This window comes from Pseudorasbora parva, chromosome 2 (genome assembly GCF_024679245.1).
Source record: "Pseudorasbora parva isolate DD20220531a chromosome 2, ASM2467924v1, whole genome shotgun sequence".
Lineage (NCBI taxonomy): Eukaryota > Metazoa > Chordata > Actinopteri > Cypriniformes > Gobionidae > Pseudorasbora > Pseudorasbora parva.
Genome location: NC_090173.1, coordinates 18,942,424 through 19,176,687, shown reverse-complemented (window position 1 = coordinate 19,176,687; position 234,264 = coordinate 18,942,424). Strand labels below are relative to the sequence as shown.

General features: G+C 38.2%; 12 protein-coding genes and 2 long non-coding RNA genes across 23 annotated transcripts; 6 read left to right on the top strand and 8 right to left on the bottom strand.

Annotated features, from left to right (window-relative positions):
• Window positions 1-865: 865 nt before the first annotated feature.
• On the bottom strand, window positions 866-37,589 carry grid2ipa (glutamate receptor, ionotropic, delta 2 (Grid2) interacting protein, a). 2 transcript variants are annotated; one of them, XM_067458331.1, is made up of 24 exons: window positions 36,929-37,589; window positions 36,512-36,553; window positions 35,064-35,317; window positions 32,108-32,440; window positions 31,845-31,999; window positions 23,227-23,502; window positions 17,802-17,887; window positions 16,946-17,015; window positions 15,785-16,072; window positions 15,504-15,655; window positions 15,295-15,423; window positions 14,192-14,298; window positions 13,415-13,589; window positions 12,908-13,263; window positions 10,904-12,766; window positions 10,189-10,276; window positions 7,093-7,182; window positions 5,483-5,679; window positions 4,321-4,476; window positions 4,008-4,094; window positions 3,749-3,878; window positions 3,412-3,530; window positions 2,658-2,822; window positions 866-1,767 (listed from the first exon to the last, which is right to left on the bottom strand). In XM_067458331.1, exons 1-24 carry the CDS (start codon window positions 37,014-37,016, stop codon window positions 1,684-1,686), a joined length of 5,490 nt encoding a protein of 1,829 aa, XP_067314432.1. In that variant the 5' UTR covers window positions 37,017-37,589; the 3' UTR covers window positions 866-1,683. The 2 variants fall into 2 exon arrangements, with proteins under 2 accessions (XP_067314432.1, XP_067314438.1); XM_067458337.1 differs by lacking the exons at window positions 31,845-31,999; window positions 32,108-32,440; window positions 35,064-35,317; window positions 36,512-36,553; window positions 36,929-37,589 and adding an exon at window positions 27,139-27,828.
• Window positions 37,590-39,653: 2,064 nt separating this feature from the next.
• Window positions 39,654-58,365, bottom strand: e4f1 (E4F transcription factor 1). 2 transcript variants are annotated; one of them, XM_067458355.1, is made up of 14 exons: window positions 58,191-58,365; window positions 57,398-57,507; window positions 56,625-56,715; window positions 56,199-56,347; window positions 53,456-53,576; window positions 50,582-50,734; window positions 50,256-50,344; window positions 47,982-48,206; window positions 47,787-47,901; window positions 46,596-46,813; window positions 44,139-44,337; window positions 42,880-43,040; window positions 41,323-41,385; window positions 39,654-41,208 (listed from the first exon to the last, which is right to left on the bottom strand). In XM_067458355.1, exons 1-14 carry the CDS (start codon window positions 58,282-58,284, stop codon window positions 40,858-40,860), a joined length of 2,139 nt encoding a protein of 712 aa, XP_067314456.1. In that variant the 5' UTR covers window positions 58,285-58,365; the 3' UTR covers window positions 39,654-40,857. The 2 variants fall into 2 exon arrangements, with proteins under 2 accessions (XP_067314456.1, XP_067314449.1); XM_067458348.1 differs by having other exon boundaries at window positions 39,655-41,208; window positions 50,235-50,344; window positions 58,191-58,364.
• Window positions 58,366-59,252: 887 nt separating this feature from the next.
• zgc:113333 (beta-N-acetylhexosaminidase) lies at window positions 59,253-70,646 on the bottom strand. Its single transcript, XM_067428819.1, has 14 exons — window positions 70,375-70,646; window positions 69,864-69,953; window positions 69,488-69,770; window positions 69,298-69,407; window positions 67,489-67,576; window positions 67,112-67,276; window positions 66,089-66,272; window positions 65,346-65,417; window positions 64,860-65,064; window positions 62,263-62,345; window positions 62,079-62,154; window positions 61,164-61,259; window positions 60,961-61,050; window positions 59,253-60,038 (listed from the first exon to the last, which is right to left on the bottom strand). The coding sequence occupies exons 2-14, from the start codon at window positions 69,941-69,943 to the stop codon at window positions 59,840-59,842; spliced, it is 1,731 nt and encodes a 576-aa protein (XP_067284920.1). The 5' UTR covers window positions 69,944-69,953; window positions 70,375-70,646; the 3' UTR covers window positions 59,253-59,839.
• A 466-nt stretch (window positions 70,647-71,112) lies between these two features.
• Window positions 71,113-78,356, top strand: narfl (nuclear prelamin A recognition factor-like). The gene is made up of 11 exons (XM_067458307.1): window positions 71,113-71,233; window positions 72,134-72,229; window positions 72,367-72,510; window positions 72,596-72,728; window positions 73,979-74,113; window positions 74,217-74,335; window positions 75,574-75,703; window positions 75,783-75,855; window positions 75,932-76,069; window positions 77,059-77,216; window positions 77,354-78,356. The coding sequence occupies exons 1-11, from the start codon at window positions 71,168-71,170 to the stop codon at window positions 77,593-77,595; spliced, it is 1,434 nt and encodes a 477-aa protein (XP_067314408.1). The 5' UTR covers window positions 71,113-71,167; the 3' UTR covers window positions 77,596-78,356.
• A 408-nt stretch (window positions 78,357-78,764) lies between these two features.
• Window positions 78,765-89,184, bottom strand: hagh (hydroxyacylglutathione hydrolase). The gene is made up of 9 exons (XM_067458319.1): window positions 89,024-89,184; window positions 86,799-86,962; window positions 86,664-86,728; window positions 86,438-86,555; window positions 85,766-85,874; window positions 83,047-83,150; window positions 82,846-82,947; window positions 82,676-82,755; window positions 78,765-79,568 (listed from the first exon to the last, which is right to left on the bottom strand). The coding sequence occupies exons 1-9, from the start codon at window positions 89,094-89,096 to the stop codon at window positions 79,469-79,471; spliced, it is 915 nt and encodes a 304-aa protein (XP_067314420.1). The 5' UTR covers window positions 89,097-89,184; the 3' UTR covers window positions 78,765-79,468.
• A 1,250-nt stretch (window positions 89,185-90,434) lies between these two features.
• On the top strand, window positions 90,435-91,528 carry fahd1 (fumarylacetoacetate hydrolase domain containing 1). The gene has a single exon (XM_067428818.1). It carries the CDS (start codon window positions 90,726-90,728, stop codon window positions 91,383-91,385), a length of 660 nt encoding a protein of 219 aa, XP_067284919.1. The 5' UTR covers window positions 90,435-90,725; the 3' UTR covers window positions 91,386-91,528.
• A 1,446-nt stretch (window positions 91,529-92,974) lies between these two features.
• On the bottom strand, window positions 92,975-98,429 carry msrb1a (methionine sulfoxide reductase B1a). The gene is made up of 4 exons (XM_067428817.1): window positions 98,250-98,429; window positions 96,599-96,741; window positions 93,835-93,949; window positions 92,975-93,546 (listed from the first exon to the last, which is right to left on the bottom strand). The coding sequence occupies exons 1-4, from the start codon at window positions 98,302-98,304 to the stop codon at window positions 93,527-93,529; spliced, it is 333 nt and encodes a 110-aa protein (XP_067284918.1). The 5' UTR covers window positions 98,305-98,429; the 3' UTR covers window positions 92,975-93,526.
• A 697-nt stretch (window positions 98,430-99,126) lies between these two features.
• Window positions 99,127-102,071, top strand: ndufb10 (NADH:ubiquinone oxidoreductase subunit B10). The gene is made up of 4 exons (XM_067428816.1): window positions 99,127-99,380; window positions 100,115-100,253; window positions 100,336-100,475; window positions 101,905-102,071. Exons 1-4 carry the CDS (start codon window positions 99,233-99,235, stop codon window positions 101,988-101,990), a joined length of 513 nt encoding a protein of 170 aa, XP_067284917.1. The 5' UTR covers window positions 99,127-99,232; the 3' UTR covers window positions 101,991-102,071.
• Window positions 102,072-104,257: 2,186 nt separating this feature from the next.
• On the bottom strand, window positions 104,258-106,656 carry rps2 (ribosomal protein S2). Its single transcript, XM_067428814.1, has 8 exons — window positions 106,564-106,656; window positions 105,980-106,117; window positions 105,680-105,769; window positions 105,145-105,252; window positions 104,883-105,056; window positions 104,649-104,808; window positions 104,468-104,559; window positions 104,258-104,378 (listed from the first exon to the last, which is right to left on the bottom strand). The coding sequence occupies exons 2-8, from the start codon at window positions 106,112-106,114 to the stop codon at window positions 104,298-104,300; spliced, it is 840 nt and encodes a 279-aa protein (XP_067284915.1). The 5' UTR covers window positions 106,115-106,117; window positions 106,564-106,656; the 3' UTR covers window positions 104,258-104,297.
• A 733-nt stretch (window positions 106,657-107,389) lies between these two features.
• On the bottom strand, window positions 107,390-112,527 carry si:ch211-139g16.8 (immunoglobulin superfamily member 6). 2 transcript variants are annotated; one of them, XM_067428813.1, is made up of 6 exons: window positions 112,388-112,527; window positions 111,366-111,689; window positions 111,177-111,274; window positions 110,382-110,432; window positions 108,221-108,298; window positions 107,390-108,027 (listed from the first exon to the last, which is right to left on the bottom strand). In XM_067428813.1, the coding sequence occupies exons 1-6, from the start codon at window positions 112,434-112,436 to the stop codon at window positions 107,968-107,970; spliced, it is 660 nt and encodes a 219-aa protein (XP_067284914.1). In that variant the 5' UTR covers window positions 112,437-112,527; the 3' UTR covers window positions 107,390-107,967. The 2 variants fall into 2 exon arrangements, with proteins under 2 accessions (XP_067284914.1, XP_067284913.1); XM_067428812.1 differs by having other exon boundaries at window positions 107,393-108,027; window positions 108,194-108,298.
• A 2,332-nt stretch (window positions 112,528-114,859) lies between these two features.
• Window positions 114,860-120,019, top strand: kdelr2a (KDEL endoplasmic reticulum protein retention receptor 2a). The gene is made up of 5 exons (XM_067458296.1): window positions 114,860-115,088; window positions 115,771-115,871; window positions 116,036-116,194; window positions 117,127-117,379; window positions 119,048-120,019. The coding sequence occupies exons 1-5, from the start codon at window positions 114,998-115,000 to the stop codon at window positions 119,080-119,082; spliced, it is 639 nt and encodes a 212-aa protein (XP_067314397.1). The 5' UTR covers window positions 114,860-114,997; the 3' UTR covers window positions 119,083-120,019.
• A 1,917-nt stretch (window positions 120,020-121,936) lies between these two features.
• Window positions 121,937-172,781, top strand: spag9a (sperm associated antigen 9a). Of its 5 annotated transcripts, XM_067458281.1 has the most exons (33): window positions 121,937-122,522; window positions 127,644-127,764; window positions 128,782-128,852; window positions 130,981-131,072; window positions 132,038-132,188; window positions 134,683-134,763; window positions 138,072-138,231; window positions 139,691-139,781; window positions 140,614-140,735; window positions 141,772-141,783; window positions 151,782-151,811; window positions 151,972-152,029; window positions 152,115-152,267; window positions 152,499-152,553; window positions 153,213-153,343; window positions 153,954-154,010; window positions 154,109-154,273; window positions 154,415-154,544; window positions 155,075-155,164; window positions 155,430-155,582; window positions 157,047-157,218; window positions 157,779-158,000; window positions 160,758-160,941; window positions 161,024-161,146; window positions 162,286-162,366; window positions 162,574-162,641; window positions 162,729-162,877; window positions 164,011-164,182; window positions 164,897-165,010; window positions 165,151-165,183; window positions 165,534-165,710; window positions 168,240-168,350; window positions 169,457-172,781. In XM_067458281.1, the coding sequence occupies exons 1-33, from the start codon at window positions 122,223-122,225 to the stop codon at window positions 169,579-169,581; spliced, it is 3,954 nt and encodes a 1,317-aa protein (XP_067314382.1). In that variant the 5' UTR covers window positions 121,937-122,222; the 3' UTR covers window positions 169,582-172,781. The 5 variants fall into 5 exon arrangements, with proteins under 5 accessions (XP_067314382.1, XP_067314361.1, XP_067314358.1 ...); XM_067458260.1 differs by lacking the exon at window positions 151,782-151,811 and having other exon boundaries at window positions 121,938-122,522; XM_067458257.1 differs by lacking the exon at window positions 151,782-151,811 and having other exon boundaries at window positions 121,938-122,522; window positions 134,680-134,763.
• Window positions 146,643-148,640, bottom strand: LOC137093477 (uncharacterized). Its single transcript, XR_010908470.1, has 3 exons — window positions 148,541-148,640; window positions 147,528-147,579; window positions 146,643-147,080 (listed from the first exon to the last, which is right to left on the bottom strand). It is a non-coding gene; the product is annotated as an uncharacterized lncRNA (long non-coding RNA).
• A 3,271-nt stretch (window positions 172,782-176,052) lies between the features above and the next one.
• Window positions 176,053-211,194, top strand: LOC137093427 (uncharacterized). Of its 3 annotated transcripts, XR_010908453.1 has the most exons (6): window positions 176,053-176,114; window positions 185,997-186,217; window positions 194,803-194,918; window positions 203,774-203,810; window positions 204,192-204,281; window positions 211,009-211,194. It is a non-coding gene; the product is annotated as an uncharacterized lncRNA (long non-coding RNA). The 3 variants fall into 3 exon arrangements; XR_010908450.1 differs by lacking the exon at window positions 211,009-211,194 and having other exon boundaries at window positions 204,192-205,304; XR_010908454.1 differs by lacking the exons at window positions 203,774-203,810; window positions 204,192-204,281; window positions 211,009-211,194 and adding an exon at window positions 195,137-195,925.
• Window positions 211,195-234,264: the final 23,070 nt, after the last annotated feature.

Here is a 234,264-nt window from a genome sequence, read left to right as displayed (position 1 = left end):
ATATTTCGAGAAAAAAAGTCAAAATAAAATCTTGAGAATAAACTCATTAAATATCGAGAATAAAGTCGTTATATTTAGAGAAAAAAAGTCAAAATAAAATCTTGAGAATAACGCATTCGATCAGTGTTCATTGCATATCATACTGATAGAGGACATTAATATAATTTTGTCATAATTAGCTAAAGTTGATAGTATTTCTTTGTTACTGAAAGAAAGTCTGAAATATAGCTTGACTAAGTGATCCAACTCTGCCATGTCCTCTATCAGTATGCTGCAATGAACACTGATCGAATGTGTTATTCTCAAGATTTTATTTCTACTTTTTTTTTCTCGAAACACAACGATTTTATTCTCAATATTTAATGAGTTTATTCTCAAGATTTTATTTCGACTTTTTTTCTCGAAATTTAACGAGTTTAATCTCGCATTATAATGACTTTAATCTCGAGATGCTTTTTTTTTTTTTTTGCTTGGCCCTAATCCTCTTCCGTAGTACGGAGATATTTTAGGGGTGCCAATAATTGTGGCCAACGTGTTTGAGAAGTGCATTTAAATAAATAATGTGATTTACCCCTTTTACTTCAATGAAAGGTTAGATTTTTGTGCATTTTTAAATAAAAGATCAACATTGCAGATTTTATTTTTGTAGCCATCTTTGATCATATTTACCAGGGGTGCCAATAATTATAACCTCAACTGTATAGATAAAGGCTCAACCATATGTGATAGTCACAATTTTTACAATCGGATAGTTTAATACAAATCATACAGAAAGTTTATCAATGACAATAACGATGAACAGAATGATACAAGAATAATATGATTTACTATGGTAATAAGGTTTTAAAGCAGACATAACGCATCACAAAGGTTAATTTTTAATACTTTAAAAATAGCAAATGCATATAGTGAAATTATAATCTAGCTCATCACTGTTTCTGTAACTAGTAAAGCAATATACCAACTACAGTAATGGCCTCTTTAGTACAATAATATATCTCTATATATGTAGTTTTTGCTTTAAATAAATCATCATCAGTAATTCATAATATATTGCACTTAAATATCCTGCATATCAGGAATGACTTTATCAGTTAAGACATTAGTTTAACAAAATACCTGTTTTACAGTACAATGACCAACCAACAACTCCAACCCAAGTTGATTAAATACATATAAGCAGAATTAAGACACATTGTTAAAGCACTTTTCTCCTAAATAACACTTTTATTAATATATAAAGTCAGTCAAATCTGACCCTCACAGTCCTAATAACACTTTACATTAAATATATCTTATCTAACTGCACTTATTATGTTTACAATTCCACTGCAAAAAGTTTGGCGGCAATTCTTGTCCATTTACAAGAGGCAAAAATATCCTGGTTTTTGAGCGCCAAGAAAAATCAAACAGTCCATCCTGTAAATAATGTCCTAGACCAAATGATTTAAAGCCATTTATGATCTTTCTCTGCACCATTTGCTCTATAACCGAAGTTTTCCTGTCCGATATGTGCCAGAGAGGTCACTTGTACAACTCTTGTGCACTATATTATTACTGTACATGTGGTCCTTGAATGACTGTAAATAATCACTAAATAATTCAGGACAGATATAGAAGTATGTATGTATGTAAGTGCACATTTATGTACTGTAAGGGTTTGCCTCATGTTGGGTGGGTTGGTCACCAGGCCACAGGAGAAGCTGTGCGAGGGCTCCTGGGGCTGCGTGGAGGGTTTTCTGTGGTCTGGATGTCACTCAAAGCCCTCTACACAACAACAACAACATATTGAAATAAACATTTGATACCTATAAAATGCATACTCCTCATCCAGACTGGTGATACTCAAGAAATATTGTAAAATCAAATGAAAATGAGGCCCTAAAATTATACTTTTTTCTTCTTCAGAAAGCTCATTACATTTAGATTTTTTTCTATTTAATGCATTTTTTTTAAAGATTATTTACCTTTAAATTACTATATTAATCAATAAGTGATAAATAAATAATCCTGTAAGCAATTTCTTCATATTTATAATTTCAAAATAACTCACAATTGTACGCAAATTCAGCTCAAAATATCTTTTTGTTATCTCTGCTGACCTTGTGTGGAATTTATTTTTTTTTAATAAAAAATAATATAAAATATTATAGCATTGAAAATGCAAATTTTAATTAAGAATAATAAAAGAGAGAAGGACGATCATCCCAATATACTCCCGGGTTTCTACTGATACAAAGCCATATGCTAAATCACTGAAGTAACCCTTTAAGTTACATTTTACCCCATTCATCTTGGGTATCTTTAATAAATATCAGCTGTTTATGTATTTGACAATCAAATTCATGCCTTTCTGCATTACTTATTTTGCACAATTTGATTTCATTACACATGTCATTTATTTTGACAGTGCATCAATGATGTTCTTTGTGTGTGTTGTTCGTCTTGTAACGGACATTGTTAATGTTTGGTAAATAGTTGTGTTGTAAGCGAGTAGAGCATGTCTAAAAACAGCTCTCAGATAAGTGACCTATTTTTTCCCACCTTTCTGTGCTAAAAACCTCAATACATTTGCTTTACTAGCTTTACCTCATTTGCTAGACTGACACTCAAATTGAAAATGAAACATCCATCAGGTAGTCTAATACAAAGCTCACCTCAAATTTGGCAATGAACTCGGCGAAGATACCGAAGAAACTCTCAGTGGCGGTGGTCTTTCCATCCTCACCGAAGAACGAGGCGACTTTGCAGAACTCTTCCATCGCCAGCTGTTGCAGAGACTCCAGAGACTGCACTGCGGGGTGACTGTTTTCCAGAAATCCCTACATGCAAGTAGTTAAGGTGGTTTGTGATGAATTTGGCAAATATCAAGCATATTCAGTGGTCGAAATATGGTATCTGACCTGGATCTGCTTGGAAAAGTTGCCATATTTGCAACTATAAGACATGATAAAAGTGCATTTAATTCATGTTGGAAAGTTTGTATTTATGAGTTGAACGCACGCGGAAGACATAATTATTAAAAGTCAGAAAGAAAACGTCAGAACCAATGGATGCATTATGTATATTAATTGTACATTTGTTAAAATGATTTCCCCCATTTACATCCCATTGTATTGTACAATTTACATTAAAATATATTAAAAATTCATCATACATCACCTTCATAAATTGAATGAAAACACCCTCAATGCGAATTATCATTGTTTTGTAGATCAAGTCTTTAAAAATCTTGCTGAATTCTGGTTGTAAACGGTGCATTGCCATCTTGCTCTGACCAAAAGTTTTATTAGAACGCACCTGATGCCATAATTACGACTTCCCAACTGGTAAATAGCAACTTCTCATGTCAGGACTTGAATGCACCAGAAGATAAAATCTATCCATTTTAGATATTTTGATGGAGGATACGCTCATAACAATAGCAAATCGATCATCAGTGGTGGCTGGCATCTTCTGGCAGGCTAACCGAATGTCCTGGATTGTGGCATGTAGGTCATTAAAGTCAGAGGTGATGTTTCTCTGATTCACTGTGGAGAACAAAGCAATGACTCATATTAAAGAGATCTGCAGCACCCTCTATGGAAGCAAGAAACCAACTTTAAAAGGGAATGATGATCCATGTCTAGGACAAAACTTGACGAGGAGCACCATTGTGTAATCAGTGTCTTAAGCCTTCATCCATGAGACATCACTAAATGTATTCGGACTGCAAAAGAGAAGGAACTGGACTCAAGTAGCTGTTCACCTTTGGCTGCTTGTGGCACAGTCACAAGCTCCTTCCTAAAATCCAGAACCTCAGGAAAGTGCTGGCACAATGATTTCACCAGGATATGAAGAAATGTTGACTTTCCATCCACTGTTTTGGTGGTACTGAGCTTCAAGCAGAAAAATGGAGAACTGTAGTTATATCATGATAGAAAATGATTCTTTAAATAAACCTTTTCAGTACCTAACAATAAACCTTAATGAACTCATCATGATGCATACACAGCGACAAGGCTTACTTCAGTGAGAAAATTGATCTTAAATCCAGTCGTTTTATTGGTCTTGGGTTGGCCGTTATTCAGATAATTCCCCATAGCCAGCACAAACTGAAAACCAAATGAAAAAAGTTAATCTACATGCCATGATAAAAAAGGTCGTTTTTGATCCAGCATGTACATTGCCGTGTGTATTATGAACAGCCTGCCTTAAGAATATGTCAACAGTCTTTTATCCGGACTGTGAATGGCTCTCTTTGTGTTTGATTTCGTGACTGTGTGATCATGCGCATCTGGGGAGAAACTGAATGACTCGGTGGAAATGAAGGAATTATACCTCCAGAATCTTGGCCAGTTTTTTGCTGTTCTTGAGCTCCATTGAAGCTTTGAAAATGCAGTCGTAGGCCCCTCTCATCTCCTCTGTTTTCTCTTGCAAGGTAGTCTTAAAATGCAGGCTTTTCAAGCGGGTCTTATACTCTGGCACTGAAAGCATCTGAATATACACAAAAGCACAAGTATTGGTAAAATTATACAAAAAAATTTAATTAAATAAAACGTATACTTTACATACACTGAACAGGCATACATTAATATCCTAATATTGTGTTGGTCTCCCTTTTGCTGCCAAAACAGCCCTGACCCGTCGAGGCATGGACTCCACTAAACCCCCGAAGGTGTGATTTGTTATCTGGCACCAACGTGTTAGCAGCAGATCCTTTAAGTCCTGTAAGTTGCGATGTGGAGCTTCCATGGATCGTATTTGTTTGTTCAGCATATCCGACAGATGCTCAGTTGGATTGAGATCTGGGGAATTTGGAGGCCAAGTCAACAACTAAAATTCGTTGTTGTGCTCCTCAAATCATTCCTGAACCACCTTTGCTTTGTGGCAGGGCGCATTATCCATGAAAGAGTTTACATGGTCTGCAACAATGCTTAGGTAGGTGGAACGTGTCAAAGTAACATCCACATGTATGGCAGGACCCAAGGTTTCCCAGCAGAACATTGCCCAAAGCATCACACTGCCTCCGCCAGCTTGCCATTATCCCATAGTGCATCCTGATGCCATGTGTTCCCCAGGTAAGCGACGCACAAGCACCCAGCACCCAGCTGTCCATGAGATGTAAACGAAATCGTGACTCATGAGCCTAGACCACCTTCCTCTATTGCTTCGTGGTCCAGTTCTGTTCGTGCATCAATGAGCCATGGCCGCCCATGACCCTGTGGCCCTTGTCAAACTCTCTCAAAGCCTTACGTTTGCCCATTATTCCTGCTTCTAACACATCAACTTTGAGGATTTTTTTTCACTTGCTGCCTAATATATCCAACCCACTAACATGTGATGAAAAGATAATCAGTTATTCACCTGTCAATGTTATGACTGATCGATGTATAATCATAATAGGCTATCTTGTGCAACAAAAAAACAATAATACACATCCTGCTAAAACAAAATAATAATTTATTCATCAATCTCATTACACATCTTATTAATCATGTACCTGTAGGACAAACTGATCAGGCTCGCTGAGTTTGCTTGGGTCATCTCTGAACTGCTCGTACTGTCTGACCTCATCATCGTCTGGTGCATACAGGAGCAGTTGTTTAATATGCGGAGACTCCAAACGTTCGCTCGACATCGTCATAAGCACCTGGCGTAGCTCGCCTGGCGACAGCTTCAAATGGGCAATCAAGATTGCTATAAAAATTAAAGAAGAGACAATAAAGTGCTTGGGCTCATTGACTAACAGTTGGCGAAGATAGCATAATATTGTCAAGCTTAAAGGGGGGGTGAAACACTCAGTTTCAGTCAATCTCATGTCAATCTTGAGTACCTATAGAGTAGTATTGCATCCTTCATATCTCCGAAAAGTCTTTCGTTTTATTATATTTGTAAAACAAAATTTGGGCTGTACCGAGTCTTTCCAGAAAAAAACGAGCGCCTGGAGGCGTATCGTGTGGGCGGAGCTAAAGAATGACATATGCGCAAAGCGGTGACGTCCTCAAGCGTGGAGAAACCCATCGCTATCTCAGCTAATAGATATGATCCAGAATCTAATTCGGAGGCTGAAATAGAAACAGCAACAGCAGGACGTCCATCTCTGTGGTATGTACTGTATTTAGAGGCCTGTCAACATGACATGATTCGGTTTATGGACTATTGTATGCGACCAAACCTTAGTAGCAAGCAACACGGTTTTGCACGTCAGAGTAGTGTAACGTTATAAGTTACATAGAACAGCAATGAAGTCCGTTAGTGCATTTGAATGACGAAGCACGCGATCGTGTCGTTTACTGATGTTTACATACACGACGATAAGCACAGCACAGACATTTGAAGCAGTTTTACTTACCGGCTGCTTCCAAAGCAGGACCGAACCTTTATCGCTGGGACGGCTCCGTCAAAAACACACTTCTTGGAGTGTGGAGATCCACTCTGCGATGCGACTGAAGCATTTCTGCGTTCAAATGGGTTCAAATGCAGCGCTGCCTTCCCGGAATGCTGTGCTGAAGCATTGAAGTCGCTTAATGTCAATGTGGAGGAATGAAGTGGAGCGCGGCGCGGACTATAACCGACATTAGTGTTCACGGACGACTGGATCTGCAGCTGAGAGCAGTTTACTGTTTACAGCGTGCATTTCCTCTCTCGCGCTAGTGACGCGCGCGCGCACCCTACCGGGAGAAGAGCCCGTACGGCCCATACAAGGACCTTCCGATCTATTAACGTCAAGTAGACCCATACTCGAAAAAAACTCTCCGAAACTTGTGAGAAACCGGAAGGAGTATTTTTGACACAGAAATACTCCATCAAACGTCCAACATTAGTTTTTGAAACTTTGACTATGTTTAGGATGGGAATCCAAGTCTTTAACAGTGTAAAAAGCTCAGTATGCATGAAACAGCATTTCACCCCCCCCCCCCCCCTTTAATTTAAAAACAATAATACACTGTGACAAAGTAAGACCAAAGAGGAAAATATCTAAGTAAATACTTGACTTGAAAGCACTCTAAACATTTACAAGTAAACGCCACTGAACTCTTCAGTCCATCACAGCTCGAAAAAGGACAAGAAGACAAAATACCCTGACTTGAATCATTGTTTGCTACTCACAAGCATTGTAGGCTTTCTTATGGGAGAGAATCTCCACCACATCTTTCTTCTTGAAAGTCTCCACCTGAGGTGAGGGCTCTGGAAGAGAAACTGAGACAGGAATCGTACCGTGAGTAAAAATAACTTATGAGGATAAACACAATTGATGAAAGAATAGTCAGGTATTAGACATTCAAGTCCTCTCGGGAAGTTTCTACATATAAGCTTGTTAGTAATTTTGGTTGGAAATGATCATTGTCACACAAGCCTGCCTACCCTCCTCATAGCCTGGAGAAATGCATTCTGGCAAGCTTTACACCCATTCTTCATCCACAGTAAACAAAAAATTATTTGTAATTAATTATGACCAATACCATTTCATGCTGGAAGGCGGAAAGTCTGGGCGTAAAGCCATTTACCACTGGCAATTACAACATTGCGGTGGTGTTCATCTTTCGGACATAAATTGAGATCAACACCAGTGCTTAAAGGGGTATGAATCTGTATTTAAACTGGGTCATTAATGTAGTAGAAATGTGAAATTATTTTTTAATTTGGTGCTTTCTAGACTGAGAAAAGACAGAAAATGTATTTTTGTCTCATGGGGATGAAAGACTACAATTCCCAGAATGCTTCGCTGCCCTGTGAGGCCATTCCCAAAGCCAGCTACTGGATTACAGAGACTGAGTTCCTACAATTAAATACTGAACGTGTCTGTTCAATATAACGATCGAGTTGCCGCGTGAGTTTCACAGCAGACTCAGATTAGGAGTCAGATCACATTTATAGTCATAAATGAGTTGATGAACTCTCGTGATGAGAGCTGAGGTAATCGCGACCACATTCGCGGCATACATTCACAAAGCGTTTTCAGTTCATGCCTTTGGAAGCTTAACTCTCATAGAAAGTAATTTGAGAAGTTAAAACACTTACTTTGCCTAGCATCCGTTTAAATTAAAGGGTTACTTCAGCGATTAGCATATGGCTTTGTATCAGTAGAAACCCTGGAGTATATTCAAATTATTGTGCTTTCCCCCCTCATATCCCCCTGAGACAAGAGATTTATGCATTTTATTTCTGGAAAAATTCCTCCTATGATGCAAATTGACGATTTTTGCATCATAGGAGGAATGTTTGCCCAAAGGCTAAAGACTACAGCCAGCAGAGGGAGCCATTTCCGCATGTTTTGAATCCGCGTATGGGGGATGGAGATCACACTCAGAGCTCAGCTCAGCTACAGGCACTCATTTAAACGGAGCTATGGTGTGCAATGTAAGTCTTCTAACTTCTCAAATTAATTTCTATGAAAGTTAAGCTTGTAAAGGCATGAACTGAAACGCGCCAGACTGAACTCGCGTTGTGAATGTATGCCGCGAGTGTAGTCAATTACCTCAGCTCTCATCACTCCTGCAGTTAGTGCTCAGTGCTGTGATACTCGCGCGGCGACTCACTCATTATATTGAACACACACGTTCAGTTTTTAATTGTAGTGTCTTCTCTAACTCAGTCACTGTAATCAAGTTGGTGGCGTTGGGAATGGCACAGGGCAGCGAAGCATTCTGGGAATTGTAGTCTTTCATCCCCATGGGACAAAAATACATTTTCTGTCTTTTCTCAGTCTAGAAGACACCAAATTCAAAAATAATTTCACATTTCTACTACATTGATGACCCAGTTTAAATACAGATTCATCTTCCCAGCGCTGAAGTACCCCTTTAATGCCTGTAGCTGAGCTGTGCTGTAAGTGTGATCTCCATTCCCCATGCACGAGTTGAAAACATGCGGTAATGGCTCCCTCTGCTGGCTGTAGTCTTTAGCCTCTGGGCAATCATTCCTCTCGTGACGCAAATATCGTCAATTTGCGTCACGAGAGGAATTTTTCCAGAAATAAAATGCATAAATCTCTCGTCTCAGGGGGATATAAGAGGGGGGAGCACGATCATTTGAATATTCTCCAGGGTTTCTACTGATACAAAGCCATATGTTAATCGCTGAAGTAACCCTTTAAAAGATTAAAAGCATGACTTGTAAGACAATCATTTTCCCTGGATATTTCTTTAAGGGGTTTAGATTAACAAAATAAATAAATATTTCCATTCTGTGCCGTTCTGGCCCAGCTGGTAATTATTTCCTTACGTTAACTGAGAATTCTGGGCTGAGAACAGTCTGTAGCCGTGCTGTGCCGAACCAAGCTTAAGTTTAAATATGACTGGAACCGTTTGGCTCGGCGGTGGAAAAGTGGCTAAATGTTTTATGGATTTATATTTCTGGGTCAATGAGCTGTTTGTCATTGACCTATACTTCCATGTCCATCAGGTCCATCTGAATCATCTTCTTTATCTTTTTGTCTTCCACAAGATGTGCTATAAAGAGTTTTTCTCAAGGTCTCTCAGGCTGAGAGGTCCTCCCCATTTTCTTCATGCAACCCTTCAGTTTGAGCTAGATTTATGAAATGTGCAGGCTATTGTTGTCTCAGTCAAGGAGGACTGTAATGCTCTTAGAGCTGCCGTAGGCATCTTTGTGTCCTCTTTTACTATGGCTCTTGTTGCCTGAACACTCGGTTTTCAAGGACAGACAGTTCTGGGCAGATTCACTGGTGATCCTCTTTTTTTGACATTAAATTATGGATATTACTGTGCTTTTAAGTATTATATGACACAGAAATATTTCATTATACTTGTGTAACCACTTAAGTCGTAAGGGCCCAGCTCTGTGCGGGCCTCAAACCCGGGCTGCCGGCATGGGAGGCAGGTATGCTAATAAGGACACTAAAGACCGCAGTCTCAGGTGTCAGTCCCTAGTGTGTCTCTTAAGATCAGGGGAGTGAGGTTTATACACACAGCTCTAACTAGCGGGCGCTTGTTACACTTGTTAATTTAAAATGGAGTTCAGTACACGCCACACATAACAAATGTTGTCTACAACCTATGGACCACACTGTATATTTCTCTTTTAAAGATATAGAGAGCAATTGGCTGTTTGCTGGTGTTATCTGGCCTCCAGCTGATTAGGCTGGTCTGGTTCGATGGTTTAAGTGTTTCCCCCTTGTCAGCTGGTCATCAGCATGTTTGCATCAGCCAGTAAATTAATACATATAACCTCTCACACTTTACTCACCAGGGTTCTTTTGCGTTCCAAAATGAAGCTCCAAGTCTAGGTATTTCACCATGTCACTCAGCTTGTCATAATCAGAGTCTTCTTCCAACTGCAGTGAGAAAACACATCTGTCCTTACACACTTCATTCTTATGGAATGAGGCCAACACATGACGATGGACCTCATGCAATGTTTCCCATTACTAAAGACTGCAGTGTATGTTTCAAATGGCATACTACTTACTTTCAAGGTCTCCTCCAACTATTAGAGGATTGTCAATTGTGAGTGAGCTTATGCACTTTTACCAGTTTGAAAGAGCAAATATAATAAACCACCACTAGAATCAGACATCCTTTAGATAAAACTTACCAGAGAAGTGATGCAGAACATGTCAAAATTTATTGAGTCAAGAGCAAATGCTATACATCTCTTATAATAGTTATTTGCATTTATGCTACTCTGAGTAATATGCTACTCTGTATTTATGGTACTCTGCATAAATGCAGAGCATCTATGCGCTACTCTTTTGCAAATATGCTACTCTGAGTTATATACAAATCTTTGTATTTAGGGCATCTTCATGACAGATTGCTTCCTCTACTCCTCAGTTTTAAGTCGCTTCGGATAAAAGCGTCTGCTAAATGCATAAATGTAAATGTAAAATTTGAGACATAAACAATTCTTAACCACACAAACACTGAGCTTTTCAGACTGGTTTCATGTCAAACTACTTTACCTGTCCCCAAATGGTTCCCTCAGAATTTTCCACCTGTTCCCAGCGTAGCCTCTTTACACTCATATGACTGGAATCTGATTTTTGTGGTGAGGCCTTTGGTAGAGGAGGAGGCATGCAAGGAGGGGGTAAAGGTGGTGGAGGAGGTGGCTCCACAGTGGACCCTTCAGTGGGGTGGTGAGTTTGAGATTGGTGTGTACTTGGTGGTTGGGACTGGGCTTCATTGTGGCTATGATGGTGATGTGGATGACGATATTCATGGTACATGGGTTGAGGGCTCTGCCTGGCCTGTGCAATGGGGGGGATCTGAGGGGTCGAGCGATGCTGTTGCTGCTGAACTTGCTGCTGTTGAATTTGCTGTTGCTGAAGCTGTTGTTGCTGCTGAAGCTGTTGTTGCTGCTGAAGCTGTTGATGTTGTTGAATCTGTTGCTGTTGCTGAAGCTGTTGATGCTGTTGAATCTGCTGCTGCTGTTGAATTTGCTGCTGCTGAAGTTGGTGTTGCTGTTGAATCTGCTGCTGCTGCTGAAGTTGTTGTTGCTGTTGAATCTGCTGCTGCTGTTGAATCTGCTGCTGACGTTGTTGCTGCTGCTGCTGTATCTGTTGCTGCTGAAGCTGCTGCTGTGAAGGATGAGGTTGGAAGGTCGACAGAATCTGTTGGGTCTGGTTAGGTTGGTGGGGCTGGTGGATCTGGTGATACTGAGGAGCCGACTGGATGGGCTGAACCTGGTGTATGTGTTCAATCTGGTGAATGTGACGAGTTGGCTGAGGAGGCTGGGTGGATGGATAGTCTTGATGAGCTTGATGCATTTGGTGGTGGTACTGCTGCGGAGTTTGCAGAGACGGTTGAATAGCTTGAGAAACAGCTTGAGCCATGTGTGCTCTGTGCATTTGCCTATCAGCCCTTTCCAGTCTCTCAATTTGCTCCAAATGCTCCAAGCGTTCCAAGCGCTGGATGTGCTCCAGTTGGTCAAGTCTATCCATCGAGCTTGAGAGGTGAGCCTGATGACTCTGGTGCATCTGATAAGCATGGTGTATTTGTTGATCTGAATGCAAGGGTTGGGACTGCATCTCATAAATATGTCTATCCAAGCGTTCTTTTCTTTCAATCCTATCAAGCCTATCCATAGAACTAGAGAGTTGAGTCTGAATAGTCTGGTGTGAGTGATGGTTTTGACGCACTTTGATCGACTGAGATTTGTGACTTGGTTTATTTTGATACATTGGATGCATCTGGTGATCCTGTTGCATCTGGTGATGTTGATGAACCTGGTGAGCTGGATTAACCTGATGTTGCATCTCGTAGATTGCATGACTGGGGATGGATGACTGGTTTATTTCTGGAGAGGGCATAGGGGGCAGAGATTGGTGCATCTGCTGTTGAGGTTGCTGAGGGTGGCTGGCTGTTGGTTGAACCGGAAGTGAATGGTGCTCTTGAAGGACTTGGTGCGGAGTCATCAGCTCATCACGTGTGGGCAACACCTTGTGAATGGACTGCCGCTTTGGAGGCGGGTTAGCCCTTGGCGGTGGCGGAGGAGGAGGTCCAGGATGGCGACGGATGGTCAACTGTCGAGGTGTGTGTTCAGGGGTGAATCCAGCATGACCCCCCTGGTCATTGAATTGGACAGGGGGAGGGGGAGGAGGAGTTAGAGGGGGTGGAGGAATGTGCTCAGAGCTGGAGGAATAGGTGAGAGAACTGGCATCCTCACTGCTACTATGCACTTCGCTTGGACTGCTTAGCTCAGGAGGCATGTACGGACCCTCTTCTTCTTCCTCCTCCTCCTCCTCCTCTTCCACCTCCTCTTCCTCATCTTCCTCTTCCTCCTCTACCTCCTCTTCCTCATTCTGGAAAGTCATCTGGACAACATCCTGGTATTATTTTGAAGTAAAAAATACAAAATGGCATTAAGTTTTTCAATTATAAGCCCATTTAAGATTAGCCACTGAACTTATCAAGCGAATGAAGTATTGTCACAACAATAAAAGCAAATATCAAACCATATATAATACCTCTTCATAGTCATTCTCTGGTGACAGGAAGTCATCCACAGATAACTGCTGTCCTAGATGCTCACTCAGAGCCTCCATGAACAGATCTGTGTCTGGGGTACGGGGTGGACGCGAGAAGGTATAGCGCTTCTTTCGAATGGGTGGACTAGGAGGGTAGTCAGGAGGAGAGGGTGGAGAGAGAGGTGGGCTGTCTAAACTGATGTAGGGGTTGGACTCAGCACTTGTTTGAGACGGAAGACCTGGAGGGTAACAGGGGCACTGAGGACTGAGGGGAGGCTCCTGCATCCATGAGTCAGGCTGTGGAGGAGGAGGTGGTGGAGGAGGCACAGGCTGCGATGATGCAGATTTGCGGCTACCTGAGAGATAAAGATGAAAAACCAATGGTTAATAAGATAAAATGTCTCTTATATTAGTCTTAGATGTAATTGTCACCTACTATAAAGAGAAATGACAAGGAGATTCTAGATAATCACAATCTACAATGGCAATCAAAAACCTGTCATGTACCTGAAGTGGCCCGAACAGATGGAGAGGAAGAGTGTGTCCTGACAGACTGAGAGGAAGCATGCGGGAAGACATCCACGCTAACCATAGTGTCAGGAGCAGGAGGAGGTCGACTCTTCAGGGATTTGGATCTCTTCCCGGCATAGACATTCTCCAGCTCGGCATACACAGCTGAGAGCTAAACAGAACACAGAGAATGGGTTGTTAATATAAATAAAGAATAATTATTTGTTACAAATATATAGCGCTTTACTCTGTTGCATCTCAACCACTAACAATTTGCTGCATCCACCTGGATAAAGTGATGGCAGCCATATTGCGCAGGAAAGCCCACCACACTGCTAACTTATTGGTGGAGCAGAGACAGAGTGGTGAAGCCAATCAGGATATGGATTAGGAGGCTATGATGGACAGAGACCAATGGGCAAATTTGGCTAGGACACTAGGGTTAAAACCCTACTCTTTTTAGATTTTTAACGTCCACAGAGAGTCAGGACCTCGGTTTAACGTCTTGTCCAAAGGATGGTGCTTTTTGACAGTATAGTGTCCCCGTCACTATACTGCAGTGATAAGACCCACACAGACTACAGGGTGAGCTTGCCTGACTACCACCCCTTCCAGCAACTACCTAGTCTTTCCAGAAGGTCTCCTGTCCAGGTAATTATCAGGCTCAACCCTGCTTAGATTCAGTGGGCAACCAGTCTTGGGATACAGGATGATAAGTACATTTTTGTCACTTCAGTGTTTGTAAAACTGTACAAATTAAAGAAGAGCGCTCACATTAGTCAGATTGTTGGGTGTCTCTGGTAAGGACGTTCCATCCCCTGATTGTCTCTCTCCAGGAGTCAGTCTCATAGGCGCCACCTCCATTTGCTCAGTGCTAATTCCTTATGAAAAAAAGAAAATAGCCCAAAAACTTTTGCTAAGAAAGCTGATGGGACATGAGCTCCCAGTTTCTAAAATAATGTCTGCAATGCTGTTTTCGCGATCAACATATATACACAATATTGCCAAAAGTTGTGGGACATCTGCCTTTACATGCACACAAACTTTAATGACATCCCACTCCTAATCTGTAGGGTTTAATATGAAGTTGGCCCACCCTTTGCAGCTATAACAGCTTCAACTCTTCTGGGAAGGCTTTCCACAAGGGTTAGGAGTGTGTTTATGGGAATTTTGACCATTCTTCTAGAAGCGCATTTGTGAGGTCCCCCAAACTTGTCCATCACAGAGACAGAGAAGCGTGATTGGTCACTCCAGAGAACACATCTCCTCTGCGTTAGAGTCCAGAGGTGTGCTTTACAGCACTGGATCCGACACTTTGCATTGCACTTGGTGATGCAAGACTTGGATTAGCTGCTCGGCCACGGAAACCCATTCCATGAAGCTCTCTACACACTGATCTTGAGCTAATCTGAAGACCACACAAAGTTTGAAGGTCTGTAGCTATTGACTCTGCAGAAAGTTGGTGACTTTGCACCTCAGCATGTGCTGACCCCGCTCTGTGATTTTACGTGGCCTAACACTTCATGGCCGAGTTGCTGTTGCTGCCAATTGCTTCCACCTTGTTATAATACCACTAACAGTTGACCGTGGAATATTTAGTAGTGAGGAAATTTCACTTATTGCACGGGTGGCAACCTATCACGGTTCCATGCTTCAATTTATTGAGCTCCTGAGAGTGGCCTATTCTTTCACAAAAGTTTATAGAAGTGTCTACATGCCTAAGTGCTTGATTTTTATACACCTGTGGCCATGGAAGTGATTCAATGATTTGGAGGGGTGTCCCAATACTTTTGGCAATATAGCGTAGGTTACATTTCATATATAAACATTTAATTTGAACTCAGTGTAATACAACATAGTGTTTGAAGACAGCCTACCCATGCCCAGATGAGTGCCGATAACCAGATCATCTGAGCTGCGTCCCCTCACACTACTCCTGTAGGTGGTTCCTGTCACCTTCATGGAGCTGCTGCGACGGTGAGGCTCATGGGCAGGAGGTTCAGGATCTGTTGTTGGCACTATCGATTATAAGTACATACAGACATACATGCATACTAAAGAGTAATGACTAGAAAGTAGGGCTCACGTGTGACTTTATAGCCAAGGAAGCGGGAGATCTTGTTCTGGCAGTGTTCCTGCTCCTCATAGGTCAGCAACTGGTAAACAAACTGCCAGATCACCTGTTTTGCTGGGGTGTCCAACACAGGGAAGACGTCCACAATCAAAGTGTCTACATTTCTAACAGCCCAGGAAAAAAAATGTATCAACTCAAGTTTCAAACAATGTTCAGAAATGTAAGCAACGCAACATTTCCATCTGAGAATACACTTTCTTTCTTTTTCTAAACGCTATGATCATGTCCTTCACCTGTGCTGGAAAAAGGCCTCCAGGGCCTTGCAAATAGTGTATCTCTCCTGAAGCGTGAGAAGGTGCTCGAGCTGCTGGCTGAAGGTGCGGCCCTGTACACGGATACTGGGAGGCAGGATCTCAGCGACCCACTGCAGGGAGCTGAGCACCGGAGCACGGGAGCGGGGAGAAACCTCCACCTGCTCTGGTTCAGTCATGGGGAAGGCTGGCGGGCCATCTTCAACCACCAGGCTTGGCATTGCCCCACTCCCCTGCAGCATAGACACCACCTTCTCATGTGAACAGCTCCTGAGAAGATGCACAACAACAAGACACATTTACTTACTGCATTATTAACATGCAGAGATTCAATTTTATCACAAAGGGTCTACTTGACCAGTTCTATCCTGCTGTAACCAATCTAACAAAGAGAAATGAATCTTTAACTGCTGCGATAATACAATGTTGTGCATTGTTGCCCTGACATTGCTACATGACTGCTGAGGAGTTGTGATTGTTAGTTATTGTGCTCCTTTGAGGTTGTTAGGGTGTTCTGGGTGTTGTTAGGGGGTTGTAGATGGCTACTAACTGGTCTAAAGCTCCAACCCACCCCATATTCTGATCTCTATGGGACTATTTTAGTTTTATCATCCACCATGTGAAAATCACAAGTATGATGATTTATTTTCAAAGCATTGTGGAAAGAGTTTAATACTTATGTTTAGGGGTTTGGGTTTATTTCGATAGTCCACTTTAGACATTCTACTAACTATAAGTAACTTTGCAACTACATGTCAGCTTACTCTCATTAGAGTATTAGTAGACTGTCAGTAGACTGGTAAGGTTATGTTAGGTGTTAGGGTTCGGGTTAGTAGAATAAGTTGAATTGTAGTTGCCAAGTTACTTATAGTCAGTAGAATGTCTGTTGGGGGACTGACAAAAAGTTTTAGTAAATATTAATCAGACAGTCAAATAATACTCTAATGACAGTTAGTTGATATGTAGTTGCAAAGTTACTTAGAGTTAGTAGAATGTCTAAAGTGGACTATCAAAATAAAGTGTTACCAGGGTGAAGTGTTCAAATCCCTAACCCACCCTATGCATAAAAATAACAGTGATGGTTGCTGTAAACTCTATTGCAGATCCACATTAGGATAAAAGCAATGTACTCCAATGCCTCACCTCATGTCCAACCCATTGAGAAACAGGATGCGATCTCCAGGTTTGAGACCCGCCTTCTCCGCAGGGCTGCCTGGTGGGGGAATGACAATAGACCAAGCAGAAAGTAACTACTAACAGCAGATCGTATGGGCTCCAACTGAAATTAAGCTGTGCTCATGAGATTGCCTTTGAAATAACGTGAGATCTATAAGTCAAGGCGCTGCAGCTTGGGTGTTTGTCACATCCTGCCCAAGAATGGATCACTTTTTGGCCTTTTGAGTGCTTCTTGTGGGAAAAGTGTGACTCCATAAGGATTTGTGCTAGATAAAAACAACTCTACCACCTGTGCCCCTCTGACTCAGCCTATGGAGGAGAATCTTCTGTTGTGTCTTCTTGTTTCTTTCTCTCTCGTCTCCTGCTGTTCTTGCACACTGCCAGTTTTTGCCGATATGAGTCAGAAATGACAGAACTTTAATGATTTCAGCATTCACGTCATCAGCTTCAGTAATATGCCTGTTAATTCACTCCCCTTCACTCGATTCATGTCCAAAATAAACGTTTTTCATCTTTCTAAAGTACCCTTGTTTTGTTGTAGGATGTCAACTAGACACAAGCCCTTCCCCTGTGAAGACGGAAGTTTGAGAACATTTGATAATACTACTCTGAGGAAAATATTGAACAACAATACTGTAATATTGCTGTCATACAACAAATGTGAAAAGAAAGCTTATTCATTTATAAGAGTTTAGAGGGGAAAAAAACAGTCATATATTTATATACAACAGTAAAACCTTTGACTATTTAGGTTTAATCAAATGTTTTGACACTGAAGACACTTCACTAATAACCCATATTTTTTGTTTTGTTAATTTCATACCTGGGATTACAGAGTCGATCCAGACTGGAGCATGGCCACGCAGAGTAAACCCGAAACTCTGGTTCCCTTTGTACACGCGTACTGTCCTAATGAAACATAACACACAAGTTTGAAACACTACTTAAAGCTGCACTATGTAATTTTTGCGTCGGCTAGACTAGAGGGTGCCTATGCAAAACAAAGGTGTAGTTTGATGATCCCAAGTTTGAGCTCCGTATCTTGGGATGTGGTCTTCACCTCACAGCGGGTGGGAAAGAATCGGGATAGGACTCTGGCAGAAATCATGATGATGGATGTGATTATTAACGTTACTGTAGTGTGAAGCAGAGCAGGACTGAGTGTTGAGGAGCTGAGCACGGCCGCTGGAGCGATTGATACATAAACACACGGCTCCCGAGCAGCGGACCTTTATTATGACGGGACACAGTCGCCGGCACCATTTCTGCTTTTCTGGTCATGAGTGTGAGGTAACGCAGCTCTGTTTATCATATCAGACACATTTAAGTGTGTTTAAAATAATGTTATGCCATTACTCTGTGCGTTTGCTCAGCGGCTGCTGTGACTCTTGTTCACACTGCTAAGAGTAAAGCGCTTCTGCAGAATAAAACCGGAAACCGAGAGTAACACAGATATGACGCTACTGACAGAAGACTCCCTCAGATGTCTCGGCTCTTTGGTTAAAATAGCAATTTTCTCACAATTAACAAATAGTTGGAAACATTTGGGATATTGTAAGAACTCAAATGAACAAAATATATAACACTGGCCTGGTGGTTTTTGGATATTTTACTGCAGGAATACTACATAGTGCACCTTTAAACAGAAAAAAGTATAAGTAGAATATCTTGATCATTTATATAATGCAAGCTGACTGGTTTATTAAAATAATGTGAATTTAATATTGCTTGAAAATAGTTATTATACAGCTATTATACATACATACATGCGTGCAGAAAAATATTAATTTTATACACACACACACACACACACACACACACACACACACACACACACACACACACACACACACACACACACACACACACAAACCTAAGGGATTATTAGGAACACCATACTAATACTGTGTTTGACCCCTTTCGCCTTCAGAACTGCCTTAATTCTGTGTGGCATTGATTCAACAAGGTGCTGAAAGCATTCTTTAGAAATGTTGGCCCATATTGATAGGATAGCATCTTTCAGTCGATGGAGATTTGTGGGATGCACATCCAGGGCACGAAGCTCCCGCTCCACCACATCCCATATAGCCCTTTTCCACCAAGGCAGTGCTGGTGCTAGTTCGGAGCCAGAGCCTAGTTTCAAATCGATTTTTTGTCTTTCCACAACCAAAGCACCAGCTCCGAAGTACAAAAAGTGTTTCTTAAGTAGCAATAAAACATAGCTGGGCTAGAAGTAAGAACCGCTTGCGTCAGCGGCTGGAGGCGGAGTTACCGTGACCAACAAGATGAACACAAACTTGTAACCATCATATTTTAAATAGCAGCTAATCAAGCTAACAGTTGCTCGGTTGTAATCGCCATCTATACAAATCATGGAGAGCTACACGAATGCGTTGGAATCGCGGCATTTTGAGGCCGATGTAGGATCATAAAGCCATGAGCCATTGTTGATGAAAGGTTTTTTCGAGGTGCATCGGCGCGCGTTGTGCAGCCCAATCGCCGTATGACATCAAAGTACAGCGAGAGCTAACAACTCCTTATGCTTTTGAATCAATCACATTGTATTTTGATATCATATGCATATCAGTCCACCCAGCACCGATGCATCTCGAACATGCCTGATGTGTTTGTATTTCCCGCTGCCTCGCTAGCATTGCTAAAATGCTAGCGAAAAAAGAAAAGACGTATACAGTGACATAAGACCTAGCTCTGTTTGGATGCTCTATTTGGTTGAGATCTGGTGACTGTGCGGGCCATTTTAGTAAAGTGAACTCATTGTCATGTTCAAGAAACCAATTTGAAATGATTCAAGCTTTGTGACATGGTGCATTATCCTGCTGGATGTAGCAATCAGAGCATGGGTACACGGTGGTCATAAAGGGATGGACATGGTCAGAAACAATGCTCAGGTAGGCCGTGGTATGTAAACGATGCCCAATTGGTACTAAGGTGTGCCAAGAAAACATCCCCCACACCATTACACCACCACCAGCCTGATCAAGGCATGATGGATCCATGTTCTCATTCTGTTTACGCCAAATTCTGACTCTGACCATCTGAATGTCTCAACAGAAATCAAGACTCATCAGACCAGGCAACATTTTTCCAGTCGTCAACTGTCCAATTTCGGTGAGCTTGTGTAAATTGTAGCCTCTTTTTCCTATTTGTAGTGGAGATGAGTGGTACCCGGTGGGGTCTTCTGCTGTTGTAGCCCATCCGCCTCAAGCTTGTGCGTGTTGTGGCTTCACAAATGCTTTGCTGCATACCTCGGTTGTAACGAGTGGTTATTACAGTCAAAGTTGCTCTTCTATCAGCTTGAATCAGTCGGCCCATTCTCCTCTGACCTCTAGCATCAACAAGGCATTTTCGCCCACTGCCGCATACTGGATGTTTTTCCCTTTTCACACCATTCTCTGTAAACCCTAGAAATGATTGTGCGTGAAAATCCCAGTAACTGAGCAGATTGTAAAATTCTCAGACCGGCCCGTCTGACGCCAACAACCATGCCATGCTCAAAATTTCTTAAATCACCTTTCTTTCCCATTCTGACATTCAGTTTGGAGTACAGGAGATTGTCTTAACCAGGACCACAATGGTCGATTAGATAATTGCATTAATGAGAAATTGAACAAGTGTTCCTAATAATCCTTTAGGTGAGTGTATATAGAATAAATTCAATATAGTCAAATAGACTCTTTCTAAGAGGAAGAAGTTAGCTAGGAAGAAGTGGGACAGTGAGAGGATGGAGGAAAGTAGACAGGAATATAGGGTGATGCAGCGTGAGGTTAAGATAGAGGTGGCAAAGTCCAAACAGAAAGCGTATGAGGACAAGATGCAAGGTTAGATAGTAAGGAAGGTGAGAGGGATGTGTATCGGTTGGCGAGGCAGAGGGATAGAGATGGAAAGGATGTGCAGCAGGTTAGAGTGATTAAAGATAGAGATGGAAATGTTTTGACAGGTGACAGGAGGGTGAGGGAAAGATGGAAGGAGTACTTTGAAGAACTGATGAATGAGAAAAATGACAGGGAGAGAAGAGTTGTAGATGCAAATATTGTTGACCAGGAAGTATTAGCAAGGGTGAAGTTAGGAGAGCTTTGAAGAGGATGAAGAGAGGAAAAGCAGTTGGCCCTGATGACATACCAGTGGAGGTATGGAAGTGTCTAGGAGAAATGGCAGTAGAGTTTTTAACTAGGTTGTTCAACAAGGTCTTAGAGAGTGAGAGGATGCCTGAAGAATGGAGGAGAAGTGTTTTGGTGCCGATTTTTAAGAACAAGGGAGATGTGCAGAGTTATAGAAACTATAGAGGTATAGTGGCTGATGAGCCATACAATGAAGTTGTGGGAAAGAGTAGTGGAAGCAAGGCTAAGGGAAGAAGTGGACATTTGTGAGCAGCAGTATTGTTTCATGCCAAGAAGGAGCACTACAGATGCATTATTTGCTTTGAGAATGTTGATGGAGAAGTACAGAAAAGGTCAGAAAGAGCTGCATTGTGTCTTTGTAGATTTAGAGAAAGCATATGACAGAGTGCCAAGAGAGGAGCTGTGGTATTGTATGAGGAGGTCTGGAGTGGCAGAGAAGTATGTTAGAGTGGTGCAGGATATGTATGAGAGCAGTAGGACAGTGGTAAGGTGTGCCGTAGGTGAGACAGAGGACTTCATGGTGAAGGGGGGACTGCATCAAGGATCGGCTCTGAGCCCCTTCATTTTTGCGGTGGTGATGGACAGGCTGACAGATGAGGTCAGACAGGAATCTCCATGGACTATGATGTTTGCAGATGATATTGTGATCTGTAGTGAGAGCAGGGAGCAGGTGGAGGAAAGTCTAGAGAGGTGGAGGTTTGCTCTGGAGAGAAGAGGAATGAAGGTTAGTCGCAGCAGGACAGAATGCATGTGTGTGAATGAGAGGGAACCAAGTGGAACAGTGAGGTTACAGGGAGAAGAGGTAAAGAAGGTGCAGGATTTTAAGTACTTAGGTCCAGAGCAATGGGGAGTGTGGAAAAGAGGTGAAGAAGCGTGTGCAGGCAGGTTGGAATGGGTGGAGAAAAGTGTCAGGTCTGTTGTGTGATAAAAGTGTACCAGCAAGAATGAAAGGAAAGGTACTGTACAGGACAGTAGTGAGACCAGCGATGTTGTATGGTTTGGAGACAGTTGCACTGAGGAAAAGACAGGAGGAAGAGCTAGAGGTAGCAGCGCTGAAGATGTTGAGGTTCTCTTTGGGAGTGACGAGGATGGATAGGATCAGGAATGAGTACAACAGAGGGACAGCACGTGTGAGATGTTTAGGAGACAAAGTTAGAGATGCTAGATTGAGATGGTTTGGACATGTTCAGAGGAGGGAGAGTGAATACATTGGTAAAAGGATGCTGAGGTTAGAGCTGCCAGACATGAGGTCAAGAGGAAGACCAAAGAGGAGGTTTATGGATGTAGTGAAGGAGGACATGAAGGTAGTCGGTCTGAGAGAAGAGGATACAGAGGACAGAAATAGATGGAGGCAGATGATTCGCTGTGGCGACCCCTGAAGGGAACAGCCAAAAGAAGAAGAAGAAGAAGAAGAAGAAGTCAAATAGACTCTTTCTTCCAACACAGCTGTTACATAAAGAGCTCTTCTTCTACAGAATAAAGAAAGAATTAATTCATACTTTCAGAATACACTCATGTAGTAACATTGAAAGCATAATTTAGGCTATATTAAAGAGGACAAATCTCAATGATGTGTCATATTTACTCTCTTACACATACTCAGGTGTCAAATTATATGACTAAAATAATAACATGAATTATAGAGTGAAATATTGCACTGACATAAAATCTCCAGCATTTACAGGCATAGATTGATGGCATTTACAGAGGTAGATTGTCCATACGTACGTCTGTCCATCCATCAGTATTTTTAATGTTTTTGTGTATGTGATGATAAGGGATGTTTTTAAGTGCCATCCATCCATCCATCCATCCATCCATCCATCCATCCATCCATCCATCCATCCATCCATCCATCCATCCATCCATCCATCCATCCATCATTATATTTATATGAACCTAATATTGTAACATAACTTTTTCTGAAAAAAACAAACAAAAAAACAATATAACAAAATTAAATGAAAGCATAAATAAATAAATAAATAAATAAATAAATAGATTAATTTGAATATGAAATATTACAAAATATAAAAGCAAAGGGCGATTCAAATTTCTACCACGACTGAAAAAGAAAAAGTAGTTCTTCTGAGTGCTGATTTGACTGACCTGCGTGTAGAGAAGGCGTTGGAATGGCCTGCGATGAGAGAGGTGGTCTTGCGGAGGCCACGGGCAGGAGGCATGACCACATCCTCATTGGCAGTCCGGGGCACAGAACTGGCTCTAGTGGACACGGACAGCAGCCGGTCGGGGTGGTCTTCACTCCGGCTGCGCCGCAGGCGATTATTCCTGTGCTCGCTGAAGCTTCGGCCCCTCAACCGGCTGATCAAACTCTGAGAGACCATCTCATCAAAGCGCTGCCTGTGCTTCTTAGGGATGAAGATCCTGACAAACATGGCACACACACAGCAGACGGAGTCACAGAGGAGAAACTGTTCAGGCGTGTGAACACTTCCATGCCTACTGAGACAGACACTGGATAGAGACACACAGGCAAAGGAGGAGGAGGAGGAGGGACAGCTATGAGAAGGTCTGCTATAATTACACCGGATTACGGAGATGTTTGCCACCTGCTATGAAAGGAAGAAGGGCTCATGTGATGCGATGAAGCATTTTTTGTTTTTTGTTTTTTTGCCCTGTGAAGAGGGGCAGGTATAAATATCCTGTTTGATCAACTTCAAAAGCTAAGCAGGTAAGCAGGTGACTTCTGAAAGATGCCTGATGGGTATTTTGAAGTTCTGGGAGGATGAATGATTAAAGTGGAAAAGAAAAGGCCTTTTACTCCTCTGAGGTACAACCCATCTCTGAATTTTTAATTCTCACCATCCCTTAAAACCATAAACCAAAGTTATAAACATACTAATTAGCTTCTATTAGATAAATGCTGGCTTGATGAGCATTAAAGACTTCTTTCAAAAACATTAAAAAATAGTAATGTTTCAAATAGTAATGCTTTGGTCATATTTCTCACCCCAAAATGAACAACACAAATGATTTAGCCTATAGATTTTTTATATATAAAGTTCAGATAAAAACGTATATGCTTAGAATAGCTTTTAATGACATAATGATTGATGTGTAAGTTCATGTTTTGTATGCATTATATTTTGCATGCCTTGTTGTATTTTATATGCCTTGCTTTGTGCCCTTGAGTGTTTTGAAAGGTGCCTTTAAATGAAAGGTATTATTATTATTATTATAAAAAAAGAATATTGAGAGTTTGATATAATTCAACTGCAAATAATGCATATTTTGAATGCTGTTTGTCAACATGTCATCATAGCACACCAAATGTATATTACCCACTTGCCTATTTTGACTCATCAGAAAGCCGAAGATATCTTATAAATCTGAACGATCCCATGTGCCATCAAGGACACGATCACAGCACACAGCATCAGGAGGAGACTCGCAGCCCAGACCCCGCTCAAGAGCTTCAGTTAATCCTCCAGCTGCACTCGTCTCACACACAGCTTCAAAAATTACTACTTTGGGCAACAAGTGGTGAAACAACACAGCACCAAAATTGTGTACTGTGAAAAATTAAAAATAAAGTTCTTAAAGGGACATAAACCCTAAAACACATTGCTTGAGATGTTAGATATGTACAAGTTGCACATCCATGAAAACAACAATAATGCTCATGTTTATTATTAAGAAAAAAGTGGTTATTTTTTAATAATATTTATAAAATATAATAATTTAATTATATTTTTTCTGAGCCATTCCATTCTTCTTGCAAAGCTGAACCAACATCTTTGAAAAGTGAGGTATATGCGTTAAATCAGAGTGCCCGGCTGCAGGTGACGTTTCTACATCATCAGTTTCTCCATATTATTCATGCGAATAAACTCATTTCACCAGATCACTTCGCCGTATTATGCACGAGATTGCATTATACGTGGAGCATGCAAGAATACTTTATTAAAGCGTATTTGATGCGTTCATGGCAGGGGTTTCATTAGTAGTCTCTAAAGATTTTTTTTTAGTTTGTTCTAACAGCAAGCATTATGTTTTTCAAATACAGTGTCCCCAACTTGGTCATATTTTAATATTCAAGTCTGTTGAAGGTTTTTTTGTTGACTGTTTTATTGGTTGTTCCCTCCCCTCTTCCCATGCAGTACATCTCCCACTTTTCCATGCCAATATTTTTTGTATTTTTTAAATCTGAGGTGTGAATGACCAATGATATAACAGTGTTTTCATGACACTTTAAATAAAACAATGCAATTGATTAATGTTATCATTTTATCCTCTGGAAAAAAAATGGCGTTTGGGGGGTAAAATGTGTTATTTTGGCAAGGTTGCCAGCTAAAATTCGCATTCCCGGGTCTATTAGCATTATTGCGCATTATTGCGGTCGCTTCAACCCGCGGACATGGAAAACAAGGCACGGCAAAAACCTCAGACTTAACAACACAGTGCAGTTCTGTTGACATTTGACAACTAACGTTATGCGTCGCTTCGTTGCTCTGATTGGTTGTAGCTTTATCCAATCGATGTCTTTCCTGGTTCGGTTTAAACACAGCCCAATGGAGCAGTTTCAGACGGAATGGGTTTCCATGGCCGAGCAGCTCATCCAAGCCTTACGCCACCAAGTGCAATGCAAAGCGTTATGGTGTGGGGGTTGTTTTCAGGGGTTGGGCTTGGCCCCTTAGTTCCAGTGAAAGGAACTCTTAATGCGTCAGCATACCAAGACATTTTGGACAATTTCATGCTCCCAACTTTGTGGGAACCATTTGGGGATGGCCCCTTCCTGTCCCAACATGACTGCGCTCCAGTGCACAAAGCATCGGTCCATAAAGACATGGATGAGTGAGTTTGGTGTATAGGAACTTGCACAGAGTCCTGACCTAAACCCGATAGATCAACTTTGGGATGAATTAGAGCAGAGACTGAGAGCCAGGCCTTCTCCTCCAACATCAGTGCCTGACATCACAAATGCACTTCTAGAAGAATGGTCAAAAATTCCCATAAACACAATCCTAAACCTTGTGGAAAGCCAGAAGAGTTGAAGGGTGGGACAACTCCATATTAAACCCTACAGATTAAGAATGGGAGGTCATTAAAGTTCATGAGCATGTACAGGCAGGCGTCCCAAATCTTTTACCATATGTTTGTATGTAACAAGGACACTGTAAAATAAAGTGTTACGGATTAATTTTTTTATTAACTTTTTTTAGCATCATCTGATCAGAACAGATGCAACCTGTATTGGTAAACACTGAATTATCCCTTGTAATGTATCACAATACTACTAAAGTGAAGATTAGATTACTGCCATTGTACATATAAATAATAGCCTCATATACATGCAAACTTTCACACTACATTACAACATATGAAGATCTCATTTGTACCCAAGTACAAACTTGCCACAGAATTTAAGTTTTAAAAGTGCATACCTTCTCATCAATTCATTAAGTCTTGAAAGTTTCCCCGAAAACTCCTAATGCATCTTAAATCCACATTTCTCTTAAAGTTTTATTTAGTTCAAGATGCCCTCAATTAGAAGGAGGTCAAAGGAAATCTAAAATTAACCCAGAGTCAGAGAGGGGAGGGAACACAGATCAAGGACACACTTTTTAAAATGAATGAAGGTGGGAATGAAGAAGAGTCAATTACAAAAGACATCTATTAACACAAGCAAGTAAACTCTACACCTGTTTCTAATTGTTTTGTTTCTTCTTTGTATAGCTATACAAATCGCATAAAAGCATGCCATGACAAACTGATAAACATCCCCTAACAAGTTCTCAGTGCCATAAAATAATGGGAAATTCATTATTAAAGAAAGCAAGCTCAACAAAAAGGCCAAATGAGGAGGATGATTTTGAAGTAAAAAGCAAAAAGAAACTCAAAGCTTGAATATTTTTTTTCTACTTGCTGTACAGATCTAGAAGTCCATTAATGTTCGAAACTGCATAATTAATTAAAGAGTTAACATTTCCCCAGAAAATGAATCAAACCCCCAACTTCTAAAATTAGCTTCTCTGCCTGATCTTAGAAGGCTAACCTTACCGAAAACGCCTGAGCCCCATCTCTCCTTTAAATTACGTCTCAAAGAAGCCATGAGATGTTCTTGATCTGAGTGCAGGAGTCTTCATAAAGCGGATATAATCGTTCACTGACATACAATAAAACAGGATAGTTGGAAAAGCCATGGTCTCCAGAAGCCAGATGAGGAGATTAGCACCAACTTGAGGAGCGATGACGTTGCATGTATGAAGAAGGAAACTTCAGGTCACGTCATCATCGGGTAAGCTTTGGCAGGGTCGCCTACGTCGCCATGCTGTGTTGCCTTGGGGAGTTTAACGTTAGAAAGGACTTTACATCCAGAACGGTAGACCAGATGCCTTCAACTGCAGACGAGAGGCAAAGTTGCAGCTGCTTCAAAGGTGAAGAGAGAGAATTGAATGAAAGAGTGCAGCAAGAACGGAGAGAGTGAGAGTGAGAGAGAGAAAATAGACACTGTCCCACTGGATATCTAAGGCAGGTCATCATGTGGGAGACTCAGGGAAAAAAAACGAGTTATTCAATCTGATCCACATAATTGTGCACCAGTTAGAAGATCCTTGAAGTATCCAGATTCACAAGGACAAAAGCAGAAAACACTTGAGGATGCACAACCGACTCCAACCAGATAGTTGAGGTCAAAACATGAAGCCACAGAAGAACTGATTCCTTTCGAGTTTAAGGTCCCAAAATCTAGTTAGCCGGTTCTTTGTACCTCCGCTGTAGTTTGAATCAAGAAAGTTGTTATGTGGATTTTGTTCAAACTTCTGGTGCGTCACAGACCTAAGAGAGATTTATTACAAGAAGTAGGCTGCTTAAAAATAGGGAGGTTCCATGGGGAGAACAAATTTTTGCAGGGACAGAGCGCAGCACAGAAGCTGGTCAGCGCGAGAGTGGACTGAAGGACGGTGGACATGCAGTGATGCATGCCAAATACAAGTGATAGCTACAAAGGTTAATATGCATTCAAACCTACTATCTTTTCATTCATTTCAAAGTCAAATGTGAATAATATTCAAAACTAACACCGTCAACAACAGTCTTCTGATAGTAAAGACAAAAGAGTGACTTGCCTAAGAGCAATGGAAAATGACAGCAAATCAAACCAAATACAAAAAACATTTCTTACTTGCTAAAGAAGGCGTTCATGGTTCCTGATAATACAAGGACATGGGCTATCAAGGGTTTAATCAGAACAAACTGATGAAAAGTGGGAATCTAGGTATCTGGAGCATGCTGTTCTTCTTCATAATTCACTCTTCATGAAGGTAAGAGAGGTCCAAAAGAGTCCCCATTTCTGAGAGTTTAACTTTAAGTCATAGCATCTGAAAAATACTCGATGAAACCGTATTTTATCCGGTAAACCTCACGGGCATAATTCCTCATTGGCAGCCAGAGGCGGTTGCTGTGAAAACTGCTCCGTTAGTGAAACTGAAAACCTTCGAGCTTTGAGATGAGTCAAATTCTCCTGACAAAAACCCTCATCAGCGAGTTATTACTGCGGGAGGCAGAGCTGACACCCACAAACATAAGAGAAAGAGCTTCTAGAGTAAGATTTTTTTTAACAAATATAAATATATATACATACACACACATATGTATCTATGATACATTAAATACATTTTTTTAAATAATTAATAATAGATGGCAGATAAAAGCACTTCATTTTTTTAAAACAGCCAATGATAAGGGCCAATTATATGCTGTCAATCAAAAGGGGAAGGAAAAACATGTCAGATTGCAAAATGTTTCTTGTGCTGAATTTGGGCTTTCAAAGTTAACGTGACAATGGCCCTGTCCCAAAATGGCACACTTGGTCTTGTGGACTTACAGTGGCTGCCATGTACACGTGTATGCTAAGTCCGTGAGAAACAGTGTGCCATTTGTCATTTTAGAATTCAAAAGTGTGCTGGCGAGTCCCCCTTTGAGGTTGATATGCTCTTGACACACACTTTTGCTGAGACCGCACTGGTGAAAAGCACAATATAAAAACACTGAAGAAAAGCTAATTGTCTGTTAATTATATTTGTATGATTGAATAAATTGGTCATGAAGACAAACTGAGCTGACATTTTAGTTTTTTATTTGAGAAATTTCACCTGAAAATAAAAAGCAGTTGGACTATTTTACCCTGTAATATTACAGTAGCCTAATGTACCAAATGAGAGGTTGTCTATATAGATTACAGCATTAGTTGGGAGAGATTTTTTTCCTTAAGAACAACAAAGTATCAATATTGGCAGATATCATTCTGAATAATAAGCTATTGGTATCAAGTATCGTCCGTCTAATTAAAAAAAATGTATTAAATCTGTGATCTAATTGTTTATGACCATTACAGTTTTTTAAAAATAATTGATGAAATACATAATTTAGGATAATAGTTTTTATTAAATCCATTGTTCAAAAATATATTCAATAAGCATGTTGAAACAAACTAAAGAGTGAGATAAAGCTGGACTTAGATAGCTGCACCACAAAGGCGACAATAACATGAGAGAGATCATCCAGCTCATTGGATTTAATTTGGCGGTCTATAATGACATGGCACATTTTACAGGAATGTTACATAAAGCTGCTCTCTTACTATAATGTAATAATCTCTTATGACTCATATTGTTAGATAGGAAAAGACATTATACAGAACTTTAAAAAATCAGAGAGGAAGAAGAAGAGGAAGTCCACCCACACTCTGAAAAAAATAAAGGTTCTTAAATGGCTCTTTGGGAGGGTGTATGTTTCCATGAACCTTTAAAGGTCCCGTTCTTCACTATTCCATCTTTCAAACTTTAGTTAGTGTGAAATGTTGCTGTTAGAGCATAAATAATACCTGTAAAATTATAAAGCTCAAAGTTCAATGCCAAGTGAGTTATTTTATTTAACAGAAGTTCCCTTTCAAAGCCTACAGCGAACGGCCGGTTTGGACAACACCCCTGCACTTCCTGCTTTAATGACGCAACTAAAACCGTTTGTTGACGAACCCTCCTCCCACAAGAACACGCAAAATAGGGGGCGTGGTCTTGTTGCTCTCTCACGTGGAGAAGAGTGCGCATTCAGCGCTTGCATCTCCCCGTTATGGTAAGAGGCGGGACCTTTCCGGGCAAAGTGCGCTAAGCTGCTGTCCAATCACAACACGGGAAGCGCTGGCCCAATCAGAACTCGTTACGTGTTTCTGAAGGAGGGACTTCATAGAACAAGGAAATCATCAGGCCGTTTTTAGGAGAGAGGAAACAGCGCTGTACAGATAAGTAAATTGTGTGAAAAATACTGTTTTTTTACACGTGAAACATGAAGTCATGTTATATTGCACACTGTAAACATAATCAAAGCTTCTAAAACACGCGAAGAACGGGACCTTTAATATCCAAAGAACCTTTCCATTGCACAAAAGGTTATTTGTAGTGCAAAAAGGTTCTTTAGACTATAAAATCTTTAGAAAAAAATGGTTCTTTAAAGAACCTTTCCCAAAACAGTTATTTGGGGAACCAAAAAGGGTTCTTCTATGGTATCACACCCATTTTTGGTTCTTCCTGCACCTTTATTTTTAAGGGTGACACTTTCTTAGCATCATCATGTCCACTACAGGTGGTACAACGTTAGCTATGACACCACAATTTAGTCAATTCACAATAGAACATATTATATATACATCAAGTTATATAACACCAAGTTATATAACATCCAGTTGATGGCTGTCCTGATAGTCTTAAAGGGATAGTGAGAGTTCGAAATTCTGAAGAAAATCCTGTCATCATTTGGCTCTGACAATCTTTAAAATACCTTCTTTTGTGTTCAGCAGAAGAAAAAAGAAAAAAATTCACCGGTTTGGGACCAACTTGACGGTGAGTAAATGATGACAGAATTGTCATTTTGGGGTGAACCATCCCTTTAAGGCAAGCTCACACTACATGACTTTTGGCTGGATTTTGCTGTCGCAGACAGATTTCCAAGGTCTGCAACAAAACCTCCGGATCGCAGCCAAATAGCGGCTCTTTGGAGTTACCAACGCACGTTAAATATGAGCAGGTCAGAGACGTGGTCTGAGCCCATCCATCCATCCATCCTCTCTGTCTGTCCATCTGTCATCCATCCATAGCAATATTTTCAAACCTGTTTTATGGTAGTATCGCCATCTTGTAGTGTGTGCAATGTGATGCAACGACAAGGTGGAACTGATCCAGCCAATAAAACGGGTAACAACCCCGCTATCACTTGCTATCACATTTCTCATGTGAATTTATGTGAGAAAACGTTGGCCGGGACTGCCATTTTGACCAAATGTCTTGTTGTTTGTGCACCTCGTCAGCGTTGCGTTGTGTAGTATGTGCGCTGCTATGACAAGACACCTTGTGTAGTGTGAGCACCACAACCATTCAGATAGTCTTACAGTCCTGTTGTGTGAGCTTGCCCTTACTTGATAGTTGAACGGTTTTTTTTTCTGGATAAATAAATAAATTAACTAAAAATATACATATTTTAAATGTATTACTAAATTAAGGTAAATAGATGCTGTAGAAGTATTTTTTATTGTTAGTTCATGTTAACTAATTAAACCTTATTGTAAAGAGTTTAAAAAAAAAGTATTATTAAATAAAATAAAATAATTAAATTAAATTCAGCATCACCACCAATCCAAACACAAAGAGGAAACTTAAAATGTAATGAGTTGGCATTGGTTAGAAAAAAAGAAAGAAGAAAAAGTTCATTGGTACCTGATGCTGTCAATCAGTTGCTGATGCTCCTCGGTGAGCAGTATTTCTGGAAGTGTGGATGCCAGCCCTTCAACATCCCTCTCATTTGCATACTGCTTCAGCAAATCAAACAGTCTCTCTTTCACCTCAGGCTCCTCCCCTAAAATCTCTTCAACCTATTAAAAATTTTAAACAGACGATTATACACTTGCACTCTTTATTATGGGCTTTGAAACACTTTGAGTTCCAGTTGAGCCATATTTCTACATGCCTTTATGACCCACCTTCTTGTTGAACTCCAGGGCTTTGTGCTTGCGGTCCTGCCTCACGATGTCTCCGCTCTGGTAGGTCTCCTTCATGCTGCTGCTGGTGCGTTTCTGCCAGCGATTCAGACGGAGCACGCCCAGCCGCAGCGTCCGTCCCTGAGAGGCCTTGATCATGGCCGCCGCTGTCTCGTGCTGTTTCACTGGAATCCCATTGACCTCCATCACATAGTCTCCTGCTCGCAGCCCACTCCGGCCGGCTGGAGAGTTGGGCATGCAGTCCTCCACCAGCAGGGGACTGTCCCCCACTATGGTGAAGCCAAAACGACCATCAGGCCCAGGGGCAATGTCCAGCTGTGGTGGCAAGGATGTGCACAGCCAAAAGAAAAGAAAAGTGAAGAGATCTGAATTCTCTTTTAAACAACAAGCGTATCTATATCTATAAGCATATCCATCCATCCATATCTATATCTATCATCCATTTATATCTATATTTATCATCCATCTATATCTATAATCCATCCATCTCTATATCCATATTCCATATATATTATCTATCCATTCATATCTATCATCAATACATTCATATCTATCATCAGTCCTTCCATCCATCCATTTCTACAAACCATATTCCAAAAAAGTTGGGACACAAATTGGGAATAAAAAAAAGAATGCAATAGTTTACAAATCTCATAAACTTATATTTTATTCACAACAGAATATACACTCTTAGAAGAAAAGGTTCTATGTATTTGGAACCCTTAAAAGGTTATATATACAAGTATAGTTGAGTATACCAAAGACCCTTTTCTGCTAAAATCTATAATGACAAAAAGAACCCTTTTGGCACTTAAAAAGGGTTCTATATATAACACTGCAAAAAAATGCATTTCTTATCAAAGAAAAAAATGCATTTCTTATCTTAGTAAAATCTCTCCTAATTTTGAGTTATTTTCCCCAAAATAAGACAATTACTTTTGCTTGTCTAGTAAATACTTCATTTTAAGAATGTTAAGATGCTTGGGCTAGAAATGAGACAAAAATACTAAGTAAGAAAAGCCTTTATTCCAGTGAACCTTTTAGAGGTTCCAACTACGTAGCGCCAATAGAACCTTTTCTTCTAAGAAAGTGAGACATTTTGAAATGTCATGCCAAATATTGGCTCATTTTGGATTTTGTGAGAGCTACACATTCCAAAAATGTTAGGACAGGTAGCAATAAGAGGCTGGAAAAGATACATGTACATATAAGGAACAGCTGGAGGACCAATTTGCAACTTATTAGGTCAATTGGCAACATGATCGGGTATAAAAAGAGCCTCTCAGAGCGGCAGTGTCTCTTAGAAGTCAAGATGGGCAGAGGATCACCAATTCCCCCAATGCTGCGGCGAAAAATAGTGGTGCAATATCAGAAAGGAGTTTCTCAGAGAAAAATTGCAAAGAGTTTGTTATCATCATCTACAGTGCATAATATCATCCAAAGATATTAGATGGAACAATATCTGTGTGTAAGGGTCAAGGCCGGAAAACCATACTGGATGCTCGTGATTTTCAGGCCCTTAGACGGCACTGCATCACATACAGGAATGATACTCTAATGGAAATCACAACATGGGCTCAGGAATACTTCCAGAAAACAATCCAGGTGCAATTCGCCATTGCCGGCTAAAACTCTATAGTTCAAAAAAGAAGCCATATCTAAACATAATCCAGAAGCGCAGGCGTTTCCTCTGGGCCAAGGCTCATTTAAAATGGACTGTGGCAAAGTGGAAAAATTATCTGCGGTCAGACGAATCAAAATGTGAAGGAAGTTCTTTGTGGAAAACTGGGACGTCATGTCATCCGGACTAAAGAGGACATGGACAACCCAAGTTGTTATCAGTGCTCAGTTCAGAAGCAGCATCTCTGATGGTATGGGAATGCATGAGTGTGTGTGGCATGGGCAGCTTACACATCTGGAAAGGCACCATCAATGCTGAAAGGTATATCCAAGTTCTAGAACAACATATGCTCCATCCAGACGTCGTCTCTTTCAGGGAACACCTTGCATTTTCCAACATGACAATGCCAGACCACATACTCCATCAATTACAACATCATGGCTGCGTAGAAGGAGGATCCGGGTACTGAAATGGCCAGCCTACAGTCCAGATCTTTCACTCATAGAAAACATTTAGCGCATCATAAAGAGGAAGATGCGACAAAGAAGACCTAAGACAGTTGAGCAAATAGAAGCCTGTATTAGACAAGAATGGGACAACATCCCCATTCCTAAACTTGATCAACTTCTCCTCAGTCTCCAGACGTTTGCAGACTGTTATAAATAATATATGACATGACAAAATAAAAGGGGATGCCACACAGTGTTGATGCCATGAAATTTAAAATTAAATTATACATTTTCTCAGGTTAAACATTTGATATGTCATCTATGTTGTATTCTTAGTGTCCCAACTTTTTTTGAATCGGGTTTGTATATCTATGTATCATCCATCCATCTATCATCCACCTATCCATCCATATCTATATCTATCATCCATCCATCGATCTCTATATCTATCATCCACCTATTTATATCATTCATCCATCCATATCTATCATCCATCTATATCTATCTATCTATCTATCTATCTATCTATCTATCTATCTATCTATCTATCTATCTATCTATCTATCTATCTATCTATCTATCTATCTATCTATCTATCTATCTATCTATCCATATATATATTTATTACCTATCTACCCATACCATCCACATCTATACCTATCAATCATATATCCCTCCATCCCTCCATCCATCCACCCCTCTATCTCCATATCCATCTATATCAATCATCCATCCATCCATCCATCTCTTTAGCCATCCATCCATCCATCCACCCCTCCATCTCCATATCCATCTATATCAATCATACATCCATCCATCCGTTTTATTATTAACAGTAAAATATTACCTCAATAAAAAACTAACTAACCTGTTCAATTCTAGACACGACTCCGATGCTGGGCGGCACAGTCTTGAGGGTCTGAGCGAGAGCGACAAGAGCTTTGGTGCTGAGGGAGGAGACGTTCTGCCCATCAATCTCCAGGACCTGGTCACCAGGCTGCAGCCCGGCCATGTAAGCGCTGCTGCCTTCCACCACAGAGAGGATGTAACTGGGTCCATCTCCACCCAGCTTAAAGCCAAATTCCTCTGGCCAACCCTGGTTATTTGCTGGAAGACCCAGCTCTAGAAAAAGTTGATATTACCATAGTCTGTAATACTCATTTCTGATTGGCTGGATGGTGTGCAAAAAAAACCCTGTTTAATGCACAGGTAGTTACAGTCAGTTTAATCACCTTTCTATATTAATGCGTTGTTTTCATTTAAGAGCGCACGCACAACCATCACTCGCACAAAAACCGGAAACCGTCTTGCGCACATAGAAATATACAGGAGACACTTGTTATCAACGCTGCCCTGCAACATTATACATTATATTTCTCTAAAACGAGGTTTATATTGCTATTTTTTTAAGTAATTAAACTCACACTTCACACATGCATCACACATGCAAAGAAAGAATGAATTTAGATAAATGCTATAGTTCATTCATTCAAATAAATGCAATCTTGCACTACTTTATCTCTGTCTGACTCAAAGCGAGCAGAATGCTAGATCTAACAAGCCATAACTGATGAAAATAACCACAAGTTTTACCCGTTTCGGTAAATTTTTGCGCTGCAAACCTCAATAAAAGCTTTAAGTTATCAGTATTAGCAAATGATCATGGAATAATCCACAGCTAGCTGTGCATTCAATGATTTTAATGCACTTCGCAGAGGGCGCTTCTTTGCCTCCATGTTGTGCATTAAAAATGATTAATGCACAGCTAGCCATGTATTAACCCTTACTTTTATACCCCACTCTTCACCAAGACACTAGTTCTCAAACAGATTGCAGGGGACATATAGGCACATGTTTGGCACTTAAAGGACAATCTGTCTCCCTTAGCACCATCTCAGGTCTTATATTATGGACATTGCAGTTTATTGCTCTGTTCACATCTGCAGTCCTCAAGCCTCCTGCAGCAGGTCTGTGGCAGGTTCATGCAGGTGATCAGAGACTCTGGGCATCTTTTGCTTTGTGTTTTTCAGAGTCGGTACAAAGGTCACTTTAGTGCCCTGTTATTGTAACTTTGAGCTTAACTGTCTTCCGCCTCAGTGACTGTTCCACTGGTGCTTCAAAAATATATACAAAATCTACCCAAAACCAATTCATCCATTCAAATTTATATAAATACATAAACTAAAATGTTGGAAGACTGTCAAAATCCCCACATCTATTCAAACCAAATCTACAGCCTTCTAGGTGTATCTAAAATAGATTGTATTACCTAATAACAGATGAAATAAAAAAAGATCAAGCAATTACTTTACGCACCAATATTCAGTGGGAAATCTCTCAGCACGTTAGGGTTTGGGTCTGTGGAAGTGAAGAAACATTAATTTGTGTATGTATATGTACATTACCATATTATATAAGGTAAAATGGCATTAGAATAATCAATAAACTGGATTTTTTTTTACTAATACTTATTTACACACACACACACACACACACACACACACACACACACACACACACACACACACACACACACACACACACACACACACACACACACACACACACACACACACACACACTTTATTGTATGGTTTAGATGTTGTGTGAACTTTAATATAATATATAAAATACATGAATAGTTTTGTCAGTTAAAGACTGAAATGCATATGGCTATAGCACAGCAGACAGACAGCGCATTACAGAGCTCTGTGTTCTGCATTAGGAACTTACAGAAATCTTTGGAGGCACTGCGGGATCCTGATCGGCTTTGACGAAGAGAGAAACGGCCCTTCTGGCTCTTCAGAAATCTTCTCATCATGGTTTCTGGGTCTTCTGAATGGTATCGAAGTCAAGCTCTAAGAGGTCACATCAGGTCAGCACCCCATTGCCCTCCTCAACAAGTCACAGCTCCATTTTTACAAAAAAAAAAAAAACCTTCAGTGAAAGAGTCGATCCAGCAGGTTTAGTCTCCATCCAGGACCCTTCCATGAAGATGTCGGTCCAGTGTAGATCATGAGAGCGCTGCCAAGCTCTCTGCAGCCGTGGCTCTACATCTCCACTGAGTTGGTCCAGTCCTAACCCTCACGCAGAGCACCGAGCAGAAATCTGGGACAAGCTAGCTGGGTCTTTTAATGATTCTTTTGCAAGAAAAAGGTACAGTGAAGCCCCATTTTTCTATAAATACCTCTCTCTCTCCCGCTCCCTCTCTCTCTGTGATGCTGGTGTATTGGGCCCTCTCTCAGGGCTGAGGACTGACCCAGAAACTGCCTGTCAGAGCAGCAAAGGATGGCGCTCCGATTAGAGATCCTCAGAGATGCTGTGGTACAGTTAGATATAGTCTGGTACATTTAACTCCAATTCCCCTTCTACGAATCTGATCCATTCTTCCAACTTCTCCTTATGCAGCACAAAAACAGTCTCAGAACACTGAATGGTTAACCTCCAACACCGCAACGAGAGGTATGATTTAATGTGATATTAATAGCATTGACAGCATGACTTGAGAAAGCAATGAGGAGATGTGTGGCGCTCAGGGCTGGTAACCAGAAGGGCGCTGCTTTGACCTCTACAAAGAAACAGCAACAGCCCATCACACTTGTGCCCTTAAACTCAGGATGCAGGGAAGTAATTAAAGTACAGTGCATTACTTTCTTTACTTCCCTGTAAATAAATATACTGCATTTAACTGTTAATAAAATGGGGAATATTCCAATATGTCAACAAAACTAAAAATATTTAAAATTTAAACAAAACTAAAACTAAATAAACCATAGTCAAGTAAAATCAAAACAAAACAATTAATGCACACACACACACACACACACACACACACACACACACACACACACACACACACACACACACACACACACACACACACACACACACACACACACACACACACACACACGCACATATAAACTTACACAAAACAATATTTAAAACCAAATCAAATAAACAAATATATAACAAACAAAATTAAAATAAAATAAACAAAAAGAATGAAGTGTATAAATAATATAAAACCAATATATAAAAAAATCTCCCTTTATTTAATACAATTAATTTAAATAAAATAAAATAAATAAATATATAAATATATTTAAACAAAACAAACAATAATATAAAACTACATACTACATAAAACTACATAAATGAGATGAAAAAATGAAAAAGCAAAAATAAACAAAACAGTCAAGTAAAATAAAAAACTACATACATACTTTTTAAACAAAACAAAAATAATATATCAAACTAATTAAAACAATTAAACAAAAAATTAAACTAACATAAACAAAAGTCAAGTCAAATCAAAACAAGAACTAAATATATAAAATTAACAACAACAAAAAAACTAAAGAAAATGAACAAAAAATAAATAAATATATAAATAAAACAAAAATAAAATATAAAACTAAACTAAAACAACAAAAAAACTGTTTTATATATTCTTTTTATTTTGTCCAACCCTTATATATTTACTTTGCTTGTTTTTTTTTTTTGTTTGTTTTTTTGCAAAGTAAAAGAACAAGGAATAAAAAAAAATATTGTATGAAAATGAGAATGTACACGGTGGAGTGGAATGTAACCTGAAAATCTATACATTTTCAGTGAGATTTAACAAAATGAATACTTAAAAATGAAAAGTTAACAAAGCAACGGCATCAAACGGTGCGAGCTAAAAGATGACCCTTGATAATCCTATTTAATATCACTCTGAAACATGTCAAACCAGAGGGCTTAGCTGTTTTTCAACAGATCAGTAGCAAGTCGGGTCAGGGATGCAATTATAGCTGGAAATAAAAGACAGGTGCCATTATATATGGACATATGTGAAGGCCTGAAGGAGCAAAGCGCTCCAGCATGTGATGGGAGGGAGGACTGATAGAGTCAAGGTGACCCCAATCTGCCAGAATGAAGCGTCTACAACTGCCTCTATCTAACGCTTAACGAAAGAACAGGGTGAAAAGAAAAAAGTATTTAACATTGAAAAATGACACTTTGGCTTTAAAATAATGTTCCAGGTTCAGTATATATGGTTAGGGCTGGGACAATACACACATCTCCTGATTGGATACACTGCAAAAAAATGCTTTTCTCACTTAGTATTTTTGTCTTGTTTCTAGTCTAAATATTTAAAAAGTCTTACATTAAGAAACATTTACTAGACAATTAAAAATTATTGTCTTGTTTTGGGGAAAAAATTACTAAAAATTAAGAGTTTTTGCATAAAATAAACTAAATAATCTGCCAATGGGGTAAGTAAAATAATGTTGTTTTAAGATTATTTTGCTTACCCCACTCCCTTATTTTAAGCAAAAACTCTCTTAATTTTGAGTTATTTTTTCCCAAAACAAGACAATTACTTTTGCTTGTCTAGTAAATACTTCTTGTTTTAAGAACTTTTAGATGTTTGGTCTAGAAACAGGACAAAAAAGTGTCCTGTGTACCATCATGATACTAGGGAAAAGATACGATATGTATTGTGATGTTTAAGGATAACTATCCAACTAGTATTGTGATTCGATATTGCTCTGTATTGCGATTTCTGTTAGCTTTATTAAATGAATGCTACATGACGGTGCAGGTCGTATATCCATCTGGCATTTTTCTCTTTCTCATGTCCACTAGTCAGAGATATGACGTCATGTAACACTCACCAATACAACACATATCGCACTAATAAAAGATGTCACTTTCCTCTGCCTCGTCCATTAGCAATGACTAAAAGAAAGCAATTTAATATCAATTACGGAATAAAAAATGTTTTCACCCAATCCTAATGGACATTATGCTGCCCATAAAGTTTCCTCAGTTTGTTTAAAGCAACAACAATAACATTAAGCATACCTTCAGACACTTGTTATACAACATATTAAATAGTGAATTAAAAAAAACACTTACTAACCTTGACTGGCCAAAATCATATCCAAATTTTTCAACTCCTGTCTGGATTATGAAGTTTGAAATTTCAGAAAGGCACTGTCTCTCCAGAAAGTCAGAATGTTATAACTGAAAGTTTATTGACATTCCTATTGAAAAAGAACATATTTAGACATTTTTAGCTTTTTCTGATTTTAAACTCTCCCGAAAACCTGAATGGGGATGAAATATTATGTCAGAGATGCTGTCAATAAAGCTTAACATGCTTTTTGCGCACAGAATATTCCTTTTAGGAGATGACCGTGGAAATTGTGCAATACTAAATGTGCAGAAATGAGAACTGAAAAAATAGTGCATAAAAATATATTTTCATATTTTGTACTTTCAATCCCTGCCAGTTATGTTACATATTCATGATGAGTAGATAGTCGCGTGTGATTATATGCCATAAAGCCGGAGAGAAAGGTTGGTATGGCGGCATCACTGCCATGAAAGCTGTACATTAAATCTTGGTGTGTAATATCTGAAAATCAAATGAATAGAACAAAAACATGTTTTTACTGTCCATTGAAAACAGCATAGTAGTTCATTAGTGTAACCTGCAGCTTGAAAGTAATCTGTCTAAAACCCAAACACAAAGTTTTAAACACTGAAATGTTCCATAAGCAAAATTTAGGAATCCATCAGACCTTTCTCATGAATTGCAAAACAAAGTCTCACCGAGAAAATGCAACACGACCGCTGGGATAAGTTATTAACTTAACGAAACCTGTGACTTAAACTACTACCACAGTCTGGATTTCCATTTCGTCCGGTGAAGCAATGACGTATTGCTCCTCCTGCTCGATTGTCTCAACGCTCTCGTCCGTGACCATTGTAACCGTGGTGTGGGCCGTCTCGTCGGCACCCTCTGTTGTTGTGGTAAGGATGGTGCCGTCACTAATGGCATTTGCAAGCGTCATTGCCACCTGTTCAGTCAAACTCTCTGGTGTGGCGATAGTGATGGTGTCTCCGCAGTCCGAGATGCCGGGCGTTTCGTCGGCGGCCACGTTGCGCACGATGATCTGGTGGCCTCCGTGTGACTGGCTCACGATTTGCTGCACCACCTTCATGATGTGACTGTCCATCTGAAGTCAGAAACACATTGAGCAATGTGGTTACACCTTCATTTGGCTCACAAAGTCCTTTTGTACCTTGCTAATATTTGCTTTAAGTAGACATTGACCAAAGTGAAATATGACCTGGTGCTGATTGTCTTGAATTATTTCCACTTCCTCCCCGTGAGCTGCTTGCTCAGCTGGTGCCTGAAAAAAAAATGAGATAAACACAAAATCTGTATGGTTAGCAAAATTATAGAGACTATACTGCAACAATTAAAGGGTTATTTCACCCAAAACGGAAAATTATCAATAATTACACACCCTCATGTCGCTCAACACCCGAAAGACCTTCATCTTAGGAACAAAGATGAAGATATTTTTGTTGAAATCCGATGGCTCAGAAAGGCCTTCATTGACACCAATTTCATTTCCTCTCTCAAGACCCATAAAGGCACTAAAGACGTCGATACAAAGCCCATCTCACGACAGCGGCTCTACAATCATTTTATGAAGACACGAGAATAGTTTTTGTGCACAAAAAAATGAAATAACGACTTATATAGTGATGGGCCGATTTCAAAACAAAGGTTCGAACCGTTATGAATCAGCGAATCGATTCATGATTCGGATCGCCAAAGTCATGTGATTTCAGCAGTTTGACACACGATCCGAATCATGAATCGATTCACTGATTCATAACCGTTCAAAACTGTTTCGAAATCGGCCCGTCACTATACAAGTCGTAATTTAGTTGTTTTTTTGCGCAGAAAAACTATTCTCGTGTCTTCATAAAATGATTGTAGAGCCGCTGTAGTGAGATGGGCTTTGTATTGACGTCTTTACTGCCTTTATGGGTCTTGAGAGAGGAAATGACATTGGTGTCAATGAAGGCCTTTCTGAGCCATCGGATTTCAACAAAAATATAAATAAAATACAAAGTTTCTACACCTTGGAAGTACAACCAAAATAATATGCTTTACAGGAAAATATCATCTGAACAAGTAAGTAACGTCTGCCACTTTTGTTCTGAACGACTGAGAAAAAAAAGCATTACAATGAATCGCACTACCAGCGGTGACTGAATATAATGTTGGCTTAGCTCAAACTGTGCAAATTATTATTAGCGTTATACTTTGTTTTTAAATGGTTAATGTTAACCACCTCAGCATTGTGTGACTGTATTTAGTGTGTGTTAGCATTACCTGTAGATTTGTACAGTGTAAATTTGAATTCTGTACAGTTTCATCTATAATTTTCATACCATTTGAATTGTTTCATTTAAAGAAATTGTTCTTTAAATCTAAAAAGCAAATTAATGTTCCTTATAACTGGATCTCTTTGAAATACAAATCTTTTTTTCTGTAGCCATTGCACACAACACTAGCTGCTGTGAGTAAAGGCTATAAATGATCCGCCACCTGAAGCATCCTCATATGCGATAAAGCCTACTAGACAAACATGCTCGAATTTCCCACGAAAAGCTACCAATACTAAGGTAAAGTGCTCGTTTTGAACACAGGCTGTTTATGTACTTGCTCAAAAATTGGTTTTGGATCATTTTTAACCAAAAAAAGTTTAATAATTGATCTTTACAACGGAACTGAATCAACACTGAACTAAAGTGTAAAGCTGCTTTGAAACAATCAGTATTGTATAAAGTGTTATATATAAATAAATGTGGCTTGAGTTGACACTTACCCCTATGATGTATTCCTGAGTGTCTGCCACTACGGAGGAGAACTCCACCAGCAAAGCATTGTCTGATACGATAGTGGTGGAGACTTCCTCAGCCGTCACCTCCTGCTCCTCAGAGCTCCCTGTGTTTTCAGAGTCCTTTTGCTGTGTAGCAAAACAGCCTCCTGACCACACACACACACACATTACAAACGACAACTGTAAAGGGCCTTTCACAACACAAATTACAACATTCTGTTTATTATAAGCACACATTGCAGTTGTCATCTGTTGCTTTAAATGCTCAAGCTCTTTAAAGCAGGATGGACTTGTTTAGTCGATCCTGGTAAGAGCTCATTGTCACAGCTGTAAACAGGACGCCATTCTTCTTCCACGAGGGAAACCGTTAAATATAGCAACACAAACGTCTCTCGGACACCCTGTAGAAGTCAACCAATCAGATGACGAATTCGAAACTCTTGAAGTGTTTCCAGATTGGTGTGCCATATGCATCAGATGTTCAGCCAACATGTGGCACTCAAAACTGTCCAGTTACTAGAGCTAACATTACAACAACAGTATATTTTGGTGAAGCAAAACCAATATTACTCACGGATTGAGAAGAAACAACGTAACCTCAATGTAAGCGTCTGTTTTCAGACCTTCCCACTTTGGTCTCTCCTTCGCTAGAAAGCTTTTCTAATATTAAAGCGGTTCCTAAAGCCCTTATTTTTTAAACCTTATTTTTCTTTCAAAAGAGCTTTTCTCTTTTGTAATGACTCTCAGCCACCTCTCTTTCTACAGTCTTTCTTCAAATCTCCCTCTTGCTCACTCTTTCTCTCCGCCCCATCATGAACGGACACGCCCCCTACTGCTGATTAGTTACTAGTTTGTTGTGCTGCTCGGTATGATCCACTTTCAGAAATGGCTTACTGCACCTTTAAAAAAATACAAATATATGGCTTAAAAAAAAAAAAGTGAAAAAATTTTTTTTGTTTGTTTGTTCTGTTTTTACCATATCAGACACATCTTTTTAATACATAAATACAAATGTGTTTAATTCAATACAAAATAGCAATAAAATATCCTCTTATCATATCCATATTGAGAATCTGTCCCAAAAAAGATTTATAGATTTTGTAGCTTATATTTAGGACTTTTAATTTAATTATATTTATGCTTACCTTGTGTACTAGTTGTCTTCTAACATTCACTTCAGTATAATTTAGATTAATACCTATAATTGATTGCTCAATTAATAGCAGTTCTACATTTTCACAAACCTTTAGCTCGCAGGTGGCGGTTCAGCGTTCCATGCTCAGCAAAGCCCCGTCCACATTTTGAGCACTTGAAGGGTTTTTCTCCCGTATGATGTCGGATGTGGCGCACTAAAGCGCTTTTTTCCCGGAATCCACGGGAGCAGTGTGGACACACGTAAGGCTTTTCGTCTGCATGAGTGCGATGGTGGACCTGCAGAGCATTCTGGAACACAACGGATATAAGTTGGCATGAAACTGAAATGTTCTTCCCTACTGTGGCGTATATCAGAGTGAAACGGCTTCTCGAACAAGCAAAAATGTAGGGCAGAACTTCACTTTGTCCATCAGGAATTGACTGGATTGCTGTTTTTTTTTTTGTGCTAATGCTGTGATCTCATGTGAGTGACAGGTTGCCCCACCCTAACACCAGTAAGGTATCATTCATAATAAATACTTCAGTATTCCATAAACCAATATTCTTTACAAGTGAAACAAGATAGGCTTCTGTCCAGGCAGATGGATTTTTTATCCAATGAGAAGACGTGCGTGTTCATAAACTAAGACAGAAACACATTTACAGAATAAAACCCTCAATACACAACAAAAACAGTGGCTGTGATTGCATTCACAAACACCAGCATCCGAAACAATAAAACAAGACAGTGTTTATGTCATTTATCATCTGTGCGCTACAGTAAAAGACCCACAGCTTCTTCACCGACTACAACAACTTCCATTTTTAATAGATATTTTGGGACGATTTTCCAGGAAGTAAATATTTGGAAATATTTTGAAAACATATCTACTGTATAAACTAGTGGTCAAACGATATATAACTAATGCTGATATCTGGACTTTTTAAGATATTAGCATCGGCTAATAAATTATGACTGGCCATTGTGTTAGAAGTGGGACTTTTATTTTGACAGGTGGCACTGAAAAAACCCACGCCTGAGAACTGTCATTTACACAGCGCTTTATGAAAAAGTAGTGCTACCTTGTCTGTATTTGAAAGAATTATGATTACCAGTGTGCACAAACTTACCAGATTACTGAGTGCCCTGTGTTCACTTCCTTTTTATTCATATATTTTTAAACAATAACTTAATTTGTGCAAAATACTGTAATAGGGCTTGCGCGTCATGACGTCATTACTTGGCGTGGCGGCCATGTTGATGGCATCCTTTACTACTACTCGGACTACTGCGCACTGTTTATAGACGTACTCCCTCTCAGTCGTGTGTCTTAATTTGATTATTTTGGCGTTATTTCAACTATGGTAAACCATTGCTGCATTTTGGGGTGTAACAGCGCAACACATAATCACCATGGGAAATGTCGGAAATGGATTAACTTTCCACCGCTTTCATGCTTGGAGGCGCAACCACGGACAAGAAGTAATAACAGTACGATGTGCAAAAAGCAAGAATTGTCACACAATCAGATGTTTTTTTAGTGTTTATTTGCAAGTAGTGCAACCTGAGAACACAGAAATGTGGAATGCTTCAAGGCAAAAGGTTACAAATAAAAAATGAACGCAAGTTGTTGCACTTTATATAACGGACTGCACTTTATATAACAATAATAAATACACTTTTTTAAAAAATAAATTATTTCAGTACTATATAAGCAAATAAATAGGTATCTATAAAATAACAACAAAAGACACAGAAAATGGAGGAAGTGCAAATTATAAATATAGTAAACAATAACATTGCAATAACAAATAAAAACGGAGGCAGAGCAATTTCTTATATAATAAAAATAATAATATATACGTTTCGGTTAGACTATTTCGATAGTCCACTTTAAACATTCTACTATGTACGTTTTCAACAGCATGTCAACTAACACTAATTAGAGTATTAACTGTACTGTTAGTAGACTGGTAGGTTATGGTTATATGTGTTGGGGTTCGGGTTAGTAGAATAAGTTGAATTGTAGTTGCAAAGTTACTTATAGTCAGTAGAATGTCTGTTGGGGACCAACAAAATAAAGTTTTCGTCGTCGGTGCTCCGCTCTTTCTTTGGAAATTCATGTGGATCCAAAACTTAAATAGTTCCGATTTTGTCTCTATAGCGGTCCCTGCCTTCCCTATTTAACGTATCCCGGTAAATTCCACATCCCTTTCAGGATTTTAACATGTTTTTTCTTTCTCCCAATTCCGCTTCTCCTCATTCGACTTGCTGTATGTTTACATTCGCGAGGCCATCAACATGGCCGCGACGTCCCAGAATGCAACGCGGTGCCCAAGCCCTATATGTTTGCAGAATCAAGAAGTTGCCATCTAAAGTATACGCATGTTTATTTTAAAGGTAATTTTATTAAAAATAAATATATGTATAATATATATATATCGGCTTTATATCCACCATTGGTCACTCTGCTCTCTAAAATCAGAGATACATTTTTTTTTTTTAAACATATCGGTCGACCACTAGTATAAACCCTAGGATTGTTTTTGCATACGTGGTGTCTTACCTTGGTCTTGTAACTCTTGTCACAGTAGCTGCAATGGTACGGCCTGTCGTCCGAATGAGCTCTCATGTGTTCCCGCACGTGTCCGATGGCTTTAAACTGCTTGCCGCACTCTCCACATTTGTACCGCCGCTCGCTGACATGTGTCTCCATGTGTTTCTTCAGCACGTAGCCCGTCAGGAACTCTTTCTGACATGTTAAGCACTTAAATGGCTTATAACCTGCAGAGGGGGGAAAATATACACATTTGAATAAGTTTTCATAATTTGGTCCCACTTTATATGAAGAGTATATAACTACTATGTACTAACATTATATTAATCATTTGATACAATGCACTTATTGACACCTCAACCAACCCTTAAAGGAACACTCCACCGTTTTTAGAAATAGGGCTTATTCAACTTCCCTCCTACATTTAGATAAGTGTGCAAATGCATTTTTGTTTTAGTGGAGACATTGTTTTAGTTTGGCAGGGTCACCGCTAGCTTAGCTTAGCATAATGAATGGAATCCAATGTTGCCAGCTAGCATGTCCAGTGTAAAATTATTTAAAAAAAAAAAAACACCCAGTTACTTCTTGTGGCCTGCGTATTCACAACAAGTACAAATAGCAATGCAGATTAAGACTAGGCAATTTCCTGGGCAGATATTGACTGGGGTTATATTATGGGGAAGTACAGGCGAAGCGCTGCTACTTTGGAGCAGAGATATCACAATATCTGCTTGGAAATCGCCTAGTCTTAATCTGCATCGCTATTTGTACTCATTGTGAATACGTAGGCCACAAGAAGTAATTAAGTGGGGGGTTTTTTTGGATCATTTTACTCTGGACATGCTAGCTGCCAACATAGGACTCAATTCATTATGCTAAGCCAAGCTAGCAGCGACCCTGCCAAAATAAAACAATGCCTGCACTGAGACAAAAATGCATTTGCCTATATATTCTTAATTTTTAAACGAAGAGTTTAATAAGCCCCATTTCTAAAAACGGTGGAGTGTTCCTTTACACCTACACATACCACCAAACCTGTCCCAAACCATATCCGTAATCCCTCCTCAATGGCAAGTACATAGTATTTAAAGACACCTAATATAAAGTGTGACTCATAATTACATAAGAGACATTTAATAAGTATGCTTGTGGGAAATAATATAGATTATAAATGAATAAATTGCTTTAAATGGGGCCTACCAACATGCCCTTTGACATGGACCCTCAGGTAGGCCAATGTCTTGAACATGCGCTCACAGTGAGGACATTTGTATAATTTTGACTCAACAGATTCTTCTTCCTTCACAGATGAGTCCTGCCATGGATAAAAACAGTTTGAAGTCTCATTTGTGTATTATTGTAATAAAACGTGCCACCACGACCGTAGAAACTCACCTGCGTCTCTTCGGCCACGGTCTCCACACACTCTTCTGTCACCTGGATGTCAGTGAGTCTGGCCTCGGCCTCAGGAGCCTGCAGGATGGCTTTGGGCGATCGGGCCTCGGCCTGCTCAGCTGCCTCTGTGGCTTCAGTCTCCAGCGCGATGCCAGAGTTGATGATGGCCTGGCAGATCAGATTGTCGGCTTCAACCACAGTTGGAGTTTGAGGCTGAGACACCACCTGTTACGGACAGAAGAACCATATCATGCTACAGCAGCCGTAACAAGCAACTACTTCTGGATATAAGCTACCATTCAAAGGTTTGGGGTCAATACAAATGTTTTTGAAAGAAATAACATATGCTCACCAAGGCTGCAATTATTTGATCAATTGTGAAATATTATTACCATTTAAAATAAGTGTTTTCTATTTGAATATATTTTAAAATGTAATTTATTACTGCAATCAATGCTGAATTTTTGGCAAGTTCCTTCTTAAAAAATGATTTATTAATTTTTTCTATTATTATGTTTGTTCAAATTTAAATTATTTCACTTTATAAACAAATAATTGTAATAATGGCATTACAATAAGGTTAACTTTGTTTATATGTAGTTAATATTGTTAACATCAGTTAATGATTTAGGCATTAACAATAAAAAAAATCTCAAGATAAATGCTGATTTATAAATATACTATTGTTCTTTGATTATATAAAAATTATATAAAGCCAAAAAATTTGTTCATAACACATTCATTTGAAATGCTAAAAATGTGTATGTAGATAAAAAATGATGTAAATGTATATTTTATCGTTAGTTTGTAAAATCTATCGCATTAAGTAATGTTGTCATGTTTTATAATGTCCACTTATTATTGTACATTTTCAATAAAAAACGTAATTTTTTAAACATATATAATCGAATGTAACAACATTTTAATTATACATATTATTAAAATAAAGGGAACACTTTAGTTTAGGTAACTAGTTGCTTTTTAGCATGCATATTGCTAGGATATTGGCCGTTTATTACTACTTATAAAGCAAATATTACTGCCTTAATCTGCATGACTTTATTCTACATCTCTTAATCCTCCCAAAACCTAAACTTAACAACTAAATTACTAATTATTAATAAGCAATAAATTAGGAGTTTATTGAGGCAAATGTCATAATTAATAGTGAGAATTGGACCCTAATCTAAATGTGACCAAAATTAATATTTAATAATGAATGTAAAAAAAAGTGTATGTATATATATATATATATATATATATATATATATATATATATATATATATATATAAAATAGTAAACATTTAAATAACAAAATCTCAAAGTACATGAAACATTAAAGTTATAAAAAAAAATTACATTATTACATATAAAATCAGAAATATTTTTTTTTTGTAAAAATCCAACCAAACAGACAACCAAGATAAATCTTTCATGCTGACCGCTGTCCTATGCTTGAAAATAAAACTGTAAAATTGCAGCCACCAAATATGAAATAAATATTTTTGCTTCAATATATGTTTTTTTTTCAATTAGTGGGATTAAACACGCTGTTTCTTTTAATAATTACGGATTATTAGATACATAATATGCACACCCCTGGTCCTAGCATGTCACACTTTCTCACCAATTTCCGTGTGCATTTTGTAGCATTTTTGCTTTTTTCAACAACCATTTGCAAGGTAATTTACTTGTATTACCCCTTAGTCACCAGAAAAACTGCCACAAAGACTCCTCTGAGCTAGGTAATTACTATTTTTTTTATTGTACTATTTGTAGAATTACCATGGTTAGAATTATTATTATTTATAAACTTGTGTAAAATTCCTTGACTTAAAATGAAGAATTTGAAAATATCATACATCAATATTGAAAAATCTGTTTCAGCATAAAATACTTAGGGCCAGATTTACTAACAGCTTGTGCCAGCACTAACCCTTTTTTGTTAGTTATTTTGCAGCTGATCATATTGCATATGCATTTGTAGGAATTTCCATTTTAGATGCAGACCATTAGACCAGTTCGCACCATTATTTACCACCCAAAAAGAGCATGTCTTAAACCAGACGCTAACTGATTGATTGTGTTGGAAATGATCCGGCTGCCTCTTGTGCTTTAATTTGCATGACATCAGTACATCACGTGCAGAACTTTCCACTCCCATTGATGCTTTTTGGGAATTGTGCTCTCATGACAATTTGCCCCATTTAGTAAATCTGGCCCTTAATATACTGTTTTTTTTAGTTTCAGACCTGTTGTACTTGTCCTACCACCTCGATCTGGATGATCTCCTGGCCAGCTTCCACCACTCTCACAACAGGAATTTGCTCCTTCTCAGCTTCAGGAGATGCCAGCTGAACTTCTAGAACGATAGCCAACAGCGGCAGAATCAGAAATCATCACTTTTACAGTTTTTTTTTAACAGAAAACTAACAGTTTTCACATTAAAAACAAAGCACCATTCTGACAAACAAAGCATCTAAAAATGTTGGCCGACAACACGCACGAAAGAGTTACGCTTGTACTACCGATGTGTTCAAACGACCCTTCAAAAATTACAGAAATGGTCATTACGAAAAGCCATAGTGAGATGTGTTACCTTTCTGAACTCCATCTTTGCTGACAAGTATCTCTTTACACTGGCTGTAGCGAATCTTCTCAGTGCAAGGCGTGAGAGACTTCAGGTGTCTGGTTAGAGCTCCGGACTCTCTGAACGCCAGTCCACACTGATTGCAGCGGTACGGGCGCTCATCTGCCGAAGAAAATTACATCATGATTTGATTCCTCAAAAGACAACAACTATGAAAACTTAAATAGGACCTATTACATTTTTTTTTTTTACATTTTCAACTCTCTTTAGTGTGTAATATCATATATTGAGTAGTGTGTTGAAACCATAGACTGTAAAAACATATGGATGCCACCAACAGGATTTTTAAGTGCAGTTTTGAAGCGTAAAGAAGACGAGCTGTTGCCATTTTGGCAACGCACCATCTCGCGCCACGCCCGGATAACAGAAAACGGGAAAAGAGGCGGGACGTGGGCGGAACTGAGGTGACACGATGACTAACAGACAGCAGACAGACGGCTATCCACCTGTCACTCAAAGTGGCCACGCCCTTAATTATGCAGAACTTTAAGGCTTTATATAATCTAAAGGAATGAGTTATAAAGAAATTTCACCCCCTCACAGTTGTCATGAATGGCAAACTTAGCCATATAGACCAAAACCACAATTTGTACCAGGCTGTAAACATGTTTTTTCTTGCTGTAAAGTTGGACATTTAACATGAGGCTAAATGAGATTCTGCTCCCTTCTGGAGCCTGACCCTAGTGGCCAGTCGATGAACTGCAGTTTAAGAACTGCAGTTTAAGTCCGTATTGACTTCAACTGCAAACTGCAAATTCCTCCCCAGCTTGGTTGAAACTTGCGGTTACGATAAGGGGAGCGACATTTCCCAAACCAACTCGAAGCGACTGACCAATTACAACACACTGATCCAGCCAACCAATCATTGCACACTGTGTTTATCAGAAGGAGGGGCTTCACAGAGACAGGAACTAAACAGAGTGTTACTGACAGACTGGGAAGAAAGGTGCTGCAACAAAGTCAAATATGTGACATTTTCAAGCATGAAAACCTATTCTAGTAGACCACAACAACTAAATCTAGACTTTAAAAAAGGGCCTAACATGGCCTCTTTAACCTGATAACCGTCACGAGGACGAGGACGCACTGAAGGTCTCTTTGTTTAAATTAGCTCAAAATTACTATCAGATGTAAGTAATTACCTTGACAAACTATACATCATTAAAAAGATCTAAGACTAAAGTTTAATTTTTTTACCTCTGTTTTATTCTCAAAGTCTTATAGTGACCGTAATGTGTTAATATGTTCCATGAGTTATGAATATGATCTTGGGCGTCGCTACCTTTTGATTGTAATATGCGCGTCATTTGCTCCCATTCATAAAAAAATCCTCCTTGGTCGTCATGAAGACACTCGACAAAACAACTTCCCTCAGGGCTTTTACTTCAAAAGTGTGCAGATGTGGAGAAATATTGATAGATTCTCACACGTTTGAGTCAAATTTCTATACAGAGAAGTATTATTTATTCAATCTTTATCCAAAATCCGCGGATGAATGATTATGAGAGCAGTAGGCTGTGATATGCTGTGTTTTCAATTCATTCTGGCAGCCGGAGGGCGCTGGAAAGCTGTACTACTGAAAATTCACCCCATGGGGAACACATGAAGAACAGACACACCATGTGACATTCAGGAAGTATCTGACATATGGACATATCCACACAGCTCCCTGGGATCGTCAGATCGCTATTTTATGCAGATAAACACGTTTTAAGACAATAAACACACAATCGCGGCAATATATGGTTGGTCTGTGTTCTTTATGCCATGTTGGGTGGTTTCATAATAGATGATATTTATAATGCAATGCTATTCCACATAGCTTTTAGCATTGTATATTTTCTGTCAGATTTTTTGACCCGAAGCTATATGAGATCACATATTGTTATATAAAACACTCTACATATAAAATATAAAGTGATATGAAGCAAGTTTTGAATAAAACATGATTTTAATCGTATAAATTGTTGTTTTGCTGGTGTGCTAAGCTAACATGCTAGCTTGCCCTAGATGCACCTGCCACTGAGTAAATACTTTATTTTTATGAACATTTTCTAAATGTAAAACTACTGAAATGCTTATTTGGACGAAATGCATTCAATAGAGTCTCAGTGAGGGTAAAGTGAGAGGTTTGATTTAGAAATGAGGTTTGAATAGAACAGTTTGAATAGAGAATCGTTAGTAATTATAATGCAGACAAAAGAATAATAATTGGAGCCATAACCAGTCCGCAGAAGTGTGAATGCCGGGGAGACAAACTGAATGGGGCAGTTTGCACCTCTAAACAATAGAGGCAATACAGCGACTGAAAGCTGAGAAGATGTGGCAATAAACATCAGTTGATATTTCAGCGATATCTCAAAATAAAATCACATGAAACGATCTTGTAAAACGTTTAATAAAATGCAGAGTTTTAGACTGATCATCTTCAGATCTGAAATATAACATGGTCCGACTTGTGGCTTTAGCTGTAGTGCATTTCTAGATTTCTCCAAGGCCCACTTCAATTTTATTTTCATAAAGATATATCATACAAATAAATTTCTAATAACTTTACAAAACTTTGAAGCGTATTATAGCTTTTTTTATTATAAAAATATTATCATTTTGACTTTACAGTAAACTGCCAGGTGTCTGCTTTCAAATGAGACCATAATTATGCTTTTAGTGCAAAGGATTCACAAACTGTATTTGTTTTAGTCTGAGTATACATTTCTTAGGATTTTTTCAAAATTTAGAAATCAGCTTAACAGGTTAAACAGATGCTATATAACTTTCACCACCTAGTATATAAAGATTCCACCTGGCATAGCTGAGATTTACCTGTGTGTCGACGCTTGTGTCTGATCAACGAACCCTTGGTCCTAAACGCAGTCTCACAGATATCACACTTGAAATCCTTCTGATCGGTGTGTGTGTACATATGGGTTCTCAGAATATTTGTCTAAGGGACATAGAAATGGATCAACTCAGGTGAGTTTTGCTTGCATATTCACAAATATGACATTTGAAACTAAAAAAAATGAAACTAAAAAAAACAAATGTGTGTTTAAATTAGGGGTGTCCCCGACTAAGGATTTACACATTCAAATCAGAATTTTCGAATCTCTCTATGGCTGACCGATAGTCGAATCATCTGTGTGTGTGGTAAACCATAGACCGGAAAAAAAATAAACGCTATAAACGGAAGGGCAGGACACTAGTCAGCAGGAGGCTAAGACTATTTTTATTTTACTTTACACACGGCACACAGCCACTACTTTTAAATAAAGTGATCAAAACTAGGCTACACTACACATTCGTAAATTAACCGTTCTCTCATAACATTTAAAAGCCGCGATCGAAACAAAGAACATCACACAAATATATAAAAGAACATTTTGATAAATAAACCTAAAAAATACCTGCCTAGACAGGAAAAGAACACTTTGAGTGCGTTTATATGCACGTTCTTAAGCCGATTGTGCCTGAAGGGGGTCGCTCGCACACCGGACTGAAGCTCAGCGCCGTGTCTCAGGGATCTCACACCGGACTGAAGCTCAGTGCCGTGTCTCAGGTAACGTTATCTCACTTCAGGCAGACGTGAACATTATATATGCACAAGCTTAATTTTGAATCAACTTCTGACAGAAGAGCTGCACGATGAGTGTATCTTGTAGCACAGGGTGAAATCAATATGTACATTCACGATTTGAGGGAAATATAATCGCCGCGGAGAGGCGTCGAATGCCGCCGTCGGTGTATATGTGTTCGAATTTGTTCAGGGAGTGCAGAATTATTAGGCAAATGAGTATTTTGACCACATCATCCTCGTTATTATGCATGTTGTCTTACTCCAAGCTGTATAGGCTGGAAAGCCTACTACCAATTAAGCATATGAGGTGATGTGCATCTCTGTAATGAGAAGGGGTGTGGTCTAATGACATCAACACCCTATATCAGGTGTGCATAATTATTAGGCAACTTCCTTTCCTTTGGCAAAATGGGTCAAAAGAAGGACTTGACAGGCTCAGAAAAGTCAAAAATAGTGAGATATATTGCAGAGGGATGCAGCAGTCTTAAAATAGCCAAGCTTCTGAAGCGTGATCATCGAACAATCTAGCGTTTCATTCAAAATAGTCAACAGGGTCACAAGAAGCGTGTGGAAAAACCAAGGCGCAAAATAACTGCCCGTGAACTGTGAAAAGTCAAGCGTGCAGCTGCCAAGATGCCACTTGCCACCAGTTTGGCCATATTTCAGAGCTGCAACATCACTGGAGTGCCCAAAAGCACAAGGTGTGCAATATTCAGAGACATGGCCAAGGTAAGAAGGCAGAAAGTCGACCACCACTGAACAAGACACACAAGCTGAAACGTCAAGACTGGGCCAAGAAATATCTCAAGACTGATTTTTCTAAGGTTTTATGGACTGATGAAATGAGAGTGAGTCTTGATGGGCCAGATGGATGGGCCCGTGGCTGGATTGGTAACGGGCAGAGAGCTCCAGTCCGACTCAGACGCCAGCAAGGTGGAGGTGGAGTACTGGTTTGGGCTGGTATCATCAAAGATGAGCTTGTGGGGCCTTTTCGGGTTGAGGATGGAGTCAAGCTCAACTCCCAGTCCTACTGCCAGTTTCTGGAAGACACCTTCTTCAAGCAGTGGTACAGGAAGAAGTCTGCATCCTTCAAGAAAAACATGATTTTCATGCAGGACAATGCTCCATCACACGCGTCCAAGTACTCCACAGCGTGGCTGGCAAGAAAGGGTATAAAAGAAGAAAATCTAATGATATGGCCTCCTTGTTCACCTGATCTGAACCCCATTGAGAACCTGTGGTCCATCATCAAATGTGCGATTTACAAGGAGGGAAAACAGTACACCTCTCTGAACAGTGTCTGGGAGGCTGTGGTTGCTGCTGCACGCAATGTTGATGGTGATCAGATCAAAACACTGACAGAATCCATGGATGGCAGGCTTTTGAGTGTCCTTGCAAAGAAAGGTGGCTATATTGGTCACTGATTTGTTTTTGTTTGGTTTTTGAATGTCAGAAATGTATATTTGTGAATGTTGAGATTTTATATTGGTTTCACTGGTATAAATAAATAATTGAAATGGGTATTAATTTGTTTTTTGTTAAGTTGCCTAATAATTATGCACAGTAATAGTCACCTGCACACACAGATATCCCCCTAAAATAGCTAAAACTAAAAATCCCAAAAATATTCAGCTTTGATATTAATGAGTTTTTTGTGTTCATTGAGAACATGGTTGTTGTTCAATAATAAAATTAATCCTCAAAAATACAACTTGCCTAATAATTCTGCACTCCCTGTAAAGGCGCAGCGCGTCCGGTGCGAAGCTCAGTGCCCTTAAATGGGCGATCGCTCTGCGCCGCGAAACGTCTTTATAACACTAATATTGAGCACCCCCATATTGCCAAAATGGTATGATCCTCGTTTCATAACACCCGCGAAGATTCGACCATGAGATCAGTGATCGAATCCGGTCCTGCATATCGATGCATCGAATCTTCGACTATTAGGGGTCACCCCTAGATTAAATGCATAAAAATGATCTAATGTTGTACCGTTTTAAAGGTCTTATCACATATGTCACAGACGTATCGTCCCTCCGCGTTTAACTTCCAAACCACTTTTGCAGGATTGGGACTGTCATCCTCGCTTGCAGAGAGGCATCTCTTTTTTCCTCCGGCTGCGGCCCTGCTATCCGTCTTGTCTAAAAGAACAAAGCAACTTCATTTAGTACCCAAACAAAGACAGACAGATTGGTAAATTACGTTAAATTCAGCCCCAAATGAGCCCATTGTATTCATACTGTATATAATTATGGAGAGCAGATGTCTTGTTTGGCTTTGGATGGCCCTGTATTTAAGACAAATTCAAATAAGTTGGGACATCATAAAAAGGTCTGTCCAGTTAAATTTGGGCATCTGGCCCCAACCTAAAAAAGAGTCAATGACAGAGATATTTTTTAATAACAAAAAGCACAGTACCTCCACTGGACGTTCCCGCATCATCAGATGAACCATCATTTTCAGTTATTTTCACCTCAATGGTAGCACCTTCATTAGGGACAACATTTGTCTGAGGGAGGAGACAGACATATGAGCACTGATATATCCTACAATGACCTCAACATACATTTCTTACAGGTTCTCGAATTACTGTTCAAAGTTTAGGGTCAGTAGGATTTATAAATGTTTTAGAAAGAAGAAGTCTCATATGCTCACCAAGGCTGCATTTCTTTGACCAAAAATACAGTAAACACAGTAATATTGTGTGTAATATTATTACATTTAAAATAACTGTTTTCTATGTGAATATATTTTGAAATGTAATTTATTCCTGTGATCAAAGCTGTATTTTCAGTATCATTACTCTAGTCTTCAGGGTCATGATCCTTCAGAAATCAGTCTCATATGATGCTCAAGAAACATTTCTGATTATTAGAAAACAATTGTGCTGCTTAAAGTGCCCCTATTACATTTTTAGGGATACTATGAAGAACAGAAAGTTCAAAAGAAGAGAATTTATTTGAAATAGAAATATTTATAACATTATAAATGTCTTTACTGTCACGTTTGATGAAATGTGTCCATACTGAATAGAAAAGTAGTTGAACAAAAATAAAACGTTTGCCAGGCCGAAAATACTACTCGTTTTGCTGGTTTCTCAGGGAGATTTTTCCGGAAGACGTACAGTAAAGTCACAGTCTCTGGATAAGAAGTATCTGCTAAATGAGGAATGATAACAATACCACACAAACCTGATGGTCTTGCAGAGGACGCTTGCAGTTCCTGTTGAGTTTATGTTGGATGAAAGCATCCAGAGCAGAGAACTCCTCCAAACATCTCCCACATTTATGAATATCCTCATCTGGGAGGGAACACAAACATATGGACATAACTTTAATTTAACAGATTGTGCATGTTGTACAATTATCAGTGCAAAGTTAAAGAAAGAATGAAATAAACAAATAGTTACTGATTTGATCTAGAATAATCACATTTTCACACAGCTGTGGCATTACTTTTTTGCATCTAATCAAGTTTTTATAAGCTAAATAAATAAGATATACATTTAATAATAAATAACAAAATACCAATTATTAATCGTGCATTTAAAACATAAAAGTCTAGCAAGAAAGACTCCATGAACATTTAAAATGTAATTTTCATCACAAAATGCTATTCAACAAAATTAATAATTAAAGGTGCAACTGACTTTGTTGTGGAAATGGCTATTGTGTTTTAAGGGAGTTGATCTTTTATATGAAAAAAAATATCTAATGTACAGGATCAAAAGTGACTATAGAGTGAATAAACACTTATTAAAACTGCAGGGCAGCAGGATTTATCAAACAGTTTGTACTGATGCAGCAAGGGCATAGATGAGCTGATGCTAAGCAGCATTAGCAGCCTAACGTTAAACATGCTGGACAAAAATAACATTGCAGCTAATGGGGAGATTCTGCTAGCGTGACTGAACGACACAAAGTCAGGCCCAAACATTTAATCGCTTTTTTGCGTTTTGACTGTGTCCCGATATATTGGTTCTACCTTCGTCTCCAAGAGTGGTTTGGATGGTGATGATGTTGCTATGCTCCGTTTGGTCGGTAACTGTTGCTGCCGTATTATTATTTTCTTCAGTCATGTCGTTCCAGACCTCCGTCTCTGTCGCAACGCTTCAGCAAGGAAAACATGGCGGATTTACGACCTCGTAGTCATAACAACAAAAGGGCGGAGCGGTGAGCGAGAGCGTATTCAAAATAAAGGCGCGCTTATATTCTCCAGTCATTTCCAGCTCTTGCGAAAGATTCGTTTAAAAGAACCGATTCAGCGAAAAGCAACGTTCCAGTAAGTAAAGCACGACATAAACACATATCGCTGTTTATTACGCATATTATTTAAAATATATTGTTATATTTGATACGTATGTTTATTGTGACTTCATGTGTTAAGGCGCGATCATATTCTCAATCTCCAGTCAAATCGGTTCTTTCGAAAGATTTGTTCGAAAGAACCGATTCAGCGATAAGTGATCCAATAAAGCAAAATAGGCACAATGTTGATTTGTAGGTATTGTGTTTAAAATATATAGTTATAATTGATACGTATGTTTATTGTACAATGTTTGTCGTTGTAATTTTGATGACACAAAGTCACTTCATTACAATGTTTGGTCCAAGCCAAAAACACAATAGTAAATTTCGATATATTATCTATCATATAACAATATAATATAACGTTGCATCATATAATATTTGTATTAATCAGTAAATTGTCTTATGTTAAGACTGATAGATCTATTATCTGTAACACAGCAGGGATATTAAAACTTGGAGAACTTTGAAAAGTATTAGTTTCCTAAATACTTTAACATAATCACAAAGATAAGTAACATAATGCTACAGCATATATTCTTAAATTGAACTATCATAATACATTACACTGACTTTCATTCACCACTCTCAGACAGAAACATCTTTAATAAGGCCCTTACTTTTGATATTCACTCACTGTAGAATATGTGTCTGAATAGAAACCCTTAAATCTTAAATGCTGTTGAGATTTTGCAGTCAAAAAGAGTGAAAACAAGTACAAAATATCTTCAACCATTTTTTATTCTACAATGTAAACCCCTCAAAACCATTTCAAGCAAATAGATGCTGAGTGATAGCAATGTTATAAGGCTGTACATGTAATATCAGGTCAAAGACGAGTAGATTTTCAGTTTTAAAGCTTTTTTACACTTAGACAGAACATCTGTAGAACTATAAGAAAGCTTCTGTTATTGTGATAAAACAATAGACACCTAGTATAAGGCTCTCAACTCTAACATTTCTGAAGGATTGCACATTTAGCATTTGACCATAATTGCGCAATATTCAGGCTCCTCAAACTACACAAATGTACAAAATCTTGCAAGTGAAAAAGTTTGATTGTGGTCCTTCCCTAGACATTTATAATAAAAAACAAAATCATGAGCTTTCCCAGTTTAACTGCAAAGGGAAATCATTTACATTAATTTAAGTACATCTGAAAAATAAAATGCACAGTCCACTTTTTCCCCGATATTGTTTAGTGCAATTATCACTTCCGGCGAGGCCTTCAGGAAATAAGCAAGATCCCTGAGGTGGGAGAAGCACCTGTTACAGGTTTGAAAGTCACATTTTGGAATGTCCTTCCTGTTGGCCCAGTTGTCCGTTTCACCTAGTTTTCAAGGGATTGACCTTTGGCTGTCCATTGAGTTTAATGATTCGCTCTACGTCCAGCACCATTTCATTAAGTCTTTCTATGTGTTCACTGACGTTCTCTTCCAACCACTCCTCTAATGTGTCTGGGTAGAAGATAGCATCCATACTTCGCCGGAAAGTTAGTAAAAAGGAATCCCATTCATCCATCAATCTGATAAAGAGGAGAAACAAAAGATTCAGACTGACTTTATGAACCCCACAGAATGAACTTTTCTTAATCAACTCGTTAAACCAGATTTTCTGTTTGTTGGTTTATAATAATCTCCTACACATGGTGATGGCAAACATACACTGTAAAAATAAATCAGGTCTCCAATTGAAAATGTTCTAGTGGCTGATCACATCTAAATTTTTCCATTGTCCAAATTGAATTTCTTTGAATTGAAGAAATTAACAGAAATTCAATTTGGCAAACAGAAAAATTTAGATGTGATCAGTCACTAGAACATTTTCAAATGGAAACCTGATTTATTTTAATTTTTTTAACAGCGTACAGTGTTCCCAGACAAATACATTTTCCATGAGTTCTGCATGACCTCTCCAATCAGTCGCAATTACTAGATTTATGACTAGGATTAAGGAAGGATCAAACAAATTGATACAGTCCAATTTAAAGATGCTATCCGTAACTTTTTTGTGTTCAAGATTTACAAAAATTATATAATGAGAATGTACAACATGAATCCATTTACCAAACCGTGTTTTTGTCTTACCCTTAATAATTATGGTACACTTATAATAAGTATTTATATTGGGACTATTTCAGACCAGTCCGTTTGAAGCCGCTGCGGAGGAGCACAGTCCCTGCATGACTCGCCATAGACATAAACAGAGAGAAGTAAGTTTGGCTGCAATGTTCTTCCGCAAGACGCATTCAGTTCTGTTTATCAACCACTAGAGCGCAAAAATTTACGGACTGCAGCTTTGATTAACGTTATTTGCGAACTGTTTCTGAGAAATACAGTGAAAAGAACCGTCAAAAACAATAACTGGCTTCCTATGGGGACCCTGTATCTAAATAATAACCAAAATGTATATCAAAATATAAAAAGACAATATACTTGCAATCTTACTTTTTTAGATCATCTTTGAAAAATCCAAGATTTCGTGGGTTTGCAAAGCTGTGTTTGCGATGATAATGACTGAATGATCCCTTGACGTGGCTGCACAACACAAGACAAACAAAACAACAAAAAGTCAAAAAAAAAAAGAGAATTAATACTGGCCTATGTTCTGGGTGAATGTCATTTGAGCTCATATTCATCTGATAACTCACTAGCTTTGCATTATCTTTTTGACTGAACTCTCAAGGTTGTTGTCGATCTTCTTCACCATTTCAGAAACATCTGAGCCAGGAAAGGATGCACCCTTACTGCAGAACATTCAAGAAAGGATCAATTACAAACATTACAATCAATTTGTCTTATCTAACATTCAACATTTTGAGGTAGGTAATTTTTTTAAAAAGAAATCTATTTTTGTGCTCAACAGGGCTGCATTTATTTGATCAAAAATACAGTAAAAACAGAATATATTTTAAAGTGTGTGTGTGTGTGTGTGTGTGTGTGTGTGTGTGTGTGTGTGTGTGTGTGTGTGTGCGATTGTTTTTGTGAAATATCAGGACACAAATGTTTAAAGACATGGCATAGGTATTACAAGGAGAAGGTGAAATATGAGGACATTACCCATGTCCCAACTTTTCAAAAGCCATAGAAATCATACAGATTTTTTTTTTTTTTTGAGAAAGTAAAAATGCAGAACATTTCCTGTGATGGGATGCTTCAGGGGTAGGGGCAGTGGAGGGGAATAGAAAATACGGTTTGTACAGTATAAAAGACATTACGCCAATGGAATATCCCCACATTTTTTACAAAAACAAACGTGTGTGGCCTGGTAATCCCTACGTTATGGGGACAAAATGTCCCCACAAAGATGGCAATATCCGAAATCCTTGTCCTTGTGGGGACATTTTTAGGTCCCCATGAGGAAAACGTCTTACAAATCACACAGAAGGAGTTTTTTTGAGAAAGTAAAAATGCAGAATGTTTCCTGTGATGGGTAGGTTTAGGGGCAGGGGCAGTGTAGGGGGATAGGATGTACAGTATGAAATCCATTACGCCTATGGAAAGTCCCCATAAAACATGGAAACACGATGTGTGTGTGTGTGCATGTGTGTGGGTGTGTTTCATACCACTCATTTTCGTTCAGCTGAAGTTCACAGCCAAGGATGCGTTCTACCTCACTCTGGGCCTTGGCATCAAATGAACCTAATGCAAATAAAACACATGACAGCATGACATATGCAATGTATCACATAGGGTTTTATTCACGAAAATTGGTCAGCATATTCCATATATACATCATGCTAAACTCACCATATTTCAGTGTCTGAAGACAGACAGCCAGAGAAGGGATTGCCACTGGGAGAAGCTCGCACAGCACAGTGTGATGCTCATACCTTAAACACACATTGTTTTTCATTAACAATAATAATAGTCTACTGTTGTTGTTGATATGTAATGATTATTAATTTACTACAGTGGTTCCCAAACTAGGGTAAGTTGACCGAGGTGGTATGGTAAAGTGCTGAGTTTTGCCATTCATGTAGTTTTACACCACCTTGCATGTATTTCTAAAATGCCGTAAAAGCTCAAATACATGGGATACAAACTAATTACCTCATCTTTAAAAATCAAAATAATTGACTGCATTGACAAGTGATAGTTTGCTGCCTTAGCGAACCACGCTACATTACTGCCGTTCTCGACAATGTACCTTTGAAAAAGTTGGGTTTTTTAGTGCTTACTAGCATGAAGAACAAGTATAGACACAAACTCTTTTCAATACCAAAACACACCCTCTGTGAGTTCTTCTTGTTTGTAATGTTAAAAATATATTATACAAGCAAGAATGCAAATATTTTTCCCCAAATATCCACATGATTGCAAATGAGACATTGATTTTATACAACAGTTCAACAAACAAAAGCGTAATATTAAAGGCGCAATATGTAATTTTCACTGCCTGAGGTTACGTATTCAAAACAAATGCATATCTTGACAATGCCTTGGAATCATTGTTGTTTTATCATATCAGATACATTTGAGTGTGTTGAAAGTTATGTTATAATGCTACTCTGCGTGTTTACTCAGCGGCTACTACGAGACACTTGCTCACGCTGCAGTGAGCTAGATCAAGATTAGACATGATAAAACATGGTACTCGCGGTAAATCAAGAAAACAAGATTTAAACAATATGATTTAATGTGTTGAGCTATATAATAATAATCATTTATTATACATTTTATTTATAAAGCACTTTACATTTTAAAGAAAATCTCAAAGTGCTAACAAGGATTAGGTTTCTGTCGATAAACATCTCCAAACAGTTGCTCACCTCTTATAAACACATAATATAGTGTCTTCGGGGTTTCCACGGAAATCGACGGTAACATAGGTATTCACATAGGTTAAAATCAAGGGGGTAATCTAGCGCTCGGAAAGCGTTCCACCCAAAGGGGCGGCTATTGCTAACCAAGCCATCACCTGCTGTTAGCATCCCATTGACTCCCATTCATTTTTGAGTCACTTTGACAGTGAAAGATTTAAAAAGTTTTAACATCCGTCTGACTACTTTTTTTTGTAACCTGTAGCCTCCTCATTGTAAATAACTATTTTTTTGGTTATGAAAGTGAAGATTAATAAAAGAAATAAAGCCACAAAACATAAGACTTTTATACAGGTATGACAGGTATGGCTGTGCGGCAAACAGGGAGGCGAGGGATCATGAGAGCAGGCGGCCAGTGTTAATGAGCGGCAGCTGGAACACCTCGTCTCACGGCAGTGAAGGGAGTATAAAACGAGGAGCGAAGAAGAGAAGAGAGGCCAGGCCTGGACTTTATGTTATGGTTTTGTTTATGTTTTAGTATGTGTGTGCGGGCATTCGTCCGTGAGGGGCTGCCTGCATTACTTTTGTTTTGTTTATTGATTGAATTAAAGTTGTTGAATGTTCGTCGGTTCCCGCCTCCTTCCTTCCCATATTTATGAATTTTATTACAGGCTGCTTTTGGGAAAAACAAGAATAACCCGGTAAGCTACAATAACGCTTGCTCGTTGCTTCTTCCCCATTTGTTTACCCGTTGCTCACGTGTGAGGAAGACGATTACCACGACGATTGTGTATTTCCGGTCACAAATACGGAAGTTGTGAGAAAGGTCTATTCCTCTGGATTTTAACATTATTGGAAACATTTGGGATAAAGCAAGTACACAAGTCAATAAAATATATAACATTGTTCTAGTGTTTTTTTTGGATATTTTAAATCTAAAAATCTTACATATTGCCTTTAAGGTTTACATTTTAACCCTATTGTCATTATCATTTTCTCTATTTTGCAAAAAAAAAAAAAAAAAAAAAAAAAAATAGATCCAACGAAAGCAAAGTTTTCATGACCGAAACTGCAGGTTTAAACAAGTCAATGATTCAATAACCCATTCATAAATATAGCAACTTGCTTCATTACTGAATGAATGAATAAATGCCTCGATGACTCATGCATTAAAACAGTGACTTAGCCCCACCTACTGGCAGTTTCACCTAGTTTTTAGTACCATCATTGCATATTTCTCTATTGAACATTTTTTGTTTAAAACATTATTTTATAAAAGGTATTTATAAAGGTAAAAAATGCACTGGAAAACCAATTTAATATTTGAAGGCAAATATTGTCCCTTAAATATTGACTGCAGTGTAAGGGTAAGAAAGCAGGTTCACAGAAGGATGTTAAATGTCTAAGGAGGTACGCCATTGTAAAAAGTTTGGGAACCACTGATTCACTAGATTACAAACACAGTAATGCTTTAAGTTTGGGAGTTCCTAAAACATAAAATAACACTTTTTTAAAGTTTGCATTATTGCATGTTTGATGGCACAAAATGTTTAAAGAAACAAGTGAGTAAAACTGCAAGCTTACCTCTGCCAGCCAGTCAGAGCAATGCCTTGGAATCTCACAGACTTGTACTGCGGCATAGATGTAATGATTTTCTGCCACTGTAGGTGGTTTTTTAAATGGTGATTGATTGGAGTCAATTTCTGGTCGATTCCAGAGGCTCCTTTAAAAGCGCTAGCAAACCACACACCCTGAAATCCAGCCTCCTCATACTTAGAAATATAGTTACCTATAAACAATAAGTAAATATGAAAAAAGGAAAGGAAAAAAAAACCGTACAAACTAGTATTCAAAAGTTTGGGGTGGGTAAGATTTTTGAATGTTTTATAAAGAAGTTGAGTCGTCTCAAAGGAGAGTTTTTAATGCTTTTATAAAACACTACAAACAGAAACCTTTTTCTTCTGAATATAGATGAATCATTCACTATAAGGAAGCTGGTTTAAGCTAATAAATTGGGTCAATATTTTCATGTTGACTTTGTAATGTATAAGAAACAGAACATGGCCTCACCAATCTCCTTTACGTTCATGTTTGGGGTGTACATCCATATCATGGGTGATGCAATGTCTTGCAACCCTGATTCTAAAGATGAAAAAAACTCACGTCAGAAACAAAAACATTAGGCTTGCTTATCTGGGATATTGACATTGTATTTTTGAAGGCTTAAAGGTGCAACACACAACTTTCCACTGTAAAAGTCATTATCCCACCACTTTATCTTGATAACCACTCTTTTTTCATATTTACAGTTATAGAATTAATAATTTCAGAAAGTGCATTTGACATGTGAACACATCTACATGGCATGGGTCACCATGATGCTTCATCCACACCAATAGGTGTCACTGTTGTCACTCCACACTACAGTGTATATAGATAGATAGATAGATAGATAGATAGATAGATAGATAGATAGATAGATAGATAGATAGATAGATAGATAGATAGATAGATAGATAGATAGATAGATAGATAGATAGATAGATAGATAGATAGATAGATAGATAGATAGATAGATAGACTACAGTAAATGAACAATGAAACCAATGTCTTTTACTGTAACAGCGGTCCACAGTGTGTGCAATCTGGGTTTGTATCTTTTGGCCATTCCCATAGAGTTTGGTTTGCAATAAAACTACTGCTTTTGGAGCTGTGACTTTTGAGCTCTCAATGATAAGCTTGGATGCATTGAATTTCTCAAAATTGACACATGCAATTGTAAGACATGATGAATTTAAAGGCTTGCATTAAACCTTTGATAGAGTTGGGTCTGAGTTTCCTAAACATGTCATCCCACAAGATCAGCTTGATTCCTGGCTTCAGTTTGGTCATAAATCTCCCCACTGCGGTCACATGATTGAGGAACAGCCTTCCCATGTCTCCATTGTTGGCTTCCAACCAGCGCTTTGAATCTTCGCTGTCGCCCAGGCCACGCACCTAAATGTATGTTATCAAAAGTGGACAGCGCTGGGGTTAACGCAGTAATGACTTTTTTTTTCAAGTAACTAATAAAAGTAATGCATCACTTTTAAATTTACAAGACAATATCTGAGATGTATCATATCATTCAAATATGTTTAATTACACAATATAATTTATGCATTAATCTTAATTTATTAGCCAATGTCTTTGCTGCTGACCTTTGATGATCCAATTCAATCATACTAATAAGCAAAAAATTACATATTACAAGGGTGTTTTAAAAAACACACACAATTGGGGTCACTCTAAAACAATTTGAATTAATCCTCAGACGTCATGTTCGTAAATCAATCTCAAACTAATTGATCAAAATAAGTTATTACTCTACAACCTGTGTGACATCATTAACCAACGAGGCTGAACAAGACATTTGTGAAAATACGTTTTTTCGGGAAACAGTTGATTTCTTCAATAATGCATCGCGCTATGGTAGTTAGGCTAAGCACTGAGTGATGTTATTGCAAAGGAAACACCGCAGAATGGCTGGCAGCACAGCTGAAAGGTTTGTGTGAGCTGCACCCTTTAATTTGCAGGTGTGAATCAGCATTTTTATTCACCTTTGCTTAGTTAAGCCAGCACAGGTGAGAACAATATTGTAATGCACTACTTTTAAAAGCAACTTTCCCCAACATTGTCAGACAGCACGCCTATATATCATTTATATTTAATTCACTCAATGGTGATAAGTAATTCACTCAAAAACTAAAACAATCTCATCATGCTTTTCTGTTATTTTCTTCCTTTCATGAAACACAACCATTTTAACAGAGCAGTAAAGAATAAAGACCACCGACCTCATCACAACCAATGTGGAACCACTGCGCTTCCGGATGCTTCTTCATAACTTGCGTTAACATGTCTTTAACAAGGACCATGCTTCCTGGGGCCAGAGGGTTTAGGCTATTCGGATACGTTTCCACTTCTCTCAAACTAAAATACTTCTCGTGTTTTAAAACAAACTGAAATGTGAAAAGAAAGACAGGTTAAGTGTAAAGCAGGAGTGTTAGACATGCTAATAAGTGCATCTACAGCATTTGAATGAATTTTGCCTTCAAGCACAACCACCATAAATGGTTGACATGTACAAAAAATTAAAGTTGCCTTTAGCGCTTTAATGGCGTAAATGTAGTGAGCATGTGTGTGTGAGATATCAATAGTTTTCTGAACTTGCCTCCATGTGTCCGAACACCTGCACCAGAGGGATTAGTTCAAGCTTGTGCTGCTTGGCCAGTGACTTAATTTCTTCTATATCTTCCGGACTTTTCCGTAAACAATCAAGATAATGAAGTGAGAAATATACGATTAAGATGCAGAAATCATGAACTTATCTATTGCATACAGAACCTATTCTTCAGGATACCTACTGCAAACAGCAAAGGTTTGGAACGACATGAGAGCGAGTAAATAATGGAAGTTCACCCAATAGTTCACCCAAAATTTTTAATTCTGTTATAATTTATTCACCCTCAAGTTGTTCCAAAGATGTATATATTTGTTCTGCTGAACACAAAGGAAGATGTTTGGAAGAATGTTAATAACCAAACAGATCTCAACCCCCAATGACTAACACGGTAGGAAAGAAAATACTATGGTTGTAAATCACAGGTTAACTCACAATATGATAATATCACGATATTTTGCCCACGATAGAGATATATCACAACACCAGCGATTCTGTGACGGACGATATATTGCAAGAAAATCATCCACGATGTATCACAATATTCTGTAAATGTGTCAAAAAGTCAAAAAGCACATATACAGCTATCAAACAGCCATGAGCTTGAAAAAAATATTATTTGCTAGATAGAACAGTTTTGTGACTAAATGATTTAAAGTAAAGAAAGGTAACATCTCTAACTCATCATTCATAGCAGCAGCATCTCAAACATATACTACTAGTAGTAATTTAATACTAATTTTGGTACTATTAAACTATTAAAAAAATTTTTTATTTGCATTCAATGGCTTTATTATTTATAATGATAATCATTTTAAGTAAATAATACATAAACATTCTAAACTTTGTATGCTGTTTAAAAGTAAAGTAAAAATGCTGTTTGTTTATAAAAAAGATCAAGTGAAAGCAACCATCTAGGCATAATTATTATTAGTAGTAGAGACATTGTTATTACATAGAGACGTAGCTGAATCTACTGAACAGTAACCTAATATATTTCTTCATGTTAAACTAAACTTTTATTTTGACGGGTTGCCATGAAAACCTTTGAGTGTCTGTCATGATATGAATTTTCTCAAGTGAAACGATAAAGCCTCATGAAGTGACAGTTTATGTGTTCATCTCCTCCTATAGTGTGACATGGCAGAGGCTAAAAAAACAGTGAGCGTCACGTGTGTGTGTGTGTGTGTGTGCACCTGCACATCAGAGATGCAGAACATGCAGCAGCTGGAGTAATATTTAAATAGTATTTTGCAGTTTAATATTCACATCACATACAATAGAATATATTCGGCTACAGTCTGGAGTCCTGCATCTAGATAAACACGGAAGCAACTGAAGAACGCAGCCGTGGGAACGCCTAAGTTTAAAAAATATATCGACACTTGCTGCCAAAGTATCGATAACGTCTCACGGCCGGAAATGGCGTGATAAATCGGCATATTGATTTTTTGCCCCACCCCTAGTACTAAATGGAGAACCGTATTGCAGTTGTATTCCAAACACAAACGACTTATTAGGCGGTGCAGAGTAGATTCTTTCTTTTTTGGTAGACAATAACTTTATTTGTCACGCCCTGTACAACTATTCAAAACATTTACATTCACACACTGCATGAAAGCAGATCCTGCCACCCATTGACTACCATAGTTTGGTTACAAACATTTCAAATGATCTCCTTTGTGTTCAGCAGAACAAAGACATTTATTCAGGTTTGGAATCACTTGAGGGTGAGTAAATGATGACAGAACTTTTGGGTGAACTTAACTATCCCTTTAAATCAAGTTCAAGGTCACCCACCTGTACGCAAAGCTGGATTTGATAATTGCGAGTTCCCCCTCATAGGGAAACATATCCTCATATTCCAGCAATATCCCATTAGCACCCAGAGAGGACAGTAGAGGGAATATCTGTTAAAGAACAAGAAGGGAAACTTTAAAAAAGGACACAATGCATACACTTTTAAAACACTATTCAGTTCGCATCCCACCTCTTTGAGGTACTTGACTTTGGGTGCTGCACCTTTCAGATCTAAGTGCACAATCTTTAGTGGATCTGTCCATGTATTGTCAGGGACTTTTGGTTCCTGCTCCTCTTGATTTGATTGGATTGTGCTCTTTTCCTCTGACTGCACCTCTGGGCTGTCTGCATTTTCTTTTTTGTCAGGATCATCCTCATTTTCATCCAAATTCAACGGTGGGACAGGCTGTTTAGCCCAGAACGAACTAACTCGTATGATCTGGTGTGTCTTTCCACTTGTGCCTTGGCTTGTGCTATAAACAGAAGGGACAATGTTTGGGACAATGAAGCCAGGTTTGAAAGATGCACATGTGTATATGGAGACCTTTGAGAACTACAATCCTCACCTGGGGCTAAAGATAAATTTCACCATGACAACAATCGCCAAGCCACCGACAATTAACTTCATTAACTTTTGATTGTTCATCTTCGTGTCCCTGCAGGTAAATGAGATAAATCATAAAAAAAATAAAAAAATAAAAAATAAAGGCAAGCTTTAAACTCAGGTGACCTTTAAAATACAAAATTTGCATTAAGAATAATCACAGATAATGACAAGCTAAAAATATTGACCTGTTTATAATGACAATAGAAAAAACTGCTCTTCTAAATTATGTATTAATTTAATATGGCTATTTATGATACTAATCGCCATATAAAACGTGGAAAACACTTTACAGATGGAAATTGTATGATTCTAAAAAATTAAAATGCATCAATAATCAAAGTAGATAAAATATAGCATGCATTTCATTTATTTTCTCACAATTGAGACTTAAAGGAAAAATGATTTCTTTCTTAGCTTTATAAATGGATGCATGTTGTTATTACTCTAGAGATATCGAAACGTCTACTTACTTTTTTAAATATCATTAATCCATATAAGCAGACAAAGCTTTACTTCCGTGTAGTTTCTTGTGCAGCAAGTGCTTCAGTGCAGTTGAAACCTCGACAGGTTCAACCTGTATAACGTGGCGTACTCACAGCAGCGTATTTGCATCGATAATGTATGATGACAGATGGGTGGTTGTCAAACATCTTTATGCACTTGTCCAAAGCGAACACCTGAACGCAAACTGCGTGAGCGTGACAGTGAAAGTAAGTGCACCCATCACATCGACGCTTTACGGCTTGTGTTGTCCCATATAGACCGACCGTAACATGTCCCATATATGCGCACATAATAATCCCAGTTGATACAGTACATCATTTAATCCAGTTCACAGCGTTTTCTAAATATTATTTTCAAGACAAAAACAGCAGCATGTAAAAAAATATTTTTGGGAAGTTATATTATATATAGCAAGTCCAAATCTGAGTGTACTATTGAAAATACTTTTATTTTGCATTCTTTTTAATGTAATAGCTAATACATGGTAATAAATAATATAACGAATTAGGTGAAATGATTTCATCTCTATAGTTTTAGAAAAAAATATAAGATGTTTGCTTTACAATAAAATGTGTAAAATGCAAAAATATCGACATCGATTCATATCAACTGGTTTCTTTTATGTCCCGCCCATAGACTATTACCGTTTTGCTCTGATTGGGCAGAGCCTCATTTACGCGGTCTACGATTGGAGAGTTTGGAAGTCCTTCACTAAACCCTACCAATCACATTACAGGCATACGGGTAGCAGGTAAAACAATGGCGTCGCATTTCAGCGGTGTGCTTCAGCTCACGGATCTGGATGATTTTATCACTCCGTCTCAGGTTGAATAGTTATTTTTGTCTGTGACATTAAAACCAGCCATATTTCTGTTAATTCGACGTATTTACTTTATATCAGCTGAAAAAAAGCATCGGTCGGCTGATCAAAACATAAATGGAAGTGACATTGTTTAAATAATGATACGTTACAGTTTCTAAAAGTGACAAATGTCTCTGACAAGTCTTATTTTTGAGACCGGTAAATGCTAACTTAATTATCAGGAATATTTGCTTAGTTCAAGGTTGGGCCCACATTATTTGCCCGGTCAGATACAGAAAGTGACTGTGTAAAACCTTGTGATCTGCCAACTAACTTACTGTATATAAAAAAATAATGTACAGTGGTCTTGATAATGTTTACACTTCAGACACACTTAACTGTCACTGCAATAGATAAAATATCAAACAAAAAACAGTACAAACACAACTTTAAAGCAAAAGATATGACACAAACAGTTTGTTGGACATTATATTCTATTCCAAATGTATTTTGACACTTTGTTATGTACTAAAATGTACTGCCAAACCAGTTAGTTAAAAATTATTGCTGATTACACCTTTGAAATGTATTTAGCCTCTAAAGCGATCACAATGAGACCTTTTTGGCTAAGACCTAATAAGTGTCTGTCCAGTCTTCAGTGTCACATGATCCTTCAGAAATCATTCTTAACATAGTTATTTGATGCTTAAGAAACGTTTCTCATTATTAGCAATGTTGAAAACAGTTTCAGAAAGCTGAAAATAAAGGTATTTATTTAAAATAGAAACCTTTTGTAACATTATAGATGTCTTTACTGACACCTCAAATTGTATGCCTCCGAAACTCTTATTGACCCCAAATATTTAAACACCAATGTATACCAGAATACAATTTCACTGATGTTAATTTCCCCAATTTATTAGGAATGTGTGAAGCCTGTAAAGGTGGAAAAGAAACAGGGCAGATCTGTGGCAAAAATCCAGATAGAAGATGATGGCAGTTATTTTCAGGTCCATCAGGTGAGTACAAATTATGTGATTTTTATTTTGAGCCAGTATTGTGGAGTTGTGTTTTATTTAATTTTATAGCAAAAAGCAAAGTGTGTTTTTGATTTTTGTCACCTTTGATACATATGTTGAATATGCTTGTTTCTCAGGATGGTCAAAAGGAAAAGTTGGAGAAAGCGAAGATTACGCTGAACGACTGTCTCGCTTGCAGTGGCTGCATTACGTCTGCGGAAAGTGTCCTTATCACCCAGCAGAGTCACGAGGAACTGTACCGTGTGCTACGTCATAATAAGGTTGCATTACTTCACAATCATTCAACTGCATTTAACGTTTTGCTCCAAAAGAATGGTTCACCTAAAAACATGTGTCTCTGAGCAGCAGGTAAGCAGTAGCGAGCAGAAGGTGGTGGTGGTGTCTGTATCGCCTCAGTCAAGAGCCTCTCTGGCTGCACACTACGGTCTCAAAAGCAGCGAGGTGGCACGCAGACTCACCAGCTTCCTGAAAAATATGGGTGAGTTTGACCAATCAAAGACATCCTCCTAGGGAAGCTTAAATGTGCACTATGTAGTATTTTTGCAGTAAAATATCCAAAAACCACTAGGCCAGTGTTATATATTTTGTTCAGTTGAGTACCTACAATATCCCAGATGTTTCCAACTATTTGTAAATTGCTATTTTAACCAAGGACCGGGATATTTCAGCATAGCATCTGAGGAAGTCGCCTGTCAATTTCGTCATATCTGCGTTACCCTCGGTTTCGTGTTTTATTTGGCAGAAGCGCTTTACTCTTAGCAGTGCAAACAAGTGAACGCACAGAGTAACGTCATAACATCATTTTCAACACACTTAAATGTATCGAATATGATAAACAGAGCTGCATTACCTCATAATCATAACCAGAAGATTGGCAGGCACCCGGCAGAATGTGTCCCGTCCCGTCATAATAAAAGTCCCGGTGCTCGTGAGGCGGGTATTTGTATAACAATCGCTCCACCAGCCGTGCTCAGCTCCTCAACACTCGGTCCTGCTCTGCTTTACACTACAGTAACGTTAATAACCGCATCCATGAACATGATTTCTGCCCGAGTCCTATTTTCCACCGGCTGTGAGGTGAAGACCACATGTCCCAAGATGCTGCGCTCAAACTTTGCGTCATCAAACTACACATTTGTTTTAAATAGGCGCCCTCCAGTGGACGGAAAGTTGCATAGTGCACCTTTAAATAAAAAATAAGTTACAAAATAATAAAGGTAATAGCGACTCAAAATTCATTTTTTTATTCAGTTTTTTTGTAAGATATAATCTCAGAATGGCGAGATAAAATTAGCAAATACCTTCTTTACTTTTTATTCTGTGACAGAAAAAGTTTAGAGTCTCAGAATCACGAGATGTAAACTAAGAATTTCAAGACAAAAAGCAGAATTACAAGGAAAAAAGTCAGAATTATGAGATGTAAACTCAAAATTACAAGAAAAAAAGCAGAATTACAAGGAAAAAAGTGAATTACGAGATTTAAACTTAGAATTAGAAGGGGGGAAATCTGAATTACAACATGTAAACTCAGAATTACAAGAAACAATCTTAGAATTGTGAGATGTTAACTCAGACTTCTGATAAAAACAAGTAAAAGTTGCAAGATGGCCACTTTATAACTTACAATTGCAAGCTGTTGTGAGAAGAATAGTCCAAATTATGAAATGAGTTTCCTTATGCTCCTCTGGGTATTGAGAATGATATGGAAGTGCCATACTGATCTTTCAGGTGTCCATCATGTATTTGAGACCGGCTTCAGTCGTTCTTTCAGCCTGTTAGAGAGCCAGAGGGAGTTTCTGGAGCGATTCAGTCGTAAAGAAGTGGACAAGAAGGCCCTACCAATGCTGGCATCTGCCTGTCCAGGTAGTCTTACTCAGACTGTTTTTTTTTGTTTTGTTTTTAAATATGCATGGTAGTGTGCTTTATTATGTGTCCGACATGGCTTTATTCTCTGTTTTTTGTTCAGGTTGGATTTGCTACGCTGAGAAGACTCATGGTGAATTCATCCTCCCGTACATCAGCACAACGCGCTCGCCCCAGCAGATAATGGGTTCTCTAGTCAAGGGCTATTTTGCTTCACAGGAGGTACTTGTTCATTTGAAATGTTGAGGGTCACATTGGACATAGAAGTTATAACACCTGAAGGTGTGCTGTGGTGTTCTGATCTTGGTGTTCTGATCTGGCACCAAGATGTTAGCAGCAGATGCTTTAAGCCCTGTAAGTTGCGAGATGAGGCCTACATGGATCAGACTTGTTTGTCCAGCACATCCCACAGATCCTCGATTAGATTGAGATCTGGGGAATTTGGAGGGCAAGTCAATAACTCAAGCTTGTTATTGTGCTCCTCAAACCATTTCTTAACCATTTTTGTGGCAGGAGTATTATGCTGCTGAAAGAAGCCATGGATACCAGGGAATACCGTTTCCATGAAAGGCTGAACATGGTTTGCAGCAATGCTTAGGTTAGGGGGTGTGTGTCAAAGTAACATCCACATGGATAGCAGGACCCAAGGTTTCCCAGCAGAACATTGCCCAAAGCATCACACTGGCCCTGCCAGATTGCCTTCTTCCCATAGTGCATCCTGGGGCCATGTGTTCCCCAGGTAAGCGACGCATGCACACCCTCCCATCCATGTGATGTAAAAGAAAATGTGAATCATCAGACCAGGCCACCTTCTTCCATAGCTTCGTGGTCCAGTTCTGATGCTCATGTGCCCAATGTTGGTGCTTTCGGCAGGGTCAGAGGTCAGCATGGGCACCCTGACTGGTCTGTGGCTATGCAGCCCCATACACAACAAACTGTGATGCACTGTGTATTCTGACACCTTTCTATCAGAACCAGCATTAACTTCTTGAGCAATTTGAGCTCCAGTAATTCGTCTGTTTGACCAGACCACACAGGCCAGCCTTCGCTCCCCACGTGCATCATTGATCCTTGGCCACACATGACCCTGTGGCCGGTTCTCCACTGTTCCTTTCTTGGAGCACTTTTGATAGATACTGACCACTGCAGACCAGGAACACCCCACAAGAGCTGCAGTCGTCTAGCCATTACAATTTGGCCCTTGTCAAACTTGCTCAAATCCTTACGCTTGCCTATTTTTTCTGCTCCTACTTTGGATCAACTTTGAGGACAAAATGTTCACCCACTAACAGGTGCCGGGATGAAGAGATAATCAGTGTTGTTCATTTCACCTGTCAGTGGTCATAATGTTACTGTAAGCCTGATCTATGTACTGTATATGTATATAGTCTCACCTATTTTAATGTACATGACAAATTAAGGTCAAAATGCATTTTATTCTCCATCCATTGCTTTGACAGGGTATTTCACCACAGAAGATCTACCATGTGACTGTGATGCCCTGCTACGATAAGAAACTAGAGGCTTCCAGACCAGACTTCTACCTTAGCGAGAATGAGACCAGAGAGGTGGACTGTGTCATCACTTCAGGTGAGTGAATCGAACAACATGAACAGATAGCTACAAGAACGAGGCTCAGTCCTTCATTTGGTGTGTTTTTGTTTCACAGGAGAAGTTCTGAAGATGTTGGATGAGGAGAATGTGTCCTTGAGAGATGTGGATTTGGCCCCTTTAGACTCAATGTGAGTTTGTTGCCAGTCAAACCTATAGTATTAATACATAATAGACATTGCGTTATATTATGAATGTGTGTTTTAGGTTCAGTAATGTCTGTGGGGAGGAGCTGCTGGCTCATGCCGGAAGTGGATCTGGAGGATACCTTCATCACATCTACAAGCATGCCGCCAAACAGCTGTTTGGGGTTGAAGTGGATGAACTCACATACAAGACAATGAAGTATGTCTGAACACAGAAATACTGTTACAAACATCCCAGAACTGGGTTATTTGTACACTCTCATTTAAAAAAAAGAAACGGATATCCATACTTGCATTAATCATGAGGCATTCAATTTGATAAAAAAATGACAAAAGGTGCTACACAAGATTTCAGTTTCCTTTAAAGGATTACTTCGAGGTTTAGCAGTAAGTTTTGTATCAGTAGAAACCCGTTAGTATATTAAAATGATTGTTTCCCTCCCTCATATCCCCCTAAGACGAGAGATTTATGTATTTTATTTTTGGGGAAAAATCCTCAGATATCTATATTACCTATATTATTGGTACTATATTATTGATCAAATAAATGCAGTCTTTCAAAAACATAACATTTTTTACCAACCCCAAATTTTTAATTGTAGTGTATGCACTTTATTGATATTTAAATAAATATTACCTAAATAATGAATATTCATTTTAAGGTTTAGATAAGGTTTTAGGTTAGTTTGGAATAATAATAACAACAATCTTAGTCCATGGTAATGTATTTCTATGGCCAATATTTTTTTTCAAGTTACGCTCAGTTCTTTTAACGATTTTTTGTTTGTTTTTTTAGTCTAGAAATTTACTAGAAAATAATTTCTGCAAAATAAATTACCTAGTAATTTCCAAATTATAGCAACCATGAAATACTGTGGAATTATTTTAAGTGCACCGGAGCACAATGTAAATACCATGGGATATGAATATGATAATTCAGTTCCCTAGTATTATCAAGATACACTGATGCCTTCACCATGGTGCTACCACTGCACTGTTTTATTAAGGAATAAGACTATGCTTTTCACACTTTATTTATTTAAAAAGTGTTTGTTCCCCAATAAAACTTCTGAAAGTACGACGTTTCTACCATCGTTTATTGGTCAAATTGTGTACCATTGTAGTGTCTCAGTATTTTTTTCCTGAGGTACATTTTATTTGTCTCCCTTTTTTTGTTTGTTTATACAGAAACAAGGACTTCCAGGAAGTCACTCTAGAGAAGGATGGTCAGGTCCTGTTGCGGTTTGCTGCCGTCTACGGCTTCAGGAACATCCAGAACCTGGTGCAGAAGCTGAAACGAGGGAAGTCGCCGTACCACTTTGTAGAAGTGATGGCCTGTCCCTCAGGTAGGAAATTACATCTCTAGTCCTGTTCTCTTGAATAATACCTGCTCTATACTTACATAACCTATGAATGTTAGACTTTATTTTGATAGGGTTAAAATAAGGTCTGATTTTCCAATGCGATTACTTGAACTCTACAGGATGTCTTAACGGCGGCGGTCAGCTCAAGCCTTCAACAGGTCAATCCAACAAAGAGTTGCTGCAGCAGGTGGAGGAGTTTTACCGCGGTGAACGTACCTTGGTGCCAGAGGAGGACTCACGGGTGGCTGAACTCTATCAGGGCTGGTTGAAGAGCGTGGGAGAGGAGAAAGCCCGACAGTTACTGCACACGCAGTACCACGCCCTAGAAAAAAGTACCAGTGGCCTCAGTATAAAGTGGTGAGGAGCCGCCCAGACACTGATCAACCAACTATATTTTTAGTGTTCTGTGTGGGTTAAGTCAATATTTAACATCCGTTTTGACACTACATCAGCTAAACACACATACACATGTCATGATTTTTAAATGGACAGATGAAGTAACATTTCCTGCTAATAGACTTCTGCTGAAGAACAGAGTTTACTTTTATATCAAACCGGCCTTTACTTTATTTTTATAGCCATAAGTCTTTTTTTTTCCAGGCTTTTCCAGGCCAGTCTATTATTGGATTTCCAAGTCCATTAATGTTGCCTTTTTATAATTTCTGTCATTTATTTTTGGGTTGTTTTTTTTCGGAAAGTGCTTCTGTAAATTCGTTGTTACTATGTAGTATGTACTGGAAACTATGGAAGCATTTGTTTCCGCCACAGAATAAAACATTTTAAAAGATAATTGCAACTCTTTGTTTACATCTCGCAAATATAATAAACTCGCACTTGCGAGTTATAAAGTTAGTTTATATCACGCAATTATGACTTTATATCACGCAATTATGACTTTATAACACAGTTGAAAGGTTACAGTTATGAACAGAATTACGAGATGTAAACATGCAATTACCTTTTCCATTCAAGCTTCCAGACAAAAAAGTACTTTTTGTCTTGTTTTTGAGAATACATTTTGATTTATGATAATAAAAATATAAGATGATGCCATGTACTGTATATATTAATTTCGTGAATGTAATTATATTTATTGAGGAAATAAACAATACATATATTTTACTCAGTACATTTTTGTGTGTAATTATTTTGATTTATTAGGCATCTTGATTGAGGGAATTCTATAAATATAATTTATTATCCTAAAATATCATTATATAAAGTATATATACGCACATCATTTTATATAATAACTCTTTTTTTTAAGAAAGTAACAACAAAAACATTTGTATAAGTCCTGCACTGCATTTTTTTTTCATTTGTGTAAAAGTATTTAAAACGGTGTCATGAACCTTGAAATTTGGCATAATTTTATTTAAATCTTATACCATGATAAAGTTGAAATTAGTGGCCAAGGAGTATTAGTATTTTACAATTAGTACTTAATATTGTTTCATCCAAAGCAAGTAATAAAACAATGCATTAAGAAAATGTGTAGCTGCATTTCTAAAAAAACAAAAAACAGCTGCGTACATTTATATTAAGACTTTATTCAGTTTGAACACTATGATTACAATAAAATCTTCTCTTTGTTATTCTGATGACTAGTGCAAGATTGGCTGAAACAATAACTTGATGAGCTAAAACGAGACGACAAGCTGAAACTAGTATGCAGTGTTCAATATTTTCTACATTCATAATCATTCAGACGATTCAAATCAAATGCAATTTTCATAAGGACATTAAAACACACCAAATACAATTTTGCTGGAACACCTCGCTTTGTTAACACCTTAAAAATAATTATTTTTGATTTACAAAATAAAGCATTACACATTAAGATGAAACATACTGAAATAAAACTATAATTTAACCACACGACATTGGTTCAGACATGGCCTGGATCCTCACAAAAATAAAACTTACGCAAGCTTACGTAAATAAAATTTGGCCTACAACACAGACCTAATACATTTATATTTTCTGTAAATGCAAATCGAGGACATAAATGTAAATTATTTGACATAAATGTACATTGTTTTACAGGTTAACAATCCTGTGTATTGCTCATTGAAGACGATACGCTGCCCAAAAATAGTGCTTTTGCTATAAATGAAGCGTATGTAAAAACCAACAGAGTTTATGCATGTGCCTCCTGTCCTGCTGTTGTTAGTGAAAAAACGATGAGCAGAGATAAGCGTAGTGATGACCATCACAAAGACAAGCCCGAAAGCTCAGTTCTTCGGGACTCTGAAGCTGTCCTTCTCCTTACGGATACTTCTCATGGCTTCAATCGGGTCACTGGTCCCAGCATGCTCCTGTACGGACTTCTCTCTGAAGCGCAAACACAAAGACTCCAATAAGGTCTCATTTGTTAACATTACTTAATGCATTAACTAACAAGGAGCAATAGATTTTACAGTGTTAAGTACAGTTTGTTAAAGGGGGAACTGAGAAATTAATTTAGCTAACTCGTTGTGGAATGTGCCAATCTATGAGAGACAGGTGAAAGATCGCCTCTGCTGAAGAAGATCAACGCCTACTTCATCGTCGCAACTTTGGCCCCGTCCACTGGTGTGTTAGTGAGATGATGAGGAGATAAGCTTTCACTAGCGAGGTAATAAACAGCGAGGTTTAGAGATGCACAGAGGTAACTTAGCCTAATTCACACAAAGTTCTCTCCCTCTCTAAACTAAATAACTAAATGAATAACTGCAGACTGCAATAGATTGTTATCAGCGGCTCATGCCTCCGTTACCAGCTTTAAAATTACGTTTCGGAACTAGCAAAAAAGCCGTTGGTGAGACGTCCTACTCACTATAGCGATTTAAGTACAAAAACCAGACGAATCCCTTTAAATATATCATTGGATGGATGTCTTGAGGTGTGGTAACCGTAGTCCAAGCAGAAAAATTGACTCAGGGCCATTGAATTATTAGAAAAATAAGGCACACCCGAGGTGTGTGATTTGAAGATTCTTTATAAGTAAGGAATAATTGACGACGGATCGCTGAATTATTACTATTATTACTTGGCTTCACGTCGTGACCACATCACCACCTCGGGTGTGCATTATTTTTCTAATAATTCAACGGCCCAACGTTAATTATTCCTTATGTATTTGGTACATTTCACTGTGGATTCTGAAAATCAGTCGCAATTTCAGTGCAGGCTTTGCAAACAAGACTTTTACGATATGGACTCGACAGCAATGCCACAACATGGAGGTAAGGTAACCGTGTTAATACTAATGCCTGATCTGTGATCAGTGATTTCTGATTTGTAATGATTCATGTACAGTCAGATGTTCTTGTGTCAGTTTATCAACCTAGTGACTAAACAGTCAACTTCACATAATCTGTTATTTACGCTGTGATTAAATTATATACAGAAAGCGATATATATACAAAGAATGCTCCTTTCAATCGGCTTAGCTGTCAATCACACAGCGCGAGTTTATCATTGGCTGAGCTCTGGACTCTTGCCAAAACTCCCATCATAATCAACGAATGTCTTTACATTGTGTTTGCACTGTTAGTTATAATGCTATAATCAAAACGTTTAACAATTACTTAACCTTGATAGTTGTAATAGTAAAAATGTGCTAAAGGTTTTTAAGAGAGTTAAACATATAATACTAGCTATTTCATATGTCAGCCAATCACAGCAGTGGGCATTTGAAGTCTCACAGCAGACACGCCCTTCAGGACTAAAACCAGCATAGGAAAAATGCCTTTTATTTATAAATTATGACAATATTTGATCATACAAACAAATAATAATACTAACATTATGAGTGCACCACATATTCATTTTATTTCCCAGTGTATAAACTAATGTTAACAGACACAACTTTTAATCTTAAATGTTTTAGTAAATGTTGAGATTATCGAGACAGGAGTAGCTGCAGCTTGGAGTAATGGGAGTGGCAGGAGGTAGGGGGCGTGGTGAGAGGTTTCTCATTGGTCAAAGGAGCTTCCTCCTGGCGACTGCGTTGGCCAATCAGCAGTAACCATAGTTTTACTATAGTATGAACCAGTGGAGGAATGAGTTTGGACCGACTTAGAACACAAGCCTTTGATGACAAATTCAACTGGCGTTTTAAAAAACTTAATTGTAAAAATGACTACTGAATAAATGTTTTTGGGATAAAATGTTTGTTTTGCTTACTTGATTAATGTCACTTAAAAGTAGTTTATTAAACCGGATTTTACTTCATTTTATATTATATGGTGAGTGTTTGATCAAACACGTATATGTATGCCTTTATACAGCAAAAACATTTGCTGTATTATTATTATAAAAATAACATTACTTTTAGTTTGTATGTAGCATAATTTAAATGAAAGTACAAAATTAGTATGACTTTAATAGTGTCAGGAGACATTTTTATCTTTAAAATAATAATTTGTTTTTTAATTATTTAAGTACAGACATTTCAAGTAGCCTATAATACAATAAAAAACGTTGAATACAAAGCATTGTAAATACAGCTCAAAATGTGTAAATCAGAGAATAACAATAACAAGTATAAAATGAATACAAATAAATACACAAATATAAGTTTATGAATCAAGGTAGAAAACTTTTTGTTTTGTGATCTCATGTTTGAAAGGGTTTCAAAGTATACGGTGAGATCAGTCTTATAAAAGGTAATATAGGACGGGTTCTTTTATTTGTGTCATGCGTATAAAACTTCGGCAAAATAATTTAATTATATAATTTTGTTTTTCAGAAAAATATGGGTTTTGGAAACAAAGTAAAATGTCATGAGGTTCTAAATTCTAATGCTAGGAATTTCTATTTTAGGAATATCTATTTTAAAGTCAGTCCAAAATGAAATAGAAAAAGGGCAATACAAAAATAAATGTTTAATATATTCAAGTGATGTGTTAAAAAGTGCATTTATCACAAACAGTACGATTTTTTTTTTTTAATGATTGATCCTAAAAAAAAAGTTGCGGTGGTGATGACGTCACGTAACCCGCGCCATACAGAAGGTTTCAAAGGTAACATACTTTTGAATGTATTCTCAATATCATTATTGCTTTTTTACAGTGAAAGAAATGTATTTTGTCTTGTATAATTATTTGTGTAATTATAGAGATTCAGTTTATGGCTTCCTTTTATGCGGATCAGGAAGCTTTTCGTGTCCTGGTCATAGACTGTAAAAAGACCTCACGGCACGCCCCATTCCTTTCCGACCTCATGGCACGCCCATTGCTCCAGTCTGCAGTTACCTCTACTTTAGATTACCATTAACAAAGATTAATAAATGCTGTAGAAGTATTGTTCATTGTTAATTCATATTATGTAGTTAACTAATGAAAATTTCTAAAATTTGATCAGTAATATTCCAAGTTAACTCGCATGTCACAACAATACAAAAGGCACAAACAAGTAAAGTGCAAGCCTATAAAATTGGGAATGATTTTGCATACCTCACTCTCATGAAGGGGTTAAATGTGAACTCATCAGCCACCGTAGAAGGAATGGTTGGCTCTCCTTTATCGTACTTTTCCTAATCAATGCAAGAAAAGGTTATTCAAACACATGCACTATGATAGTATTTGCAGCTTACGTAAATGAATGTTAAAGAAGAGTTAAACACCTTAGCCCATGCCAGCTTTGTCCGGACGGTCTCGTTTTTTGGCTCAACATGCCGTGCAAATTTCAGATTATTGATAGTGTACTCGTGCCCACAGTACACACGCTGAAACCAAAGGAAAACATGTGACTTTCTATTACCTAAAAAACAGATTTTTACAGTGAGAGTTTAACAGCATCTTTAAATAGATGGGGGGATTGTTACCGTCTCTGGAGGAAGACGACCCAAAACTTCGATCAGGGCTTTGTACATTTCATCAGCAGTGCCCTCAAAAAACTTCCCACAGCCGGCCACGAACAGAGTATCGCCTATTCATACAGAGAGCATAACAAGAAGAAAAGCGCTTGGTAATACAGTTCTACAAAGTGTGCATATGTCAGCCTGTCAGGATAGTTTTCATAATCCCTGCTCAAAAAGGTGGAACTGGAAGTTTTGTTTTTTTAATTAGCAAATTAAATGAGTAAACTTGTTAAATCACAGATTTATTATTTACTTAGTGTACACTCCCATTCAAAAGTTTAGGGTCAGTACGATTTTAAACCATCATAATTACATTCATTGGATAACAGTAAAGACATTTTTTAATGCTACAAAAGTATCAATGCTGATCTTTTGAACTTTCTATTTATCAAAGAACAACATTCTTTGAACGTCACTGTTTTCAACACTGATAAGAAATCATCAAATCATGTGACACTGAAGGCTGGATTAATGATACTGAAAATTCACCTTTCTATCACAGGAATAAATGACATTTTAAAGTATATTAAAACAGAAAACAGTTATTTTAAATTGTAATATTTCACAATATTAAAGGGGGGGTGAAATGCTGTTTCATGCATACAGAGCGTTTTACACTGTTAAAGACTTGGATTCCCATCCTAAACATAGACAAAGTTTCAAAAACTAATGTTGGACGTTTGATGGAGTATTTCTGTGTTAAAAATACTCCTTCCGGTTTCTCACAAGTTTCAGAGAGTTTTTTTCGAGTATGTGTCGACTTGACGTGAACAGAGCGGAAGGTCCTTGTATGGGCCGTACGGGCTCTTCTCCCGGAAGGGTGCACGCGCGTGCGCGTGTGACTAGAGCGAGAGAGAGGAAATACACGCCCATAAACACTCTCTCAGGTGCAGATCCAGTCGTCCGTGAACACGTCTGGTATGGTTGCGCCGTGCTCCACTTTATTCCTATGGGTGATGTCGAGCGACTTCAACGCTTCAGCACAGCATTCCGGGAAGGCAGCGCTGCATTTGACCCGATTTGAACGCAGAAATGACGGGAAGCTTTACAACATGGCTTCAGTCGCATCGCAAAGTGGATCTCCACCGTTCACTGCTGTCAGGACTTCACCAAATCATACCAAAGAAGTGTGTTTTTGATGGAGCGGTCCCAGCGGTAAAGGTTCGGTCCTACTTTGGAAGCAGCCGGTGAGTAAAACTGCTTCAAATGTCTCTGATGTTGGCTACCGTCGCCTGAGTAAACATCAGAAAACGATACGATCGCGTGTTTCATCATTCAAATGCGCTAACGGTTACTCCATTGTTGTTCTCTGTATAACGTTACACGAGTCTGACGTGCAAAACCGTTTTGCTTGCTACTGCTAAGGTTTAGTCACATACAATAGTCCATAAACTGAATCATGTCCTCATAAACTGCGAGTAAAGACACACAAATGTTGACAGGCCACTAAATACAGTACATACCACAGAGACGGACATCCTGATGTTGCTGTTTCTCCTGTTCAATTTATTTCAGCCTCAGATTTGATTCTGGATCAGTATTAGCTGAGCTCGATAGCCATGGGTTCCTCCACGCTTGAGGACGTCACCGCTTTGCGCGCTCGTCATTCTTTAGCTCTGCCCACTCGATACGCCTCCAGGCGCTCGTTTCTTTCCGGAAAGACTCGGTACAGCCCATATTTCTTTTAGAAATATAATAAAACTAAAGACTTTTCGGAGATATGAAGGATGCAATACTACTCTATAGGTACTCAAGATTGACATGAGATTGACTGAAACTGAGTGTTTCACCCCCCCTTTAATGTAATTATTAAATAATTAAATAAATGCAGCATTAGTGAGCGTAAGAGACTTCTTTCAAAAGCATTACAAAAAAAGAATCCTACTGAACGCAAACCTTTGAACGGTATTGTATTGGGCTGCACGGTTAATCGAAATAACATTAAATTAATGCTCATATCATTATATTTTGGGTTAAAAAAAACAAGAGGGAAAAATAATACTTCTTTCTGAAGAAATGTATAAGATAATTCTTGAATTTTTTTCCCAATGTACAAGAGGGTTTTTTCCACAGTGGATTCATATGAGGCTCATATTTCATATTAAAGACATGGACTTCATTTTTAATTTGGCAAACCTCCTGACAAAAAATTGTCACAGATTTTTATAATAATAATGTAATATTTTATAATAAATCCGTAGACCTTTCTAATGATTTAAAATCATAGTCTGCCTGCATGTTAACAGGTAACCCTGCAGTTTTTCTATAAGCCTCTCTGTAATATGTATTATTGCTTTTTCATATTGTTATCATATTATTCTGAATGTATTTTTAATAATGAAAGTGTTATTACAATACTAATATTAATTATTTTGTTAATATTTTTATTCAGCAATAATAAAAATTATGATAATTATTATTCGTATTAATATAAAAGCACAAAATGTTGGGCCAAATTGTGCAGCCCTAGAAAGAAGCACAAAAAATCGGTTGTTATTTGGTTTAAATAATAAATATGCATGTGTGTACCTACTGTGTATAAACAAATAATATTTAAGACGGGCCGTTGAATTATTAGAAAAATAATGCACACCCGGTCAATTGTGGTCATGACGCGAAGTGGAGCACTTAAGATTTCCCCCCAAATCGTGCAGCCCTAGTAGTGTATAAAAATATGTCTTACCCGTAAACACAGCTGGTGGTTCGGTGCTGTTTTCTTTTGTTACAAAATAGCAGATGTGGCCAGTGGTGTGACACGGCGTAAACAAACACTTTACATTCAGAGAGCCCACCTGGAACGATCAAACAATCTGAAATGTGTCCAACCGTATAAAGTGGAGTGGATGGTTCTGATTGGCTAAGCTGCATTCATTGCCAATCTGAGCATGTGCGTTTATACACTACCATTGAAAGGTTTGGGGTCAATACTCAATAACACTTAATGTTTTGAAAGAACGCTCAGCAAGGCTGCATTTATCTGATCAAAATGCTGTATAAACAGTCATACTGTAAAACATTAGCATTTAAAACGACTAAATTTCTATTCTAATATATTTATTTCCTGTGATGTCAAAGCTGTATTTTCAGCATCATTCCTCCAGTCTTCAGTGTCACATGATCCTTCAGAAATCATTCTGATAGGATAATTTGATGCTCAAGAATCATTCATGATTATTATCAATGTTGAAAACGGTATTTGTGAAAACCTTGTTTTACACAATTCTTTGATGAATGAATGTTATTCTGAGAAATTGAATTTCATGTAACATTATAAGTGTCTTTAATGTCAATTTCTCTCATCCTTGCTGACCCCAAACATTTGAACAGTAGTGCATATTATATAAACCAGACTTACTTTGAAAGTGTTGTAGTGTGTGACTTTCTGAGTTAAAGCGCCCACTCGGTCGTCCCCGCCGTACACCGTCAGTCCCGGCATGAGCTTCACCAGCTTCTCGTTGCCTCCAGCGTGATCCCTGGAAGTTACGAAACATCAGCTATATAATTACGGTTTCAGATCCGATCATATTAGTGCACATATACATATAACAGAATAGTTGTATTTTATTCCAGGTCTGACTTACCAGTGATGATGAGTGGTCAGGACAGTCTTGAGCTTCACGCCATGCTTCTTGACCGCATCTACAACCTGAGACAGACGACGATTATGAATCCATGAGATCATGTAATGTTTACAATTCACAGTGAAATATTCATACTTTCTGGGGCTCTACTGGATCGACTATGGCTGCTTCCTTTGTGTCTTCGTCGATGAGGAGGTACATGTAGTTGTCGGTGAGCGCAGGAAGCAGTTCGATCTTCATATCTGACTGTTCCACCAGAGACGACTTCCTAAGAGCGGAGTGAAACCAGGCCGTAGGAACTGTAAAACAGAGATTCGGGATCAGTAAATGCTCTCGCTTGAATAACATGTTTTCATCATTTCAGAACATGATGGAAAAAAAGTGCCAATTCCGAGGCACTCCCATTCAAACTGAGTTGCCCCCAAAATACTAGTCACTACGATTTGAGTTGCTGTACAATATATTTTTACATAATTTCCAGCTGATAAATCTGGTCATTTATGCTCATAAGTTGGCTAAAGCTGGTAGTCAACCGTGTCTCATTTTTTAAAGGTGGTTAGGCTTGATATACATGTTCCAAAAGTGCTTCACCAGTTTGACTACTTTAGACTGGTATGACCTGCTTTTTCCAACGTGGCATTAATCAAAATGCAATTCGTCAAAATGGGCGGAAAGAAAAAAATCTCAGTTTGAAGGATACTCTACATACATATATGATTATTGGTGTATATGAAATTATGTGTATTCAAATGCATTTAATTTCTTCTTTTATTAGTCTTTTCATAGATTGTATTAATTATTCTTGTTGTAATGTTATTGATTTCTTTATTATTATTTTTTATATTTTGTACTACTGTATATGCTCTGATATGTTTGATTATTTCCAAATATAAGATCTATGGTGACTCTTCTGTGGGTGTATTTTCCATCAGAAATGATTATGAAATGTACCTTTTTATCAAAATATGTTTCCATCTCTGAGCACATGAATACTTTCTTAAAGGTGTCAAAACAACACATTGTACATCTATTTTTGTATCTATTGTTGATATTTGACCAGTCACTCTGACCTAGCCCTTGCACCAACTATGAATTTTTTTTTTATTAGACCAAAACATAATTTTAAGAGGATGTACGTTTGCTGCATTTATATATTTATTGATCTTATTTTGCTCTTCACTTCTGCTTCATCATTTTCTACCTGTCCTTACATTTTGCAAATTACTTCTTTTGTCATTCTTTCTCTATACTTTGATCTTCACAATCTTCATCTGTTCGATAGAAGATCCAAAATACTTAGGATGTTATTTTAAACTATTACTTACTTGATTCATTTGTTTGTCTCTATGATTTCACTAAATACATTAGTAATGCAAATTTGATCTTTGACCTAATCATTACGTGTCTGCCTGGATCTCACTGCATCAAATAAACAGTTATTATGATGATAAATACTAATTTATAGAAATTTGAATGTATATTAAAATGTAATTTATTCCTGTGATGGTAAAGTTCAAACATTTTTACGCATAATTACTCCAGTCTTCAGTGTCACATGATCCTTCAGAAATCATAACATAATGATATAATTGATGATCAAGAAACATTTCTCATTATCATCAATGTTGAAAACAGTGGTAGCTGCTTAATAATTAATGTGGAAACTGTGATATATTTTATTTCAGGATTCTTTGATGAATAGAAAGTTCAAAAGAACAGCATTTATTTGAAATCTTCTGTAACAAATGTCTCTACTGACATTTTAAATCAATTGAATGCATCCGAAACTGGAAAAAAACCTGATTAATTTGTTTTATTTTACAAATGTGTTTGAGATCTTACAATTATTAAAAGTAGGGTTAATTTTGCATATTATGCGAAAACTAAGCAGTGTTTAATGTTTTGATGCAGGTCTAGTCATTCTCTCCATAGTTCATCTAATGCAATACTGTAAGATGAAATAAAAATAATGCATGGCATATTATATGATTCCAATACAGGTCGGTTAACACCTTAGTGTTAAGTATTTGATTAAGTGGTTTTAACAACTTTCAATTGCACAACACAGAACAAGAATAAAGCATGAAGTGTTTACAAATACGTCACAAGCCTTGCATTTCGCCTCTCTGCAATCTATAGTTGCCACATGTCAGGCTATTTTTTTACGGTCTATGGTCAGGCTCGATGACATGTCAACAGCCGAGATGATGTAACTCTTTGTATAGGGAACAATTATTTTACTAGATCAAAACATTGACTGCAATTACACGCGGGTTCAGTGACAGCTCTGGCACACGGATGTTTAGCGATTAATGCGATGTTCTGATCATGCTCGCGGAAAGATCTCCGTGTAAACATACCGAGTTTATGCGAGACCGCCGCTCCGAGAACACCGAGAGTGCACGCACTCGCCGCCAGTGTCCTGAACCACATATCAGGACTTCAGCTGGCTGATATTACAGTCAGCACAGGGAGGAAGTACAAACTCTGGTTTAAAGTGCAACACGGCCCACTTTTTAACTTTGACCCCCCGTTTAACCAATCCCACACGGGGGAGTGTCACAGTGTCACGCGTGTTCAGTAATTCACGCTGTAGATACGACCTACTATAGTGAAGGCTTATATATCATGAGTTCTGAATATATATTATAATTTACATTATAATTATTTAATCAATTCACGACATTTATTAATTTATTCTATAAAAACTATTTAGTTTGAATTAATTTTTAGTACATATAAATTATACATATTATTTCTGTATATTATAATTTTAATAATAATAATAATAATAATAATAATAATAATAATAATAACAAATTTTATTTATAATGCACTTTATATTAAACAAAATCTCAAAGTGCTACAGAATTAAAAACTATAAATAAATAAAATAAAATAAGTAAATTAATAAATTAAAAGCTCTGCTAAAAAGGTGGGTTTTAAGACCACGCTTAAAAGCATCTGTAGTCTGTGGAGTCCACAGGTGGTCTAGGAGAGCATTCCACATTCCACAGACTGGGGGCTGATTTCATTTTTAGTACATATAAATTATACATATTATTTTATGTTTTGTTATCAAACCCCCAAAATGTCAGGTCAGGTGGTGTAACTGTCTGAACAACTGAACTGACACTAAGAAAACTATTTAAAATGGTGCCTAATTAAAAACGATAAAAAACTAAAAACTAAATACTATGGCGTAGTTTGTTTGAAACATTTAATATAAACAAAGTTGATAAATATATCAGTAGTTTTAAAAACGTTTGTGCTAATTGAGGGGGGGGGGGTATACAATTTGTATATAAAATACAAAGTAACTGCAGTGAACCTCTATATAAAATAAGAAGAAGAAAAAAGAAAAAAAAATAGAAATGAGAACAAAAGGCATGTTTTTTTTATAGTTTATTTACAAATATTATGAGGGAAGAAACACCAATAGCGACATTTTAATACAATTAGTTTAACATATGAATAATATCCATAAATCACACCCCGTGTTATAATTGTACAGTCTATGGTTTTATAGGCTGTAAAAAAGTTATAACGTTATCTGTTTTGCTGATCCAGTGGCGAGCAATAAAGGTAGACAATAGAAAAAATAGCACACAATAGAAAAAAAACAATAGAAACATAGCAACAACAAAAAAAGAAACCAATAGCAAATAATTAAATACTTAAAATAACTAGAGACTTTGGAATGTAAATCGAGATAAAGCCTACTGGCGTTTGCAAAACTTCATTAATATTCAATGACGCAGCTTTCGCCATTGGGCAGATTTCAAGAACGCTTGTGTGACCTAATTAATATTCATAAGCCAAGCCTTTGCCATAGTAGGATTTTTGATGTCCTTTTGGTCTTCGTGATTGTGCATTTCTTCAAGCCAAATAAATAATGTTTCCCGGCCTTAATTCCAGACAAGTGTATCTATTTCTGGTTTGTATTATTGGCACTGGATTTACCTATTTCGTACTGCTGTAGCGTCTCACCGCTCTCCAGTTATCAAGCGACCAAAGGTCATTTATTTCCGGCTACAGGACTCGCTGCGGTGGGACTACAAAATGAGCGTAAGGAATATTGCTCGCTTTTGGGAATGGGGAAGGAAAATAATATGCGTCGGGAGAAACTACGCAGATCACGCCATTGAACTAAAAAATGCAATTCCCAGCGAGCCTGTGCTCTTCCTAAAGCCCCCGTCTGCTTACATCAGGGAAGGGTCTCCTATTCTGGTCCCCTTCTACTCCAGCAATCTCCACCATGAAGTCGAGCTCGGGGTGGTCATTGGTAAAGGAGGAACTGCTATTCCTCAGGCTTCAGCCATGGACCATGTGGCTGGATATGTGCTGTGCCTGGACATGACAGCTCGGGACATTCAGGACGAATGCAAGTCCAAAGGTCTTCCATGGACCCTGGCAAAAGCTTTCAACACCTCATGCCCTATTAGTGACTTCATTCCCAAGGAGAAGATCCCAGACCCTGGAAGCATCAATTTGTGGTTGAAGGTGAACGATATCCTGAAACAGAATGGAAACACATCCCAGATGATCTTTTCCATTCCATATCTCATAAACTACATCAGTGAGATCATCTCTTTAGAAGAAGGCGATCTCATTCTCACTGGGACCCCTAAAGGAGTGTCGAGCGTCCAGGAAAATGATGAACTTCAAGCTGGGATTGATGGCATTGTGACTATGACATTTAAAGTTGATCGAAAAAGTTGATTTGAAATAGAATTAACATTCTTGAGTCTCAAAATGCTGCAAAGCACTAACATTTTGATTGTTTTAAATGCAAAAACAATATCTGACAATGGGGAAGCATTGTATGTTTTATCTTTCTAAATAAAAAAGATCACCTGACTGCATTATTTTGTGGCCATCTCATGTTATTATGATTCTGCAAAATTAACTGATTCTGATTTGTTTTCACACTTTCAAGACTCCTGGCCATGGAAGTTATAATGTGTAATATTTAACAGGACTAAACGCACTTTAATCAGCTTTGGTTTGCAAATTGACTAAATTATATGGTATATCAGTTACAGGAATAAACATGAAAAACAAAATAACAAAACAAATGTAGGAAAATATAATCTCAAATGGCTCCTTTCAGCAGCCATTTGACATTTAAATCGATGCTGACACCAGAATAATGACATGGTGCATAGCTTAAACTTGAGAAATGTCTAACATATCTATTGGATTGCACTTTATTTTACAGTACATGCACTTACAGTGCATTTACCTAATAACCAGTTATTGTAATAACTACATGTACACGGGGAATGGGGGTGGAAAATTATACACTATTATGCAATCCTTGCATAATAAGGCAGGGGCTACATAGACTGTAATGTGTCTTTGAAGGTTCAAAGTGTCATGCCCCATTTTAATTCCCACAATTTATTAACAAATCCCATTTTTAAAGGGGATTTTAAACTTTAAGCATCTTCTGGGTTTTCATCAATATATAACAGCAGGAAAATGCAGCAGTTTAACAATTAAACAAAGTTTAATGATTAAAATCTTTGTAGTGAGCACACAAACAGTGATATACAGAAAGAGCACGTTTCCAGAGATGATCTTTTGGCATCATTCCAAACATGTAAATAAATACATAAATTATTTTAAGAGGTAAAAATATGCTAAACAAGGGGTGTCCAGTCCTGCTTCTGCACGGTTTAGCAAAGTTCCGCTCCAATGCCAATTAAACACACCTGAACCTGAAGCTAATCTTGGGCTGCATCCGAAATCAAATACTTCCTTACTATAGAGTATGCACGTGACGTCACTGCCGGCCGGAGTGACAATGGTTACGTCCACTGAGTGGCAAAAAGACTAAGCGGCAGCATTGGTTTTCAGCATGAATGCGTAATTCACTTAATTTGTTTAAGTCGTGAAGTACTTATTCAAAATAAGTACCTACTTGAGTGTGATGTTGGACACAGCCAAGAACTTACTAGCATACTAGACACTTCCAGGCAGAGGTGTTGAGGCAAGTTGGAGCTAAACTCTGGAGGACAGAGCAGGTTTGGACACCCCTGTGCCAAACAATATCTAAAAGATGATCTCCACATGACCAAGTGAGGTTGCAGAAATTATTACATCAGCATTTAGGATCTTTGTTATCAAGTAACCAAGAGATTTTTGACCTATAACAAGAAGAAGATTTTTTAATATTATTTTGAAATAAAGAGATACTTTTTTTTTTTTTATAGCAACGATGCATTTAATTCCCTGTCAAATAACTGCAGTTCTTCTAAATGTTCTATCCATCAAGAATCCTGAAATACACTTTATTGCCAACAATATTGGGACGTCCCTCCAAATCATTTTAATTCCAGTGTTCCAATCACTTCCATGGCCACAGGTGTATAAAATCAAGCACTAGGCATGCAGATGCTTCTACAAACATTTGTGAAAGAATGGGTCACTCTCAGGAGCTCAGTGAACTCAAGTGCGGTACCGTGATAGGTCCATTCAGGAAATTCAATATTTAGACACATCAGTATATCCATCCTCAACAGTATGGTTTCAGACAGAACCATTCCATTCTTCATTTAAAAATAAAATAAAAAATAATTAAAAATCGTACTGACCCAAAACTTTTGAACAGTAGTTTGTATTGTGCATATTACAAAAGTCATAATCTTTCATTGTTGTGCGTATTGATTTGTAGTAGCAGTTAGGGAGAAAGCTTCTTCATGTTTCCCATGAGGTTGTTTTACACATCATCACTCTGACCGTTCCTCTTTGGGCTTTTCATCAGAGTGTTTCATCCACCATCCACACGGTAAACACATCCAAGCTTCTCCATATGCTCTTACTGACATATCCTCACAGGCTTATCCAACCATCTGGCTCTACTGCTGCTCATTCTTGACTGTGAAAGAAAAAGAGAGGGCAGTGCCGCATTTCAAATGTATTAAAATAAATACTGTACATAGATGGACGCAGTTATCAATAGCTTACTTGAAGAAATAGCATATTACTATGTGTTTGGATAATTTTAACAGCCATAGTTTACGAATACAGATTTTCAGTTTTCTATCACAGTGGTACATTACATATTTTATTTTAGAATGATTATGAGCCATTATTTAATAATAGATGTACTAATATACATCTAAATATAATAACACAGTCTATTGTTGGTTGTAAAAGTGTATACCTTTAGGAATGAACTTCAGAGAGCTGCTGAATATTCAGAAGCGTGAGAGGCCGCGCTTGGGTCCGTCATTCACAAACTCGTGGCCAAGACCATTTCCACACTTACCACATTTAACCTGGAAAAGACATCACATAATTAATTGTTCACATTCTCTGGATTTAAGATTAAAGGACTAATCACACAAGAACAATAACTATAAAGATAACTATATTAGCATTCACACTAATGCACGATATTGTTCTGTTTATTATAAATGCACGCTGTAGTTTTGTCATCTTTAAATCAGCACTAGGTAACTTTTCAACCTTCATAATATATTTTCAAGACTCTTGTGATGATAAATCGACTTACAATAGGTTGAATGACACGTCTGCCATAGCCTGATGGGGTCTGTATCGTTTTTAATCGTACTTTTAAACTTCGGGTTTCGGGTAGTAACCCGAGAACAAAAAGAACTACAAAATTCGACTGCTTTACGGCATATACGTCACTTCCACCAACACACACACTTCCTTACATTCGGACGTGCGAGCCCAACTTTGTTCGTCAGATAATATAGTCATGTCCGAAGCAGCAGAGACAAATAAGAAAGAAAAGGTTTTGTTGGAGGAAAGCAATAAGAGGAAATGAAAAAGTGATGGGATTAAAGGCAGGACGAGGATCAACATGTGACCAGCGTTTGCTCGTCGGCGTGAGCTGAAGGAGGCGTGCCCGACCGATGCTGTCATGCTTGTTCTGGTGATTACCTACCACTCAAACATTGAACTGAAGTATCATATAGATTCTGTAAAACGGTAACCAATAGACTACTATAATGACACTGGCTTGTAAACGTGAGCATCGTGATTATTTGGCGTTTGAAAAAAATAAAACCCATGAAATTATATTCATATGACATGCTGAAACATATGCCACTGACTGTAACGTTACCTGGGATGAAGACATTTCACACGCGGCGCCAGAAGAACTCTGCATGTGAACTCCTCTTGCAGTGTTCAGGGTAAGTTAACTGTTAGTGCTGCACCGACCCGCGGGACGCTTTTATGAAGTCATTTGGCCCGCCCCGCACCACTGTATATATTTTTACAGCCCGCCCCGCACCCGCGACCATTAAATAGACATACGGGGTCCGCGGGTTATGAGACGAGCCATGCATCGCTAGAGCCATCACTAGTTCAGGGCTATCAGGGTTGTCATGTCAACAAATGCACGCGCGATGACATCCCCTGTTGTAGGATGACAGAGCTTACGACAGTAAATATCTGTCATCAGTAAATCAGTAAATATATTACGACAATGATATCGTTCCAGTGTCATTTTCATTCTCCTCATTCATTTTTTAAAGCTAGGCATCAAACTTCTTTATATTCACCAATCAATTCATTATAAACAATGTGACAAGAAAAAGATGAAAGAAGTTCAATTGTAAGAAGAGAATAAAGTCAAGAAAAAGCTGTTGAGATCAAAATGTTGATTTTGAAGATGATAGTTTTGAGAATATGTTTGAGATAGTGAATATGAGGCAGATGCTGAATGTACTGGGAAATAAGATCTGATGGGGACAGTGATATGAAATAGAACTGGAATATTTCCAGATGCTTGGAAAAAAGCACTGGATAAACCCATCCTTAAGTCTGGGGATACCACAGACGTTAGTAACTATAGACCAATAAGTCTGGTTCCTGTAATGTCAAAAATAATAGACAAAATAGTTTCAGAACAGCTAACTCAATCTTTAGAAACACATCAGTATAGCTCCACCCTCAACAGTATGGTTTCAGACAGAACCATTCCACTGAATCAGCCACCTGTGCATTATTGGAAAATGTTGTGCAGCCGCTTGATCAAGGAAACATCGTGGGTGCAGTATTCCTGGACTTAAAGAGGGCATTCGACACAGTAAACCACAGCCATCTTATCTCAAGACTGTCTTCGTATAATATGTCACACCAGACATTATCATGGTTTGAGTCATATTTACAGGGTTGCGAACAATGTGTGGTGATTGATCATGTAAAATCTGCCCCATGTAAAATTAAGACCGGAATCCCTCAGGGAACCATACTGTGGCCTGTCCTCTTCAGCCTGAATGTGAACGAGCTGCCACAAGTGTGTCCTGAAGTTGGCCTTCAGATGTATGCCGACGACACAGTGGTTTATGTGTCCGGTAAAAGCCCTGTGGTTATTGGCAGTACACTGACCAAAAGTCTTGAGAAAGTATCTAATTGGCTTAACAAATCATGTTTAACACTTAATCTGAGGAAAACGAAATCTATGTGCTTTTCTATAAAAAGAACACGGATAATAAATGATCTTAACATTAAAATTAATGGTGAACTCATCGATCAGGCAGGACAAGAAAAATATATAGGACTAATTTTAGATTCTCAGTTAAATTTTAAAAGTCATATTAAAAAAATCTCAAGAAAAATGTTTCAGAATGATTAGGAGCCATTTGACATTTGAATGTGGACATGTGTTTCTGAATGCTATGATCCTGTCCCACCTGTCATACTGCACCACTGTTTGGTCTCTGACAAGCCAAACTACTCTAAAGCCTATTGAGAGGCTTTATAACTGTGCACTAACACATTTTATAAACAAGCCTATTCGATTTCACCACTGTTACATTTTAAGTAAACATAAAATCTTAAATTTTGTTAATTTTTTTAATCTTATTATTATGTTGTATATTATCGCAACAATGAAATTTTGATGTAGTGCAGGAGTTCGTCTACAGACTGGAAACCACTTTAACATTCACCTTGTAAGCTCCCCATCTCTCCTCATGTTTAGACACACTGTCTTTATGGATGGTTTCTGTGAAGGCTGGCCAGGGTGATGAATGCTCATATTTGGATCTGCTGGTGAACAGCTCATGCCCACATTCAGCACAAACATATATGCCTGCAGGAGAAGCAAACATGTTGAATAAGTCTCAGATTATCTTATTTTATACAGCTACTAACTTGACAAAAGTCACCAATTCCTATTCAGCAGCACCTATTCAAATTGTCTTGTAGTAGTAAAAAAAAGAAAAAGTGTATTATGAATATATTCCTGCAGAAATGGGCAGGAATAAAGAGCGGAGAGACTTTCACAAGGGCCAGATTATTATGGCAAGCCGACTGGGTCAGACCATCTCTGAAACGCCGAGGCTTGAGTTTCTCCAGATCAGCAGTGGTGAGAAATTACCAGCAGTGTCCGAGGAGGGACAAACCACAAACTGACAACGGGTGTTAGGCGGCCAAGGCTCATCGATGCACGAGGGCAATGAAGGATATCCGATCTGGTCAGAACCAACAAGGTCTACTGTGGCTTAGGTCATAAAATTTGAATAGTGGTTATGGGAGGAATGTATCATAAGTGTATCACAGACTCCTGGGTATGGGGCTGCATAGCCATAGACCAATCAGAGTCCTTATGATGACCCCTGCCCACTGTTGAAAGGGCCAAGGAACTGGACCTTGGAGAAGTGGAAGAAGGTCGTCTCATCCAATGAGTCCCGTTTTCTTTCACAGCACGTAAATGGCCGTGTCCGTGTGAGTTGTTTATTTGAGGAAGTGATGGCACCAGAATTGTGGGACGACAACAAGCCGGCAGAGGTAGTATGATGCTCTGGGCAATGATCTGCTGGGAAATGATCTGCCTGAGTCCGGCCATTCATGTGGACAAAAATTTGAGACGTGCACCTACCTAAACAGTGTCACGGACTAGATACACCCATACATGTTCATGAGACTGGAGTTTCCTGGTGGAAGTGACCTCTTTCCACAGGATAATACACCCTGTCACACACTGTTTAGGAATGGTTTGAGGATCATGATGAAGAGTTTAAGATGTTGCCCCATCCTCCAAATTCCTCAGATCTCAATCCAATTGAGCATCTGTTAAAGGTGATGATACACAAAGCAACTTTTTCAGATGAAAAAAGTGAAGAAATGTGTTACTCTTTCTCAGGGGGAAAGGGCCCATAGAAACATTGCATGGCAAAATTGCTTTTTAAAAAACTTTTTTTAGGTTATTGCTCACTGTTAATTCATGCATTAATTAATGTAAAATAAAATAAAAAAAAGTTTAAAAAAAGAGACATTCATGTAAAGTGTTGCCGATTAAACTGATCACTGAGACTTATGATAAAGAAAAGCAACTCACATCAACATAAATTACCCTTTAATGTTACATTTTATGGATCCTAAATATATTAAAAAGTAGGCTAACTTACTTTAATAGTCAAGACTGAAAACGAACACTTTGTCTTCTCGAAACAGAAGAAATAATAATTTAAAAACTAGACATTCCCATAGTTGTACTAATACTAATTTAATAATAACATAGTTACATACATGGTCTTACATAAGTTGCCTTGTTTACGCTGTACAGTAACGTTCGGCTATACACCGGGGTCAACTTACCAGTCTCAAAATGATCTTTATAAAACTCCCCTCCGGAGAAGGAACAGAAAGACATGACTACACGACTGTGGTGGTGAAGTTAAAACGAAGACTATAACTTTTTTGTGTCAACTGCCGTTTTGGTTCAGAGTTAACTGGAAGAAGAAAGCGTGTCTGTACCACGTGGTCACACAATCGACTGACGCGTGTGTCAAACAATCACATGGTGGCAGCAGAGATCCGCAGTATTAACTGTGAAAATGTAAATATTTATATAAATATTACAAATGAGCCCGATATTATAGCAAAATAATATTTTCTCAACCATAAGAACCGACTACACGATAGACATCAGCTTAAGTACTAACTGCTAGACCATATTTAAATAAACCACACAAATATATATTCTCTGTAACTAAAATACATAAATTACATGTTATTTAAACTTACCCAACCTTTTGATCGTTGAGATTTTGTATGAGTAAGAATGCCACGTTCAATGGGAAGCCTTAAAATGGCTTAATATTATTTTAAATTATTTTATTTATTTATTTATTTATTATTACTTTTTTATTTTCACATATTGTATTTGCCTTTGTTGTAGTTTTATAATTGAGAGCTTTATGTATATTGCAATTTTTGAAATAAATAAAAAAATTATAATCCATTGTACAGGATTGTACAGTAGCGAAACGACGACATCTATTGGTAGAAAAAACAATTACGTGAATAACCTTTCACCTTCAACCTGGCAGTTTATAAAAGAAACGAGGAGACAAAATAGGCAATTTTATACAGATTGATAACATTAGTGTAGTTTTTAGATTAAAAAAAAGTATTAAAAAATAAATACAAGAAATTTCCAGTCAGTTTATTCGATCGTAACTCGGTGACCTTTCTCGCCATGTTTTGTGAAGCGCGCATGCGCACTGTGGAGGAGAGAGACGGGAGATTGAGGTCGATTAAAGGTTTTTTGAAATTTCTCTTCAATATAATTGCCGAAAATGCCGGAGGATCACGACAAAGATGTGTATCCAGAGCCTCCCCGCCAGACTCCCGTGGTGGATAAACAAACGGTTCTGCCGAATCCAGCTTTAATACTGTCCAAGCTTTTCTATTACTCGGTGGATGTGCCAGTGACTACATTCAGAGGTGAAGTGACTTCATACTGTTTACATCTGCTTTTTCATCCAGGTTCATATAGAGTAGTCTGAAAAACAAATTATGGACATTTTGTGTATGTAGTACGATTTGTATGGTGCGGGCCCTGATCTATATCGATTACCGGTATTTATAGATCATTGAGTGCGGATGAAATTGAACGTTACCCAAATTGGATTCAATACAATTCACCTAAAATTACGCTAAAATAAAATAAAACAAAGCAAAAATATGAAATTCAAACATTAACATTAATACACATTACAATAAATAAACATAATAATATTAATTTGCATGAAGGAATGAAAATTAAATGTATTAATTTAATACAGTGTATACAAAGCATCTGCCCAATGCACAAATGTAAATACCCTCAGAGTGTAGCTGAGAAACGGACATAATAGACAGACTTCCTCTTCCTTTTCTTTTTTTCTTGAATTTGTGTTTCTCATTAAACTGATTTTCTTTCCTTTTTTCTCCATTGGTTGGTTAGTTTTTATAATTTATGGTTTAGCTTAGCTTTAGCTTAGCTCAAATACAAGTATTGAAATATTCTGCAGTGCAAATTGTATGGAGGACAAAGATTAAAATAGCTCTACTATAACAATCAAAAACAATAATATATTCAATGGCTATGCATTTTGTAACAAATGACAACGTACATCTACTTGGCTTGTAATTCTCAATCCTTATTTTATTATCCTTGGGTTTTTTTGTTCTTCCAGGAATTATCGAAGGCATCCAGGGCGATAAGAAGTCCCACTACTACCACCAGAAGTTTCGCCGTGTTCCTGAGCTGACTGAATGCCAGGAAGGAGACTATCTGTGCTATTATGAGGCTGAGATGCAGTGGAGGAGAGACTAGTATGTTCATCAAAAAAAGCATTGTTCATATATTTATATTTTTGCAGACAATCACATATTTATTTCTTAATTGTATCTGCAGTAAGGTGGATCAGGAGATTGTGAAGGTGATCCAGGAGCGTCTTCGGGCCTGCCAGCAGCGTGAGGGTCCCAGTTACAGACAGAACTGTAACAAAGAACTGAAGCAGTTTGATGAAGTGTCCAAGGGCTTTCAGTCACGCTGTTAGTATTTGTCAGGGAGCAGGGCTCCAGACTGCGACCAAATGGTCACGTTTGCGACGTGTTTTCCTGCTGGTGTGACTAAATTTTGTTAGAGGTCACACCGGTACCACCACCACATTGGCCATCTTATAAGAGCTGCCATTTCTGTTGCATATGAGAAACATCAAATGGCAAACAAAACCACAATACTCATTTGAGCTGCACTGCGCGGACCATCAGCTCAGAGTAAAAATAGTTAAAACACCATTACTACACAGCGCTGGAAGATCCAGTGAGAAAGCGCTTGAATTCAACCCTATAAGATTTTACGAATAAGATAGAACTTTGTGCAATGAATAGACAAGTTATAGAAGTCTTTTCAATCCTTAAATCACCAACATTCCCCATGGATTTAATGTAGGAACATTAACTGTAACCTATTGTGGTAGAAATAGTCGAATGGTTTTATATTATTCATCTCAGGGTTGGTACAAACTTTTGAGAGTGAAATTCAAGCACTTTTTAAGTGCTTCACACTTCTTCACTTCAAACCTCTTATTAAACCTCAATATTATTCAGTTTTTAAGTTATTTTTGATGTGATTATTTGTACAACTATCAACAGTTTCACAGACAAAGCTTAATCCTTAAAAAGTAAAATGAATGTTTGAGCTCTTTTGAACTAACGTATCTTAAAACATGTCTGTGCCATTGTTTTCTCAAGATGCAGACCAGTAATGACTTTTCAAAGGCACATTTATAAAAGCTACTTAAAGGGGTACTTCAGCGCTGGGAAGATGAATCTGTATTTAAACTGGGTCATCAGTGTTGTAGAAATGTAAAATTATTTTTGAATTTGGTGCTTTCTAGACTGAGAAAAGATAGAAAATGTATTTTTGTCTCATGGGGATGAAAGACTACAATTCCCAGAATGCTTCGCTGCCCAGCGAGTGCCTATGCAAGCTTAACTTTCATAGAAATTAATTTGAGAACTTAAAAGACTTACATTGCTCACCATAGCTCCGTTTAAATGAGTGCCTGTAGCTGAGCTGAGCTGAGCTCTGAGTGTGATCTTCATCCCCCATGCGCGGGTTCAAAACATGCGGTAATGGCTCCCTCTGCTGGCTGTAGTCTTTAGCCTTTGGCCAAACATTCCTCCTATGATGCAAATATTGTCAATTTGCATCATAGGAGGAATTTTTCCAGAAATAAAATGCATAAATCTCTTGTCTCAGGGGGATATAAGGGGGGAAAGCACAATCATTTGAATATACTCCAGGGCTTCTACTGATACATAGCCATATGCTAATCGCTGAAGTAACCCTTTAAATATCCTAATTGAATTAAGGCCTGATAAATGTTTTAGACAATGAAACCAAAATGTATCTTCATATTAATGTGCAGGAGTTAATTTCCTTTCTTTCAACTTTCTAACTCTTTATTTCTTCTAGATGGGGACCTTGGCGCATACGCCAGCTCACGAAAATGTTTGATGAAACAGAAGGAGAGGATGATGGCAGAGGCACAGAAGGCATAAACCTCCTGTTCCTTTGAATTTTCTTTGTCCGTCTCTCTCACCTGTGTATCAAAGTGTAAAATAAAGTTTATTGGAAAGTGACATCTGAGTAGCTGTTATTTAATTAAATCCCAGCAGTGCCTTATATATATATTACTTTCCCTTCAATTCAATATCATTTGTTTTGTTGTATAGACATTTCCTACATTTTAAAAATCATCAGATTAGATGTTCTGTATGTGTCGGTGCTTATATGCCATTTGCTGGATAGAGTCTGTATGAAACAGGTTGAAATAGTCAGTGTTGTGGGTAATGCATTACAAGTAATATGAGTTATGTAATCAGATTACTTTTTAAAGTAGCTAGTAAAGAATTGCATTACTTTTAAATTTACAACAAAATATCCATGGTAGTTTTTCAAAAAACAAAAGTTACTGTTTTCCCATTTATTGACTGTGCGCTCTCCTCACCCGTCCTCGTGTGCTGTGTGAACATGATGCTTATTGTAGATCTACGTTAAATGTGAGCAGGCATTTACTCATCTCACAAAAACAGATTCAGTATGAATGAAAACAAATATAAAATGCAAACTGAATTTTTTCACAAACCTGTGGTGTAATCTTGCGCTATTTACCAATGTATTTGCTGCTGGCCTTTGATGATCCAATTCAACCATACTAATAAGATAAAATGACTTTAGATAAACAAAACGGTTGTGTTTGATTTTTTTATTTATTTATTCCTGAAGTAAACTTCTGTATCATATTCTTCTGTGGTCCAAAATGGCAGCCAACTGTAAGGTTTGTTTACACTGCGCCCTCTACTGTAAAGATGTGAATTTGTATTTCCATAAACCTGAGGCTTAATAATCTCACTTTTGGTGTGAAAGGGTCTTTTACCAAAAATAACATTTTGTTATTGTTATAAACAAGCAAACCCAGCGCAGAAAAAGTAATGTAAAAGTAATGTAACTCCACAATAACAAGTAACTAATGCGTGCAAATGGTTCCTTTTTTTAGGGAGTAGTGCCATATGGTATCAAATTACTTTTAAGTTACTTTTCCCAACATTGGAAATAGTATTATTTTCCTTATTGTGATGTAACAGCTGTGGGAAAATTTTATTCAGCAGAATGCATCAAATTGAATTTTAATTTATTTTGCAAATGTATTTACTGTATTTGCAATCAAATAATTGCAGGTAAAATTAACTAAATTCATATTGCTTACCAAATCAAATAATGTAAAATCATGTAGTTTAAATTTCAACAAAGAGCATCAATTTGAATTTTGAGAAGCCCAATATCTGATAAACAGCATGACCTAGAGCAGTGGTTCTCAAACCTGTCCTGGGGCCTATTGCACAAAATTTAGTACACCCCTGCCCTGTCGTGTAAACGTACCCTAAAGGTCACTTCACACCAAGAACAATAACTGGATAAATAGAGCCAGGATTACTAAAATATCCCAGCTTAATCCCTTATGGTAAATGGACTGCATTTATATAGTGCTTTTAACAGACCCATGGCTATCCAAAGCGCTTCACATCTTGCCTAAACATTTACGCACTCATACACCAACGGCGATGTCAGCCATGTAAGGCACCATCTAGCTCATCGGGAGCAGCTGAGGTTAGGCATCTTGCTCATGGTCACTTCGGTCAGGTGGAACCAGGGATTGAACAACCAAACCGTTGGTTTGTAGAAAACCTACATGAACCACTCCCTTATACTGGTTGTGCAATAAAGGCCCCTGGTGGGACCAAAAGCCCTGCACATTTTGTATGTCTCCCTCATCTGATCTAACACACCTGATTCAACTCATCAGCAGACTGCAATACCTGAAATGGGTGTCAGATATAGAGACATACAAAATGTTCAGGGCTGGTGGTTCTCCAGGTTTGAGAACTGACCTGTGGCATAGCACTGATTTTAAACTAGGCATAAATCGATTTACATATCAAAGAGTATTTTATTCTAGGACTGCATTTAATGATTTTAGGTTCATGAAAATGTTCCCCAGTTTTTGGGAAAAAAAGAAAAGGCAAACCACAGTTGTGCTTCGTGGCATTTTTTGCACAATGTAACGAAGCCCTTCAGCCATGACCAAAATATGGCACGCATCTTACAATAATTTTAAACTACCTAAATATAATACCTGAGAATGTAACTTGTCCACTTTGTTGGGACAGTTTTTAGTGTGCAAATCAGAAACCATCCACAAACCTCTAGCAACTGTTTTACCACTTTTACACAACTTCAATGTCAAAAAGTACAGACTCAAAAGATGTTTACTTTCAGGACTTTTATTTCAATCCATTGTACAAAATTTAGGCTGGAGCCTGGAGAGCTCCCTGAGTCCTCTGAACGGAGACCCTGGTGTGAGTCTTGGCCAGATGATCAGTGAATTCCTTAAAAAAAAAAAAAAAGCAGATGCTTTAGTTTCACGAATGAAAATCCATTTGTGGAAAAAAAAAATGTCTGGAAATGCATGCATTACCTGGTAAGGTGACTTGGTAAACACGGTTTCCTTCCAGAGATCAGGGGTCAGGTAGCTGTAAGTCTTTGAGATTGCGTCAAAGGTGGCCTTGGCTGCAATGAAAACAGATGTTTTTAAACGTTGAAACACTCAAGCATGGAAAGTTGCATCCTGAAACAGTATTCAGACAAAGGCCTCTTACCAAAGTTGCCCAGAGTGGCGGTGCAGCCCCTGGCAGATGTGTAGCAGTCATCGATACCAGCCATCATCAGCAGTTTCTTGGGCACGGGAGCAGACACAATGCCGGTACCACGGGGAGCAGGAATGAGACGCACCAGGACAGAACCACAGCGACCAGTCACCTGACCAAACATACAATCAATATGAAACGTGCTCAAATTCAAAGCCAAGTGAAACAAACCCTTTGAAGACTCACCTTGCACGGCACGGTATGTGGCTTTCCGATTTTGTTACCCCAGTATCCCCTTCTGACGGGAATGATGGACAGTTTGGCCAGGATGATGGCTCCTCTGATGGCTGTGGCTACCTCTTTGGAGCACTTCACTCCCAGACCAACATGGCCATTGTAGTCACCAATAGCGACAAAGGCCTAGAAGATGGATGAGCGATTATGAGCCAGCTGTAAGAATGGATCAAGAATCAGACAAGTATTGAACACTCAGGCAGTAGACAGTCACCTTAAACCTTGTGCGCTGACCAGCCCTGGTCTGTTTCTGGACGGGCATGATCTTCAGGACTTCATCTTTCAGTGCAGAGCCCAGGAAGAAGTCAATGATCTCAGACTCCTACAGTGAAAAAAAGAAGCTTAAGTTTAACAAAAAACTATGTACCATGTAATGGAGGTTTTTATAATCTTTAAGTCATGAAACTAAAACAACCAATTTTAGCCCTTTTGATTTGGAGTGTATATTTCTCATTTAAGGTTAACCATCTAGGTGACTAAACATCTATAAGAAAATATTTTTTAAGAAATCCAACAGACTTCTGTCCCTTTGTTAAGAGTATGTTCACTCATCTTTAATTGGGTTTCAAAGATTAACAGAAGTCTTATGGATATTGAACACCAATTTTCATTTTGGGTGGACCTCAAACATGTGATTGTTTATTTTAAAAAAGAAAAGAGGAATGCATGTGCAGAAGAATTGTTCACTTCAAAACCCATACCAGGCATTTAGAAAACAGAATGGGTGAAATTCATGTCGACTTCAGTACCTTGATTGGGAGAGAATACAGATAGATTTCCTCCAGGGTCTTGATCTTCATGTCCTTCACCAGACGACCAAGTTTGGTCACAGGCACCCACTATAACAAACATTCATTTTAAGTTATTAGCATACTAGAACGGAATCTAAAGCTAACTTTACAACAGGGGCAGCTACTAGCATAATGAATGAAGACCATGTGGTACAACGGAAAAAACAAAAAGCACGTAAATAAGAATACCTTTATTTAACTGTTTAATTTTGCCTATTCTAAACTGTCAGAGAGTAGGAGTAAGGTGATGCTTTTTACCTCTTTATCCTCAGATTTGCCTCCCCGGGCACCACGGCCTCTTCCACGGCCCCTGCCGCGACCACGACCGCGACCCCGGCCGCCAGTGCCGAAACCTCCGCGAAAACCTCCTCTACCACCGGCGTCGTCCGCCATTTGCTAAAAACATTCAAAAATGTCCCTTAATTAGAATACATAACTCTTGAGTGGAGATAAAAACAAAGACACATGTATTAAAATGCCCTTGATTTTCTAAAAAAACAAAGACACGTGTATTAAAAAGCACTTGGTTTTCTAATGTATCAGTCAACATAGACATTACAGCAAAAGTACATACATTGAATTGTGCAATTAACACGAATCATATAAAATAACGTATATTAAAAATAAATTACAAGCTAAACCAGTTCGCCGCCATTTTGTGACCATCTAATATTAACTGGCCTAAAATATTATTTAAGCTACATTTATAATTAATTTGGCGGGATCATATTGTAAGCGTATCGTACACAGCTGTTTCCTATAGAAATGTAATGTTTTTATTTAGCGATTGCAGAGATAAAAGCAGATTCTGTTCAGCACGACAAGCACCCGTGTTAACTTACGTGATGTATGTTCAGGAAGAAGAAGACCGCACGAGAGTTCGAGGAGAATTTATTCAAGAGCAACCCTCGCGATATTTCAGCACAGCTGTGATAATGGTGGCCTCTAGTGGCAGTCGAGAGCTCTGTGTCGCTCTAGCTATACAAATAACATGACATAAACATTTATTAAATATTATTATGATGTAATTGATTATTCATTAAAAGAGAGAAGAGAAAGGAATATATATGCTGTGAATTGGATTGTAAATTGTTTGTAAATAAAATCCCAATTTCATTTAAATTTTTGGGAAACACAGTTGTTTTGAATACACTTTATAGAAATACACTACAGCCTACAGGTAATATTTCGTGACAAGGAAAGAAAATCTGTGTCTTTAAATTTCAGATATCTCCAGAAATCTCCACTTTGGTGACACTTAAATACATAAAACTTTCCCCTTTTATTTCTGTCTATATTCTGAAGGTTTTAGGGTTTGTTTATATATCATTTGCAAGGTTCACATATCATTTCATTCATAAAAATGTTATGAATGGATGTTGACAGTATCTTCTCATTTATTGAGTAATAAAAAGTAAGTCACAATATGTCAACAAAATAAAACGTGAATTTAGATTTCTGTCTTGGAAATAAATGCATATTTTGTGAGGTAATACCTCATTTGCAAATTTAAACAAAACATTTCAGAAAACTTAAAAGTTTGAATTGTTACCCACTTCACCTATCCTGATTCCTTTTTTTTTCTTCTTCTTTTTTTTTTTTTAGCCTGATGGTACAGGAAGTCTCCATAAAATACAGATAAAAATGACACATAAGACCATTTTATTAAAGGATTGCCAGACCCCTGGGACAACAGAAAAAAAAAAAACATAAAATACAAAATAAATATACAAATACAATTATTTAATTAGGTCTTATTTAATTCTATAAACTATAATACTGATCTGCCAACACTAATTAAAATAAGCTGATAACATCACTGTTTTCTCCAGAACGACTGTACAATACATTTTTTTTGCAATATTGTCCTGTTTAACACTATGAAGCTGCTTTGAAACAATCATCATTGTAAAAGCGCTATAGAAATAAAGTTGATTGATTGATTGATAGATAAAATAGGCCCTGAACAGCATGTCCAGTTTTCATACACAACAATGAATACATTTTCCTAACATTTAACAAATCAATATAGGTTACAATGTAACTGTCAGCGTAACTGACATAGCAAGAGATGACACTCACATGAAATGCAAAAAAACTTTGAGTAAGGTCATCAAAACACAATATGTCACAATTCTGGGTTTCCCAACAACCACTTTCCCCAAAATGGCAGCTTGCAGATTTGCAGGAAGCTTGCAGGTTTTTCGATCAGCAGGACAGGCATGGATAAGGGCATTTGTTTTCTTTTACTCATCAAGATTTTGGTAAATATCTTCACTATGGTGCATATTTTGAAGACCATTAGACTATGGAAAGATTAAAAATAAATGTTAGGTTATAACAAGAAGTTTATACGGTATGATAGCAATCTCAGTCTTAAACTCCACAAGGATTGTGTTATAGGTACAAATTAATGTGCATTTGCTAAAAAATATCCATGTGTGTTTTAAAAGAATAGTCTTAAGTGAAAACCTTGTCTTGGGAAACTCTGTAGCGTGCCTGAATTGTGTCGCTTAAGTTCCTCTTGCACAGTTCTTGCACCACTCCACTGAAAATCACTTGCCTAGCAGAGTCCTCCTGAAAACATCAACACGTTTGACAATAACATACTGCACCCTACCATTTTAAACTTCTTTTTTTTTGTGAAAGAAATTAATACATTTTTTAATCAAGGATGCATTAAATTGACCAAAAGGGACAGGACATTGTGAAAAAATTTAGTTGTTTTTTGTTGGTTTAACTTTAAAAAGTGTAGTAACCTGGTTGCCTTAACATTTTTAGTTTATTGAAATTAAATTTTTTGGAGTTGATACAATGAAGGAAATTTGTTTAATAAATAGAAACTCAAAATATTATTGTATCGGAACCAAATAAAAAATGTGATAAATCATGAAAATAGCACTATTTGGCATGTTTCACTGCGTCATCACAAATAAAACACACACAATTACCCAATATGCCTACACATTTTTTTAATAAAGGTTGTCGAATCTCAAAAAATGTTCATTGTATTAACTCAAAAATGTAATTTCAATGAACTCAAAATTTTAAGGCAACCAGGTAACTTTTTTCTAAATAATTTTTTACAGTGTAAGACTATGCACCACTTTTGGGGTCTATACCGATTTTAACAAACAATTATTGTCCTATACAGGTATTTGTCACTTGCTATATTATTGTTTTGTCTTTGAAAAAGATAGCGTTTTGATCATTTTAATTTAAAAAATGCATATATTAAAGGATTAGTTCACCCAAAAATGAAAATTATCATTTGTTCACCCTCAAGACATCTTAATATGACATTCGAAAATAAAGGAATTATCAATTATCATGAGTATTTTAAAAAAGTTTAGAGGATTTAAGTAAATCCATACACAGTATTATTATGGTAAAAAATGAATGAGCCCATTATGCAGGGTTAAATAAACATCGCAATGTCCTGAGTAAAATGAACCCAACATGTGTTCTGGCCTATATTTACCCAACCCTTGGGTTAAAATCAACCTAAATTGTGTTGTTTTTTAGAGTGTGCAAGTTTTATATATATATATATATATATATATATATATATATATATATATATATATATATATATATATATATATATATATATATATATATATTTTTTTTTTTTTTTTTTTTTTTTTTTCATCTTAAGACACATCTTCTGCAGCTACACCTGACCAATAAAGACTAGCACTTAACTATCCAAATCAATTTTCTGTTTGTTTGTTTATAAAAAAGTAATAATAATAATTTGTTTGTGTACTGTGTTTGATTAACTAAGACTTCTTACAGCACTTGCAGGCTGTTGCCCTTGTTTGCTTCTATTGCTCTCCTCTTTTGTAAGTCGCTTTGGATAAAAGCATCTGCTAAATGATTAAATGTAATTGTAAATGTTTATCTCAAAAACACCACTATGTCAAACAACCATCACTGCGCGCCATCACTTCTGCTAGATGAGGTCAAATTACATGATATGGCGTATCTCAATGGGAGACAAGCTGCGGAAGTGATGTCTCGCGTGTATCCTACACCATATTGTTTAATTTGACCTCATCCAGCGGAAGTGAGGGCGCGCAGTGATGGCGTGTTAAAAAAATTATATAAATACTTTTTAGTTTCTCGTACAAACCGATCATTTCGTGTCTTATGACAATGTGTCGTCAGGAGCTACAGGGTTTAATTTGAAGTTGTTTGTGCATGTTTTTTTTTTTTACTCTTTAAGAAAAACACCCCATTCACATGCAATATACGACTGGCAGACTGCAACGGTTGGAGTTAAAAATCTTCATTTGTGTTCTACTGAAGAAACACACACCCCTACATCTTGAATGCACTAGGGGTAAGCAGATGAACATCACATTTTCTTTTTTGGGTGAACTATCCCTTTAACACTGCTGTGAGGTGTTTCTAAAACAGCAGTTATCGGAGTGACTGTACAATTGGCATCTTTCTGACTGCCGTTCAATCTCTTTCCTTTTTTAAACTCTTTTTGAAAGCTGTGAAGTTTTTGTTGTTGTTGCTATTTGAGCAAATGGGAAAACAAAAATATATATATTTAATGTTTCTCATTCCCTGCCTAGATAAGATTACCCATCTATGACGACTTCCGCTCCTGAGAAACCCTGAAATGTGTATAAATAGGATCAAACAATACCTTTTTACTTTTGCTCCATCTTCTTATAAAGACTGATGTAAACCGTCCAGTCTATCAATAAAAAAAAAAAGTACATTTATATAAATTCCATTAAACTTTCTGAATAAGTACTTTGAGATTGCATGTAGTAACATTTTGACTCCGTTCATTGTAAGAACACAAATGAAGATAGTGTTGAAATCCGATGGTTCAGAAGACGTCGTTACAAAGCCCATCTCACTACAGTGACTCTACAATCATTTTATGAAGCCACGAGAATATTTTTTGTGTGAAAAAAACCCCCTAAATAACGACTTATATAGTGATGGCCGATTTCAAAACACAGCGCCTGAAGCATCGAACCATTATGAATCAGTGAATCGATTCATGATTTGATTCATTAAATTCACGTGCAGCAGTTTGGTGATTTGACACGCTGATTCATTAAGCTCTGAGGCTTCAGAAAGCTGTTTTTTTTTGTGTGTGTGCACAAAAACTATTCTCATGGCTTCATAAAATGCCACTGTAGTGAGATGGGCTTTGTATCGACGTCTTTAGTGCCTTTATGGGTCTTGAGAGAGAAAATGACATTGGTGTCAATGAAGGCCTTTCTGAGCCTTCGGATTTCAACACTAACGTTAATATCTTCATTTGTGTTCTGAAGATGAACGGAGGCCTAACGGGTGTCCAACGACTTGAGGATGAGGAATTAATAACAGAATTTTCTTTTTTGAGTGAACTAACCCTTTAAAATGGTTGTTACATAGCATTATAACATTGCATTGCTTTCAAAATGTACTGTAACTTTAATTGTACCTTAATGCAGATGATGATGCCCAGGACGATGAGGCTGTACACAGTCAACAGGATTAGCAATGTCAAAAGCAGTGATTGACGGGTGTTTAAGCCCATCTCTGGATACAAAACAAAAACATTCAGATAATGACATGTGTAGCATATTAGCCGAAGAGTCTGATGGGGTCGTCCTGAATCTTCTCTGCTTACCTGACACTTTCAAAGTGGTTCCCTGTCCGATCGCCTGCGCCCCGCTGTGAGTCTCATCCGGCAGAGCCGCTGCACAGTAATACACCCCACAGTCGGCTTTTGACAAAGAGCTGATTTTCAGATCATGTTGCTCCAGGTTGTACTTCTGTGGCTGGCTTGACACATCAATCTGGTAGTGAAAGTCTTTCCGAAACACAAACCAAGAGATCTGAGGTGTGTGTCCACAGCCGGATATATTGACAGAGCAGGGAAGCGAGACGGACTGTTGCTCTTTTTTTCTCATGATTTTCGTTGGCTGTTGGACGTCTACCATACATCCTCTGACTGTAGAAATTCAGAATATTATGTGTTATTACATTGAATAGCATGCACTGTAAAAAATATTTAAAAAATAAGTTACCTGGTTGCCTTAAAATTTTGACTTCATTGAAATTAAAAATTTGAGTTAATACAATGAAAATTTTTGAGAATCGACAACCTTTATTCAAATATTAAAAGATTTTGTAAGCATGTGTTTTAATTGTAATGATGCAGAGAAACAAATTGTGCTATTTTCATGATTTATCATATTTTTACGTGGGTTCAGATACAATAATATTTTGAGTTTCTATTTATTAAACCAATTGCTTTCTTTGTATCAACTCAAATTTTTAATTTTAATAAACTCAACATTTTAAGGCAACCAGGTTACTTACTTTTTAAGTTAAACCAACAAAACTTTTTTTACAGTGTACATTTAGTGGCTGATATTTCATATTATTGATATTTCACAACATTCAAGTAACTCATCACAAGATTTTTTTTTTTTACAAAAATAATGCATGGAAACTTGCATTGCACCGAAGGTTCTTTATAGTGGATAAATGTTCTTCAGACGATTAAACATTTCTTGGTTCTTTGAAAGATTCTTTGTTGAACCCAAAATGGATTCATTCTCCTAAGGCTTCAATGTGAACCCCCCCCCCCCCCCCTTTAGAAATTTTATTTTGAACAGTGTATTGGTAAATTCAATCTCTGCTCACCTAAGCTCAAAACAAGAAATGCGATGCTGACGAGGAAACCAAAGTTCATGTTGATGTCACAGATGTGGCTCCTGTATCTCTGAGATTGTTTTTCAGATTGTTAGTCATCTGAACAAAGGTCTCACGGTCTAACTGAGGAATAAAACCAGAAATGACTTGTAAAAATGAGAAGTGAAGTAGAAACCCTCCCCTGAGTTCTTCCTGCCTTGACATCTTGTCAGCCTGAGTCATCACAGCTTAGTGACGTGAATAATGTGGTAAAGCATTAAACACAGAACGTTCCTCTAACGTTAATATTTGGTTCCCGTTCCCGAATTTTTTTAGGTTTTATTTTATGCAACCATAAAATAACATTCCCAGAGTGTTGCAGGGTTATATAACCTGAAAAGAAATCTAACTAAGATAATAACTTTCCCTATAATGGTTATTTTTAGGTTATTGATTAGCAACCATAAAATAATGTCCCAGAATGTTGCAGTTTTTTCAATAACCTGAAAATAGCTATACATAACTTTCCCTAATGGCTATTTTTAGGTTATTTTTCTCTCTCTCCACACACACACACACACACACACACACACACACACACACACACACACACACACACACACACACACACACACACACACACACACACACACACACACACACACACACACACACACACACACACACACACACACACACACACACATATTGTTGGGGTTAACAGTTTATTAACAGTTTATGACCCAAGGTTTTGAAGAATGAAGACCAGAGTCAGGAGTGCAATTTTAAAGAAAAATTGACTGAAGATTAGTTTGCAGTTTCATCATCAGAAGCCAGCTTTAAGTCTCACTTCATAAGCTGCGTTCCCTCTCTCATGTCTCATTGTTCTGTACATACAATTGTCCCAATAGTTATACAGTTTTCAAGGTCTATCCACGTCACTACTTCAAAGTGGATGATTTGGATTGGATCAGAGACAATGCACAGTCATGGTAAATTTCCACACATTGTCAGTTAATCAGGTGCATGTGTCCATAGATCACTTGTTGACGCTTTCACCCCAGAATTAGGCACGTAGTGACCTTCCAGATTTGGAGCAGGAGCCAGCTTGTCCAGAACAACAAGTCCATCCATCTCTTATGCCGGTTATCCACCTCAACACTGATCTGTAACACATTGCGCACAGACACAGATACACAGTCTCTCCAAGGTTGGAGTTGATTAAGCTCTGGCCAGATTCAGACAGTTTCCCAAAACATAATGATACCACGTGCTCTCTCGTAGTGAGAGGTTCAGTACAGGCAATATTTATCTTGACTCTTTAGGGTTTCAGTAAAAGGAAATGTAAAATGAATAAAATATAATAGAACTAAAGACAAATCCATATTTCATATCTGGAAGCCACACTCTAAAAACAACCCAAGCTGGGTTAAAAATGGACAAACCCAGAAATTGGGTTGTTTGAACCCAGTGAATGGACCCATTCAAACAACCCAATTTCTGGGTTTGTCCATTTTTAACCCAATTTGGGTTGTTTTTAACCCAGCATTTTTTAGAGTGCAGGCTAAGTGAGCAAACACTGTTACTGCATGACAGGTGTCATGAGAAATCCTGTCCCCCTGTGAAATAGTGTCCGCTAAGGACCTCGGAGCGATTCTATTGGCTGAAAGAACTTTTAATGGGTAATCTGTTCAGAGCCTTATCAGATTTTTGTTGTTTAAATTGTGTTAAAATAGTCTTTAACGTCTTGCAAATCATGTATAAGTTGTGAAATCAAGCTCATTCTTAAAGTTTTTTTAGTTAGCGTACGTTCTAGCATAGCATACAGCCACCCGATTATCTTATTTATACACCACAGTTGCACTTACCATATCTTAAAAGCACTAGCCCGCTTTAATGTTTATACAATTTTAAAAAAATCATGTTTATATGTTATATAATCTAGCCTAGGCTAAATAATAATAATATATATAATATAATATAATATAATATAATATTATATTAATATATATATATATATATATATTTTTTTTTTTTTGCACCTGTTCAGTAGGCTTTTAATTTTGAAGTTAAAAGTTTGGTAAGACACTGTGAATTAAACATTTTTATAGGCTAGGCTATAGGCTAATGCCTATGAAACACTTATTTTTAGTGATTTTGTGTAATATGCCTAAATATTTTAAAATAAGTGCACTTGATGATCTGTTGTGATATAACTAATAGTTTAGAAAATGTAGCCCACCGAATGATTGTCAAAATTGCATCAAAGCAATAAATAAAAATAAAAACACGTAACAATAATATTTTTTCCTCAATCGTTACTACCAAGGTCATTTTTATAAGATTGCCTGGGGCGTGGTCAGACTCAGGCGTGGCGCTAGCGGCCGCATGAACCATAGAAATGCAGAAACATATCTATAGCTTGAACTACAATTCCCAGCATTCAATGCGGTTTCGCTGTCGGCCACGTCACGTCCACCGGCCACGTAGCCCCTCATTCGCCATATTTCGTGGAGGAATGCTCTGCAGGAGATCGGCACTCAGCCGGTTCACAGTTACTTCACTTACCCTGAGCTCTCTTTAACGCCACTAAAACCAGCCAGAGAGGTAAAAAAACCCACCATGAATATCTTTAGGCTGACTGGAGATCTGTCTCATCTAGCTGCCATCATCATCCTGCTGCTCAAGATATGGAAGACCAGGTCGTGCGCAGGTGAGCTAAACTCACACAAAATATATTCTTTTCTCATTCATTTCATACTCCATACGCGTGTTTTCAAATATGGGAAATACTTTGAACTGCGTTGATCTGTCCGGAAAAGTCTTGTTGTTTAATATTAAAGCATGAAGCAAGAAATGAAGCATAAAAGTAAGTAATTTGTGTAGCATGCAAGCTAACGTTAGTTAGTCTAGATTTTTAGTTTAATTAAAAGTGTAGTTTGGGTTTATATGAACCCGTGTATGCATGTATTTAACATGTTGTGAATATAATGTCTGCTTATAAACTATATTTAAAGGTACAGGCTACATGACAGGCTTGTTATCAGTGAAGGGACTGGATTAGCTGAAAACCTAAGGCCTAGGTATTAACTGCTGTTTAACATCAGTTTGCTTATATATGTTATTTTTGTAGTCAGGCATCTTAAACGTTCCCTCCTTTCATTTGCCATACATTCTTGAAGTGCATTACATTCCTTGCCTTGACGTGGCAGTGTATGGGCTTTGCGAGGATGGGTCACCTGTGTACATGGTCTTCAGTCTTTTGCCCTGCAGAGATGTAGAGAACCTAGATGCAACTCTTTTGACATGTTTATGAGCTCAGTATTCAGTCAAAACTGCTGTTGTGTGCTCTTGTTTTTAAGTAGTTGTCTGAGTGTAAGTGTTCTTATCCCCAGGTATCTCTGGGAAGAGCCAGATACTCTTCGCCTTGGTGTTCACCACGCGATACCTGGATCTCCTGACGTCCTTCATTTCTCTTTACAACACTTGCATGAAGGTAAATGCATAGAATTAAGTTTTACACTCGCACATCAATACATTTGACAGTCAGTGATTGAAAAATCAATGTTTTGCCACATCGGAGTAAACCGTTGATTGTATGTGTGATTATATGTGCACTGTTAATCAATTGTTTGTTTCTCTTCTTTTCTGTAAAAACAGGTCATCTATGTCGGCTGTGCCTATGCCACCGTCTACATGATCTATGCTAAGTTCAGGGCAACATATGATGGAAACCACGACACTTTCAGAGTTGAGTTTCTAGTGGTTCCCGTGGGAGGTCTTGCCTTTCTGGTCAACCATGACTTCTCTCCACTGGAGGTGATTACACACACACTCACACTCTCACACACCCACTTTCACACAAACACATCTATCCATACTTGCATAGTGTAGTACCAGTCAAAAGTTTGGAAACATTACTGTTTGTAAAGGTCTCTTGTGCTCTTCAAGGCTGCATTTATTTGATCAAACATAAAGAAAAACTGTAATATATATTATTACAATTTGAAATAATGGTTTTCTATTTTTATATAATTTAAAATATTATTTGTGTCGGGGATGCAAAGCTGAAATTAAAGCATCTTTACTTTTCATTGTCACATGATCAAAAATCATTCTCATAATGATTTGATACTCGGTTATTATCAGTGTCGGAAACTGTTTTGCTGCTATATATATTTTTTGGAGCCTGTGATACTTTTTTCAGGATTCATTAATGAATAAAAAGATAAAAATAACAACATTATCCTAAATAAATATCTTTTCTTACAGTATTTACTATTTTTTTTAATCAGTTTAACACATCCAACGATAGTGTATAGAGTTTCTAAATATTTATATTTTAAATAAATGTTTTTCTTTTTACATGTTTTATTCACCAAAGAATCCCCCAAAAAAGTTTTGCAGGTTATAAAAAATTAAGCAGCGCAACTGTTTCCAAGACTGATAATAAATCATCATATTATTATGATTTCTGAAGGGTCATGTGACACTGAAGACTGGATTAATAATGCTGAAAATACAGCTTTGATCAAAGGAATAAATTATATTTTAAAATATATCAAAATAGAAAACCATTATTTTAAATTACAATATGACTGTATATATTAAATTAAACCATAAATAATTACTTGAATTAAAATAAATATCAAAATAAAAACCTTAAGGATTGAAATAAAGTTTCTCCAAGTTTTGTGGCATTTAATAATTAAGAAATCTGTTGTAAATAAAACTCAATGTATCTTTGACAGATTCTGTGGACCTTTTCCATCTATCTTGAGTCGGTGGCCATCCTGCCTCAGCTCTTTATGATTAGCAAGACCGGCGAGGCCGAGACCATCACTACCCACTATCTGTTCTGTCTGGGGGTCTATCGCGCCCTCTACCTCTTCAACTGGATCTGGAGGTTCTACTTTGAGGGCTTCTTTGACATGATTGCCATCGTGGCTGGGGTCGTCCAGACTATTCTCTATTGTGACTTCTTCTACCTTTACGTCACAAAAGGTGAGTTTGTGTGCACTCACACCTATGTAGGTGTGAAATGACATTCAGTTGATGTGCTTTTGACGTTGAAGTCAGCATGAAATCAAAACGGATCCCATTTACTTTCTTACATGTTGCTGATGTTATTCCAAAAAAAGATTATTTTCCCACCGTTTCACTCATAAAGAGCATTATTTGTTCAAGCATTATAAGCCATGAACCAAGCCAAACCAGCTACAAAGCGCAAAGGTACAAGACTGTTCCTAATGGTTTTAGTGAGTGGAAAGAACTGCAATCCCATAAAGCATTGCAAACAGCATAATCAAATTATTAACAAGGAACAAATATTTATATACATGTATATTAGTGCTGTCAACGTTAACACGTTAATGCATGCAATAAATGTTTTCCAGTTTAACACGTTATAAATATTTCATGCAATTAACACAGCACCTGTTATGTGAATATCCAGAATATCTTGTCTATGTGACACAGAAAGACTATTGAATGTCTATCATTAATGTTTTAAAAAAACTATTTCATAGAGATCAGTAGCAGTTTAGTATCAGTGATGTTATGAGATCGACTTAATTACGTCATTCGCAGTGCATTGTGGAAGTGGGCGGAGCTAAAGAGATTGTGGCGTCTTTCTTTTTTGGACTCCCAAAAACCTCGTAGCTCATAGTGCAACTGTCTTTAAAAGATTTATAAGTTATTGTTCAAAATGGCATTCTATGAGGTTAGGTTTAGGGTTAGTTATAATTAATTATGCATTATTTATAGTTACTATAATAACTACATGTAACAAGGACAATGTGACCTTTTATATACACGGATGCATTAATTGATGCATGTATTAAATAGTTTAAAGGCATAGTTTTCCCAAAAATGAAAACTATCCTTTAATTTACTCACCCTGAAGTCATCCTAGGTGTATATGACTTTCTTCTTTCAGACGGATACCATCAGAGTTAAATCAATAAATATCCTGGCTCCTCAAATCTTTATAATGACAGTGAATGGCAGCCAAAAATTTGAAGCCCCCCAAAAAGTGCATTCATTAATAATAAACGTACTCAACATGGCTCCAGGGATTAATAAAGGCCTTTTGAAGCAAATCGATGGGTTTTGGTAAGAAAAATATCCATATTTAGCAAGTTATAAAGTAAAATATCTTGCTTCCAGAAGATCACCTTCCGTATTTAGCTTACAAAGAAAGTGCAGCGCCTCTCGCCGTTCTAAGCGCATGTGCGACATCCAATATCTTCCGTCGTGCCAGATATGCTTTTTCCGTAAGTTGAATACGGAAGGCAGTCCGCCAGAAGCTAGATATTTTTCTTCATAGCGTGTTAAATATGGATTTTTTTTTCTCTCACAAAACCCCATCCATTAGCTTCAAAAGGCCTTTATTAACCCCTGGAACCGTTTAGATTACTTTTATAATGGATGGATGCACTTTTTAAGATGCTATTCACTGCCATTATAAAGCTGGGATTTGCTTTGATATTTTGTACAATAACTAAGATTGTATTCGTATGAAAGAAGAAAGTCATGTACACCTATGATGGTGAGTAAATCATGGGATAATCTTAAGTTTTGAATGAACTATCCCTTTAAGTTTAACTTGTTTTAGGATGAAAAGTCCTTTTTTATGCTTTTATTTTCTGAAATCTTTTGTCTGGTCCACAGTGCTGAAAGGAAAGAAGCTGAGTCTACCAGCCTAAGTGCCAAAGAACAGAGAGCTGTGTCTCCGTCACACTTATAGAGGGGCACAAGCCAACGATGCCACCGCAAGATGCCCAAGACAAAGAACGCATAACGCCAGTTCAATCACTGATTTATTTCTCTCCGCCTGGACACCAACCATCCCCTTACAGAAACGAGGACGTTTTCTTCTGTCTTTAGCATCTTGCAATACTTTTTTATTGCTATCAAAAAGAAAAAGAAGAAAAAAAACTTTTCTATATGCAAGGTGTATTGAAATATTGAACAGTGCATCGTACACACTATCTCCAGTTAAATGCTTCATTTGTAAATTTGTCCACGATTGGAAATGGTTCCCAGAGTGTCGAATAAGTTCTTTCCTGATTTAAGAGGGAAAATGAAATGTGTCCAACAATTCAAAATATTATATCCCATTCTTTTTGTTTTGTTTTTCTCCCCCATATGTGGTAAAATTCCCCTTTGCTTAAATGAGAGGTTCAGCCACCAGTGAAAATTGAGTTCATCTTTTCACATAAATGCCTTATTTGTCTTTTAGTTTGTACCTTATCATTTGTGCTGATGCCACCAATAGCAACGAGTCAACTGTAAATAAGAGAATGTTTCATATTTAACTCGGCACAATTCTCCTTGTGACCCATATCATTTTTTTAGGATGTCATCATTTATCAATGATATGAGATATTAAAGCAAGGTTGTTTAAAGATTTCCTGCAGACATCGGCTTGTTGAAATGCAGTAATTTATGGTAAGACCATTACATCTAGTGGTGTGGATACTGTCAAAGCACATATTGGAGTGAATATAAGTTTTGTAGCGTAGTTTTTTTTTTTCAGTTCAATATCCCCAATGTTTTCCCTTCTTGTGTCATTCCAGTAGGGTTTACAGTTATTTTTTTCTAGTTTTTACATGTCTCCAATAAATATTTTAAGGGACACGATTCTGTTATTCCTTGGTGCTTTTTCAATTTAGTTCTCATTTCTGTTGACACTGTTTTCCAGTAATTACAGTACAAACTGAACACCTTAATTAAGATTTACTAATGAACACGAGTGATGACTAAAGAAGCAGGGAAATCATGGAAACATTTACAAAAATTAAACCCTATCAGTGGCGAATGCGATGGTTGATTTCTATTCATGATTTTGCTTTCACTAACTCGATTTAAAAGGTCCTGTGGTACCATAAAATCCATGAAATCTCAATAATCAGAGTCATAAAAATGACATGCATAGTAATTATAGTAGCATATAACATCGCATCACAGTTTGGGCATATTCCAAGTAAAAGTAATGTTTATTAATTTATTTCACATCAGTATAAACTAAACACTCTATATGGATATGTGACTACAGCAATGAAAACACGTCGTCAATTAATAATTCAGATCCAAATACAAAGCACTGGCCATTTTTTATCACTGATTCTTGAGAACTAGGACACATTTAAATTATTATTTTGAATGAATAATTCAGTATGTTTAGATGAATGTGTTTATGAACTTCTGCTTTCCCCCCTTGTCTCTCATTTATGCATCAACAGTGCTGGGTAGTAACTTATATGTAAAATGGATTAGGTAATCAGATTTAAAAAATGAAGCACTTGTAATTAGATTGCTTTGTACAGCAAATTTGTGAATGTGTGTGTGTGTGTGCGTGTGTGCGTGAGAGATGGGGGGGGGGCATATTTATAAAAGGTGGTGGGTGTTATAATGATGTTGATATGTGTGTATTTCAAACTCTGTAATAATCATTTGCACAACTAAGATTTTAGTAACTGTTCATTTATTCTATGTTTCTATTTCTACCTGCCCAGGGACTACGGGTGGAAAATAGCAATTTCAATTTGCTAAAACCGGGTGAAATGCATCTCTCCTTGCTATAAACAGGGCTAATGTTTCAGGGTTAATGTAATTGTGTACTGTCCCTGTGTCAAATAAAAGTAATACTAATACTAATTATTACATTTTAAAATACTCATAAATCAAACTAGTTTTTTTTTATTTTATTACATTTTATTCTCACAATGGCAGCCAATTATTCATAATTAATTGATTCTAGGCTACTTTGTTATATTTTAAATGTTAGTTTCTACATACTGCTATGTTCAGAAGCTCTTTCGGGTTTGTGAAATTACACATGCTGACCAACCAATAGTCACATGATGATCACTGAACACAGCATTTGAGCCTAGACTGTAAAAATCACTGGATTTACAGATTTTCTTTTCTCAACATTGCATCTAATCATCAGCTTCTGACGAAAACATTACTTATTATTTGAATTATCAGTCAGTGAGTCATTTAAAGTCTTTTGTCTTTCAAATACGTTAAAAAATGTAATGTTGGTGTTTTACCTTAATTGTTTTATTTTTTAAATAATTTATTTTTATGATTTAATAACTTTCATAAACATCACGAACCGTAAGCATCGTGTCGTTAAGAAAGATCGGAATACACTTTATTTTTTCTTAATATTTTTTTTTTTTTTTACATCAATATGGTACAATATTTTCATATTCAAATCAATGTGATAAACGAGTTAGGTCAAAAGTAATCTAAAATGTAATCAAAACATCTAACGTTACTGTTGTCATAGTTACCTCTTGGGGCACAGTTTTTACAGTTATTTATTATTATTTTAATGTATCTCTTATTTATAAAAAAATCTTTATTATTACCACCACATCGTTTTTTTCCCAAGAACACCCTTATTATCGAAATGTTTATCATCAATTATGATCAACTGATTCATTCCAAAGTGGAAATGTCGCGATTTTAAAAACTAACGGGAGGTAGTGTAACGGGACCATAGACTGTAAAATAAATAAATAAAACGGGACAAATTCCGTCCCATATCTCAAGAATCAGTTTGCGTGTTTACGGTTACGGAGCGTGACGTCACCGCGCGACTGTCTGGTCAACAACTCAGCTGTTGTCGGTCGACCGCGGGAAAATATTCCACGTAATACATCGGCCGGTTCCAGGGAGGGACTCCGGACTTACGTGGGATCCTTGTGGATGTGTGTCGGAGAATATAACGGGAATATAACCGCGTGTTTGTTCTCGAATCATAAGCCAGGGCACGTTGGGCTGGAATAGAGGAGGTTTAAATCTAGGACAGTCTCACAAGAGGAAGGAAAAAATGGAGTTGGATGACGGAGTTGTGTACCAGGACGACCCGGGGACATCGGCGATCATGTCGGAGCGGGTCTCGGGCCTGGCCAACTCCATCTACCGCGAGTTCGAGCGGCTTATTCGCAAATACGACGAGGACGTGGTGAAGGAGCTGATGCCGCTGGTCGTGGCGGTGCTGGAGAACCTCGACACGGTGTTCGCGGACAACCAGGAGCATGAAGTGGAGCTGGAGCTCCTGAAGGAGGACAACGAGCAGCTGATCACACAGTACGAGCGAGAGAAAGCGCTGAGGAAACACGCAGAGGAGGTGAGTGAACGAGAGATCATCATCACCGGGAGAAACGGGAGGCTGCTGGCATCTTTGTTTTGTTGCGGATGCACGTGCACGAATGAATGGCTTTGTCATCCCATCATGCCTTGTTGTTTAGCCAGTGCAGCCCTTTGATGATGAGTCAGTCTCGGGCCTTAAATAAATCAATAAATCAAAAGCATGTTTTTTTTAAAACGTTCATTACTGTGTCCTCTGAAGGGTGTCTGGCTCTTGCTGATGGTGAGAACTTAATGTACAAGCATAGATGGCACCACAATGCTTCTTAATAAAGGCCAGAGATGGAAAACAATGTAAAACAAACAACAGCAAACATGTTTGTTGTCTTGCCATGCAAACTACAGAGACAGATGCTTGCATCAGTGCCATATGAGAGAGACTGGGGCAAGTTGTCACAAGGGCTTGCTGTAACTACTGTGAGTTAAAAACAAAATCGCGTTATGCATTTAGCAGACCCTTTTGTGGGACTTACAAAATGAGAACAAAAGCAAATTAGCCAAAGAGCTAAGATTGTAATACACAATGGCAGGTTTATTAGGCAGATATGACAGATTAGGAGTCAAAAGTCCAGCTGTTGTCTATAGAAGTGGACTTGCGGTCTCAACATATTCAACATTTCACATCATATTCTTTTAAGTTGTCAAGTTAGGCAAGTTGTCACATTTTGTTAAGGTTACATTTAACTTTTTGGCTTCATAATTATTTTAATATTTAAGATAAATAGATTATAGGTTATTTAATTTCACCACAAAATATGGTAACACTTTAGAATAATGGTCATTACATTAGTTAACATGAACTAATAATGCACTTATAAAGCATTTATTTATCTTTGTTAATGTTAATTTCAACATTTACTAATGCATTATTAAAATCTTGTTAGCATTAGTTAGTGCAATGTGAACTAACATGAACAAACCATTAACAGCTGGATTTTTATGGACTAAAGTTAACAAAGATGAACAAATACAGTAACATGTACTGCTCATGGTTAGCTTATTAATACATTAACTAATGTTAATTAATGACCATTATTCTAAAGTGGTACCCAAAATATAATCTTAGCTACCCTGGCAATTATTAAGGATAAGGGAAACACAGAAACACACTTTTTCCCTCATTAAACCTTGCATGTGTCATTAAGTGTTCAATGATGTATGATATAAATCTTTCATAGTTGATGTACATGAGTACATGCGTGACTCTAATCTGTTTTGGAAATAAGATTACACCGCATTGTACAGTTCTCAACGTGTATAAGCCCGACTTTGGACAGATTAAGGCTGCTCAGTGGCTTTATGTGTTCCTGACGCAGTGACGGTTAACTGGGATTATGAGCGATATGCCTGGCACATTCTCCAACCAAAACACAAATGAGCTGCTGCATTAATCCCTGTGTGAACTGATATGGGATCTACGACACATCCTCTGGGTTTCACTTCCAGAAGAGGGACATAAGGGATCAATATTCAGTTATGAACATTGATCTTTTACTCACCCTTCATCTCACTAATATGTTGTTTAGGATTCAGGCCTATTGTGTTATGTTTTCATTGTTTAATTTTGAAAAATAGTAGCCACGCGTTGTGCCACTATACTGTCTTGGTATTATTTGTAGTATTGGTTATACTATTAAGCTAGCCTAGAAATCTAGACGCACCCTAGAGGCAGCAAATCTAAACTGTTTTAAGAGTGTCGTCTAGCAGCTCTCAATATCCTTCTGAGCTGTAAAAGCCAAACTCTTGCTGGGCCAATCACATCGTGTATAGAGTCGTTGGGCAGGGCTTAACATAATGACGACGGCCGAGTTGCGTTTGCGTGCTTCTAGTAAACACAGAAACTTCGAATCAGCTTTGACTGCGACTCTGGAAGACTTGGAGTTAAGCTTTTCTCTGAGAAAAGAACAAGCAACGGCACTGAAGTCTAAGTCTTAAGAAGGGAAGATGTGTTCGGAGTTTTGCCGACCAGTTGGTGGTAGCGCTATCCTATCGCTTGCAGAGGGAGTTTGAAAGACAACCGTTTATCCCGCCCCTCGGATTGAGCCCTGCCTATGGTGAGTTTCCAGACCAAACATCTTGATGTGGGTCTGGCTTGTCAGGCTAATATCAAGCCTTAGATTTATTTGAATTTAGTAATTTAAAAAAAAAATGTTTCCATTTAGCTTTAATTTATTTCTATATCAGTTTTAATTATTTTAGTTCTTCAACTTACACTTATTTCAGTTTCCAAGGCAACATTTATATATTTTATTTAGCTTTTTATCTAACATTTATATTTGACATACTTTCTGCTTTTATTTCAGTTGCTGACATTTTTTAGTTAATAATAACACCAGTGTTAAAGGGTTAGTTTACCCAAAAATGATGTTCACCTGTCATTAATCCCTCACCCTAATGTTGTTCGACACCAGCAAGATCTTTGTTAATCTTCAGAACACAGATGAAGATATTTTTGTTGAAATCCGATGGCTCAGAAAGGCCTTCATTGACACCAATGTCATTTCCTCTCTCAAGACCCATAAAGGCACTAAAGACGTCGTTACAAAGCCCATCTCACTACAGCGGCTCTACAATCATTTTATGAAGACACGAGAATAGTTTTTGTGCGCAAAAAAACTAAATAACAACTTTATATAGTGACGGCTGATTTCGAAACACTGCTTCGAAGCCTCGGAGAGTTTGAATCAGCCTATCGATTCATGATTTGGATCGCCAAAGTCACGTGATTTCAGCAGTGTGGTGATTTCACATGCGATCCAAATCATGAATCGATACGCTTCGATATGAGTATGAATATGATACCAAAGTTTAAACTATACGATACTACACTACTCCGATGAGCCAAAACTTTTTGATGACCTGCCTAATATTGTGTTGGTCCTCCGTGTGCTGCAAAAACATTGCAGCCTGTAGATCACAAGGCGGATTGAACTTGTTGGTCCAGCACATCTTACAGATGCTCAATCGGACTGAAATCTGGGGAATTTGGAGGTGGTAACTGGTCTGCAACAATGTTTAGGTAGGAAACACGTGCCAAATTTACATCCACATGAATGGCCGGACTCATTGCCCGGAGGTCATTGCCCAGAGCATCACACTGCCTCCAACGGCTTGTCGTTGTCCTACAGTGCATCCTGGTCCCATTACTTCCCCAGGTACATGCTGCACATGTACCAGACTAAACTGGATTAATTTAGGCCGTCACTGTGATGTAAAAGAAAACAGGACCCATCAGACCAGACAGCCTTCTTCCACTTCTACAAGGTTGCTACGCCCGTTGTTGTTTGCCCTTTCGACAGTGGACAGGGGTCATCATAGGGACTCTGATTGGTCTATGGCTACGCAGCCCCATACCCAGGAGTCTGTGATACACTTATGATACATTCCTCCCATAACCACCATTAAAATTGTAAATTAGGCCACAGTAGACCTTCTGTTGGTTCTGACCAGATCGGATATCCTTCATTGCCCTCGTGCATCGATGAGCCTTGGCCGCCCAACACCCGTCGTCAGTTTGTGGTTTGTCCCTCCTCGGACACTGCTGGTAATTTCTCACCACTGCTGATCTGGAGAAACTCAAGCCTCGGCGTTTCAGAGATGGTCTGACCCAGTCGGCTTGTCATAATAATCTGGCCCTTGTGAAAGTCACTCAGATCTTTATTCGGATATCCTTGCGTCCAACATGTTGACAATGAAAGCTGACTTTTTTTTTGCCATCTAATCTACCCAGACCTTAAAATGTGGCCTTGTTAGGAGATGATCAACGATATTTGCTGCACCTGTGAGATGAGGCTCATCAGTGTATAACCTCCTTTTTGTAATATTTGAGTTAATTTGGGGTTTTCCATCGCTGATGCTGATACTTTTGATCTCTAGAGAGCATAGTGTCTGATATAATGCTGATTTATAATTTGGTAACTTAAGATGACGTGTGGCCTTGTTTCACATAAATTATTTTTAGTTTGCTTTATCGGAAAATTTCTTAACTTTATGTGTTTGTGAGAGTGCTGTGTTGCTCTGAAAATGATTGGGAATTGAATGTGACTTGAACCTTATGTGTGTTGATCGCTTTGCTCGGGGGGTTGCTCAATGAGATTTGCGTGCCAGTGTGACGGGAACCTAAAGTGACACTGAAACAGCAACTCTTTATCAGATGCTCTCACTGCACCAGGCTCTCCAGGAGACCCCTGTACTCCAGACATGAAACGTGTGTTCTGTAGGAGAGAGACTCCAGTTAGGGAAAACGCGTCAAGGTATTACTTCCAGGTCAAGGGATCCTTTGCTGTGACCAGACTGAAAAACTCTTGCTGCTGAATTCAAACTGTATTTTTTTTTCTTGTGTAACAGACAATTTTGTCAATGCTTAATGCTCCCTTTGCTGTTTTCATACATTTTAAACTTTATATTCATCAAAGAATCCTGTATCACAGTAAAATATTAGTGGTGTATGTTTTCTTGAATTTGGTGAGTCATATCATGAAAAGCACATTTTTATACATTCAGTAATGTCGTTATTTGCTATCCTTATATCATATCTGTATTATATATCAAGGCCTTTGCTTTCTAGATGTCAGAATCTGCTATTGAAAAGATCATCAGTCACATCGGTCAAACATTTATCGACATTTCACATCATAGGTTACTTATGTACTTGTACAAAAAAAAAACTGGATATAGTTTAATAAAATAATCCTTTTCTAAACGTTTCTGCCTTTTTCATGCTTCAGTCTCGATAGATTTGACATTTTAATCTGTAAAAAGGCATAAGGGTTCACACTCTTGATTATATTTGTCATCTATTCTACCACTATGTAGAAGTCAAAGTGTGTATTCTGCTTGAAGTTTTGTAGCTTTTAGTGTAAGTGTACAATTAGTATGCTAGCTATCTGAAATTTATGTTAGGCGATGCATATCAAAATATATATGATTCATGAACATGTCCCCTTATTTAAATAAAAATACAGCCTAGTGTTGACTAGCAACAGCAAGCAGCAAATCATGGTCTATTCGTGATGTAATAATTAAATCCTGTATTGGCTATTATAAAAATAAATGTATTATGCAATGCTGATTTTTTTTCCTTTGTGTTTTCTGTGAGCAGAGGTTCATTGAATTTGAAGATTCCCAGGAGCAAGAGAAGAAGGACTTGCAGAACCATCTGGAAAGCCTGGGATCACATTCCCGTCAGCTGGAGCTGAAGATCAAGAATTATGCTGACCAGAGTAAGAGTCTCCTGTTTTGTCGCCTGTTCTCGTTTACAGTGTTTATGTGAAGTATTGGTTTACAGTGTTATTCACATATGGTCCATACAACAGAGTACCGTCCCATCATTCAATTTGCTCGCTCTCCTCACCCCATTAATGGATCAGTGATGATGTTGCTGATTTGCAGCGGAAAGAGTTGACATTTCCTTTGGCTTCGACGTATAGCTGTTTGCTAGAATCGGCCTGTACTCCATGAGATGGCCGTGGGTGGTAATGATATTAGTCAAGCACCAATACATGCTAATTATGGATGTATGCTCTTTTAATCTGGCACTAATGAATTAATTAATAGTGAAGTGCCAGCAAACCCTCGTCTGAGATTTGGACTGGAGATCAGTTCTACTTGAAATCACTGTGCTGTGATGAAAGTATGTAGCAGACAGTGATTTACTGTAGGCGGTCTGATGGTGGGATGGGTTGGGCAATCCTGCTGCAGGCTTAGATTTAAACCTGACAGCTAAAAGTGGATTATGTCTTTGTGTCGCCTCTTTTAAATCAAGCCTGTTTAAAATCCTCTGTGAATATCCTCTCTACAGAACGGCAAGTGTTTTTATAGACCTCACTGAAAGCATAGGCTTTGCCCACTCAGCTTAAAATCAGTTTTCAGACCAATTTAAAGTGGAAAGCTCTCTCACACGTTTTACAGTGAAACGGCCGGTCGTCTTTGTTCATTTGGGACATTCTAACCTGTGTTGTGATGATGACTGGAATAATTAGCCTCGTTTCTCTGTCCTCATTTAATTCTAGGCTCTTCTTCAGAGCTTCTGAAGTGGCATGTAATGCTGCAAACTTTGCATGTGAAGAGAAAACAAGCCTAAATATTCTCTTTCAAAGTTAAAAAAAAAAGAAAGAAAAAAGCTGTTGTTTAAAAAAAAGACAAACTTGTGAACTGAAATACAACTATCTTTGCAGAGCATTCTTGTTCTGCTGAACTAATAATGTTTAATTGAATCGTTTTTACTCTTTCTTTCTCAGTAAGTCGATTAGAGGAGCGAGAGGCTGAACTGAAGCGAGAGTATAATTCCCTTCACCTGCGGCACACGGAGGTAAGAAAGAGAGCAAATTCAACACCATGTAAACGACAGAGGTCATGTACGCAGCGCGGCTCTGAGAGTGACAACCGTATTTTAAAGTTAGCGTGAAACTAAATAGTCTTTTCTTTTCTATTGTAATTAATAGAAAATAATGAAATGCTCGGATAAATCTTTTGTAATAAATGTTTGTTTGTTTGTAAGACATTTTATTTCAAGGTGACTAATGCAATCAATTTAGTATATTATTAAATATACACCACTCAGAAATTGGGGGTTAGTAAGCTTTTTTTTTTAAGAAAAAAAAAATTATAGTCCACATACACTCTACAGCTAAATGTGGTTTTCAATTGAACTTTTAGTGGTTAATCCTGTTTGTGTAATTTACAGGAGTGATAGACAAATTAAAGGGATAATTCACCCTAAAATGAACATTCTGTCATCATTTACTAACCCTCCAGTTGTTCCAAACCTGTATGAATTTCTTTCTTCTGCTGAACACATAGGAAGATATTTGGAGGAGAGTTAGGCCCCGTCCACACGGAGACAGGTTTAGCTGTATACGTATACATTTTGTACCAGTGTTTCGTCCACACGGATCCGGCGTTTTGGAAGCATGAATCCAATATTTTTTGAAACCGGGTCCCAAAGCGAATAAAGCTTGGAACATGCCCTGCAAGAACAAAGAAATTTGTTCGTTTTCTTGAGGTGGAAAGAACAAGAACAAAGTTCGTTTTGGCCAGTACATTCATACTTCACGAGAAAAGCAGGTGCCGATCATCTGCGTTTCTCAACATGAACCACGCCCACTTTAAATCTCTGACCAATCACACAATAGTTCTCGGACACCCAAGAAAAAAGTTCTGCTCAGGCGATGTGTCGAGAACAAGCTCAGAGAACTCCCAAACTGGGGCTGCAAGAACAAAATGACGTCATTTTGTTCTTGCAGCCCTGGGAGCGAGAACTTTTTTCTCTGTTCTTGCGGAGTATGTTGCAGCCTTAAATCTGAAAACGACCATCTTCCGTTTTCGTGTGTACAGCGAATCCGTATATTTTCTGAAACGGTGATGTCATCACACTACGTCCAGCACGGTGAAAGAGTTAAGGGATACAACTACGGGCACTGGGCATGCGCACATCAATATCGCGTCATTTAATTAACGTATCGGCATACCTGTAAGGGTATGTTTTGGGTTGGAGTAGGTGTAGGCATTAATAAAACATATCTATAAAGTAGCAAATGTGTTTGTTGTTATTTTATTGTGAGATTTTGCCTCAACTCCGACCACTGCTATACCCCTTCTGGCCACAAATCTTCTTCTTCGTTTTTAGTGTATTTCTGTGGCAGAATTACAGCGCCACACACTGGCCTGGCATGCAAACTACATCGTTTCTAGTTGGTTTCGGTAACCTTGTGTGGACGCAGATATTTCTTGAAACGAGGGGAAAAAAGATAGGATTGGGAAAGCTTTGGCTTCGTGTGGACAGGGCCTTAGTATCCAAATATATCTCTGGCCCCATTGACTACCATTTTAGTGGAAAAAATACTATGGTCATTGGGCCCAAGGTCTACTTCTTTATTCCAAATATCTTCCTTTAAATACGGTTTTCACTCCTGAAACTTTACAATGTGCACACTACATGGCTTTATTTGGTAATTGATAAAAGTGACATTTATAATGTTACAAAAGATTTCCATTTTAGATGTGTGTTTTTTAAACTTTCTTTTCCATTAAAGGATCCTGAATTTTTTTTTATCATGGTTTCCACAAAAATATTAAGCAGCAAACTGTTTTCAACATTGATAATAATAAGGAATGTTTCTCAGTCATCAAATCCTCATATTATTATGATTTCTGAAGGGTCATGTGACACTGAAGACTGGAGTAATGATGCTGAACATTCATCTCACAGGAATAAATTAGATTTTAAAATATATTACAATACAAAACTGTTCTTTATTGTATTTTCTGGATCAAATAAATGCAGCCTTGTTGAGTGTGAGACTTTTGAGAAACATTATTGACCTCAAACAAAACTTGATTAATCATTTAGAAGAGAATTTACAGTCACGTTTCGCTGTAGTGTCTATCTGCAGCTCTTTATTTAATCCACCTATACTTTTTGTCCATTTGCTCTTCAGATGATCCACAACTACATGGAACATGTGGAACGGATCAGGCTGCAGCAGACGGGAGGAGAGACCTCAGACACGGGAACACTGGGCCGAGTTCGGTAAGATGGACATGATCTGTGCTAGAAGGAAATGTCATGTAGTTGAATGAGAACTGGCAAACCAATTGGGAAGCTGATTGTTTATATAGATTTAAATAAAATTGGTGAAATAAAACAATGGCAAATTGCATTCCATGTTTATCTTAAAGGTGTCATGAACTGGCTTTTTACATGTTTTTATACTGTTGTCTGAGGTCAACTAATGACGTTCGTGTGGTTTTACATCCAAAAACATCATAACTAATAAGTAATAGGCTATTTTCTACACTGGTTTTGAGGCTCTCTCCTGAACGCTGGGTTTTGGTGGGCGTGCCGCACTGGAGACTTGGAAGTAAACGCCCACGGATAGGATTGGAGAAGATTAGCATATTTAATGAGCTTCAGCTCCCCTGTCAGTTCACATGAGGGAGGGATTGTTTTGAAAGCGACACCAGAAAGATTCTCTCGATCACAGGACTCGTAACCATCTTTGTCAAACAAACACAATGATTTATTTCTCATCCACCTGCGATTGATTGGAATATTATTTCTGTATTACATGGCCCGCACGATCTGTGGATATAAGTGTGAACACACACACACACACACACACACACACAGACACACGCGTGTGTGCTGGCCTGCCGTCGGACTTACATTTTGGTAGCCTGTCTCTAAAACACACTGCCCCAGGACTACTATTAGCCTACATATAAAAAAGACATTTTACTAACATAAGCGTGTTGCACCATTCCTGTTGGATCCAATATAGGAGGCACAACATTGTGTTTTAATCTCAATATGTCTGCAAATTCAGCACTTGAGACTTGTTTACAAACGATTCTGCAGTGAAATGAAGCGAACACACAAAAGAACACTCAAAGCTCAATGGAAAGTTGATTTCTCAATTCATCACCCCTTTAATACGTGATGCAGGTTAGCTTATATCATGATTTTTATCCTCTTTCCCCCCCTTCTTTAAACAGGAAAGAACGGCCCCTGTCTCTGGGAATCTTTCCCATGTCTGGTGGGAGCTCTTCACTGACGCCTGACGTCCAGGGCAGAGCCGAGACTCCTGGGGTAGAGGGCTGGAGGTTTAACAATCTCACTCACCAGCGCTCTAACGCCAGCCTCAAGGTACAATAACAGCCAGCATCATTTTCTATCGAGACAAATGTGAGGGAATTTACACCAGGCCATGAAAAGCATTTTGAGTTTGCATAATTATCAATCACAGAAACATAGGGAGGATCATGTTTGATTTGTTTTGTGTGGATATTTCTGAAACAAGGGCTGTTTGTGTAATGATTCAAGCATCTCTTTACACTGACAGTGACCCAAAACAAATGTACTACTGGTTTAAAGGATTAGTCCACTTCAGAATTAAAAATTTCCTGATAATTTTATTCACCCCCATGTCATGTTCATGTCTTTCTTAAGTTGAAAAGAAATTAAGGTTTTTGAGGAAAACATTACTTCAATGGCGTCCAGCCATATACTGTAAAAAATTTGGACAACGTTCCTTCACTATCTTCCCTTGGAGAAAAGTGAAGCCGCCAATGCCTGAATATGGCGTTGACGTCTTGTGCTGATTTGGGACAAGACTGACTACGTCTGCGCAGTAGAGAGCAGGAAGTAGAGCCGCGGTATCAAAACACCACCCACACTCCCATAGTATCTGTTAGTGCAGTTTACTGCAGAACAACAACTCATGTCGGTGTGAAATGGAAATGTAGAAATTAAAGCTAAAGCTCCAGTCTTCTCCTGAGAATCCTGAAAAAAATTGGTTAGTGCCTCAGTGATAACTTCACTCAGAGAAGGCGTCAATCTCAGCTGTCAATCAGGACGTCACATCCCCATTTTTAGAGCATCAAATAACTAATTAAACCAAACTTATTTTAAAAAAAGAACACTTTAACTTTTACCAGCGTGATAAAAACGATCTCAAAAGACAGAAACCATGTTTGGAAAAAATGTATTTGAAGTGTAATTTGATTGTCTCATGTCCTATTAGAATACATGGTGAGCTATACTGGGACCAACCACCAGGAGGCGATCGAGATTCGTGTGGCTCGCTTGGGTCCAACGGATTGAAATTGCAGTTTCAGCGCTGCTTCAAAGGGCTCGACACGATCCCAGCCGAGGAATAAGGGTTTTGTATAGTGAAACGATTAGTCATTTTCTAAAAAATAAATAAATATTAAAATAGCGTACACAACTTCACGCATTACGAAGTCATGTTGGAAAGGTCATGCGTGACGTGACGTTCTCCTGTGTTTTCCGGTTCAAAAATGAAGGGGTAGGGTGAAAAACTCTTCTAACTTCAAAACCGTCTGAAATCATTGTTGTACCTTTTTTTGTAAAGAACGTTTGACTTATTGTTTGCACGTTCGCTGTGTAAACACTGGGGCAGTGCTTCCGTCTACATCAACCTTTCCAATGTGACTATGTAATGCTTGAAGTCTTAGACTCTAGTGCCAAGATGAACATTTGTGGTTACAAAAGTATATAAATGTAGACTGGGTAAACCCAGCCTGATCTGCCAGCGATTTAATTTTGCCCTCCAACTGTCTGGAAACCTGTACATTTATTTCTAATTTTGCAGGAACCAATCACAGACTGGCTCATCCACCTGGCGCGCTATTGGCAGGTTTAACACGATGACAGATAGGGAAGTGATGGGTCGTTGCCCGTTGATCACGCCTCTTGTGGTCTGATTGGTTGAAGGATTATCCAATTGCACACAGAGTTATTTGAATAAAGATCGTTGATCACGTCTCTTGTGCAGTAGAAAATACACAGCAGACTCCCCAGACCAATGTTCAAATCTTAAATTGAGCTTGGTCTGGTGATAGCCAGACAAATATAAATGTAGATTTTTTTATTTTTGGAAACTGGCCGATCGATTCGCTAGCTAAAATCCTTATTCCTGTATCGTGACGAGCTCTTTGAAGCTGGAATTTGGACCTTCAATCCATTGGACCCCATTGAAGTCCACTATAAAAGAAAAATCCTGGAATGTTTTCCTCAAAAAAGTCCTTACTTTTTTATCGACTGAAGAAAGAAAGACATGAACATATTAGATGACGTGGGGGTGAGTAAATTATCAGGAAATTTAAATTCTTAAGTGAACTACTCCTTTAAAATGCTTGAAATACAGTTAAACAACTACAGCGTAAAAATGCCTGTATCTACACCGTTCCTTTTATCTTTTTTTGTAGGATAGGCTGTTGTAAACATGTTTTAAGAATGTGTAAAATAACGATAATAAGTCTAATATGAAATGCTAAATTGAAACAATTCGATTTGAATGGCCGAATGCGTTCAATCATACAGAACATTCATTCCTTTAATGTTACAGCCATTTTTCTCTCCGTGAACTGATGTTTCGACATCCACGCTCACCTCCATGAAACATGGCAACATTAAGAATTCGAAGCTCTCTGGAATGGGCCGCTGCTTTAAATGTTCCCATGCGCAATAATGTTATGTGAGAGTTGTGTTTTCCCACCCACCAATGCTAGATCGCAGCACAAACACAAACACGTGTGAGCACTGTTGTGTTTTGTGTGTTGTGCCAGTGTTGCAAACAAATATAAGATGCCACGTCCCAATTTTCTTGTCCAAGCAGTTGGAGGCGGAGGACGCTCCAAAGAACAGGGAGGGTAAGGATGTTCTGGAAGCTTGGGACTCGCTGGCAAACGACTGCAAGGTAGCAAGGCTCCGTGCCGGCGGACAGTGTGTAGTGCAAATCACTGTTGTCCTCTAATAGTCAGAAAGTCTGTTCACAGAACCATGTGTGGTGTTTTAGCTGCATGCAACTACAAAGATGTAGAAAGTCCAGATTTAGAATACATGCTAAATAAAAAGAGCATGTTAAAATGATGTTTAGTTATCAATAATCTAGGATGTGGTTGCATACAGCTAACGCATGCTGTTGATTTCACGGTCACCGCATGCCATTTCAGTTTCATGCTCTTAGATCTCATTTTTCATTCACTCTTTTCTTACATTGTGTTTTTTTAATATCTCAATGGTAGCTGAAAGTGTTGCTTGTCTATAGTTTTTAACACGCATTGTAGCGTTTATGTACTTTTTTTAACCTGTGTTGGTGAATGCTACTTTTAAATTACATTGATTTCTTTACTCTTCTTGAAAATAACTCTGTTGCATTGTTTTGAAGAGTGGAAAGGGAAGTTATTATTTTGGCTAAAGTGTTTGGGTATTTACAACATAAAAACGTTCGTTGATGAAAAGGAAGGAGGCGGGAACCGGCGAATGTTCAACAAAGACTTTTACTTCAAAATAAACAAACAAAACAAAAGTAAAACGGGCAGCCCCTCACGGACGACTGCCCGCACAAACATGATACAACATAAACAAAACTCAACAAAAAAAAACAGGCCTGGTCCTCCCTCGTCTTTCGCTGCCTTCAATCCTCCTTTTATGCTCCCGTTACTCGGCCGCGAGACGAGATTTTAGTAGGTTACAATACAGTTTAAATGTAAAAAGTTATGTTTTTATTAGGGATGCAACAATATGGTTAGTTCACGGTTCAATACATACCTCGGTTTTTAGCCACGGTTTTTGGATCGGTTTGGTTTTTTGCTATTCTATTCTTAGGAGGATAATTCTACTCTTAGGTTAAGGAGAAAAAATACCATTTTTTTATTGCATACTCTTCTTTATTGCATACTCTTCTTAAGAGTATACTCTTCAATACCCTTTCTTTATTTTACTTAAACGAATTAAAAAAAAACCTTACTTAAGCTTAAAACTTTACTTAAAAAACCTTGTACACATTCCTAGAGTATTGTATAAATATGAATAAATAAATGAAAAATTAAAACACTGCATAGTCTTCAATATACATTGATTAAAATGTTTTTTTTTTTAATTCAAGAGCAGTGAGTGATTTTCTCTTTGTCTTTTGTTGTTTTATTAACATAATTTTAGAGGTGAACTGTCCCTTTAAGGACAAGTGTTCAATAGGCTTCGCTGCTGTCAATTTAAGACCTGCATGCATCTCATATACAGACACACGCGATTTTACTTTCACTTTGCATAACCGACTGTGTTTATATATTTTAACCTTGTGTGTATTTGACGGTATTAGCGCAGTAAGACTACTTAGTCCAGTAATCACGTGTGTTTGACAGGTCTTTAGTGTTAGAACCGGCAAGGCTTTAAAATGCATGCAAATAAGGAACTTTGGTGATTGTGAATTACTGAAGTGTATAGCTAGCTATATAACTATAACTATAAGTATAACTCTCTGACACCAGCATTTCAAGTGCGGCTAAACACCCCCTAACTTTAGTGCATATGATTGGATATTTGCTCATATAAGCGCATAGACTCTAAGAGAAATATAAATAATTAATTAAACTGATTTTAATTAATAAAGCAAAACTGGAAAAAAAACGCAATTCACAAGAGCGTATTGAACCATGAATGCCTTACCGAATGGTTCAATATTATATAGAGAATTGTGGCATCCCTAGTTTTTATATAATTTAGTTTCCTGTAGATTACTTTTTAAGTCACCGCGAACTGGGAGTTACTTCAATATTATGTCGTACTTTCTGAGTGAAACGGATATTGAATGAGGAGAATAGAGGGCGTGGCTTGTTTTTTCCCGCTGGGAATTGATTGGATCTAGAAAAGTATTCGGCTCGCTGTCACAGCTCGCAACAGACTGACAGTTGGAGGGGATGTTCTACCCGAGCTGTCAAACTGACGTCATCTGAGAAGGGGTAGTACTTTTTCAGATTTTGATCAAAGATTAAAACATTTTTGGTTTCACTTTATTTTGATGGTCCCTTTGACACATTCTGTTGACTATGAGTAAAATTGCACCTACATGTCAACTAACTCTCATTAGAGTGTTAGTCAAGTATTTGTAGACTAATGAGTCAGTTGACATGTTGGTGCAAAGTTACTTTTAGTTATAATCAACAAAATGTTCAAAAGGGGCCACCAAAATAAAGTGTTCTTTATTTATTTTTTATAATCAACTTGGGCAAATTGTTCACCACAAGACTAGTAATGTGCACTAGCAAAGCGTGCTGACTTTAACATGCTACCCCCAACACTTGGCTTTAATGTAGTTTTTCTTTTCTATAAATCACTGCATTTATTTCAGTTGTGTTGCATTCACAGCAATACCGAACCGAACATATTTCATCACTCATTATCAATTATTTGCGTTGTTTGAGGTGTTGTGTAAATGGTAAATGGTCTCTTGTGTGTTGTAATGTGTTTTTGTAATTGTATTTTTGTAGAGACTGGCCGATAACTGGTTTAGTTGATTTACATTTTTTGTTATGTTATACAAACAAGTTATTTATTCTTTAACATTGTTATGGTGTAAATAATAATTAAGCATCAACGTTACAGTATTTGACACTTTAACTTTAACTACAATTTTAAATGTGTATTCTAACAATTTAATCCAAGTTACAAAACAACTTTGCATGTGTAAAATGGCATAACAATCATTCTAACGATACACTTTTTTAATAATAATATTTTTTTCTGTTGTTTAAAAAGCATAAATGAAATGTTATTTGAAATCGGTTATGGATATCAGACAGTTAAAAATAATGAATAATAAATACATTTTATTAAATAATAATCTGTAACACCAGTTCTTTGTTGCATTGTAGTGTATCTTGTTGTAAGCTTTCTTACAGTAGCATCAATGAGATGTCAAGTGTTTTTCGTTTCCACACTTACACTGATTTATCTAGTTATTATTTGACACCAATTTATAATCCCCTTTTCAAATAAGTTTGATAACGTTAACAGTGCCAGCAGTTATGAATATAATGCATTATATTTTTCATTGTGTCTGTCCTGTGTGTGTTCGTTGATCTCACCTAGGGTGTTAGTTGATGTGCAGGGATAAACTGAATATCTCTACCTTTCTGTGCTTTCATGTTGTTCATGCTCTCCTCTGTCCTTGAGCTGTGACCTCTGACCTTCTCGTAATGATCATTGTGCATTGAATGATTTCAGGATGAGCTGTCTGACCTCAGCCAGGGGGGCTCAAAGTCTGTCACTCCCATGTCCACTACGGCCTCTGATCTGGCCCTGGACTCCCATCGAGAGGATGGAGACGGATTCTGGAAAAGCTCGGAGGTTCAGGCTGTTCCCGGCACCAGGAGCGTCTCTGCGGGTTAGACGCTCTTTTACTGTGGATGGAAAGCCTCAACAGAAGTATAAATAACTCTAAAATCGCTGAATGTTTTGCAAATGGTGCTTCAGTTACTGCTGTACACTACCATTCAAAAGTTTGGGGTTGGTAAAATGTTCTTTTGCTCACCAAGGCTGCATTTATTTGATCAAACATACAGTAAATCAGTAATATTTTGAGATATTATTACAATTTACAAGAACTGTTTTCTATTTTAATATATTCACATTTATTTGATCAAAAAAATATAGTAACGAACAGTTTTGTATTGTAATATATTTTAAAATGTAATTTATTCCTGTGATGGTAAAGCTGTATTTTCAGCATCATTACTCCAGTCTTCAGTGTCACATGATCTTTCAGAAATAATTCAATAACGACAATCCAACGCTCTCCATTGACTTTGTATTGCGTGAAGCGGTCGCCTTGTCGTTTTAGACTTATTACAAAAAAACAGAACAATGTCTAAAAGCTGATATGTGACAAGGTGTGCAACAAACAAGCTAAAAAACACAAAACTTAGTTATTATTTGCTGTCGACCCCAAAAAACCAAGCGTTTGAGGAGATAAAAGTGGATACAGGCAATAAGACGTGAAGCTTCAACAGGAAGAATGGGTCAATTTGGGATCCTGACACTCAGTATGTCTCAGTATGTCTACATGTGCAGTAAACATTTGATCAAATATCCAAATGTCAGTTTTATATATTATATTTCCTGTCGCTGATTACTTTCCTCTCCAGTGGGCGTAGTTCTCAGTGTAATATGTCCTGCTCTGTCTCATTCACTTTTATGTTTTTAAATGCTTGATTTTTGGGCAGCTTATAAACACTTTTTTTGGGTCTGTTTGTTAGCTTGTTTTCTGTACACCTTGTCACATATCAGCTTTTAGACATTGTAAGTTTTTTTGTTATAAGTCAGAAATAATAAAGAGGCCGCTTCCTGCAATAGAAAGTCAATGGAGACGGTTGGTTTGTTTTCCCCACCAGTGGGCGTGTCTTTCAGATTATGACGCGTGTCGCTCTGTCTCTATGCTGCGTGGAGTCAACCAATTAAAATGCTGCGAGAACTCGACCAATCAGCATGCTCAGCGCCCAAGTCCCACCCCTGAAAGTTTATGAACTTTGAAAAGTACTGCCTCGTGAGTAGGGACTTTCTGAGGGGGGACTTTGTTTACCCAGAACTTAATTTAGACCCTGGTACGTGCAGTCGAAACACACCTAATACCACCCTTAAGTCAATAGTTCATGAGGAAGGTTCCTACAGTGGAAACGCAGCTATAGTGTATCAGTGAAAAAGAAGAATTTCACTCACTCTTGAGTTTAACTTTACTATAAGTAATATGATACAAGTATACTTGTATATTGCAGATCACATGTTAAAAGTATTGAGTCCCCAGAACAAGACAGACAAATATGTAATTGTCCATTCTGATTATTCAGGTCTGGCTGATAACGAGGAGAAGTCAGATGTTCAGGCCATTATTGAGTCCACCCCAGAGCTGGACATGGACCTCGGATATAAAGGTGCAAGGTAACCAACTCTAACTAACACTGTGTCTGAAACATTTGAATGTGTCTTTGATGCCCAGAAATGCTGTTTAGGTAGGCAGTGTACTAGGTTTTGATAGACATGACCAGTGTTGGAGTAACACATTACAAGTAATCAGATTACTTTTTTGGTGTAATGAGAAAAGTAAAGCAGTACTTCATAAATGTAATATTTGAGTTTTTTAAAAAAGTAATGCACATTGCTTTCAATTTGAATGAATTTACTTAAACATTTCTTAAACTGCTAAATTAAAATGATCACTCTTCTCCATAACATAGTCATTTAGACATGCGCTCTCATGTGTGTGCACTGTGCAGGAACAGAGAAAAAGTACAAAATTAAGAAAACAAATTACTTTCAACTTTCATTTAACCTATAATATTAAGTCACCATTTTATGGCATACTTAGCTCTAGGGGTCAGGAAATATTCTAAGTGCTCAGTCTATATCATACAGATACACCTTCATTTTCTATTCTATACTATTTTGTTGAATGCATTACTGCTTTAAACACTTGCGAAAAAGCGCTTCTCAGTCAAAAATCACACCGCAAAGCCTGGAAGAGAGCGAGCCTCAGTCAGGTGAGATAAAGAAACTCAAAAGTAACATAACATTACTTTCTAATGTAATGTAATCAGTTACTTTTTAAGGGAGTAATGTAATATTGTAACGCATTACTTTTAAAAGTAACTTTTAAAGCCTCAGTTTAATAGGATTCTCTGAACTGAGTAACTGCAGTGTTACCCTCTCAGGTGAAGTCCAATGCTGGCATATATCTAAATGATGTAACATGCTTGTTGCTGATGTGTTGAAGTACCCCGACCCGAGGGATCGAGAACATGGCATTTGACCGCAACACAGACTCTCTCTTTGAAGAAGTGTCGTCAGCAGGCACAGGTTTGATTGGAGACGTGGATGAAGGAGCAGATCTGCTGGGTGCGTTTATTGCTGTTCACTTTCAGATGTTATCAAGAGAAATGCGTGTTAAAGAAACATATGACATTTTTACCTGAGCTCGAGTTTTATAAACAATAATGGGTTAGTTCACCAAAAAATGTAATTGATGTCATTAACTCCTAACTCTGATGTCGTTCCACACCCGTAAGACCTCCGTTCATCTTCAGAACACAGTTTAAGATTTTTTATATTTAGTCCGAGAGCGTATCTAAGTGTATGCACACTATACTGTCCATGTCCAGAAAGGGAATAAAAACATCATCAAAGTAGTCCATATGGGACATCAGTCAGTTCATTAGAATCTCTTGAAGCATCGAAAATACATTTTGGTCCAAAAATAACAAAAATTACGACTTTATTCAGCATTTTCTTCTCTTCCTGGTTTGTTTTCAGTCCTCAAATAAAGATTCAAACGGTTTTGAATCAGCGTATTGATTCATGATTCGGATCACCAATGTCACGTGATTTCAACAGTTTGACACACGATCCAAATCATGAATCAATACACTAATTCATAACCGTTCAAATCTTTATTTGAGGTTTGATAACAAACGTGGAAGAGAAGACAATGCTGAATAAAGTCGTAGTTTTTGTTATTTTTGGACCAAAATGTATTTTCGATGCTTCAAGAGATTCAAATGAACTAACTGATGTCTCATATGGACTACTGTGATGATGTTTTTATTCCCTTTCTGGACATGGACAGTATAGTGTGCATAGACTTAGATACGCTCTCCGACTAAATCTAAAATATCTTAAACTGTGTTCTGAAGATGAATTGTGAACGGTGGGAAGAGGTCTTACGGGTGTGGAACGACATTAGGGTGAGTCATTAATGACATCAATTTCATTTTTGGGTGAACTAACCCTTTAAATGTGTGTCGTTTTCCATCATTATGAGATGAGCTCTGTGATACAGTGTCACAGTCCCATTATGCTCTGTTCTGCATGTTAAACTGACCCAGATTTCTCTCTCCATGCCCTGTTGTCCTGTTCCTCTTCCCTCTAACCGCAGTGGAGTACTCCGGTGTGTATGACATCCTTGCTTCTTTATGTCAGTGTCCTCTGTTTCACTTAGCATCATTCTTAGCATCTTAATCTTCCATTCATATTTTTTCACACTTTCCCCTTTAACTGGATCATACAGCAAATAAATGGTGCCAGCCATATGGGTTTGGACTAAAGCAGAAACGTGCTATGAACATTTTTACCTACTGTCCTTATTTTTAACTAAATGTAGCACAGTGCTAGTGTTAGTCCTACGGCCACACAGAATCTGCCGACGGTTTCACATTTTCTTCAGCAATTATTATAGAACCATATTTACATATAATAGGGTTTGTTAAACAGGGCTATGTATATATTTACAGTATATACAATTTATAATAACTGTTTTCTATATGAATTTATGTTAAAATGTAATTCCTGTAAAACTGTATTTTCAGCATCATTACTCCAGGCTTTAGTGTCACATTACCCTTCAGAAATCATTCACATATAAGGATTTGATGATCAAGAAACATTTATTATTATTATTAGTGCTAAAAACAGTTGTGTTGTTTAATATTTTTGTGACAACAGTGGGAAATCTTTTCAGGATTCTTCGATAAGCAAAAACATTATAAAGATTTTGAACATTATAAAGGTCTTTAATGCCACTTTTGATCAATTTAATGTGTCCTTGCTGAAAGGACTAATTTCTTTAAAGAGCATATTGCAGGTTAAATTTTTTTTGAGATAAACATATAACCTTGTATGAAAATGCCATATGAAAAGGTAATGCAGGATGTAAAATGTTTTTAAAAGACATAAGAGCACAAATTTAGCAGATAAAGTGGCCGTTTCGTTCAAGTACCCCAGAGTGCAGTCTGGACGATGGGGCGGGGCGACACGTGTCGCTCCGCCCACATGCAATTTCATTGGTTTACAATACAACAAATCTTATTGGCGTAGACGCTTCAAGCCTGCGCATGCGCATTCCTTAATGTGCGATTTTATGAATGAACCACACGGAATAGATTCACATATTGTTTTAAATGAAACAAAACGCAAAAACGAGCGCTTGGTGACGGTACCTCCGGCATAATTAAGGCTAATAAAGCTGTTTAACATTTGGCTTCTTCATTAGGGTCGGTGGATCAGCACAAACCCGGATTTTACGCAAATGATAATTAATTATTAACTGTAGTAGTGTTGGGCGATATGCCTAATTTTCCAATCGTCATATCGTCAGCCTGTGAGATCGCCGATATGCGATCTTATCGCGTCGGGGCGGAGCATTCAGTGGCATAACTTTGTTTTAAAAAGTGGGTGGGACAGTCTCACGAAAATGCGTATAGTAGGCCTACGAGTGTGCAATCTCGTGGAATGTATACGTCAAAATGAGCTTTGGCTTACAAATGGTAGGCTACGCAGTTTTTTGTGTGCATATGATACACACTTTATGGCGTATTATAAGGGGATGCATCTAAACACAATATAGCGTTAGTGTCCAGATTTTTCACGTGAATAAAGGCATAGATTTGCACACTTTAAATCCTCGTATTTTTCTCATTAAAACCGAATATCATCAGTGATTGTACATGAAGAGCAGGGACAGTTTTTGTGCATTTTGTTTCGTGATTTTACCGGAACGAATACAAAAGTTAGATTAAAGTGCTCTGCACATGCACGAGCCACGAGAGAAATCTGCAGCACTGAAAACAGCGGCAACGAGCGCCGGATCGCCTCTTATTTAACAATCGAAATGATGCTCTTCTAGTTAACCAGATGTGTTGTGTTTGTATTATTTAGGTTCATCCGTGAAGCAATCCGTGTGCAACTGGTCGGCTGTTGCATACCACAAACACAGCATTTATTCATTATTTTTTATTTAAAATTCAAAAGTTTTTACTGAACATGGCTCGTCACTAGCCTACAGCATTTTATTCAATTAATTTATTCATATTTAGATTTAGCTTACACAAGTGGCAAAACATTTAAACATAGGTTATAGCCTAAATCACACACATTTTAAATTAGAAACTTACAATAGGCTATTCAAAAACAGCCGACTCTCGTCTTTTCTTTCGTTTTTAAACCTTTTAAAGGAAATCCTGCAGTCTCGTTTCCTTGCTTAACTTGAGAAAAAAAAGCCATGTGTTGACTTTGAAACAAGAGTAGGCCTATATTTTAAATTATACAATTTAAATAATAGCCTCCGTCAATAGCCTACCTGTTTATTTTAATGCGAACAATGTTCTACCACTTTAATGCAGCAACGCAGCGCAGCAAAAAATAGCCTCGGTACGAAAACGATCCGTGCACTGCTGCAGACGCACCGCTCCTGGAACGGACTGACGGACAGCATCCGCGTGCAGTATGAAAGTTGTCATCCGTTAACATGGGTAGGCTACGGAAAAAAATACGCACCGCACACGCACTGCAGACGGAGTATGTGTGAAACGGGCTCCATCGGAACGTGTGTTCAGTGCAGCGGGCAACATACTCCCCACCGCAACCTTCTCAAACCAGCTGGTTTTCTTTATACAAAAAATTTTTGGGAATAGATACCTGAATTGCATAACAATAATTGTTGTCTTAATTGTTTCTGGCCTTGTGTTTGTTTTAGCAATAAGTTCATTCGAGTAGCCTATACATTTGAGGTGATTTAATTGTTTTGCCGTTTTATTTGAGTTCTTTCATTGTGTTTTTTATTTATTAAAGCCTATTTCGTTATTTATTATTTTTAGGCTACCGTCAACCTGGTGTCACAGCCTGTCTATTTTAATAAACTATTTATTTCTGTAGCCCATACAGCGGGCAAGGGCTAAAACACATTATTAGAAAATACATTGTCTGCTGACATTTAAGTATTTCACTGCACTTTAACAAGAAATCTTAGCTTAACGGCCAGTGCAATATTTTTTGTTCATTGTTGTTCCGTCGTTAAGTCGTTTGAAATAAAGCTGCTTTTACTTTTTGACTGATTGCTCTGTTCAAATGTATAGGCTATAGCCTATAATTATAATATAGCAATTTGTTATTGTATTATTATAAGTATAAAATAAATGTACATTTATGAAAAAAAATGCTTTAGCCTGATGATGATGATGATGATGATGCCGTTTTCGCCGTGGCTTATGTGAATTTGTGAATATAGGGCTAGGTTGATCACCTTGCAATTAAATTCTGAAACTATGTGGTTTTTTCGTCTTTAAAAAAACATTTTTTTTCACTGAAGAGTAACTCATTTTTACATTTTAAAAGCGTGTGGTGTTGCACTCGCAGTATATATGCGGCACGTAGCCTGTGAGTGCAACACCACGCGCTTTGATGTTGATGTGAATAGTAAGGCTAAGCAGAATAAGTACAATTATTGTAATGATGATGATAATAATAATAATAACTATGATCATAATATTTTCATTTAATAATAATTTTTATTTATTTATTATATTCATGGGGAACGAGCCAAATATCGCCTTGAAATCGCCAACAGCTTCAGCTTTCGGCGATCTCTCTGCCTATCGTCGATACACGATACTATCGTCTATCGGCACAACCCTAAACTGTAGTATTGGACACCTCCGAACACAAACGGCTAATTTTAGTTTAAAGCATGACCAATCGTTTAAACGAGATTGTTGTCCAATTGTATAAAGTGCTAAAGCGGTATAAAGTCTTTCCCTGTTAATAAAATATGTGGGGCTATGTATCTGTCTAATTTATAGTTTTAAAGGTCCATATTTTATTGTAGGACTAAATAGCTAAGTGTCAACGGGTTAACATGTGACAAATTAGATATTAAAAATCCATTTATTTATCTTCCCTCGCATTGTGCATGCTATAATCTGTGTACAAACGGGATGAAAATAATTTTCACTCCTGTAAATCTGTGCAACACTACCCGAGGACTTGCAGTAAATACCAAGAAGAGAAGTGATAGAAACATTTATTGCAATACGCATTTGAGCACATAAATACCCACAAAGAAGTTACACCGTGTGGAATATATTAATAATAGATTTTCATATATTAAAATGACTTAAATCAAAATAGCTTGGCACCTTATTAATATTTTTATTTCCTTTATGTGTGAATAAGTTTAGCTATACATATGTTAATAGAATAATTTGCAATATATGTGCATATTTTATTTTCTAATATATGTTAATATATTAGTTTTCTATATATGTAAATCTTTTGAATTATATATTAATGCAGCAGTTTAATATATTTCACATAAGTGTGCCTCCATATATGTAAATATTTTCATTTTATAAACATCATTAAATTTGTAATGAAAAAGTCAAAATTTCATATTTTCCAGACAATGCAAAAGTGTTGACCCAATGGATAAAATCAAAATTTGTCTGCAGAGAACACACGCTAAACAACAATAGTTTGTGATTTTTATTGATGTTAACAAAAAGTAAAAGTACAGAGAGCATATATAAACTTAACTGCACAAAAAAATAAAATTTTGCAAATCCAGACACAAACAGACTTTAACTCAAAATACAAAGCTTTAATGTAAACTTGGATTTACAATAGGCCAGTCTCTTTCCTTATAATTGAGTGTGTGCGCCGATTTCACTTTCCCGTTGGGACACGACCCTTAGCTGGACTGAGTGGCAAAACATCCTGGAGCAGGGCTGACTTTAATAAGAGAAATTACAGAAATGGGAGCAAAACAAGCTTCTTTTTTTCCTGAAATTATTTAAATGTATTTGGATTCAACAGTGATTATTACAACTCGCCAAAGAACCAGTGTTTGGCCAGGAATTGGACTTTCAGACATTTATATGTACCTGATTCCAATGACGGGGAAATATATAAAGCAAAGCCGGTTAACACTTTATCTGCTAAACAAATACCGTACTATACAGTTTAGGTAGCTCTAAATCCAGATGATTATATAATCGTCATATTACGAGTTGTCAATACAGTATATGACCTAGTATATGATTTTAGCCCAAAATTTTACATATCTAACATAAAATGTTCTGATGTCTGGATTCAGGTTGTTTCTGAGAATAGCAGCAATTAATTTGTTTGTCTTTCTGTAGCTTTCGGAAGGTTGTACAAAGATTGCTCTGATTTATTGTTGAATGTGCAGTCAACTGTATCTATTTGTACCTAACCCTTTCCCAGATGTGTTTTGGGTGTTGCGCTGTTTTTGCAGCATTCACGCTGAACACCAATCCTGCCACTCAGTGTTTTTGCCACTCAGTTGGTGTAATACAGTAACATGCCGTCTACTGGGACATCATGTGTATACTCTTATATTGGAACCTCAGTTCTACCAAACTGTTGCCTTCTCATGCCGTTCTATGGCAGCATCTGAAACAAGAAAGAAGATAAAAAAATGTTGCATTAGTCAGTGGCCACTTGAGGTAGTTGTGATTAAGTTATTTGTTGCATTCTGCAAGTTTCATAGCTTAAAACATCCTCCTCATTATAAACAAAGCATTGATTTAATCCAAAAATGGATGTTGCAGGATCTGTAATTATATTAGCACGAGACTGCTTCCAGAGCAAGACATCAATAAATACTATTTTGACAAAGAGAACTGATTGTCTCCTCTCCAACAAAGCTGGGGTGTTCTGGTTCAATATGGCTGTTGTCGTGTCATCAAGGTGGATGATTAGTGGTGGAGGAGATTCCCCCCTTCCATATGTAAAGCACTTTGAGTACCCAGTAAAGCGCTATATAAATAACTATTAAAAAAAACATAACCCCAAACTTTTGAATGGTACTAGTGCATGTTTGAGATTTTACATACGTACCGGTACATAGGACCTCTGAGATTGGACCTGCAGTCCATCAGCATGGAATCATCTAGAAAAATAAAAATGAACAATTTGTCAAAGTGCCAAAAAAATATTGTTTAAAATGTCAGTTTTAAAAGAAAAAAAATGCATGTTTTTTTATATATTTTTTTTAGGTTTACTAATTTAGTATTGTTCATTCAGTGTCACTGTACATACTGTTTGACATTTGGATGTCAAAGCCGTCTTAAAATGAGTAATAAGATATATATATATATATATATATATATATATATATATATATATATATATATATATATATATATATATATATATATATATATATATATATATCATTTTCATAAGAAATTTACAGATGCAAAGTGATACAGGTAAATGTTGTGAAAAAAAAATATATTAACTTATTTAATTAGCTTTTTCAGTTCACCACCTGTATTTCTGTAAGGCTAAACCTTACAGTTTATGGATAGATGCTATATAAATGCTACATGTACAGCATTATCTACTGTGTTTGTGTACAAACTGTATTCGTAGTTTAGTGGCTTTCAATAATGCACATTCATATTATTGAATGTATTAAAGCTTTCCTTTGTTGTAGAGGTTTTTTCTGTCGCTCCTGAAATCACAGAACATTTTATCCATATTTGTTTACCATGAGAGACCAGAACAGGTTTCAACTACTTGGATTTTCGCACTCTGCGAGGTCCGTTAGGTTAAATACATGTGCTTATTGCTATCATCCATTGACAAATTTATCAGCAAAACCTTTACATAACTATCAAAACCTCTCATCTAAACATAAAATGTGATTAAACGTTCAAAAACAATAGTTAGCCTAAATTACGCCTTTTAAAAAATGTTAGTTCTGTTTTGCATATCTACTTCTTCAAAGACACTAACGTCACATTTCTATCAAGTAAATATAACATAGAATCGTTTCAATTAAAGGTAAGAAAAGTGTCAGGAACAGTAATGTGTATTACTTGTGTGATTTTATGGACTAAACTCACCTTAAAAGCGGCGAAAACAACAGCGAGAGCCGAAGTTTTACTGCATGTTTGTCGTTTCCCCACACAGATGCAGGTAGCTCGTAGGTAGATCATTTCTAAAGACGTACATAAAGGAATGCGCATGCTCAAGCGTCTACGCCAATAAGATTCGCTATTTTATAAACCAATGAAATTGGGTGTAGGCGGAGCGACACGTGTCGCCCCGCCTTAATGTGTCGCCCCGCCCCATCGTCCAGACTGCACTCTGGGGTTACTCGTTTCGTTGGCTGTTTGTAAAACCGCAGTTTTTTTCAACATCGCGTCATATTACGTCACGAGAGGGAGTCGTCTGCCAAGCTCTGCATTGGCTCAGTGCAGAATAGGTTGGTATTCTGTAGTAATCAGTGTATTTTCGGTAGTTTTTCTATTTAAATTTATTATTGTCATGGAAAATGATAGTGTCCAGCCTGTCAGGACATTGAGTCCACAGGTTTCCTAAAAAAAAAAAGTTAGAAACGCTGCATTGTGGCGTTTTGTGCAGGTGAAGAGACGGTACTTCACTTCTGCATCTGCTTTGACACGGTGGTGTGTGTGTGTGTGTTCACTTTACACCGCGGATTATCAGCGATATGATGAAGTTTAACATTGCAATACTCATGTAGTTAAAGGATAATATTAAATTATTAAATACTCACACGCAATGCTTCTTGGCTATTGTTTTTACATTAATCAATTTCAACATTGATTAATACAAAGTATGTAGGCTACATAAACACACATGCATAGTCTCACACTTTAAGAAAAAAGTCAGGAATTATGTGCTGATAATGTATATTTTATTCAAGCGTATACATCGTTCACTCAAATACATACTCAAAACGTCATACATTATCACACTATCGACGGTGAATCGGCACAAAATAAACCCATAACACAGAATGAGTGAATAAAGGATCACAATAACACGTTATACTGTCTGTGGCTCGGCCGCGGCGGAGTGTGACGGCCGGTCGCGGATCCGTCAGACGATCAGCTCGGAGAAACCGCGTGAACTGAGCACCGTAACTGAGGCGATCCGGGCGAACACACACACATACACACACACACACATACACGAGCGTTCGCGTTAAACAGAGACTGAAGACTCAAACCAGAGACTCAATGTTGCTGCTAGCTTTAGATAGAAAACATTACTTGTGTGCAAATGATTTGTTGAAAAGCATAGAACAGCAGCCTTTTCAACAGAAACAACCAGAGAGGGAGTGAGGGCGCATGTGCGTATGTATGTGTGGGTGTGTGTGTGTGTGTGTGTGTGTGTGTGTGTAAAAAGGCACTGTAATGGTTGCAGCAACTGAGCTATAGCATAATAATACTCATTATTATGAGTACGGCTTTAACATCTAATGTGGACGGCGAGTGTGACTTAAGCCAGATGGTCTGAACTTATTATTAGTTTCTGTTATTGGTATCAATACTCCTAGATGACCAATAGCAGCTTTGCGATTGCCTGATACATAATTATCTGTAAGTATTGTAATCTAAGCACAGTGTTAGCGTATAATGTTATGAGCCGACTCTCTCACCTGCTCTGTTTTCCACTGTTTCTCCTCACACAACAACTCAAATCCTCTCCTCTGATCGTTGTTCTGTCTAATCCTGGCCTGTCCCTTATTGTGTGTCATAATTGCATGGCTGTGGTCTGCCATATGAGTATTAATAAACATTTATAATTTCCTCAGCGTCCGAACTGCCATTGCGATCCATTGTTTTCCTATGGTTGAAAGTGACGGCACTCCCTCTCGTTATGTCACTTCCGGTTTGCGCATTTTTAGATGCGGAAGTAAAATTTTGTCACAAAAACGACTCAAAAAGCCTTATTAGCGTATTTACAAGTATATTTTAAAGAAATTCTAGGTCCTACATTATTTTTCTATACACTGACTCACTGGAGTCTCTAACCTGCAATATGCTCTTTAAAAGAAAATCGTACAAACCCCCGCCTTTTGAATGGTAGTGCATATATATAATTTTTTTTTAAATGGTATAAAATACATATTTTTTATCCAAAAAATATTGATCATCTGATGAGTCAACAGTTTTTAACCAGATAATTTAATGATAATGTGTATCATTACATGTTTTAAAGATTTAAAGGTGCAGTGTGCAATATTTATGAGGATCTATTGACAGAAATTAAATATACTATACATACATACATTTTATTACCTTATAAGGAGCCTTAGATCTCCATACACCACAGGTCTCCTTTCAGTGAGACAGTAAAATTAATCACTTTGCGTGACACACACTGTCTGCATCTGCAACAATAGCAAGTATGGAGGAGATTCAAGCTGTGCTGGTTTTGCTGGTTATGTATTGGTTTACTAAAGAGGTCATTAACAAAATGGTGGAAAAGAGCACTAGCGTATTCTGAAAGCTTGTAAAGCTAGATTTAAAATGACAATGTAAAAGTTATTATCAGCTATACGGACATTGGCTGTGAGATGGCTGAGACGATCGCATGCCCAAAGAACAAGACTGATACTTACTGAGCACAGAACGAACATCGCAAAAGATTTTTAAATATGCCGGTTGAAATAAAATGCTGCGTGAACTCAATCAATCAGCATGTTCAGCGCCCAAGTCCCACACTCGAAAGTTCCTGAACTTTGAAAAAGTACTACCTTGCAAGCAGGGCTGTTTGGAGGGGGAAATATTTACCCAGAACTTCATTTAGACCCCTGGTTCCTGCGTTTAAAACACACTGAGTACCCAGCCCAAAGTTCCTGTGGTGGAAATGCGGCTTAAGTGTTTCAAAAGGGAGGGGTGTGCGTTGGGCTTGTTGCAATTTGCAATCTCACCACTAAATGTCACTAAAGTTCACACACTGCACCTTTAATATTTCAATTTAGTCATAGTAGTCCCCAAAATAATTTTTTGTAGCTCAGAAATAATTGTTATACCCCCCAAATTACTTAAGTTGCCCAAGTTTTTGGCCTTTTCCCTTTTACAAACTCTTTGTTTGTAGCTGTCTTTTTGGGCAAATCATCCGTAATATTAAATAAACTGGGCATGGATTCTGTGTGGGCCTAGTCATATAGCTAATCTAAATGTGGTAGAATAGTCGTGCTGATCTGTCAGTAGACTCTCCACTCTTTCCAGCATCTCTCTTGGTTTTTCTGTGACCTGTTAACTCTCACCTCACAGCTGTCCATTCCTGTTTCACTCTCCATGTGTCTGTCTCTCTGTCGAACACATGCAGTGCATGCGCTTTCACACCCAAGTCTTTCCGGTAAGACCATTCATTTGGCCTGTCCAACCTAAAAACACAGGGCACATAAAATTCACCTCAAACATTTAGTGTTTTTGAACAGTGTTTTTATTATTGGATCATTGCAGCTGTCACCAGTTTGCCTCGGTTTTTCTGTAATCATTTGTGTTGTATTTTGCAGGCATGAGTCGTGAGGTGGAGAATCTTATTCAGGAAAATGTGCAATTGCTTGAGACGAAGTGAGTCAATTTGTTTGCTTTTTATAGTTTATTTGTCTTTCTTTCTGTGGCTTTGATGTTGACACCATATTGTTTGTGTGCACAGAAATGCGCTGAACGTGGTGAAGAATGATCTGATCGCTCGTGTGGACGAGCTGTCCTGTGAGAGAGAGGTTCTTCAAGGGGAGCTGGATGCGGTTTTGCAGGCCAAAACCAAACTAGAGGAGAAAAACAAAGAGCTGGAGGAGGAACTCAAAAAGTGAGTCATTGTTTTGTCCAAATAATAAGCCAAAGGGGTGCATTTATATGCAGTTTTCAGGGTGTCATGCAGTAGTCGAATAAATCAAACATGACATATTCAGGTTAGCAGCCACAGATTATGTTTTTTACATTAATATGTGTCTTTTTCATAACATGCTACTTGGACTATGTAATTAAATGTGTAACTACCCTGTACAATTGCACTGAAAATGAGAATATTCATACACAGAGTGAAAGCGGAGACAGAGGTGGCCAAACAGAACAATAATAAAGAAGAAGATGAGGTGAGTAGTATTATTTAAATATTATCACAACAATTATACACTACCGTTAACACGTTTGGGGTCAGAGGATGCAATAAATTGATCAAAAGGGACAGTCATTCATGATTTCATGATGTCAAATAAATCCTGTTTTTTAAACTTTCTCTTCATCAAAGAATCCTGAAAGATCAGAGTTTCCTCTAAAATATTAGCAGCACAACTGTTGTCAACATTAATAATAATCAGAAAAGTTTATTGAGCATCAAACCATCATATTATGATTTCTGAAGGTTCATGTGACACTGAAGACTGGAGTAATGATGCTGAAAATACAGCTTTACCATCATTTAATTTGGAATAATATTTCACAATACCGGTATTACTGTTTTAATCAAATAAATTCATCCTTGGTGAATTTAAGAGATTTCTTTCTTTCTTTCTAAACCATTAATAAATCTTACTGAGCTTTTGAACTATATATATATATATATATATATATGGTTTTGTGCAGAGTATAATTGTTTGTCTCAGCAATTGTTGGCCTAACTCTCCAAAGTATATTCATTTTACATTTAAGGTGACTTGTTCCACTGCTAGTTTATCATAATATATTATTATATTTAATACAAAAAATGACAGCTAATACATGTTAAAATACCTTCTTCATCGGGTTTCCACAGAGCGATGTGCCCACAGCTCAGAGGAGAAGGTTCACACGTGTGGAGATGGCTCGAGTCTTGATGGAGCGAAATCAGTACAAGGAGAGACTAATGGAGCTGCAGGAGGCCGTCAGGTGGACAGAAATGATCCGGTAAACATTCACTCAACACAGTAGTGTAAATGAAGCATCTTTTATCTTTAAAGTGACCAATCACAAATGACTGGGCAACAGATCTGACCGATCAGAGCAGAGTAGACCAATCACAACCGACGTCAGAATCCTTTATCGAATCCTTTATCGATGTTTCAGACATTGAGAGAAAAGACGTGATGCTACATTGCATATTTTGTGAAAATGTAAATGTTTTTGACCTTATTGTAGCAGATTTTCAAAACACAACTAGAAACCTTTAAAATAGCATAGTTGGGGGAACTTTAATTTGTGCTCTACAATTCAAAATGAAACACAAATGCTCTTGTTTTTTGTTGTCCTTTTTAATTTTTTAATTTTATTTTGTCCAAAATTATAACGTATTTGTTAGCACAGCCAAGCAAACCACATTTTATGATGCTACTGTTTTGTAGTCAAACTGTTTGTTTATCTCTGCTGTCTTTAGTGTCTGACCAGACCATCTTTTTCACGCTCAGCTTGAGCTCTGTTCTCATACTAATTGTCAAAAAAAGTAGGCCAGTTTTTCTGGCTCATGAGCTAAAACCCCATGCCGCCACATGGAGACACATGATGTCTTGTTTTTCCACAGAGCTTCAAGAGAAAACTCTGAAGTTGCAGAGAAGAAGAGGTCAAGCATCAGGCAATTGTAAGACTCCTTAAAGTTCGTCCTCATTCATGCTAGTCATACAGATCACAAATGTGAGCTTGGCCTGTTCACATCCATCTCTCCATGTCCTGTTCCAGCTTCAGTCGCCTGTTCAGTTCCTCCAGTTCCTCAACATCCAGCAGCACGGCCAGAGGTTTACCGTCCAACGTCAAGTACAACCCACCCAGCATCATGAAAAAGAGCAACACCTTCTCCCAGTTCCCCAGGGAAAAGTCCAAAGCATTCGACTTCCTCAAAGAAGAGTAACTCTTCTCTTTTTTACCTTGTCAAACGCATTTCAAATGTTATGCCTGTTGAGAACCATTTAGATCTGGAAACATCATCTGAAGATCTTCTTGCCTGGCATCTCACAGTACTTGTTTTTTCTCTGTTTTTATAATTAGGGTGGACTCGAGTGGTTCTCTGTCCCGACGGGAGCAGAAGCGGGCTCAGTACCAGCATGTGAAAGCCCACATGCAGAAGGAGGATGGCAGGGTGACCGCACATGGCTGGAGTCTCCCGGGCAAATGCAAGGCAAGAGTCATACGTCTTGATGTATATATATATATATATAGTCACAAACAGCTTTTTAAATAGCAATTGGGCTGGCTTTGTTACACAAACCTACCAACCCTGCCCCTCAAATCAGTGCAAATAGCCCGACTTGTTGGCAAATGCTTTTTACACTAACTCTGCTCACTGACGTCAGACAAAAGGACGGAAGACACCATAAAGTTTTAAAGGGTGAGGCATAAAATTGATGCAAATCGACCCGAGGTTCGAGTCTACCTTTTGCTGAACTTACTCTAATCCCTTTTCCCATCGCTTATCAGATCAGAAAGACATTTATTTGCAATAAAAATTAAGACAATTTTCGAAAAAGTGGAAATAAAGTGTCAAACGCATGTTTATCAGTAGGGGTAGGGAGGGCTTTACTGTCCTTTGTTTTTATCGCATTAAGTACTATTTAAAAAAAAAAAAGCACTGCAACATTTGATTTGAATTTATTTGATTCCATATTTTCTAAATGTTCCACGTTTGTGCTGTTGTCCTGTTCTGTATAGGTTGCCAATGGTGGCCATGCAGAGAACAAAATAAACCTACCTGTTCCTGTGTGTCTCAAGCCACTGGAGCAGAAAGATGCTTCTATGAAGGTGAGGACTAGAATGAAGGTCATTTAGTGAGGAAAGATGATGAATTACTTGAAACCAGACCATACCTCTTTTACAGTCTTCCTGTGCAAATTTCGCATTACATTTTGCTTCAGTAGTTTTGTCTGTTGAGAAAAGAAAAAGAAAAAAAGTGCACCTACATGTATGAAGACTTGTTCAGGTTCACAAATTTTCACCAGACCTGACTTTGCTGATAGGAACTCAGCCTCTAATAGATGTATTTAATAGATGACTTCCCCCTGTGCAGCTCCTGTGTGCAGCTGGAGTGAACCTCTCCGGTGGACGGTCATGTGACGCGGGCTCTGGCGTTTCTGGTGAGGAGTCTACGGTGGAGACTGACACCTCCAAACAGAGGAAAGGCTCTCAGAGCAGCCTAGATCAGCCGGAGCAGGAACCTAAAGTAAAATATTTTGATAAACTTTTAAAAGGGGCCTTATCATGGAAAACATGGACTTGCTTGAAGTAAAAGAGCTTGTTGTAGAAATTACACAAAGCAAAGTTCAGAAATCATTATGGCCATGGCATCATGGCGGTTTATTAGCATATCGCCGCCAACATTTACAAATTCTGTTTCGAATGTAGAATCTTGGTGAGGGTACCGTTACTTATTTGAAATGCGAAGAGGCTAGTCGATCATAATAAAGATCATTTACATATAGAAGAGCAATACACATACCGAAAGGCGGAGTGGCACAATTAAAGAGAAACAGTTGGAAAATAGGCATTGAAAACTAAATGATTACTGGTTTTGATGTTAGAAATCTTGAATGACTTTGTAAGCAGATTTTAATAAATTAAATAGCTACTAAATTGTGGAATATGGGTCCTTTAAACTAGGCATTTAGGCTTTAATTTCCATGAAAATGGATCAGACTATGTAGTTTCCACCACCTGAAAACATAGAAAAAGTCGAAATACACACATAGTACAAAGTACACTGCAAAAAATGTTTTTCTTCCTCAGTATTTTTATCTTGTTTTCCAATATATCTAAATATATTTTAAAATCAAGATACATTTAGTTGAGAGGTAATATTAAGTCTTGTTTTCAGAAAAATGTATATACAAAAAATTGTGACCATGCTTAAAACAATAAAAAAATGTTTTTGTTGTTGTTGCTTACCCCAGGGGTTTTCAAACTGGGGTCCGGGGACCCCCAGGGGTCCTCCAGAAGGTTCTAAGGGGTCCCCAGAAAATTTCAGAGAATAAAAAGACAAAGCAAAAATGGATAAAGTCTACCAAACATTCAGTTTTATTCTAAATGTTTCTCTCCTCTCTTGCCATGTACATAGGCTACTTTTCCAGAATTTTAAATGTTTGCTTTGTATCTTTCTTCGGAGTCCCCTTTATCTCACTCACTGGGCTTGTAACGCAGTACGTAAGCTGCTTGCATACATTTATTGTACAAATAATTTTTCTTTATGTTTTTACATCCAACATTAAAGTAGGCCATAGCCAATTTATTAAGTTTGGAAACCATATTTTGTATTTATAATGTCACACAACTGATGTGTTTTTGTGTTTTAATTTAACAGTTTTAAATGTTTTTTCTTATGCCTAAATAAAAATAGATGGATTTTAGGAAGGGGGTCCCACATAAAAGTTCATCATACTTGGGGGTCCTTTGCATCATAAAGTTTGAAAACACCTGGCTTACCCCATTGGCAGACATTTTTGCCAGTGTAGAGTATAACTTGTTTGTCTCTTCGCCCTTACAATGTCAAGTCATTTTGCTATTTATTTAAGGATGTTTAAATATTTGTACTGAAAAACAAGACAAAATACAGAGGAAGAAAATCTGTTTTTGCAGTATGCTATATTTCCAGTATTAGCTCTCAATGCAGTGCTATTCTGTGTGTTGAAAGGAGCAGGAGCGGGAGCAGACGGTGTGTGTGCAGATGTCCAGTCGTGTTTGGATCTGTACGAGCACACACTCCTCTACAAAGGTGATGGTCATAGATGTGACGCGGCCCGACGACCTGCTGGACAGCTTCTATGTCTGCAACTCATGTGTGCTGTGTATCGCCAGTGTACCAGGTCAGAAGTGTACACTCTTTATAACACATATATATTTTGGCATGTCATCTTTTGTACATTTTCTTTGTCATGTTTCTTTCAGTCATAGGCATAAATAGTTTATTATTATATATTGATAAACAATTACAAAGTGTAAATGGTGTCATTGTGCTAGGGCTGTGTGACCAACACATTATTGTGATTTAAAGACATCTAGGCAAAAGTAACAAAGAGAACACAACTCTGAGACCAACTCAGACCTTTTTCAGTGTTCATACCTAAAGAGAGTGCATTGACTTCAACCTTGAATTTGGTCTCAAACCTCATTTTAGTCTACACTGAAATTACACTATTTAAGATATAAATTAAATTAAAAATGAATTAAAAATTACATGCCGATTATAGGACGATACATCTGTGCATTTCTAGTTTAGTTACTTGCAGATCATTTAATTAATCTAATAATAATTGTCCGATGAAAAAGGGAGTGGGAAAATAATTCACACAATTAACTCTTAGGAAGCAATTAACAGTACCATTTAAAATATGAATAATTATGTTTATTGTAATGTGATTTTTAGGAGTCTTGGAGACGGACTATCCCGCAGGGGAGGAGATTCCTCAGGACATGGAGGCGGGACCAGACTTTTTATTGGCCAGCAGCAGCTCTCAGGGCAGTGAGGGTGTGTTGAGTGACGTGTCTGCGGTGGGCTGCAGCGTTGAAGAGTCCAGCTCAGGATCTCAGACGGGCAGCACAGGGGTCAACGAACAGTCAGCAGAGCAGAGTCCTGCCAGAGGAAGTGGTACGAACCATTTGTAGCGCAGAACAAATAGTTCAGAATCGACATTTTTGGATAGTTGAGCTTTTTAAAGATTAAAAGTAAACTCCTTGCTAAAAAGAGAACTATGGGGATTTTTTAAGTTTATACCTTCGTAAATACTGTCTATAGAAAAAAAACCTAACCAGATTGGGTGCTTGCAACACAAAGCTGTTACGGTTCATGCTCAGAGCTCTCACTCAGTTAAAATGGCAGTTATAGGGGCATATACATAAAGAGTGTCTTTGTGCCTCTTTGAAAGTGTGCCTCCCAACTGGACTATTTACCTTTTTTTCCGGCTACAACTGAGTTTCCACGGGTCTTCAGCTTGAGACTTCAGCTAGCCGTCTAAAACTATTTAGGTGAATTTAAACAATGGCTAAGTGGCTAAAAGCATCTCGTTGTCATGTAAGGGACCTGTTCATGTTGGACAGACATTTTAATTGCATTTTGTGTCTGTAAAGAAGCACAAAGACACCCTTTACATCTATGCCCCCATAACTGCCGTTTTAGCTGAGGGGGGGCTCTGGGCATTAACTGTAATAACTCCGTGTTGCAAGCACCAATCCGCTTCGGCTTTTTTTACCATAGACAGTACTCAAAAGGTATAATAATCAGGATTAACTTAAAAATTAGAGTTCTCCTTTAACTGACACTTTGAAGTAGTGATTTTTTTTTTTTTTACTACGTCACGAAGCTTCAAAACATTTATGATTTATCTTTTGTTTCGAATCAGTGTTTCGAAGCTTGTTTCACAATTGCCAAGTCACAGGATTTTAGCAAACAAGGCTTCATAACGTCATTACGTTTTGAACCTTGGTTTCGAAACATTTAAAGGGGGGGTGAAACACTCAGTCTTTCACCACTCTCACTTTCAGTCAATCTCATGTCAATCTTGAGTACCTATAGAGTAGTATTGCATCCTTCATATCTCCGAAAAGTCTTTAGTTTTATTATATTTGTAAAAGAAATATAGGCTGTACCGAGTCTTTCCGGAAAAAACTGAGTGGCTGGAGGCGTATCGTGTGGGCGGAGCTAAAGAATGACGATCGCGAACAAATCGGTGACGTCCTCAAGCGTGGAGAAACCCATGGCTATCTCAGCTAATACAGATAATGATCCAGAATCAAATCTGAGGCAGAAATAAATTGAACAGGAGCAACATCAGGACGTCCGTCTCTGTGGTATGTACTGTATTTAGTGGCCTGTCAACATTTGTGTGTCTTTTTTATGAGGACATGATTCGGTTTATGGACTATTGTATGCGACTAGACCTTAGAGGTAGCAAGCAAAACGGTTTTGCACGTCAGACTAGTGTAACGTTATACAGAGAACACCAATGGTGACAATCGTGTCGTTTACTGATGTTTACTCAGGCGACGATAGCCAACAGCACACACATTTGAAGCAGTTTTACTCACCGGCTGCTTCCAAAGCATGATTTGGTGAAGTCCTGTGACAGCAGTGGCGTGTAAATCCACTTTGAGACGCGACTGAAACGATGTTGTGAAGCTTCCCGTCATTTCTGCGTTCAAATCGGTTCAAATGCAGCGCTGCCTTCCCGGAATGCTGTGCTGAAGCGTTGAAGTCGCTCGACGTCACCCATAGGAATAAAGTGGAGCGCGGCGCAACCATACCAGACGTGTTCACGGACGACTGGATCTGCACCTGAGAGCAGTGTTTACGGCCGTGCATTTCCTTTCTCGCTCTAGTGACGCGCGCGCGCACCCTACCGGGAGAAGAGCCCGTACGGCCCATACAAGGACCTTCCGCTCTATTAACGTCAAGTAGACTCATACTCGAAAAAAACTCTCCGAAACTTGTGAGGAACTGGAAGGAGTATTTTTAACACAGAAATTCTCTATCAAACGTCCAACATTAGTTTTTGAAACTTTGTCTATGTTTAGGATGGGAATCCAAGTCTTTAACAGTGTAAAAAGCTCAGTATGCATGAAACAGGATTTCACCCCCCTTTAAGAATTCATAAGGTTTGTCCCTAGCTGCTGTAGATTTGGTGAACCCAAGTATCTAATGATTTCAGCTGATCTCGGGTCAGTTTTATAGTGTAGGTTAATTTCAATGAATTTTAATGTTTGTAATAATAATTTTAATGTGTGTATAATAAAAAAAAGATAATGAGATTTAAAGGGATAGATCACTTGAAATTCCTGTTATCATTTACTCTCTCTCAAGTTGTTCCAAACATGTATGAATTTCTTTCTTCTGCTGCTATTTGAGTCCAAGCAGATCGTGGCCCCCATTGACTACCATAGTATTTCCCCCCCTACTATGGTAGTCAATGGGGCCCAAAATCTGCTTGTATACAAACATTCTTGCAAATATCTTCCTTTGTGTTCAGCAGAAGAAAGAAATTCATACGTTTGGAACAACTTGAGAGAGAGTAAATGATAACAGGAATTTACTTTTTGGGTGAACTAACCCTTAGATTGCTCCTACATAAAACGAGCACTACACATAATATAAGAACACACATCTTACAGAAACTTCATATTTAATGGTATTTGATTTTTCGTTGATTACATTTAAAAGATTACACTTTCATAAAAAAAACAAATAAAAAAAAACATGTGCAGTTAGTTTGCAAGAGGTATTTGGACTGAATTTGATGCATTTACAACATCCGTTTCTTTGACCAGCCAGTCTGTGGGTTTCGAGCTCTTCAAAACAGTGAATCATTTTTGTTTCGAAAAGCATTTTATCTTCCATCACTCTCTGTTGTAGATCTCTCCAGAGCTCCCAGTGAGGACGGGGTGCCTGCCGCAGAGGAGGCTATGGAGGCCACTGAGGAAGACCAGGAGAGTCCAGGACAGGACACCAGTCAGCCGGGAATATACACAGAGCATGTGTTTACAGACCCATTCGGAACAGAGTCTTCTGGGGCTACAGCAGGCAACAATAACCAAAGGTGAGTCAGACCTAGTATCTTATCTTAGTTGATTTACATCCAGATTTGGATGGGAACTCATCCTTGGTTGGGTTCTTGCCAGGGAGTCGGATCAGGACAGAGATGAAATGGTGTCAGCAGGTGGCAAGGCAGATCTGGCAAAAGAAGAGACCCAGCGGATGAGCAGTGCACTGCCCACTATGTGGCTGGGGGCTCAAAACGGCTGGTGAGATGCACACAACATAAAAAATGGCATCTGGCCACAAGCACCATATACATTTACTTTGTTTTGAAACACTAAATACCAAAACTTAAACAAAAAAAAGTCAGAACTTTAAATATGTAGTAGAGGTGTCCTTGACTAAGGATTTACACATTCGAATCAGAATGGTCGAATCTTTCTATAGTCGACTGATAATCTAATCATCTATGTGTGTGTGAATGGGTTGGGAGGGTAACGACACAAGTCAGCAGGAGGGTAAAACTATTTTTATTTTCCTTTACACACTGCACACAGCAACAACTTTTAATAAAGCGACCAAAACTGCCTGCCAACTGACAGACAAACTGACAATGGCTTTCTTATTCAGGTTTAAATAAAAGGTAATGTGGTGGATAAACATTCGTAAAACGTTCTCTCATAACATTTTAAAGTCCGGATCGAAATACAGAACATCACACAAATATGTAAAAGAACATTTTGATGAATAACACTTTTGAGTGTGTTTACATGCACGTTTTTAATCCGTTTATGCCTAACACTGAACGTGCACATTATATACATTGAAAACAATGTGTTCGAGTTTTAAAAACGTGGCGCAGCGCTGAGCTTCGTGTCCAGTGTGCAACCCCCTTAAAGGGGTCGCACACCAAATGCGAAGCTAAGCGCAGCGCCACGTCTTTAAGATATTGAGCACCCCCATTTTGCCAAAATGGTATGATCCTCATTACATAACACATGTGAAGATTCGACCGTGAGATCGGTGGTCGGATCCGGCTCTGCATATCGATGCATCGAATCTTCGACTTTTGGGGTCACCCCTAATATGTAGAGCGATTGTACTTGGGCAAAATTAGTTTTATATACAAGAATGAGTTTGTATATAAGTATATTTGTCCACTCGAAATTTGTGAAAACTCATACTTTTATTTTTTTGATCAACACTAAAGTACTCAGAAACAGCCTGTCTTGTTTTTGTTCATTAAACGTTGTGTCGACTTTGAACTAAGATCTACAGTATAGCTACTGCACTGTGATGAATAACTATTTAGAGAGCTGTTTATTCTACAATCAGATCATTAACGATTTGCTATATCAAACCACTGAAGAACAATTCCTCATTTGCAAATGTCTTTTTTATGTAGTTTATACGTGCACTCATCTGTCGCTCGATGGAGGAAGTGTCTTCATGCTGTCAAGCTGAAGGATTCCATCTTGAACATTGTGTAAGTGGACATTACAAATTCAGGAAGATATTATTACTTTTGGAGTGGGAGTGCAATGTATGTAGCCAGATGATAAAGCAATTTGCTTTTTAGCTCTACTTTTATTGCATTTTTATTAACTTATTTACTTACATTTTTATTTACTTATGCACTGAAATCAATAGAAAACACAGTACTTATGAAATGTTATATTGTTTCTCTACATAGACATGTGAAAGGCCGTGTTTTGGTGGCTCTGGCTGACGGTACACTGGCCATCTTCCACAGAGGTCTTGGTAAGGAACTGTCAGTTGGACAATAATTCAGATACTTATCCCAACTTTGACATTTAGTATAAAATCCTCTTCCTCCTTCTTTTACAGACAGCCAGTGGGATTTAACCAACTACCACCTCTTGGACCTCGGCCGGCCACATCACTCAATCCGCTGCATGACCGTTGTGCATGATAAAGTGTGGTGCGGCTACAGGAACAAGATCTACGTCATTCAGCCCAAAGCAATGAAAATAGAGGTTCAGGATTATGTCTTTACTCTTTTAGCTCTTGTGTTTATGAAGAATGTTTTGCATGAAATTTTGTATTAGTATTTGTTGGGGGGCACAGTTTCAGCCAATTTCATGTCAATCTTGAGTACCTATAGAGTAGTATTGCATCCTCCATATCTCCGAAGAGTCTTTAGTTTGATCTGATTTATAAAAGACAGATACTTTTCTGTACACTATACTGATTAATTTTTTTTTTTAAATAGCCGAACCGAGGACCAAAATATCCTTAATTTTCAACCCACTTCGTTTGTATTGCTACAATGTCAGTAGTATATTTAAATGAACAATGCTTACTTTTTCTCAGTGTTACCTGGACAGAGAAATTCACTTTATTTGACAGAAAAAACGTTTATTTGTGTAAACCTTTTGACAGCTCCTGAGCTTTCGTAAAATAAAAAATAAAAGATTATTCCACGGATTGTCGGATCAGCAGAGAGTCATTAACAGAACAGTTATTGTAAGAGTAGATTTATCACTGAAAATTGTATCATACTTATACTTAAACAGCATTATGGTAAAAAATACTATGGCAGCAGCTTTCTTACATGGACATGACAGCATTTTGGCCTAAAACACTGTGTTCATGGTCATCCAGTTTGAAATGTTGACTACAACCACTGAGGTTTTTCAGATTTTCCGTCACTCTTTTCTATGATTCTTTTCAGCCTTTAGCCTACAACACTCTGGCATCATTTTTGGAAACCCAAAATAATTAACTCCTGTTAAACTTTTACTCTTTGAATTTTTGCAATTGGGAACAATACAAGTTATTACCATTGATTAAAAGTTTGCGATGAAGTATTTCCTACTAAAGCAAGGCGATATTTGACTGGATGAGCATATCCATAACAGACTGCTCGGACTGGCTTTGGGCGACAACATGCTCATGCATTATGGGTGTTGAAGTTTTCATACCTATTTGGTAAAGGAAAGACAACAGCATATTTTCTCTAGTCAGGTAGCACCGATTAATAAAATAGTTTCACCCTTCTACTCTATAGGCAGCCATGTTATATTGAAAGCCCATCGGTGCTTGAGCAGGATGTTTTTACAGTGTGTTGTGAGTGTGACGCATTTCTTATTGGGTATTTGTGAAACAGAAGTCCTTTGACGCCCACCCGCGTAAGGAGAGTCAGGTGCGTCAGCTGGCCTGGGTGGGTGATGGGATCTGGGTGTCCATCCGGCTGGACTCCACCCTCCGCCTCTTCCACGCTCACACCTTCCAGCATCTTCAGGATGTGGACATTGAGCCTTATGTCAGCAAAATGTTAGGTGAGAAAATGTGAAAAAACTGTGAAAAATGTGTTTCTACTTTTTCTTTAGGTTCATGGTCACCTTTTTATTCTTTTGATTAATAATAAACTGGTTTTGGATAAACGTTTCAATGATTATACATTATACTTTGTAGAATGACATTTAAACAGTAAATAAACAGTCTTTAATTTTCATCTTTTAAATGGTTTATTCGCACACTTTCTTTCTACCGGGAGCACAAAAAAAGATATACACACCGTTCAAACGATTTTTAAATTTTTTTTTATAAAAGAAGGCTCCATTTATTTGATAAAAAATACAATAACAACAGTAAAATTGTGAAATATAGTACAATTCACAAGTTTCTATAAATATTTATGCCTGTGATGGTAAAGCTGTATTTTCATCATCATTTCTCTTCAGTCCTCAGTGTCACATGATCCTTCAGAAATCATTCTAATGTGATGATTTGATGATCAAGAAACATTTATTATTATTATCAATGTTGAAAACAGTTGTGCTGATTAATATTTTTGTGGAAACTGCATTTCGTTTTTCATTATTCTGTCTCAAGGTGTACCTTTAAAAAAAATTAAGTCTGTCTGACCCAAAACTTTTGAACAGGAGTGTGTGTCTGCAAAACACATAAATGCACAAGAATTGAGCTCTTTTATAATATGCTTGCTTTGGAATAAATACACAAATGATTGGACTTCTAATTGTCTTTAACAGGAACAGGAAAACTGGGCTTCTCTTTTGTGAGGATCACGGCTCTAATGGTTTCCTGTAACCGGCTGTGGGTGGGAACAGGAAATGGTGTCATCATCTCCATCCCGTTATCAGACTGTAAGCCAATATCACAAACTCATAGAAATATGTTCATCTGTATTTGATGTGGAAGGCAGCTTTAGTGTCAGTCTCTTTGGCCACTTCTCTCTGTTTCTCTCCTCCTGGCTTCTTCTCTTTCTCGTCTCCTGTCTCTGTAGCTGTAGGTCAGTGTGGATATCTAGGTCAGAGGGGTGAGTGGGAAAACACACTGTTGACAGCAGGAACAAAAACAGCTGAAACAAAGCTGTCTTGCTTGGCTTGTTTGCTTTTATGCTCAGCTGTTTTCAATATTTCATATCCAAGTTCTTAGTTCCTCTCAAGATCTTCCTCTCTCTCCAACCACCTTCATCTTTCTGAGCTGATCAACAGTGAATCTGCATCTTGATTAAATTAGCTTTTAATGCTTTAAAATTAATGGCTGTATCCCAGTAATTTTGCAACAAAGCTGTGCTTTGAGTTTGACAGGCATCTGCTCTGCAAGATACTAATTGCTACCGTTAGATGCTGTAGACCCTTGTGTTTAAACATATGCCCCCTACAGCTAATAAGACGGTGGGAGCGATCGCCTGTCGTCCAGGTGGGGCGGTGCGGGTGTACGGCGATGACACCGTGGTTGGTGCCGTGACTGGCTCGTACGTACCGTACTGCTCCATGGCACATGCTCAGCTCTGCTTCCACGGCCACAGAGATGCTGTCAAATTCTTTGCTACAGTTCCAGGTATGGCATCAGAACATATCCAACTTATTTTGTAACACAGAAGCAAGCTATTTTCTGTGAACTTACGAGACTTCAAATTCATTGGCCGCTTTAGATAAATAACTAGAAGGATAACAGAGTTGTCTGGCTATCAAGCCCAATGTTTTAAGATTGAACATTGATCTAGGGAGTCTGTTATGTATTTTTTTTAAAGAGGCATGATCAACGGGCATAGGTCAAATCACTCTGTACGCAATTGGATAGTCCTTAAACCAATCAGACCAGCGATCCTGGTGAGGCCGGTTAGTAAGGCAAACACATCCTTCTTTTGTTGGAATTGATCCAGGGCAAGTTTCTGTTCCATTTTCAAAGAAAACCCGCCTTTAAAATCTTTTAAAACAGCAGTGACAGCAGCATCAACGGGTTGCTGCGCTTCGGTGGCCGCAATGTTGAATGTAAACAAAAAGCTGCTTGCCATCGCTTCTCTATTGTCATCGTGTCAAACCCGCCAATAACGCGGATAATCCAGTTTGTGTTTGGTCCCTGCAGATTTGTAACGGAAACAGGATAGAAAAATGTGCAGGTTTCCAGCCTGAGCTGCTGTGCGAAATCAAATCGCCGGCAGATCGGGCTGGGTTTACTCAGTCTAATAATGGAGTGCATTAAATGGTAAAACTATTTGCCCTACAGTGTGTAATTATTACATACATGAAAATAATATATGGTAAACACCAGGTCCCTCATTTATCAATGGTGCGTACGCACATATTTGTGCGTAATGAGTGTGTAAGAACAGTTTCGTGCAAAGTGTGGGATCTACCAACTTAGGATTTATTCGTAGAAATGTGTGTAAATATAAGCACACCTCTGAGAATGCTTACGCAGCGAATCTAGTGGGAAAACAGCGACACTACACATAAAAAGCATTTAAGAGTGTCACAGTATGCATTAAGCAAATGTTTCCTTTAATTATAAAACACTCAATTTATCATTTGTTCGTTTTAAACACAATGCGTAATTGGTGTCCAACCCTGTAAAAGACAGCTGCATTTGTTGTCAAAATGTTGGATGCAATTATTTCCTTGGCCCCAATCTATATCCAGTTCCCTTACCGAAATCCTCAACAAGCCAAAATAAAATGGGGCTTTCAAGCTTTCACAAGATTACCATACATAATTGGAGCCATAGACTGCACCCACATCGCCATATAGCACCCAACAATTTTAATGATGTAAATAGAAAAGGGTTTCAAATCATTTGTGACACACATTTGTCATTCTATGTTTGTGAAATTCCTCTTCTCTGTGTTTTTTCCCCACACTGGAATAATAGCAATCCCATGATTTTTAAAGCGATGAGTCACCATATATGGTTTATTGGAGGCGTTTTCGAATGCTAATGACCGTGAATGAGCTTGGTACTTACGCACATGGGATTTATCAACTATGATTGCTTACCCATGTGTGTAAGAACTGTTGTGCGCATGTAAAATGTAAAAAAAGCATAATTTGTCATATGTCATGACCTTTAATTTGGAGTAGAAAAGGTGCATTAGAGGTGTGTCACTTTGCTTACAGCTGATTGGTCCAGTTTTAACTATGGAGCGCAATTAACTATAGAGATGAACACTGGTTAAAGCTAAACAAGCCACTTTAATGGTACCTAAAACCCAGGATTGGCACAAACTAAGTTTAAACATATCTGGCTAGCCAGCTAAACCGGCTTCATGGTATAGGCCCCTGGTTGTCTTCCTGGTGTATTGCCTTGGAGTGATAGCTTTTCTACAGTGTAGAAACATTATAAATAAAACATGTAACGTAATGTAATACTACATTAAAATATGTTTAGGACTTAACTTAACTTGTGCCTCATGTCTCACTTTACCCCACCAACACATTATAGAAAAAATGACCTTTCTTAGCAATTTAGGCTAATCTTCATCTAGCACCACCACATGGTTTTGTATGTTGGTAGTTCATTAAAATGTATTTTTCTACCTGAATAAATTTGCTTTGGCAAAACAGTTGATTAAGTTGACAGCAAGAGAATTTACTTTTACATGCTAAAAATATTTTGGTGAAAAAAACAGGCACCATGAGGTCCTCTCCTTCATGGCCAAGGGGAAATTGGCGGGGCTTGAATGGTCATATGACCACTAATGTGTTCTGTTGCCTAGATACAGGGGGTGTTTCACATTACCCCTACTTATAATATTATCCTGATGTTATCATAAAACTTTTAATAATCAGACACTTAATTCAATTTAAATAAAGAGAATAATACTTTTTTTTACATTGCAAACATTACATTGCATTACAATGCAAAAATAGCAAATCATTTAATATTCTCTTTTAACCAAGTAAAGCTTTTTAAGAATTACGTTTGCTAGACATACTGTCACATTACATAAAATGATAGAGAAAAGGGTGAAAAATATATGCTGTGCGTGCAACAAAAGAAAAAAAAAGGATTTGCATTTTACTAGATGAAAGAATATGTGCCACGTATTGTAGGTTTTGATATAATGAATGTGTTAATGCTGTGTTTCAGGTCAGGTTATTGTGCCAGGATCTGAAAGCACGCCGGAGAACTCTTCATCCCCAGATGGCAAGAGCATGCTTATCATGAGCGGAGGAGAGGGATACATCGACTTCAGAATCGGTAAGAGCTTCAGGATCAGGGTCTCCATGAGCTGCACATGAGCAGCAGAGGCCATTTGTATACGCTTCTTCACATTGTAAACCTAGAAATGTGCAAATTCTGCTCTTCATTCATTATTCATATACACTATACCATTTAAAATATTATTTTAATACAGTTATGTTGTGAACTATTATTACAATTCAAAACAACTGTTTTCTATTTCAGTATATTCTCTTTTAAAATGTAATTTATTCCTGTGATGTCAAAGCTGAATTTATCATCATTACTCCAGTCTTCAGGGTCACATGATCCTTCAGAAATCATTCTCATATGAGGATCTGATTTCTTGTTATTATCAAATTTGAAAACAGTTATGCTGCTTCATATTTTTGTGTAAACCTTTTCTTTCAGGAACATTTGACGACTAGAAAGTTCAAGAGAAAAGCGTTTATTTAAAACAGAAATCTTTTGTAACATTATGAATGTCATTACTGTCACTTTTGAACAATTTAATGCACATTTGCTCAATAAAAGTTCATTTATTAGTAAATGAAACCTTTTGAACTGGGCTATAAGCCTGTCTGAATGCAAACGAGGCTGTTAATAAAACATCGGGAAGTTAAATTAAATTGGACTTCACTGCAAACCCACAAATTATAAACAAATGTGCAAGAACTAGAACATCTAGTTTCTCATGCAAAGTAGACCTTGGCTAAAACTGTCTAGGTGAAAATGTGTAAAAAAATGTCATAACCTATGAATTTAAGTGGACCTTAAATAAATGAAATAGTAAAAATGTATGTGACCCTTCAAAGACAAAATTACATCAAAATGAACACTTTTTTAGTACTTGTCAGTGGTCTTATATTGAACATGATTTATGCACAATATAAATCTACTTTATTTTAAAGTTTCAGCAAAGCTCTGAGAGGAGATTTCTGCTCATGTAAATCTAAATAATGTTGTATAGGTGGGGGAAAATAACAATTGCATATAATACAATTAACATATAATATATACAATGCATATAATGGCTGCATATAATGCAATTGCATATAATGGTTAACATATTATAATAATATAATTTGTTAACCATTATATAACTATCTCTCTGTTTTTTTCAGGTGATGAGGATGGTGGTATGGCACGAGATGAAGATGAAGAATCAGCCGAACCTACTTTGAAACTGCAGTCGGCTCCTGCCAAACCTGAGCGCAGTTATGTTATAGTCTGGCAGGTCGCGCAGTGAGTGACTGATAAATCACTGCTTCGGGTTAAACGGAGAACTCTAGATCAAACCCACATGGGCTTATTCGTTTTACAAAATACTTTTCTTCTTTATTAATACAGATATTATTATCATTATTATTAATATGAATAGTGTTGTTCTTAATACACACATCACAATGAGTTCTTTAATATTTTTTGCTTAGATGTTTATTTAATTTGATTGTTTTATATAAATCTGGCATTGACAGATTAGAGATTAGTGTTGAAATAAAGGGACGAAACAACGACTTTATGTCCGTCCACAACTATATCGCAACTATATGAAAATCCTGTGCTTAAATCTTAACGGTTTACAACGTATAACTTTAGGGAACTGTTTAAATGTTAGCTGCTTGAGTTGATTTTGTAGGGTTTTTTTTTATGTCCTTCACAGAATTGATCAGAGGTTTCTCTGTGCACTATGGCAGTGGTAGCATTGTGAAGTTCATGTATATAGAAACTCAGAGAGATATTTTTGCTATCTGTCTGGCGTAGATCTCGCGAGCGGTGTGTCTCTGCACCTTACAGCATGGTGTGCGTGTCTGTATGTGTGTGTTTCTCGCTTGCATGAGTCCTGTATCATTCCTATACGGAGCCCGGAGCTCTAGAAATTTGGGCTTCCCTCACGCTAGAACTTGCTGGCACTTTAAAGACAGTCCTGAACATAGGCGAACATGAAAGGACAGCATATGGTAGAGCTGCACGATTCAAATTGAAAAAGATTTCACAATTATGAACAGACAACTAAACAAAATAAGGTTCTGACAAAATGCTAATGGCTGCAGTCTGTATAAAAATGTTTAATTAATTTGAATCAATGATTCAATGACTTGCTCATAAAAAAATGATTTATTATTGGATGAATCAATTATCAAACAAATCTCTTGAATTAATGATTCAATGGCAAATACATATTTTTTTAAAGGAACAGTCACTTCACTTTTTTGGAAATAGGCTATTTTTAAGACCTAGAGTTAAGCGGTTGAGTTTTTATCGTTTTCGAATCCATTCAGCCGATCTCCGTGTCTGGCAGCAGAACTTTAGCTTACCTTAGCGTAGATCATTGAATCTGATTAGACCGTTAGCATCTCGCTCAAAAAAGTTTCCATATTTTGCCTATTTGAAACTTGACTCTTCTGTAGTTACATCGTGTACTAAGACCAACCAAAAATTAAAAGTTATGATTTTCTAGGCCGATATGGCTAGGAACATTCCTGCATAATAATCAGGGAAATTTGCTGCCATACCATGAAGTGTAGCGACACAATGATATACGTAATATCATTGCGCCTTTTCCGTAATTCATTTTCTGTCGGTCTTAGTAAGGTTCTGACAAAATGCTAATTGGTGCAGTATAAAATATAAAAATGTTTAATTCATTTGAATGAATGATTCAATGACTCTCTGTGCAAGCAGGTTGTCATGTTGGTTGTGTTGACAGAAGTTAGACTATTTTCAGGCGCTGCGTAATATCATTGCGCCTTTTTCATAATTTTTATTTTTGTTCGGTCTTAGTAGAAGATGTAACTATAGAAGTGTCACGTTTTAAATAGGAAATATACCGGAACTCTTTGGTCTTTTTTTGAGCGATATGCTAAAGGTCTAATCCGATTCAATGATGTATGCTAAGCTATGCTAAAAGTGCTAACGCCAGATCCGGAGATCGTCTGAATGGATTCAAAAACGGTAAAACGCAACTGTTTAACTCTAGGGGAGTTGGAAAATTAGCCTATTTTCACAAAAAGGTGGAGTGATCCTTTAACAGTCACTTGTCCCCACCTACTGGTGTAACAATGTAATCAGTACAGTCGACAATACTTCTGTCATAATTTGAATTATTGTAAGAAGTAACGATACTGTGATTGAAAAGACAGTAAAGCCATCTCATACATATACAATGCGTACATATACAGCGGCAGTGCCAATGCCAAAATCACACCGAAACATTCAAATCTGCAAAGGTTTAATAGACAGGTGAATCTCTTTCGTTTCATCTGGAGCTGTCAGTGTCTGGCAACACGAGCGCCAGTGACTGTTGGTGACAGAATCGAGTGGGTGTTTGACTCGAGGTTGCAGTCTTTTAACGGTTAATTGTGCAGCTCTAATACATGGTGTTGCAATTGAGATGGTCTGCCCTTTTACCAAAGGATGAAATGTAGAACAAATAATACATATTAAACAGCCTAGTTGTCAAATAATTTGCATTGCCAAGGCTTTTTGATGTTCTGTGACTCTCTTAAATTGACAAACAACGGACAAAATAATGTTAATAAAAAAATTGACAGGGATTGTAAAATAAATGATTTGTATTTCTTGGGTTGGATTTAATTTTGTTTGCTTCAGCACTAAGCATACCTGAAAATGTATGTGGGTTTTGTCTGTATTGTATGTCCCAGGCCTGGGTTTGAGTGTGTTAAGTTTTCTAATTCTGAGTTTAGCGCACCTTTTGTATCTTCTCTGTATGACACTTTTATTGTACCTTGATGTCCGTTGAAACAAATGCAACATTATATTTGACTTTTTATGTGTAAATGGGGAAATGGGTCGGTTTGGGGATTTTTGTTTCTTTTCAATTCTGACACATAAAGGGAATCTTTATATCCTTGTCGTCGCCATTCCAAGTATTTATTTTTCATAATGAACTTTGTGGTTCAGAATGTAACTTTTTACAAGGATGTTATTGTTTTGCTTTACGTCAGACTTTATGAAGTGATGTTGTCATGTTGAAGGAACTGACTAATAATGTTGACAGTATTAGACGGCTTATGACGTATAACCTCCGCGGATCGTTCGGAAATCAACAAGATAATTGTACTGAGCTATGCATGTCTTTTTCTTTCCTTTTTTTAAAAAAACGCATACTGCAGTTTGTTTATTGCCACCTTTTTTTGGTGGTTGTGTGCATATGTGTGAGTGTATGTGTCGAGATGATTGAGAAATATTACTGCATTTGTGTGTGTGTGTGTGTGTGTGTGTGTGTGTGTGTGGATGAGTGTGTGTGTGTGTGTGTGTGTGTGTGTGTGTGTGTGTGTGTGTGTAGTCGCTATATCCCTTAACTCTTACTGGACTTGCTGTCTGCCACAGCTTGTCATTACTGTGTTTTTCTTGTCAAAAGTTTGCTAAAACTGCATCATAGCCTTATTTTTAAACTCTATTAAACTAAATTTCATGGGGAATTCACTTTCTGTCTTGGTTTTATTCTCTAATGTGTTCATATGTTACACTATTTTGCTAAGTTTTGGGACGTCTTGGTACATGCACATGAATTTCAATGACATCCAATTCTTAATCTGTAGAGTTTAATATGGAGTTGGCTCACCCTTTGCAGCTATAACAGCTTCAGCTCTTCTGGGAAGGCTTTCCACAAGGTTTAGGAGTGTGTTTATGGGAATTTTTGACCATTCTTCTAGAAGCACATTTTTTAGGTCAGACACTGATGTTGGACGAGAAGGCCTGGCTCTCAGTCTCCGCTCTAGTTCATCCCAAAGGTGATCTATCGGGTTGAGCTCAGGACTCTGTGCAGGCCTATCAAGTTCCTATACACCAAACTCACTCATCCATGTCTTTATGGACCTTGCTTTGTGCACTGGAGCGCAGTCATGTTGGAACAGGAGGGGCCGTCCCCAAACTGTTCCCACAAAGTTGGGAGCTTGAAATTGTCCAAATTTCATGGTATGCTGAAGAAATTAGGAGTTCCTTTCACTGGAACTAAGGGGCCAAGCCCAACCCCAACCCCTTAAAAACCACCCACACCATAATTTATCCTCCACCAAACTTTACACTTGGCACAATGCAGTCAGGCAAGTACCGTTCTCCTGGCAACCGCCAAACACAAACTTGTCCACCGGATTGCCAGACAGAGAAGCGTGATTGGTCACTCCAGAGAACACGTCTCTACTGCTCTAGAGTCCAGTGGTGTGCTTTACAGCACTGCATCCGATGCTTTGCATTGCACTTGGTGATGTAAGGCTTGGATGAGCTGCTCGGCCATGGAAACCCATTCCATGAAGCTCTACACACTGATCTTGAGCTAATCTGAAGACCACACGAAGTTTGGAGTTCTGTAGCTATTGACTCTGCAGAAAGTTGTCGACTTCTGCACACTGTGCACCTCAGCATGAGCTGACCCCGCTCTGTGATTTTACATGGTCTACCACTTCGTGGCTGAGTTGCTGCTGTTCCCAATTGCTTTCACTTTGTTATAATACCACTAACAGTTGACCATGAAATATTTAGTAGAGTAATATCACATGGCATATGGCAATCCACTGAGCTCCTGAGAGCGACCCATTCTTTCACAAATGTTTGTAGAAGCATCTGCATGCCTGGTGCTTGATTTTATACACCTGTGGCCATGGAAGTGATTGGAAAACCTGAATTCAGTGGCAATATAGTTTATATTAGTCTGATTCACAAACTTCTCTGGTTACTCTCGTAACCTCGGTTCCCTGCGATGAGGGAATGAAACATTGCGTTTGCTAATGCTATGGGAAAATTCCCTTCTGCCAAATACTCGTGTCGTGCCCAGCTCTTCTGTCGTAACAGTTTTTTCCCTGATCACCTGTCCAATAGGAAAGCTAAACTCGCAAGATGAGTAAGATGTCTGAGTCTGTCGCTGTGCAGGGCGCTCTCTGATTGGGCTAAAACCAGCGACTCGTCTAGGTAGTTCAAAAAATGTCCATTTCGAGCAGAGAGAGACACATTATGCATTTCGCATTGAATGTATTGAACGTTTAGCATGCACTGGGACGGTTTGCAGCCGATTGTGAAGCGGCTGGGATGAGAATCAGCACCTCCAAGTCCGAGGCCATGGTTCTCAGTCGGAAAAGGATAGCATGCTCACTTCAGGTTGGTGGAGAGTTCTTGCCTCAAGTGGAGGAGTTTAAGTATCTTGGGGTCTTGTTCACGAGTGAGGGAAGGATGGAACGGGAGATTGACAGACTGATCGGTGCAGCATCTGCAGTAATGCGGGCGATGTACCGATCTGTCGTGGTGAAGAAGTCGATTTACCGGTCAATCTACGTTCCTACTCTCACCTATGGTCATGAGCTGTGGGTCTTGACCAAAAGGACAAGATCCCGGATACAGGCGGCTGAAATGAGCTTTCTCCGCAGGGTGGCTGGGCGCTCCCTTAGAGATAGGGTGAGAAGCTCGGTCACTCGGGAGGAGCTCAGAGTAGAGCCGTTGCTCCTTCACATCGAGAGGAGCCACCTGAGGTGGCTCGGGCATCTATTTCGGATGCCTCCTGGAAGCCTTCCCAGGGAGGTGTTCCGGGCACGTCCCACCGGGAGGAGGCCCGGGGGAAGAGCCAGGACACGCTGGAGGGATTATGTCTCCCGGCTGGCCTGCGTACGCCTCGGGGTTCCCCCGGAGGAGTTGGACAACGTGGCTAGGGAGAAGGAAGTCTGGGCGTCTCTGCTTAGACTTTTGCCCCCACGACCCGGCCCCGGATAAGCGGAAGATAATGTATGGATGGATGTATTGAACGTATGCGGGGCAAACAATAACCCTAAAGGCAGGATCACGAATTGTTATGCTATCCCCTCAAATGCAAATCTCAGGAAGCGGCTGTGACGAGAGGATATCTGAATGCGAAAATAAACATCCTTTAAATCCACAGAGAGAAGCCAAACTCCGGGCCTGATATGTGAGAGGATTTGCTTCAGCATAATCATTTTGAACAGGCATGCAATCCAGTGGTCTCAAATTCACGATTGGGCGTATTTTGTGCACTTGAACGCCATTGGCCAGTGCTACTGCCGTGATTCAATGAGGCTTCAGTAGTATTTGCTGGAAGGGGTTTTTCCCATTGCGTTAGCAAACACAATGTCGAGAGAACCGAAATTGAACCAGTCGAAAGGGAACCAGTTTTTCTTTTAAACCAATCTAAACAAATATTTGCAGTATATTCATTTTATATCCCCAATTATACTTCATAACATATTAGGGGAAATATATAAAAAAAAATTCTAATTAATTTATACTAACTGGGACTTAAATAAATTGTCAGTGTTCATTTTAACGGTTAAAAATATTCTGTGTTAAAAGATTTCTTCTAAATAGAATATCCAGAATTAACAATATTAATATTGTTTAAATTGATAATCATTTTATAGACTTTCCTATATTCTCAGTGTAAGCTAAGATCCATTTCATATGACAATAATAATCAAATAATTATCAGTTTATAACAATAATTAGTTACATTTATATAGCGCTTTTCTGGGTACTCAAAGCGCTTTACATATAGAAAGGTGGAATCTCCTCAACCACCAATATTTAATAATTCAAGCATAGAAATAAATGTCCTTTTCCAAAATAATAAATTGTAATTGTAAAGGATTTTTTTTAAATTGAAAAATAAATAGACATTTATAACATTTAATATTAAATTGTATTTAATTCATTTTCATCCTGTCAATATTATGTTATAGCTCTTTAACTGGCAAAAGATGACATCATCGGCCAGGAAGAGACCGTTTGGAGGGAATTCAACAGTAGCCTACAGCACCTGTAAGTTTTGGCAATATGTCTGATTTATTGTGGTAGTGGGTGGTTTGTCGCAATCTAAAACATCAGTCCATTTTGACATATTTGCAGAAATCGGTTTGATAGTATCGACGGCTGGAAGATTAAAAGACTAGAAAGATTACACTTCTGCTAACACCCTCAAATAGCCTAACGTTAAGGTCTGTCGAGGTTATGCAGCTCAAAGTAATAAACTATAGATACGTTTAGATGTTTGATTTTAATTACATTTATTTACTTTTATATCATAGTGGTACTGTGTTTATGTCGCAATTTCTGGTCCAAAGTAAAAACTTGGATCTTTAAATATTGAGAACCAGCGTTTCACCAGCAGGTGGCAGCACTGCACTGTTCCCGCAGGCCCATAGCAACACGGAGGACATTGCACATGCTGCTGAGAGAGAGAGAGAGAGAGAGAGAGAGAGAGAGAGAGAGAGAGAGAGAGAGAGCTGCAGCAGCAGCACTTACATAAGAGAGCCAGCTGCTGTGTGTGTGTGTGTGTGTGTGTGTGTGTGTGTGTGTGTGTATGTTTTCTGCTCCCATACTTTGAGGACATGGTGAAATCCCACGCCTCCATATTTTTTTCTCATTATTTTTAATTTAGCTGTGTTCATGCCGCTTGCAAAAACATACAAATACAATTCTGACCACCGTGTACCATATTAATACCATGTTTGTTTGTCTTTGTTTTTTTGCATTTGTTCTTTGAAAGACAATGGCGTAGTACATAACATACTATATGAATATGGTAATCATTCAGGCCCCTGCTTTTACCATCTGTTACCATATCTTTATACCGTGTTGGGTAACATTTACAATGTGATTAGATTTCATAATGCCTTTCAGGTCTTTCTGCAACTACACTGTTATTAAGATTAGAAGCTCAAGGTTAGACGGTACCAAGTGTTTACCTATTACAATCTTTTAATGTGATTTAGGCCGTGTTAAGATGTAAATGCGTCCTTGCGTTCACGTAGACTTCAACATATTTTTTTTTAATAGAGAACTGATTAGGGAAATAACATAGACAACTGGATGGTAATACTTTATATTAGCTAACTACATTAGTTAACATGAACTTACAGTAAACAATATTTCAAAAGCATTTATTAATCTTGACTTTTACATTTACTAATACGTTTTTAAAAGGAACATATATTTATTACCTAACATTAAGAAAGGTTACTGAATGCTCATATTATCCTCTGCAGTTAAAAAAAGATAGAGAAACATTTTTTTTTTTTTTAAAAAGAACTTATTTGAGGAATAAGATAGACTACTGGACAGTAACACTTTATTTTAGCTAGCTACATTAGTTAACACAAACTTACAGTAAACAATATTTCAACAGCATTTATTATTATTTTAAAATCATGTAACATGTTTTATATTTACTAATATGTTTTTAAAAGGTACGTTAACTCTATAACTTGGCATTTATTAATTACCTAACATTAAGAAACGTTACTGAATGCTCACATTATCATCTGCAGTTATATAAAAGTATATTTTTAAGATTTAAAGTGCACGTTGCATCTCTTTTTCACCAGGGTTAAAATGTGCTCTTACAGAGCATGCAAACAAACATTGTCAAATGAGTAGGACACGGGTCGAAGGGCAGCGGTAACATGGCCGGCGTCCAGGCAAATGTCAGGGTTTCCCTGCGGCTGAATCAGGAATTATGAATCACAGGAGCCGGGCAAGACGAGACTGTGTGAATGCGACAAACTGTTCATGTAAAGTTTAGTATCACGAGGGGTACGAGAGGGGTGACGTCCTTCTCCTGGCCGTTCCCTCTAAACATAGAAGCGCCGCGACTGACCATGTGCTTTGTGTGATGTATATTTAGGTGTGGCGTTAGTGTGTCTGCCCGGGATTGGTGAGCACATGTGTTAGGGAGAAGAGTGTGAAAGGTTTGTTCATTTCATTGGTATCTGTATATTTATACACACACATAACAGCTCAAAGTGTCTGGCAGGGCTTTGTTTATCACGATTGCACGGCTGCCCATTTGTTGCCCATTACGCTTGTTCTTACTGTAAAGCCTTATTTTTATTTTAACTTCATTTAAAGACGCCACACCACATCAAAACAACATAATTCTTAGGTTGTTTATTTAAATACAAGGGGACATTTCTTAAAGGAAAACCATTCAAATTCAGTAATTCTGTCCTAATTTGCTCACATTGCGCTCAAATGTCATTCACCCTTCTGCATATTGAAAATTGGCATGCTGTGTTTGGTTTATAGGACACGTGAGAACAGATCTGTCACTGACATCAAATCTGGTGAGCGCTAGGTTTGAATATGCATGTGTGGTAATTACATTAGAGAGCTACTGCATTAATAGAAGATAATGGCTTCATTTGGGGCCTTTTCATCACATAAAGCTATAGTATGACACTAAAAGACATAAAAGGGCTACTGCACGAGGACTATCTTTATATATATATATATATATATATATATATATATATATATATATATATATATATAACATATATTTTAGGCTCTGGTCACAAGGCACATGCTCCTTTGGTCTCTGACTAGATACATGCTCTTTTTGCATAAAACAAAAAACCAAAAATGTTTTTTTTTGGCCCATGGCATCAATTCTCAATTCATTGGTGACAGCCGGGTAACAATTGTGTTTGGCCTTCGGCACTGTTTGTAACCACTTTGAAATCAAACCATTATTATTAGGCTTAGCAACAAGCAAATTTCAAGATATGACTTGTCCCTTTGTGTTTATAACACATTATATTACTAAAAGTATTGGGGCACCCCTCAAAATCACTGAATTCAGGATTTCCAATCACTTCCATGGCCACAGGTGTATAAAATCAAGCATTAGGCATGTAGACAAATGCTTTCTACAAACATTTGTGAAAGAATGGGTGCTCTCAGGAGCTCAGTGAACTCAAGCGTGGTGCCGTGATAGGTTGCCACCTGTGCAATAATTGGATTCGTGAAATTTCCTCTACTAAATATTCCACAGTCAACTGTTAGTGGTATTATAACAAATGTGGAAGCAATTGGGAAAAAAACAGCTACTCAGCCACAAAGTGGTAGGCCATGTAAAATCACAGAGGGGTCAGCTCATGCTGAGGTGCACAGTGTGCAGAAGTCGCCAACTTTCTGCAGAATTAATAGCTACAGACCTCCAAACTTCATGAGGCCTTCAGATTAGCTCAAGATCAGTGTGTAGAGAGCTTCTTGGAATGGGTTTCCATGGCCGAGCAGATCATCCAAGCCTTACATCACCAAGTGCAATGCAAAGTGTCGGATGCAGTGCTGTAAAGCACACTGCCACTGGAATCTAGAGCAGAGGAGATGTGTTCTCAGGAGTGACGAATCATGCTTCTCTGCATGGCAATCTAATGGACGAGTCTGGGTTTGGAAGTTGACAGCAGAACGGTTCGCATTGTTCCAAGTGTAAAGTTTGGTGGAGGGGGGGTTGGGGTATGGGGTTGTTTTTCAGGGGTTGGGCATGGTCCCTAAGTTCCAGTGAAAGGAACTCCTAATGCTTCAGCAAACCATGACATACAAAGTCAACCCCAAACTTCTGAACGCTAGCATTTGCTTGCGCTGTATGAAAAAGAACAGCGTTTACATTCTTCAAAACATTTCCTTTAGTGCTCCTCAAACTCATACGGGTTCAGAAAATCATGATCTATTCCTTCATCAGGGTAGAAACCGGCTGCGGTCTCTGTTCAGTCTGTGGGCGGTTTCAGTGGGTTGTTAATGAAGTAAAAGTGAGTTTGTCGTCAGTTTGTTATGCCTCTCATTACTGCCCATCCGTTGACCTATCAGCCCTGTGATGTGTCTGTAATTTATCAAGGCCTCTGAAGGCTGTAATGATTCAGGCTTTTTAATATCCCTGCACTGCAGTCCTCCAAATTTAGAGGTAGAAAGTGTGTGTGTGTGTGTGTGTGTGTGTGTGTGTGTGTGTGTGTGTGTGTGTGTGTGTGTGTGTACTCAGCATGTTTTTTTTTCTCACTCGGCTCACAAAGTCGCCCCTAAATTTATCCTGACAGTCTCTGGGGAAATGCCTGGAGAACAGTGCTTATAACCACAAAGGGGCTTGCAGAGCACAAAACTAGAACAAGAGCAGCCGAGGCATTTCTCTAGAATAAAACCTGTCATGGGGCGCTAAAGTTTGAGCAGGTCCGCTCCATGATTCTGACAGGTCAAAAGTACAGAACAGTAGAAGTGCACTGACAACTAAGACAAAAATGTAGAAAGGTAGTTTGATGTTGCTATTGCCAAGGTTTTCTGTAGTGCATTGCTCGGTGTCTAGATAGGGCTTGTTTATGCGATTTTTGCATTCTGACCACATAGAATAGTAGTAGCACAACGTTTTTCAACAAGCTGCATGATTTGAGCTGTCATTCTTTTTGACTGGTGCAGGATGGGTTACTCAACAAAGATTAACCCCTATGGGTGTTAGTTGTTAGTATGAGCAATAGTAATAGTAACGGTTGCTTTAGAAAGTGCAACTAATGGTAGAAAATGTGCTCCTTAGAGTAAAACATGTTAAAACATGCATGAGACTCTAAAACCAGGCACATGTTTCCTAACGTCCTCAATAAACCTCTTGCATTTTACCCAGGATGAGAATACAGTTTGAGAAACAACAGTACTCGTACACTTTTGTGCATTTAACAGAGGTACCTTTTAGAAATATCTTGAGATTCTATCAGGTTAACCCTTAAAGGTGGGATAAATGCTATCTGGTAACCGTTGTTGGTATTTCAAATCACCAAAACACACACGCCCCTACCCCCAAAAGGGTCTCGCCCCTATTTTGATAGCGCCGCCCCACACATACGTAACCCAGAGGAATCAACGGCTATTGCAGAATCTCTAATCCAGGTCGAATATTCAATGAAAAAGTTATCCCTTCTATCACAAAAACACAAACCGTTCTTGTGAGCAACTCGATTGTACAGGAGCAAGACAGTCCAACTAATGAACATATTACAATTATGACAAGATTAGAGTCATAACGATCTCAAAATCACAAACTGTTCTCATGAACAACTCTATAGCACGAGCCGACAGTCCAACTAACGACATATTACAATTATGACAAGATGAACATGACACACGAGCATAGTCAAGCAGCATATATTAGGCTAGATCTCGGCTAATGTCCGTCATGTGTGACTCGTGTTTTTTATAATGACGTGCACAGAGCGAGAGCGAGCGCTCTTCTCGCCATCAATAGTAGACACGCCCCTTACCTGCTGATTGGCTACAAGTTTGTTATTCCACTCGGCCCGTGTCCTTTTTCTAAAACAGTTTTGAAATAAGACTTACCCCACCTTTAAATCATTGAATGTTTCACCATTATTACATGTACGGGTCTTTAGTGACCCAGATATATGGGTGGATCTTTACCTGTCGCAATAATACAAAAGCCTCTTGATATTATAGAGTAACAACAAAATAATTACATAATTTAGCATATTTCTTTATCTTGTCGAGCGTTTAAGGGTTCAGTTTGAGCAGATGTTTTCTACCATCATCACTGTCCTCATCAGAGCTCATTTCCCAGTACATTCAGCATCTGCCTCATCATTTTCAACATCAGTATTTTGATCTCTGACAGCTTCTTCATCAGATCCACCATCAGTGATAGTGACGGTAATATCTGATTGTGTTCAGTTCTCGCTCTGCCGTAAATCTGAGACATTTTAGCTTTTGCTGATGATTCTTCCTATTCTTTTGTTTCTTGCCTGCGGTGACTGTGAGTGAAACATCACTTCATCACTGTGTATCAGACATTATTACCTTAAGGAGTAAAGGTGAACTGTGCTTATTCAGTCATCGAAGATTAAATTATTGCTGTGCAGAAAAAAATAAACTTACACTGTTACACACCTCGGGTCATTGCGAGCGACCATATACAGTTTGTATTTTTACAAAAAAATTATATTGAAAACAGGCATTCTTTTATAATTCGTAGGAATAATAAAATGGTTGATGTCTAACTTTTAAAAATGAATGAGGAGTGGGGTAGAGAATGACGTCCTGGGTCACTAAAGACTTGAGGTATGCGTTTAAGGGTTAAGCAGTCCTTGTCCACCACAAAGGTAAAACTGTTGTTGTGTCGATTTAATCCTGATGTTAGTATAGAGCATTGTGTATAGAGCAGTCAGGGCGGTCACTGGACCGCATCGTAAAACAATATGGATGCATGTTTTTGGTAGGCAGTAAAAGGAGAGGGACAGTTTGTCTAGGGATGGAGGAACATATAAACTGTGCAGAATAACTGTGTGATGTTTGGAAGCTCTCAAGCACTCAACCCCAGTGCTTTCACAATAACCTTAAACAACTCAATATAAAGTTATTTTATATTTATAAATGTGGGAGGATTCCAAGGCTTCAATGCCAACACAACAAACATAATCAGTGTACCTAGTAGGGAGATAAACTTACTAAGTACAAAAGTACAATTAAAAAACTCCCTTACTAGCTTAAACCAGATTAAAAGGAAATGACAGAGCTCTGGGGGAAGGTGTTGCCTACATTCTCAAATGCCTCCTCTCATCTTCAAATCACATGAGATACTCTATTGGTTCATTTGAGTTTGAGTTTGGGGTCAGTGAGATTTTTTTTTATTTATTATTTTTATTTTTTAAGTCTCTTGAGCTTTTATTTGGCTCTGTTGCTTTTATTTGATCCTAAGCACAGTAAGAGCCTGAATATTGTGAAATTTTATTACAATTTAAAATAACTGTTTTTTTATTTGAATATATTTTAAAAATGTAATGTATTCCTGTGATGGTAAAGCTGTATTTTCAGCATCATTACTCCAGTCTTCAGTGTCACATGATCCTTCAGAAATCATTCTAACATGAGGATTTGATGATCAAGAAACATTTCTGGTTATCAACAATGTTGAAAACAGTTGTGCTGCTAATATTTTTTTGTGGCAACCTTTTTTTCAGGATTCTTGAATAAATAGAAAGTATTTTTTGTTGCAATTTTGTAAAAATTTTCTGTTACTTTTGATTAATTTAATATGTCCTTGCTGAATAAAAGGGTTAATTTCTTTCTTTTGTTAAAAATGTTTTTACTACTAAAACAAAATCGTTTTGGAGATTTCAGTCTTTCCTCCTTCAAGTTGAATGGAGCTGAACACCAGCTGCCCATTGTGTTGAAAAATGGCCAAATGAACCGATAAGGCATTCAGAATCCATTTTACTTTTGACGTGTATTCAAGTGAAACGGTTATTCAACGAGAACAAAATGAAAGGCAGCGCTTGATTTTACGTATTTAGAATTGATTGTATTGTAAAAAGTGGTGTATGTATGCATGCATGTTTGAAGGGCATGAATTGAAAAGAAAGAGAACTATTTAAAACTTTTATCCAGACTGCAAATGGAATATAAAGAGAAAGCGAGCAAAGAGAGCTTCCTTTATAATCACTGAAGCTGTCAAATCTACTGATCAAAAAAGCTGTCTTGTATTGCACAGTGCTGGTGGAGTTGATTGGATTCTGACTGTTTTAAACACCTCTGATTGGCCATTGCATTCACATACCCAACAGATTTGTCTGTGATTGCCTACAGTGATCAAATGGAAACCTTTGACGCTCTTCACAGAGTGCTTGCACATATACACACAGCAAGGTTTGCGTTTGAAAGCAGCCTCCTATCAGGTATAACTCATACTGAAATACTGATATTGTCATATTTTTTACATTTCAGTATGGGTAGCGGTACTTTGGATAAACCCAAATGTTTACCTTAACCTTGCTTTGGTTTTTGGGAATGAGGGACAGGTGCTTTAAGAATCGTGTTTAATTTATCACTTTGACTCAGCACCTGTGCGCTCTGTATCCTGTTTCATGGATCACTGTGTTGGCTTTCACAGCATCTCTCTCCTTCTCTTTCCTATTCCCATTTGTCTCCTCCCCCTCATTCCATCAGCACCATCCTGCTCTCTCTCTCTCGCTCTGATGTGCGTCACAGGCTGGGTAAACACGTTTGCTGTGAGGCCTGCTGCTCACCTGCTTTGAATTTTACATAGTGAGTGGGCTAGAAGCTGAGAGAGACTGTGTGTGTGTGTGTGTGTGTGTGTGTGTGTGTGTGTGTGTGTGTGTGTGTGTGTGTGTGTGTGTGTGTGTTAGATGAGCTCCTCTGATCTCAGAGGCATGAGGACACATGCTTCATTAGCCATGTGTCAGAGACAGACCTTCAGAGATCACTGACCACTGCAGATCAACACTATCAGCATCTGTTTGCACATTTCATTTTATATGGCAGATCACATGTTTATTTGGATCTCGTAAGCCTGCTGGAAACTGTAGCAGAGCCCCATTAAATGAGAAATTCAGCCGGAAAATTCAAGTCATGTCACTCCAAACCTGTATACATTTACCTGTGGAAAACAAAGAGAATTTCTGAAGAACCTTCACTTTTGAAGAGTCTTCAAAAGATGCCTGGAGAAGATTTTTTTTATAGTAAAATAATTAAATTTTGGTGTGTTGTCCACATAAAGCAATTGTATGGCTTGAGACAACTTATATAGTGCAGTTATAAGCCATACTTTTATGATGCTCTCTGATTTTTTTTTTTTTAAAGCTTGGCAGTATGAACTGCTTTTGCATGGAAAAGAGCTGTATGATTCATCATCATAATCATTAAAAAAAATTAAGAAAAAATCTAAATTGTAACTTATAGTCCATATAATTAACTTTGCAGCCATCTATATGCTATAATACATGCTATAAAATTATTTTTAAAGATATAATTTTCAATCATTTTATTCAGCAAGGATGCAATGCAACTAAAGTGACAGTAAATACATTTAGAATGTAGAAAAAATATTATTTAAATTATATGAAAAAAATATTTATATTCTCTGAACAGTGTGTGTGTGTGTGTGTGTGTGTGTGTTTGTGTGTGTGTGTGTGTTTGTGTGTGTGTTTGTTTGTTTGTGTGTGTGTGTGTGTGTGTGTGTGTGTGTGTGTGTGTGTGTGTGTGTGTGTGTGTGTGTGTATACACTCACCTGAAGGATTATTAGGAACACCATACTAATACTGTGTTTGACCTCCTTTCGCCTTCAGAACTGCCTTAATTCTGCGTGGCATTGATTCATCAAGCTGCTGAAAGCATTCTTTAGAAATGTTGGCCCATATTGATAGGATAGCATCTTGCAGTTGATGGAGATTTGTGGGATGCACATCCAGGGCACGAAGCTCCTGTTCCACCACATCCCAAAGATGCTCTATTGGGTTGAGATCTGGTGACTGTGGGGTCCATTTTAGTACAGTGAGCTCATTGTCATGTTCAAGAAACCAATTTGAAATGATTCGAGCTTTGTGACATGGTGCATTATCCTGCTGGAAGTAGCCAACACAGGATGGGTACATGATGGTCATAAAAGGATGGACATAGTCAGAAACAATGCTCAGGTAAACGATGCCCAATTGGCACTAAGGGGCCTAAAGTGTGCCAAGAAAACATCCCCCACACCATTACACCACCACCACCAGCCTGCACAGTGGTAACAAGCCATGATGGATCCATGTTCTCATTCTGTTTACGCCAAAGTCTGACTCTACCATCTGAAGGTCTCAACAGAAATCCAGACTCATCAGACCATCTCTCTCTCTCTCTCTCTCTCTCTCTCTCTCTCTCTCTCTCTCTCTCTCTCTCTCTCTCTCTCTCTCTCTCTATATATATATATATATATATATATATATATATATATATATATATATATATATATATATGCATCAGACTAAGCTATGCTGGAAATAAGTGCATATTAAGAATTAATATCATTGTGTGATGGTGAACTTTCTGTGTCTACATCAGCATTGTTCTGGCTTTCACCGCTTGTGTTTTCAGCACCTTGGACAGCGGCCAAACAGAAGCACGTCGCTGAGTGCGAGAGATCCTCCTGTCGCTGAGCTGTGATTGGTCAGATTTTAAGCTCATAATGATGCCAGACGACAGCGACTGAGTGATGAGCTCCACCATGACTGAACTGGGCCTCTCCACAGCACCTGCGTCTGTTAGTCCACACCGCCACTGTCCCAACACAGCAGTAACCTCTGGGTTCAATACAGGTTAAACAGATAGTTATAAAAAATACAATTCTGTCATCATTTATTTGCCCTCTGTTCTGTTCCAAACCCCATTTTACACGAGTCGCTTATGCTCACCAAAGCTGCTTTTATTTTTGATCAAAATGCATCAAAAGTTTCCGAAATCATTCTAATATGCTGATTTGGTGCTCACAAAATTATGTTGGAAAAAGTTGTGCTAATTAATATTTTTTTAGGGAAACCATGATGCATTTTTTTAGGGTACTTTGATAAATAGAAAGTTCAAAAGAACAGCTTGTATTAAAATTTTTTGTAACGTTATACATATATATAAGTCTACGGTCCTTTTTGCTATTTTAAATGCGTTCTTGCTGAATAAAAGTATTAATTTTCACCCAGTAATTGCTTTCAATTCTTGCATTCCTTTGCAAAGAAACCAAAAGTTTTTCTAGAAGCAGTGCAAGTTTACTGGAACAATGGAGCCGCGAACTTCACATACTTTTGAAAATCCAGTGTTTAGTCGATCCTGGTAAACGCTCATTGTCACGATTCAAAGCAGCTCTTTTCCAAACATAAAAAAAAATCATGCTAATTCTCACAATAGGACCAGGAACAGCAGGCAATAGTGTCATATTTGATGTGCATTGATCCCAGGATGGCTCTACAAAAAAAGTGGATCTGAATTGACAACATGAAAACTAGTTTGTCCTGATTTCCTTGCAACAATCCTTCCCTTGCTAATCTACACATTAAAAAATGTGCCTCCGGATGATTAATTTCCTAATTACACACAAACAATTCTTATTAAAAGTTAGTTTGTATTTTCTCTGTTCAGCAATTTGTCACAGTGACCAAAATAGAAAATGCAATTGTGCTTTTGCAGTGTTTGTGTGCTGACTCACACCGGAGCTGTACAGTGTGGGTTTGTGTTTTAGTTCTCTGTGTTTGATTTGACTGCTAAACAGATGTGTTTTTTCTGAGGTCGCAAGAGCTCAAAGGAGGTAAGAAGTGTGACAAAAATATAAAAGCAATTTTGACATCGCTTTGTGATTGCAAGACTACGATTAATCTGTCCTTTGCTTTGTCTTACCGACAGATCTGAAGTGGCCTTAAATGCTGTTTCCCCTTCCATAATCGGACAGCAAAATGAAGTCCTGCCATTTGACACGTGGAGGGGAATCAGACCCCATGGGAGGGAAGCACGCTTTGAATTGCAGCATGATTGTGAGTGTGTGCCTGTCTGTGTGGGCGTATATGACTCTGGCTCATATTTCCAGGAGCTTTAGATTTGTCAGCAGACAGGCCTGACTCTTCCTTGAGGTCGCTCTGAATTAAATATGAGGAGTCTTGTGGAAAAGTTTCTGCAGGACAAGCAATTGTCAGGCGGTGTCTCAGCTGGTAACTTTACATCACTTTAACTGTTTGACTTTAATTGATTCTGTTTGTGACAGTTGTAGAAAAGTTGAAAATGTTAGACTGAGTATAAAAGGTGGCTTGTTAAATCTAGAATATACACTCATTTTACAAATATTTGGCCATTTTCTATCCATAATCCATAATCTGGAGTACAGCAGTTTGCCAACCCTTCTTATACCTACTACTTTTTTGCATGCTGTGGAGCATTTTCAGGCACACAGGATATATTCAAAACATAATATTAGTTTACTACTTACTGTAAACTCTGCATTTAATACTATATACTACCTTTTATTTTTTAAGGCAGTGGCTATTTGGCATATAAGTGCAAAGAAATGTCTAAATCAGGGTTCCTCAAACTCGGCCCTGGAGCACCACTGTCCTGTAGAGTTTAGCTCCAACCCTGACCAAACTCACCTGTGATTTTCTAGTGACCCTGAATACCTTGATGAGCTTGTTCAGGTGTGTTTGGTCAAGGTTGGAGCTAAACTCTGCATGACAGTGGCCCTCCAGGACCAAGTTTGAGGAACCCTGCTCTAAATACTAGGCTATCTATCACTATTTGCACTAAGTGAAGGTAAAGAACCACCCGACACAAAGCCACAAAATAATTGAATACACAGCTAGCCATAGATTATTCCGCTTATACCATGGTAATTTGCCAACATTGACAACTTAAAGTTGTTATTGATGTTTGCAGCGCAATATTTGACCGAAAGGGTTAAACTGATGGTTATGGCTTGTTGGATCTAGCATTCTGCCCACTTTGAATCAGACACAGATAAAGAGATAAAGTGTTGCGTACGATGACATTTATTGAAATTAATATTTGGCATTTATTGGAATTAATGAGAGAGTGAGAGAGAGAGAGAGAGAGAGAGAGAGAGAGAGAGAGAGAGATTCGTACCTGCGTCTGTTTAGCGTCTTAACAACAAAGATGTGCGTGTGTTACTTCAAAATAGTGATGTAACCCCCTCTTTGCTGAGAAATATACTGATCAGGCATAACATTATGACCACTGAAGTTAATAACACCGATTATCTCTTCATCACGGCGCCTGTTAGTGGGTGGGAAATATTAGGCAGCAAGTTTTGTCCTCAAAGTTGATGTGTTAGCAGCAGAAAAACTAGGCAAGCGTTAGGATTTGAGTGAGTTTGACAAGGGCCAAATTGTGATGGCTAGATGACTGGGTCAGAGCATCTCCAAAACTGCAGCTCTTGTGGGGTGTTCCCGGTCTGCAGTGGTCAGTATCTATCAAAAGTGCTCCAAAGAAGGAACAGTGGACAACCGGCCACAGGGTCATGGGCGGGCGGCCAAGGCTCATTGATGCACGTATAATATATTGATCCAGTAGCGAAGCTATTTTAATACTAAAAGTCGCTGGGCAGTGTTGATAACAGGTTTCTGAGCTCTTGAATGGTTGTTTGTGTGCGTTTGTGTGTGTGCACTTTCCAGATATTTTTGATGAGAAAAGGGACCCAATTTTGTATAATTATTATTAATTTTTATAATTATTATTATTATATATATATATATATTCACTGATTCTCTAGAAGGAAAGACAATGTTTTTTTTCGGAAAGACAATTTTGCTTTCTTTAGTGTTGCCCTTTGGAAATAACAGAAGATACTTACATTTTTCCCAGGAGAAAAATGTTTTACAATTATTACCCCCGCCTCTTAATGCATCGTGTACATTTTTTCTTCTTCAAGGATGCTGATTTTTTACATTTTTTATTTAGGAGCACAACATAAAAAAAACATAAAAATAATCAGAAATGTTTCTTGAACATCAAATCCTCATGTTAGAATGATTTCTGAAGGATCATGTGACACTGAAGACTGGAGTAATGATGCTGAAAATACAGCTTTACCATCACAGAAATAAATTACATTTTAAAACATACTAGTTTTTAAATGCCTGCTTTTTAAAAAGCTTTAAAAATTTTAATGCAGCTTTGGTGAGTATAAGTGACTTCTTTCTTCAAGTTCCAGTTGGATGTGCAGTTCACAATCTTCATAATAGATGAATGCATACTGCCCAACTATATCTAACTCGGATACGGCCTGTCTCTGGATATTCAGACCTGCTGTAACAGAATATTCAAAAAAACATATGCTTAATTATGCATGCACATCAATGTATTTCAAAACGATGTATGGCAGAATTTAGTCAAAATAACCTTCTCCTTCATACATGTAAGCTTTGTAAGTGCTTTACACTTTTTTGCAAAGCTTATTTGATGGTTCCATAAAGACCCTCCAGCATTCATGGAATATTTCCATCCTGCAAAAAAAAAGAAAAAAAAAAAGTTTTTCACTTGAAGAAAAAACATTGTTTTAATTAAGAACTACACTGAAAGGTCTTTTGTGGAACCAAAAATGGTTCATGGTTCCTTTATATTTTAAAGTATATTAAAGAACGTACAACCCGAGATATGTATTGAGTGTTGCCTAAATTAGTTTTTACTGTAAACGTTAGATGTTGTGCTCTAAATTAAGTTAGTCTTTTCATTTTTTAATTAATAAAAAAATAAAAGTCAAAGTGAATGTTTCCTCTTGAAGACTAGTATAGAGCAAACTTTATTATGGCCTGTTGTGTCGAGTTAATGGACTCATTGGGGAGTTGACAGCTACTACTACTCAACTCTTGCATAATGAGCAGGCAAGACTTTCTCTTTCCTTTCCTTTCCTTTCCTTTCCTTTCCTTTCCTTTCCTTTCCTTTCCTTTCCTTTCCTTTCCTTTCCTTTCCTTTCCTTTCCTTTCCTTTCCTTTCCTTTCCTTTCCTTTCCTTTCCTTTCCTTTCCTTTCCTTTCCTTTCCTTTCCTTTCCTTTCCTGCCTTTGTCTGAGCTGAGAGCTGATAGGGAGTCTCAGGTTCCCTGTGGTGTGTGGCGCTCCTGAGGGTTCAGGCGTTCTGGATCTCCTCATGTTCTCTGGCCTGTGCTCTTGCTCTCTGCTAATGAACTCCCATGACATAGAAATATACAACAAACATACAGCTGAGGGAGGAAGAACAGTGTCTCCATTTTAACTAGAGAACTCGGAGGCTGGTTTAGCATTTGGAGCACTGCACGGTTTCTTCAGAATAATCTTTTATTGACATGCATTGTCCTCAAAAAATACTCAGATACAATTTGCAAGCCGGGTTGTAGAGGTTAGCCGGTGAACAGGATGAGCCGGCTGGATTTATGAACACAGGTAGGCGGAGCCTGAGGATTTGGACCTATATAAATAGTAGTTCTAATCAAGGGAAAGCTATAAGCACTAAGAACAAATGAATAAGAGCCACATGAAAAGGGGATTGACCATTCTGACCCACAAACATGGTATAGTAAGGGATTAGGGTCAGCTTTCCTCTACGACACAACCTAAGTATAGCAATGCGCTATACAATGCTAATGTGGTCTATGTACACTATTAGTCAATAATGAGTTTAGCTTAAGCTTCAATGTTCATTTATACTATTTTTAGGGTCCGAGAGCTTTGTCTGTTATGGGAGCGACAGGAAATATTTTAAATGTGGACTAGTGCTTAAACAGTTTCATGTATGTTGGTAAATGAAAAATAGAGAAAGTTACAAAGCAACATCGCCAACAACTGGCCTGGCACGAAATAAAGTGCTTTTAGTCATTTTTGCGGATCCGTGTGAACTGGGATTGTTTTGATAATGCTGTCGTCTGCACATTAAAAAAGAAAAAATTTCCTGTTCAAAATATACTGCCTACCCTACTAGTCAAAAGTGTGGACACAGGTTTTTATTTTGTATTATTTCTATTGATATTTTGTCTGCATTTTAGAATGATAGTTTTTATGACCTGTTCCTGTAACACTAATTGCAGTATGGGAATGATGTTGTGACCAAAATAATGTTAAAGAAATTATTTATATTTGAGCTTCTTTTTCTTTTTTCGAGATTCAAGCATTTAGTGTTTGAGAAAAACTAAATTAAGAGTTACTAACCTTTTGACATGTCGGGTATTCCTGCAGGTCAACCCGTTTAACCTTGTACTTTCACTGAGTATTTTAAACCAGTGTTTACAGTACAAATAGGGAAGTCACCAGGACAAACTCTTAATTCATCCAATTATCTAAATAAGCTGACTGAACTACACGAGCTGGTTTGAATCTAAATGGTCCCAAACTCCCAAAAGTGACATTGTTTGTTTTCTGTGCAAAAACCCCTGTGACCAACATCACCGTGTTGCATTGTGTTTTTATAATGTCCGGAGCTTGACGTTCCTTACACCGGAATTTATCAATCAAAACACTCTGTTATGAAAATATTGCACTTGTTAAATTTCTCTTTGACGCATGCACAACACAGACGTGTGTTTTCAAAACAATCACCCAAAGAATCTAATGTGTGCACTAACAACCGATTACTGGGACTGTGTACTAATCAGCTGACAGAACTTTTTAAATGCCATTACATATCAATGTTTTGTCATGATGACGAAAAACAAATAATTGCATAACGCCTCAAATGCTCACTCTTATTCCGGGGTGCGGTTCCCAAAAGCGTTGTTAGCCATGGTTGCAAGTTCCGTCGTTATCAACATAGTTCAGCATGTTGGTGTTTCCCGAAACCATCGTTCCAACGAACATTCGCAAACAGCGTCGCAAACTTATATGGTTGAAACGACAGACCTCAAGCTGTGGTTAGTTTCTTGTTTGCATGACATGTAGACATAATAAATCCTTAACTTGAGGAAAATAAGCAAGCTGACATACAGTTTAAGCTAAATTTCCAATACATACAAATATCATTTGTCTTTTAGTTTGTCAATAAATTTAAAGCACCTTTTGGAAGATGGTTGGTTTGTTGGTTCATTGGTTGGCTTGTTTGTTGGATGGTTCTTTGGTTGGTTTGTTGGAAATTTGGTTGGTTCATTATTTGGTTTATTGGTTTGTTCACTGGTTCGTTGGTTGCATTGTTGTTTGGTTGGTTGGCTGGTTCTTTGGTTGGCTTGTTGGTTAATTGGTTCGTTGGCTGGTTCATTAGTTGGTTTGTTGGTTGCTTTGTTCGTTGGTTGGCTGGTTGGTTGGTTCGTTGGTTGGTTTGCTGGTTCATTGGTTGGTGTGTTTGGTAGTTGGTTCTTTGGTTGGTTGGTTGGCTGGTTAATTGGTTGGCTGGTTCATTGGTTGGTTTGTTGGTTTGTTGGCTGGTTTGTCTGTCAGTTGGTTGGTTGGTTCATTGGTTGGTTTATTGATTGGTTTGTTGGTTGGTTGGCTGGTTTGTCGGTCGGTCGGTTGGTTGGTTGGTTCATTGGTTGGTTTGTTGATTGGTTGGTTTTTCTGGTTTGACGGTCGGTCGGTCGGTTGGTTCATTGGTTGGTTTGTTGATTGGTTGGTTTTGCTGGTTTGTCATTCGGTCGGTCGGTTGGTTCATTGGTTGATTTGTTGATTGGTTTGTTGATTGGTTTGTTGGTTGGTTGTGCTGGTTTGTCGATCGGTTGGTTGGTTGGTTGGTTGGTTCATTGGTTGGTTTGTTGATTGGTTTGTTGGTTGGTTGGCTGGTTTGTCGGTCGGTCAGTTGGTTGGTTGGTTCATTGGTTGGTTTTGCTGGTTTGTCGGTTGGTTGGTTGGTTGGTTGGTTGGTTCATTGGTTGGTTTTGCTGGTTTGTTGGTTGGTCGGTTGGTTGGTTTGTTAATTGGTTTGTAGGTTGGTTTTGCTGGTTTGTCGGTCGGTCGTTTGGTTGGTTGGTTGGTTGGCTGGTTTGTCGGTCGGTCAGTTGGTTGGTTGGTTCGTTGGTTTGTTGGTTGGTTGGCTGGTTTGTCGGTCGGTCGGTCGGTTGGTTGGTTCATTGGTTGGTTTGTTGATTGTTTGGCTGGTTTGTCGGTCGGTTGGTTGGTTGGTTCGTTGGTTGGTTTGTTGATTGGTTTGTTAGTTGGTTGCTTTGTCTTGTTTGTTGGTTGCTTTGTTCGTTGGTTGGTTGGTTAGTTGGTTGTTTTGCTTTGTTCAATGGTTGGTTGGTTAATTTGTTGGTTGGTTGCTTTGTTCACAAAATGGACTACTATAAATACAGATTGCCAACTCTGAATGCTTTGATACAAATACAGTCACTGTTTTTGTATCACTGTAACGTGTCTGCCAACAACAATAAAATAATGACCTCCTTCAAAAACACTGTTTCATCCAGTGAAAAATCATTTAAAATCTTTTTGAGGGGGCCATTGAATCATCCATTCACACAGATTACTATTTTTTATTTTATTTAAATTAATTAAATATTTTTTAAATAGACTGCAGCAATAAACATTAAATTAAAATATTAAATAATTTAAATTAGATAATTTTTTAAAAGTGTTTTATTATTATTTGGATAAATGTAAATGTTGTATGTGCATGAGCCAGGGCCTCGTTTAAATTAAACATTTACAGTTATATTACTTTTTGTGTAACAGTTCAGTAACTTCACTTCACAAAACTTGCATTTGTATACGCTTTACAGATTTTTTCAACTTTCTGATACATGTGCTAAAACTGAAGACATAATGTTTTTTTGGTTCAGGTTCTTTAGAAGCACTGCACTGCTGAAACAATTTGGAAAAGAAAAAACATGTCCTCTAAAAGTGCTGCATCATTCTTTGGAGCGCTACACACTGTCGTTTTAGTTCTCTGGTTTTGCTGGCAACTCCAGCCACTGAGCCTCTGACTGCAATATCAACACAGCTCCCGCCGGGGAGCCATCGCTGCAGTGCGTGTGTGTGATTTCATTCTCAGCAGTGTGTCAGGTCTCCTGTCTCAACTAATTCTGCTTCCCTGTGTCTCATCTGTCTGCGCTGACAGTGCTGGTTTTCATAATGCACTGGTTTACCTTTTACCTGCGTGTAAAACAACTAATCAGCTTTCTTTCACCTTCCTACATTTGGCCTGTTTCGACAACTTATATTGTAAAGTCACCATTAAATCTCTTTTCTCTGAAGATGTGGTTACTGGCGTGAGGGCGGGGCAACCTGTCACTCATATGAGATCGCCCTACATTTGATCTTGTTTCTCTCAGATATACGTCACAACAAAAGACCATTGCACCTTGTGTTTCATTCCAACAATAATTATGATTTATAATACCTGCTGTAGATAAGGACACAAGATAAGAATCTAGTTTTCACAACTGTGCTGAGAAAACCTTGACATCTGTTCAGTTTGATGTATTGAAATTCAAGTGTAATCTGTGTATCTTTACAGGATAGTTTTGGTATGCCAGCACAATCTCAAGAAGCAGCAGTAACCACATGACCAAGGTTAAAGCTACAGGCTAGTCTGCAGTTTCCATCAACATACTGCTACATTTGTTACCCCAGGTATCTTTTTTGTTTATTAATTCATTGTCATATGCACTAAGAATATACTAAGAAAAGCACTTGTCTTTATCGTAGTGTGTAATTTCGGCACCATTATCTTCACAAAATGGAATTGCAAAAATAACTTTTTCAGATGTGTTTGCTGAACAGTCTTTCATTGGTCAGACGAACAGATAATCCCGCCCCTAACTCACAATTTTTTTCGTGCCAACATTCAGGCTTATTTGGATGCTCAGAAAAAGCTTTTGCTTTGATATAATGCCACAATCTTTAATGAGAAATCAAGCTGGGATACAAGAGAAAACATTTTAACATGGAACAAATTGGACACTTCACCTTTAAACAAGGACAGGGAGACTGCTGTGCCTATTATGTGTCACTAGAGGGCTAAAAGAAGCGGTTTCTAAAGCAGTCATGCAAGGCCAAAGATAGAGCGACACTCAAAGTAATTACCTTGTTCTTTTCAGCCAATTCCACAGAGCTCTGCTATTCAATGAAAGCCCTGATACCTGCTAAAGGTTCTTTAAATGCAAGACTATTAGGGTACAAGTGAACTGAAGTGATTTGATTTCTGAAATGGAAACCAGTTCAGTGGTAAAATGAATTCTATATACTATTATTATTATTATTAATAATAATAATTAAGATGTTTGAACCTATCTGGTTATAATGGACTGTGACAAATATTACATATATTATATTACATGACAAAATGATGATAAAATGAATATATTGTATGTGCAAGTTTTCATGTTTGTGCTAGAAGGTTATGCTGGTCCGTTTTTTTTTTTTTTGCACCCTAAACTGAGCTCATTCTCAATGGATGGATTGCTTCTAATACTATATGCAGTCGTGACTGTTTAGAGAAAGTTTACTTTGGTTTCTGTTTTTAAACACCATGTACATAAAGCTCATATTTAAAGTAATGGAGTTGTTTGCTTGGTTAGTTTGCTTAATGTAATTTCTGCAAACATACTGTGTAACTATCTTGGATGAAAAATATTCAATATCAATTCATCACATGCCCTGTTAGGAAATCTTTTTTTTTTTTTTTTTTGAAACACCGATAGTACATTTATCAACAAATGCCGATATCTGATTATTCAGAATAATATCTATTGATACCAATAGGCCTATTCTGCTGTTTGGGAAAAAATACTGATAAAACGAATGCTGTAATCTATACACACAAATATTAAGAGATAACAATGTGAAAACAATGTTAAGTGGTCTCTTAATTTTTTCCAGAGCTGTATATGTAATCCATAATCCCCCTCTCTCTCATTTGGTATATTAGAGGTTAAAATTAACAACAGACCCCAAACTATCATATTCAAATGATATTTATTTTCAGATATAATAATTACACTCAAACTAAAACTGAAAAGTTTGTATACATCTAAGTTGCACATAAGGTAGTTATCATTAACACTTGTCTTCATGACAAATGTATTTAACCATATATAATTAACAGTAAAGGAGCTCCTCTCTAATGTTTTTTTTTTTTTTTTTTTTTTTTTTTTTATATATAGCTAATCAACAAATTTTGAATATTGGATAACTTTCCTGATTAAATGTAATGTTAATTGACATCACTGACGTCAGTCAAGTCACCTTCATTTATATAGCGCTTTTTACAACACAGATTGCTTCAAAGCAGCTTTACAGTGATAACAGGAAATTAGATTTGTTCCAGATTAAAGATAAAGTAAGTTATTGATTCATTTCAGTTGTAGAAACAGATTCGTTTTTTTAATTTGGCACCATGTAAACAACACCATCCTCAACTAAAACAGAAAACCCCCAATGCGTTCCGGACCCCAACTGCACCGCAACAGCACCTGGGGCTGGAGAACGAAACCATGAAATGCTTTTGAAATGCTTTTGAAATTAACATCATCGCCCCTCATGCAAACCCCAAAAAGGCGAGTCTGCAAGAATGGCGATGGCATGTATGCAAACATTACGTGTTTAGCCTATAGGCAAGCGTGTTTGAATCCGTATATGTGTGCATACTGCATATCTGTACACAGGGAAGCATTCACAGGGGAGAGTCTAGTTGACAAGGTTTTTGCCGACAATTCAGGTCTGTGTTGTTATCGTGTCTAGGCGCAGGTTCACCATATGATCCGAATCCGGCTGACTGCAGTAAACCTTGGGATAAATAGAGAGATTAACATTAGCGTAGATGCCATTCTGTACATAAGGTGTTATGGGAAGTGTCCACGGTTCTGGCTGATCTAGTTAATGCAGCCTAACAATCCTTTAACGGGTTGCCGTCACTTTGGAGTGTCTGTGTTCATGATATGACAGTTTTCTCAAATGAAACGGTAAATTCTCATGTCCTCAGTGACAGTGACACGGTAGAGTCTAAAAAGACAGCGAGCATGTGTGGCACCCCCGTCATTCACACAGAAACGCAAAACATGGAAGAGTAATATTATTTAAATAGTATATACACAGACACTGTTATATATTCGGCTACAGTCTGGAGCCCTGCGTGAAGCGACTGAAAGCAGCTGCGGGACCGAATATAGTCTACTTGTGAGTCGATGCTATACAGATACTATCTTCACATTTTTAACATTTCAGTATGTACTTGGTACCGAAGTACCGGTACTTGTGACATCCCTACATACAACCATGTTTAATTTTTGTAAGGGGATCATGGTTCTGTGTAATCACAAACTGTATTAATCTATCTTCTCACATGGCTAACTTACCTGAACTAACAAGAGTCAGTACATTGCATCGGATTCTGACAGGGCTCTCAAGTTTTGAACTGAGTTCAGAGTGAGATTTCGGCCGTGGGTTTGGCTGGGTATGGGGGTCTGATATGAAAAATGACAAATTCGTACAAATAAAATAAATATGTATTTAATTAGTGTGTTTGTGTGTGTGTGAGAGAGAGAGAGAGAGAGAGAGAGAGAGAGAGAGAGAGAGAGAGAGAGAGAGAGAGAGAGAGAGAGAGAGAGAGAGAGAGAGAGAGAGAGAGAGAGAGAGAGAGAGAGAGAATGGTTAGTGTTGTTTATTGGTGTTGGTAGCAGGTTTTTGAGGCCTTCAGCCCAGGGGTTGGTGTCACCTTAACATGAGCACGGTCGCGCTGAAGTGAGCTGTGGTTTACAACAAAGATTATTTTACTCTCAAATAATCTTAGACAAGCTGCCTATGATTATTGTTTGCTATATCAGTATGGTTGTATTTTTTCCTCTCTTTATGACAGCGGAAACAACTCCCACACCAATACCCCATCATTTTTTAGCCATACAGATAGGCTAAGTACAAGACATAATTATAAACTGTCTACTTTTATTTGTGTACACTCAAAATAACAACAAAGGCTGTGGATTCAGGTAACGGAGCACCCAACTCCAAACAGTCTTTATTTCAAATATGTATTTTGTTTATTAAAAGCAAAGTTTTTAATTTCAAAAGCATTTCTGAATTCAGTTAAAATAACAAAATGTAAAAAAAAAAAAATGTTTTGCCACCATGCAAAATTTAATTAATGCTTGAATAACACCTATGTCTCCTTTCCATTAAAAATAATGGCTAGTGCGGTGACGTGGCATAATTTTTGGAATTGCATGAACATGTTAAACACATCTAATTATTTCTGTAATACATTTTAATTATATTATTCAATTTGAATTATTATTTTGCTCCAAATGTTGCACACATGGTATGGAAAATGTAAATGTAAATTTTGAAATGCATTGCCATTTTACATATTGCATTGCAAATTTTATATCGCTACACTTCAGCTTCCATAAATAGGGGTAAGCACGAATATATTTGATCTGTAATTAATGTTCGAAAAATAAAAATAATATTGAAATTTTACTATATTGCTTCGCTTGCCTAAATGCAGTGATTCCATTATAAATCCCTCTAAATCTCGCAGTTTTAACTAAATCCACTGGGTGGTGCTGTGGAGCGTGTTAATAACTCGACTGTATTTGATCGATAATGTCGTCTGCCTCATGATGTTTGGAATTACTTAAATGAAAATGATCTTACAAAATTGAGTTACTTTTAATAAATTAATTAATGAAAGTGAGTTTAAAAAAAATCACATCCAAACACCAGTCGAATGAGGACAGCTGTCCATCACTACATTCACGAGTGCAGGTGAGCACAGATGTTCACTGAGTGAGAGCGCAATAACGTACGATAGCAAAATGCAATTCATGCAAATCATGATTGAGACGAGGCTTCCTTTAAGTTTTGTTGAGGGATTAAGAACAGAAAACAAAGTGCTGTCAGAAACTTAACTTGACACCGTTATCTTGTGTCTCTGCGCCTGTCATCGGGGCTTCTAGTTGCCAACTAACGGTACTTCAGCGAGCATTTGATTCAATGAGCGAGGCCGTGGCGTGAATCACAGAATGTGACGTTGGAATCAGAACGTAAACGTTCTTAGGTGGAGGGAATATCTATATCTTACCCAGATACAGCAAATCTATTTTATGATTGGCTGTTCGGTCTCTATTTTTATTAGATTAACTGGTGCGTGGCAGGGCCGTCAGAACTCTATGGGGGACTCGCTTGATTCCTCTAATAGCGCGCGTGTTACCCTGGCGATTTCTCTGCGTGAGAAATACAAGGTGTGGCGTGTGAGCGTGTGAACGGGTTGAAATGCGTGTGTCTCACGCCCAATGCGTGAGACTTGAGAGCCCTGTTCTGAGGTAAAACTGTTGTCGTCTTAACGTCATGTAACTTAAGCTTAAGAATTGTTGCCCGCGAAGAAGAAGAAGAAAAAAAAACTATAATTATGCTAATTAAAATGATTATTAATAAAAATATATGAACTTATCTTAAAACATCTGCAACCAGTGGCTTTGCCTTTTGCGATCTCTCTTGAAGCCAATACGGAAGTAATGTAAACTTCAATTCCTCAACTGGCCACTAGGGACAGGCTCCAGAAGGGAGCAGAATCTCATTGAGCCCCATGTTAAAATTCTCAACTTTAAAGCAGAAAAAAATATATTTACAGCCCGGAACCAATTGTGGTTTTGGCCTATAAGGCTTATTTTGATCTTCATGACAACTGTGAGGGGGGTGATTTTTTTTATAACTCATTCGTATACGTTATAGAAAGCCTTAAAGTTCTGCATAATTAAGGGCGTGGTTACAAGTGGATAGCCATTTATCTGCCGTCTGTAGTCATTGCGTCACCTCAGCTCTGTGCACATCCCGCTTTTTTGTCCATTTTCTGTTAAACGGGAGTGACACGCGATGACTCGCTCACAAGATGGCAACGCCCAGCTCGCCCCTACTTTAAGCTTCAGAACGGCTTATCGGAATCCTATGGGTGACGTCACGGACACTACCTCCATATTTTTTTACAGTCTATGGAAACAACCAAGCGCTGGGTAGAATCAACCAAGCATTGCGACCCAGCAGGTTTAACCCAACGACTGGAAATTTGAAACTATCCAATGGTGTTTAAAATGTGATCAAATAAACCAACAAAAATTACCCAACAGTCTTAACCCAGCATTTTGGGTTAAAAAATAACCCAGCATTATTTAGTGTGGTTCTAGTAAGTACTCAGGTTGTTGTGTTTTGGACCAGCTGCAGTTTATTTATTAAGCGAGCAGGGCAACCCCCCAGTAGAGCAATACAATAATCTATCCTTGAGCTCAAGAGCACATGAACTAATTTGGATTTGAAAGCATGTGCTGTAATTTAGATATATTTTTAAGATGGTAGAATGCAGTTATACAGATGCCAGAAACGGGGCTTTCAAATGAAAGATTGGTATCAAAGAGCACACCCAGGTTCCTCACTGATGACGAAGTGTTCAGACTGTATTCTAAATTACTACGTGCAGAGGTTTTTGGTCCAATTATTAAAAATTCTCTTTTTACAGAATTAAAGGTCCCGTTCTACGCGATTCCATCTTTCAAACTTTAGTTAGTGTGAAATGTTGCTGTTAGAGCATAAATAATACCTGTAAAATTATAAAGCTCAAAGTTCAATGCCAAGCAAGATATTTTATTTAACAGAAGTTCCCTTTACACCCCTGCTCTTCCTTCAGGAATGACGTCACTAGAACCGTTTGTTGACTAACCTTCCGCCCACAAGAACACGCAAAATAGGGGGCGTGGTCTTGTTGCTCTCTCACGTGGAGAAGAGTGCGCATTCAGCGCTTGCATCTCCCCGTTATGGTAAGAGGCGGGACCTTTCCTGGCAAAGTGCGCTAAGCTACTGTCCAATCACAACACGGGAAGCGCTGGCCCAATCAGAACTCGTTACGTGTTTCTGAAGGAGGGACTTCATAGAACAAGGAAATCATCAGGCCGTTTTTAGGACAGAGTAAACAGCGCTGTACAGATAAGTAAATTGTGTAAAAAATATAGTGTTTTTTTACACGCGAAACATGAACTCATGTTATATTGCACACTGTTAACACAATCAAAGCTTCGAAAACATGCGAAGAACAGGACCTTTATGTTGTAGGAAATTACTAGTCATCAATTTTGTATATTCTGTCAATCTTGTGAATTGGTAAGTTTTGTCAGGGTGCGAAGAAATATAGAGCTGAGTATTGTCAGCATAACGATGAAAACTAATGCTATGCTTCCTAATGATATCTCCCAGTGGTAGCATATACAGGGTGAAAAGCAACGGTCCTAACACCGAGCCTTGCGGCACTCCATACTGAACGTGTGATCGGTGTGACATCTCTTCATTTACTGCTACAAACTGATAACGGTAAGATAAGTACGGTTTAAACCATGCCAGTGCAGTTCCACTAATGCCAACATAATTTTCGAGTCTATTCAAAAGAATGTTGTTGTCGATAGTATCGAATGCAACGCTAAGATCGAGTAACACTAATAGACAGATACAACCACAATCAGATGATTTGAGCAAATAATTTTACTCGTGTGAGAGCAGTCTCAGTACTATGATAGTCTAAATCCTGACTGGAAATCCTCAAAGATATAATTTCTTTCTAAAATGGAGCATAACTGAGAAGACACGGCCTTTTCTAGTACTTTTGACAGAAAGAGTAGATTTGAGAAAGATCATAACTACATAACTGCTGTGCTGTTTACAAACATCAGAAGTTGAAGCTTTATTTCTTGTTAATTTAGCCACTGTATCGAATAAATACTTAGAGTTGTGTTTGCTTTTTTTCTAAAATAATAGAAAAATAAGCAAATCTAGCAGTTTTTATGGCCTTTCTGTATGCAATTATGCTCTCTTTCCACGAAATGCGAAAAAGCTCTAGTTTTGTTTTCTTCCAGCTGCGCTCCATTTTTCTGGCTGCTGTTCTCTGCTGTTTTCATCACTGATTGGGTGACTTATATGAGACATGATGCACCTCTTTAAGTTGCACTGTATCTTTCAACATAGGCTACCTTCTGATGTTCATGCATGTTTTTTGTGCTATAACGTGTATTAAAGTGAAAGAAAAGACTTGTGCTCCAATTGAACTGAGGCACTACATCAATCTGTCACGTTACATTTAAGAGTGTCAAAACAGCATTTGTTGTTTAAATTTTGTAATAAAATCGACAGAATAGGAAAGATGAGACTTTGTTTCTTATCAAAATTCCCAAATTTCTTTGCAATTATTATCATTATGGATGGGATTCGGCCAAATTACTTTTATCGGCCAATACCAATTACTTGCCATATCCAATACATCGGCACATCACAAATTTTTTTCAGGGTGAAAAGACTATTTACATTGCAACAAAATAACCAAATTCTACATAAAAGTTTACAAAATATATATTTTGGGTCAATTCCTACTCAGAAAACTCGGATGTTTTGATTTGGAAGAGATGTTTGTCATAAACAGTTGGTTAATTTAGCCTTTTCTCCTTGCAGGCTAATGCCTGTACATGCTAAAATGAGCTCACATCCTCATGTAGCCTACAGCAGTTACTCTCTGAATAGGCCTATAAACGTGTTCTGTGTGTTGATTAATGTCTGAAATCTCCATATCTAACATGACTTCTTTAATAGCAGCCATCTGGGAATGGGACATGACTCCAGTCTGCTAGCTTACATGTTTGAGAGCATGTGTGTTGATTCACCTTGAGAGGGCTTTTGGACTGTTGAGGAGGAGAGTTAAACATATGGCTTGTTAGCGCTGGTCTGTTAACGCAGTAAAGTGAGCACTAGGAAGCAGAATCCTTGATTTACCCTGATTATAACTTGTATTTATCTCTGATGCTAAATTCAGCTTTAGCTATGTTGACCTGTAGAATAGATACAACTTGCTCAAGTCCTTTTTGGCTACAGTCTAGTAAATGATTGCCAGTGACCAATCCTGAGGGGTCAGAAGCACACCATGTTTGCATTGCAAATATCTGATAGGCCTTATCCAACTCTTGTTGATTTTTCCTCCTGTACGTCTCCATAATTATCCTTGTGAGTAGCAACAGATGGATGGACTAGAGCGAAGGGGTGGGGGAAGGATTTGCTCAGAAAAATGAAGGATGCATGCACACGGTTTATACAGAGAGCACTGTGAATGACCCCCTGTTGAACAGCTTCGTGTTTTGCTGGCTGTGATAAGATAGTGGAAACCTTTTTGATTTATTCATTGCATATACTTTGACCTTTAGCTGATTAGAGAATGACTTTCACTTCCTTGTTCGCCCTTTAACAACCATTTCTCACCTTTCTGACACGAATAGTGTTAAATGAGACATTAAAGGAATAGTTCACCAAAAAAATGAATGTTTTATCATCGTTTTCTCAAACTCATGTTGTTCCAGTCCCATCTTTTTGGCACTTTTTTGTCATTTTAAAGCTTGATTAGAAATATACTTTCATTTTATAATAATATATAGATGAAAATAAAAAAAGAATCTTTTTGTGCTCCCCAGAAGACTGAATGTCAGATGGGTTCAGAACAGCACGATGGTGAGTAATAACGTGTGCTCCTCATGTCAGTTTTAATTTTCAGGCAGACGTGTGTTTATTCAGCAGTCTTTAGTTTACAGAAGTTCATGTTTGCTGTTTGTTTGTCGTGTACTGCCCTTACGAAACAAAAATATATTGCAGTATATTGGAAAATATCATGTAATACATTAGGCAATATATTCACATATATGGGGTTTAATATTTATATTCTCCAATATATTGCAATATATTAAAGCGGCAATCATTTGTATATTTTGCAATATATTACAGGAATATATATAATATATTGTATAATACCATCATTATATTATTCCATGTATTTACAATATAATATAATATATTTTAAGTAATATATTGGTAAATATATTTTCCTTTTGTAAGGGTGATGATCTGGAAGCCAAGGTTGGGATACACCTGTGTTTTAACAGGTCCACCAGAAGAGAGAAGGACTTTGATATGGTTTGTACTACGGTATGGACTTTTAACTGAGCTTTCGCATAATGGGTTGGTCATATCACATAGAGACCTTTAATCCTCTATATTTGTGAACAAGCTTCATTCATGACACATTGATTCATTCTAAGTAAAATAGTAGATGTGAGTTAATGTAGGAAATCTTTTTGTGTGTGTTGCTTACTTTGGCATGCCATGCATCACTATTACTATCCCTTATAGGCTACTTAAGGTTACGAAATTGAATGAACCCCTAACCCTATAAAGTATAAAATTTCGCCATGTAACAAATTATGAAATAATGTGTGGTTTTAGTTTTTTAAAAGGATCTGACTTTTTATTGTGCAAATTAAGGGGTTAGTAAGCAACAACCTAGCAGAATAGCACCATAGCAAAATAGCACATAGCAAATGCAGAAAACCGTCAGAACCATAGCAACACCTCGATTTTGTAAACCTTTGCAACCGCATAGCAACACCTCAGCAACCACCAACAACATAACAGCAATCCAATAGCAATATACTAAAAATGAATAAAAACACTGTTGCAACCACACAGCAACACCTTACAACCACCTATAAGCAACCACATAGCAACATGCTAAAATCACTCAGAACGCCTTTGCAACTCAGTAACCACCCACAACATCATAGCAACCACATAGCAACGTGGTAAAATCACTCAGAACACCTTTGCAACTCAGTAACCACCCACAACATCATAGCAACCACATAGCAATGTGCTAAAATCCCTCAGAACACCTTTGCAACTGCATGGCAACACCTCAGCAATCACCTACAAAATCATAGCAACCCCATAGCAATGTGCTAAAAATCATTCAGAACACATTTGTAACCACATAGCTACACATCAGTAACCATCCATAACATAGCAGTCACATAGCAATGTGCTAAAAACACTCAACACATTTGCAACTGCATAGCAACACCGCGGCTAATACCCACAACATCATAGCAACTACATAGCAATGTGCTGAAAGTCACAGAGGACACCTTTACAACTGCATGGCAACACCTCTGTAACCACCCACAGTCATAGCAAAATGGTTAAAAAACATTCAGAATACATTTGAAACCACATAGCAACACATTGGCAACCACCCACAACATCATAGCAACCACATAGCAACGTGCTAAATTCCTTTAGAACACCTTTGCAACTCAGTAACCACCCACAACATCATAGCAACCACATAGCAACGTGCTAAAATCCCTCAGAACGCGTTTGCAACTGCATTGCAACACCTTGGCAACCACCCACAACATCATAGCAACCACATAGCAATATGCTAGAAAGTACTTAGAACAAATTTGCCACCGCATAGCAACACCTCGGCAACCACCCACCGGTCTGGTATTGACCGTGGAAAAAAATGGTCCATTGTTGGCTTCATTTTTTTTCTCTGCATGTTTCTGAAATCCTGCTGTGCTAAAAGTTCGATTTACTGCCAATACATACTGAACTCTGCAAGTAGAGATGCCAAAATGGCCTCAATAATTCATCTCTCACTGTGCTCTCAGCTGTTTACCCATCCATACCGGCAGCCCTTGCTGCTTCACAATCTTGGATTTGTAATGTCTGGTGAGCTGTGTAAAGTAAACATGGTGCATTTCATGGGCTGGGGAACGGTTGGAGAACTCACAGCATCAGCAACCGGACTTGCCTTTCAAAATAAAGTGCATTTACTTTAATTTATTCTAAATGTTTCCTGGCATATGTAAATTAGACACGTGTGTGTGTGTGTGTGTGTGTGTGTGTGTGTGTGTGTGTGTGTGTGTGTGTGTAGTTCACTAGTATAGCATCTGTGTTACACTGAGTGTTTACATGCATTATCTTACATCAGTTACACCTGATAATAACCCATCAGTGGGTGAAGGTCATAACCTATTTAAGAATGTTTTAAACGTTTTTCTCAGACTTTTGATAGTATTGTTGTGCATGTAAACACACAGTTTGCATGCAAAGCAGTGCACCTTGTTTGAAACCTCTGTTATATGACTTGAAGTTCAATTAATATTATTTCACAACACCTACATAATGCAGTTACTATAATTATTCAGAGCATCTGTTAATGCGCCACAGATTTCCTGGGGCATTATGTCTGACTACTTAACAGCGTGTTTCCCACTGATAAATCCAACACTGCACACGTAGCGTCTTATGTAATCAACTTTTTCAAGCATTATGGGATGTGACTGCTCACACTGTGCTGGCAATAAACTTTCTAATGGCTTCCCTAACTAATTCTCTACTTAACAGAGAACTATTGCAACAACCCTAGAAAAAAAAGATAATCAGCAGCATTGCCCTAACAGCTTTCTATGACTCCTGCTTATGAGCAAATGGCAAAACCTATGGAAGCTTGTTTTCGCCACTGAATAAAAAAATATAATAAAACGTAATTGTGACTTATCTTGCAATTCTGACTTTTTTTTCTTGTGATTTGCGTGATATAAACTTGAATTGTGAGATCTAAACTCGCTTTCCCCCCTCAGAATTGGGCTTTATAACTCGCAATTGCGACGTTACATCTCAAGATATGTCCTATATCTCGCAATTGCAATTGTTGCAATTCAGATTTTTTTTTCCTCACAATTGCAAATTTTAACCTTACAATGCTGACTTTTTGTCCTCGCATTTCTGAATCGCAAGATAAAAAAATTGCAATTATTTTTTTATTTTTTTATTATTAATATAATGAATTATATTAAAGGTGCACTATATAGGATTTCTACGGTTCTGAGCTTAAACTTGGTGTCATCAAACTAGGCGCACTCTAGGGGACGGAAAAGGTATCATGGCTATCAAAATCCAGTGTTCTGTATTTTGCGTACGTGAGTTTTTGTTGTAGATGGCTATTGTAGATGGCTATAAAAAAATAAATTAAAAAAAGTGTACTGTGCTAATTAATTGAGACTTCTTACAGCTCTTACAGGTTTTTGGCCTTGTCTGTTTCGTTGCTTCTATTGCTCTCCCCTTTTTTGTAAGTCGCTTTGGATAAAAGCGTCTTCTAAATGATTAAATGTAAATGTTAAATGTAAAAGGTACATAGTGTAGCTCTAACATATTTTAATTTAGTTTTAAATCTGGGTCTAAATTCTCTCTCTCTCTCTCTCTCTCTCTCTCTCTCTCTCTCTCTCTCTCTATATATATATATATATATATATATAATTGTTTGTACAAGCTAATTTATTTATTTATTATATTTTCTTATTTAAATTATTTAAATTATTACATTAAATTGAGAATTTTTTAATGTTAAAAGTGAGACCCCTTGCATTTCATTTGGTTCAGTCTTATTTTGTCTAGGGCACCAATAGTCTCGACTGACATCGACGGAAACTAGTACAATCGGAAACTGATCAGAGGGCCATCTTCGCATTTAGCAGTTGCCATGTATGAAGCACAAGACGAAGGAGCTGAATACCATTCAACTGGAAAACTTTACACCCTAACCATATAGAGTTCGCCTGTGTGGCCTTTGCTTCTCTCAACAGCTGTTGGATTGCCACAGGACGTCTCCCTGACAGTACGAGGATACTCCAATGATTATAGCAAATAACACCGGCTGACAAGTTCCTTCGTCACGTCATCTGCGTGTCCCCTCGTGTCCTCCTGAATCAAGAGCTTTGAGAGGGGTGGGGCTTCAAGTGACAGCCAAATAGTGACAGCCAATCAGATGGAGGGGTGGAGATTCTTTACCCAGCAACAGCTAAGTGTCATTACCCATTGCTCCACAACTCTCAGGTGGCCGTGTCCATCCCCCAGGGTACAGCACACTGTGGCATGTTTTCTCGTTCTCTTTATCTCAATGCATGACTTGCAGTGGTTTTTATGGGTTGAGTGGAGGTAATGACGAGGCCTGAAGGTAAAGGGACAACACAGGGTTGTTAGTTTAGTCTCTGAATTTTAAGAATTGAAAAGTTCAAGAACCACTGAGTGAAGCACTTTCCTCCAGGTTGCTCCTAAGGGACCGGTTGTCTAATTAGTGTACTCAAAGTTAGTTTGGCTGAAAAGAGGTTGACAGAATTGCAAGTTTAAACATCTGAAAATAGATTATCATTGGTTTGCATTTAAATTAGTTTTTATTTTAATGTAAGCTACTTTTAATTTTCATTTAGTTGATGCAGAAATGCAGAGCATGTTTTTAGATGCAGAAAAACATCTGAGAAGCTTCAGTTTATAAAAACACAAATCAGTTTTGTCCTGTAACCTTCTTATACGGTCTACTAACACTGCATGATGTTTTATGTTAATACAGCTCTAGTTGTAGTTACTAGATAGTTCCTTGTTATACACTATTTTAGTCAATCTAACATGTAGACTCACACAGTAGACAAACTGCAGTTGAATGTTTAAAACATTCAGCACAATTTGCAAAAGTTAAACCCATATAGTACGTATTATTAGACAGATCTCTGGAATACTTTATTCTGATTGGACATTTGCTGCATTCTGCAGTTAAATATTTGCATAATATCTGCTAGAACCCTAGAACCTGATTTCCTTCATACAATTCTGTTCAAAAGTCCAAAAAAAGATTTTTTTTTTTTAATTCTTATGTCAAAAATAGACAGTAAAGATATTGATAGCCCAATAATAAACTTCTTAAACAATCCAGACAAATGAAAAATGTCTCACATTTTACAAAAACTATTGTTAGCAATGATTGGATCATTGAGTTCTTGTTCATTCACGTCATGTCCTCATCTGCATTGGTCAGGGGGCACGGTGGTCACGTGGTACAAGTTCTCCAAAAATTCAGGGCTTACATCTGGTAATTCCGACATAGTGTGAACGCAACTAATGGCTGCTATTCACCTGCTATATTGCTAAATTTACCCAATTTTTCATATCAACAGAAAAATATTACCTGGCTTCTTTTAAAACTCCCTTGTGATTGGTTACAAGGTAGTTTGTCAGAAATATCACTTAGGCATACAAACAAAATAATAATACAATTTTAAGATATATTTTTTTAAAGATTTAAATAGAAAAATAATTCAAAATTGTAATATTACTATTATTACTGTATTTATGATCAAATAAATGCAGCCTTGTTGACTTATCTTAAAATCTTACCCACCCCAAACTTTTTAATGGTAGTGTAGCTGTTTCTCTTTCTTCTGACATATTAAATTAATTTTAACTCAAAACAATATTTCATGTCATGTTTTTTTTTTGTGTGTGTGTGGCAAATATCCATGTAATAAGTATTATAACTTACATTCATTATAACCAATGAAACCCGATACAAGACCCCTTTGCTTTGCATTACGCCTGAAAATGATCCCTTACATAACATGCAGCTAGACCAGAAATTTAAGGCCGCTTGTTTTATTGACGCTCGTGTTGAGAGTGTACACAGACTGAGCTCTTAAGTACCGAGTCCCAGGATTGAATGAATAGCTGCTAAACAGACTGTATTAGCTGTGGGTGTGTTAGCCGGGCACCTCTCCCTCTAGTCCAACAAAAACGCTGTGCACTAGCCCTGTGCTCCGGTTATTATTAGGCACACTAAGCAGTTTTCTCAACAGGAAGTGGCTGCTGGTGCTTCCTATAAATGCCCAGCTGAAGTTAAACAGACACTGCTTATTTCTGAACACTGTGTTTACGTAAGGGGTGCAGGTGCTGGATCAAATACTCACAGATGGTCTGTTTTTGTTGTGTCTTGACAGACGCAGAGCGTCAGGTTGGTGTGTTGCTCAAGTGTGTGTTGCTTAGGGATGTTGTATGTCAAGTCAAGTCACCCTTATTTATATAGTGCTTGATACAATACATATACTCTTCAAAGCAACTTTGCAGTGATAAACAAGAACATGTCTGTGCAGTGTGCAATTGTGACATTTTTTTGATTAGTAAGAGATGAATTTCGCAAGAAGATGTAAAACAGGAAGTATAAGGTCCTCGTATAGGGCTAACCAGGGGTAAATAAGCGGTGACACTGACCCCTCTCTCGGAGATAAACATGTGGTTTTGATGTCCTGAGATGGAGCTTCACAGACATGGCAGTGCTTTTAAAGGGCTAGTTCATCCAAAAATGAAACATTCTCTTATCATTTGCTCACTCTCATGTTGTTACAAACCTTTCTAGCTTGGAACACTAAAAGAGATGTTTAGCAGGATGTCAAACCTGCTCTCTTCCATATACTGAGTGAATAGGCTTTCATGTTAAAACAGAACAATAAAGTCCCTTTAAGACAAATCATTTCACTCGGTGGCCATCTTTGAATGAGGAAAAATTAAATTCTCCAAATCTATCTATCTATCTATCTATCTATCTATCTATCTATCTATCTATCTATCTATCTATCTATCTATCTATCTATCTATCTATCTATCTATCTATCTATCTATCTATCTATCTATCTATCTATCTATCTATCTATCTATCTATCTATCTATCTATCTATCTATCTATCTGGAAAATAAGTATTTGGTCAATAACAAAAGTTAACTTTGTTATTCCATCCATCCATCCATCCATCCATCCATCCATCCATCCATCCATCCATCCATCCATCCATCCATCCATCCATCCATCCATCCATCCATCCATCCATCCATCCATCCATCCATCCATCCATCCATCCATCCATTTCTCCTCACCTTCAGTGCTTTAAAAAAACCATGCCTTTCTTGTTTAAAAAAAATAAAAATACCATGACATCTTGGCAGACCATGCGGACAGTTCTTAGTAATTCCTGTGTTTCTGTTTGTGCAGCTGCAATGAACAGATGTGACGTCACTTGGCAGAGAGGAACAGGGTCGCTCTGAGAACAAATGCTGATTAATGTGGATTAAACAACGGCTGACATTAAAAGACACCAACGGAAAGACAAGCCAGTCGAGGTGGTGAAACACCCTTCATTTGATCTGTAGCCGCAAGCAAGACGCGGAGAGTTTCTGACAGGTGCTTACTTTTATATTTATTTACCCCACAATCTTCATGTGCTAAACTTGAAAGCATTGTGCATCATTGTTCACATTTAAGTGCAGTGATACTGTAATATGTAATTGTAATTTTCAGTGATACTGAAAATAAAGTAATAGCAAATAAGACAGCAAGGAAAAGCAATGAATATTGATGTCAATAAATGCTAAATTATTACAGCAAGTCATTTAAATGGAAAAAATTATACATATTACTTGCAAATTAGAGACGTTCTCTAAGCCAGCACATTATTTCCATGTAGCTTATTTGGTGTTTCACTAACATATAACAAATGTATGTTTAACTCACTGCATTTAAAACTTTAACTATTTCTGTATAACCATAACCTCAAAAATAAGTTAGATGCACATTAATCTCTTCTATGATTACCATATAACCTCACTATGACATTATTGTGTCTCCAACATCATTGAAAGTGGGGAATATACAGGTAAACCAATGACTCCAAAGGGTGATCATTTACAATGACTCTAGTTACTAGACAAACTGCAAAACTTCTACAATAGTTTGAGAAAGTGTGCATATTTGCTTTTCTGTTATTCACATTAACATTATGCAGAATAGCATCCTCAATGAAAACTGATTAAAACATCTCTCTCTCTCTCTCTCTCTCTCTCTCTCTCTCTCTCTCTCTCTCTCTCTCTCTCTCTCTCTCTCTCTCTCTCTCTCTCTCTCTCTCTCTCTCTCTCTCTCTCTCTCTCTCTCTCTCTCTCTCCTTCTTCTTCTTCATCTGACACTCTGAACATACATTTCCGTTCAAGGTTCTTGCCCTGCAGGTGACGACTATGCATGTCTAATTTTCTCCTTTTTCTCCCGATTGTTATTTTGGCCAAGCGTCTGAGTATGTCTGCATTGTCTAGTAGCTCTGCACTATTATCTTCCATCAGACGTAATGGGAGCTGCAGAGGAATTTGGTATGCACAAAGACTCATTTCCAGGGCCGTGGCTTTTAACAAGGCGCACATTTTAACCAGTTTCCCATTCAATCAGCCATGATCAAAGACAAAAGCAGCCCAACATGCCCTCACATAGTAATTACAGTATGGACACAAATGAGTCCAGTACTTTTAATAATGGACTATATTTAATGGATTTATTGGCGGGAGCAGTTTAGAGTTTACGCAAGATTCTCGTCTTCTGAGGTTTTCAGGGAAGTTTTGACACAAGGATTTTAACTTTTTTTTTTTGTCCCATCCACTGATTATTGATAAGCATGTCATGTTTCCAAATTTGTATTTTTATGTTTAGTTTGCATTTTGCCCTGTTCTGTTCCTTTTTCAAGTTTTTTAGCCCCCCGGGCCCTGTTTCTCCCTGCTCATTTGCAACTGTGTCTAGGTAGTCTTGTTATCCCTAATGTTTGCTTTGTTAATTGGTCAGTTGTTCTTTAAAAAGGTAATAGCGGTGGCCATTCCCAGAAGCACCATGGACAGTGGGATGACCTCTGGCATCACTAGTTGTAGGAGTACGTTGGGACCACCAGACTGTTGAGACCATCAGACTTGGAAGTGCTGGACTTGGGACCACTGGGCTAGGGAGCACAGGGACCCCCGGACTTCCAAGTGCTGTGACCACCAGATTTGGGACCACCGGACTTGAAAGCGCTGTGACCACCAGGTTTGTGAGCGCTGGGACCTGGGCTTGGAAACGTCGGACTTGAAACCATCGGAATTAGAAGCACTGAGACCACTGGGCTTGGAAACGCCGGACTTGAGACCATCGGAATTAGAAGCACTGAGACCACTGGGCTTGGAAACGCCGGACTTGAGACCATCGGGATTAGAAGCACTGAGACCACTGGGCTTGGAAACGCCGGAATTGAGACCATCGGAATTAAAAGCACTGAGACCACTGGGCTTGGAAACGCCGGACTTGAGACCATCGGAATTAGAAGCACTGAGACCACTGGGCTTGGAAACGCCGGACTTGAGACCATCAAAATTAGAAGCTCTGAGACCACTGGGCTTGGAAACGCCGGATTTGAGACCATCGGGATTAGAAGCACTGAGACCACTGGGCTTGGAAACGCTGGACTTGAGACCATCGGGATTAGAAGCACTGAGACCACTGGGCTTGGAAACGCCGGACTTGAGACCATCGGAATTAGAAGCACTGAGACCACTGGGCTTGGAAACGCCGGACTTGAGACCATCGGAATTAGAAGCACTGAGACCACTGGGCTTGGAAACGCCGGATTTGAGACCATCGGAATTAGAAGCACTGAGACCACTGGGCTTGGAAACGCCGGATTTGGGACCATCGGAATTAGAAGCACTGAGACCACTGGGCTTGGAAACGCCGGATTTGAGACCATCGGAATTAGAAGCACTGAGACCACTGGGCTTGGAAACGCCGGACTTGAGACCATCGGAATTAGAAGCACTGAGACCACTGGGCTTGGAAACGCCGGATTTGAGACCATCGGGATGAGAAGCACTGAGACCACTGGGCTTGGAAACGCCGGATTTGAGACCATCGGAATTAGAAGCACTGAGACCACTGGGCTTGGAAACGCCGGACTTGAGACCATCGGAATTAGAAGCACTGAGACCACTGGGCTTGGAAACGCCGGATTTGAGACCATCGGGATGAGAAGCACTGAGACCACTGGGCTTGGAAACGCCGGATTTGAGACCATCGGAATTAGAAGCACTGAGACCACTGGGCTTGGAAACGCCGGACTTGAGACCATCGGAATTAGAAGCACTGAGACCACTGGGCTTGGAAACGCCGGATTTGAGACCATCGGGATGAGAAGCACTGAGACCACTGGGCTTGGAAACGCCGGATTTGAGACCATCGGAATTAGAAGCACTGAGACCACTGGGCTTGGAAACGCCGGACTTGAGACCATCGGAATTAGAAGCACTGAGACCACTGGGCTTGGAAACGCCGGATTTGAGACCATCGGGATGAGAAGCACTGAGACCACTGGGCTTGGAAACGCCGGATTTGAGACCATCGGAATTAGAAGCACTGAGACCACTGGGCTTGGAAACGCCGGACTTGAGACCATCGGGATTAGAAGCACTGAGACCACTGGGCTTGGAAACGCCGGACTTGAGACCATCGGGATTAGAAGCACTGAGACCACTGGGCTTGGAAACGCCGGACTTGAGACCATCGGGATTAGAAGCACTGAGACCACTGGGCTTGGAAGGAGCAGTGGTGGTCTCAACCACCTTGGGCACAAGGAGCTAGAAAACAAGTATCCACCAAACAGAAGATAACAACACTAACTAGACACACAGGTCAAAATGATCACGGAGAAGCGAGGGGAACCAAAAGAACTACAAAACGACTACAAATCTATAAACAGGAACAGAAAAGGACAAAATCCAAACTAAACAAATAAGTCAACATAGGAGACATGAAGAAGAGTGTCTATTTAATATTTTTTTACAAATTTTTTTTAAAATAGTGTTGCACCTTAGCATCTGCATAGCTATACATTTGACAACCACTAAAAACAACAGTCATGGTGAGATTTGCACAGGCAAACCACTGCACAGAAAATATACAAATCTAGTTTAAAAATAGTGCTGTACACTATAGATTAGTTAGCTTTATTTTTATATTTTTAGTTTTCATTTTGAGTTTAGTTTTTCTTTTAGTCATTTTAGTACCTACAATGAAATAGCCTAGAAATCTAGATGCACCCTAGCGGCAGCAAATCTAATTTGCCGCGAGTGTCGTCTAGAAACTCTCAATACCCTTCTGAGGTGTAATCGCCTAACTCTTGCTGGGCCAATCACATCGTGTATAGAGTCGGTGGGAGGGACTTAACATAATGACGGCCGAGTTGCGTTTGCGTGCTTCTAGTAAACACAGAAACTGGTGAACGGCGGTCTTTCGAATCAGCTTTGACCGCGACTCTGGAAGACTTGGAGTTAAGCTTTTCTCTAAGAAAAGAACAAAGAGCGGCACTGAAGTCATTCTTAAAAAGGGAAGATGTGTTCGGAGTTTTGCCGACTGGATACGGCGAATGTTTAATCTATCAACGAGCTCTGCTTCACCTTCGTTGCTCTGGTTGGTGTAGTGCTATCCTATCGCGTGCAGAGGGAGTTTGAAAGACAACCGTTTATCCCGCCCCTCCGATTGAACCCTGTCTATGGTGAGTTTCCAGACCAAACATCTTGATGTGGGTCTGGCTTGTCAGACTAACAATGAAATTTATTTTGTTTAAGTTAGTTGCCAAAGCAACATTTATAATTTACATTTAAGTTTTTTTCATGGTTTTTAGGTTTTATTCAAACTATGTTTTACTTAAGAAAAAAAGTTTTTAATAGTTTTAGCAAAAACAACATTCTACTATACAAGAGGAAAACTGTATTTATAAAAATTATTTTATTTTATACTCCATTAGGCTTAATATAATTGCTTTTTTGAGCACATCAAATGTGTTATAAGATGCATTTTCTAATCAAGATTTTTATAGAAAGAGTTTTATTAAGAGCCTTTACATTTCTCTTAAAATGTTCCCTAGACTGACATTTCTGCTTCTCTAATTCTCTTAATCTAGTGCCCTCCCTCTTTTCATCTCCAGTTCCTCCTCTATCAGTAATCTTACTTTCTCAGAAGCTTCTCTTTTCACGAACATAAGAGAAGGAAAAATCTATTAAGGCATGAGCAGCTTCCGGACTCCATTAATAAATGACAGAAGCACAGTGCCTGTAAAAGCCTGGATTTTAGTTTGACCTCTAAATTGGATGCATTATGCATCATATACTGTTTAAGACAAAAAAATAGTTTTGCATTTCTGTGTAAATCAAATACTGCATATTTTTTTTCTTTCAGCTGTTCAGTCTAACTCTGGCTAAGGTCAGTCTAACTGGTAGTCACGTCATTAGTTGGGAAAATATGTGTCGCTTTGGTCTCCAACAAGTAAGTACAGTACACACATCTTATTTAATGATGTTGCATAGTTAAATAGATGCAAGAAAGAAATGATCAGTCATAGTTCAGTATGTAAATATTACAATTACATCATTGCGGTTGGTTACATTTTGAATGATGAACATTCTAAAAATGTACATAAGTCAGATTTTCAAGATTGAATTGTAAAGTCTCTTATGCTTATCAAGGCTGCATTTATTTGATCAAAAATATTGTAAAAACAGTAATATTGTGAAATATTATTACAATTTAAAATACATGTTGTCTATTAGAATATATTTTAAAATGTAATTTATTCCTGTGATAGCAAAGCTGTATTTTCAGCATCATTTACTCCAGTCTTCAGTGTCACATGATCCTTCAGAAATCATTCTGATATGATGATTTGATGCTCAAGAAACATTTATTTAAAATTGTATTTATTTATTGTTAAAAATGTTGAAACAGAAGTGAGGGAACTGAGGGAACAGAACATGAGGATTCATCATCACATCATGCAGCTGCAGCACTTCTGTGAAGTGTGAATAGAGAAAAACAGAATAAAACAAAATACAGTGGGGCAAAAAAGTATTTAATCAGCCACCAATTGTGCAAGTTCTCCCACTTAAAAAGATGAGAGAGGCCTGTAATTTTCATCGTAGGTACACAGAAAAAAATAATCCAGAAAATCACATCTGATTTTTAAAGAATTTATTTGCATAGTATTGTGAAAAATAAGTATTTGGTCACCTACAGAAAAGCAAGATTTCTGGCTCTCACAGACCTGTAACCTCTTTAAGAGGCTCCTCTGTCCTCCAATCGTTTGAACTCGTTATCAGTATAAAAGACACCTGTCCACAACCTCAAACAGTCAGACTCCAAACTCCACTATTGAGGTTGTCCACAACCTCAAACAGTCAGACTCCAAACTCCACTATTGCCAAGACCAAAGAGCTGTCAAAGGACACCAGACACACAATTGTAGACCTGCACCAGGTTGGGAAGGCTGAATCTTCAATAGGTAAGCAGCCTGGTGTGAAGAAATTAACTGTGGGAACAATTATTAGAAAATGGAAGACACACAAGACCACTGATGATCTCTCTTGATCTGGGGCTCCACGCAAGATCTCATCCTGTGGGGTCAAAATGATCACAAGAACGGTGAGCAAAAATCCCAGAACCACACGTGGGGACCTAGCGAATGACCTGCAGAGAGCTGGGACCAAAGTAACAAAGGCTACCATCAGTAACACACTACACCGCCAGGGACTCAAATCCTTCAGTGCCAGACGTGTCCCTCTGCTTAAGCCATGTCCGGGCCCGTCTGAAGTTTGCTAGAGAACATTTGGATGATCCAGAAGAAGACTGGGAGAATGTCATTTGTTCAGATGAAACCAAAATAAAACTTTTTTGGTAAAAACTAAACTTGTTCTGTTTGGGGGAGAAAGAATGCTGAGTTTCCTACTGTTTATCTGCAAAGGGACAAGGACAACTTATCCATGTAAAGGAAAGAATTAATGGAGCCATGTATTGTGAGATTTTGATTAAAAACCTCCTTCCATCAGCAAGCACATTGAAGATGAAACATGGCTGGGTCTTTCAGCATGACAATGATCCCAAACACACCGTCAGGGCAATGAAGTAGTTGCTTCGTAAGAAGCATTTCATGGTCCTGGAGTGGCCTAGCCAGTCTCCAGATCTCAACCACATAAAAACCTTTGGAGGAAGTTGAAAATCGGTGTTGCCCAGCGACAGCCCCAAAACATCACTGCACTAGAGGAGATCTGCATGGAGGAAAGGGCCAAACTACCAGCAACAGTGTGTAAAAACCTTGTGGAGACCGTTTGACCTCTGTCATTGCCAACAAAGGGTATATAACAAAGTATTGATTGTAACTTTTGTTATTGGCCAAATACTTATTTTCCACCATAATTTGCAAATAAATTCTTTAAAAATCAGGCAATGTGATTTTCTTTTTGTTTAGTTTTTTTTCATTCTCTCTCTCATAGTTGAAGTGTACCTATGATGAAAATTACAGGCATTTCTCATCTTTTTAAGTGGGAGAACTTGCCTGACTAAATAAAACTCATGTATAGGCTACATGCAAATACTTTTTTGCCCCACTGTATATATAAAAAGAATAAATATTCACAAAATATATTTCACTTAAATAGGCCTACAAATTAACAAAACAAAAGAAAATGCAGCAAGTAGTAGCCTATACATGAGTTTGATTTAATTGGTGTGAGCGAAAGCGGCATCCTGTTTGTTTTCTTTATTTTACAAAATCATACAAATATGAATATACCCTTTACGGTTTTGAATAATGTCTTATAACCAAAAATTATTTAAGTTGTTTCCGCTGTTATACTGAGACACAATCGTTTGGCATTGTGCCGATTTGTGTTATAGAAGTCTCACTACAGTCCAGTAATGAAATATGTGTATCCTGGAAATTGGAAGCCTCAGGTGCCGCTTAACTCGCCGTCTCCTTGTGGAAATGTGAAGTAGGCTCAGATGTAGATGTCCTTTTTTTTCTCCTTCTCGCTCATCTTTCTGTGATTTCTTGAAAAAGCGTAATATTACTGTGTGCGTCCACCATTGTCACAGAATGTTAATGATGTTTGAAAAAATCTCATGTTTGTGCATGTTACTGTAGCATCAGCTCTTCATAGCGTTATAATAAATATTAGTATATGATGTATATAAATATTACACATGCAATAAGGCTCTGATTACCTTGGATCCCAGCAATCACAGTTCAACCACATATTGCATTTGTAGCAGAATTTTAACATTGCCACCAGATTGTATTTGGCCAGGAGGTTTGTAAAGAACAGATGTGGACCTTAGAGATGTTTACTGATCTGAGGATTAAAAAAGAGATTTGATGACATGCTTTATTGGATTATCATTTTCTCACGACTCCAAGCATTTAATGATCCCAGAGCTCCGGCAGCGTCATCGCCATCCATTATCCAGAGATGCGCGGGTGTTGTTAATTCGTCATGGAGTCTGTGCTCTATAAATAGCTCTCGTATTGCGTAATACGCATGTCGGTGGCGAATCAATAGAGGATCTCCCGACAATCACTGGGGTTTGCGTGTGTTGCATATGAAAAAGCTTTAAAGGCTGACGCTGGCTGCATTGTTTTGGATGATGATATAATGTTGAGCACATAATGTGGCATGCAAATGCCTTTGAGCTGTTTGTGGGATTTAGATATGCTTGTGTAAAAAAATTTTTTTAACTGCTTTTGCCTGTTGTTTTATTCATCTGATAAACACAGTCATGAAAGGATGTACTAGATGAACCCAATAAACCTAGTGTTAGGAGGAAAAAAAGCACTAATGCTCTGTTCCAAAACCTTGTGAGCTGCCCACGGAGGCAGCATTTTAATGCATCGTAGGCGAGCTAGAGATGCTATTCCTTAGAGTAGACTGCCTCGTTTAGGGGAGATACTTTGATTTATTTCACATATTTGTCAAATGGAAGGCAATCCCACAATGCACAGCAAGAAATATTTACTATTAATAGAGCTGTTCAGTCATGCAGGGGTGCCTTAAGATAACGAGAACCCTGGGCTACAGAATTATGGCATAGGCTCCGAACTCCCCTTACTCCGAATAATCAATAGACCGTTAGTCAATACATAGGGATTCACATTTGAGCCTATATATGAATACATTTAAATGTCATAACTTTAGAAACTTTCTTCCTAGTTGTTCTATCTGGAAAGTCCTTGATAATGTCAGTGAAATCCAATTTTTTGAGAACATTACTCTAAACAGACATTTGTGTTTTTTGGTTGGCCAGGACAGTTTTGAGAATGATTTCAAAATTTGAGCTTCAAAATGTCCTGTTCACACAGCAGCTTACAATGGATCTCAGTCAAGGTAGTGGGATTTTTTTATATTTTTGACATGAAGACTGTGAGGGATAGAAGTACAGTGCGTTCAGTGGATTGTACTGTTGGTTCACAACTGATTGTTCATCAGACCAAAAGTCTTTCCAGAGAAAGAGAAAAGTTTTCCAGAGAAAACTTTCAGAAACTTTTTTAATGTCAAATTTTAAAAGCCGTGAGTTGTTAAAATCACTGAGGAGCCAGCATATCCATTGACAGAAACATACAGATATGCCTGCATCTGCTATTGGATTTATGTATGTCTGTTCATGCAGCAGCAGCAGATCTTACATGCTCAAAGCAGTGTGACTGTGTATCTATTATTAGCAGTAGCAAGTCCGGTACAGCAGCGTAACAGTAATAATCTGTTGTGGTAGTTGTAGTCCTTATTCCTTACTCAGCTTGCCAACAAATTTGAATGATTTTAAAAAGCAAACAGCAAAATGTTACATTTGAAGTGTGTGTAATTAAGGTGTGTTCATTCTAGCTGGAAATTGTAGTGAATCGTATGTATTGGTACATTTTTGGAAATTTGCAAAAATATAGGCAGGTTTTCTAATGACCCTAGGATGCACAGTTTGCTGACATTATCATTAAGTTGTAGAAAGATAGCCCACTAGGTTTTGGAACAGCGCTTAAAGGCATGATTGTTTTGGCAAAGCGTATCTGGCATCTGGCTGTACAAATAGGCATTTTTATTTTATTTATTAATTTTTGCTGATTTTAGGTCCTTTTAAAATCAGATAGAATTATTAATACTGCAGTGTGAACAGAATGGCTGATGTCTGGTAAAGAAAGAAAGGCTGCCTGCACTGTCTGCATTGTCTTGCTGAAAGTCTTTGAATTTGTATGCATTGATCACACTCTTTGAGCCATCATCTATTACCATGGCAATCACACTCATCCGTTTCAATCATGTCTTGTCTTTTGGCTCCTGTTCTTTGTATTTCCATTAATCAACTGTACAGCTGGAAACTAGCCATTAGTTCAGCCAAAAATGAACATCTTTATTCACCCTCATGTTGTTTCAAATCTCTATGACCATCTTTCCTCCTGGGAGTTTTATCAAAATTTCCAAGCTATATGCTACTTTTCATTATTTACTCAAATTGTATGGAAAAGAGCTGTATGACAAGCTGACAAAAATATTTTGTAAGAACATTTTGCTAATGATCTGAAAACGTTGTTTTCTGAACTTTTAGTAATTGAAATGCTACCAAAAAAAAATATTGGTTTTGCACATTCCCAAACAATATGATAACAATTTTTAAATGTTCTCTAAATGTTAAGCTTAGAAGCTCAAACGTGCTGCGTAACACGAGAATGAACCTCATTGGTTCTTGTTAAAGCTCAAATGCGCAGCATAACACCAATAAACCTCATTGGTTCTTGCTGAAGCTCAAACGTGCTGCGTAACACAAGAATAAACCTCATTGGTTCTTGGTGAAGCTCAAACGTGCAACATAACACCAGAATAAACCTCATTGATTCTTGGTGAAGCTCAAACGTGCAGCGTAACACCAGAATAAACCTCATTGATTCTTGGTGAAGCTCAAACGTGCTGCGTAACACGAGAATGAACCTCATTGGTTCTTGATAAAGCTCAAACGTGCAGCGTAACACCAGAATGAACCTCGTTGGTTCTTGATAAAGCTCAAACGTGCAATGTAACACCAGAATAAACCTCATTGGTTCTTGGTAAAGCTCAAACGTGCAGCGTAACACAAGAATAAACCTCATTGGTTCTTGGTGAAGCTCAAATGTGCTGCGTAACACCAGAATAAACCTCACTGGTTCTTGGTAAAGCTCAAACGTGCAGCGTAACACCAGAATAAACCTCACTGGTTCTTGGTAAAGCTCAAACGTGCAGCGTAACACAAGAATAAGCCTCATTGGTTCTTGGTGAAGCTCAAACGTGCTGCGTAACACCAGAATGAACCTCCTTGGTTCTTGGTAAAGCTCAAACGTGCAGCATAACACCAGAATGAACCTCATTGGTTCTTGGTGAAGCTCAAATGTGCTGCATAACACCAGAATGAACCTCATTGGTTCTTGGTGAAGCTCAAATGTGCTGCGTAACACCAGAATGAACCTCATTGGTTCTTGGTGAAGCTCAAATGTGCTGCGTAACACCAAAATAAACCTCATTGGTTCTTGGTAAAGCTCAAACGTGCTGCATAACACCAGAATAAACCTCATTGGTTCTTGGTGAAGCTCAAACGTGCAGCATAACACCAGAATAAACCTCATTGGTTCTTGGTAAAGCTCAAATGTGCTGCGTAACACATGAATGAACCTCATTGGTTCTTGGTAAAGCTCAAATGTGCTGCGTAACACCAGAATAAACCTCATTGGTTCTTGGTAAAGCTCAAACGTGCTGCATAACACCAGAATAAACCTCATTGGTTCTTGGTGAAGCTCAAACGTGCAGCGTAACACGAGAATTAACCTCATTGGTTCTTGGTAAAGCTCAAATGTGCTGCGTAACACAACAATAAACCTCATTGGTTCTTGGGGAAGCTCAAATGTGCTGCATAACACCAGAATAAACCTCATTGGTTCTTGGTAAAGCTGAAATGTGCTGCGTAACACCAGAATAAACCTCATTGGTTCTTGGTAAAGCTCAATTGTGCTGCATAACACCAGAATAAACCTCATTGGTTCTTGGTAAAGCTGAAATGTGCTGCGTAACACCAGAATGAACCTCATTGGTTATTGGTAAAGCTCAAACGTGCAGCATAACACCAGAATGAACCTCACTGGTTCTTGGTAAAGCTCAAACGTGCAGCGTAACACAAGAATGAACCTCATTGGTTCTTGCTGAACCTCAAACGTGCTGCGTAACACCAGAATGAACCTCATTGGTTCTTGGTGAAGCTCAAACGTGCTGCATAAGACCAGAATGAAGCTCATTGGTTCTTGATAAAGCTCAAACGTGCTGCATAAGACCAGAATGAACCTCATTGGTTCTTGATAAAGCTCAAACGTGCAATGTAACACCAGAATAAACCTCATTGGTTCTTGCTGAAGCTCAAACGTGCAGCGTAACACCAGAATGAACCTCATTGGTTATTGATAAAGCTCAAACGTGCAGCGTAACACCAGAACAAGCCTCATTGGTTCTTGATAAAGCTCAAACGTGCAGCGTAACACCAGAATAAACCTCATTGGTTCTTGGTAAAGCTCAAACGTGCAGCGTAACACAAGAATAAGCCTCATTGGTTCTTGGTGCTCAAACGTGCTGCGTAACACCAGAATGAACCTCCTTGGTTCTTGGTAAAGCTCAAACATGCTGCATAACACCAGAATGAACCTCATTGGTTCTTGGTGAAGCTCAAATGTGCTGCGTAACACCAGAATGAACCTCATTGGTTCTTGGTGAAGCTCAAATGTGCTGCGTAACACCAAAATAAACCTCATTGGTTCTTGGTAAAGCTCAAACGTGCTGCATAACACCAGAATAAACCTCATTGGTTCTTGGTGAAGCTCAAACGTGCAGCATAACACCAGAATAAACCTCATTGGTTCTTGGTAAAGCTCAAATGTGCTGCGTAACACATGAATGAACCTCATTGGTTCTTGGTAAAGCTCAAATGTGCTGCGTAACACCAGAATAAACCTCATTGGTTCTTGGTAAAGCTCAAACGTGCTCCATAACAACAGAATAAACCTCATTGGTTCTTGGTGAAGCTCAAACGTGCAGCATAACACCAGAATAAACCTCATTGGTTCTTGGTGAAGCTCAAATGTGCTGCGTAACACCAGAATAAACCTCATTGGTTCTTGGTAAAGCTCAAATGTGCTGCATAACACCAGAATAAACCTCATTGGTTCTTGGTGAAGCTCAAACGTGCAGCGTAACACGAGAATTAACCTCATTGGTTCTTGGTAAAGCTCAAATGTGCTGCGTAACACAACAATAAACCTCATTGGTTCTTGGTAAAGCTCAAACGTGCTGCATAACACCAGAATAAACCTCATTGGTTCTTGGTGAAGCTCAAATGTGCTGCATAACACCAGAATAAACCTCATTGGTTCTTGGTAAAGCTGAAATGTGCTGCGTAACACCAGAATAAACCTCATTGGTTCTTGGTAAAGCTCAATTGTGCTGCATAACACCAGAATAAACCTCATTGGTTCTTGGTAAAGCTGAAATGTGCTGCGTAACACCAGAATGAACCTCATTGGTTATTGGTAAAGCTCAAACGTGCAGCGTAACACAAGAATAAGCCTCATTGGTTCTTGGTGCTCAAACGTGCTGCGTAACACCAGAATGAACCTCCTTGGTTCTTGGTAAAGCTCAAACATGCTGCATAACACCAGAATGAACCTCATTGGTTCTTGGTGAAGCTCAAATGTGCTGCGTAACACCAGAATGAACCTCATTGGTTCTTGGTGAAGCTCAAATGTGCTGCGTAACACCAAAATAAACCTCATTGGTTCTTGGTAAAGCTCAAACGTGCTGCATAACACCAGAATAAACCTCATTGGTTCTTGGTGAAGCTCAAACGTGCAGCATAACACCAGAATAAACCTCATTGGTTCTTGGTAAAGCTCAAATGTGCTGCGTAACACATGAATGAACCTCATTGGTTCTTGGTAAAGCTCAAATGTGCTGCGTAACACCAGAATAAACCTCATTGGTTCTTGGTAAAGCTCAAACGTGCTGCATAACAACAGAATAAACCTCATTGGTTCTTGGTGAAGCTCAAACGTGCAGCATAACACCAGAATAAACCTCATTGGTTCTTGGTGAAGCTCAAATGTGCTGCGTAACACCAGAATAAACCTCATTGGTTCTTGGTAAAGCTCAAACGTGCTGCATAACACCAGAATAAACCTCATTGGTTCTTGGTGAAGCTCAAACGTGCAGCGTAACACGAGAATTAACCTCATTGGTTCTTGGTAAAGCTCAAATGTGCTGCGTAACACAACAATAAACCTCATTGGTTCTTGGTAAAGCTCAAACGTGCTGCATAACACCAGAATAAACCTCATTGGTTCTTGGTGAAGCTCAAATGTGCTGCATAACACCAGAATAAACCTCATTGGTTCTTGGTAAAGCTGAAATGTGCTGCGTAACACCAGAATAAACCTCATTGGTTCTTGGTAAAGCTCAATTGTGCTGCATAACACCAGAATAAACCTCATTGGTTCTTGGTAAAGCTGAAATGTGCTGCGTAACACCAGAATGAACCTCATTGGTTATTGGTAAAGCTCAAACGTGCAGCATAACACCAGAATGAACCTCACTGGTTCTTGGTAAAGCTCAAATGTGCAGCGTAACACAAGAATGAACCTCATTGGTTCTTGCTGAACCTCAAACGTGCTGCGTAACACCAGAATGAACCTCATTGGTTCTTGGTGAAGCTCAAACGTGCTGCATAAGACCAGAATGAACCTCATTGGTTCTTGGTAAAGCTGAAATGTGCTGCGTAACACCAGAATAAACCTCATTGGTTCTTGGTAAAGCTCAAACGTGCTGCGTAACACCAGAATGAACTTCATTGGTTCTTGGTGAAGCTCAAACGTGCTGCGTAACACGAGAATGAACCTCATTGGTTCTTGGTGAAGCTCAAACGTGCAACATAACACCAGAATGAACCTCATTGGTTCTTGATGAAGCTCAAACGTGCTGCGTAACACCAGAATGAACCTCATTGGTTCTTGATGAAGCTCAAATGTGCTGCGTAACACAAGAATAAACCTCATTGGTTCTTGCTGAAGCTCAAACGTGCAGCGTAACACCAGAATGAACCTCATTGGTTCTTGATGAAGCTCAAACGTGCTGCGTAACACGAGAATGAACCTCATTGGTTCTTGGTGAAGCTCAAACGTGCTGCGTAACACCAGAATGAACCTCATTGGTTCTTGGTGAAGCTCAAACGTGCTGCATAAGATCAGAATGAACCTCATTGGTTCTTGGTGAAGCTCAAACGTGCTGCATAAGACCAGAATGAACCTCATTGGTTCTTGGTGAAGCTCAAACGTGCTGCATAAGACCATAATGAACCTCATTGGTTCTTGGTAAAGCTGAAATGTGCTGCGTAACACCAGAATAAACCTCATTGGTTCTTGGTGAAGCTCAAACGTGCTGCGTAACACCAGAATGAACTTCATTGGTTCTTGGTGAAGCTCAACCGTGCTGCGTAACACGAGAATGAACCTCATTGGTTCTTGGTGAAGCTCAAACGTGCTGCGTAACACCAGAATAAACCTCATTGGTTCTTGGTAAAGCTCAAACATGCTGCATAACACCAGAATGAACCTCATTGGTTCTTGGTGAAGCTCAAATGTGCTGCGTAACACCAGAATGAACCTCATTGGTTCTTGGTGAAGCTCAAATGTGCTGCGTAACACCAAAATAAACCTCATTGGTTCTTGGTAAAGCTCAAACGTGCTGCATAACACCAGAATAAACCTCATTGGTTCTTGGTGAAGCTCAAACGTGCAGCATAACACCAGAATAAACCTCATTGGTTCTTGGTAAAGCTCAAATGTGCTGCGTAACACATGAATGAACCTCATTGGTTCTTGGTAAAGCTCAAATGTGCTGCGTAACACCAGAATAAACCTCATTGGTTCTTGGTAAAGCTCAAACGTGCTCCATAACAACAGAATAAACCTCATTGGTTCTTGGTGAAGCTCAAACGTGCAGCATAACACCAGAATAAACCTCATTGGTTCTTGGTGAAGCTCAAATGTGCTGCGTAACACCAGAATAAACCTCATTGGTTCTTGGTAAAGCTCAAATGTGCTGCATAACACCAGAATAAACCTCATTGGTTCTTGGTGAAGCTCAAACGTGCAGCGTAACACGAGAATTAACCTCATTGGTTCTTGGTAAAGCTCAAATGTGCTGCGTAACACAACAATAAACCTCATTGGTTCTTGGTAAAGCTCAAACGTGCTGCATAACACCAGAATAAACCTCATTGGTTCTTGGTGAAGCTCAAATGTGCTGCATAACACCAGAATAAACCTCATTGGTTCTTGGTAAAGCTGAAATGTGCTGCGTAACACCAGAATAAACCTCATTGGTTCTTGGTAAAGCTCAATTGTGCTGCATAACACCAGAATAAACCTCATTGGTTCTTGGTAAAGCTGAAATGTGCTGCGTAACACCAGAATGAACCTCATTGGTTATTGGTAAAGCTCAAACGTGCAGCGTAACACAAGAATAAGCCTCATTGGTTCTTGGTGCTCAAACGTGCTGCGTAACACCAGAATGAACCTCCTTGGTTCTTGGTAAAGCTCAAACATGCTGCATAACACCAGAATGAACCTCATTGGTTCTTGGTGAAGCTCAAATGTGCTGCGTAACACCAGAATGAACCTCATTGGTTCTTGGTGAAGCTCAAATGTGCTGCGTAACACCAAAATAAACCTCATTGGTTCTTGGTAAAGCTCAAACGTGCTGCATAACACCAGAATAAACCTCATTGGTTCTTGGTGAAGCTCAAACGTGCAGCATAACACCAGAATAAACCTCATTGGTTCTTGGTAAAGCTCAAATGTGCTGCGTAACACATGAATGAACCTCATTGGTTCTTGGTAAAGCTCAAATGTGCTGCGTAACACCAGAATAAACCTCATTGGTTCTTGGTAAAGCTCAAACGTGCTGCATAACAACAGAATAAACCTCATTGGTTCTTGGTGAAGCTCAAACGTGCAGCATAACACCAGAATAAACCTCATTGGTTCTTGGTGAAGCTCAAATGTGCTGCGTAACACCAGAATAAACCTCATTGGTTCTTGGTAAAGCTCAAACGTGCTTTATAACACCAGAATAAACCTCATTGGTTCTTGGTGAAGCTCAAACGTGCAGCGTAACACGAGAATTAACCTCATTGGTTCTTGGTAAAGCTCAAATGTGCTGCGTAACACAACAATAAACCTCATTGGTTCTTGGTAAAGCTCAAACGTGCTGCATAACACCAGAATAAACCTCATTGGTTCTTGGTGAAGCTCAAATGTGCTGCATAACACCAGAATAAACCTCATTGGTTCTTGGTAAAGCTGAAATGTGCTGCGTAACACCAGAATAAACCTCATTGGTTCTTGGTAAAGCTCAATTGTGCTGCATAACACCAGAATAAACCTCATTGGTTCTTGGTAAAGCTGAAATGTGCTGCGTAACACCAGAATGAACCTCATTGGTTATTGGTAAAGCTCAAACGTGCAGCATAACACCAGAATGAACCTCACTGGTTCTTGGTAAAGCTCAAATGTGCAGCGTAACACAAGAATGAACCTCATTGGTTCTTGCTGAACCTCAAACGTGCTGCGTAACACCAGAATGAACCTCATTGGTTCTTGGTGAAGCTCAAACGTGCTGCATAAGACCAGAATGAACCTCATTGGTTCTTGGTAAAGCTGAAATGTGCTGCGTAACACCAGAATAAACCTCATTGGTTCTTGGTAAAGCTCAAACGTGCTGCGTAACACCAGAATGAACTTCATTGGTTCTTGGTGAAGCTCAAACGTGCTGCGTAACACGAGAATGAACCTCATTGGTTCTTGGTGAAGCTCAAACGTGCAACATAACACCAGAATGAACCTCATTGGTTCTTGATGAAGCTCAAACGTGCTGCGTAACACCAGAATGAACCTCATTGGTTCTTGATGAAGCTCAAATGTGCTGCGTAACACAAGAATAAACCTCATTGGTTCTTGCTGAAGCTCAAACGTGCAGCGTAACACCAGAATGAACCTCATTGGTTCTTGATGAAGCTCAAACGTGCTGCGTAACACGAGAATGAACCTCATTGGTTCTTGGTGAAGCTCAAACGTGCTGCGTAACACCAGAATGAACCTCATTGGTTCTTGGTGAAGCTCAAACGTGCTGCATAAGATCAGAATGAACCTCATTGGTTCTTGGTGAAGCTCAAACGTGCTGCATAAGACCAGAATGAACCTCATTGGTTCTTGGTGAAGCTCAAACGTGCTGCATAAGACCATAATGAACCTCATTGGTTCTTGGTAAAGCTGAAATGTGCTGCGTAACACCAGAATAAACCTCATTGGTTCTTGGTGAAGCTCAAACGTGCTGCGTAACACCAGAATGAACTTCATTGGTTCTTGGTGAAGCTCAACCGTGCTGCGTAACACGAGAATGAACCTCATTGGTTCTTGGTGAAGCTCAAACGTGCTGCGTAACACCAGAATAAACCTCATTGGTTCTTGGTAAAGCTCAAACATGCTGCATAACACCAGAATGAACCTCATTGGTTCTTGGTGAAGCTCAAATGTGCTGCGTAACACCAGAATGAACCTCATTGGTTCTTGGTGAAGCTCAAATGTGCTGCGTAACACCAAAATAAACCTCATTGGTTCTTGGTAAAGCTCAAACGTGCTGCATAACACCAGAATAAACCTCATTGGTTCTTGGTGAAGCTCAAACGTGCAGCATAACACCAGAATAAACCTCATTGGTTCTTGGTAAAGCTCAAATGTGCTGCGTAACACATGAATGAACCTCATTGGTTCTTGGTAAAGCTCAAATGTGCTGCGTAACACCAGAATAAACCTCATTGGTTCTTGGTAAAGCTCAAACGTGCTCCATAACAACAGAATAAACCTCATTGGTTCTTGGTGAAGCTCAAACGTGCAGCATAACACCAGAATAAACCTCATTGGTTCTTGGTGAAGCTCAAATGTGCTGCGTAACACCAGAATAAACCTCATTGGTTCTTGGTAAAGCTCAAATGTGCTGCATAACACCAGAATAAACCTCATTGGTTCTTGGTGAAGCTCAAACGTGCAGCGTAACACGAGAATTAACCTCATTGGTTCTTGGTAAAGCTCAAATGTGCTGCGTAACACAACAATAAACCTCATTGGTTCTTGGTAAAGCTCAAACGTGCTGCATAACACCAGAATAAACCTCATTGGTTCTTGGTGAAGCTCAAATGTGCTGCATAACACCAGAATAAACCTCATTGGTTCTTGGTAAAGCTGAAATGTGCTGCGTAACACCAGAATAAACCTCATTGGTTCTTGGTAAAGCTCAATTGTGCTGCATAACACCAGAATAAACCTCATTGGTTCTTGGTAAAGCTGAAATGTGCTGCGTAACACCAGAATGAACCTCATTGGTTATTGGTAAAGCTCAAACGTGCAGCGTAACACAAGAATAAGCCTCATTGGTTCTTGGTGCTCAAACGTGCTGCGTAACACCAGAATGAACCTCCTTGGTTCTTGGTAAAGCTCAAACATGCTGCATAACACCAGAATGAACCTCATTGGTTCTTGGTGAAGCTCAAATGTGCTGCGTAACACCAGAATGAACCTCATTGGTTCTTGGTGAAGCTCAAATGTGCTGCGTAACACCAAAATAAACCTCATTGGTTCTTGGTAAAGCTCAAACGTGCTGCATAACACCAGAATAAACCTCATTGGTTCTTGGTGAAGCTCAAACGTGCAGCATAACACCAGAATAAACCTCATTGGTTCTTGGTAAAGCTCAAATGTGCTGCGTAACACATGAATGAACCTCATTGGTTCTTGGTAAAGCTCAAATGTGCTGCGTAACACCAGAATAAACCTCATTGGTTCTTGGTAAAGCTCAAACGTGCTGCATAACAACAGAATAAACCTCATTGGTTCTTGGTGAAGCTCAAACGTGCAGCATAACACCAGAATAAACCTCATTGGTTCTTGGTGAAGCTCAAATGTGCTGCGTAACACCAGAATAAACCTCATTGGTTCTTGGTAAAGCTCAAACGTGCTGCATAACACCAGAATAAACCTCATTGGTTCTTGGTGAAGCTCAAACGTGCAGCGTAACACGAGAATTAACCTCATTGGTTCTTGGTAAAGCTCAAATGTGCTGCGTAACACAACAATAAACCTCATTGGTTCTTGGTAAAGCTCAAACGTGCTGCATAACACCAGAATAAACCTCATTGGTTCTTGGTGAAGCTCAAATGTGCTGCATAACACCAGAATAAACCTCATTGGTTCTTGGTAAAGCTGAAATGTGCTGCGTAACACCAGAATAAACCTCATTGGTTCTTGGTAAAGCTCAATTGTGCTGCATAACACCAGAATAAACCTCATTGGTTCTTGGTAAAGCTGAAATGTGCTGCGTAACACCAGAATGAACCTCATTGGTTATTGGTAAAGCTCAAACGTGCAGCATAACACCAGAATGAACCTCACTGGTTCTTGGTAAAGCTCAAATGTGCAGCGTAACACAAGAATGAACCTCATTGGTTCTTGCTGAACCTCAAACGTGCTGCGTAACACCAGAATGAACCTCATTGGTTCTTGGTGAAGCTCAAACGTGCTGCATAAGACCAGAATGAACCTAATTGGTTCTTGGTAAAGCTGAAATGTGCTGCGTAACACCAGAATAAACCTCATTGGTTCTTGGTAAAGCTCAAACGTGCTGCGTAACACCAGAATGAACTTCATTGGTTCTTGGTGAAGCTCAAACGTGCTGCGTAACACGAGAATGAACCTCATTGGTTCTTGGTGAAGCTCAAACGTGCAACATAACACCAGAATGAACCTCATTGGTTCTTGATGAAGCTCAAACGTGCTGCGTAACACCAGAATGAACCTCATTGGTTCTTGATGAAGCTCAAATGTGCTGCGTAACACAAGAATAAACCTCATTGGTTCTTGCTGAAGCTCAAACGTGCAGCGTAACACCAGAATGAACCTCATTGGTTCTTGATGAAGCTCAAACGTGCTGCGTAACACGAGAATGAACCTCATTGGTTCTTGGTGAAGCTCAAACGTGCTGCGTAACACCAGAATGAACCTCATTGGTTCTTGGTGAAGCTCAAACGTGCTGCATAAGATCAGAATGAACCTCATTGGTTCTTGGTGAAGCTCAAACGTGCTGCATAAGACCAGAATGAACCTCATTGGTTCTTGGTGAAGCTCAAACGTGCTGCATAAGACCAGAATGAACCTCATTGGTTCTTGGTAAAGCTGAAATGTGCTGCGTAACACCAGAATAAACCTCATTGGTTCTTGGTGAAGCTCAAACGTGCTGCGTAACACCAGAATGAACTTCATTGGTTCTTGGTGAAGCTCAACCGTGCTGCGTAACACGAGAATGAACCTCATTGGTTCTTGGTGAAGCTCAAACGTGCTGCGTAACACCAGAATAAACCTCATTGGTTCTTGGTAAAGCTCAAACGTGCAGCGTAACACCAGAATGAACCTCATTGGTTATTGATAAAGCTCAAACGTGCAGCGTAACACCAGAACAAACCTCATTGGTTCTTGATAAAGCTCAAACGTGCAGCGTAACACCAGAATGAACTTCATTGGTTCTTGGTGAAGCTCAAACGTGCTGCGTAACACAAGAATGAACCTCATTGGTTCTTGGTGAAGCTCAAACGTGCTGCGTAACACGAGAATGAACCTCATTGGTTCTTGGTGAAGCTCAAATGTGCTGCGTAACACCAGAATAAACCTCATTGGTTCTTGGTAAAGCTCAAACGTGCAGCGTAACACCAGAATGAACCTCATTGGTTATTGATAAAGCTCAAACGTGCAGCGTAACACCAGAACAAACCTCATTGGTTCTTGATAAAGCTCAAACGTGCAGCGTAACACCAGAATGAACTTCATTGGTTCTTGGTGAAGCTCAAACGTGCTGCGTAACACAAGAATGAACCTCATTGGTTCTTGGTGAAGCTCAAACGTGCAACATAACACCAGAATGAACCTCATTGGTTCTTGGTAAAGCTCAAACGTGCTGCGTAACACAAAAATAAACCTCATTGGTTCTTGATGAAGCTCAAACGTGCTGCGTAACACAAGAATAAACCTCATTGGTTCTTGCTGAAGCTCAAATGTGCAGCGTAACACAAGAATGAACCTCATTGGTTCTTCCTGAGGCTCAAACGTGCTGCGTAACACCAGAATGAACCTCATTGGTTCTTGGTGAAGCTCAAATGTGCAGCGTAACACAAGAATAAACCTCATTGGTTATTGATGAAGCTCAAACGTGCAGCATAACACCAGAAAAAATAGAGCATGCATTTTCAAACTGGGGTCCGGGGACCCCAGGGGTCCTTCAGGGGAAGGTTCTAAGAGGTCCCCAGAAAATTTCCGAGAATTAAGAAGAGACAAAGCAAAAAAGTCTTTCAAACATTCTAAATCTTTCTGTCATTTCTAGTTTTCTACATACTTTCCAGAAATCTTTGTTTGCTTTTGTATCTTTCTAGTAAGTTTTTCTCACTCTAGTCCACTTTATCTTGCTCACTGGGGTTGTATAAGGCAGTATTCTTAACGCAGTATGTAAGATGCTTACACTAGTTTTTTGTGAGAGTTTCTTATACAAAAAAATGTAATTGAAATTTTCGTCTTCAGGTTTATACATCCAACATTAAGTATAGCACTTACTATTAACATTAAGTATATACACTTACTATTAATCTAACAGTTTAAATGTTTTTTCATACAGTCTTGTTCAAAATAATAGCAGTACAATGTGACTAACCAGAATAATCAAGGTTTTTAGTATATTTTTTATTGCTACGTGGCAAACAAGTTACCAGTAGGTTCAGTAGATTGTCAGAAAACAAACAAGACCCAGCATTCATGATATGCACGCTCTTAAGGCTGTGCAATTGGGCAATTAGTTGAAAGGGGTGTGTTCAAAAAAATATCAGTGTTTACCTTTGACTGTACAAACTCAAAACTATTTTGTACAAAAAAATTTTTTCTGGGATTTAGCAATCCTGTGAATCACTAAACTAATATTTAGTTGTATGACCACAGTTTTTTAAAACTGCTTGACATCTGTGTGGCATGGAGTCAACCAACTTGTGGCACCTCTCAGCTGTTATTCCACTCCATGATTCTTTAACAACATTCCACAATTCATTCACATTTCTTGGTTTTGCTTCAGAAACAGCATTTTTGATATCACCCCACAAGTTCTCAATTGGATTAAGGTCTGGAGATTGGGCTGGCCACTCCATAACATTAATTTTGTTGGTTTGGAACCAAGACTTTGCCCGTTTACTCGTGTGTTTTGGGTCATTGTCTTGTTGAAACAACCGTTTCAAGGGCATGTCCTCTTCAGCATAGGGCAACATGACCTCTTCAAGTATTTTAACATATGCAAACTGATCCATGATCCCTGGTATGCGATAAATAGGCCCAACACCATAGTAGGAGAAACATGCCCATATCATGATGCTTGCACCTTCATGCTTCACTGTCTTCACTGTGTACTGTGGCTTGAATTCAGAGTTTGGGGGTCGTCTCACAAACTGCCT

Coding starts and splice junctions, on each gene's coding strand:
- grid2ipa (XM_067458331.1), bottom strand. CDS start 37,016: ATGATGAGAAGATTTCTGAAGAGCCAGAAGGGCCGTTTCTCTCTTCGT. Junction 32,441..35,063: donor TCGTGTCTAGAATTGAACAG/GTTAGTTAGTTT, acceptor TTGCCACCACAG/CTGGACATTGCCCCTGGGCC. Junction 10,277..10,903: donor AGGGAACCATTTGGGGACAG/GTAAAGTAGTTT, acceptor TTCTCACTGCAG/TTGGAAGAAGACTCTGATTA.
- e4f1 (XM_067458348.1), bottom strand. CDS start 58,284: ATGACTGAAGAAAATAATAATACGGCAGCAACAGTTACCGACCAAACG. Junction 56,348..56,624: donor TGCGGGAACGTCCAGTGGAG/GTACTGTGCTTT, acceptor TTGTTCTTTTAG/ACAAGACGGATAGCAGGGCC. Junction 47,902..47,981: donor CCGTGGCCGAAGAGACGCAG/GTGAGTTTCTAC, acceptor TATCCATGGCAG/GACTCATCTGTGAAGGAAGA.
- zgc:113333 (XM_067428819.1), bottom strand. CDS start 69,943: ATGAACAATCAAAAGTTAATGAAGTTAATTGTCGGTGGCTTGGCGATT. Junction 67,277..67,488: donor AGGTGTTCGGACACATGGAG/GCAAGTTCAGAA, acceptor TTCACATTTCAG/TTTGTTTTAAAACACGAGAA. Junction 65,065..65,345: donor CATGAACGTAAAGGAGATTG/GTGAGGCCATGT, acceptor TATTGTTTATAG/GTAACTATATTTCTAAGTAT.
- narfl (XM_067458307.1), top strand. CDS start 71,168: ATGGCGTCGCATTTCAGCGGTGTGCTTCAGCTCACGGATCTGGATGAT. Junction 74,336..75,573: donor GCTATTTTGCTTCACAGGAG/GTACTTGTTCAT, acceptor TTGCTTTGACAG/GGTATTTCACCACAGAAGAT. Junction 75,856..75,931: donor TTGGCCCCTTTAGACTCAAT/GTGAGTTTGTTG, acceptor TGTGTGTTTTAG/GTTCAGTAATGTCTGTGGGG.
- hagh (XM_067458319.1), bottom strand. CDS start 89,096: ATGTGGTTCAGGACACTGGCGGCGAGTGCGTGCACTCTCGGTGTTCTC. Junction 86,729..86,798: donor ATCCAGTAGAGCCCCAGAAA/GTATGAATATTT, acceptor CGTCTGTCTCAG/GTTGTAGATGCGGTCAAGAA. Junction 86,556..86,663: donor CTGACCACTCATCATCACTG/GTAAGTCAGACC, acceptor CGTAACTTCCAG/GGATCACGCTGGAGGCAACG.
- fahd1 (XM_067428818.1), top strand. CDS start 90,726: ATGAGCGTAAGGAATATTGCTCGCTTTTGGGAATGGGGAAGGAAAATA.
- ndufb10 (XM_067428816.1), top strand. CDS start 99,233: ATGCCGGAGGATCACGACAAAGATGTGTATCCAGAGCCTCCCCGCCAG. Junction 100,254..100,335: donor ATGCAGTGGAGGAGAGACTA/GTATGTTCATCA, acceptor TTGTATCTGCAG/TAAGGTGGATCAGGAGATTG. Junction 100,476..101,904: donor CAAGGGCTTTCAGTCACGCT/GTTAGTATTTGT, acceptor TATTTCTTCTAG/ATGGGGACCTTGGCGCATAC.
- rps2 (XM_067428814.1), bottom strand. CDS start 106,114: ATGGCGGACGACGCCGGTGGTAGAGGAGGTTTTCGCGGAGGTTTCGGC. Junction 104,809..104,882: donor CACATACCGTGCCGTGCAAG/GTGAGTCTTCAA, acceptor ATGTTTGGTCAG/GTGACTGGTCGCTGTGGTTC. Junction 104,379..104,467: donor TTACCAAGTCACCTTACCAG/GTAATGCATGCA, acceptor TTTTTTTTTAAG/GAATTCACTGATCATCTGGC.
- si:ch211-139g16.8 (XM_067428812.1), bottom strand. CDS start 112,436: ATGAACTTTGGTTTCCTCGTCAGCATCGCATTTCTTGTTTTGAGCTTA. Junction 111,690..112,387: donor ATTTCTTGTTTTGAGCTTAG/GTGAGCAGAGAT, acceptor GAATTTCTACAG/TCAGAGGATGTATGGTAGAC. Junction 108,299..110,381: donor GATGGAGCAAAAGTAAAAAG/GTATTGTTTGAT, acceptor TGATGTTTTCAG/GAGGACTCTGCTAGGCAAGT.
- kdelr2a (XM_067458296.1), top strand. CDS start 114,998: ATGAATATCTTTAGGCTGACTGGAGATCTGTCTCATCTAGCTGCCATC. Junction 115,089..115,770: donor GAAGACCAGGTCGTGCGCAG/GTGAGCTAAACT, acceptor TCTTATCCCCAG/GTATCTCTGGGAAGAGCCAG. Junction 115,872..116,035: donor TTTACAACACTTGCATGAAG/GTAAATGCATAG, acceptor CTGTAAAAACAG/GTCATCTATGTCGGCTGTGC.
- spag9a (XM_067458281.1), top strand. CDS start 122,223: ATGGAGTTGGATGACGGAGTTGTGTACCAGGACGACCCGGGGACATCG. Junction 158,001..160,757: donor GAGTCCTGCCAGAGGAAGTG/GTACGAACCATT, acceptor TCTCTGTTGTAG/ATCTCTCCAGAGCTCCCAGT. Junction 168,351..169,456: donor ATACATCGACTTCAGAATCG/GTAAGAGCTTCA, acceptor TGTTTTTTTCAG/GTGATGAGGATGGTGGTATG.